This window comes from Falco rusticolus, chromosome 4 (assembly GCF_015220075.1).
Source record: "Falco rusticolus isolate bFalRus1 chromosome 4, bFalRus1.pri, whole genome shotgun sequence".
Classification (NCBI taxonomy): Eukaryota; Metazoa; Chordata; class Aves; order Falconiformes; family Falconidae; genus Falco; species Falco rusticolus.
The window spans coordinates 51962549-52230822 of NC_051190.1; the positions used below are offsets into that span (position 1 = coordinate 51962549).

The following is a 268274-nucleotide window of genomic DNA, read 5'->3' on the forward strand; positions in this document are numbered from 1 at the left end:
TTTACCTAGAAGGTAAAGAAATGGGATATGAATGTAGAAAAGGAGGAAGCTTTAGAGGCAAAAGGAAAGGGGATGTAGAAAGTATGAAAGTGTTCAAGACCCCAGGACATGGCAGTATGTGCCCATGCAATGGGCACAGCTGGTGGAAGAAACCCTTCACAAATTCTCCTGTCCTCTGCAGGTAACGATTTGGAAGCTTCCTGGAATTTCCCACTCACTCTGGTCTATGAACCAGCAAAACCATGTGAAATTCATGACAACCATCTCCAGACTGTACACTGCCCACCAAACTCTGTGAACAGCAGCTAGGCAAGCAAACTTTTATTAAAGGAGTGTTCACCCAGCCAGAAGAAAGTTTATGGGCAGGGAAATGAACAGAATTGGCTTGTCTTTCTTTTTTTACTTATTTTTTTTAATTTTATTTTTATGGCCTCTCGGGGATTGTGCAATAAGCTTGTCACATAGGGATATGGGAGATTAGATAACTAGAGTCATGTGGATGAAGACCAGAGGCTGTGTTGGGACCAGTCACAGGGAAGTGCAGAATTGTATTTCAATGCAAAGTTTTCTGGGTCCCTGCTCGCTCCTGGGCTGGGACTGTTAGAGAAATGGGGTAATTAATTGCTGTTTGAGCTTAAACCAAAGCAGGACTGAAAGTCTGAGACCCTGAGCTTCCCTGCAGCTTTGAGTTGCCAAGGTATAGCATCTCCATGGATCCACCAGAGGCCAGTTTCAGCACTGGTCCAAGCAGGAATGGCCTTGATGATGCATCAAGGGCTACCACCTGCCTGTCCACATCTGAGTCTGGTTTGGCAATGAAGTGCACCATCTACATCTTAAGATGCTGTGGAACACTTTCTGGGAGATAATTTGTGCGTGCAGGAGACATAGAACATGTTACGGTGTCTCACCTCTGTATGCATTGTGTGTCTTGCAAAGTGCCAGCTGAATGCAGAGGGTCTGGCCCAGTCCTGCAGTGCTGCTCAGCAGGAACTGTGTGCCCACATGAGCTCATGCTGTATTTGCAAGCCACAAAACACTCACCCACAGGTTCACACTATAAACATATTGCTCTGGCAGGTGGTGGGACAGCCTGCCCGTGGTATCAGGCACCCTGAATAGAAAAGAACCCCATGCACATGTGAATAAAAATGGCTTAGACCCCCAGGGACACCACATGGGGATGGGGACAAACTGCTGTGTAGCTTTGACATTCAAAGATAAAGCTTTTCTGGTTTTGCTTTATAGAAGTGGAATGCTCCATTATAAAGGGACTTCAAATTCACAGTTGAAGCATCAACCACGGGGCTAAATAACTCTGGGATTAAAGGAAATATTGGGGTTTGAGCTGAAGCATCAACCGTGGGGCTAAGTAACTCCGGGATTATAGGAAATATTGGGTTTGGTGTCAAACAAAATTTCTCAGATTGACCAAAAATGGAAAGTTCAGAATTAAGTAATTGTCTAAGTAATGTCTGCTGAATTCTTTCCTCCCTCCTCCTTCTTCTTCCTTAGTTCTCAGCTCAGCCACTGAACCAAACCTGGTGTTATTCATCCAGCTCCACGCCAGACTTTGCAGAGGGCTTGCGACAGAAGCATGGAGAGGGGCAGCTCACCCCATGCATCTTAGCAAGGTGTTAACAGAGATCTGGGGTGATAACGCGTGTGTTGGCAGAGCGAACTCCTCAGCTTCTCAAAGGCAATGTGGAGGGGGAGATTGCGTTCTCCAGGTCCGTGCTGTATATCTGGCATGACAGCACTCTTTGTTTCAATATCATGAGAGGTGTTTCTGGAAGCTCATTGCACACACAATTGTGGGCAAAAGCATAGGTGGTATGAAGAGCAAAATAATGGTGTTAAGTCAAAGGCAGCTAAAAACCAGACTTAGCAGTGGCAAGGAAACCAATACCAGCATGGCTTAGGTAAGAGTGCCTAACGGCAGAGATCGTACAGGTACAAGGCTGGGCTGTAACATCCTGGACAAGGGGATCTGACCAGCCAGGGGCAACCGCAAGACAGGGCGAGTGTGGTTTGAGTCAAGAGAAGTGGCAGATACGGTCTGAAAAACTTGCCTATGCAGAGAAATGGCATTACTCAAAGGACAACACTCATAAACTGGCTGGCCTAGAACTGATAATGCCGTGGGGCAGGCTGGTTCCCATGCTTGTGTTTGCTTCCTTGAGGGGAACTGGAGACAACATGGTTTATGCTGAGCAAAGCTGACTTTTGTAAAAATGCTGTGCTTCAAACGCAAAAGTAAGCAATGACTTGAGTTTCCAGGGCTCTTTCCTGTTCCTGGTACCCTCAGTACATTGAGGCACCTGAGACCTGACTTGCCCCATGAAAAAAATGCCTTCAAGGCACCTGAGCTCATGGGGACAAAGCCCTGGATCAGTGACAAACCCAAGGAGGGTGCCTGAGGTACTCATTTTGGGTGGCATCTCTCTCTGATGGCTAAAAGAAGGGAGTTTGATTGTAAAGCAGAGGTACCTTCTCTGCCCCTCCTTGTCTCCCGTCTAAAGCTTTCCCTAAGTAATTCCTCCCCTGAGCTTGCTTTCCTCTCTTTCTCTGTGTCACTGTTCCTCTTGGATCTTCCCTGTGAGGAAGGAGATGATTATAGACTAATAATAGTCATTCCACTGATCAGACTAAGTAAGCATTGTGAGTAAAAAAGGATTTTAAGCACTCTATCTATGTGATGCCTCTAATTATTTGAATGATATATGAATGGAATATTGATGCCCTGGTGAGCTGAAAACCTCTCATCTCATCTCCTCCTTAAGACATCTGTTTTTAACAGATGCCTGTCAAAATGAACGAGAAAGACTGAAGACTGCAGGGGAGCAGTAGTATAAGTTACAATCAATTTAAGTTGCAAGACATTTCTCGTTAGATACCAGAAAAAAAAAATCAAAAAAATCACAGTGACAGTGGTCAGAAAACGAAACAGGGCCCACAGGCTGTGAAATCTCCATTCCCGGAGATACTCAAAACTCAAGAGAATGTGGCCCTGAACACACTTTGAGGTTGGATCCACTGTTAAAGTTGGCCCTCCTTAGAGCAGGGTTTTGGACCAGGTGACCTCTGGAGGTCCTTTCCAAATTAAGTTATTCTACGGGAATGGAACAAACCTGCAATGAACTTCTTCCAGGCTTGCCTCCATGCACCCTGCTCTTGTGTCCTCTTGGCTGTCTGGCCTGGGTCTTCCTGGAGAGGGTTGTTGTTTCCAGTTTGAGGTGAAGTAGTGGACACTGCTACACATCCGAATATCTCTGTATTGGGAAGTCATGCTGCATCCAACAACACAGACATATGTGGAATACACAGACTAGGAAGATATGTGGAGGGATGTATGTATATACGTTTTCCTATACATACACACACATATGCACAAATATATTTATATATGCATGTAGAGAGAGGAAGATAGACAGAGGGAACATGTAGAGAGTGACCCTGGTGCTCATCAGATAGCTTAGTGTTACTGGACTTCCACAACAGCCTTGGCCAAGCATTTGGTCGTTCTGACATCCAGAGAAGTCCCTAAGGTTATACCTAGGGGCTGCTTTCTATGCCACTATGCCTTTCCAGATATTCCCAGTCCTGCTGCTCCATGCAAGTCCCATGGCGGTTGTTTTGAACATGGGATTGATCATGACACTTTAAGGGGAGAGAAAAAGAAAATTCCAAGCTGAAGCAATCTTGCCTCAGCCTCACATCCCTATAAAACAACCGGTTTATTTTCCTAGTGATTGAGATGCACCAATATCATTACCCGTCTGTAAATTGCTCTTCTCCTCATGCGGCTGGTTTTCTTTAACTGAAGGTCATGACTCCAAGCGAGCTGTCTACTTGGCGCAATAACGAGCCATGAGTGCCATGCTGAAATTTCCAGAGGCATTCCTTTCTCTCTGAAAAGTTATTCCCTGTGTAAAGCACCAGAGCTAAGAATAAGCACAGTGGGAATGGGATGGCCTCAGGCTGCCCAGGACAAATTGGTGGGGCAGGTTGCTTAAAGTCACCCAGATTTCTTCTCTGGAGAGAGGATGTGGTGTTTCTCCATCCTACTTCAAATTTCCAAGAGTGTCAAGGGATGGTTGAATCACAAAGTATGGACCCCCTGAACACCTGCTTTGCTACCTAACCCCCCCCTAACCAGGGTTTGCCCCTGGCCCTGCCAATACACTTTGGGGAAGCTCTCAAGATGAAGTAGACCCTTCTGCCCCTAAGTCCTGGTGGGTATTTGTCAGCGTGACATGAATTTTGGGTTGATTTCTACTTTTAGGCCGAATGCAAGGAAGAGCTCAGATGGACATGGTGATTTATGAAATTGCCTTTACCCCAAATGCATAACCAGATCAGGGAAGATGTTCATGGGAGGGTGAATGAACAAGGCAGGACTGAACTAAATTCAAGAGAAGGCAAAACCTCCAACCACCACTGTAATTGGTTGGGGAACTGAAGGAAAGTTATATTTTCAGCATGCCTTTTGCAGCATACCAGCTGTTTAACTTTTGATTTCTTTGCAGAAACTTGAGACCCTATTCCCAAAAAACCTTGGATACTTATGTCTAGGGAAATGATTCAGAATGCAACAGAGATGTGTTTTCCTCACTGTGCAGATTAGAACTCAGTGGCATCATGCTGGCAGGTAGGAGTTGACCAGAAAAATGTGCACAATAATAAACAAGAATAATTATGTTGGATTGGATGGATCCCTCTGGATTAGACTCATGTCTTCTTTTCCTTCGTCTTTTTCTTGCCAGACACCCCCCCAAATAACACTCGCTCCCCTTCAAGCAGCACTGCTGGTTCTTGTGAATTTATTGCAGGTTTCACAAGAGCTGGCATTTTCCTCTCAGGACTCCGCTCCTAAAGTCCTGTGGTTACCAGAGAAGCCAGCTTTCTTTCAAAACCAAAATTAAATTTCCAGTCCTCACGGCTGTGGAGAAAAACTAAACATGGCTCAAGTCTAACCTGAAGTCAAATATAATATGATCTTTTTCTTCCTAAAAGCAAAATAGGAGATCATGTTTTATAGACTTGACTCTGGATTGTTGATCCAAAGCAGTTATCAGGAGCACAGGCAAGCTGGCTAATTTTTAAGCAATGTTTGATGAGTTTGTGAGTGAATTTACACACCAGGGTCACCTACAGCAACCCTGAAGATCCTCTGTATTCTGTGGTCCAGTGTCCCCTTTCCCAGATTTCCCTTCTGCTCTTCCAGGGCAGGATTCATGGCAGTCACTACAGTCCTCTGTGAGTAACCAGAGTCAGCAGCACCCTGCATTTGGGAAAGCAAGGTTTTAAAATGAGAGAGGGACGAGGAAAGTACAGACAGCATCAGTATCTGGATATGGCACTATGTAATGCTGGAAGGAGAAAAAAAAATCATTTAAAAATGAAATATCAGCTGCTGTTTTATTAGTACAAAGAGTAATGTGCTGCTTATTTCTCAAACACTCTCCTGTGTAGAGCAGGCAGCTGTCCAGCCACCTTTGCCTGGTTCATCAGGAGAGGGAGGATAAGGTCTGGGATTTTGTTAGGGAAGGAGCATGTGTTGAAAAACGTCGGCATGGAGGAGCACATGACAGACATGAATCTGCCTCTTTTAGTACTGAAGCTGCAGGAGCTCAAGCATCATCATGAAGATGCAAAAGGTGGTGGAATTTCAGCCCGTGCCTAGTTCAGCTGCCTCTAGGAAGCAGGTTGAGAAAAATGAGGAGGGACAAACATAAAGGAAAATCCTTCCTACGGGTGTGAAACTTGGATACACTTGAGCTCCAGCTACCAGGGGTACCTCCTGGGAGTGCCTCTGCTTCCCGCGCCTCCAGGTATATCTGTCCTGCAACCTTCCTCTGTGGGCAGCAGAAGAGCATTGGGCAGGGAGGCACCTTCTTCCACAATGCAAAATGGGAGAAAGATCCCCAGGGGGCACTCAGGAACCCGGCATGTGCTGACCCTAGCAAAAGCAGGAGAAAGTGTTTCAGCAAGACTTCATTTAACCCTCTTTTACCATCAGTACATTCACTGGCAAGGACTTTGCTTCATGTCACAGACCTTTTCCACTTTAAATCTTCTCTCTCTTTTCCTCTGCCATATCCTGGCTGGTAGCCTAAGTATCTCCCTACCAAACGAGGTTATGATATGCCTGTGTAAATCAACATCATCCCTCAGAGCTCAGTGACATTATGCTGATTTACTTGCGTGCAGGGTCTGGCCATGCTGTTGTGTGTGATTTAAACAAGATGTTCCTCAGGCTTAGACATAAGTGAATAAATGATGCTTGACATTTTGGAGTAGCTCATGTTCGCTAAAAACATTTCTTATTCCAGCGGACTCACCCTGGTCATTTATTCACTTAATTCCTCTGCATACTTTCTCCTGCTCCCTTCATCTCACCTCAGCACTGTAACACTTCCAGGGCTCTCATGTCCAGAGATTTTATTTCACATGTGGGCTAAATATTTCCTGGTCTCATCTCAGTTTCCTTCAGCACTTTCTCTGCAGATACTGTCTTCTAACTGAACGATCAGTGTACGTGCATTTATCTGCTGTTAGGTAGGCGCTGAGCCATGAGGAAGAGCTGGGTTTGCATCTGGTCAGTGATATCTCTCCCGTTCACACACAACTCCCTCCTTTCTATTTGGGACACTGGTATCTCACGTGTTTTCAGAATCAGGGTTTCCTTCCTGTTCTGTGACCCCCAGTGCCTGATTGTTAATATTCACTGCTAACCACTTGGATCTAGACTACCTGGTCATGGTATGGGAGAGAGGCCAGAGAATGGGCTTGGGCTTGCCTTGTCTGGAGCTGTCATGGGTAAAAAGCAATTCCTACAGTTGGGTAGAAAATATTTCCCAGCTACAGCATAAATCCTGGGCTCTCCCACAGTGAGGGATCTCATGTGGTCATGAACCTTTCACGCCATGACCCCCAAAAGAGGCAGTTCAGCCTGCTGGAGATTTCACTGCTTAATAGACTGGCTTTGTATCCAGAATGACACCGTAGCTCCTCCAAAAAGGTTAATGAAGGCTGGTTTGTTCAACTGCTGGTGAACCAAGACACCCTCCAGGATTGCTTATTCCTTCAGGAGAGAGGACAGCACTGGAGGAGACTTGGACAGAAACCTTGCAAAATCAGGCTTGAAATCTAAGGCTGGAAGGGCCCATCTATTTAATTCCTTCTCAGACTAGTAGGGACTGTACATCAAGTAGGAATGAGCAGCCTTTAAAAATCAGAGTTACAGGTTCCTGCTTTACAGTAGTGATTTTGCTACATCGCTATCTCCCAAGCAGGCTGTAAAGCTCATTCAATAAGCATTACAAGAGCTATTTTGATGCTGGAGTAAATATACTCCAGATAGACTCACAGAGTAGCCTAGTTGGCTCACATCCTACTGCATAGGTGGCCACAATTTACCACTCGATGATGAAGCCCTCCTCACCACACACACACAAAACAGCTTGAAATGTGGTTCGCAATACACCTGCTGCTTCAGATAAATCATTCACCATTGTTGCATCCAGAGTTCCTCCTACAGAAAATTTATACCATACTGCATATAAAAACCAGCTGTTAGCACTCTGGCAGATATCAATCCTTCTCTTCTCTGAAAAGGGTATTACTTCCAAACAGACATAGTTTTGATTTAATTTCTTTTTCTTGCTCAAAGTTTGGCTGCTTAGATGTCCTCTGTTTTCCATGGGCAGATGAGGGTACTTCAGCAGAGCTAATATTACATGTTAATCTTTGTGGCATTCAGTGGAGCACAGAGAAACGGAAAATTCTTTGTGAAGTTTTTGTTCTTCGAGAGAGAACTGAAGAGATTTGGAACTGCCAACTGCTCAGCCAGCAGCAAACTGAGACTTCTGTTTCTCATGGGGGAAAAATATGCATGTTTTTATGTCAATCTAGATATCTGCCTTGTTGATCTGTCTTTGCTCCAGTATTATGACCTCCCTTTCCAGGTTCACCTAGATTACACCTAAGGGTAGCTCTCACCTGCCCCTGGCTAGGTTGAACTGTTGGCTCAAAATGCAGAAAAGAGTCAGAGAGAAATCATCTTAACAGTGAGCTTTCTGGCAGCATGGGTGGGAGTAGTATCAAGGGGTATGCATAGGTGCTCACTAGCAGAGGGTAACATTTGGGGTTCAGCCCAACTCCAGGCAGAATGCACCCAGCCTGCCTTTGTTCTGCCAGCTCATTGCAGAACTCACTAGTTCCCTGCAGGAAAACATCAGACTCTGCTGGTCATATTCCTTTCTGCTCCTCAGAATAGCAGAATGATTCTGCCTAATTAGACATCACACATATTATCAGCATAGGAGCTGCCATGCTGCTCTTGCTTCACCCATGCCCATAAACGGCCCAGCATAGAGAACCTGCTACCCAAGCTACCCCAGAATGGGATGCTGCAGAAAGTCACCTGGTTGGTGATGCCTGGGAAGAAAAAGCAGCTGGGTGCTGTGGAACCAGTGATGCAGGATGTGTGCACCTGGCACCAGCTGGTTGAACTCACCCCCAGGCTCATGTAGGACTGCCTGAAGCAAGAGTTGCTGCTAATTTGAGCCTTGTGCATAACACAAATTGAGTGCTTAGCTATGGATTTGGAAACCATTTAGTTCTGGAATGGGTAAATGGGAGGGGAAAAGGTTATAGGAGGAACGAGCTCCAAGGAGTGCTTGAAAGTACTGAGCAGTCTAGCCAGTGGGGATGACATTCTGTAAAGGTCTCCACTGGTTAGATTTTACTGGGATTCTATTTCCTGCTCAGGAGGAGCAGGATTTGCTTGTGCCCGGTTACAGCTTTTGCTTTCTGCGAGGGCAGTGCTCCAGGGAACCTCCCTGCATTGTTTGTGCCATGCTGGATGAAGGCATCATATAGCTGTGAATGGAACAAGGCACCCGTCATGACACTGATACTGTGAGTGTATCAGGTGGCATGAGAGCATCCTTCAAAATAGCCACCGCAACCACAATGGAACAACAGAGCTAGAAGGCACCGTGCTTTGAGACTAGGGAGAGAAAAAAAAGGGTGGATTGTCCAACTTTTGCCACTGCTTTATTTTTGTTCTGCAATTTTCTACTGCATTCTCCAGATGATGTTTAGGGCCACAGCCAGAGAGATGCCATGCACCCTTTTACTCCAGTGAAAATTTATGCAAATGCTGCTCAAAACTCAGTCTTAATGTGAGATCAGGGGAAGGCTCAGACTTACGAAACTGTATCACTCAAGCAATAGTTACCTGCATGGCTGGTCATTTACCAGCTTGTATTGGGTCTGAAGTCATCCGTGCTGCACTTGAGAAGAACTGAGACCAGGACTCCTGGAGGTGGATGGCTGCAGCATACTCTGTCCTCTTCATTCAGGTGAAAGAAAGCCTGGATGGAAGCAAAGATCTGGAGTATCACTAGAGAGACACCTAGCATTCAGGTTTGAGCCTGTGAGTAAAGCTTACTTGTGTGTGAACAGGGGGAGTGGGGTAGTAGTCAGAGCTACTCCTGCATCACACTGAAGTGGCATTGTATGCACCTGTCACAGCACTATCAAAACTAGCCGGCTGCAACAGGGCTTTTACCACCCCATGTTAACTTCAATAGGTAGTTCCCACGCCTTGCCCCAGCACAGCCACCAATGCCCCACAAGGTTTCAAAGGTTTATCTACTGTCTGGGCTGTTTCCTCAGCCTCTTCAGGTCAGTCCACCCTGCTCCTTGCCTCTGCTCTATCTAGATTCTTCCTTCTCCCAGCCAGCCTCTCCTCATTCAGGCCCCCTGCTTCTCCCAGGGCCTCTCCTTGTCTCTCCCACATCCAGGGCACACTCTCTCCTCCCTCTACTTCTTCCAGGTCTCCCTTCACCCAGCACTCCCCTTCCATCCCCCTTAAAGCTATTTAACTACTTAGCAGGAACCAGCCACAGCTGCACCTTATCCCCATCAGCCAGCCCACCACCCCTGAAGCCAGCCCACAGCTGTGTATTACCAATGTTAATTAACCTGCCTTCATTCCTCTGTGCCAGGGGTCCTCAAACTACGGCCCATGGGCCAGATACGGCCTCCCAGGGCCCTCAATCTGGCTCCCGGTATTTACAGAACCCCCCCGGCCCCACCGGGGGTTGGGGGGGGAAACCAAGCAGCCGCAGATGACCTCCTGCCACTTCATCCGCGCGCCAGCCCCCTGTTTAAAAAGTTTGAGGACCCCTGGTCTATAGGCACCCCACTGGGATAAGCATGAGGAGCTCTGTAAGGCTGAACACATTATGCAAGGTGGTTGTTCTCTCTCCTGGATGTTATCTGATGCTGATATTGAAATCAGTGAATGGGATCCAGACACTCAGTCTACACAGTAGCCCATCTCATTCTCATCCAAGGCCCATGGAACTCCATCTGGAGCAAGTGTTTGTGCAACTGCCTTTTGTCCCAGCAGAAAATTTTTACTCCCTGTTTCCAGGGATGGCTTTCCTGAAAATATTGCTGGAGTGTCACTGCTGCTGGAGTGGTGGTACACAGCCCACTGAGTGTAGGTGATGGGCTAAATGTTGGGGCAAGGAGCGCTTCTGCCCAGTTTGTCCTCCTGTGCAAAGCGCACTCTTGTTAAAACTCTAGGAAGAAAAGCCTTAAACTTCAGCTTCAGTAAATCAGCTTTCTTATTTAGAAGCTATTAGAGCTAAACCGTGCAGAAGGAGGTTATCAGCAGCTGACTTAGCATGTCTCCAGAAGCTGGAGCTCCAAAAAGAGCTGACCAGATTTGTTCCTAGCTTAAGCGGGTGTTTAAGCCACTCTGTGGGAGGTGTTCCCAAAAGGTTTCCAGAGACATAGCTCACTCCCATCTGCCTGTATCCTTAATGAACTGTAGGAGCTCATGGAGCTCCTTCCTTGTGAAGCTGGAGGAATACCTAACCCACGTCCATCTAAGGGTGCCCCTGAAGGATTTTTGAGGCTCTGAGTCCTGTAGGAAAAGACACAGAAGAAGTATTTCATGAGAATCAATAAAGGTTTCTTTTTATTTTAATTCTCTTTTACATACACCTGTGGTTTGTCATTTTCCGCTTGTTACTTTGGTCCATACAGAAAGCAGAAGTGGAGGAATGTAAACCAAATGCCTGCCTGATGACACACACAAGGCAATGTCCTCGTAACACATAGAATGAAATCACAGTTTTGTCCTTTAGTTTTTGGGTTTTGTCCCTCTTCTGAAGTGAAAGAAGGTCTTAAAAAACACTTCAGTGAAAGCACTCATGTTAGAGGGGGAAGAAAACACCACAGCTCCTTTCCCTCCTGCTCAGACTAGAAAAAAGGAGCCAATATCCTGAAAACAGGCTCCCCGGACAGAGCCTGGCAGACAGCTGGGAATGGCCGAGTCCTTGTTCTAATGCCCAGACCCCATCACTTCTGGTGACCACCACGACTGGGTCACCTTGAAGCTGCTGAGATGAAGCAATGAGTTTTAGCAGCAGGTCTGTCTCTTCGTGCCTGTCGCAGCTCATGCAGATGGCAAGAGATGGACTGTTTCTGAACACGAGGGTGGGTGAGGGGATGGGTTTGGGTGACGGTGCTTGGTTTTGCCTGTCCTTCCACCGACTGTCCTCTCCCACCAGCATTACCTCATACCACCTGTCCTTTAAAACGTTTCACCTCTAGCAACAAATGGCTTCTTGTTCATCCTCCCCTGAAGCTCTCAAAGAAGAATGATTAATTTAGACAGAGAAAAATAAAAAGGTAAAAGCTTGGTCTGGCAAGAAGCACCCGGCTCTGTATTTAGAAGGGTTTACGCCTGTTGTAATGCTCTGGTTTAAATAGATGCTGCTTCTCTGGTGAAGTCATTGTTTTGTCTTCTGTTTTAGGTACCTGAGGTCTGCCTGTTTGGACAACACCCTTCTATTAAGCTTGGTTTTAATTGGTCTTTCAAGTGGATATTGAATCTCTATTTCAGAGGATGTAGGCCTGGGGATTTTGGAAACCCAGTGCACACTAATCCCATCTATCTCAAACACTTTAATCCCATGCCTTTTTCTAGCCAAATACCTACCACATCCTAAATCCCCACATGTAGAAGCTGATACCAATACAAAAGCCTAATGTTGTCACTCGTGAAGCATTTCAGGAGAGAAGACAGCCACTCAGACCATCCTGCCGCCTGATGGCTGCTTCCTGGGCTTGCAATGCTGCTGGGCTAAAGCAAAAAGACACATGGATGGCAAGTAAGGTTTTGGGAATGGAGGAGTTAATTTACTTGAATCATTACCCTTTTCCTCTTCAGAATTTATGGGGGAAACCCACTCCATAGAAATCAACAGGCATTTTGCTGTCGATTTCCATGGAGTCAGGATTTTGTCCCAGATTGATGCCAGCACATCTGTGTTGCTGCACACGCCATCGCTAGCCCAGGATCATTAACCCTTAGTCTGAGGAAGATAACCAAATACTGTAAATTTCCTTAGTTAACGTGCCGGGAAAAAAATTGCTACAGTTGCAGGGAGAAGTTAATCTGTGGGGAGAAATGGGTCTAAATTCCAGGTTCTCATGTTGAGGTTGTTCTAACGTACCCCTTGTTTCAGGTGAAAAAAGAAGGGAAGAGTGCCAGTAAGGATGAAGAAGAAGAGAAAGTTGTACTGACTTTGTTAGACGCTCCCCATTTGCTCTCTCAAGAAACTCCCAGCACAGGAGACAGCATAACTGTGAGACCTCTGACAGATCTGTGCTGGATAGGGAGCTCTGCCTGGAGAGCAGCCACATTTATAAGACTTCCTAATTACTTATGATCATGTGGGTCAGCTCTTCCATAACTTTTTCTTTTGTTCCTGGCCCCTGCCAGACTCCGAGCTGATTTCCAGCCCTGCCCTGCCTTGCTGGAGTCTTGCAAACCCGTTCTGAATTAGGAAAAAGCTTGTTGCACTGTTCTTGCAAACGCTGCCTTCGGCTCCCTCCCAAAGCAGCATTGCTGCTGTCAACCCTCAACGCCATCCGGAGACGGTCAGAGGGGAGATGGCCCCACATGGGGCCATGAATGACCACTTGCCACAGATGCAAAAGCAGTTCAAGGAACAGTCCTGCAAGTGTGCCATGAAAAAGTACTAACATACCAACCTAGAGAAGGATGCAGAAACCACAGGAGCAGATCAGAATATTAAACTTAAATTAAACAGGAATATTCGATTGCAGTGTACCAGCTCTAACCGCAAGCCCTCTGAAGGCAGTGGGAAGACATCGTGTGAAATTTGCAGGTCATATCAAATGGCTCAACATCTTCTATGAGCAAAACATGAGCAAGTTCAGTTGGAGGATGAAATGCTGTGCCAAGGTTTGTAAACCTTTCCCTGGTCCGTGGGAAAGGTTTCAGAGGAACCTTACTTAACATTTCTTTTAATGTTCCCCTGTGACATTCTTTTCCCCACTTGCCTTCCAGCTCCTGGCAAAATATTGATATTATCTTGAACTTTGTATACTGCAGGGCTAGTTTAAACCTGGAAGACAGCATGAAAACTCGGAGGATCCGAGTTCACATGCAAGTAGGAGAAAAGACAAGACAAGACAAGACAAGACAAGACAAGACAAGAGAAAAGAAAAGAAAAGAAAAAAGAGAAAAGAAAAAAGAGAAAAGAAAAAAGAGAAAAGAAAAAAGAGAAAAGAAAAAAGAGAAAAGAAAAAAGAGAAAAGAAAAGAGAGAAAAGAAAAGAAAAGAAAAGAAAAGAAAAGAAAAGAAAAGAAAAGAAAAGAAAAGAAAAGAAAAGAAAAGAAAAGAAAAGAAAAGAAAAGAAAAGAAAAGAAAAGAGAAAAGAAAAGAAAAGAAAAAAGAAAGAAAAAAGAAAAGAAAGAAAAGAAAAGAAAAAGAGAAGAGAAAAAAAGAAAAGAAAAGAAGAAAAGAAAAGAAAAAAGAAAAGAAAAAAAAGATACAAGAAAAGAAACAAGATACAAGAAAAGAAAAGAAAAAAGATACAAGAAAAGAAAAGAAAAGAGAAAAAGATACAAGAAAAGAAAAAAGATACAAGAAAAGAAGAAAAGGAAAAGAGAAAAGATACAAGAAAAGAAGAAAAGAAAAGAAAAAAGAAAAGAAAGAAAAGAAAAAAGAAAAGAAAAAGAAAAAGAAAGAAAAGAAAAGAAAAGAAAAGAAAAAAGAAAAGAAAAGAAAAGAAAAGAAAAGAAAAGAAAAGAAAAGAAAAGAAAAGAAAAGAAAAGAAAAGAAAAGAAAAGAAAAGAAAAGAAAAGAAAAGGGCTAAGAAAAATCCCTACCAACTGAAACAGCTGGGCGTGGCTAAGTGACCACAGTGTATATTAGTGGGGAGAACAGGCTAATCTGGTCAGTAACAGATAAAACGGGATTGTTTTATGTGACAGCTGATGCCTTGGGTGTCCTTTTATTTAATCCCAAACAGCAAGCCTGGTCTTTAATTCTCAGCAGAGCATTTCTGTAGCAAGAGCTGGAAGCTTTCTTTTAATTCCATTATGGAAATTGTACATGAATTCTGAGCTGTGGTCTAGATTCAGATCTGTTTTACCTTGGCATTAGACTGAGCTAACTCGATTGCCTTCAGTGGAGTAGATCCTGCCTTCTGCCAATGAATATAAAATCAACATCAGGCCTGTTTCTAACTGTCCTGCCCTAGAGACCAGTTCTGAATGACTCTGTCCACTTGCTGTAGCTATTCCATCCGCCATGGAGAGCTCTGTCCACATGGGAGAAGCCAGAAAGCCAGACACTGCCCACACCCCATCAGAGCACTCAACAGAACCTGATGGAATAAACAGAGGATAACTTATAATTACTATTTTATTGTTTACAACCCTTCTTAAGTCTGGTGCAAAGACAGCGAGTCTCTTTCTTGCTCTCTGTGCCCTTTTCTTACAAAATCACCAAGACCAGAAGACTGTATTGATGGATTGACCTTCCACCTCTGCCACCTGTGCTCTGAACCCCGTCTGATGGGTATGATGGCACTAGGGCACTGTGCAGCTGATCTGAGCGAAACATGTTCTCATCCCAATGCTCTGGATTGATTTTGAAACTAAGAGTTGAGATTGGCTTCTAGCTGTAAAAAAAAAAATAAAAATCCTGGATTTGCATCCAGTTAAAATAGAAAATTAAATACTTAACCAAGTTCTTTAAATAAGTTTTTAGGGTTGTTTTGTAGGGCCAGTTTGGGAAAAAGGAGTTAAGTTTAGAGAAGGACTCCAACCAATCTGAATTTGGGATTGATATAAACAGTAGGGGTGTCCACCTTGCTGGTGCCCTTTTTGTGGGCTTCTTTACCTGCTAGGGACAGGCAACCTCATGCTAGAGGTGAAGGAGGTACATGGGATCTGCCAGCACTGCCAAAAGACCACATCTTGGTCCCAGCTTCAACTGCTGTACTCACAGTAGAAGATACCTGCTCTAAAATCTCCAAAACCTCCTACAGACCAAAGAGCAGCCAGTGAAGATGACTATTAGCACTGAGTAAAGTAGCACCCTCATTAGGAGACCCTTTGCCTATTACAAGACTTGATATATACACAGCAAATTAATTTGGGGTTAACCACTAAATGAGGCACATCAGCGATATCTCTGTTTCAGCACAGGATTGCTTGATGTCTCTGAGCTTTAAATGACCAGTAGCTGGTCACAGGCAATCTGAACCACATGTCCATGCATCTCTCCATCCCAACTCATTCATAATAACCTTTGGAAAATTCACTACAGAGAGGCCGAGGAGGACATGGAAACATCAAGGAGACCAGATTTCTTGTTTAAAATTTCTGCCCAACTGAGCATTATTGGGGAAAAAAAAAAAAAAAGCAGCCAACCTGCATTTTTTTGTTTTTCTTATCCATTTTGTCTTTTTCCTGAATGAAAACAAACTCAATCTGCATTTTCCAGGCTATATATATATACATATATATACAGACACACAAAACCCTCTCACATATATTATATCTATAAAATTTTTATATATATATATATATGTAATATATATATATAAAAAAATCAAAGTGGTGGAGTTATGGTTTATTATTGTTCAGCTAATTATGTGTCTTTACAACAACTCATATCTACTTTCTTTTGCTCTCCCACCTTTAGCTAAGAGCTAAGCTTGAATTTTGATTTTATGAGAGGTTGCAAAAATAGTTTGGGTAGAACAGAATAAACCAAATAGTTTTTATACAGATGGCAGTATTTGCCATCAAAACAAAACATTTCCCTGAGCCAACAGAATTTGCTGTCTGGAAGGTTCAACCTTTCACTTCCATGGGCAGAACCAGGAGAACTGCCTTCCAATGAATGTCCGCAGAGATGAACATGCTCTTTATTTTACTTATACAATTTATAAACTATTATGTTTTCCAGGCAAACCCAGACAGCCATAGCCAATCACGATGGAAATTTATTTACAGGGTCTTTCACAAACTCATTTCCTTTACAATTTAATATTTTTCTCATTTCAAGATACCCTAGAGGAATGAGATACAAAATCTACTCTGTATCACACTGGATGCTTGAAAAACTCCGTAGCTGGCCAGGGATATTGTATGTCCTCTGCTTACCCTGCAGAATGTGGCAGCCCATCAGAAAGAGCAGTAAAAATAATAACAAAAAAATCAAACAGTAAACCTGTTCCAGCATGAAGCTCATTGAAAAAACCCTGATTTTCCTAGACTTGAGGGTGCAGATCATCTGTTCCCTGGCAGGTGCTGTCAGCAGGTGCCGCGGTGAAGACCTCTGTTAACCTGCTCACAGCCTTAAATAAAAGCGTCCTCACCTGCCAAGCACTCTGCAACTTGCAGCCATCAGTGCAATGTCAATCTGTGGCAGTTTACACAGCTGAGGAGCCATTATTACCCCCCCACGTTTGGAAAATACTGCTGCCCCAGATCCACTGGCTCCTTTGCTTCCTTTGCTTCCTGTTACAGCTGAAATGTTGTAAAATTCAGATAAGGCCAGAGAAGATGTGAACTTCCCATGACAGGGCACAGACTGGTTTTCAGCCAACCCATGGGCACCAGCAAGTGGAGAAAAGCACGTACACCAGTAAGAAGAAATGTTGCACATTAAAAGACTTCACAGGTTCATACAACCTCTCCCTTAAAGGTCAACTCTTAAAGTGCTTTCTGTCATTTCATGCAGTCCTATCTCAGGTGAAAGAGTCATTGACCACAGCGAGAGATTTGGGCCAGTTCAGGGATATACTGACCACTCTCCTCATCACCAGTAATTCTGCTTGAAGCTTTCTAGGTGGAAAGTGTGCAGAAAAATCAGCCAGTGAAAAAGCAAGAGAACCAAAACTAGCCATGAGGTTTCTTAACATTTTGAAACATCAGAACCTGGAATTTAAAAACTTTTATAAGCCAGACATTGAATTTGTCAAAAGAATAAACAGGAATAAAGTACTGGAGTTCTTCCCTCTTCATGTATCTTCATAGTTTAAAAAATGGAAAATTCTTACCAGAAATGTGGATGTTCTACAACCTTCAGCCAATTGCCCATAGACAGATAAATAAAGCCAAACGTTGGCTGAAGGGTTTGATTTTGGGAGATCTTTGTGAACTGATTTGGCTCTAATATGTATCAGACAAGAAGAAGCGTAGCTGAGGAGTGGTGAGGGATAGGACAAGACATGATCTCATCTGAACCAAGACCAAGCAGTATATAGGTGTAAAAACATTTGTCTGCACATATCCAGGCAAAGCAGAAATTACAAGGCTTCTGCCAAAAGTCATCTTTAAGAAACACAAGGCTAAGGGACGCTTAACAGCTCTGTGTCCCTCCAGAAAAGAGGTAGATCAGGTAGGGAGGACTCACGAGGAAGAGCACATGGTGCTGGATGGGGATAGAAGAGGTGCAGGGCTGGTACGATGAGATGAACCTGTCAGGGGGGGAGGTTCCCTACCCAAACCCAACATCTCTGTGGCACTGGAGAAGAGGACACCCATCCAAAAGATGGGCAAGGAGATTCCTCCCTGTGTGAGCCAGTGGGCTGGGGTATTGCAGTACACAGCTTGGCCCTGTGCCAGCCCCGCATGCTTAGAGAAGTGAGAGGGTCTATGGGACTCCTGAGTGTTGCTTCGCAGGATGGGAAGAAAAGGGGCACAGATGTGACACCATGGAGGAGAGAAAATCAGAAAAATTTCAGGCAACCAGCTCCTTTGGACCTCTGCCTCCTTGAAGTGAACTTAAGAAAACCTCTTTGCCTGTGTGTTTGCTGTACACTGACTCCAAAGCTGCTCTCTCTGCTCCATGGTGCCCTGTTGGACCTGAATCAGGATGGGCACAAACCCTGTCCTGCCTGCAGGGTTTGCAGTGGTCGGGGGATGAATCACAGAGTGCATCCTCACCTCACCACCCTTCTGTTTTCTGTAGCCTTCGGGACTATGTTTGCACTAATAAATCAGACAGGGAAGGGGCTGTCATCCCAGGTGGACTCAGACCTTTGGATGGGGTAAGCTGCCCTTGAGCAATGTCTGCATCTCCAGGGATGGAGGACCCCACTCTGGATGGAGGCTTTGGCTGAGCGCCTGCAGGATGCCCTTCCAGGGCAAATTGCAACCACTTATTTCAAGTGTGGTTTCTTCTGGTTTTAGACACGACAGGTCTGATTCCTTCCTTGCTAAAACCAGTGAAGGATGTCCTTGTATCTCTAGATAACAGATTGTGGCCTACACACTCAATCAAGAGTTTACGATCAGCCCAGGAATGATAGGAACAGGCTTTGACAGATGTGCAGTCTGCCATACCTTAGTGACAGTTATTCCCCTGTTTTGGTACAAGCATTTTCCCAGTTTTTGCATGAATATTGTTCATGCACCTGGACAACCAGATAAAAAAATAGTATCTATTATGTCTGATTTGTAATTGAAAGAATTAAGAAAATATTTCTTCCCCTGTACATCACTCATGCCTGTAATTTTTATCTATGTTTAACAACAGTTTTTAGACATTTATTCTAAATAACCCAGTGATTAATGCATTTCAAGTGAGGGCTGCATTTTATGAGGGGTGTTGTATTTATTTATAAATAATTTTATGGCTTTTGCTAATTCCTTGAACTTTGTAAAGTGATTGTCAAACATGTTATTAAACTTGAGTTCTCAGTAACAAACACAAGCAAATAGTGAGTCATTGGTGGGATATTTTTTTTTTGTCTTTTTTTTCCCCTTGTTCCAGCAGTGAAACGATACTAGGAAATTTCTTTGAGCGAGAAAATCAGGAGGGTCACTGCATCTACTTGGCAGGATTTAAGCACAACATACTTCTGGAAGGATGGAAAGCCAGAGCCAACATATGCAGTGTTCTCTCTCATCGGCAGTTCAGCCACATGGGATACTAAATGATGCAGCTGTACACACTCTGGCAGCTGACTGTTAGTAATGTCTGCCCCATCTGATTGCCTCCAGAAGCCATAGCAGCATCTGTGAGGGAAAGGCGAGCAGCGAGTGTAGCTGGGCTGGCCCAAACCGCCGCGGAGCTGGTTAGCTCTCCATGCCAAACTTTCACTGGAGTTGACTTCTCTTGCAAGATGACTTAACTTCTCTGTAATACTATTGCTAGCATTGTTATGTGAATAACAACAACAATAATGAGAGAGCATGAAAAAAGATTATTCTTTGAAAACCTTACATTTCAATAGCTGCCATTTGGTGGTAAATGGTTGTGATGAGTTTTGACTTATTTCAATGACGCAAGACAAGAAAAGAACATCACAAATAAATACTGGCTTTTAAAGACCTGCTCATGTACGTCTGCAGCTGGTGGAGAGGTGCTTCAGTGCCTGGCAGAGGACTCCCTCTCAGCCACCACATCCCCTACCAGGTCTGGATCCAAAACTCAAGAGATGCTGAAGGGAGGAGGTTTTTCTCCTTGCCTTCGCTGTGCTTTGGATCAGGCCCTGAGAGGCTGTGTAAAGAAGATGTGGGATGCAGAGTCAAGATCCCAACTGGTCTTCCTGGCCTTCTTCCAAGTTTTCGGGAAGTTAGTCCTTAATTTGCCCATAGGAAACCAGCTGATTGCATCGACTGGATGCATCACAAGTGCTGGTTGATGTGACCCAGCATCTGTATCTAAAGCATTGGGATAGAGAGTACATTATCCCATTGATCCAGCCTGCATCCTAAAGGACTGCTGCAACCTTTCCCAATACCTCTTTCCTATTCCCTTTGAGTAAGAGCCAGGTGAGGTCAAAATGCTTCAGTTACTAGAAACTTGCAAAGAAGGAAAAAAAGAAAAAGAAAAATAGCACCATGAGAAGCTGACTCTTAGACTGCAGCAAGGGAATGGTGATGACAGGGGCTGAAGGGGGGGTCCAAGCTGGCTCAGCCCGAGTCCTTCCTTGGGGAAGTACATGCTGCAATAGGAATTTTGGCCACTGTTCCTAATTTTCCACTTCTGGGCAATTCTGTATCATGCTTGGAAACTGGCAGAGACCCTTCGCAAGATGATCAGCTGGTGTGAAACAGCCCCAGCACAACGCGCTGTTGGCCAACAAGGACTGTAGCTCTCCATCGCTGCCAAAGGTGGTGTCTATCAGAAAACACACCCTGCAAAAAAAAACCCACCAGCAAGGGATACTCTGCAGGGTGACAAAATATTCCTGGTCTCTCTTTCCTGTAGGAAGGAGGTATTTCCTTGTGCTCTTCCCATCAGAGGCAACTGCAATAGCATCTCCTCATCTGAGCATCTGTAGGCAGACACAGGGACTTTGGTTGAAGTTAGGCTTGTTTACACCAACTGAGTCTGACCCAGTGTACATATGTGTGTGTGTGACCAAACCACAAAGAGCAGTGAAGTGCAGAAGATGCTCAGAAGGTGGCCATCCCCCAGCAATCCCTGTGCTTTGATCCAGCAAATTTGCCGTTAGATCTCAGAAAGGTAGGTTTGTCTGGCTCTGTTCTGGGTGATATGGGCTGACTGTTGATGGAGTCTTACTCCTCATGAGGGTTTGGGCTAGTGAGAAACTGGACATTTAAAGGGCAGAATGAGAAGCAATTTAGAGGTTTTTAAAATGGCTGAAGCCTGTTTCCATGAGCACCCACAGAAAGAGAGGGCTGAGTTGGCTATCCTCTGAACTGATTTTAGCGACACACACACAGGTGCACACACCCAAGATCTCCAAATTGCCTGCCCTGCCTTGACACACTTGGTGGGCCCCTCTCCACTGCTGCATCTGGAAGAACGAAAGTGGCGCACCTTCTGATAACCACATTTTCCATCCTAAAATTGCACTGGTTTCTGGCTTCTACTGGGACTCAGGTCAGGGAGGGGAGAATAGAGTTTTCTGCCTGCATCTAGCAACCGTGAGCTGTTAGCTCTGCCCACCCCAGAGGAGCATTTTGCCAAGGAGTGAGATTGCCCAACGGAAGGACATGAGACTGGTAGTACTGAGCTGTCCGTGTTGAGTGCTTGTCTGCAAGGCCGGGCAGCTGTGACCCCCAAAGGGGTCTTGACCAGTGTTGTGGGTATTACCAGGCAGACTTTACCGGGAAAGCACAAACCAAACTGAAGACGGTGATGCCCAGGGTGGCTTGTACCCCTTGGCAAGAAGATGGCACTGTACACTGCCTGCAAGACTCTTGCTTTACTGGGTGAGCCTCCTGTCCTCCTTGGCTGCCCACGCTCTCCAAGAGGTCCAAGGACCACGTGTTGCTTTGCGACCCTCCCTCGCAAACCCTCAGTATCGCTGTTGTTCAGCAGGTGGCAAGGCCAGCGGCTCTGGATAGCCCTGCCTCTGTTAACACCAGGGAGACACAGATCACTGAGTACATGCATGTGATCGACAGCTGGCCACATTGGTGGCTCACTTTTTTTTCCCATATAACTTAACCTCTTGTTCCACAGAACAGAGAAACTGTATGGAAACCCTTGGCATCCGATGCGTGGCCTGATATTCTTTTGCCCACTAAATGCTCTCCAGGAACCTTTTTCATCCTTTTCCTTCTTTTTTTGCATCCTCTCTTTACATCACTGTCTCTCTTTCTTCCTCAACAAGTACTGTGGGTCTGTCTCCATCATAAAGCCCAGAGCCATTCAGGTACTCCTCATCTTTGTTGTACTGCTCTGGTCCAGAAGAAGGCATGGAGTTTTCAGAAATGGACCCATTTTTTACATAACCTGGCAAATTCCGGTGTCCATTGAGGGTCCCTGGTATAAGTCTCGTATTGAGATGGAGGGCAAGTGCTCCTCTTGTGGCTACATTTGTGATGCTGGTGTGGGAAACCATTGGTCCATAACTGTAGGTTGTGCTCCCACTTCGTGCTTTCCTTTTAAAGTCAAGTGCTAATGTCCACCTGCTCCATGACTTCTTTATTTCTGCTTGGACCTGGGAGACAAGGAGGGGAAAAAAAGCATGAGTGGGAGGAGATAGGGGCAGACACTATCAGAAGGAGGTAGTATCTACTGACAGAATGGGTGAGAAACTCTCTGGGGAGGGAATTTGGAAGGAACAGTAAATTGACATTAAATATATCCTTTCCAAATGAAATATTTGACATTGCAAAGCTTGAATGGATGAAAACATCTAACTGAAAATATGGGTTAACTCTCTCCCAGGATTAAGGGAAGGTAAGCAGCACATCGAGGAGAAAGCCCTCTCAATGTGCCATGAACGTCAGGGATGAACTACCTCCAGAGGTGCCTGAGTCACTAGAAATTTCCTCTGGGAAGGAGTTAGCTGACTATTGTAGACTAAGTATCCCACTTTGAGATGGCTAACATTAGGATGAGATCAATTCCCTTTATGGTATGGATTTTATCTTGGTTTTATGCTGTAGAACATAAGCAGCATATTTGTAGTTGCAATCCTTAAATCCATAAATCCCTAAAAATCCATACATAGACTTAGGCCAAAACAATTTTATGCCAGGCCATGAAAGTAGCTCTGCTCTTTTCCAGTGCGCATGCACTGACCATCTAGTATCTTAGTTTGCAGCCACAGGGGGACTAATGGAAACAAAGATTTTAAAGCATATGACTCTGGAAATAGGAAAAAAAGGTCAAAAAAGCCTAGGCAATCCAAAGGGCTTTCTGGTCAGGCAGCTACTCTATCGATCCACTTTTTTTTCCTGCCACAGATCTGACTTTAAGCAGCACTAAAGAGCACTTGTGCTGAGAAAAGAAAAACCTGTATGTTCCCATTTTTTTCTCCATTAGCTACTTCCAGCAGCTCAATTCTTGGTGACCTATTGACCTGGATGTTGTACGTGATCAAAATCGAGGGTATGAACTTTCTATGTGGACTGACAGATCTTTGACTGACTGCAAAACAGGGCTGTGTCTCTAGAATAAGTGAGGATATGCTGCTGTGCATCCACCGTCCGTCTGTGTGTGGAACTAACCTAACAAAGGAGGGAAATAATTAAGAAGACGGTGACTTACCTCTCCGTTGCAAAAACAGTATATGATGGCAACAAAAAATCCCTAGAAGGAAAAAAACCCAACATAATAATGTTAATTTTGCTGCATCTTTTCTGATGGCGCTGCCCAGCATCCCAGTGTTCCTCTGAAATCAAGAGCATTCATAATTTGATGAGCACAACACGCGTAAGAAACCTTGCATTGCTCAGTAGTGCATGAGAGAGGGATAAACACAGACGTTTCCTTGCAGTTGATAGACTATATAAGCCCTCTGGGTCACTTTCTAGCTAACAGGTCTATTTTCACTCCTGAACTTTTTCAAAGGTTCTGAGATGGTGATGGGTGCCTGGAAAGGTGGTGGGGTCTACTCCACCAGAGGTGTTTACACGTATCTCCAGTGCTCCAGGAGGGGAGGGTGGAAGATGGTCCTGATGGGACTTTTCCAGCTCTGGCTATAAGTGGGGCAGCCTGTGTATGGAGCAAAACTGGCTGAGTGGGATCAGCAAAGGAGTTCACATGTGAGCAATCCATCCACATCTTTTTGTTGGCCAATAGTTTACCCAATGAGGTCACGCACTATTTTATCCTGTCTGCACCCAACATGAATTGTGGAAGCACACGAACACAAGCTTGGTCCCCATCTCCCTTACAGTTTCTCTAAACTGCCATCTGTCCAGGCCCACTGTCCACCTTTCATCAGCCACGCTGGGTAACCATGACAAAGACAGCAGCATGCGAGCCAAAAGCTAACCTCTCAGGGGAGTGTGTGCGGTGATGAGATAAACTGCTCTGCTTGTAGAGAGTCGCCTATTCTCGCTGCTGTGTCTTGTACGGGACCAACGCTGTGATGGAACCTGCCTTTTGCCCCAACCTAGAACTGAGGAATCCGCTCACAGGACTGAAAGAGAACTTGGGACAAGCAAATTGGAAGCTAATTTGAAACAACATATCTTTGTGGATCTCCACCAGCTTATGTCTAACCCGGATCTAAAGAGATTAATATTTTGTGGGGCAAGTTATCTTTCAACAGGAACGCTTTTTTTGTTGGCACACTGAGCCTTTATACGTGAAAATACTGTCAAATTGCCTTGTGAATGAAAACTGACGTATTGTAAAAACAGTCCTGCTTCCAAAGACAACCTTGTGCTCCGATTTCCCCCCTCTCCCAATGACATTCTCACAGTTTGCACCCATACTTTTAACAGTTACAATACCTGGAAAGAGTTGAACAGCATTTCATAGTGCATTTGAACTTGCCAAAGAATCCCTGACACATCTGTGTATGGCATAGCCATGAAAACAATATAGTGAACGCCAAACAGAGGCATAAGGACGAGGGTAGATTTCAGCAGCTTCCTATAGCAATAAAGAAAGAAAGACACAGAGGAAATTAGTGGATGGAGGGAGCCTCCCAGCCAGGCTTGCCCACCTCATACCTTGAGTGTGAGTTGTGCATAATTTTGCTCTTGCTTACATGTCCCCTTGGCTAGACTTGGATACCTTACATTTACAGAGGCACCATGCCCACCTGCAGTTTCAAACTGTTGCTTCTCTTATGGCATGTGACACAACCCAGCCCATCCTCCAGAGTGTCTTGATGTGCTAGTCTAACCCTCTGCACATGTATTCCCCCACGTGATGCTGTTGTAGGTACTGGAGATGAAGACACTCAGGTGTCTTTTTCAGCCTCAGACTATACCCAGCTTTGGGTCAGGAACATGAGTAGAGCGTGGAAGGGTGACTGGAAGGAAATGGGCGCTGCTGCTTCCGGCCCTCAGCCTCTGACTGGCACTAAATCCCCTTCTCCCAAAAGGATGGCTCTGCTTCAGCTTAGAACAACTAGACATGGTCCTGTACAGCCAGTAGGTGCCACTGCTTGAGCAGGGCGGTTTGGACTAGATGACTTCCAGATGACCTCCAGACGTCCCTTCCAACCTCAACTGTTCAGTGATTCTGCTTGCTTGTTGAGGCAAGACATGAAGGTCCACCCTGGGTTAGTGCCTCCTGTGCAACGGGCAGAGCTGGTGGAGAGGGAGGTGCATGTAGGAGCAGAATTACTCTAGATATCAAGGGAAGAAGGACAGTGCACTATGGGGTAAGCAGAAGGCGAACACTCTTAGGAGATGCTCGGGACTGCAGTATCACTTGGGAAATGCCTTTTTAAAGCAGTAGCTCCATCTCAGTGTAGGGCCTGTGCTGGGGACTGGGGGAGGTACGGCACAACCCTGACTACTTGGCTAGGTTTCTGCCTGAGGGAACCAGCTTTTCCTGGAAGTGATATTAATTGAAGGATTAAACTTTCTGCCAAGAGTTAAAGCAAGTTACCAAGTGCAGGCAATTATTGAGAAGGGCAGACATCACTACCAGAAAGACCTGGTACCTCCTCTGTCCAGCAACTGGAAACCACTGAGGGAATTTAACACATTAAAAGGAGAAGGTCCCATCCAAACCATAATTAATAGCAAGCTTCAGCCAGGGGTAAATAAATAAATAGATAAATCAGAGCCCTGACAGGGCAGCAAAGAAAAATGGAGAGGTGTTTTCCTGCCAAATCTCATTGCTGCTTCAAATGAAATGTCTTGTGTTTGGCGAGTGGGATGGTAGCAATGAGCTCATGGTTTGCAGCCCAAATCGTTCTGCTCTCCCCCTTTGCATGTGTCATGGTCAGTCGAGCTCGGAAGATTATGAGAAACCTGGGGAGCTCTCAAGCAGCCAAGGTGTCTCAGCAATCTGCTTTTTCTGTCCAGTTTTGACCATGCTACAAATATCCCAAATTATCAAGAGAGAAGAGCTGGCAGAACAAAAGAAAACAAAACAAACAAGGAAAAGCCAGATTTCCAGCAAAGAGCTGGGAATCATTTTTTTATTTCAGCAAAGGCACTGAAACACTTGCTGAAGGGGAGATTTAACAAATAGACCGAGTTTTACAAAGCACAGGAGGGAAATAAATAGAAATAAATAAATTGGTACTAGTTTTAGGGGCTTCAACAGCATAAATAATGCTTTTACTTTTCCACTTTTTGGTTCAAGGCCGGCACAGCCACTTCCAAACTGGCTGAAAGACTGAATTCCTCTTTTAACCTATGAGGCTGGTCCCCCAGGTTGGTTTTGAAAAGTTTAGGAGATGTTTAATCTGCAGTTGATTCATTCTGCATTACCAGACTTGGAAGACAGAATTCTTCTCATCTTATTTTAGACATCTACAGTGCAGACGCCATGAACTAGTCACCCTGGGCTCCCTCTGTAGTCAGTGGGGTGAAACAAGGACTTTGACATCTCCCAAAAAGTGGAAAGGCTATGTGACTTACCTGTACTGTTGCCTTGAGTCACACCTCCCTGCATTCGTCTCTCGTAGCTTGGTTGCTAGGACTCTGATAATATTGATAAAAAGAATAAAATTTACCTGGAAGAGGTGGGGGAAAAGAAACAACAAAGAAAGGATAACTGTTAAAAAAGACCCAGGTGATGGTAGCGTTGTTTAGTCAATGCTTTCCCCAAGATGAGTCAAGGCGCTGTGGCAGGGTCCTGACCATGCTGTGTATGAAGCTCCTCCTGGGAGAGCTTGTCCCGTGGAAAGGATAAGCTCCTCCTGGGAAGACCCAGTGTTTGGTGTGTTCTAGTCAGCTGTGCTTAACCTGGATGGCTGAGAGAGAGAAGGGAATGACATTCCCTGACAAGGTGTGTGCATCTCACATGGAAACACCTACACCTGAGCTAGCCAGCCCAGCAGACACTGCGTAGTTGGGTATGAGATCAATATATAAGGCTGTGCTTACCAAGCATTTTGAGGTATGGACTACAGACATCTCTGAATTTTCCACATCACCTTTTTTTTTTTTTTTAAAAAAAACCAACTTCATACAGTGGTCTCACAAATTTCTCAAACTTAGTTTGGGGTTTAGGGAGCAGAGCGAAATTAGGTTGTGTTTGTCTCTTGCAGCCCACCCAGGATTAAGATCTCATCAGGCTGAGATGCATTAGTAGGATGCCTTTCCATATTTCCATGTGCAAAAGGAAAAAAGAGCAAGAAAACTGCACTGTGATGAAGACACAGAGTAGACTTAACTAGAGATGACAAATCAAGAACGCAGAAGGGCAATATAACCATAAAACTTCAGTTGTATGTTGGCTGCTAACCCTCCCTCTGGAAGACGGTTTAGTATGGATCAGATAAGGACAGCAGGGAGGTAATGTCTACTTCCCATACAGGGAGCCACATCTGTGGACTCATCTTGCGGCCAGCTGCTCAGTCAAGTTAATCTAGTCCTACAGGAACACGTGCGTGGTGACCCATGCAGCAAAAGGTAATGGCAACATCTCATGGCTACCCTGGCACTGAACAGAGATGAAAAATAGGGAGACCTTTGAGGGATTCTTGGCTTTCTGGAGCTTTTCAGAGACTGGTTTCACTGGGGCTGGGATCACACCTGCTGCTGCCCCAGACAAACCCATTCTTAGGACTATGGGCAAGGCCACAAGCAGAACCATCCCGTAACCATCTGCACTGGGCAGATCCATGTTGCCAGGCTAACACGGATGCCCATGGCTTTTTCTGGAGACTTGCAGCAGTCATTTGACTTCTCAGATGCCAGTATAGCAACATTTCAAGGAAACAAATTACCACGCCACACACAGGCTCATAGTTTTACGCCCGAAGGGACTGTTGTGAACCTCTAGTTTGATCTCCTGCAAAACGCAGTCCGTAAGACCTCCTTGTATTCATTTCTGTTTGAGCTATAGCAGATCTGGGTTTCAGTGTTTCCATGACGGAGATCCTACCACAACCATTGGTAAGTCGTTCCAATGGTTAATTATCCTTACTGTTAAAACAAGTAGCTCCCTGAGCCGCTGAATGAACACGGCCGGTTTGCTATGGCTTTGTCTTCTGTGGTTGGATTCCTTCTCCTTTAACGAGGTGCAAATTCATATTGAACAGCTCTGCTCTGTGTTAAAAAGGGGGTAAAGCTGTACTACACCCTTTCCTTTGAAGGGGTATTAGTAGAATTTCTCTCCTGTATCTATTTGACTGTTTTCATGAGGTTTGTGGGAATTTAACATCCATGCAACCCCATTCCCTTAGTTACATTTGGTTGGAATTTACTGACTGGCACAGAAATTGTAAGGGAGGGATGGATAGACCGACAGGCAGAGAAGCACACAGCCTGGGGGCATAGAATTCATTTTCATTGGAAACCAATCTGAAAGGAGGGGAAAAAAAAAAAAAGCAGGCTTTGTTTCTCATGAGTTTTTCTAGCTTAAAAAGGCTCAGAAGTGGGATCTTGTTCTGCATTTGTCTGCTAAAAGAAGATGTCCAACCTTATCACAGTCAGGAGGGAACTCCTCTGACTTCCTGAAACATGTGCTCAGCTTCAGAAGAAATCCAGACAACTGCGTAACATCAAAGCTAGCAGCAAAGCTGGAGTGGAGGGATTTTAAGCCCCTCAACCTCCAAATTCTCTGCAAGTACATCCAGAAAATGCATAACTTCTAGTCCAGCAACGTATGACCAGCTAGTGTGGGAATTGAAAAGGCAGCCAAATGAACAATATGAACCCACAGAAATTAAACAGAAACAACCCACAGAATATTTCTGCATGATAAATAGCTGCATTTGCAAATAGCTAGGGTACAAGCACAGCACAGCCTCATGGAGAAACATTATTTTTACAAGGATGAGCCTCAATTGAGCTCTTTCTCCTCTGCTAATTGGGCTTTAAATTAAATGCAATGGGGTTGCTGGCATTCATCTAGCTGAACTATCTGAACTTTCTTCTCCATCCTACTATTTTGTTTCCAGTGACCATGATGTGGGCTTGGTGAGTCGTTTCTTCCAAGTCACAGAAGTAATTGCTAGAGCCAGGCAGAGATATTCCACCAAAAAGAAATTCAGATGAAGAAAAAAGCCCCCCAAGTCCAAAGCAGCTCACCTAATTGCCCATATGAGCATATTCACCCCAGAAACTTTCCTGCTGTTTATGTGCAGACGGTCTGATTTTCTTTATGAGTCAGAAGGAAGTATCTAGAGCTTTATGCACACCCCTCTGAAGACTAGAGAGATCTTCCTACTGACTCCACTCAGCTACTTGTGGATGATTGTAATGGGGAACTAGGATGCGTGGGAGTGGACAAGCTCTTCTGCATGCATCTCTCACCTAACCATCAGAAGATGGACTAATGAAGAACCACAGAGAAAGACAGAGGAAGGAAAGAGGGTAATTACTGAAAGCTGTGAAAGCAGGTTCTCCAGCTAATTAGGACCCTGCTCAAACAAACGCATAACTACCCACCAAATTCCACTTGTACAGATAATCACATCTTACAATGAGCTCTCTAGCTTGTGAGCTTAGTCCTGTGTCTGGATAATGTCACTTACATCCCTTCTGTCCCGTCTGGCTCCTGGGTGGGGGCTGAAGTAATCCTCCATCAGTGTTTAACATCATGTCTGATTGTAGCTGGGATGGTTTAACTTTTTTCCCCACCTTTGAGGTATCCCAAGCTTTTATCAGTTCAGAAGGCTGGGTCTGAAACAATCTGATGGCATTGAAGCGTGCCTTGGGAAAAGATTCGGTCCAGCTATGGAACCTAAATTCCGGTTCTTCCCACTGGAGATGCCTGGTGAGAAGGTGTTATGACCCCTGAGGGTTTCCAGTATTGCATGGGTTGGGAATATTTGGGCTTGAATGTTTGTTTCATTAATGATTTTAGGGTCTTACCCCTGTTTCATTTTTCTCTTCTAAGCAAAACCTGATGTTGCTCATAAACCCTTCTGCTGTATACAGCTACTGAACTTACAGGCAGGTCAAATATAAGGGCCTTAAACTGGACATATATAGACTCCACACTATCAAGGCAGGAGCTGCTTTCACAGGGTGATTAGTGCAGGGAAACCTGGCTCAACTCATCCCGCCGAGCCTGCAGCGACCAAAGGCGCTGCCTCCCACCTCTTGCAGCCAGCCAGTACTCACCACGATAGCTGCCAGGATGGGCACCTGAATAATCCATTTTAAATTGCCAGCACTCAAGTCCCAACACCTGAGAAGAGATTGACATCCCATCAGGAAATCCTTGGTTACAAAAAGCAATAGGCTGAAACGTCCCATTGGCTAAATCCAGCCTGGAACAGTGGGATCCTCCCAGGCCTGTTGCAGTGGAAGGACCCAGCTCCAACCCTGCCTCCGGTCAGCATGGCTTTGAAATAGCCCTTCTCCTGCTCTTACACTATTCAAACCAGAAACCACTACTAAATGCATGTAAAGTTATGTTCTCCAGATGGTGGAACAGCTCTTTCCACAGCTCTTGTCCCCTCTGGGCAGGAACCCACCCTTTTCCAATTCTTCTTCACCTCCCTACCAGAAAAAAACTATGTTAAGAGCAATCCAGCGTCTGTGAAAATCAGAGAGGCTGAAATGGCTTAATATTACCCCTTGGAAAAAGCCCGCCCGACTTTGCATGGGCACAGGTCCCGTCTGAAGACACGGTGACGGGGACAATGCTGTCATTGCACATTCCGTTCCTGTGCTTCCTGCAGCCCAGCTTGTGCAGGGAGACCCAGCCATACCCCACAGAATTCTTTGTCTCCTTTTCATCATCAGCCTTTGTCCAAGTGAGGACTGGAAGGGCAAACAGTTGGTGGCATGGACGTTGGGCTATGGTCCTCCATCTGCCAAGAAGGGGCTGAACACTATTTCTTCCCAGGTGTTTCCAGAAGCCATTGAATAAGGTCACTCAGTGTTAATTACTCTGTTCGAATTCTCTCCAACCCCGGGGAGAGGAGTGCCACAGGGTTTTCTTTATCTGGCCCAGACAGCCCCCACATGGCAGCTGCAGTTTTCATTTCACTGGCCAAATGCTGCCCAGGCAGCTATTCAAGGAAAGCGAGAGGCAGGGGCAGAGAAACCAGCGGTGCTGACGGAGAGGCTCTGCGAGGACGAACCCGTGCCAATGCCAATGCGTCACACCAGTAGCTGTGCTGCTCCATCCTTCCAAGCCTGGAGCCGAAATCCCATTTGGAAAGCAGTGTTCTCCGAGGCAACGTAACTTGAAAAGTTGCCTGGGGACCCCACACTTTAGTGTTCAAATGAAACCCACTGTGTGTTATGGGGGAAACATGTGATTTGGGGCGGGTTGAAGACTGGATGCTATGGATCCTTCATTCAGCATACTGTAAGGGTATGAGGCCATGAGGGTGCATGTGTAGGACCAAAGAAGCAGCTGATCCACATCTTATTTCTGACAGTAGCCAGAAGCTGATATTTAAGGTAGAACAGGTAATAAGCAGGTAGTAATTCTTTCCTAGGATATTCCAATAATTTGCTGCTCGGGATGGCTTTCTGAGCCAGAGCATTACCGAGTATCTAATACTTCTAGCAGGATTTAACTTCCATGAATTTATACAAAAGCTTTTCAAACTGAAGCACACGCTGGCATCCACGTCTCCTGCGGGGAGGAGCTGCAGCCTCATCACCTGGTCAGTGCCAAACCACATTCTTTCACTGTGCTGAACCTGCTGCCTCCCAACTCCATTCCCATTATTTCAGGATTTTAAAAATCCGTGTCCTGTCCCTGCCTAGCTGTGAGGCAGTGTCCTTTAGCCCCAGGGATAAGAGCTGCAGGTGTTCACATTGATAGAATTCTGTAAAATGAAAGGAAATCTAGGAATGTTGCATTCACCTTACGCTTCCCTGCCACACACCCCCCTAGAAGATGGCTAACTTCATACCAGAAATCACTTCTGGCTTTGCCTGGTTCCTTTTTTCCTTTCGGTTCACCCACAAAGTCACCATTGCTAAAAGCCCCACTAAAGCATCACATGTAAAAAGGAGAAAAGAAAATGCAATGTGACTTACTCTGTGTCGGCGAGAGTGGCTCTCACACTGGCCCACGCTGTAACAAATATAGCAGGGAGTCCTGCAAAAAAACACAGGTCCGATGGGGTGAGCAGGGGGACTAGCGGGCTGCATTACCATGGGCCCAGGTGGAGTGGGCTAGAGGAAGGTGGAAGAAGCAGCTTTTAAATATTCAAGCATAATTTAGACTAGGAAAGCCTGATCTTGGTCTCACATCTCTTCTGTAGTCCAAATGGTAAACCAAACAGTGGCTGGGAGCATTTTCTGAAAGACAAATGTCCTGGTCTGGACACATCCACCCTACTCAGCCCTCCTGGCTTCCAGAAGGGAGCAGCTCGCTTCCCCAAGTTGCTGGCCAGGAGTGGTCCAGGCTTAAGCCACCTCCTGATTCACGGCTGGGAGGTACCAGTCTGGTCTGGGCCTGAGATGGGTCATGGGTTTGACAGGATAAATCTTCAGGTCCCGCCTGCCCTCTGGCACTGCTTTGCAGATAGAGAGCCGTAGTGCTTGAACCTGGGATTGGGATCTGCTTTAGCCAGCTCATTCACTTGAAGCAGAGAAGGGTTTAATGCAGCACACCTTTCCCAAGATATTCGTTCCCTTCCCCTGATGTCCAGAAAAGGTGGATCGGGAATCAGATCATTTCTCCCAGTATCGGCCTGGATGGATTAGAAGCTCTGTTACGTGTGAGAGGCTTGCATCGTGGGCAGATAAATGCTAGAATTTAGGGTAATGCGTACAAAATACTCTAACCAAAGGTTCATTCCCAAATGAACCACCCTTATTTCAGCACAGCTACACTGGGCATCACCTTTTCCTTGTGAAAAGTAAAAGAATCATCAATATCCAAATGCAATATTCTATTTATTTTTTTAGGGTCCAGTTCTGCTTTATTTGTACAACTGAGTCCCCTACTGGCTTCCCTTAAAAGGCAGGATCAAATCCACAGTAGCTTCCACAAATTCCAGAAGAATAGCCCCTTTCAGGTGAAAAAAAAAATTAAAAATAAATAAAGGCGACATTTATCACCGATGACTGTAAATATGCTGTTCACAGTCAAAGCTCATTGGGGCTCGGCATGCATAAGCACACGCTTAACTTTCAGCATGCACTTAAGTCTCATTAGGGTGCTTAAAGGCTTTCCTGACCACGGACGCTTTCCTGAGCTGGGGTGTGGAGCGGGGATGCCTGTCTCATACATACATGGACAACGGGGCCGTTATCTTGGTTGGAACCTTTAAATGCCATGGTAATATAAGAAAGCATAAATAATTAAACACAGAGCCTCACTCAGGACCAGCACTGGCTACAAAGATACATTTATAAGGAACGTGCCCTGCTTTACAGTCCCCTGCGATGGCTGGCATTGGAAAGAAAATACTTAACCTATTGCACTGGGAACCCATGAGCGTGTGGAAGCTGAGGGCTTGGGGAAGGCGGTGATTTATTGCAACAAGCCCTGTCTATTTCCTCCTCACTGTTAATCACCTATCTATGAAAACCATGTGCACGCTCCGGGCTACTGGCTGAGCTATCCAAGGCTTAAATGCATACGGCTTTGCTGATCCCGTTGATGACATTCCAGTTTATATCAACTGAGAAACTGGCCGTGTTGAGAGGCTGACATGCCTGCTGCCTGCCTGCGAGATGATGGATGTTCACTCGCTATTGTGAAGCTCTGAGTTTGGAAGACGGATTGTGTCAGAGATTTGGATGTTTGACATGTACTTGCTTCTCTCTTGCCTGCCGTGCACTTCAGGAGAGACACTGTTCCCATTCACACTAATCCTGTGCTGTGTTCAAGGTTCCTAGCAACAATAAAATATAAAGCAGAAAATAATTACACCTAAGAAATACCTATGTGTGGATTTATTGTGCCCTGTGTGCTGCTGCCTCATTCCGTTCAAGCAAGCTTAGGAAAAGGATCCTTGACATCTTCTGCAAAACGCACAAGGTGAGTTCCCGGCACCCATTTTATGGCTACATTTGTCTTTCTGAGTCTCCTACATGGTTATTTTTTTTTGCAGTGTGAACAATCATAAATGTTTTTAAATTTATAAAAACTAGTATGAATCCTCTCCCTCCCTTTCCTCTGCCTCAGTTTTAGATACTCTACGTCAATGTAATGTGGAGCACTTGAACCATCAGGTGATGTCTAGAGCTCAACCTTTTCCTCCCAGTCTAGTAAGCAAGTCTTTCAACGTGAATAGTCAGAAGGCTTAGCCTTGCCTCCAGCATCTTTTACTTTCAGAGGGTGATAACTGACTCTTTGGTGCCTCCACTTGAAAGTCCTGATCTGTGATGCCCCAAGATTAACAATCCCTCCTGCCGAGCACTCACAGCGCCCGGTGATGGGAGAACCATTGGCCCAAAAATCAGGACTGCGGTCCTCAAAGTTGGACATCCAAAGATATCCATGAACAGCAAGACACCCAAGAGGATCCTGAGAGGATCCCAAGACATCCAAGAGAAGCTCCGTGAGCAGGAAGGTCACGTGTGGCTCAACGCATCTGGCCATCCCAGCAGAGAAAGGAAAGTGAGTCTCCACAAAGCTGTGGTGTCCTGTGTGGCTATGAACACAGGCAGATGCAGGCATGGGTGGATGCATGCGTGTCCTCCCCCTTGCACAGATGTACCCCATGTGCACGACCGGTGTGACGCAGGACGAACCCCACCGGGCAGCGATGCTGTGAGCGACTTCTACAGAATCCACATTGTATGCGCTGTGCATTTCCAGTCAATACACACAGTGTGTACAATGCAGGTGCTATAAAGTCAGGTGTCTCCCCATCAGGTGGAAAATGTGCAAACCTCAAGCTGGGCAAAGTGTGGTGGCCACCCCAACCCCTTGCTCTCCTCTGTCGCTTTTCTTGTGCCTGTGTCTTCTAGCAGTTGGAAAGGTGGCTTGCATGCATGGGTCAAAGCTGGGAGTAAAAGAGAAAAAAATGCCAGAAGAAAGCTTTAGGTCTGGAGAAATCTGGTCTCAGTTCCCTGCTATTTGAAAACGTCTCTGAGGAACAATGCATGTGTTTTTTCAGTCCCTCTGTGTCACAGTTTCCTAATATTAAGTGTGGCTGGTAATGCCCTTTTATGCTTCTTGTGCTGTTAGGTGCAAACACTTTCAGGCAAGGATGATTGGTGCTTAGATAAACACGCAGGGCTCACCATCATGGGGCTTTGGAACTGAGCACCTCCAACACTAACACGTTGATCTATTTGTGTTTTCCAGATCTCCCTGCGATCCTCATTTGCACCGCAGCTGAAAGCCGGTGCAGTGCAGCTGGCAGGGAGGGGGGAATTAACATGGTGTGAAGGAAAAATGCCAGTGGAATCAGTTTGGGTTTTCTAGCTATTGGTCATGCTTCTTAGACTTCCTTCATAAAACAGCTGCAGGGAACTTGAAGGCTGCTGGGGAATTTATTGTCGCCCATAATATCATTATTTATTTATTTTTGTTGGGTATTGGCAAGGAACAAGTTCCTTTCTGTCATCAGTGTCTCCCGCACAAGAAGGGCACTGCGGACTTTCAGGGAGCCGTGCTCCCTGGTGCCAGTGAGGATGTGGATTGAAAAGACTCCACAGAAATCTTTGGGGCTGACATCAAAGAGTAACTACACGTTCTGCTTTCTTCAGCAGTCTGGAAATAAGATGTTGTAGGGTGATTTTTGCTCCCTGCCCCCACCTTGGAAATGTCCAGGCAGGATAAATGCACTGCTGTTTATTGTTACACAAGCCAAAAAATATCTAGGTTTTTCAGGCAAACTTGTCTTTTCTGTACCTACATGGAACGTCGTGATTACCCATCACTGATTCCCTGACATTCATTGCTGTGGTATGGGCAGGATCCAGTGCCCACTGCAGGGAACTGGAATTTTTCCACTGACTCCAATGGATTGGGTTGCCCTTTCCAGTGCCCAAAAGCTATCAAAACAATACGTCTGTGTGGGGGGAGGCGTGTGTACATTATCATGCTAATCAAAACAAAGCAAAACCAAATGCAACTGGAGGGATCCTATGTTCTCATTCCAGAGGAATTTAAATTGAGCAGCCTCAAACTTTTGGAAGCACACAGATGATTGGTGTTGTGACAGGTGTGACTTCAGCTTTGTGGTTGCTCTGATAAAATGATTATACTCTGGCAGTGGTTGGAAGAATTAATGAGAGGAACCCATGCCTGTTAGACTGTTTTCCTTTGGCTGCACTACGAGCAGCATCAAGTTGGTTTTTCTTGTTAAACATATGGCATTATTTTTCAGCTGCTTCCCTCTCTTCCAGGATTTGCTCTGAGGACTTGCTTCTTTAAGTCTGCTCTGTTCAGTTTCGTGCCATTTTCTGAGAAGCAAATTTTACGTAGCTTAAAGGTTTGGAAGAGGATGGGGTTTGGGTTTTTTTGAATTTGTTTTTTGTTCATTTGTTTTAAAAAAGAGGTGACATTTGAAGTGCTTTCTGCCTCACAGGAGCTAAGGTAAGAAATGCCTTGTCCCCAAAGTATCTGTCTTTATTTACTTTTTTTCCCCAAACCTACCAGCTGGCTGGGACTAGACTTGGCCTCAGAGATGGATGCCCACCTGCGGACTCGTATTTACACCTCCCATCTTTATCATATGGCAGCACCAGCAGTTTCTGACCTATGTACCGGCTGAGCATGAGGTCAGCAATGAGCTCGTGGTCCCCTTCTCCCCCAGAGCACACCTGGGAAGGAGGAAGGCTGGGCAGAGTCCTCCGGGCTGGGCTGCCCCAGGCTACTGAATCCCTTCCTTCCTCTCACAAAGCAAAAGCCTGCAGCCCTCCACAAACTCAGTTCTGCACTATCTGGCTTGCTCAGAGCTCCACTGTTAGAGACACCGGTTTTCTTCCAGCAGAAATCATGTTCTGGAACAGGAATGGTGTGGTGCACACATTAATCTTGTACTAAAATGCAGTCAGGATGTGGCCAGGTGCATTTTAGACCTGGAAACTGGGAAGTGGTCCTGGACAGTACAGTTCAGAGGTAACCAGAGACACCTCCCAACAAGTTGCTCCTGCTGTAAGCTCCTTTGTAGACCTACACCCCATTAGTCTTTGTTATGTCCTGGAGGATCATCTAATACGTTTCCTGTTCTCCCTTACAGTTCCCACACTTCAGACAACTGCGGGCAGTTGTTTTATTGTCCTCAGCCTACCGTCACCTCGTAACGCCTCACAAGCCAAAGCTAATGCCAGAAGCAAACAGAAAGCACATTCTGGTCTGAAAGGTGTGTGCCCACAGTGCCTTCCACTAATGAGCACCCCCTCTGCACCCACATCCCACCCCTTTCTCCTTACTCCAGGAAAAGATGCCCAAATTAAAAGAAAAGGAAAAAAAAAGAAAAAGAAAAAAGTCCTCCCCACAAATTGCAGGTTTCTACTGGTGTTCCAGCACTCATGAAACCCCAGGAGCTTTTTAAGGCAGCTGAGAGCTGAGGAAGGCTATCAGAGCTGGGGGCTGCTGTTGGGAGCAGATGCTCACAGACCCATGCAACTTGCTGCCCCTCCAGCCCGATGCCTGTTTCTCAGCAGGAGGCACTTGGCAGAGATGGGGGTGACCCAGAGGGTGCACTAAAATCAGGTGTCACATGCACACATCTGCTGCCCTGGAAGGGTGCCAAGGTGTGCTGCCTCTCCAAGCCTGGCCTGATCCTTCTAGAGGTCCTGGAAGTGCTGCAGTGTGAATACCACAATTTAGAAATTACAAAGGCTTCACAAGAGAGTTGACATGTCCTTGCAAGAGTCACTGTGTCTCTGATGCTCACCCCGCCTCTGTCCTCTCTCCTATATTTATCTATACGCGCTATCTGCTTCAAAGACCACCTCCAACAGCCCTCTCACAGGTCAGCTGTAAGGAGCAGCCGTGACTTACCCCAGCCAAATAATGTGAATCCCCAAAGATACTTCTTCTCTGAGAAAAATGCCATGAAGATGAGGCTGTGGAGATAGAGCCCTTCCACCAGAATCCAGTAGTAATTGGTTGCCAGGAAGTAGAGGAAGAAGGTAACTGCTACTTTACAGCCCACCTGCAAGGACCACAGAAAGGCAGGGTTATGTGGGAAGATGGTGTGAAATTCTTGTTCTACATAAAGCCATAATTTACCAAGATGGGCTGGAAAACAAGATGGAGAAAGGAAAAAAGTAAATCAGAAAGCTCAACGCAAAAGCAGAAGAGATCAACAACTGAGAAGAAAGCTTCCCCTCAGCCTGATGTTGTGTCTCCAATAGCAGGTGACTTGGGAGGTGCAGGAGGACAAGGGTACATGTGAAGAGATGCCGACCTGATCCTACTGTCTCCCAATCCCAGTAATGAGGGGCTCACACACTTTCTAGGCGAGCTGTGGGCATCTTTTCCCTGGGTCTCTCGTCCATGTTAGAGGACAAAGGGCTGTGGCCAAATCGCCTCAGTCTGGGTGACCTGGTGCAAGTCACACCCCTTGGAAGTACGACTCCTTCCCCAGCCCATAGAGAGAGGGTACCATGCTGAGGGTGAGTCACCCCATCCTGTCATGGATGTCCAAGACGAGGTCCTCCAGAGCTGCCTGTCTTTCCTCAGTGAGTGTGAAGGTGCCCTGGATGGGTGCTGTAGGCTTTGGTGACTGGTCCTCCAAGAGCAACCACAATCTGGAGGATTTCCCCTGCGATGTCAAGGTGTTTTCTGAACGGACCTGAGCTGCAAAGAGGGACACCTGGCAGAGACTTCCAGGACATGATGATCTCAAATGGGCTTGTAAGCTGACCCCTCGCTTCGTGCTGACCTGCAACCCTTTGCTTGCTGGAGAGGAAAACCCTGAGCGCCACTCCAGGCTGTCCTGCCCACTGACGGAGCAGGGCAAAGCCACCCTTCATCCAGCATTTCTCACCCCCTTAGAGAAAGGCTGCAAAGTAATGATGCCATATAGGGTCAGCTGGTACAAAGGGACACACAAAACCATCTCTTGTCAGTGTGGGAATGCAGGGGCTCTGGGCGGTTCGACCTCACAGGAAGCCGATGGCTACCAAAGACAGCCCATGGCAGCAGCACTCTCCAGGCTCCCCCTTCCTTTAAGAGGAACTGACTTGCAGAAAACATCAATAATAAGTACCTTGTAAATAAAAAGGTAATTTTTTATTCTGGCACAGTTCTTATGCTAATACTTTGTCAATCAAAATGAATATGCACATATTATACACATATATACATACATATACATACATATATATATATATATATAATACGGACACAACTATATCCATTTTCTTTCACAGATGAAGTGAGTTAAAATAGAAGGAAAGAAGGAAGGAAAAAGGGGGAAAATCCCCATTCAGGTTTAATAATGATTTTTAGATTTACAAAAAATCACCATCTACCCTCACACAGGGAGCATCAGGCAATAATTGCAAACTCTCACTTCACTTGGAAACAAATACATTAATTGTCGCTTCTTTGCCTTTCAATTTGGAAGAATAGGATATGCCAATAAATTGCTAATATTCCAGGAATGCAATATATTATCCCACTTATTCCTTATAATGAGTCCAGCCCAAGGAGAAATAGAAAACAATGCAGTAAAATGTTTTGGTTTCTTTCCAAAAAGGGAGTGTTCTGAAGTGTGCCGAGTGCTCCGGCCAGAGACTCACCAAATTAATGAAATAAATCAGTGAAATGGGAAGGAAAAACGATAACAAATTGCCATTTGAGGGGACTTGGCTGCACAGTGGGACACGTCATGATTGCTGATTTTATGCAGGAGCGTTGGTGGCCAGGTCCCTGGTAGTAGCACAAGCAGTGAAAGACTTGAAAAGCCAAATGAATACACAGGCAGAAGGTTTGTTGCCACATTATGAGAGACACGCCACTAGGGTGTTTGAGCTAGCTCAGTTTTTTTGTGTGCATTGAAGGCAACCCCTGATCTTACTAAAATTTACCTCCTCTGTCTCCACAGCATCCAACAATTTGGGGGTGACGAGCCGTCGTACCTAGAATCCACCATGGGAAATTTGTGGTGAGAACAAAGACAACAGACAGCTTCAGCAGGTGGGGACGACTTTGAAATCTGAGGATGGTCTTCGTCCCCCCAGGCACATGGACAATGCAGATATTGCCATCTGAGCTTTCTTATGGTGAAAAGAACACGTACTTTTGGAGGCAAGTTCAACCTCTGACCACAGATGGAACCTGAGATGACTAGACTGAATGAAGGTGTCTCCCTTGTAGACAATGGATTTTGTGCAGTTGAGCCCTACCCTTTCTTATAATAGCACATAATCCCTCTATCGTCCCTTCTAAAATGTCTTTTTTTCAGAGATGGGAGTGATAAATCACAACAGAGGCAATGAGCTATGGTTTGCTGCAAAATTACTCTGCAAAAAGTGAGGTGAGATGTCGACTGCCGACCTCCTTCATCTCACACGCTACCTCTGCTCTGGCTCTGGAATCAGGGCACGTTGAACCGTGGCTTTGTTACATCTGGGCTGTCAGTTTGATGGCACAGATGTTACATCACAGTGATGCCTCCATGGATCGCACAGAGAGGAGGTCCAAGTGGAAAATCGGCTTGTTGCACATTGTGGTGGGAGAAGCACGTGCTGTGAAAGGCAGGCGCTGATGTGCCTGGTGCTGGGGTACCCAGGGGAGTTTCCCAGGCCATATGCTTTAGGGACCATCAGGGAAATGTTGAAAATACTAAGTGTAGATGGGAACCAAAACATCACCTTTGGCTTTACCTTTGACTGCCAGAGGGAACAGGTCTTCCTTAGCTATGGGGGTGGGCAGTCCCCCTGGACCAGTAGATTGAGAAGGAGTGGGAAGGGATGGGGAGTGGCTGTGGAGGGTGAGGAAAGGCAAGAAGCTGGTGCCCCTCACTAGGGTGGAAAATCCCCCCAAAATAAGCACAATGGTGAACAGAGAGGACAGAGGCATGATGTCTGGAGAACCGGCTGCTCCGGGAATACTCACAAACTGTGATTTATCTGCTGGAGGTGCTTCAGTGATGGATTTCAAGTCTTCCTCTGAGATCCGTTCCATCTCCTCCAAAGCTGACCCAGAGTACAAGACTGCATCCTTCACGAAGATGCTCACAGCTCTCAGCATGAATGAGACAAACAGGTGCATGTGGATGTAGTTTCTAGTGCAGTGCAAACGTCTGGAGGAGGAGACAGAGAAGGATTGGAGTAGTTTAGCCCATCTGTTGGACAGACTCAGGGTCACCTCTGCTTCTGAAGAGCCCAAGCTCTTCTCATCAGCACTGTGCCACCGTGGGGAAACAGTGCTAGTGCCACTGCTGCCCTGGGCTCGCGGTTCACCCGTGGGTTTGGTAAATGAATTAACACCGACTCCAGGGGTTTGGTTGCAGCACATTGCAGCTGACTTTGCATTAGGAAAATGCTGTGCCTGTACTTGTTTAAAATCCTTTCTTTCTGACTGGGAAGTCTTGCAAAGAAATAGGGATGCATTTTGCCTGTATTGGGCACGGGTAGTGAGCATGCATGCAGTGGGCAGTGAGTCTGCATCAGGAGGGTGGCATGTGTGCAGTGCACGTGCAGCTGGAGGAGGGTATGTGATACGCAGTCCATGCTCTGTGTGTGCAAATCCGGAGTGCAGTGTGCATGCAGTGTGTGTGCAGTACGTGTGTGGTGAGTTTGCCCATGCAGGATACTGTGTACAGTGTGCACGCAGCTGGGGGCAGCGCATTCAGTGTGAAGCACGCATGCAGTGTCTGGATTCTGGTGAATGTCAGGATGAATGCAGTGGGTGTGCAGCGAGCATGCATCCAGTGCACGGTGTACATTCAGGGAACGGACATCTGGCATGCAGTGAGTGGGCAGTGAGGCAACAACAGCTGTGCAGTGCGTGCAGGGCATGCACGTCCCTGTGTGCAGTGTGTGCAACGCGTGCGTGTCCCTGTGTGTAGGGTGTGCATGGCAAGCATGTCCCTGCTGTGCAGTGTGTGCATGTCCCTCTGTGCAGGGTGTGGATGTCCCTGTATGCAGGGTGTGCAGGGTGTGCAGGATGTGCATGTCCCTGTGTGCAGGGTGTGCAGGGTGTGCAGGGTGAGCCTGTCCCAGCTGTGCAGTGCACATGCAATGGGTGTGCATCAGACACACAGTCATTTTCCAAGATGTACAGACAGCAGGCAGGACACATGCACAGTGCTCACTGGTACTGAACTGCGTATCCTCTGTGTGCCCCTCTCACTGTTAAATCCATCCCTCCAACAAATCTGCCCTTCTCAGCATCAAATCTGCAGTTAAAGACTTCACATTTACCTGCACTTGGTGCAGAGGAAATGGACTACAAAAGCTGCAGGACTTGTGGCTGCTAGAAACTTTGCAGAGGTTCTTGTAAATCGCTAATCCTTGTGCCCACTCTAAATTTAGTAGCAACTATAGTAGTAACTATAGCGTGCTGGGCTGTTTTCTCTGTTTGCCGTTAGAGACACTATCCCTTGCTTGGTCATGCTGTGCAGTTTCTGGACTCCACCCCAGCAATGGCAGCAATGACCCCACAAATGCTGATTGTAAAGCGCTTTAAGATCCTTTTGAGGGAAAAGCTGGACAGTAAGAAGTGAACCCATTTCTATGAGGTGTGTATTAGAAACAGTGGTCATGCCTTTGGGGAGAAGAAGAAACTTAAGTGACTTTTTCGGGTCCCCTTCTGCCCTCTATAGCTCTGCTGGCTGGCTAGCCAAGAGCATGGATTTATGGATGGATTTATACTCTCTTAAATCCCCAGCTCCAATAATGGGAATAAAAAACAAAAGCTGTGTTTTTTTCTCCTTTGGAGGATATTGTGACAGTAATACCAGTTGTTTCCTGTTGTATTATGACACAAATTAGGCCGAGTGGAACTGCTAAAGTGTAAATGAAGATGGGCTTTGGTGCCTGCATTTGAAATGTAGTCAGTGAATCTCTGGATTATGCGTTATCGGGAATAAAATCTGGCTTGGTCCCTGCTGCTGCTTTGACCCCTGGGACAAAGATGCTGTAGCACAGCTGCCCACGTAGTCTGGGCTGTTACTGAAGTGCTCTGACTGCATGGATGAAGAGAGAGTCTCTTAAAACCAGGACTGCTCTTGCATACATGGATATTACATATTTTATCAACCTTGCCAGTGTCCAGTGGGAAATGAAACAGGAGGGAAAGGGTTGAGGGGACAGCGGGGTGGTGGCAGGGATGTGTTCTGGGACTATATCATGTGAAGTGCCTCCCGGAGGGGTCTGCAGTCCCCTTTGGCTTGTTTGTGTCATGGATTTGGGCGCTGGGATGCTCTGCTGTCCAAGCAAATGCACCTGACCTTTGCTCACTGCAGAGAGGTCTGAGCGCTTTTAGAGCCAAAGGCCACACATTTTATTCCCAGTGGCATGTGTCAGGGGCTTAGCTCGAGTTTGCACAGTGGGAGCTGCTGAGTCCCTCTGCAGACACCACGTGGCTGTTTGCTGCGTGGAGAATTTCCCTTCACAGCTGTTGTCTGGGCCCTGCCGTTTGCTAGAAGGAGATAGCTGGTCCTGCCAGGCACTGAAGGGAAGCAGACCTGGGGCTCGGGGCTCAGCACCCTGCTCTGTCTGCAGCTCACCAGGTATGGTTCCCAAAGGACAAACTCCGAGCTGTGACCGACAGCTTTCATCCCTCCCATCCCACGGTCTCGGTGACAGCAAGAAGATGCAACAGCCAGGTCTGAGGAGTGGATGGCACAGGTTCAAAGTGCTATTTAGGGGTCTACATCGTTGGCAGGTGTGGTGGAAAGGGAGGGTAGGCAATCAGAGTTAGGAGGGCGAGCAGTCAGGTTTGGATCCCTAGGTACAGCAGCAGCTTGGGCAGGTTGGAGGGGTCAGCTGGGCACTTTTACATGGCTGGAGTCCCCTTGAACTGTTCTATCCTTCATGAATATTTGGGTTTAGAGTGGAATTTCCTTTAAGAAACCTTAGCTGTCTAAATATCACCCATCTAAATCTAAGCCAGTCATCTGAAGGGGTAATAGATAGGGACAGGAAAACCCTAGATAGTCTTCCAAGGGAGACAAACCTCTTCCTGGAGATGCTTTTCTTCCCGTTTGCTGCAATTAGGGTCTGGAAAACTCCACTGCAAGCAAGCGGAAGAAGTTCAAACATCCCACCCCCCACCCCCCACCCCAAAAAGTTTGACCTAAGTGGCACTAACACAGCCCAAAGCACAGATGCAACCTCTTGTGGCTTGCTGAAGAAGCACATGCCACCCCAGTTTTATCCTTCAGGAAAGCCTGAGGCTTTTCCAGTCTAGTGTCAACTCACTTAGGTAGAAACAGAGCCGCCTACCTGAAGTATCCCAGGATAAGGACAGCAACTGTGAGGGATCCCAGAGAGATGGAGTATCCAACAGTATAAATCAAATAGAGGCGATCAAAGACCTCCTGCAGTACAAATGATGGAAAAAATAGCGTCACATTAGAACGCATCCTACTGCATCGTAACACAACCGTGGTAGCAGCACAGAGATTCAGGCTATCATACCTTCTGGGGGTGCACCCTGCTGGGGGTGGGGGGGCTTTGGCAATCACACTTGTTCTCATCTCTCTTACAGAAGAGCAGCTTGGAAAGTGGTATTCATCTTTCCTAATGACTGGAGGGGGGGGAGTTTTGCAGCATTTTTATCCCAAAGGAACCCAAAGCGCTTTACAAACTCTCAGCCAAATCCAGAGATCACTTGGCAGCTTTTGCTTGAACAAAATGCCTACTGACCTGGGATTTTTGCTTGGAACTGTAAAATTTAGCTATAAGGCTATGCCATACCATTGCTGAATGACTGATGTCAAGGCTGGTGGAATGTCAACCCACCACAGAAAACATGGGGAGGATATACTTTGGCTGCGGGATATGAGAAAAAATCACCTGCATTTATCTTTCTTTTTTAAAATCAAAAGTAGCCTATGACTGGTTATCCACTCCAGATACTTTAGCTCGCCAAAGTCCCATTGGGAAAGGTCCTGTCATAGGAGAGCTCATAGCAATTAATTCTGTAGTAGGTTTTAGTTCTCTTAACCATCTGTATTTTAGAGCTGGGCTTAGAAACACCTTTTTGTTCCCCCCCCCCATTAAATATTGAGATGTTTTTCTTCATCCAGTGCTGGGGGCATGCAGTTTAGCTCTGAGATTACTGAATGCCTGCCTGGAAAGGGTTAAAATGCCTGCCACCATCCTAGATGGTACTGCCTTTCATCGTCTGAAATCAGAAATAAACCCTGAAGAAATCAACCCATTCAGCATCTTTCTCCTCGCTCCCTCCTCTCCCGTCTCCCGCCTTTCCCTCACCCCACCCGCTGGGTTGCAATAACATTAGTAACGCTGGGCTCTGAATGACAGCTCTGATTTTGATTTGAGGCTAGAAACGCTGTCCTGGAATGCAAAACCTCAGCCCTATTACATCAGAATCCCCAGATATGTGAATGTTTCTTTGCGGTTTCCATTGGCAGAGTGGTGCGCTTGCCAATATTAATCTAGCGTGTGTGTATGTGCGTATTTATATATATCTCCCTATATATCTGTGGAGACAGCAGGCACTAAAAAGCAAATGTGAGCAGATTTGAGACTTTTTTTTTTTTTGTGGGGGGAAGAAATCTCCTTCCTTTCAAAGCCTGGAGCCCTTTTCCCATTACGGAGCTGGAATCCTCTTTGAACTGGAAAACATTTGCCTCCATGGTGAAAATAATAATAATAAAAAAAAATTTAAAAAAAATCCTACTGCAAAAATCCTACTCCACGTTAAGGGTTCTTGGTAACTGGGCAGTTGCGAGGCGTTACTATGCCCAGCTGAACAAAAGCGTCCCTGAGCCCCATTCAGAAATTTAACCGGAAAGATCCACGTTCCCGTCAGACAACGCCACCGTTGTAGCAGCGATGGCCTTGGGAAGAGCCTGACGATTGGCTGGCAGGACGTTTTTGGAGGCTGTGGTTAATTCCTCTGATTAACCACAGGGCCTCTTTTTGAAAGGATGTTGAGTCAGAACTGCCAAGACATACACATGCATGCATGCGTGCACGCTGGTGTGCTGCCTTGCAGACATAGGTGCCACAAATCTTACCAGGGCCACAATGGACAGCCTTCAGGAAAGGTGATTTTTTGGATGGGGTGCTTAGATCCTTGGGGAAAGCCTCAGGAGCAAAAACGTTGAGGTTCTCCAAAAGGCTGCACAGGGCAGCCCTTGGGAGGGCAGCTCATGCTTGTTAGTTCCCAGGAGGGTTCTTTAAAGGCAATTCCAGCTCTCACTCATCTCCTAGCACAAGGGAGGTCCCAGCTTGGTGGAAACCACAACGCTGAATCAGGAAAGGTCCTCCAGGTAACAAACCACTGAGTCATCTGCCAGCTGAAACAACCACCTCCATCGTCTGACAACCCTCTTTTTGGAGCTGAGACGGGTCGGAGTTTATATAATTCACAGGAGACCACAAAGGTCACACATGGCCAAGCCATGGGCACAACCTGGACCTCCATAGTCTCAGGACAGTGCACTACTCACTAGACAATCCTGCTGCAGCAGGAACTCTACATAACAACCCTTATAAATCCACCCTGAAGACAGACTAACCATCGCTGGTCATCCCCTGAGCTGCTGGAGGAGGCAACACAACCTGCAAAGATCTGGCCTTGCCACACCATGGCACACTGGTATAAAAAGTGTGATACTTTAACCAGTGTCATTTAATTTGATGCCTTTACTGCTTCAACTGTTGACATGTGCACTGAAAAAAAGCTAAAGGAAAACCAGAAGGACAAAACAGCAATGTCTGTGATTCCAGGGGCTGGCATTAGCAACAAAATACAGTAAGTCACAATATAGTACCAAGATGAGGGATCATCAGTTTCAAAACTGGTGTCCTTGAAAGTTGCCCTCTGCCCACTCCATCCCATGCCCTGCTGGGATGAGAAAATGATGGGGAAGGTTTGGGATGGATCTGATCCCCCCCTTCTTCCCACCTCTTACAGATTTCTTGTGCCTCTTGCATCTGCCATCTCCCTAAGGAGTACTAACGTGTTCCCTTAGCCCTTGCCAACGGCCTGCAAAAGAATGCTCTGAAGATGTTCCCTGCACGTGGCTGAGGCAGTTGTAGTTGCTCTTGGACAGTGCTGGCCAGGATGAGGCCACCTGATATGGCTGAGCTGTTTTGGGGTTGGTGAAATGACCTCCCATCAAGTGATGCACCAGGCATTCTCTCTAGGTCATGCTCCGTGGTGCTCTCAGGCACTGCACGGCCTCAGGGCACTTCCTTTCCCTCATCCTTTCTGGTCACCCACGGCAAAGCTCCACCAAACCACAGCCATCCAGCATGTGCAGCCAGGTGAAACGATCTGTCCCCAGCTAGCTAGTGCACCTGATCCTGCCCTCCCACCTCGCTCCAGCCATAACTCAGGCTGACAACAGACCGAACCACAAACAGCGTAAGTACTATTTCAGATGTATTGCATGCTGCACCTGTAACAAGATCTCCCTTTCCCCCTCCCTCTTGGTTTGCTGGGAGACTTCCTCTCTGCTCCCCTCTGCATCTCAGCTTTCCACCAGCCTGACCTCAGGGTAGAAAATTCACGGCAGCCTGGTGGCTTTGGGAGAACAGGAAACCAAACCAGCGCTAGAGATGGCTTCTGCATGAACTCAGAGAGTGGATGGAAAAAACAAAATAAACAAAACCTAGCCACCATGGGCATCTATGGGCTGGATGTGCCCCCCTCCCATGAGGGTCCCTGCATTCCCTGCTCCCTGTGGTTTGGACGTCTTCCAGGTGTGTGACCCTCAGAGCACTTGGCTGCTACATTTTCATACTGTGCTCAGGGCTTAACCCGACTCCTAATTTGTCCACTTCCACCAGTGGGGAGATAATTTGCATTGATCTGAATCCAGAGGAAATCTGCTTTCCTCTGCAGGACAGCACAGGGCTGCAGCAGAGCACCAGGCGGGGGGTCTGAGGCCCCATCCAAGGTGAAACCATGGCTGTGCTTTTACTCCTGCATTGCAGCAGGCTGTAGGACACTGTACAAAGAGTATTTCTGCTCCTTCAAATTCTAATATGGGTACATGGAGTCTGCCATACTGGACATGGTCCTCTGATTTAGATGTCTGTGGTGTGGGTAGCTTCATCAGAGCTGGCCACCTGAGGTCCCAGCAGCAGTAAGAAAGGGGTGCAACTCATCTGTTTTAATCATGGGGTGGTCATGAACCAGCCATCAGCTGCATTGACTGGGTGTCACAAGAGTGACACAAGGGTCCAGGGTCACTAGCTCAAACAGACGTGTTTACATTTATATAGCAAGTCCCATTCTTGTCCCACATAAGAGGTCTTGCAACTTTTAGGACCCAGCTCAGTTGTCCTTCCATGTGTATCATGCTATTTTAGACGCCCAAATGTCCTGTCTGGTTCCAAGCTGCTCTTACAGAAGGGCATGAGTTCCCTGTAGGTCCCATGTTGGATCTGTAATTCCCATGCACTTGTCTCATATACCCAAGGACATCTCATTTAACTCTGGGCATAAACATAACCTGTGTTTTAGCACCTGGATGAAACCTTCAGGGCTTTGGCATTCATGTGTCCTGTTTCCTTCCACTGCCACAGGGTGGATGTGGGTGACTGAGGCATGATGACTGGTGGCAAATGCCATTCTCAGTATCATTGCACTGTGCCCTGCATCCAGCTTTCTCCTTTCATCCTTTTTCTTTCCCCTTCTGCGAGACAATACTAAGACTCTGCAACATTTAGGTTGTGAAGCTGAAATGGATCCAGCAGCCTTTGGAGGGGCTGGCAGGCTATGCTGAAGGGTGGGATTAGCAGTATATGAGGATGGAAGCGTACATAAGGGCTTTCCAGATCAAGTATCAGCAAGGTTTCTCAAAGCTGCTGATTCAGATGTTGCTAATGACATGTTTGAAATTAGCAGGGGAAGCAGCAAACTTCTGTGAATGATACACAATGCCAGAAAGCCTCTGTCACTAGCTGTAGTCACTGCTTTTTGGTCTTTTTTTTTTACAATTAAAAAAAAAACCAAAAACTTAATGGCAGGGAGAAGGGATATTTTTCAAAAGGCACAAAGCACTCACTGATTTCCTAAGCCCAGGGGAAAACACTGAATGTTGAAAATGACTTTTTGCTGCAGAATTCTGTTCCCCTCATCTATAGAGGTTCCAGGCACTTCAGATCCTCACCATCTGGATGGCAACTGGGGTTGGCTCTCAGACCAAGACACCCCAATTGAGATATGTAAATGTGTGTCTTCGTGTGTGTTGAGTGTCTGTGTTCACATGATAGCCAAAAAGAGAGATCTTCAGACTCAGTTGGCTACACAAACGCATTAAGTGCTGTGTGAGATGCCTGAAAGTACCCGTGTGGACCCCAGATGCTGTCCCAGGAGACCATGGGTCTCACAGATACCTGCCAGCCTTGTGCTAATATTGTAGGTAGTTAATGCATCTCCAGTGGTGCCGGGTGCCTGAGTGTAGGCAAATAAATTGGACACCTTAACTGCAGTCAGCAAAGCTGGAGAGTTGTTCAGCTCTATAGAACAGTCTAACAAAAAAAAAGGAAAACAAAAAGGGTGGGAATACACCCATGTCTCAGAAACCAGCTGAACTTTTTGGGTGTCCATAGCTGTTTTCATGAAAGGTAGCACTTTTCCATGCCATGCCCGGTTTACCTGCAGTGTTCATAGCCACAGGACATCCAAAAGGCCACAGAAAAAATGTTCCTTGAATCTGCTGCTCACATTAACAGAAGGAAGTTCTCCAAATCCTGTGCTACAACCACATGCTGAGACTGCCCCACAGCTGTGGGCTCTTGGGAGGCTACAAGTAAGGATGAGATCACCCTTGCCTTGCCAGCCTTCCTAAACTGTCCTTAAGCACCCACTATGGGCCAGCAAGGGTTAAATATGGAGTACAAGGGGACTATGCGCTGTGTTGTGAGAACCCTTGTGCTTTCAGGTGAAGTGCTACTACGCTGCTGTTATAAACCATCAGACTTTCCCAACAGACTTTAGGCATAAACCACTATCAGCAGCACCACACTAAAAGGTGCTATAGCATGTGCAGGAACCCACTAACCTATAGACTAACCTATAGGCATGACGGACTGTATGTCAGGGTTGCCTGCAAGAATGAAGAACACATCTAAATGATGCAAATTTTTTTATTCCTACAAGTACTTTAAAACATCTGCCCATCTTCCATGGTGCAAATGCATGATGCTTTGATGGCATTTCATCTGTATAACATTGTATACGCTGTGTAAACATGTTTTGTGCCATCAGTTAGAAGTTACACAAAGTTTTTCCCTTTTAAAAGGACCTCAGAGAGCTCCCAGAACAAAGGCCAAGCACAGAAGATCTTTGGTTTGAACAAGGGAGTTTAGATAAAGCAGCCCTGCAACATGCTGGCCTTTCCCATTGTGTTTGGTGTGTGATGGATCCTTGAGGCCTCTCTGATTTCCCTAGAAGCAGTAAAACCACCATGATATAAACAAGCAGTAGCGGATGAAGGCAGGATTGGCAGGCTGAGGTTGATCTTAGGACGGTCCATCTCACTAGGCTGGTGGTTTCCAAGCTGAGCTAACCTCCCAAGTTGCTGGCTTATATTTCCCTTCCCCATGATTTCAGTCGATGTTGATCACATTTACCCTGAAGCTCATCCTTGAAAACAGGATGGGTTTGACCTGATTTAAGAAAAAGATGTGTTTGGCATTAGGGTTGTTTTTGGGGAGATGGGAATGAAGGAAATTTCTGCTTATTGAACAAAACATGCCATTACTCCTGCCAGTGTCTGAAGAGGTGACCAGAAATATGCCCATGCTGAAGGTGCTGCTGTTGGCTGGCTGTGCAGATGGGAAGGGGTCCATAGTCAAAGCACTATTACAGTTTTTGGAAAGATTGCCTAAAAAGCTGCCTACTAATGCCAGAGGCACATCAGGACTTGCCATGTGTGCCATATTTTATTTAAAGATTGAGGAGCTCCAAGAATACAGATCTCCCTCACCACTGTTTTTAAGGGCACCTAAGAAAGCTGTAAGGTGAATGGCCAACCTGGGCCAGACCAAGAGTCCTTTGAGTTCTGCTCCCTGTCTCCAACATGCCCAAGAACAGAGGCTTAGGGAAGTGTGTAAGAACAAAACAAATACAGAATAAATAAGTAAATATATATATATATATAAAAATATATATAAAACTGCATCTATCATGTAGTGGTGATGCAGCAGTGCTGCATGCCCACTCCCGATGCTCAGCAGCTTGGGGTTCAGTGATGAGAAACACGCGGCAGACAAATAAACAGCTGGTGTTTAACCACACCGCCTTCCTCAGAATGAACACCAGCCAACCCCTTCCCCCTCCTTTCCTTGTCCTAATGCCTCTTTTTAAACACCGGATGGAAAATAGACCGTGTGGAGCTGCCTGGTCAGGGTGCTGGGGTGGGAAGCCACAGATCTCGCAGCTTCTCTGTTCAGAGGCAGGGATGCCTTCTGAAGATCCAGGGTGCAACTGGGATGATGGATGCCCATGCATGCCTCCTGGGGAAGGAGTGGGACAACAGGATTTTCCACCATCTCTGCTGCATTGGTGAAGGGTTTTCTTAAAAGCAGAATATGAGAGAATATATACAGACTGTGGTGCAGCAGTGGCTTTCAGCACTGCCTGAAGGCATGAAGAAAACTGTCTTATCTTCCCATGACACGCTGCTAAGACATCTTTCCACAAAACTTCCTCCTGCCCCTTGCTAAACAGTTGTTTTCTACTGACCACGTCTGAGACACGGTTGTTCATGGCAAGACTAACGCTATCTGCAAGGTATTTGGGGAAACACGCTCCAATAGCCAGCTGCAGCCTACCTGCTCCCCTGGCTAAGGAGAGGGCATCAATCTTCAGGGCTGTCAATCTCCAGCGTCTTTCAGCAGTGCTAATTTCCCCTTAGAAAACAGCCCAAGAGCAATCGCTCACTGGGCAGTTACGAGCTGTTAATTCTCCCGGCTCTGATGGCTTTAGCATACTTTGCTAATTTCAGAAAGCGGTTTCCGTGCTGCTCTGTGTGAAATAATCCTATTTATATGGTTCAGGAAAAGGTAGCGAAAGTCACAAACTTTCTCTGGGGCCCTCTGTTTGCTGCTTTGGTCAATCATAATTATCCCGTGGTGGCTAAAATCAGAAAACTATACACCTAAACAAACATACATGGACATATATGTGTATGCACGCATGGACATGGGTATTTATTTAGGTGTGTGTCTCTGTATATATAGCTATAGGCCTATTTCTAGAGATAGCAATGCAGCTATCTATATATAGATAGATATATATAGCCACAGACAGACATTTTTTTCCTAATGCATAGTTTCTTAAAAGTTCCTCTGGTTCGATCTGCTCAGATGCTGTCCTACTTGGAGTCAGCCCACGATCTCCTTTCAAAATGTTGGTTAAATGCAGCTGTTACTGGTGACGCAAAGATGCTGTTCCCCAGGGGGGGGGGAACAATAATAGAAAACAATCTCTCTCTAAAGACGACTGTCTATCTTGCCAAATTCCCTGATTCTGACATCTCTTGACATATTTACTTCAAGAAAAAAACCAAAGGAAGGCTTATTAATACCAATACTTCAGAGCCACGCTTGAGTGTGAAAGACAAGAGGGCTTCCTCACTCCCTGAAAGTCATCACTGAACTGAGAAAAAAAAAAGGTCATTCCTTTCCTCTTTCATTTCCAGAGTGCTTTTTGTACCAGAAGGCCCAGGAGACCTGCACTGAATGTATATGCATTGCTTCACTTGTCACTAAAATGCAGCTACCTCTACGGTAAAACGGGGCAACTACATGGCAGCATGAGCATCCCTGTGAGCTGAGCCCAGGACACGACTGAGGAAAGCAACCTCTTGCAAATACAAGGTTAATTATATTAATAATAATAATGGTGATAAATAAATGAATAAATGAAATAGATGCTGTGGAAAAGCATTTGTTAATCACAATACAATTCCAAAGCTGGGGGAAACTTCCATTTTTTCTAATGTTCTTTGCACTGGGTGGGCATCACTTAGGCTATACCGTGTTGTCCATTTAATCTAATGATGATGATGGTCTAATTTGTTTTACTATTAAATATCATTAGATTTGCCTCTGTGTAGCTAGAAGAGAAAGCTCATGGCAAAAGGTGGCTGAGCCTTGTGTACAGAACGAGGATGATAATATTGAGAGGGTTTATTGAAACAGCTCACAAAGGGAGAGGTTATGAGGAACAGTAATTTTCCAAGCAAGAGCAGAGGCTTGGAATAAAAATGAAGTCTTCTGCATTGTGACACCTCAGTTAATGTCCCTTTGTTAGGAAGCACAGCCCAAGTCCCCTGTCTGTGCCGTGACCACCTCCATGCTTAGGGGACACAGACAAAGACAAGATACACGAAACACAGGAGAACAGGCTTTGCTTTCAGCCCCTTTCACCAGCCTGGGGGTGGAACATCTCTATTTCTTCCTTGTGCTGGTAACAGATGGACATCTGTTCTCTTCTTTGTACCCTTTCTTCTCTTCTTTGTACCCTTTCCCTACTGATTGACTATGACCAAGTCCTAGCTGCCAGCACGGGAGGTTTGAAGGAAAGGACCTCCTTTCCTTAGGGGAAATACAGGAGACTTGCTCAGCTGAAGTAGGCTGCAGCAGGTGACTCCCCACCTCAGCACAGGGTGGAGACAGGTGGGACAGGGGAGACAATGACCTCAGAGAGGTCAAGAAGTTGTGCAACTCACTAAAGCTCTCAAGATTTACTTGAGAGTAAATCACTGCTCTGGTTTACTCAAGATGAGTATATCATTGTGAATAAATGACGCTCCATGACTCCAACACCTACTCCAGAAACTTCCCATGAACCTCTGGGGCTAAAATAGCTCTTTCCACTGTATGGACTGGGAAAAGATGAGTCCCACCAAACTTTTTCTAAAAGTAAGCATCGTCCAGCACCAAGACAAGATGCTTTGCTATGAAGTAGCTGGAGCTGTACATCGTGTATACTATTTTGTCTGTTCCTTGACTGTATGATATAATGCATTCAGATGCTCAAATAACATCTTTCCTCACTAAACAACTTCATTCATATGTTGCTTCACCATTGAGAGAAAAAAAACCCAAACCCAAAACAAAACAAAAAAATTGTGCTGTGGTTGGATTTAAAATTAAGAACATTCTCCCAAAGGGACTGTGTATCATCCTCAAGCCTGCTCCCCACCGTGAAGCTTGTGGTTAGATCTTTATCTCGAACTGTCTGAAAATAACCTTTGCTGCAAATGATCAGTCCCTAACGCTATACCCCCTATCCAAGGAGGACATCTTCCAAGTGCCACTGAGAAACCAGAGGTTTCTGCTAAATTCTTTGCAAATTACAGAAACAGAGCAGCAACCGCGCGTGGGTGGAAATGTCTTTCTCTGCGAAACAAGAAGGTCACATCCTCTCAGGTGACTCTGCTGACAGCATTGCTGTCACGTTAGGATGGAATTGCTTCTCTGATGCACTTGGCTTGGGAGACACCAGAAACGCTACAGAGCTCCAGCTGGGCTCAGACCCAGACAGAGAAGTAGGGAATTCCTGCCAGCTACTATTTTGACAGTCACCTGAATTCATATAAAAAAAAGGCCATAGATCTGATGTATTGATAAGACTTTTTTTTTTCCTTTCTTTTTTCCCAGGAGCATACCAATGTGCTGTGAATCCCTCTTCTAACTTTGGACTGCTGTCCCTGTTTCAAAATTGTAACTACACCAGAACTAGTTCAAGGTCTGTTCTTACATGTTAATTTGCTTCAGCGAAGGACACTGCCCGCCCCCCCACCCCATCTCCAAGGAACAGACCACATAAAATCTCTGATGCTTAATTTATACCTCTCAAGCAAGAGGTTCTCTGTTAATCAGCTACAGAAGTAGCGTTGCTACTGGTTTGATTCACACATCTTTTAGCTCTGTGTTTGTACAACCCCTAGCACGGAGAAGTGCATAAACATTGGAGTTATTGGTCACTGTGGTAGCAAAACTATTGCCTGGTGGGGAAGAGAGAATCTCAGTGGCATGGAACAACCTCCCACCAATTCTTTGTGTCGCTCAGCCCGTTTCAGTTTTCCCCCAAGATCTCTTTACAAATGGGATCATGGCAGCTGGAGGAACCGTTTCTGGCTTTGAGGACAATTTCAAATTCAAGTAATTCCCCATCAAAACAAAAATGTGGCTTTGGCAAGCTTGGACATAGTTTCCAAGAGGAGGCGGCAAACTAGAGCTCATCAAGGGTTTTACATGAGACAGTGCTCCTTAGGTTAGCCCTGGATGAGGCCAGCACTTCATGCTTCATGCACAAATGCAACTGCCTACCCTTTCCCTCGTTTCGTTGGTGAGGAACTTGGCACATTCACTGTAGTTTGCCCAGGTGCGGTTGTTGCCTGGGACCAGCTCCCAGCTCCCGTTCAGGTCACACCGACGATAAGCATGGCCTGTGGGAGAGAAACGAGAGACAGAGTAAATGGGACTAGACCTGGCAGAACAGGAGAAACTTCTTCCAAGGGTGGATCCAATCAACCCTGCTGCCTCCTGCCTGCTCTGAAGCTCAGCTGCAAGAACAGTTTCCATCTGCTTAACAACTTTATCAGTTTTCTAATTGAGAAACACCAGAGAGCTTATAACAAGTTGCCCTTAGTTTAGGTTAAGATGTTGGGTCTACAAGCCAAGGAGACAAGCTTTGAAAAATTCCAGACAGAACCATCCTCACAGTTACAGGTCTCTCTGTGAAAATAAATAGTGATCTATATTATACTACTCTTATGATGCTCTTCAGTGCATCTCAAGGTAGATTTTTCTATCGCTACCCTCTTCATGGTGACGGAGCAAGAGAGGGCAAGGTTTCATTTTGAGATTCAACCAGCAGATGAAAACATCCATGTTCAGATGCCTGTGGGAGGCACCATTGCATGAGCTGTGTGTAAGAAGTCCCATTACAGATGACAGGGATGAGACCAGTCAACAGATCTACCTGTCCTGGGACTCCAGAGGGAGAACTTTGAGAGACCTCTGAATCTAAGGGTCTTCATCTGACTCCCACCCTAGCTGACTTAACCAGTGGACATCAGTGAGGTGGGCAATCTGTGCCATGTTGGGTTATGGAGTAAAAAGGGATGGATTGCCTGTTCCTCCTGGTCTCTAATGTGACGTGCATGTGCAGGGGTCTCTGCAAGAGGGCATCAGCTGGGGGTTAAGCTGGCTCAACTCACAGTCCCTTACAGAGAAGTCCGGATAGGCTATGTGCAACCAGGGTGCACTGGAATATCATTACTTGTGTTCTGCAAACAGCATCAGTGCTCTGCTGAGAACACACAGTCTTAATTCTCTATTTTTTCAGTCTTTGGGTGTACAGCTTTGCCTGAGAGAAGAGAATGCTTTAGCTTTGAAAACACACTGAGGAGCGAGTGTACTTCAATTGCTTCTAAAAACATGCACAGACTTCGCGGCACCACAAGCAAGCCAAGAAATGTGCTGCCTGAGGGAAAGGGAGATAGGGAGGAATTCACAAGTGCTGGTTACCAGCTCTGTTCTCAGATACCCACTGTAGGGGTCTGGGCAGAGATCGAGGCTAGAATTAACAAACTCGTGAAGTGAGGAATATAAATTGGAAGAATATCTTGTGGGTTTCTATTGCTACACAGTTTGTGGCTTCAAACAATTACAGGTTGGTAACGCTGCAGGACTGCCCAGCTGTAAGCAGGTAATCAGTCCGTATTTTGCCCCATTACAGTCTGAGTGGGGCAGGTGGGAAATCTGTCATTTTTTCAGTTAAAACAGAGCTTTTCTTTCAGCATAGAAGAACAAAAAGGCTGTTTGTTTGCTTCCTTTTCCCTGGCTTTACTGCTGCTTGGAAGGGAGTCACTGTGTGACAAAAAAGGGATGTTAAAGAGGATTTCTAATTTCTGACTCACAGAACTCCTCTTGCTGCATCTTACCAGGCTCTGCTGACACAGAGGACAACACCTACCTTTGTGATTGAAGTCATAGATGTACTCAGGACATGGCATAGCCACCACTTTGCCTGGCACACCCTCAGGCCAGCAGACAATGCCATCCCACTCAGGAAGACAAAAGCCATCTGTGGAAGAGACACAAAGACGAAGAGAAGTCACTGAACCTGCAGAGGAGACACCGATGCCCCACTGTTCAGAGAGGGCTCTCCATGAAAAAGCCAACAACACTGTCACACAACATTTGAGAAAGCTTTCAGGCACCATCACAATTTTCTTCTAAGTGTTTAGTTCCTGAAGGTGCCACTTCTCCCAAGTTTTGTTTCAGAAGAATGTGTCAGATGCAGGATGAGAGCTGGGCGCTCCCTGAGAGGGGTCAGTGCTTCTGGAAAGTTGCTCTCCCTTGTCTGCTGGGAGAAATGAAAATGGGGCAGGAAAGCAGAGTGGAGAACAGGAGGACCTGAGCCCTCAGGACTCTGTAGGCTGAGGCTGACGGGCAACCTGGAGATGCCCAAGGGAGCTTGGCTGGGTATAACCCTGACAGGGCAGCACAGATTTGAGCCTAGGCTACCAAGGAGAGAGCTTGTGCTGTGGCTATGTCATTGTGAGGCTCAGAGTTACCAGTTCAGGCTTCCCTGCAAGATACTCATGCCCACAGAGTAGACTTGCTGTGATTTAATGCCTACGAACCATTAATTCAAATTCAGCTGCAATTTTAACTAATTATACATCAGCCAGTCCTATGCTATACTGTGATGCTTTGCTGCTTTTTTTTTTTGGTGGAATTTCAGTGCGCTTTTAAGTAACACTGAGAACTGGTGAGAATCTTTAGAGATATATCTGTGGCAATGTTTCCAACTGTAAATAGAGAATATTTCATTATCTTGCTTTGTAAGGAGTAAAATGATGGCATTTCTCTTTCCTAAATATTTGCATCCTTTCCCATTTGACATCCTTTTCGCCTATGACTTCACTGGTCCCAGCTTCCCATTTCCCTGTGATTTGATCTGGAGCCATGCCCCTGCTAATTGCCGGGGCACGCACACCGACTGACCAGTCACCTGCTGCCAAGCACCATGTATATAATGGTTGAGTTTTCCTAGCTTTCCTCAGCACTTACTATTTTTGATTTCTGCCCTTCGCTCAGTCACAGGTTTTCAGAAAACGAGCAGAAAGAGAATGGGCAGGTGGAGGAGTCACATGAGCCCGTCGCCTTGGGAATGCAAATATCCGGGGAACAGTTTATCTCTGTTATACCACTTTGCTAGGCTCACTGCTACTTCCCAACCTTTTTGAGAAGGGAGTGGTGGGGTAGTTGTTACAGAATTTTTCTTTAAATCACCTCTGTTCTCCCTTTCTGTTCATTGAAGAAAGCTAAAATAGCCTTGAAGGAGAAATCCTGCCTCCCCCATACACAGAGCTCCCACTTCCCTCGGTTATTTATCAGCAGATAGCTCTGGCTTCTGTGCTTAACTTAAGGAAAACCAGAGATGCAAACCAAGAAAGAAGTCCTTTCCCACATTTTATGCCTGCCTTTTGCCCCTAAACTTTCTTCAGAAAACTAGTAAGTATATAAGTATATATTTAAAGTTCTTTGTCATTTTGCAACTCTCCAGAACTGGAGAAGTAATTAAGCAGGTCTTCTATTGACCCGTAATTATGAGAAGCTTTGGTTCTCTCTTTGCAAATGAAGGTACCAGCCGATCATTCAAGGGCTCCAGCATCATGTCCTACATGAGCATGTAGGCTAAGAGGGTCATCAAGCAGCTCTGCAGCCTGCACGGTTTGCCACCGGGCTCTGAGGCAGCCGAGGTACCAGTGATGGAGGCAGACTGCCCTGGGAGATGGGCTGCCCACCCTCCTGGCAGTCTCACCTTCCTTATCATCTGTTCGTTAAGTCTGTGGGGGACAAAGTCAGAATTTATCCATACTTAGAAGGGCTGAGGAATCCTCCAGGCTTCTTATAAGCTCTGGGAACTGACCTCATTATCAACACTACGTTAAAAAGAGGGAAGTCAAACCCTGTTCCCCAACACTTACATCCTCTCAGTTTATCAGCCACCCATTTCTGCAGCTTTTGATCCATAAGCTCCCAGTCCTACGTGGGAGCAAGCTCTCATTCAGACATGGATGTTCAACATGGGCTGCATTTCCCATCCCTGGGGAAGGACTGTGCGCCCAGACCTAACCTGATGCTTACCTACGCCTTTGAGTTGGGCTGTGTTAATCGGTTAAAATCCAGCTGCAGTAGAGTATTTGAAGTGAAAAGGAAAAATGAGTGAATCTGTCCCACTTCACCTTCAGAGCAGTGTCTGCCCACCATACCGATGGCAGCCCGTGTTTATTAACAGCATATAAAGTGTCTGACAGAGAGGACTTACATGTGAATCGAAATAAAACAGAACAGCCTGCTCTTATCTGCAAAAGAGCTCCACTAGCAAAGAAATGGTAAACACGGCCAAGATCTCAGCATGTTTCATTAGTATCAAAGCTAGTTCCTTAGCAATCTTTCAACCAAACAAGAATTGAACCTTTAGAATGAATGTACTTTCACAAGATTAAATAAGAACCCAGGATTGCTTTAAAGACCTGGGATTGCCTTAAGGGCTGGGATGGTGCCCTCCAGGGTCAGAGCTCACAGTGATCAATTCAGTTTGCTGGTATTTAAGGACATGAAAAACAACAGGAAAAGTCATCCCCTAACAGCTGATTTCTTATCTTTAATTCAGTGCTGATGAAAAGGACCAGACTAATCCCTGCCTATCTCCTGAAACACTAACTGGGAGTGAGGGCAGAGGAACTAGAGTTCCTCAGCATCAATGTGACGAAGAGGAGGAGGAAGTTTATTGCATTTTTCTCTGCTTCCAGTCACATTAGAGGAAGAATAATACTACTTTTCTTATTCATGAACACAGGGAAAGCCCTTCCCTTTGGCTCATTATGTTGCAGGATTACTTACACTGTGAAAAACAGTTTATTTATTTTTCAGTTCTCTGAAACCACAACAAAGGATCAAAAGAAAATGGGAGGGGAAAAAAAAGTCCCCCACAAAATTTGGATTAGGACAAAATGTTATTGTCTCTGAGGTTTCTTTCCAGACAAAAAAGTAAATAAAGATTTCATTTAGTCGTCAAAGTGGTCTTAAAATAAAACCAATTCTTTTTACAAAATAAATAAATTTGGGTAAGCTTTGGGTAAGCTGTGAAGAAACAACATTGGGGAGGAAAAATGTCCAAATGTCAATGCTGGGAGAAAAACCTTCCACTTTTCTAAGAGCTTCAGAATGACTTGCAAAGGTCATCCTTCACTTGTAAGTAGTTTCATTTAGTATCATGCTGCAATATTTGTCCAGAAAATATTAATGTGGAAAAGTATCTGGTGGGTACACCCTCATGCTGTAAACACACACAGACACACATTTGCAATGGGCTCATTCAAAAGGGAACTGACGGTTTCTGGATAACAGGTTATGCAATTAGTTCTTTTGGGGTATTTTGATCCCCACAATCCTCCCAAAAAGCAGAGGGTTGAAGGCTCTACGCAGGAAACAGTGGAAACCAGTGTCGGGACACCTCTGGACTGCTGCTTTATCATGTGGACAATTTTTGGAGCCATCAGCTGCCCCAGAAATTAGAAAAGATACGATCATCTTTGCTGCCTCTCATTGCATCTGAAATCTTTCCATGCCTCTGTGCATTGACCTGTAGAATTGATTCATTAAAGCTGTTAAGGATCTGTTGGGACTCGATCTTCAGAAAGCATCTGAGTCCCCAAGAAAAGACACAAATGAATCCGTCATAGTTATCATGGACCCTTACAACACAGAGAAACCTCTTTAACCTCCTCCCCACCTCTACAGCATCCCCTGTCTCTGCCCTCTCAATGCTTGGAAAACCCATTTCATCCAAATCTCAGTCATCCTTTCTCCCCTGCCAGTTTTGTGGTGGCTGATGATCAGCAGAGGGAAGGGCAGGTGACCATTGGCAGCTGTCACCTGGCTGGCTGGGCAGCCAGCTGGCACGAGCACAGCTTACAGTTAGGCACAGCATGGCTGTTCCTTGCCAGTCCAGGTAGCCGTGGGGGCAAGCGGAGGGGAGCTGGTTTGGGAAGAGGACTGCAGTTATTAGTTTGTGGTAGGGGAAGGCTGGGCGGGGAACACCCGCATGTTGAGCCAGGTGCCTCTGGACCTCCTGGTTTCAGAACAAATGGAGAAGTTCCTACATTGACTGAAACTCTTGGAAAACATTTTTCAAATGGAAATATTGACTGACGTCAGGACCAGCCACACTTTGTGACTGTTGGATCCACATTCCTGGGTTTTAATGCAGCCAAAAGCTGTTTCTCCACTCTGTGTCCCAGAGAAGAGCCTCACCATCCTTCTCTCACTCCTATCTTTGGTACCTCCATTCCTTCCATCTAAGAAGGCAAACCACTGGCCTTCTGATAGGACAGGGGTGAATGGTTTTAAACTAAAAGAAAGGAGATTCAGGTTAGTTGTAAGGGTGAAATTTTTTTACTGGGAAGGTGGTGAGACACAGGCACAGGTTGCCCAGGGTGGTGGTAGATGCCCCATCCCTGGAAATGTTCAAGGCCAGATTGGATGGGGCTCTGAGCAGCCTGATTGAGTTGTTGTCCCCCTTCATTGCAGGGGGGTTGCACTATACAACCTTTAAAAGTCCCTTCCAACCAAAACTACTCTGATTCCCCACATTCCTTCCTTTCTCGCTCACTCCACCCGCCGTATCCTCTGGTCTGCACAGCCATGTGGCACCTCTGCCATTAATTTCACCAGCTTGAGACCACCGATGTGATACCCAGGACCAAATACTGCACCTTCTGCCTCCAACTCTCTCCTATTTTACTCACTGTAGAGGTCACTTAACAGAACAGCTGAGCTGATGATAAAATGGGGAGGGAAAATACCATATATTCCATTGGTATTGTGCTGGAATCCAAACAAGACTTTGCTTCTTGTTTGTTTTCCCAAATATTTCCTCTAAACGTTTTTTTTCTTGGTTTATAAAAATATTAACAGTACTAACAACTTGGCTTCTCTCTGTTGTTTTCCTTTTCTCCTGGTCACTTCTCAAAAAAGAGATCCACACTGAATTACAAGAAGAAATCTGAAAAATGGTGAGGAGTTTCAGGAAATTAATAAAAAATCCACAAGCTGACAATTTTTCTGATGGCTATATTTTAAAATAAAAAATAAAATCCATTTTTTCAACCCTTTTTAGAAGCTGTCATTAGAAAAAAAAAATCTACCACCCGTAAGTAGTGTGCTTTTGACATGCTAAAAATAAGCCAGTCTCTCCTGAGACACTGTTAACAATATTTAGAAGCAGAGATAATCAGAAAGGATCCAGTTTGTTCTAAATGCTGATTGAAAAGCTCTTGAAAAATTTCTTTTTTTGGTGAAAAATAGTTTGAGAGTTCAAATATGCTGTTTGGATTAGTACAGGTGGGTAGGTTTGGGACATGAAGCCGCATCTTCCAAGTGAATGGGGAATGCAAACCATCTATTTCCTTGGAAGGAACAGGATCCACTGAAGATGTAAGTCAAAAGGAATTCATAAACTTTTAAGAAAACAAGTAAATCTCATACATATCCCACATGCAAAGTGTTCTGGGTGTGTATCGGTCGTTCAGGCAGTGCTGAATGGAGGATACCACTTCTCTCTCAGGCATGTACGTATGGGGGTGAAGCTGCTCCAGATTCAGAGCTGTAGGTAGCTCTCATGGATGGAGACAGGGAAGGTGGGAATTGCACTGGAGCTTCTCATGTTTACAGGACATGGCCAACCACTGTAGTCCTATAGACATTAGTCCTGCAGGACATGAGTAGCTGAAAGTAAGGCAAGACCTTTTTCTTCTCCAGAGACTCTGCAGGTGCCTCATCTTGGTGAATCCCTTTCTGTCTCCCTAGTTTGATAGGACTTCAGGGAGACAGGCCACAGTACCTGTGGAGAAAGTGCAGACCAGTGGCCACCACACTCCCTGACTACAAACCTAACACGGGCAGGGAAGTGAGGTTGGCAAAAGCCACCTGCTGAGGCAGGAACTGAAGCTTTGTCTTCTAAGACTCCTTGTGCTTCTTCATCCCATAGTAGTTTGCCAGAAGAGGCTTCACAGGTCCTGAGATGTCCTTGCTGCTGGTCAAACAAGATAACCGCTCTAAGGAAAAGCTCCTAAGTCCCTTTGTTGAAAAGGAACAGAAAGAAAAAAAGAAAGCAATAGGGAAGGACTGGGAGGGTGGGAAGATTTCATTTGTGGCCCCAGAGGAGAATGAAATGCTTGGTCTGCTTAATCCAAGAAGAGAGAAGGAGAAGAAAGATTTTTCCCCTGTTGGCAAGCAGTATGAATGGAGATGAGCTACAAAAATGGAAAATGATGCAAAAAAACCTCAGGGGTAAACTGTCAGTGAAGAAAGCTTATAATATAAATTAAGAGATAGCTTCTACTCTTTAGATGCATCATGTTGGGGATGAGGTCAGTAATTCCATTGTCCCTGAGTGATTTTAAGATAGTATTATTAGAGCAAATAGAGGCTGTGACATTATGGGGCTAGGAGGAGGGCATCATGTCACTCACAGCTTCCTCTGCATGTAACACCAAGCTCTGTGGCCATCCTTGTGCTGGGACAGGTCGGTGCATCTTCATCCTACTTCAGTACCCTGTATGCTGCTGTCTCATATCAGCAGAGTCGCTTGGGCTTCCCAAAGACACCTCAGATTTCCAGCTGGCCTGGCTCCCTACCTCCACTCCAGGTCTCAGGAACCACCTTACTTATGCTGGAGGCAATCACTTTCAAGGACAAGAGAAATTTTGAAACATTCCAGATTACTCCTTCCCTCCTTGCTAGGTACAGAGATGCCAACACAGCTCCTGTATGTACTGGTGCTCTCATCTCTTGGTCTTGAGGTGCCCAGCTCATCACTTCCTCAAGCCAAGCCAAGCCAAGCCAAGCCACAGCACAGCTCAGACCCTCTCTTTCCACTGCTACATCCCTGCACCAGTAAGGGCCACCTCCTCTAGTTTCTCCGTGTATTCCCGACAAGGCTGTTTTGTACTTCTCAGCCCATCAATCCAGTTCACGCGAGTCCCCAGCTTCAGCTGAAGGCAGCCCCAAGGGTTCAGGCAACAAAGCCCTCCGTGCAGTACAGACCTCAGCCTGAGGGAAATGTGCTGGGAGAGATGATGCTGAACACTACTTTCACCCACTGCCTTCCCAGGGCTGTGCTGGGGCAGGGACTTGGGTCACCAGCAGAGAGTTCCTCCTCATCCAGCTCTGCAGAGGACGCACTACCACCACCATGAAATAAGCACTTTGAGAAGATGAAGTACGTGGAAACATGTCAGTTCACCATCTAACCAGAAGTTAATGACATGTTCCTCTAATATCAATCACAATAAGGCAGGTATATACCTGCCAGCTAGAAGTCAGAAAATCTGATTTACTTCTCTGCATCTGCATGCTGTTTTATCACAGATCATCTTTTCCCATCTTCTAAGGCTAGACTGCAAAATCCTCCAGGCAGGGCGTGTGTGTCGGTGCCTAAAGGTTACTGTTATAGTGTACCCATTCATCTCACCGTTGCTTGGATTGTCATGAATACTCCTTTACAGTAGTACTGTACTACAGAGTAGTTATAGTAGCACAGATCACTGTAGTTTTAGAACAGATGTGCCTTGCAGCTCTCCTTAGCCCTTGAGGGTTGAAATCTCAGGGCATGGCAATTAATAGTCATTATCACAAGCCAATATGGGATGCTCAGGATGGAGTGCACACACTCTTTGATGCCATTGCTGCAGGACTTGCCTTTTGCAGGCAGAAAGGCCAGTCACAGAGCACTTTGGGAAAGGGCTGTGTCACAGGCATCTCTCATGTTGTTCTTTGTTTCTGCTTGCCCACCTGAGCCTAGTCAGAAATCCCAGCACACTGCAGGTTGCTTCGGAGGAAGAGAGAGGAAGGGAAAGGCATATTTGGGCCATGCCTGCTCACTGCTTAGACTGTCTCCACAGGGTGCAATGAGGGCTATTCTCTCCTGCCTGCTACTTTTCCCTTGTCTCCTCTCTCCTTTCCTTCCCCCCAGTCTCAATCCCAATTTCTGTGCAAGTGGTACATGCATGTGGAGAACACATTAAAACCATCTGCAAGGGTGCTTGGCAGATGGGTAAATGCAAACATGGTCTCGAGGTGTTTATCTAGGGGTATGGAATATAAATCTGCCCAACTTACTCTGGCACTGTGCAAGGCACCAGGGAAACCACATTTGGAATACGGTGTGCAATTGTGGTCACTCTATTACGGGAAGGACATTTGGTGGATTGGAAACAGGCAGGGAGGAGCAACCGAAAAAACGACCCAGCATTTTGGGACAGGGGAGGGAGAAAGGGAGACTTGGAGGGCCAGTGCCTCTGTACAGGGGTGTTTGGCGTTGTGGATGAGTTTCAAGCTCAGTTGTTACAGCATGTGTGTATGAATGCTTGCATATGCATATGTGTAGATCTATAGGTGGGTATGCCTGTAGGAAGGGCTGCATATTGTTGACCTGCATTGTGCAATACAGGGGGAGCATGTGTCTGTTTTGGGGAAAGATGCTCTGCACACATCCAAGTGTGTTTGCATGCGTAGCTGGGGGACACAGGGCTGCAGTGTCTCTCAACAGAGTCGTGCGCAGTGTGTCCTGTGCCAGTGCATGCATCTCTAAACATCTGTGTGTGTTTATGGGTACCACGGGATGGCCAGCATGAAGGGAGGGTGAGGAGAGGGGGTGGATGGATGTAGGTTCTACCTGTTACTACTCAGAGACCCTTGCTGGTCTGCACAGTGGCGTTTAGTGGGCAAAACACCCCTTGCGTGCTCAGCCCTGGAGGAACTGGACTTTGGAAGGGAAAGATGCGTGGGCCAGGGACTGTTTCAAGTCATAATGTGTCTTCACTCACCTCAAGGCAGAATGGGGAAGTCCCAAGGTTATGACTGCTACCAGATAATAGCTAGCACGACACAGCTCCAGAGAGCTGCCTACCCTGACATCACTAGCCCATTTCACATGCTTCTTGTCCACTCACTGAGTTCACAACATGGAAGAAGAAATATCACCTTCAGTCACCCATCCAATAAGACCTGACCTGCCACTACTGGCCTGGCTCAGCCCAGGCATCCTTCTTTCCTCATTTGAGTACATCTAGTCCTTCCAAACCTCTCCAGATCTCCCTCTGAGAGGGTATAGTGTTGGTCATATCAATCACTACAGTGTGCATAGAAATAAGGTTCATAATTAGTATTTCAGTTTAGACATCCTATGTACTGTTTTTCACCCTTTCTCCATGTTACTTTAAATATCTAACACATGGACCATTTACACCTCCCAGAACTCCTGAGACCTATCCCTCCTGTGCATTTCCAGACCCATACAGCTGCTCAGCACACACTTCTCAACAGGGTTGGAAGCCTTTGGCCCATAACTTTTGCAGGTAGGGGCCAGCCGTTGGTATTTCCTATCTCTTGCTAGCTCTAATTCAGGCACAACTAGTGAGTAGCCATCTGTGAACTGCTGCAAGCCCTCGCTGGTCATCACAATCTGCTGACCTGAATGGCAGCTGTGGTAGATGGCTTGGGCGGGAGATGATGTCTCTTTGTAGGGTTTCAGTGCTCTCTAGACGCATACCAGAACCGCAGATGCAATGAGAAACCCCAGGCTTGACCAAGACTCACTGATTGCATCTATACTAGTCAATACAACAGACCATAGCCCATTTTCAGGCCCTTCAGGTCCAGCATGGCTCATATCCATGATCTGAACTCCCCCTCATGCACGCCCCAGAACAGCATTGTCTGTGGTGCCATCTTGAAAGTTCCCCTGGTCCATACTGGTCCCCAGATGATGTGCACTTATGCACCCAGACCAAAACTGTACTGGGAGCATGCTAACACGGGACAGTTTGCATGTTTGCAAGACAGTATTTAAGCCAATGTTCTGTCCCTGCATCACTGAGTCACAAGGACTGAACACAGAAGTAAGGAGAAGAGAGAAAGGGCAGGAGAAGATACGAATTATTGATGTGGTTAGGGCAAGTCCTGAGTGCCTTGGATGCCTTTGTCTCCCTTAACATCTAAGGCACTTGAGGCTACTCTCAGCCGCTGAGGAGACCCTGGCGGGCTGGATGACCAGGAGATGATGCCTGAGCCTCTGGAGAGAAAAGCAGGAGCAGATCCTGGGCTTGGGTATAGGTCCTTCAGGGACAATGGAGCCGTAAACTTGGATGCAGAACCCACACAGCTTAGGTAAATATACACAGCTTCTCAGCTAAAAATAACCTGCTTCCCTAGCAAATAGGTTTATTTATTAAAAAAACAAGTCATTTTGAGGCAAGCTGCAACACCTAGGACTCTGAGAAAGGATTGCTGATGGCCTTTGTTAATAACAGGTTTGTATAAAAAAAAACCCCTCCCTTCCCCCACAAAACGTCCCATCTCCTTTTCCAAACCAGGGAAAGACAGGCCTTTAATTCATGGATAAAAAAAATATATATTTTAAAAAAAAGTCAGGTCTGATGGCTTACGGCTGGGAATTTCACTTCATCCCCTTCCAGGTTTAACTTCCAGGTGGGCATCAGGCTGCCCACCATGGCTGAAATGTAATATTTGTGTATGTAGAAGAGAAATTTTAGGGTTTCCTGTTCTTTCCAAAAGGCTTTCATCTAAAGACTAAATTTAAAGAAAAAAAGGGGAAGAAAAAAAAAAAAAAAGAGAAAAGAAGAAAGGAAGCCAAATGCTTGTGGGGACAGGTTTCTGGGTTGGTAGCTTTTTTTTGTTTTAATATTATGAGTCTCCATCCCTCAGTACCTTAGCCAAAAGTGGTAGATGATGCACGTATCTTGAGACAGGGCCGTGTGGGAGCACACCGGACTGGCTCAGCCCTGTCTCCCCATGTCACCCCATGGATCAGAGTCCGCAGCAGGTCCTCAGGCTCCGAGAGATGCCTGGAAGGTGATCAGGGGACAGAGGACACTGTCTATGTGGTCTGTCCTAGGAGGGCTGGAGGAAGCTCACCCTACACTAGCTAGCATAAAAACTAAACCTTAACATTTTTAGAGGGAGAGAAGTGAATTTGTAGCTTTTATACATGAACAGCTGTTCATTGTTGCTGAAGAAAGTTCAGAGTTTTATCAATTTTTTTACCTTTCAGTTTGCTAGGGCTTTCCTTTGGACTATCAACCCTGCTAGCAATCACATACATAACAGCCATGCTTTCCCACTCTCCAGAAATGCTTGGCATGTCCATTGCTCACCATGATGCTCCTTAGTCCCCAGTTCAACTTCTGCAATGCAGCTTAGTCATATCTAATTAAAATTGCATCTGGTTTATTTCAACTGAACAAGAAATTGCTGAACCATGGTAGCAGATAACACATTTGAATACTCCACTTGACAGCTCATTGCCTGATCTTTCAGGGCATGGGGCAGGAATCAGATGAATGTTGAAACTAGAGGCAGGCAGTGAACATCCCTCCCAGCCTCTGGAAATCTCCTTGCAATAAACATCTCCTTCCAGTCTCTACAAGATGGGTGGACACCACTGCTCTCCATACTCCCATTAACTCTTTCCTTTTTTTCCACAACATGCAGTTCAGGTTTTAGGCCTCCTGTGCTGCTTTTTATGGCCACTTTCAGCAGCTGGAGCTATGTTAAGATCAGCCCTTTGGCACAAGGATGAAGCTAGCATTGGCCAGGCATGAGGGTGGAGGCTGGTTGGGAGAAAACCATTAACACCTCACTGGTCACTGCTGCCTTTTGGCACCGCACCGGGAGGCATGTGGCATTTGCTGATAATCCTGTGGGCTGAAGAAAACTGTGGATTTAGTAAAACAAAACAGTAAAAAACAGCTAAGGGAAAAGGACAATGCTAGGTGGAGCAGATGGGAGACCAAGGTCTTCCTGCTTCTAGAGGATGGTGGAGCATGAATCAAGGTACTTATCTCATCTGGGCTGGCTGCTTCCTGGGGAAGAGCTCATGAAGTCCAAGCACAGGCAGGATCGCACTTTCCACTCAAAAAGCCAGTTCTGATGCATGTCTCCATACCAAATCCAAGTCTGTGCCAGGAGAACGATGCACAGAAACCTGCTCCTCAAAATCTCGTTTACCCTCTCGGGGGCAAGTAGTGGTGCTGGACTCACGGGTCCCTCCCACAATGTGTCTCCTTCACTTGTGTAAACCCATGTAGCCAGTTTTAGCCTGTGTTTGCAAGGAAATGTGTTAGGAGCAGGTAGCTGAAGGTGAGAGAAGAACAGCAGGTACCAGCCCAAAACCAAGGTTTGGTGCTGATCCAGGCTACCTCTCATCCCTTAGGCCCACTGATATCTCTGAAATTCGAAGTTTTCCCATGTTAAAATGTTGGTTGAATTAATATTAGAAGCTGGGGAAAAAGTAAGTTGCAGTGCTGAACTGTGGGAGAAAGGCATGAATGTGCTGTTGCACTAAACGGAGTGGGAATCTGCTAGTTTATACTGGGGAAAAAACTGGCCCGTGAAATGCACTCAGCAATGAGATGGGCAAAAAAGGAGGAGAACCCATTGCACTGCAGGAAATTTCAAATCTGTTTTCCTCATTTCCAAACATTACCCGAGGCTTTAAAGTGAGAGAGGTGATGAGAGTTTTGAGTTTCAGTCAAGTGGGATTTGTCTAAAGATTTTCACCGGTTTCTGTCCACCTCTATTTGAGTCTTTGTAGCCTCACCTTGAATTCCAGGACAAAAGGAAATGTGGTTTGTGGCTTCTGCCTTGGCTGAAGAGTAAGGGGATGAGAATCCAAATCTTGGCTCTGCCACAGTCTCTCCTTTGAGAGCGGAGGTGAGGTGTTGAATACCCCTGTGCGTCAGCTCCCAAAAATGAGGACAGAAGCCCTACAAAATTTTGCTGCCAGCTTATGTGATATTTCTTTCTATCTAAAAAAATAATAATTAAAAAAATAAATCAAGGTGTCCCAAATTCCCTTACTGCTTCTGAAAACACACATCATTGACTATTATGGAGTAAATCACAGCGCTGGGCTGCAGTCACAGCCAGGCAGAGGCAGGATCTGAGCATCCCTCTGCCAGGTGGCATCTGGCAACTTCTGATGGACAGGGATAAGCATGGGTCAAGGGCGGTTACAGGACAGACTCTGACAGCACTAAATGGACACATACACCCCTTGGTGTGAAGCAGGGAGCAAGGAGAGAAGGCAACACTGATAAATCAGCTTGGTTTTTCAAAATCTCAGATGTTCAGCAGGTAATGCTCAATGTGGTACGGCTCACACCGACACCTTTCATTCCTGGCACTGCTCCTTGCCCTGTGATGGATCTCCTGTTTATGTGGCTGCACGATGAACCAGATCAGGAAGCTGATCCAGCTGAAAAACAAACCTCCTCCAAACAGGCCCTTTCTCAGGTCAACTGGTTGGCCATTGTCCCTGCCCATAACTGCATGCTAAAGGGAGTCTGAAATAACAAATGGGGTCATGCTTTTTGGCCATAAGAAAACCGGCCTCTGTGTACACACACAGGCCCTTAGCACCTCTGTCACCATAACCGATCTCTGTTCAGCCCTGGTTGCCTTAATCCACGCAGCCACAAGCTACGTAAGCTGTCTCATCAAGGATATAGGCTTATGCCGAAGTCACTCCTTCCCTTTGCCATAGAGGTGCCCTGTAGGACCAATTCAAGCCACAACGTGCAGTCAGGGTTCCAGGGGATTCCACCTCCTTGCCAGAGAGAAGAGACATGACTGCTGCCTCCTCACACCTTCCATCTGGTTGCCTCCAAGCTGGCAGAGGAACAGTGCTTCATTCAGCCTGGTTCAGGTCCAGGTATGAACACGAAGTGTCGATGAGGGCAGGTTTGCAGGAAGAGGTCCTCTGAAGGGTCCCTGGAGAAGCAGAGGCCACCTGCAAAAGTCACACCCCTATTTCTCATAGAAAGCCATGAGAGGGAAGTATCCCCGTGTGCCCACAGCAGCAGATGCACCTCTCCGAGTCCTCTTCTGACTCTATCCACAAGCTATGACATTGAATGTTGGGGGGTGCAGGACAAAACCCCAGAGCAGTGATGCGAAACCCAGACCTCAGGCTGCACAGCAGCCTTCACCTGTTGCAGAGCTTGTGTAAGCATCCAGTGCAAAGCAGCTCTGAAACATCCATGGGGTCAAAGGCCTCCTGTCCTATGACCTGTGGCTGAGTTTCCCTGGAGAGATGGGACTCAAGTCCAAAGCCACTCTTTGTGGACTTAGGCAGGGGTTTTTAAGCAGGAGCTTTCTCCTTTCCCAAACATCCTACACCACTGGGCTGTCTGCAGGGTTGTTCCCTGTTGGAGTTGCTCCATGCTGAAGGCTGCTACAATGGTCCCAGAAGAATCTCTACAAGCAGATCATGAGGTTGAACAGCTGAGCTCCAGCTCTTGCACCAGCGCTTTTGGTAGTTTCAGACACAGTGAAACAGAACTAATGGAAGGGATTTCCATCTCTTTTTTCACCTTTGACACGCTAGGCAGTAAAGCGTCATTTCTGGGAATTAATAACAGATTCCTTCAAGCAGAACTGAATGTAAATCTTCTCCCTCACCACAAAACACTATGTAAGAAAGGCTGAGGAAGTCTCATTCTTTGATGACTGTATGATGTGCTTTCATCATGATCTCCCCAAAACTCCTGCTTCATTGTGGGCTTGTCCTTTTTCCTTCTTTGGAGTAAGAAACCAAGCACAGATTTAAACATGCAAGGTAACTGGAAACAACATGCAAAGAGGAGGAAAAAAAAAGAAGAAAAAAAAGAAGAAAAACAGAGACACAACATGCAAAGCTCCTATTCTTTTCCATTGTAAAGGACAGAGGAAATACTCAGATCTCCCCTTCTCTCCTTGTCCAGCTCCATGAAGTGCTAGAGTGATTTCTGGGTGTCACAGAAAGGCTGCCGCTGGAGGTTCTTTCACAACTTTGTAATCTGTCCCAAGAAATGTCTTCTTACATCAGAATTCATTCTGTCTTTGGATTACTGGACCTCTTGCGGGTTAATTTGATCTAACTACCTACTGCTAATGATTGCCTTGAGTGTTTAAAGCCTTCAATATACTGCTGTGAGTATTGACATCAAGATGATTCCTCCTCTTGGCTGTACTATTTGGGACTGGAAAGAGATTTGCTGTAGAAGATGGGGCAGTGAGCCTGGTTTCTATTGCTGAGCACCTCAGAATAGCTTTTTCCAAAGCCAAAACTTGGGTCCATGAGATATCTAAACAAAGATATATTAAATTTCTTTGTTTCAGTCAATGGCAGAGCTAATACAGGCCTCAGTTGCAAAACCAGGTCTCAAAACAGGACAAAGGGCATGTCTGCAAAGCACAGAGATTTGATGCCTTTGCTCTACCAAACTGACCATGCTAGAAAGCCCATAGTCTGCCAGTCATGCCCATCTCCCCAGCCCCACCAACGCTGCTGTGGCAATGAAGGAGAGAGCAGAGTACTGAATGCTGACGGTCACAGAGTCAGAGAACAGGGTGTGAGAACAAGAGCAGCTGGTGGATCTCACCAGATCCCAAGGTAGGCAGGTGGTCCGTAGTACAACAGAAGGAAATGCCTTTGCACATATGTTTTTTAATGAGGTGTTAATTGGGCATTGGGTGAACAGGACAAAGAAGCAGCAGAGGATGTGGCTTGAGGTTTTGGCTGATGCAAAGCAGGAGGCCTGGAATAAAATGAAGGTTGGGCTTCTGTGACCCCTTGCTGTCATTTCCAACAGGAGAGGGACACCAGGTGGGCAGGCACCTCTGCTGCACAATCATGGCTGGCTTTGGGGACTTTTCCCTCTGCTGGTGATGTCTCCAGATATTCTCACAGTGCTGGCTGTGGGAAGAGAGATCTCCAGGATGGGATGGTGAAGGTGGGAAGCATTCTGGCTTGTCCCCTTCTCTCAGGCAGTAGAGGCAGATGGGACAGGATGCCCACCCAGAAGGAGTTGGGTGGGTGCAGGGTGCCTTAGCACACAGCCCCAGTACCAATAATTAACATATGTGAAATTGATGAAAGAAACCAATGTGAGATTATTACTTTGCTACCCACATGAGAGAGAGCTTTCTCCATCCTTATCCCTCCCAGCCTTACATCTGGAAGTGGTTTTGCAGCCCAAAATAGAAAGGAAGTGGAAGAAAGAGGCTTAGCTGAGCTTGGACCCATTTGAGGAGAATATAGGGAGTATGTTGGGATGTTGGAGGAAACAAAGCATCCTTCCAACAGCCCTTCTTTGTTTCCCACACCACTGGTGTCTTGCTGCAAAGGATCTTGTGAAAACTGATGATCGATGCTACCTCCCATGCATTGCCTGGGCTTTGGGAGTAGTGCTAAGGGCTGTAAGCCTATGACCATGACTCTTGCATCCTCCTGACCCCATGGCACCTGGAGTTCTGGAGCAGGAGAAGGAAGCTGTGACAAGTTTGCTTTCCAACACCTTGTACAGAACAATTTTCCCCATAGTCTAACCTGGAAAACCGATGTTGGACCTTCTTCAGCTGCCTGCCTCACATGCTCTGAGCTCTGCATATGGGGCTGAGGGGAAGATCTGGGGCTGAGCAGAGAGGGGCCCAGCCCCAGCCACGCAGTCTGGGTTACTGTGGGAACACTCACCATGCACCTTGGGCACCTTGGCTTTCAGGTGTCGTTCGCACTTCGCCTTGGCTTTTAGCAGTAGGAAGATCTGCTCCTCTTTGGTGATGACATCATCAGCATCCACCTGCAGCGATGGGGAGACATGACGTTAAACCTCAGCACACAAAGAGCAGCAGGACACAAACTTCCTAGATCATGCAGGTGATCCGAATGCAAAACCTCCTTTGCATCAGCAGTTTCCTCCACCAGCCTTGCTCTGGGTATCTCAGTCTGCTCAGCAATTAGCAACCCAGGCAACACCTCTCACAAGGTGCTACATGGAATCACCTGCACACACAGCAAAGGAAGCGCACGCTGCAATTGCTCACATCATACATGTGCACGTACAGGCAGGTGGCAGTTCTGGGGTGGTGTGCCCCAGCTTGCAGGCTACCATCCAAGAGGAAAAAAATACTAGTAAACAATATTGTACCAAGGACTCCTTTTAAGAATTGCAACCTGCCATCAGTGCAGCGCTATTTCCATCTCTGCATGGAGGCCTTCAGCCACACAGTGCCAGGCTCTACAAACATCCTACCTAAACGCCAGAACTTGCGCGGAGGGGGCTGCCTTGGGCAGGGTTGGGAGCTGACAGCATCTGCTCCCCAAAGACTGAAAGCTCAGGGAGAACAGCCTGTGGACATCATCATGCTGCAAAGATTAGATTTCCTTTCCTGTAAGATGTCTAGAAGTCATGGGACAAGAAGGGGGACAGGGAGGGTGCTTTACCCAGAGCCTGTTTTACCCTCCTCTGTTTGCTGCTGTGTGGTGATGCTCAGCCCTCAAAGGCACTTGCTGGTCATAAAAAAAAAAAAAAAAAAAGGCAAAAAAAGCAAACTCTTGCTTCATGAAGCTGGTCTATTCCCACCAGGCATGGCTGGTCTCAGGAAACTGGGAGTACAACTGTGGTAAAGACTTCTACAAATGCTTTTGTTGCTATAGCATACAGGGCTTTGATCTAATGCAATATGGATGCTTCAATTTTTTGCTCTGCTTCTTGGGTACCTAGCTTGTGCATCCTGCCCAGACACCCAGCACCAGTCCCCATGTCTGGATAAAGTCTGAGAGTAAGAAGAACCTTCTCCCAGGTCAGTTTGGCAGGAATGGATGGAAATTTCACCATTCCCATCCCAGCTACACTGGAACGGTATCGCCTTTGTTCTTTCCCTGTTTTTCCCCTAGAAGAAGAGTATACTTAACCTTCTTCTACATTCATATTCTGCCCTGGGTTCGAGTGGGTGATGCAGACCGTACCCTGTAGGTGCTTGTGATTTACAGCATAGAAGGAGGTGAGAAAAGCTGGTGCACTATGTCCATCTACTGGCAAGCCTCCATTGCAGGACCTGACCTGCAGAGTCTGACTCCTCCTGTGAAACCTTTGAGGTCTGGGCCCATTCTTTCTATGGTGCCAGTCAGGGCAGAAGAATCTCTAGGTGATCAGGACTGGGGGGGGATCCTTATCCACAAGATCACCCCAAAACTGGTTCAAAGCACAAAAACCCCACATGTAACACCTTACAGGGCTCCTGGGTCAAGGGTGTTGTTAAGGCAGTAGCCTGAGAAAATTAAGTGATGTAGTAAGTTGGGATAAATCACTGCTCTTGTTTTCCTAACATTTGTCTGTCTTAATTAATCAGACTACAAATGCAACAAGAGCAGATGTTGCCTTTCTGGATTTGTACAGAACTTAGCACTCGCTCGTAGAAGTGTAATGTAAGCAAGAAAGGGCTGCAGTGCCATTTTATACAAGGAAATTATTTTTTAAAAAAAAAAAAAAAAACAACTCACATTGACTGTGCTGGTGTGACTGGCCACTGTAAATCTGTAACGCAAAACCTAAGGCAACATTCCACATCTCGATGGATGGAGCAGACCTAAGCCTCAGTGCATTGTACAGGGAGGCAAAGGAAAGAATGCAAAACCCTGTGCAGCCAGTCATGGTCTGCAGACAAGGAGACCTGTCAACAGGTTGTAGAACCTGCCCATGGAAGTGGCTGCTCATTTCAAGCCCTCTGAAGCACAGACTGAAGGGGGGTTATGACATTTCATTGCCCTCCCCAAAACTGCTATTCAGAATTAAGGTTCCTTCGCTCATTTTATGTTAAGTCATTTTGGAAAGCACGTAAGTTAAACCAGCTGAAAACCAATCAGTTCTTGAGCAGGACTTCCTACGAAGGACATAACGAGGGTTAATGAAATCCAGCTTAGAAGTGAACTCAAATTCAATTTCCCAGTGTGCTCCTATGGAAAAGAACAGTGGATGTTTGAGCAGCTGGTGCAGTAGTGGACACACAGATGGACAGCTAGATCTGATAAGGGGATTCTGAGTAAAACAGAAGTTAGTTTTTCATGTCCTTGGAAAAAATCCATGCTAAAAATCCTTCAGAAGTGGGAGCTGGCTTCAAAACCACGTTAACATTAATACAAAACAAAGCTATCCCTTTCCAGATGTTTGGCCTGTCCACATTTAAGGCAACATCCCACATTTCAACTCTTCAATTGGAAACATAAAACCTCTGGGTCAAGCCCTGCTGTCATTTCTATCTGCACAAACCCTGAGTGATTCCACCAAAGCTGGAGGAGTTAGTCTGGATTTATAGCATCCAGAGTAGAGTCTGACCTCAGGCATTTCACATGATTCATCCCTTGCACACTTCATCCTGAGGCTGCTTTGGCCATGCTCTGAGAGCAGGGCAGCCCCCAGCCAGAGGGATGTACGGTCCCCAGGCCAGGCACAGAAAATAAATTTTACTTCCCAGAAAGGGGGATAAGTCACTGAGCGCTGTGCCCAGAGCCAGGCAAAAATGCTGGGGCAGAGCTCTGAACTCAGCCCAGGTTTTCAGCTTTCCTGAGCCCTGCTTACCAGTCTTAAATATCCAAAACCTGCCAGACCCTTGCAAAAAATCCCACCCAAACAACACCCCATTCCCTCCCCTCCCTCAAAACTGGTTTAAACACCAAGAGATAACATTTAGGACATATCTTTCTGTGTTTCTCTTTGGTCAAGGAGCCTGAAACATGTATGTAAAAACAGGCATGAATAAGATTATTTTTTTCCCCCTCATTAAATCCTGTGACCTGCGGGAGATACTTATTTTCAAGAGGCTCACAGAAAAACTACACAGCCTGGCTACTCTGCTTCTTTGCTGAATAACTCACATTGAACACCTGAGTAAAACTGGGCTGATAGATGGTGCTCCTGAACTCATCTTCCCCTCCTGTCCCAACCTCACTTTCCATCCCTTGCCAAACCCCCATGCTGGGACATTCTGATGTCAGCCAGGCTGAGAACCCTTCAGGAACAGAGGATCAGACACTGACATGGCTCAGCCTCAGGTTCAAGGGACAGTAGGTAGGACAGGACAGACACCCACAGCTGGAAAATGTAGAGCAGCTTTGGACTTGTCCTTTCAATACCACTTTTTTTCCTGTGTACCTGACTTTCTTGCTCTGGATCTTCTGCTCTTAAGACAAGGTTGCCCTACTCATCTTCCAATCCTGGCTGTCAAAGGTTAAAAGAAATCCACAGGAACACCTTCTTTGCAACACAGATGCACTTATGATATTAGACATATTTGGATCTGACTTGGCAAAACTTTCTCTTTGACAATCTCAACACCTGATCCAAAAATACTGTGGGACAGCCTTGCTAAAATCATTAGCAGTTGCATATGCCAACTTTTTTGAATCTGAATATCCCTAAGCAGTGAAATAAGTGGCTTCATTTTCCGAAGTGCTGAGGTACAGGCTGCAGAGTTTTGTAGCAGGTGGGAACTCCTGCTAGTGAAGCAGCCACTGCTTTGGGGTGGGTTTGGACCCCTTGGGTTAGGGGAAAATGTGGCTGGAGATGCCGGTGTGAGAGGAGTCTGTAAGATACCAGGTGGCACAGAGAAAGGGGGCTAGTTAGGCACAATTTTGTAGAGTTTGAGACCTGGGACGAACAAGATGAAGGTCTAAAAGAAACAGGGCAATATATGTAAGCAAATCATGCTGGTGGATTCAAAATAGAATTGGACAAATTAATGAAGGACATATCCATCGGTAGCTGTTAAACACTATAGCCTGGATACAAATTCCTGATGCAGGAAGGTTTTACACTGCTGATGACCAAAAGCTAGAAGGTGATAACCATAAAAGCTGTATCTTTCTCTAAACATCCTAAACTGGCAGCTCCTGGGGATGCTCTGTTGGGATAGAAGATTGACTCAATAAGGCTATTTTCATATATATATACAGACCCACAGAAACCTTGCGCCGTGCTGAGCACCCAGGGACATACAGGTACATTCAGGGTATGGCTCTGTTCAGCATGCTCAGCACAACCGACTCTGTATGCTCTCTCCACTTGCTGCTAGGACCATGAAAAAAGTAGATAAGAGGTGCTAGAAGCACATCATCCAAGTGAGCACCGTACCCACAGCTCACTAAAGTTTACATACTCAACATTTTGCTCACTTTTTACCAAGAACCTCTGCTATAAGCCCATCCACCTGCAGCCCAACACCTCACATTCTACAGATGCTCATTAGCCAAGAGAGAGGAATAAACATCCTAAATACTTACCAACACCATACCTGCCTTGCTAACCAACCAGGAGCATCCAGGTTGAGATTTACCAAATCTCTGAGGTATTCACCCAGAGCTCCCCTTATACTCACTGAGCATTCAGATACACAGGTCAGCTGAAATTCATTCCATGCTCAAACCACCACTTAAAATAAATCAGATCAGCTGTGGGGTCCCCCCCACCTTTGGGCAGATGGTGACTGCAGTAATTGGTCATGTTAGCAGCACTGAGAAGATCTTAGAAGAGCTTTTGCTGGCATGAGCTCTGGGGGCAAAAGAAGCATCTAAGGGAAGCCAAAAATAGTGTTGCTAAACAGGTACATTTCCCACCGCCAACTATTCTAAATTATGAGGTCATGGTGCCCCTGCAGAAGTTAATCACTCTAAAAGAGCTGACAGCAAATCCCTTTTCACGAGCCCTCCCTAACTTGCTTCAGCATAAATTCTTGCACTGAACGTACTTGGCATCACATTTTCAGGAGCTCCAGGGATGCAGGCAGGCTAGGCACTGCACAGGTAGGTGCAGGACAGCTTTGCCCTTCACTCCTGCTGTTACAGACTGGGTGCAGCTGGAAGTGATGGGGGCTCCTCCTGGACCTCCCCAGTTTTGCAATCAAAACCCATCTGCTCCTCTTTCTCAATGTTTATCACCTCCCTGCTTCCCGGCACTGTTTATTGCCAGTTCCTTGTGGGGAAAAGATCTAGGAACTTTTTTTTTCCTTCCCTCTCCCTTCCTTGTTCAGAGAAAGCAGAACTGCAGGGCAAGCAGGGAAGGGTGAAATGACAATGCTATCCAGCGGCTGTTAAATCAGTTTTGGTTCAGCTTTTTTTTTTCCCCCTTTCCCTTGCCCCCAGAGAAGGCCATGGGGTAATTATGATAATGTTTTCTGGTATTTCCATTTCACTGGCTGATCTCCCAGCCACTAAAGTAAACCCCAAATCTCAACGGGGAGGTCATATTCATCCTTGTTTATGGGACTCATTTTCAGAAATAACACTATCCTTTTTGTGAAACTTCCCTGGCAGCAGCTCAAAAAATAGCTAAAGGCAAACAGATTCCTTGGTCGGGGTTGAGAGCATCACAGCCGCACGACAGGCCCAAGGCAAGGGGCTGCTGGTGATCACCGTCTTGGATGGCAGTAGACCAGGTGACTGCAGGTGTGAAGCAGAAAGGGGGTGCAGGCAGGAGCGGGGCGCAGGGAAAGAAGGGAAACATGAAACTGAAAGAATCAGTGCTGGTGATACAGAGGGAAGAGGGAGGTGGGTCCCAAGGGTATGGGAACAGGCTGGGACAAAGGTGGAGGTGGCTGTCAGGTCCCACTCCAAAGCAGCCCTGCTGATTTTGGTCATCGTCTCTGGAAGGGTGACCATAGTGCTGTCTTTTGGGGAGGAGTGAACCTGATGGACTGGGGACACAGAGACCAACAGTCAGCTTTGGGGAGTGCGACAAAACTTTTCTAAGGTTTTCCTTTCGTGGTGCCTTAGGTAAGCTGGGGGAAGACTCTGAAACACCAAGGCAAGTGATATAAAGTCATATGCCAAGTCTATTTTTCTGCAATAGAGATTGCACTTGAGCTGACAGCATGAGCAGGAAGGAAACTGGAGCTTCATTCCAGCCTTGCTGATGGAGCAACCCTTCTGCTAAATTCTGTAAGGGTCAAGAGAGCTGTTAGAATTAGGACATAAATCTAACCAAGTCTCATCTGACATCAGACCGGCAGCTGCCGCAGGTGAACGCACCTCTGCTGACATCAGAGTATCAGGCTGGGCTGAAGACAACGCAGTACTGATGCCAGGCATGTGGGCAAGGGTGGCACAGTTAAATAATGTCACAGAGTAGGGATTCAGCTGCCTTTGGCAGCAGCTGATGTAGTTTTTGCCATGGGCTGAGCCAAAACTGGATCGCTCCGGAGATCGTGGCAATGGGGGATTGCTCAGAAGCAGGAAAAGGTGGTGGGGGGTGGAGGGGTGATTGGGAACATGAGGCATTGCATGAGGTTGGTCTGTACTGGGCTGGCAGCATGGGATGGTGTAGAACTGAGATCCTGAGCGGTGTTTTTTTATAAGTGTAATTGCTTCCCTTAGGATGAGAAAGGATGGATTCTCTCAATTATTTTGTGACAGGGTTTAGATACCTAGTTTGTCTTCTCTGTTTTCCTACGCTTCTGCAAGTGAGTGTTTGTATAAGCCCTGCATCTCCTGGCCACTGGGCTGTGCTGGTTTACTCAGGTCCAAATGAACCCTGGCAGCTATGGAAGGACCAGGGATTTGTACATGCTCTCCTGGACAAAATGTACCCTGCACAGTCTCTGCTGCCAGGCTGCAGCTCTACTGGTGATTCACCGTGCCCTGTGTCTGCCTGTATTTCACAGAAGAAATACAGGTGTGCTTGCGATTTGCTGGATTTGGATGCAGGTGTTTGCAGTTACTCAGGGCACATGCTCCCCGGTGAGCAAAACTGCTTCTTGAGTTAGGAAGGAGATTGTGACCCCACCACTTGACTCTGGATGCTGGCACTGCAGGCAAAGTTATCCCTCACGCCCTAAAGCTGCTCTGGACTTGTGCTTGGACTGTGAGGGTCTGGCACTCCATATTTCAGTGACAGCTTACAGCATCTCCCTCGTGGAGACCAAGCAGAGTAAATACAGATAAAGTGTTTATTCTCTTCTAATTTGGGCAATGCTAGATTTGTCCACTGTCCAAATAATCTAATTCCCTTTCTTAATTTCCTGCTGCCTCCATGCTTCTTACCCTCTGCCTGCCTGCATGTTGTCAGTGCCTGGGCACAAAGCCATACAAACCCAGCAACAACAACAACAACAAAATCCATCGGGTCAGTTTGTTGCAAAGAGGGGCTAACTGGGGGGCAGAGCAGGGACTGGTGCTTCTTCTGCCCTGAGGGATTTAATTTAACTGAATAGGCATTATTTCCAACACTAGGGGGGGGGGGGGGAAATGTGGTTTGAAACCTATTTCCTTTCAGGTTAATGCTGGAAAGATTCAAAAATAAATAAAGCCAAAGTGCCAGTTGGCCCAGCCAGAGATACAGTAGTGAAAGCAGCAGAGGCATGATCCACCACCAGCAGCTGATCGCAAAAGCTATGGAGCTGTGGTTTGCTCAGGACACCAGGGTGGCAAAGAGGATGGGGGGAGGAAGGTCATTTAATGGCAGGAGACCCTGGACTCAAGGACAGGCCAGGTCCAGGCACAAGAAAGATTTTAAGCCCCCTCTGCTGCTGGGGCTGCAGCTCGCACAGGCTGCTGCAGCGGGACTGATGCTCGTCCCTCTGCCGGCTGCAGATGCTTCGCTCAGTTCACACAGCTGGGGGGTGTGCGTGTGCATATGTATGTCTCGGGGAGGGGTGGGGGGGGCGGCAACTAAGCATCAGATTTACCCACCTGTCGTGGGACCAGACATGAGCCTGGCAAGAGCTCCTGTTCTTATCACTGAGCTCTGCTGTGCCCTGTGATGGACAAGCACCCATCTCTCTCTCGCCCCGCCATATGTTACCCGTGGTGATGTTGCAATGACGGCAGGAATTCAGATTCGAGAGCTCAGGCATGGGTGCTGAGCTGAGCTCTCTGCATTGCTGTCCTGCCATATGAAGCAATGCACGTCTGTCCCTCACCCCATCCCGCTGCCAGAGGATGGGAATCAACCTCACGAGAAGTCTTCCTCCTTTTAAAACTGAGCTTGTAAACACCAGGATGGGACAATCAAACGAATGGGAAGAGGAAACATCAGCATGGCAAAATACTGGGCAGGATTGGGAATGTCACCTCCTGTCACTGCTGCTTGGGGAACAGTACAGGCTGAGCTGGTCTCCTCGACACCCTTCCAAGCCCATTTGCTCAGACTTTGCCTTGGGGAAGCCTCATCCTTCAAGCAGCACAAGAAGAGTGGCAAAAAAATCCACCTGGTCAAAACACACCTTGCAGACTCATGGTAACTCATGCGGAAGGAAATTAACTGATTTCAACATGGATGTCCACTGAGTTTGTGACCACATGGCAAACAATTTCTTTGGGATGGAGTGATACCATGACAGCAACAGACAAGGGCCTTTACCACCCTTGTCACTTCCAAAGTCTTGTATGACTTGTATGGTTCTGCTTCCTTAGCCATCCTGGCATGCTGACGTCTCTTACTAAGCCATCTCATGATTTTACAGTCAGCACAGACCATTTATTGAGGAGAACTGACATTTATGGTGCGTTTTCCAGGAACTCTTTCCTCCTTCCCATGCTCCTACCACAGATGCAAGGAGGGTCATCCGAGTATAGACCCTGTGATCCTGAAATTGTTTAAGGAAAGTCTGTTCCAGTTATGTGATGATGTCACTTGGACAGAGCAACAGAAGGGATGTATTTTTCTGGATTATTTGTGGGAAAGTCTAACTCCTTCCCCTTTGTCTCCCCAATTCTCTTGCACCTCTCAAAACCAACTCCCTCTTTTTGTTTTCTCACTTTTTTCTCAAAGCTTCAGGCGCTGGTTTATTTTTTTTTTTAAGCCTTTCTAGGAATACCTTCCCTGGACGAGGAAGCTGGAGTTCAGTCTTTCACTCTAGTACTCAGAATTGTCCTCAAGCAAGACAGATGGCTGCAGTCAGCCGGGCCAAGGATGCAAACAGAGCTGTCCTCATCCTCCCACGGTGGAAAGCACCAACAAGTGCAGGAGAAAGATCTACACCAAATCATGAGACTAGAGCTCTAGGGAAAGAGTACTTTTTACTTTCATTTCTCATACCAGTAGCAAAAGTGCTGGGGTTTATAAAGCACAACACACCCTGTGGGAGTGTGCTTGGGAGGAGGATGCCAACAGCTTTTACTCAGCTCTCGGAACTTCCCAGAAACAGGATTCTTTCCATTTCACAACTACTGTGGCTTGTCTGAAATCAGGTCAATACCATTGACGCTGAAGAATGAAAGACTCCCAGCAGAGTGTCTAATTGAAAGCCATTTAGCACAACAATTGAAAGAAATGTCTATGAGTAAACACCTGCTACTAAGTAGTAAGAATTAATTACCTATTATTAAGTAGTAATACTAACAAAACACATTCTTGGTGACTCTGGTCCATGAGTACTAATAACTGGTGTGCCACTATCACACCTCAGCCGTGTTTAGATGCTCAAAATTAGACTAATCTATTCAAATATAGACTCAAAAATATTCATATATAGGAATAACAAATGTATATACCTGTCCAACCCCACACATACAAATGTCTTTGTTTTTCCTTTGAATTAAGCCAAAACAAGCTCTTCCCATACTGCCTGTGAAATAGTCATTAAAATGTTGACTATAACATCTTTAAATTCCCCCTGGGTGCAGCTGCAGAGGGAAAAATCTTATTCTTCCTGTTATTTGCCACAAAAGTGACAAGATTCCCAATTTTTCTGAGCAGTGCAGAGGTAAGAAAATCAGATAACCCAAGCAAACCACACTTTGTTTCCCCAGAAAGATGTGTGGACAGTCCCGGTGTCAGGCTGCTCTGGCTCTCCAGCCAAAAGGTGCGGCCACTCTCCTTTGCCAAGAGGGTGCCAGGATTCCTATTTCAGGATAAAGGTTTTGGATCCAGTGACTGATGGAAAGGTCTTGATAAGTCTGAGCTGCTCTGCATTTGTTTATGGTAGAGCAGTGTCCTTACTACCACCAGCTGCTGGGAACTGAGGCATGGAGTGATAAGGGCTGGTGACATCTCACCTAACAAAGCATCTAAAATGCAGCAAGGGACCTGAAGCTCTGGGCGTAGGGTGAGCAGCCCTCTAAGTGTTATGGGTTTACTAGCCCTGAGGCTGTCAATCAGTCCCAGCTGGAAAAGACTTTTACAGCTCCACTGTACAGGATCCCAACTCCCCAGCTTTGGACTTGCCATTGTTTTTTACCCCCTGAGATTTCAATTCATTGGTGAGACTGAATTGGTTGTTCCAGAGACCTCTGAGGACTTCTCAAGAGGCAATTTTGTGAAGGCTGATGCTCAACTAAAGGGAAAGGCCCAGCTGGAGATGCTTTTGTGTAGCATCATGCTTGGAATGCCTCAACTGGGGCATCACCCTTGGACCACTGAAAAACTCAAGTCAGACCTGAGAAGCATCTAGAAAGGAGGGAGGTTGGTCTGGACAAAAGAGGCAGAGTGATGGAGAGAGTGATGCTAGGCTGTAAAATGAAACGTATCATGCTCTTCTAGAGTCCACTGACTTAATGGACTAGATCTCCATCTAAAGGTACTACACTCAGGACATCCCCACTTCATCATCTGAATCCCCTTGTATCCCACCTGCCTTTGCAGTCATGGCATGTTCCTCATGGTTCTCCAGCCTAGAAGGGCCCGATATTGCCAGCCCAAAGCGAGACAAGATGTGGCAGTGACTCCATGTCCAGGCAGCCCATAAGGGCACTTACAGAGGTAGGGCCTGGACTCGAGCACGGGTGGGCTCAGGCAGCTCCGGACACCGACTGGCACATGCGATCCTGCAACAGCAGCTTCAGCTCCCTGGTTCAGGCACTCGCAGGGCAGAGCTGCTGCCCAGAGGCAAACCAGCCTCAGCTGGGAGGTCAGTGATCTCCTCTCACTAATGTGGCACTGAACTTTGGCTACCTACCTCCCTTTGCAAATCTAAGCTTGCTAGATAACTGCGCCTCCTATTGCTGGGAAGAAGTGAGTTTGAAAAGTGAGTGCAGGTGACAGCCTCTCTGCCTCAGTTTCCCCCCGGCACAGCAAACCTCAGATTTCCTTGCCTTATCAGGTTGGACTACCTCTTAACTTTTTTGTGCACGTATGGCTCGCCCGGAGAGGGAGTGACGAAGGAGAGGAAAAGACAGATTTCAGAGCAGACAGTACAACGAGCAGTAACAAGCTGCAGAAGCATTAAGCTCTTTTCTGTTGGTATCAGGGGGAGCCCTGCTTGCAACGGGAATGAGAAAACAGCTCCTGCAGCTGGAACTGCTGCTCCACAGCCTTCATGTTGGCAAATCATCAGCCTTTTTGCTTGACTGAATATCCAATACAACTGCTCCAGGCCATGCTGTGATTGATTTCTTTTTTGCCTTTTTTTTCTTTTCACATTTTTTTTCCCCCTCTCCTTCCAAAACATCAATTCTTCATCTTACAACAGGCTGCTGAGCCCTGATCAGGGATCAAGCACAAGATCACATCGTGGCCCCATGCAGCCCATGAATTTTCTGAGGGAGGCCAAGTCTTGGCACACTTTCCCTACCGCGGCTTGGAGACCTGGGACTCCACAAAGCCTTCAGGTCAGGCTAACCCGCTCCTTTCCAGAGCCCTGTGTGCATTTTGCTGTCTTGGTGCCAGACATCCAGAGGCATCCAGCCTCCAGACCCAGCAATTCCCCAGCCAGAGACACACACAGGTTTAAGAGACACAACACTGGGCTGGCTTGGTGCAGCCCTCTGTTCTTCCCTCCTGTCTGGGGAAGCAGTCAGCTGGAAGCTCGACTCATTCTTCCCATCGCTGATGTCCATAAAGGGGCTTGGTGGATGCTCCTGAGATGCTTCTACTGCAAATGGTCAGTCCCACACCCCTCAGCCTGCCGCCCCAGTACTAGGGTTTGGGCTTTACTCATGCCAGGTCACATCTGCTGGTGGGATGCTACCTCATACAGACCGCAGGGAGATGAGGAATTTCGGCCCTGTGCACGCTGTGCCAAGCCTGTGGGCCAGGCAGGTATGGGCTGGATGCAATCCCCCCCTCCGCACTGCGTGTGCCAGCAGCCACAGCAGAAAGCAGAGGAACCTCGGTGGCTCAGACAGCTCACAGCAAAGTGGCAATATCTGTTCCCTCTGGAGTGTGCCTCCACACATCCTCCTGTGTGGGACATGCTGAGCAGCAGGGATGGTAGCTGAGGGTCAGGTACCAGTGACTGATGGCAACAGCAAAGGCAGATGCCAGCGTGGGTTTGGTGAGGAAAATAATCCCTCAGTGGAGATAGCCACCACAGTGGGGATCAAGCTTCTGTGACTATGCTGTGCCCATAAATGTGTGTCAGTGGGATTCATATCATCTAAGTTCAGAGGTCAGTGCAGAGAAATAAACATTTCCAGAGCACGAGGCATCACCTCCTGAACTAGGTATCACCCAAATAATGCCTGCTTGTCTGCCACATGCTTATAGTGCCTCCGACAGCTCTTTCTGCATCACGGAGTCAAGATGCAGATAAGTTGGTTATCCAGCTGTGTCTGAGCATCTCTGCAGCTGCAGGAAGGATATTGGTTACAGGTGTTGGCCAGGGCAGAAAGTGTTCTTCCAGCCAAGCGGCAGACAATCACGCTTAGGAAAGATGCTGTGGGTCTGCATGGGTGAATCAAACCGTCCAGCATTGTTCTCCGGCCCTGAGGTGCATGGGGCAATCCACATCCTTGCTGCCAAACTTTTGCACCCTCTAAAAAGAGGATGGATGCTTCCTAACAGTCACACGGGAATGATGGCTGATGCACAACGACTGAGCTAGGGAGCAGGCTGGGCTTTTTCACCCTGGTGAAAAGCATCCAAGGAACCGTGCTTGGTACTTAATGTCAGAGATGATAGTCATGAACCCAGAGCCAGGGACCTTTCCAGTTTATATATAACTTAGAGTGGTCGACAGTGGGTCTCAGTCACTGTTTTTCCAGGGCTGAAATCAGAACTGGAGGGTCCAAAAGCAGGAACGTTTTGAGAGAGTCATGGCTAGGCTGGTTTGGTCTCTGTTGAAAATAACTTTGGTATACAAAGACTTACTCCTCACTTTGAGTTCTTACAGCAAGACACAGTTTCAGAGCCAGAGTGGAAGTGCAGGTACCTAGGCAAGTGCTGTGAGTTTAAATTATGTTGTGGATCCAGGTATCTATATGGCTTTGGGGAGAGTCAGTACAAGCTGCAGACTCCTGGCAGAAGAGGACATGCAAATTACTGTGGCTTGTGCAGGGCATTTGGGGTGGCCAGCCCTCTGAGACAGGCTGCACACAACCCCATCGCTTTGATGCTCACCTGAACTTCTCCTCACTGCACGTAGGCAAGCGCAAACAAACCTTCAGAGCAGGAAAGGGAGGTTGATGGAGCGGGGGAGGTTGCAAGAATTGGAGAAAACCTGAATTTCTTGCCTGCTGGAACCCCTGCCAAGACCAGGACTGAAACCCAGAGCCCTGCCCTAGTGTGGTGGAGCTCTGCGGCGGGTGGCATGGAAGAGCGTGGCCTGGTGGGATCTCCAGGGCGGCTGCAGCACAGTGCACGTATTCTCTGCAGCCTGGGAGCGTGCGGCACCACTAATAGCTCTGGAGGAGCTGACGTGCCAGCATTCCTTGGCCGGTGCCAGAAAAGCCGTGCCGAGTACACAAGGAGTTGGCTCCCCACCGCAATCGAATTAGAGGCACTCTTAGGTCTTCCCAGCTTCTGCTGCAGTAATACATCACCTGCCTCATTGTCCGCAGGACCTGGGAGGAGGCTCCTGGGGGCATCAGCCCTGCTCTCTTCCCTTTGTGGGTGCTCAGAGCGTCAGAGCAGGCGTGCACGGGGTGGATTAAGCCGATTGACTGAGGACCATCCTGCACAGGACCAGCAGAAATGTGGTTTCTATTCCTCGCTATGCTGGGTGAGCTTCCCTCTTTTCCTGGCTTATACAGCAGGGATGAAATCCTTCCTCTGACACTGCCATCTTTTTTGGCCTTAGGCAAATCACTTAATGCCTGTGCACTTGAAATATTTTTAGTGGATACCTGAAGGCTTGATGATAATTAGCAGGTCTATATCTCATCTCCTGCCTAAGATGGGCCACAAATACCATCTGCTGTAACGGAAAGGGAGCTCTCGTACTGAAATTACTGCGTGTACTAAAGTTTTACCCAGATGACTAACAGACTGCCTATCATAATACATGTTAATATCTCCTGTTAGCACCCTTGAGAGCAAAGGTGCCAAGCACAAGAGACACAGCCAACAAAAAGTCATCTCAGCATGTCTCTGAGATGTCAGGGAGCTGGAAACAGCTCTGTGACTGCAGGTGTATAGATTTCCTTAGGACTCAAGGAGGTTCTGGGAGCATGGGTACCTTCTGGGTCCTAGTCCTGGATGCTGGGAGAAAGGCCCTGCAGGAACAGAAGGAAACATTCCAGCCCACATTCAGGTTTCTGCAGAAGTGACTTCCCTTTCGTTTTTTTCTGAAGGGAATTCTCCCGCCTTGGTCTGGGAACCTAGATGCTTGCCCAGGACTGTTTGAATATTCAGCCAACCCATGAGACTAGGCTGATGCCTTTGGCATGTGGATAACTAGCTGCTGGAGAAGACAGTGATGGGCTGACCCTGCTTAATGTGAGTCAGCATGATAAGCACAGGCAGCAAAATCCACCTGCTCAAGCAGCCAGAGTCCCACAGGTCCCATAGCTGCTGTGCCGGAGGATGCTGACACCGGCGAGCTGCTGTTCCTGGAGAGCAGCTGCAGAGCGCTCTCATGGCACTAAACTTTCCAGGAAAACCAGGTTTCTCTTGACTATGACATCTGGTCCTTTATATTAACTGAGACCACTGTGACAGTAAAAACCCTGCAGATCAAGGTAGTTTCTAGTAGCAACAACAACAACAAACAAAAAACCCACATCAACCCAAACACCTGTTTTTATTTTGAAGGTATGTTTTCTCTGGAGGACATTAGAAGTAATGTCAGCAAAAGCTTGTCACATTGACAGCAGTCCTTTGACCAGCAGTCAGACCAGAAACCTAACAAGCTTCTGCAGCAGCATCCAGGACCGCAGCTGCACTCAGCGTGCCAGCCTATGCTCAGGTTAATGGGTATGGCCCTGCTTAATCGCATCGGATAGAGGAATAAGACAAGGGCACTCAGCAGTGCCCTGAAGGCCACAGGGTCTTGCCCTATCTAAAGAATCCCTCCATAACAAGCAATTATCAGAAAAGAACAGAAATCTTGCTAAGCAACTTCTTGTGAGCCTGTCTTCTGGCCCAAAACAAGAGTGGGTGGGATGGACATCCTTATGGTACCTCCGATAGCTCTTTCTGCACCCTGGAGTGAAGATCAAGCCCGTAACTGGTAAGTGGTCGTGCAGCCCCAGGCACAGTCTGGCTGTCAACCCCACTGCAGCTCCAGCTCAAAATGTCCATGCTGCGTGGAGCCAACCCGGGACACCTCCCAGCAGAGCAACCTGCAGCATAATGGGTCCAGCCTGTGCTCCAGATGCTGCAGGTAAGAACTTCTGGCTTGTGCCAGGATCTCTGCCCTTGCAAAGGGCTTGGGGTAAATAAAAGGCATCCCTCCATTTCTGTGTGCACTGATAGAACTTGTGTGATGGCTGGGTGCAGGCTCAGCTTTCCTTCTAAGAGTGGCTCAGGCTCCTGCATCCTACAGACATGGAATATTTTCCTTCCAAGGAGGTTGTTTCTTCCCCTGCCTCGAGACTCTCACTCACCTGGGTGAGACCCACTGCATTTACTCACTGTGGACTAGCGTGCACAAGGATGCAGTGACTTGATCTGCACCCTCTTGGGGGTCCTGCAAGTGGGCTGGCAGGGTGGCAGAAAGTACAGTTAAAATAGATCATAGAGGAAAAACGTATTATGACTATTACAGCCTTGACACGTCTTGCCCTCCTGGGTTTTCCCATCCTATTCCCCAGCTCCACTGCAGCTCCAGCACATTGGTTCCCCTCTGAGACATTGCCATGCTCCCATCACCCACTGGTGAGCTCACACCACTCACTGGTAAATGCAGGCACTGAGCCACCAGGCCTACTTTCAATGAACGGCATCCTAAATCGGGGGGTCGGTAATGCCTGGGCTTGTGTACCCTTCTGTGTTGCACTAAAATGTGGTGCTGTTTATTTGGCAGTGACGATTTGTGATAGTCAGATAGTTGCCTGGCTCACTGCCCTCTGGGGAAGAGAGGGAGCCTCTCCTCTCCTTGTTCTGGGGCTAAAAAGGTAATATTTTTTTTTTCTCTTATGTGCCATAAGGTCACAGAGGTTTGCCCAGCTGGGCTGGTGCAGGCAGCGGGGCCGGACCCTTTGCTAACCCAGGCACCTTTCAGCCTTGCAGTACAGCCTGGCCAACAGGGGCTGCCAGGAGCGCAGGAATCACTGACGGGCAGGTAGGACTGGAAGCCACCTGCAGATGCTTTGGGAAAACTGCAGATGCTTTGGGAAGTAACCTGAGGATGACATTCTGGGATAGCCATTTTCAAAAGAGGGTTCCCAACACCCCGTCATTAGAGACTTGCAGGCTGAGGTGACAGATTCCCTCCAGCCCTAACATCCTTCCCCCCTTCCAGCTCACCTTTTGTAGCTGTAAACCTGGAAAGACTTGCTGTCTCCTCAAATGTCCAGTCACCTGCCTGTGGCTCTTGGTTTCCATACCCCTATGGCAACAACAAATTCCTTAGTCTGAAACCTCTGAGGGTTTCTCCTCTTGTTTTGTCTTGCTGTTGAATTTGCTCAGAACATCCCTTTGATCTTTTGCTGTGAGCCACAGGACAGATGGCTCAGGGCACCTTCTCCCAGGGGCGTGCCTGCTCCCAGCCACCCCCAGCCGGGCTGCAGGCTGTCATGCCTTTGCTCCATGAGTCAGTGCTTGGTTGACCCATCTCTGACCCAAGTGACTGGTTTCAGTGGATGGTGCTGGTCCAGACTAACCATAAACAGAGGCAAAATCAGGCTTCGGCAGATTTCCATGGAAAGCACAAGTAAGGTGGATTATCACAAGAAATAATACACCCTCCTACAGTTCAAGCCCCAAAGAGGCAAACACGATGGATCTCCAGAAGCCAGATTCTCATGTCAAGTGAGCAGTGGTGTAAATTACACAGCAGACAAAAGCCGGAGCCGTGCAAGGAGGCAAAAATGAGGGGTTAGGGTAAGGTTCCCCAAAAAGGGTGTAAAGGACTTGGGAAACAAGTGACACAAGTCTGGATCTGAGCAGAGCTCTCTTCCTCCTCACACCAGAAGCTCCTTTGCCTGAAGAAATCAAAGCTGCTCTAACAAAGCCATGCAGCAGCACCTGTGGGACGAAGGTCGGTACCCTCAGTTATAGGTCCTTCTAGCACATTACAGGGATCTAAACCATATAATTTTGAGCACCTAGAGCTCAGACACCTACATCCAAGCTCTGCACTCCCTTCGAAGCCACTGAGGAGAAACAGACACCTTATAGGCATGATTGATCAACTCCGATTTAAATGCCTACTTTTAGGTGAACCTAAACAGTGCCTCACATACATTGATAGCATGAACAAGATCTCCATTATCTATAAGGATACAGAAAGATTCCTGCACTACATGAACCCTGTGCAGTGTCTCTCATATTCCTTGCATCCTCAGTCCCTTTTCTACACAAAAATGTCAATAACAATATTGACATTGGCATGTTCTTTTGCATTCAGCAGCAATTCTGAGCACTACAAGACGGCGACTTTAGAAATAGACTCCCAAGAGAAAACCCAGTCAAAAGGATGCCAAAGCATTATGTCATTCCTAGGAGCTGCAAGGGCAGTTCATAGGGAATCGCTGGTCTGGATCTAGGTAAAATGCTCTAACACACACAGGACTTGTTGCCAGGATTCTGGGGTCTTCCTTTCTTCTCCCTTGCTGGTGGGACTGTGGGTTTCAGCCATAATGAAAAAGGCACAGAGCTAGTTGAAGAGTAATTAGTTCGGCAACAAAAGAAATCAGCACTATTAGGAATGTTGCTGTTTCTTTGTGCTCTTCTGGGTTTTCATTACAAAACCTAAATACACATACACAAATATTAGACAGATCTGTTTGCCCTGAGTAACTGATATTTTTCCTAGGCTTAAAGCTTTGCTCTTTGTGAAAGGAAAAGACAGATTTTAAGCTTTCTCAGAAAAAAAAAAGAAAAAAAGAAAAAAAGAAAGAAAAAAAAGAGGTGGGTTTTTTTTCCCCTATTAAAAAAGCTTTTCAATAACATGCCCATTTCATCCAGAAGCCATTTTCCATTGGGAAAATAAATGCTGAGGGAAATGTTCTGACCAGCTGCTACAATGCATCATGCCACTTCAGCGGGGTGCTTGCAATTTTAATTAGTGGTTCGGATAGTAACGCACTGCGTGATTCTCTGATGTGAAATGCTGGCAAATGATTATTCCAACCACCTGTTGCATCCTAGTTTCTTCTGTTGCTTGCATCTCACCAGGGTTTAGCACTCTCTTGAGATCCGCAAACCCTTTTAATCACAGTGACCAAAGATGGTCTTTTGAACAGCAGCACAGCAGTGCTGAGTGCAAAGAAGAAATCAATTAGTTAAGGAGCAGATTGCTTTCCCCTCTCCTCTTCCACCTGGCAAATCTGCTGAAATGGAGGCAGAGTGGTGTTTCTGTGACATGATGTGGTAAGGAGAAGGACCACCATTGCTCTAACTTGCAGCTGGACTCTGCCATTCCCAAATGTCAAGGCCACCATGACTGACAGCTGGCCAGCTGGTTGCATCTCCTAGCCCAGAGCAGAAAGGTGGCTGAGCTGAGTTTGTTACGATTAGGTGCATACCTGCTTTAGATACTTTAGAAGGGGAAATGACTGATTACCATGATAAGCAACACCTGGGCAAAAGGGGTTGCACCACATTAGAGGGAAAAATCCAAATTCCTAGAGAAATCAGCACAGGAAGCAATACATAATTTTCCCAAGGCGAGACACTAAATGTGAACAAATTCAGCTAAAAGGCCCACCCCCCATCTCAGCCGGGCTGCATCATATATCCCGAGGCACTGGGAGCTTCAAGAGGTGCTTGTTCAAATACAGCAAAGAATCACAGTATCCCTTGTGGCCTTAAAGAAATGACTGCTGTATTTTGTTTTATTTTCACAATGGTAGGTTAGTGGTCCCAGGGGCAAAGGTGGTCCAACCTTGCCCCAGCAATCAAGATTAAGCTTTAATTTATTCTGTGTTAGTCTAGGTACATACAAATACTCAGGGGTTTTTTTTTCTGAAAGTAGCATGGGAAAGCATCTCTAGCCCTCCCTTCACCAGAGCTATTTATATTTCATCCACTTCTGTCTGTATTGCTGCTTAACAGAGGCGTGTACAGTGAAATCCTGGATTTTATCAGAAATCAAACAAGCAGGTCAAAAGGGGTTTAGTTTCCAGCTTCAGTCACAATAAAATAAAAATACTCAGCAAAAATTATCAACAAAAAATAAATCAATCTCTTCCGGTTTAAAATGTGAATGGGGGAGATGGAGTCTATGATTTCCTGAGCGGAAAATTATAGAAGTGCTCTAGCTTTAGATCAACGTCAGGTCAGCCCAATTCGAGCTGGAATGCCCTCCTCGTGCTCCTTGCTCTGGTTTTGCATGGTAGCAGTTTTAGTTGTGGGGACTTGCCCCACTCGGGGTCACCTGGAGCTGATCAACCATCTCTCCCACAAAAAGGAGGTGCATTAAAGAGTTTTTTTACTGACACACCTGAAGGAGCAGCTAGAGCCACAGTGATATCCATGTTGTGGGACCACAGCATGGGATACATCCTGGTTCCCATCCCTTGCTCGATGTGCACCCTGAGAGCTGGTTTGCCTGCCTGCCAAGGGCACCCGGTGCTGAATGTCTGTCTGTGTGCGCGCATCTGTGTGTGTGTGCATCTGTGCGTGTGTACATCTGTGTGTGCACCTCTGTGTGTACATCTGTGTGTCCATAAGCCAGTTCTGGGTTCAATCCCTCCACAGGCTCCCCCAAACCCCCCCTTGGAATTCAGAGGGTGGGTGAAACTTGCACAGACTGTCCAACCAAAACATCTGCTCCCCAAGCAGTTGCAGTAAGAAAAGACCTAAAATCTCTTCTGATGCATAAAAACATAGGATGGGGTTGGACTAGATGACCTTTAAATTAGGTCCATTCCAACTCAAACCATTCTATGATAGGATAGACATTAATTCTGAAATCAGAGAAAATTCGGTACATAAAGGGCTTCGGGGGTTTGTTGTCCAGGCATTTCACCTATTTACGCTACTTCAGGCTTCTATTTTAGGCTTCCTCATCTCCATGACTCTTGACTGGAAGGTGTTCAGGAATTTTGCATGTTTCTTAGAAGCCCTCCTTCTAATTTCTAGGCTAAAAGTATTCCTGCTTATAATGCTTGTTTGTCCTGGTATCAACTTGTAGCATAATAATATCCAGGGATCAATAGGCAAGACCTTTGGGGGCACTGGCTGCATCCCTTTTGCCTGGCAAAAGGCATTGCTGATCTTAGAGGGGTTTGCGGAGGGAGTCTTGGCTCTCCTGGGCATGTCTATGATGTGGAACGAGAAAGGATGCCGGTGGCCCTGGTGTGGCATGGCATGGCTGGGGTCAAGCTAACCCTGTGGTGGGCTCACAGACCTGGGCTATGGAACAGCACAGATGTGCAGCGCTGGGACAGGCTGCTCAGCCTCCTGTGCCCAGCTCGCTTGAGCGTCTGCAATTTAACACAAGCTTAGCACACGGAATGCCGTGCTTCTGGGAAAATACAGCCAGCGATCCTGCACTGGGGCTCCTTCCATGTTAATAGCTCTTTTCAAATCTTACTGAGGTGTTGAGACAAAGACAAAGCTCTTCTGAAAGCTGGGTCTTAAAGGCCCCTTGAGAAATCAGAACAAATGTCTCTGGATAATGTGGCCTGATGCTTTTAAAAGTAATCTATCTAAAAGTACCTTTGGGAGTGCAAAAAGCACAGACCACAGGGGAATGAGTGTACCTCTGTGGGTATGTGCATGTATTATTTTCCTGTATTTTTTTTCACAGTTGTCTTCACAGTTGTTACTGCACTTTGGAAAAAAAAGAAAAATAAAAAATCAGACATGTATAAATTGCCAGCAGCCTTTTAAAATAACATTTAGAAAGGATTCGGCTGACTAAATGCAGATGTCTTCACTGGAACTAGTCACCTTGGGCTCTCTTCAGCGCCAGCAGAGATCTGCTTAAAATAGATGGTATTTGTGTTCGTTGGGGAATGAGTTATGGCTGGGGAACCCCTCCGGCCCTGGAGCAGGCACTGGAGCGCCGGGCTTCCCGGTCCCGGACTATTCCTGGGTGTGGGTCAGCAGGAGGGTAAGCACCGTCCCGATGTGCTGCTGGGCTGGGGCCACCCTGTGCTGGAGGCAGAAGAGTTTCATACCAAGGAAAAGTCCCCATCAGTGTCCAGCGCTGGCAGCGTTCCGTTTACTAGAGCTGTCATTGCGTTGACTGGAGTGCCAGGCATGATTTATCTCCTCCTCAAGTAGACACGTAAACAGGGCACATGAATCATGCCTTAAAAGTGCCTGTTTTTCCTCAGCGGCTATAAAGGGAGCCTGGGAGATGAGCTCAGGGGGAGTGGTTCCCCCCTCCCCATGTCACCGAGAGTGAGGTGGGTGAATTACTCGCCTTCCTCCTGCACCTCTGCATCCTCTCCATCTGTACGTCTCAGAATAGCTGTTTAAAATATCAATCCCTTTCTTTTTTCTTTCCCCGCCCCTCCCCCCCCCCCCCCCCCCCCCCCCCCCCGCTCAGAGTTTATAAAGTCACCAGACATGGCTTATGCAGGAACAAGATATTCCAGATAAGCCATAGCCCCCTTAACAAGTGTTTCAACAATTTTTTTCTCCCAATACTTGTATCTGCCAGAGCCACAGCTCTGCGGTGGGGAATAGCAGATCACCTGGCTGGATCTGAGATTTTTAAATTTTTTTTTTCTGCTGCTGCTTACCCTGTGCAAAACCCTCCTTGCTAATCAGCATGCTGTCCTGCAAGTGATGGTGACCCCTGCCCTTGACACCCCATTGCCTGCCCTAGGACAAATGACTTGCTGCTCTCTCCATCACAGCCCAGCCTCCCTTCCACACTTGATCTTTTCAGCCTATACAAAGGCAGATGATTGTTATTTATGAAAAAAAACACCAAAACAAACAAACCCAACTAAAAATATCCCACTGTATTTAACCACCCTGGTTCTTTACAGTTGAAAGTTTTTCCAAAAAATTCACTTTGGACTCAGAAACAAGTCAACCACCAGTGTGCATCAACAAGCTCATAAACCAGCTAATGAGTTTTTGTCCGTTTGAAAACAGATTCTTTGTGGGGTGAGGTTGGTGGAGGGATTATGACAAACAGTGCCTGCTCACATCCTGATTTGGAGGCTAAACTTCTGTGTCAACACGAAGCAGAGGGGAAAGAATTTCATTGGAATCGGGAGGATGCTGCAGAGCTGTGAGCCGGAGCAGGAAGGTGAGACTGAAGCAGGAATCTGGGGTCGCGGTTATATGCAAATGGAAAGCAGAACTCTGAAAGGAGACCTGAAGTCAAGCAGGTTGAGCCTGCGTTTATACTCTGCAGGTGAACTGGTATTATGGGTGGGAAGGTGAGGGAAGGGAAACTTGGCTATGAGAAGCAAAAGGAGTAAGTTTTCCTGGCTCTGGAAATCAATCCTCCATCTCTGCCATCAGGGAATATTCTTGATTGTGACTTTTGGAGATTTCTTTAAAGATGCTGCTGCCAGGAGCTCTGGTTCAGTATTGCACTGAAAAAGGCCATTGCTCTTTTTTTGGAAACAGGATGCCTGCAACTTGTCATCACGAGCCTAAAACCTTATTCTCTCTGGTTTGGGCTTTCCTGATGAAAGGCCCTGAGCTCGTCTGCTTGCCCAGCCATCACCAGGGGACACGCTCAGACTGTGTTTGGGGTGACCTGGTTTGCTAGGATCCCTACTCTGTAGTGGTGTTCACAGTCTCCTGTGACCTCAGCCTTCAGTTTCTCTCTGTGTTGTTTGGAACTGTAGGCCCAATGTGTCAGCACCGACACCAAAGCTGTGGCCTTGTGGTCCTACCAACCTTTCATGGTTATTGCTCAGCATGGTTCATCACAAGTAGCTCCAGGCATGTAAGAGGCACTGTGACAATCAGCTTGTCTCCCCAGGCTGGTTCCATCACCAGGGGAAGAGTCCTTCCAGCCACCTACCACTCAGGACCTGAAGGTGCCCTTCAGTCCTTTGGCCACGCACAGAGCAAGCGGACCCCGATACAGCTGTCCCAGGCACACCTGAAGTTGGACTGCCTGTCACGCGTCAGGGAAAAAAGGAGATTTATGCATCACGTTCCCAGGGCTGATCTAAAGCTACCTGAACCCAAACAAGTCTAGGGCTCATGTCAAAGCACAACATCGCCCATTTACATCTTCTCTTTGCTGTTTCTCATCCTGAAGCTGGGAAAACCAGTGCTGCATTTCTTTGGAGTCCTTCATGCTATTTTTTAATGCCTACCGCAGCTGAGTGACGCAAATTCACCCATCAGCAGCAGCCCCGACGAACTGACTGAGGCGCAGCAAATGGACCCAGAATTTTGGCTGATGGAAATCGAGCCACCCCACTGACGTCAGCCGGACTGTGCTGGGCAGGATCTCTTACTGAGAGACCGGTTCAGAATACCAGGGCTCTCACAACCACAATACGTGATTTGTATCCACTAACATCTAGACAGATATGGCTATCAGCACGTGCAAATATCAAATTACTCAGAAATACTCAGAGGAGCATTTTGGTGCACACCCAGCCCTGTGGCTTTTTGTTGATGCATGTACATGTGTCTGTGCCTTAAATTTAGCCCAAGGCACAGACTGCTCTCCGTCTGAAAAAGCAGATGGGATGCCTCCGGAAAAAGAGACACCCCATCTTGACTGCGAGAAATGGGCTTTGTGCTGGAATAACGGGGTGAAATTCTGTCTTCAGTTGTACAGAAAAGCCCGCTGGCTTTTGGACCTAGGAATAGCTTGTGCTAACAGGTCATTGAACAGATAGTGGGTGCAGTGAATGCCAGTTCTGGTTTCGGGGACTCTGGGTGCCCTGTTGGTTAATAAAGCTGAATGCAAGTTTTAGCTTTAAGTTTGCAAGGTCACCAGCTGGTTCAGTTGCTTTCCTCTACCCAACGGCTGAGTTTTACAGGCCTTGCAGGCACTGGCTGGCCTTAAAACCTCAGCTAGAAGTCAGATTTGTGCAAAGTTTTCCAAAAGATCCCGAACTCCTTGAAAGTTACAGTGGCAAAGGAAAATACCTGTGCGTGCACACACATGTAGACACATAAACAAATCTATTTCTTTAGAGGACTAAATTAAAAAAAAACAAGCAAGCAACACTTTTGGACAGCTTAGACACCTGTCATGGGGCAGATTTTTATTGAGGAGTTAGAAAATAAACCTGGGTGGAGGCGAGGGAGGGGTGTTACACCATATACATTTACAATGGCATTTCTTCCACATCTCCTGAAACATCTGGGGTTTTGCCACTTAGGAGACAGGAACTGGGGTTGAAAGACCCCAGCTGGGTTCAGCTGAGCAAACCCTCTGTTCTCCTTGTGAGAACCGCACAGCAAGAGCAGTGACATCCCACCAGCAATGCCACGAAGTGCTCAGCCCCGCAGTCACAGTCTCCTGGCTCCCAAAGCAGCTGTCCCCAGTGGGTAATGAGTCCTAATTGGCAGGTAACGAGAAGGGAAACAGTCCTCGGAAGGAGAGAAGGGGAAATGTGGCCTCTGCCATCTGGAAAGCTGGTCACTGAAAAACAAAGACCTGCAACAGGAAACCACTTCTATCAACACGGTCGACAGCCCGAGACAGAAGCCAAATGTCTTTAGTCATAAGCAGGGCCGAAGTTAGTAAAGCAGATGGAGAGGGATGAGATCTAAATGGAACAGCTTTCACCCCTCATGCAAGAGAGGATGCCTCTCAGGTTTCCAGAGACACAGAAGGTGCCTGGAGAACCCTTGCTCAGGCTCTCTTTACATTTGCACAGTACCCCAGCAGAGGACGGACATGTTTCCTGGCCCACTCGTCTCCCCCAGCCCCTTCAGCTACCCTCTGGCACTAGCTTATCTTTTTCGGTGGGAACTGAGAAGGAAAATTGATAAACACCACTGTTCACTTCAGGCATTGGTCCAAGAGCACTTTGCTTCCCCACACCAAATGTGAGGGTATCTCAATCCACGTGGAAAAATTTAAGCTTCTCTCGACGCCCCAGAAGAGGGTCGTGGCCTGGAGATCATCACTCCTGATGGCCTCAGCCCACCTAGTTGCCATGCTGATGAACAGGTTCCTATGCTATGAGAAATACTTTCAGCTGAGGCACTTTTTAAGACTTTTTGAACAATGTGAAATGGCAGAAGACTGATGTCATGCGGATGCTCTGAATATGTGTGGGCAATCTGGGTCCGTGCTCTGCAGCCGTAGCTCAGGAGGTAACAAAGAGTGATCCAATGCCTTGAGGAACCAGGAAGGATTTACTGGTGAGGAACCTAATTCTCCTGAGTAAACTGGGTATTTTGGCTTGCATGTAACTTTAATGACAAGCCATCAAGATGCAGGGTTTATGTTTCCTTCTAAAAACACCATAGCCACAACACAGAGGCCTCTCATCTAACTTTACCTACCACAGCACCTAAATTAGGAGTAGCCCCCATCCACCACAAAAGGCAAGGGATGGGCTCTGGAGGATGATTCAGCCCATCCCATACCGTGACTCTTGTTGGAGGAGCCTGCACTGACTACTGGGAAAAACTCAGCTGACTAGATCTTGACTCAAGCCTCTTGGTACCTCTCCACGCTGTGGGGGAAAATGTCTTCATGTCTACAAACAGCCTTCAAACTTTTGGCTCAGATGGAAAAGCCTTCCTTAGTAAAACACCACTGACATTCTTTTGTGTCTCCCAGTTTAGAAGGTGGGCCTGCTGAAGGGCAAAATGACGCAGTCCCTTGTCAAGAAACAGAAATTCAATGGCCAAGGGTGACATCTGGTCATAAAGTGCCCTCAAGAAAATATATTCCTGAGAATGCCTCCCACTAATGGGTATCCTTGCTAACCAACAACTTGTTCAGCCTTTTTGCAGTGAAGAAAGTGCTCTGAGGACTGCAGCGCCTGTGTGTGGGTTTGTATGTATGCAATAATACATGCTAGCAAAACCCCGAACCCCTGCAATTTTCATTCCAGAAATTCTCAGCTGAAAATAAACCGATGATCCCTTACCCTCCTCTCTGCCTCCAGAATGGACAGCAGTTATCTTTGGATCATTACTTTGTTCCTGAGCAGTGCTGTGGCAAAACAATCCAAACTATTCCTGGCAAGGGGGCAACCGATATGACAGTACTATTTGAATCCTGATGGTTTTCTCTCCAAGGGCAGGTATGAACTGTCCTCTTCACCTTTGGGCTTTCTGCTGGCATTTGGGTTCAAAGTCAATAGCTTCTAGAAAAACAGACAAAAACATCCCCAGCCAGACCTTCTGGGCATGCAGTTCAGTTGTCCTACTGGAGAAAGGGGAACTAGCCTGGATATCATGAGCTCATGTCTTGCCTGGATTAGGGAGGAATCCTCAAGGAGACACCAAATGGCATCCACCCATTTTGTTTTTTGCTTTTGCCGTGACGGAAATAACACGAAGCAACTGCACAGACTCCTCTAGGTCCCAAACAGACTTGCCTGCTCCCTTTGCACCAACCTTCCAGGCCCAGACATGCACACTGCTTTTCCACGCCATTCTCCAGGGGCTTCTAAAAGGGAGGAAGACAAGTGCCATGGCTACAAGCTATTTAAAAAGATGCTACCCATTCCCTGTCCTCCCACACGTCGTCTCCTGGTGAGCACAAGAGGTTAAGTGAACTTGGCACGTGTGAACTTGGACCTGGCAGGAGCCTGGGAGTTTGCAACAAAACCTAAAGGCAAGTGAGCTGCCCGGGTGGGATTTTGTTCCAAAAGGCTGCGTACAGTTCCCTGGTGCCGGGACAGGACAGCGAGTGTCTCGCCTGATTCTGGGAAGATGTCCTGCTGAGCTGGAGCCATTTCAGTGCAAAGCTGATTCCTGTGCTTTAAAGGGCAACATCTTACTTGGACTACACAGCCCCGGAGTCCTGCCTTTGGCCCTGGCGTGCGTGAGTCTTAGCACAGGGCTCTGATGTCTACCCAGAAGCAAGGTTCGAGGCTGAGGCAATCACAGCGGTGTTTTCTAGGAGGGCAGGGGATATCATTTTGGGACCCATAATTTTCAGCCCTCCTCTGTCCCGAGCCATGTGTTAATTGCAGAGACAGCCAGCCTTATCCCATCACAGGACAGGAGCAGAGCAGCACTCCCAGGCAGTGTCAGACTGTCCAGCCCCTGCTGTAGCTGGGGACAGAAAAAAGGTGGAACGGAAAAGCTTTGTGGGAGAAAAGAGAGGGTAGGGAGCACTAGCAGAAGGGAGAAAAGCCATAAAGCTGGGAAAGAAATGAATTAAAATAAGACAGATCAATGGATCAGGGGAGGATGAATACTGTGTAGACCTGCAGCTCGGGAGAACAGCCAGGAACCAGAATCCCTTCTCTCCTCTGACAGACTCATTGGGTGGCCAGGGGCATCTCCCTCCACGGTTCAGACTGTAAACTCCCCAAAGCAAAAAGCATGCGAAACTGACCAGCACAGGGGAGCCCAACCTCCTTTGGAAACGTTAATGAGGAGGAGGTGTGGAGCAGGAAACTAAGTAAATAAACAAAGAGCACAGCCAAATAAACAAGGGATGCTGCAAAGAAAGTTTTGGTTTGGGTTTGACACTACACCCTGAGCCCTCAATATCTCTGTGTCCTGAGAAGGCAACGGATTTGTCACAGCTGTGTGTTCTCTGCTCCCTTCTGGCTTCATTTAGCCACGTGTGAGTGCGCGCGCGTGTGCGAGGTGGAGCTGCGGACCAACCTGAACCCTGCACTTTTCTCAATTGGAAAAAAATGAACACTCTCCATTTTCCATTCACTGGTTTTATAACAGTTTGAAATTAGACTGATGAGGTGTCTCCTTGCCAGCACTATCTATCTTGGTCTAATTACACAGGCTGTGCTAATTGCAGGAGCCAACCTATAGAACCACAGCATTCCTCTTCTGCACTTCTAGGGGCAAACATATGGGGGAACTCACACTCCTGCTCACTCCATCTCTCCCTCTTGCTCTCTGTCTCTCCCCTGGGTGATCATGCTCCTGAAATGATAATTAGAGGATTGCAAAGAGAAGGGGACCTGGCAGAGAAACAGCATTCTGGGCTCTGGAGAAGAGCCATGGGTCTGGAGCCTGGCTAACAAAATGCAGAATGAAGAGCTAGAGGGAGAGAATCCAGCAAACTCGAGGCAAAGTGAGAAACTGCAGGTCCTGCAATGTTTTCGTGTTAGTGGTGAAGTGCCTGGGAAGGTGTTTACTTCTCTGTTTAGGTAATATAGCTTGAAACACCAGGGGCTGTGAGATGCACAGATACCTCTAACTCCTTCAAAGCTGCTGCTGGGGGTAAAGCAGGACTAGGACCCCCTTTCTTACAGTGAAGGAGTCGAGGTGCAGAGGGAGGCTAAGTGACACCACCAAGGCTATCCAGCAAGCCTGCCAAGGCAGGAGCCTTAACCCATATCCAAATGTGAAGTTATGACAGGGGACCCAGCCTGCCTCCCCCAGCAAGTCCAGTGCCTGCATGGGGTGCAGGGAGGGAGATGGATGGAGTTCAGGTCTACCCTTACTTCCTTCTCTGAGACCACAGAGGAGAGTAGGGGTCTTCACTAGGCTGGGGTGTGTGGGGCTTGATGGAAAAGGATGGCTCCACTCTGAAAACGGGACACACCTCTGCTAAGATAAATAATAACTGAATGGAGGTACAACTGTGAAACATCATGAACCTTCATGCAACCTTGCGAGCTGGGGGCCTTAAAATGGCATCTGGGGCAGGAGAAGGGGAAGGATGGCTCCCAGCAATTCTGGCTTTTGTTCATTTTCCCAAGCATCTGAGACTGTTCTTCATGGGAAACAGGGCCTGGGGCTGGACAGACTTTTGGCCTGATCCTGTCTGTTTTTTCTTAAGTTTCTGTAAAGCAGGAATGGTTGTGGTCTTGCTGGCAAACAGAGATGGTAAAGTCGAAGGTCCCTTGATACAGAGGTGGGTGTGTTGATCTACAGATGGAAAGCCTTCAGTTTTGTCTTCTTTTTCTATATCTGGACACAATGGCTGCATTTACACTGATAAAATGAATCAAACCAGGGCCCTTTCTCTGCTGCTGTCCCTCCTGCCCTGTTGCAGCACCTTCCCCATCCTGGGGCTGTGATTGTACACACCCCTGCCACGGGCAGAGACATGTTTCAATAGATCAGGTTGCTCAAAGCCCTGTCTAACCTGACTTTGACCACTTCTAATGATGGGGCATCCACGGCTTCTCTGGGTAACCTGTTCTGTTGTCTCACCATCCCCATTGTAAAAAATGTCTTTCTTATGTCTGATCTAAATCTACCCTCTTTTCAGTTTGAAACCGCTGCCCCTTGTCCTGTCACTACAGTCCCTGGTGACCTCCAGGACCATTCCTGTTGAGCAATACTAAGGGTCTCACCAGGCCTGGCTCCCTCCACAGTCCCCCAGTTCATCCCAGCACCCTGGAGCATGGGCGTCTGGAGGAGATCCAGGGCTTGCTTGCTAGCAGCCACGAGACCTCCTCTGTTGGAGATCCCTGCACGGGAGCCAGCTGATGACCTGCACCTCTGCTGTTCTCTCCCTTTGGAGAAGGGACCGTGCATGTACAGCAAAGGGATGGAGGAATTTCCCTGGCTTGTGCTTCTGGTTCTGCAGCTCCTAGCTGCAGCCAGCCAGCACAGCGGGATGCTCCGAGACGTTTGCTGCCATCTATGGCCAATAATAAATAATGCAAAAGCAGGCAGAGGGCTGGGGTCTGTCTGCAGGCTGGGCTTTACTCAGGGCAGCATCTCCACAGGGATGCTTCTCTCCCATGGGGGCCAGGGCTGACGAGGGGGATGTGTACGGGGAGGCTGGGAGGTGCTGTCTGAGGGATAGTTTATGGTAATCCATCTGCATCCACGGGACACAGGGTTCTGCCAGCCATTTGACTCAGAGCGCACCAATACTCCAACACTCGCTAGTAAGTGCAGAGAGGAGAGACAGGAGCTCTGTGTGGTAGCCTGGGGGCTGCGGATGCTGCTGCACAGCTGCCCTGCAGGCGACACACAGACACACACACGCTTGAAGGGCTTTGGAAAACATTTCTGCCCCTTTCTCTCTTTCCCTTTTACACCCTGGTGTCTCCAGAGCAGATGCCTGGAGAACAGCCAGCTCTGATTTTGGGACTGCCATTGCATCAGCATCCAAGAAACTGCGAAGAAGTATTTCAAATGTACAAGAAAGGTTTGAAGGTGGTGATTTTGCCCTGGCAGGCTTGGCACCAGGTCATATATCACCTGTGCACCCTCTCTGGTTTCCTACTAGACCAGCCGCAGCCACTCCTGTAACACAACCTGGTTTTCTATGTTCTCTGTGTTCTGCCTATAGCTGCAGAAATGCAAGTGCTTGACCTGCCCTGGCTTTTTTGGGACATCACAGGTCACAGACACAGTTTTAATGATCCTAGGATAACTGGGAATGGCTGATTGTTCCTTGTTCCAGGCTGCACATTTGCAGCAGCCACTTAGCAAGTTTTGCTTTCTCCCTTTGGCCTGTGCAACAAAAAGGGTGACAAAAAGTAGGTCCTTGATGGTTTTCCCTGCCAGCATGGTGGGGACAATGAGGCACTGGGGAATGGGATGTGCATCTGGGTCACAGACTGGGAACACTGAGAAGCTGCATCTTGTAGCAGGGCCCCTCTGAGCACTGGGCTGTATATCCCAAATCAAAGCACAGAGCTGAAGCCCCTCTTCCTCCCCACAGCCCCACACACCAGATGCAGCTTGCTGAAGGTCTGATGTCTGCTGGAACTCAGAGAAGCAAGTGATCTTGATAATGCTATGGATCTGCCCAAGATCCCCCAGGCAGCTTATGATAAAGCAATAATGCAAAGTGAATAAGAGCCTCACCATTGCCCAAGTGACCAGGGAACCCCCCCTTTTCTGAACTGCAAGATGAAGCAGGGCTCCTGTTGTGTTGTAGCCCACCATCCACATCCTACCCTGCTGGGAAGGCCTTTGTGAAATCTCTGTTCCCCAGTACAGGGGATATAAAACCTGTCAGGTCTCATGTGCATTTCTCACCAGCTCTTGGCCCATGTCTCTCCCATCTGCAAGGGCCCTGGGAGTCACCATGCCACACTTCAGCTAGTGCTGGGGCTTGATGGCCAGTATGACCTTGCTCCCTGGACAACACTTTTCTTAGACAACCCTATGGCATGAATACCTCCCTTGTCCATGACAACACGATCTCATACACCAGACACCTGCTTCCTGCTCCATGGCTTGGCATGAAGAGTCACCTGCAGGCAGGGAAGCTGATGGCTGCATGCACGTATCTGCTCCAGGGACCAAGAGTGTAGGGGAGATCACTGCTGGTGGCCAACACCCTGTGAGGCCCCATATTTTCACCATTGCAAAAGTGTGGCAAAATTAATCCACTCCGCTAATGCAAAACCCAGAGAGAAGCAAAGTCTGTGCTGCATCACGTGGCTGAGGCAAAGGGCATTTTGATGGGCACACACCACGCAGGGAGCCCATCACCCTTTGGGGTGGTGTAGGGGGAACCCCACGGATGACACATGGCATCAGCACAGGAGAGACACTGGGTGGGATCTTCCCCAGACTTACTGGAGACATTCAGGTGGGGAAAACAGGCACTTTTAGGACAGGATTCCTTTGATCGACTTTACACATCTCCTGTATGCGCAGTGAGCGCGCTGCACAGATAATGTGCCTGTGTATGTGGGTGTAAAGAGCATGCTCGAGCACATAATGTGGCTTGTTTGTAGGGTTAATAGAAAACACTCGAGCTGCAATAACCAGCAAATGCATTTTATGTGCAGCACAACCGGAATGACTGTGGGCTTTCTAGCTTCCTCCTGAGATACCATCACTGCATGCACCTGGGCCCAGCGCATGCTGGCACGTTAGCTAGGACACAGTGGGGTGAGGGGTGACCAGAGACACAGATCTTCCATGCTGTAAGCAAGGGCTCTTCTGCAGTCCCTGTGAGGACCCAGGCAACGCACCTGACTTCCCAAGGGCATGGTCTTCTCCTTGACTACACCCCTCCAACAAAACCAACTGTGAGTTGCATCCAGTTACCCTACAGAAAACAGAAGCTCAACTGACAGACCACAGCATTTTTCTTAACATGGTACAAGTATCACCATCACTCAACAAACCAAATGTGTTTTCCTCTTTCAGTGAGCCATTTCACCTTCATGCAGATTTCTGCTTGCTACCTGCTTTGCAAGGCCACCACTACCCACCTGTCCTTTGCAGAGGACATGCCACCCATCCCCAGCTCCTCTTTGGCTGGGCCATGCTTGGAGTGTGAATGCTCTCTCCCATTCACTGCAAGGCAGAAACCTGCAGCACTGTGTGCCTTATGCTCCTGGCCTCCATCCTTTCCTTCCTTCTTGCCCAAGAACCACTGGATGAAGCTAATAACACAGCCTAACTTGACAGGAGGATATTTATGCTCTCAGGGCTGTTTGCCCCTCCTCTTCTCAGATCTGTCACCCCTCAGTGTTGCAATTGGTCCCCAAGTATGTAGTACAGCTAAGTCAGAGGATACCTGGGATGGACTGGGTTCAAATCATGGACTTGTGCATTGGGACAAAGGGACTTAGGCATGGTGGGAGGTCCCTCCAGAAGACACCCTCACCCTCCTTGCAGCCATATTGGACAGCTCTTCCCAACAGGTGGAAAGACTTCTCTATCAGGTACCTGTTTTTCACACACTGGGGACTTTGCAGAGCTGTATGCCCAGACCTCTGGGTGCGGGTACTTATCCCAGAGGGTTTCAATGTCCTGCTCCACCTATGCCTTAGTATCTGGACATGTGTTACCCTGCCGGCATCCATGCTATCACTCAGGGTGCTTGCATCCCCCCATGCCTGAAGCAAGTTCCTGGTACAGGTGACACCGTGCACGCACATGCCGTGTGAGCATGGGGCTGCCTGCGAGCATCTGGGAGCTGCAGAAGCGAGCGTGTGGTGCCTCCCTCCCTCCCTCCTGGCGAGGCAGGAGAAAGCATTCCCAGCATGGATGGCCACTGCTAATGGCCCAGGAATCCTCAATGCAGCTGTTTGTTCTGGCACCAGCACAGCGAGGTCCTGAAGTCAGTTGAACCGCATCGACTTCCCTGCCAGGGTCAGATTTCAGAGGTATGCGATCGGGGATGCCCCCACTGCACGTTTCCAGCACCTGGCCTCCGCCTCCTTCCCCAGCTTGCCATCACTTCTGCGGGAGGGAAACCTAAGCCTTTTCAACACGGGCAGGAGAATGCGGCCGCCAGGAAAGTGATTTACAGCCCTGCGAAATCCCATCGCCCAGCCAGCCCGCCAGGCAACAGTGCCGCTATTGTGACAGCCGGTTTGGCGATAGCAGAGGACCCCTGGGCCAGCCCCTCTTCCTCCATGTCCTTCCTTCCCCTCCCCAAACCCAAACCTCTGACCCTCAGACAGCTGGGGTGCCTGTGTGACAAAGCACGTAGACGAGCTCCATGGTCCCTGGGTTTGCTGGGTCTCTCGGAGCCGGTGTGTCTGGTGCGGGCACCATACTGTTTAACCTCAGAAACGAAACCAAGGCTGGGGTGGCAGGGTTACCTCCATAGCCCAGAGGCGACACCATGTCCTTCCAGCACAGTTCAGCCCATCCCACAGGGAAGCCTGTATCAAGGACATAGCTAGCATGGAGATATGGGCTCCTCCACAGGACCACTTAAGCCCTTTTCAGAGCATCCCATGGCAAGGAGTCCCACACATCATCACCTGCTGTGTGACCTTCTACATGCCCAGCTTCAAACTGTTGCTATGGGGCAGGATGGTGATGTTTACTCACACCCCAGACCTTAGAGGAGCCAAAAGACGGTTTATTGATGCTCTGCTCTGACTTTTGAGGCATCCAGATGTACCCAGATTGCTAACTCAGCTCAGTCACGTTCTTTACTCCAGGTGAAATGAATTTCAGGTGAAATGAATTTGGGCTGTTTCGTTCAGAGAGTCAAATAGAGCCCAGTGACAGCAGGGAATGTGGTGAGAAATGGCACAGCTCTGAAGGACCATCCAGGCTGGTGGCATCCAGGATATTTCTAGAGCCCTTGTGTGACATTGAACACAGAGGTGCTCTGGCTGCCTAGGGAAAAGGAGTGTGTGCCCAAGAGCCCTCAGAAGATCTGTGCTAAAGCCAGTTATAGAAAGCAGCTTTCTCCACCTTATCCCACTAGCCTGACTTGATGACCAGCAATGTTCTGCATTAGTTCTGGTAAAGCTGGGAAACTTCTTGATGCAAAGCAATGTGGATGCTAAAAGTTTAAGGCAAGGCTGGACAGCTTAAAAATCAAACAAAAAAAGCCACTCAGGTCTGGTATGTCCATGGGGAAAAGAAGTCTTGCTCGGGAAGTCCCTGAACTTTGTATGGTTTGGGTATTGAAAGGAATCATTGCGTTACACTTGACCTGTTATGGGTTTCCAAAGCCATCTGCTCGTGACCACCTACAGAGTCTTTCTGCCTGCTGCTCTCTCGGGTATGAGTTTTCCCTCTCCAGAGGCCTGGAGCAAATGTATGTGGAGTATTGCACCAAGCAGGGCAGACAATTACTGTGTTTTGTGTGTGTTTTGGGAGCTCTCCCGGGCAGGATTTCAGGTGCTGTTGTGCTGAATGCTGTATGAACACGGTGAGGACCTGGCTGGGGTATCCTGCTGGCTGATTCTGAAAGGTAGATGTTTCATCTGAGCTAGTCTCTGCAGGCTGCTGTCAGCCAGCTGAGAGAAATCTGTGTTGGATGAGAACAGCTCAGTTTACGATAGTTGTTTTACAGCTGAATAGTCCCTTCATGGCCTATAAATGTGTGTGCTGGGGTGACCAGCCCAGAGAGAAGAGCTCATCTTTTGGATGTCTAAAGAAAGGAGAAGTGCCTCAGCTTGGAAGTTAGTATGGCCCTTTCTACCTCCTCTCCTTTCTGGATGAAAACCCCTGGGACTGAACTACAGAGTGATGGGAAGACCCTAATGCATGTGGCTGTCCCAGTGAGGACCTCAAGCAGACAGAAGGACCTACTGCCATTTCACAGGTGAGTGGTGATGCTGTGGGAGAGACCCAGGCAGCTTCTGGTGCTGCAAGAGGTTGCACAGGGGATTGCAGGATGAGAAAAGAGGAGTGGGGGAAAAGGACCAAATAATTTTGCACTGAAAAGATCGGGTTCCCACCAGACACAAGCCTGGGGTTGACCTCGTGGTCTTGCAACTTCTGTGCCATGGCTGCTAGCTGGACCTGCTCTGGTGGGCTGGTGCTGTGAGTCCCCACACCACTGCCTGGGGTCATTACTGATGTGTACCTGTTGTTTAACCACATACCAGATGCAGAGCCAGGTTTGTTTGAACCATTAACTTTGTTCTAGCGTCTGGGCTGCCCACATGCATGTGGGAGCATTCCTGTTTAGAGAAAACATTTCATGGAGGGTTTAACAGTGTATTACAGGAGGGAACTGTAGCAGCCTCTGCAAATATAGTGCTGCTTCTGCTTCCTTCTCCTCCCCTGCCTTCCCTCTCCTCGGAGGGCTTGCAGAGCACATCAATCCTGCTTCATAAATATTTTCCTGACTACCTAAATGTGCGCCAAAGAAACTCATCACAGATCAGTCCTGTTACCAGCAAGTGATGCTGTGCCATTAGAGCCAGACCCACACAAAGCCCCTGGGATGCTGCCAGGAGAGCAAGGCACAGCATCTCCATGGCAGTGACTCCGTCTATTTGTTACAGCACGGAGAGGGGGACTGCTGCCAAAGGGGCCAGGGGATCCCCTTCTAACATGGTCTCTTGGCCCTTCTTCAGGGGATTTACCCCAGCTCCTCTCTGTTGATAAGGGAAAACAGGAAAAGCCTATGGGGAAGGATGCAGAGAGGCTGTCCATCCAGCTGATGCTGTGTCCCTTCCACCCCTCATCACTTGGGAGGGGTTCAGAGCATCTGTCTACCCTTTCTTTAGCTGCTGCTTCCAGGGATCCTGGATCTCCCCCACAACACATGTAAATGTAGAAAGAAGGACCAAGCAGAGGCACAGCTTCAGGCTGGGGGGGTTGCATTCAACCTGGAGCATCCTGTTCAAGGGTTCAGCCTCTCAGCCTCCATGCCCTAGACATGCCTTGTCCTTGCTCTGTTCACATCCCTGTCCTCACTGTGTTCATGTCCCCTTATTCGTGAGAGGGGGCAAATTTGCATGAGCTACATCTCCCATATTGGGGTTCCATCACCACTGACCTAATGTCTTCTACCTCTGGCCCATCGGGGGTCAGATCTGATCTCCCACTAAGAGCAGTTGTCTTTTTCCCATTGATTCACAACCACAAGACAAAGAGCCCTCTCTCAGCCTTTACTCCAGCCTTCCCAATGACACGGAAGGGTCATCGCCCTTGTCTTTGCAGCAAGCTTTAGGATGAGGAGGAAAAGATACAGCTCAGAGCAGGAAGCCTGTCAGGCTAAGCCTTTCCAATTGAGCCTATCGTGGTATTGCCTAAAGTCCCCAGTTACCAAATCCTGGTTTAATTTAACAAGCATGTGCACAAAGCTTAGGTCAAGCTCACCCACCCACTCAAGTCGTTAATGCTCAAGTACCCACCATCTCAAGTCATGAAAACTGATGGCCGACAGGACCTCTAATCAAGGCAATCAATCTCGGGGAACAAAGAACAGGTAATAAGGGAGGGTCCGCAGCAGAAAAAGCAGGTGGAGCTCCTGGGGTTTGTGAAGGAGAAAGTAGGGGGGGGGGAGCCGTGGGGCAAACAACGGGTTGAAGAGGTGATAACGACCGGTATAACTGCCCCGGCGTGAAGACTCCTACATATGCAAACAATTCCGAGAAATGTAATGAACATGTATAACCGTGTAACATAAAATGGGACCCACGAAACAGCTGGGCACGCGGGGCAGATGGGGCGATCCCCGTGCACCCCGTGCCGCAATGGATAATGCCCGCTGCTCGATGCTGCCTGGCAGTAAGGAATTTTATTCCCGGATTTCAGTGACAGTGGGACATTCTGGGTCCTGGGACTGTTGAAACTCTGCACAAGCTTGAGGCTGAAACCCTCTGTTTGCTGGGCACACTTATTTCCCTGATCCTTCCTGAATGCCCGTGGGAGATGGGCAGTGATGGGGGCTGTTGGGGTGCAGGCTGTGTACATGCAGCCATACCGCTTGTGGCAGAGTGCTTTGCATGTTGTTAAATGGCTCCATTAGCACTTCGTCAAAGAGTAAGAAGACTCAAGACTGGCTGGGTGACCATCAGCTTTTGAAGGCGACAGACTCCCTGGGACAGCATTTACCCCACTTCTTCCTGCAGCTGCCAGGAGCTGTGAGCGGAGCTGGTGCGGGTCTGAATTTTAAAGAATGTAGCAGAAAAATATCACTGCTGCAAGGCCAATTTCACTTACCAACCTGATGACTTTTGCAAGAAAATAATATGCTCTTTTCCTGGAAGGTAGACAGAAATATACAGTATCAGTCCTGCCTTGATTTCCCACCCTTCTGGGCATTAGCAAATACAGCTGTCTCTTTCCAGCTTTCTGCCTCTTTTAGGTGCTTTACACTATTAGATAAACCCACGGTAGAAGGAAAGGAAATTGAATTAAAAATTGATCTGCTCTACCTGATATGGAGAAATAATGTGAAATGGGGATAATGGACATGGATTGTGATTGTATGTGTCTGCTTAAGGAATGTGGGTATGGTGACTAGTCATGGGTGCGGTGACAACTACAGTTTTGAGGAGACGCCTGCCCCTCTTCCTCTAACAAAGGGGAGACGGGAGACGCCTGCCCCTCTTCCTCTAACAAAGGGGAGACGCCTGCCCTTCTTCCTCTAACAAAGGGGCTATTTAAAAGAGAATAAGAAAAGATGAGAGACATTCAAATGCTATCTAGAGGGAGGGAGTGCTAAGTCTCCTTGCTGGAAAAGATTGGGTGGTCACAATCACCTGAAGAAGATCGGATGGTCACAAGAACATGAATCACCTACAAACCTGCAAGACCACCACATTCCAGGAAACGGACTGATAAGCTAATTAACATACGAAGCGGGTTTTAGGTAACGAATATGTATAGGCGTTAATTGAATATTCATTTGTTCATTGTATAAATGTGAGATGGTTCGTCACTTCGGGTATGCACGCTTGTGGAGGAGCGATCCCCCGTGCATCTGCGCGCAATAAACATACCTACTTTATAACTTTCGAGTTATAGAGTCTAATTCCGCACGTCATACCTCCTGGGAACTCTATGAAAGGCAGCATCCCAGCATTTCCTGGGTAGAACAGGAGGAATGAGAAGTAATAACCCTTGAAAAGGAGGAAAAGAGGAGCGGAGCATTAATTAGACGGAAAAGATTTGGAGGTTCCCCTACCTATGTACTTATTTAGTAGATAACCAGACAGATGCTGCACAGGGCTACCCAGATGCACAACAGGTGATATTTCCAAAAAGCACTGGTGGCTGAGGGAGCAAACTGGCACCAGTTCAGAGGGGGCTGGTTCTCCCAGCCACGTGGGTTCATACACAGGTGATAATGGCCCAGAGCTTTTAGAAAATACCTTGGTAGTGGTCTGAACTTGCAGTGCTTTTGGAAGGCTCGAGTCTGCAGATCCATGTGTATGTCTGGAGAACATGGACCAGCAAGACCTGGAACTCGGGTCCAGATCCAGAGGAGACAGGTTTCCTCATGGGTCACCTGCCCTGAGCACAAGCAGAGGCTGGTCCAGGTCCTGCTGCGTTCATGCCACCTCCCACGCGCCCGTGCTCTGCAGTGACAGTATGTGCCTAGCCAGAAAGTCAGAACATGAAGCAGATATAAACACGCCGTAAAACACCACCGATACAGTAAACACAGCGAGGATTGCAGGGAGTGATTTGGCTGGCCTGCAGGAGCTGTTTTGCTGGGCTGGGGTGATGCAAAGCAGCTGTCAGCTTGGTCACTCCTGTGAACAACTGTCTTGTATTAGCCCAGCCTTGCACTAGGGTCTGGGCATACTTGGGAATCTGCTCCGAGGATCGCACCCTCCATGCACACATACACGCTTGGGATGCTGAAGGGTGTCTTCGCGATATTAGCGTGCTGTGCAAGTGCCTGGCAGCTAGGGGCTGAGTAAGGAACCTACTGAACCCAAGCCAGCTGTGGAGAATGTAATTACACAGTTAAACTCGGAGACCACTGACAGTTGCATAACAAAGGAAACCCAGCCTCGCTGGAGGCAAATTGCTTTTGTTCTGCTAGAGAAAGGAAGGTTTTGTTGACAGCTCAGATAGCTGCTTTCAGACAGGAACACTTAGAAAGAGTCTCACAACAATGTCTTACTCCATTAGACAGCTCTATCCAGGCTGGTGGGCTTCCCTGTCCTAGAGGGCTGCCATTCTGGGCTGGGGCCACTAAAATAGCATCATCCTCCAGTCATCACTAGCCTCTGCAAAAAACTTCCAGGAGCAGATTAAACATTTAGTGGGTCATTTAAGACATACTGTTTGCTTCCTCCTCTCCGAAAGACAGTTTTGTGCAGAGGGGATTGTCTCAGGGTTTTGAAAGGTCCTTATTAGGTTTCTTTCATCTATCTTCTGCTGGAAGTTGCCTTAGAGAAGGAAAGTAAAACTGAACAGGTGCTGGGTACGGGGAGGAAGGTGGAGGTGGTAGGCTGGGTGGTCTTTGGGGAAACTGTGCCACAGCTGAACTGTTAGAAAGACAGGTCTGGTGGGAAGGACCGTGTCCATTTGCTTAATCAAATGCAGAATCAGCTCTGCTGTAATTTCTTTGGTGAGGTGCTGGAGCTGTTGTAGAAACTCTTAGCGATGGACAGTCTCTCTCCCTTCAGGAGGCTGCAAGCTCCCCTGCCCTGCAACCCTCTCTTAGAAAGCTCCTGACTTCTAATGTGATTTCCTTAGCAGCAATCTAATGTCATTACCTTCTGTCCCTGAGGGACATAAGGAACATTCCTTTCTCTTCCTTCCTCTGTTCAGAAGCCTTTTATGTGCTGGAAGGCTGCGATCATGTGCCCCCTTGATCCTCCCCAGACTAGATGTCTTCTCAGCCTCACAGATCATGAGTTCTGTCTTGCTCTTGGGCAGCCGGGTGTCTGTCTGCACAGATGACCTTTGCACTTGCTATAAAGGGTTTGAAGGCAACCAAAGAATGCTGTTATTATTAATGTCTGCAGCCAAAGTTAAAGATTTCTCTGATATTCTGGATGTAGGACATGGAGCGTCTAGAAGGAAGGGATGAAGGTCTCAACTTTGAATCCAGGCAGGCAGCATAAAAAGCAGAGGACCTGTGATTTGTCAGCTTTTAATGCCAAGGACTTGCCTTGTCATGCTCTGAGTGAGGCTGTGGAGCCTCATGCAGGTCCTGGAGGGGTTTCTTCAACATACAGACATGCTGTATATAGGCTGGCAGTTATGGACTGCGAGCGAGAAACCCACTGTTCTGAAGGCTGCTGTAGTAGCTTCATGTAGAAGCTTCGTAGCTTCATGTGGTAGCTTGGTGGAAACTCAAACCAAAGGTGGCATTGAGTCATTGCCTGCCAGAGTGGGACAAAGTCACCTCCTCTGCTGGATGTATGGGACAGCATTATTCCTGGACTCTGTTACAACGACAAGACTGCTCAGCAGCAATGAACTGAAGGGGTGCTTATGGCAGATGCACAACCTTTGCACCAAAAATCTTCTAATGTGTCCTCAGCAATTTGATGGAAGCTGTGCTGACAGCTCCTTGGTAGGTGGATACAGGTCTGAGGATCCCTCTCAAGGCCACTGGGTCTTTTCAGAGAAGGAGAAGGATGGTTCTTAATAGCATTGGCAGTGCTTGGCTGCAGGAGCTGTGGAGTGACAATGCATTGTGGGATGTCAGCGAAAGTCAGGATGTGGCAGGTATGAGACACTCGTGCAACATGTAGTTAGATCCATTACTGCAAAAATTTGTGGCAAAGAGGACTTGCAGTGATTGAAGGCATGACCAAACAAGACTTTCTTATGGAAGAGCGATCCACTGAGTGTTATTCAAAGCAGAGATCCCAATGCTAGCTCACAAATTCTGCGTGTCTGGGGAGTGGACTAGTCTCTGAGTTTCTCCTGTGGGCAAAGCATTTTTCTCCTGTAAAGAGTTCTGGAACTTGCTGGAGTCTTTGAGCTCTCAAGACTACATCAGGTTAAATGCTCTGCTTTGTTGCCTGGGACTCGGCAGGTCTCTGACCTCTGCCTGAAGGAGCTGCAAAACCATGCTTGGTTGTGATACCCTTGATCCTGAATTCTAACATCCTGCCTTTGATTCTGGCCAGCACCACCTGCCTTGGATGAAGGTGAAAGAAATTTTGTGATATGAAGCTATTAAATAGTCTCCCATTGGAAGAAACTTCTGCTTGGCCTGTATTTAGAGCAGACCGGCTATGTCCCAAAGCACTGTTATACATCCCAAAAATGTTACCTATGTCATGTTAACGGTACTTCTACCCATTTTTACGCCCATACTTGAATCCTTCTCTACCTCTGGTCATAATGCAGTCTTACGGCAAAGAGTTCCCCAGATCAAATATGCATTTGCATATTAAAAAACACCACAAGGGAGAGTTGTTTTACCCAAAAGCTATCAGAGGCCACACCTCCTAAACAGTCAAAAGTTTCATAGACTTTTTCAGGAGAAATACAAAGAGATGGGAGACAGTTTTGGAGAAAACAAACTGACACCCTACACAAGCTCAGCTTATCCTGCTCAGCTGGCCAGGAGTCTGAAACAATATCCATGAGCACTCAGATGCAGAGGGAAGATGGTAATTTCAGAGCGGCTGCTGAAACCACAACACTGTCGTGCACAGTTCCCGTTGTAACGATCTCTCAAATCCATTAACTGTGATTCTTTTACACCCCCCTCCCTCCCATCCCGGGTTGATTTGCCGCAGAGGCGATGAGGAAGCAGAAAGCTTCTCTGGCCAGACTCCATCCTCTGAAGGTGCAAGCAGGCACCGAGGGACACCAGCCCCCATCCTCATTGTCCCCTTAGATCATCCACTATTGGTCTGCTGCTATCAAGCACCTTGGAACAGGAGCTGGCAGAGCCAGGGTGTCCGTGGGATGCACGCCTCTGTACGTGTGCTCCCCTCCGCGCAGAGGATCCTGCGCCACTGAAAATAAAGAAGCCCCACCTAAAATGGGACACCAGATTTGCACAACAGATTTGGGAGGGGGAGGACAGGAAGATGTTATTTTTGGCTGCTTGCCTACAGCAAAACCAGCCACCACTCCAAAGCCGATAGATCTGTATTAGTGACTTCCGTGGGAGGTACAGGCTAGAGATTTACATCACTGTTTGTAGGACAAGCACATTTTGAAGCCGCAGATAAGGGTCTGTTGCTGTTAAGCTTATCTTCATGCACGCTTGCAGCAAAATACATCTCTCTTCCGAGGAACTCATGGCTCAGGGCCCAGAAATAAGGGTACAAAGTTGTTTTGGTGATAACTCCCTCAGATTTCAGTTTAGTACCTAGATACTTGGAAAGCCAAGCCTAAAGAAGTGAGTTGGACAAAGGACAGAAGAGCCAAAAAAGGAAGGGGTTTCTCAAAGTCACCCCGGGGTGACTGGCAGAGCCAGGAATAGCACACAGGTTATTTTGGTGCGGGGCCATCTCCATCCTCAGCCATATAAAGGTTAAGCATCTAACCTAGCATGTTGTTCAAGGCTCTTTCTATAGACCATGAAGAAAAGAAGGAACAACCATCAGGTGACACAAACCGCCTTACATGGGATGAGAGGAGAGGTCTGACTGACATACTGACTGTAAAAGAAACCTCAAGAAGTTATTTTTAAAAGGCTCAAGAAGGTGAGATGGATCCCACCTGCAGGTCTGCGGTTCGGCAGGGGCCAGCAGCACACTCAGTCTCCATCCAGGCTGGTGTTCCCATGCCATGGTCCACAACAGCCGGTGTGTCGCGACGGAGGGAAGACACAGTCACTCAATATGAGTGATCAGCAGACTTCGTTTATTGTCTCTTACAGTCACCTTTTATGCCTTCTTATAATTAGCTCATACATATTACAAAAGTTAAGCTCATTATTGGTTAGTTGCCTAAATACCAAGCCCACCCCTAGTTTCTCTTCTGTAGTTTTCTGTTCCCACCTGCAACATTCTTTTCCCACCAAAATCTTCCTGTTATTGTGTAACAAGGACAGCCAAAGACAGTGTATTTTGCTTTACTTCAGATAAGCTGAAAGCGATGTGCATTTTTGTCCAGCCAGCTGGACTATGTCTATGTGACCCTTTTCAGCTAGTCAGTTATCCACACCGGTGGCTGACGAGGGCTTGAGAAGTGATCCCCAGTTTCCCTACAGAACCAGAGTAAACACCCACATTTTAAACTCAGGGTCAGAGGATTCAAATCCTGGTGGTCTAAAGGAAGAATTGGTGGCTAACTGCTCCCCTGGCCACAGAACATAGGCAGTACTGACTTGACTGGTGGCTTCCCACGTTTCTTTGTCATTTGTGAGCCCTTCACCATTTCTTGGTGGAGGTGTGGACCTCGCAGCAAACCTGCATGTCTATTTGTGACAGACTTTGGGATTTTTATCCACCTTTCACAAACCTCCCGGTGTCCATTGCTGCCAATGAAGATGAGGACTGCAGGCTCAAAACCAGTGAGGCACAGCCTGGAAGAGCAGGTCCTGCTTGTGGGTCTGGATGTTCCAGAAGAAGATGGTGGTCTGTGATGTAGCTGTACCAGCCACTCTCCAGCGGTACGTGAAAATGCAAAGAGATGGCAGGGACAGGGACTTGCCATGGTTTTCTCAAAAGTCCTTGCTCAAGTGGGTGTTTTCCTTCTGCTCTTTAAATTAGTAGGTTTATTTACAAGCAGATAAATGGCTGCTTTCTGGCTTTTTTACCCCAACAAAAACATTTTTAAAAGTTTATTTAAAACACATCATTAGATTTGAAGCCCAATATCCTGGACAGAAAGGAAGGATAAAATTCCCAGCCTTCCTGCAGTCTTGGAGGGAATTTCATTGGTAACAACCACTTGCATTACTACAGCAGCTGCAGGTTCTGACCAGGAATTGGAACTGTCCAGAAACTACTACAGAATAATCACTTAGGCCAAAATCCACCACACATACCTGAGCTGTCCTAGGGTAAATCCCTCCAACTTAGTCAGCAGAGAAACACAGACTCTACTTGTGAGGGGTGATGCACCCTTTCCAGGTCTCTGTCTTGTTCCACTGACCACAGAGAGGAAAATCTGAAATCTTGCTTCGCTAGAGGTTGTTCAGTGGCAAGAAACAAGGTGTCGAGTGCAACTTGATGCCTTGCAATAGCTCACTTGGCTTCCAGCTTCTGCTCCATGGCTTCCTGCTGGTCCTGTGCCATGTCTACCTGCTCTTGGCAGATATCTCGGACACCTTGGGTGCCTCTAGATGACTACATGAAGGCAAATGAATTGGGCCTTCATTGCCTATGTAGACAGAACTGAATTTCTCCCCAGGCTCACTGCTGTGCTGGTTGGAGCTCCATGGACAAGCTCAGACCACAAAGCCCAGGTAGATACCTAGACATCTCAGAGTCTCCTGCCCAGGGTGCCCAAGGGAACCTGGACCAGAGCATGGGGCAATCTCTGCCTCTAAAAGCTTCCAGCTCCAACACAGCCAAGAGGAAAAGGAGCACCTGGAGGATAAAGCAGCTTCCTAAGTATCCCCCTGTGAGATGTTCATACAGCTACTTGCAACACCTTGTGCTCATTTAGTGCAAGACAGTCTCTGCATTTCCCAGAGAACACTTTTGGCTCTGGGGCTCTCACTGTGACTGTCCTCTTTCAGTCATATTCAGGACTTCTTTTTAAAATATTAATTTAAATTTTTAATTCATGCACAAAATGCAGGGTTTTGCTCTTTCCAAAGGCACATTTCCAAAATCTAAACATGAAAACTTCAATGTTAAGATCTCCTAACTCTGAATGTCATAAATGCATCCCCAAATCAAAATCATCCCCAAAACACCAAACAAATGAAGCCAAATTTCTTTTGAGGCGTTTCCAGAACACCTTTTCCTCTACAAACAAAGCACAGAAGTAATCCCCAGAGGAGTAAAAACATGGAGCGTTATTGTTTTCTTTTAATTTGCCCTGAAACTTTCCTCTACCACACAGTGACTGGCTAGATGATGAACGTGAAAAACAGCTAAAGAACTTTTACTTTCAGTAACACCCCCAGACTCTTTAAACACCTACTTTGCCAGCTCCTTCCAGAGGATGACTTGCTGAAGGACATGCAGGAAGAAGATAACGGGATTTTCTTACTCATTTTCCCCTACCCTTTAAGGGCATGGGTAGCCAGACATGCAGCAAGACTGGGAGTTCTCACTCCTTTCTCTGGTGTTTTTTAACTCTGGTTTTCGTTGAGCCTTAGCTCACGTGTTGGGGGGGCACACAGCTCACATTTAAAATAGAAGCAAGCATTTACCTGCCATGGCACCAGAAAGAAGCTGGAGGTGGTTAACTCCAGAGTGCCAGAATAAGGAGAGACAAAACTAGATAAAAATTTCCCCTTTTTGAAAAGCTCATGATATTTTAAGCAACTGCCATAATCTGGGGGATGTTTGCCACCTGTAATCATTCAAATGAGTTGCTAAGGCAGGGTCTCCTGCACTGCAGCACTGGGTGCTACCTGCAAACTTTCATTGGGAGGAGAAAATGTCCATTGTACTGCAGAGGCTGAAGAGGACTTTTTCTTCATGGCAGAGGTGAAAAGACTTACAAGGTCTATTGTTGGCATCAGCTGGCAAAATAAATTCAGAGCAGACAGTGTTCACGGAAAATGGGAAGCCTTTGAGAACATCCTGCTGATGCCACTAACCACGATTCCACAAACACAACATTATTGTCTTAAAACAGGGAGGATGGCCTGAAGCCCACTGTGGGTAAAAGACGCAGTAATAAAACTACAGAAACAGGTAAAAGAACAGAAAAAAAAAGAAGAGAAAGATGCAACGCTAAGCCAACAGGCCTGGGGTTTTGCCTTGTAGGGTGGCCTAGCACCTCCTGTGTAGTGGTGGCTGGCGGCTGCCTGGACCACAGGCAGAAGCAGCTTGTGTCAGTCTGTGCTGGTGGGACCTGGGAGACAGACCCAGGGTCTCCTGAGGGCTGCTCTGCCTCTGTCCCACCCAGTGATTCAGCTTGCCTCACTGCAGATATTTGTGGTACGAGCTCAGTGCCCAGGCTGTCCCAAGAGTAGAGCGATGCTTTCATCGCCACTGTGATGTCTTATCTGCTCCCCTTGGGGGTCCTGCTGTAGCATGTCTCTCCTTGCTGGATCTTTGCTGCCTATGGAGGAAAACTGGGTTACCACCCTCCCTTGGAGATGGGAGAGACTGTGACCTCCAAAAGCAGGTGAGATCCGTCTCATCTGACTTCCAAGCAAGTCAGTGTCAGGCTCAACCCCATGCTTGCTGTGGGGAGTCCTGCCTCCCTCCAGGCAGCAGCAGTAGAAAGGAAAACACAACTTCACATAGCCAAGGTGTCCCCACAAATACCTCACAGCATGTTCAGGTCTTGAGGGCAAACACAGACCACTCTGTCCTTACACTCTCCACTTTCCCAGCTTTGTGCCTTTGTAGTGTTGTGTTACAGTCCCTTTCCTGCCCTGGGATGGCATGGCTGGGCCAGTTTCCCTGCTTGTGTTGGGAGGACTGGGAGGGTCAGGGGTGGATGGGAGCTCTGAGGCTGGGGACCACAGCATGCTTCTCCCAGGGCAGTCCCCAGGTGAGGCTGCACCCTTGCTGGGACCCCTCTGTCTTGCCATAGCAGATCCCCATATCTTCTCCCATCCTGGTGTCCTGTCATAGGTGGAGAGAAACCAGCATGGAAAGCTCTGCAGGCTGCCTGGGTAGACCCAGACCTGAACTCCTGACAACTTCCCTTAGACTTTGTAACACCTGGTATCCTCTGAAAGCCAGACACAGGCTGAGAGCCTGCTTCATGCTGCCTTGGAAAGCAAAGCAGGGACAATGATGGGACCCTGTCTCCACTGGTCCCCCCCTTCCCAGGAACAGGGATCCCATTTATTTCTCTTCGAAGCTCCTGGCCCAGCCTTTAGGGGCCTGCCTTCCCACCCTCCTCTGCCACTTCTCCTGCCTGGTTGGTGCAATTAATTTTCCTGCTCTCATACCCTCACTTTCTTGCCTGTGCTTGTGGGAAGGGATGTGCAGCAAACTCCCTGCACAGAGGACGCAAAAGGCAGGGTTATAAAGCAGGCAGCCCTCTCCTCTCACACACCTGTAGGCAAGGCAGCCTGGAAACGCATAGAAAGGGTTTCTTTCTTTCATTCTTTCTTTCTTTTTCTTCCTTCCTTCCTTCCTTTCTTTCTTCCTTTCTTTCTTTCCTTCCTTCCTTTCTTTTTTCCCTTATTTCTTTTTCTTCCTTCCTTCCTTTCTTCCTTCTTTCATTCCTTCCTTCCTTTTCTTTCTTGCTTTCCTTCTCTTGCTCTTTTCTTTCTTGCTTGCTCTCCTTCTTTTTCTTTCTTTTTCTTTCTTTCTCTTCCTTTCCTTTCCTTTATTCCTATTTTTTCCCTTCTTCCTCTCGCCTTTCCTTTCCCACCCCCATCAGCAGCCACCTCCCCAGCCCGTCCTCATTCCCCGCGCCCCCCGCCCCCCCCCGCCCCCGGCACCATGCCTCCTGGAATGTCACAGCCCCACTCTTTCATGAGCAGTGTGTGGTATTATGACTCCGGCGATGCCGAGCGCTGCCAGCACGCCTCAAACCACAGGTATCTGACCCTGTCCCAAGCCCCATAACACTGATTAATGTCCTGATTCACGACGCGATAGGGCCGGCACCATCGGTAGCCGAGACGGGACACTAGCCCACTCCCCACTCTCTCCTAAGCTCCCTGCAGACCCCCCTCTCTTTGCTCGGGGAGTGTGTGTGGGGGGATCTGTTCCAGAAAAGCCACCGGGCAGCAGGCACAGGCTGGGAGCGGGAGCTGCCAGCAGCGGCCGGAGCGGCGCGTGGCCGGGGTGCCTACAACAAGGCCACCTCTGTGATCGGGGCACATTGAGCCTCAGTGCGGTGCAGGCAGCTCTGGGGCATGACGTCCTCCCAGCTCCAGCCAGTCACCTCCGCCATCCCCCTCGTCTCCTCCTTTTGCTGGGCATGGTGGGGGGAGATGCTGGAGAGCCCGACAGGCTGCTCACCTGGAGTTGAGGGCAGCCATGGCCCTGGAGCCGCCGGGGAAGGCACAAAGCTGTGGTGGCTGCACGTGCCTCGGTGGGAGATGGAGGGGAAAAGGGAGATCCCCGGAGTGAAAATCCCTGGCTGCCACCCATTGCGAGAGACAAAATCAACCCTGTGGCACGTTCCAGTGGGGCATCTTCCTGTGGAGGTAGAAGCATCCCACCGAGCCACGGGTACCGGCCAGTGGATGCTGGTGGGAGTCCCAAAAAAGCCCTGGTTTGGGCTGTTGTTGCTTTAGATGTGACTGTAGCAGGGATCCAGCCAGGCACCCATGGAGCGGGACCTGTTCAGGCATGGGACCCCTCCCATGGGACTACAAGCATCAGCTTATCCTCTGTAAAAAAATAAATCAGCTGGGTCCTATTCTCTGTCACCTTCAGCCGTGCCAACATCCATATGTCTACAATATCTTTTTTCCAAAGCAGTGTGGCCTCATCCAAATCACTTCCTACAGGCTACAGCACACCTGAAACGTGCCTAGGTGTTATTTGGGGTGGTGCAGGCTGGTAAGTGCCAGGGAGCTTGCTCATCCCTGGCCAGCCTGTTTTTCCTTATTAGTAAAGGCAAAGTCCCATCAACTAGGAGCTTCTTTAGACAGTGCCGAAGTCTCATCTGTCTTCTCTTGTCCATCCTTCTCCCTGGACTCGAGGAACAGCCATGGTTCTCAATGCCTTCTCTCCCCTGGCCAGTTCAAAAAGAGCCTCTTGCCCCATCAAAGCACTGTCAGCCCTTGCGATAGGACATGTCCCCCTGCTGCCCTATTCCAGGGTCAACCCAAGGCTATTAGCTAAGGCCTTGGACCCACACCAAAATGGTCTTATCTCCTGCCATCTCATGACCTGTCTTCACTGCAAGTATCCTCTTTGTACACCAACAAGCTGGAGATACCTAGTGGTGGGCTTGGCAGTGCTGGGTTAGCAGTTGGACTTTATGGTCTTAAAGGTCTTTTCCAACTGAAATGATTCTGTATCAGCTTCACCATCTTGAGCACCATGTTTCCAGCCTTGAACAGGTGATTTGTAGGAGGTGTGGAACCTGTTCCAGCGTCTGTCACACTCCTTTTCCCCAACCTTGCAGCAACAAGGCTGGAAGACAGAAAATGCTGGAATTTTATGGGTCAAAACCAGCCTTCTCTTCCTGTTTCATTCTGCTTTGCATTGCCCCCCAGGCTTTCTGGGAAACATGGGCTTTCCAGCCTGAATGCTTTTGGAGGGATGAACTACAGATCTTTGCCTGGTCCACTTTCTACGGCGTGTTAACTCTGAACCCTAAGAAGGTCCTTCCCAATGGAGTGTTCTTCCCTTCTGTTTCATTTTAGATGTCTGTTTTGAAATCTGAGGGGCTTAGGGCCAGCAGTAGGGTAAGGAACAACGGTGCTACCAAGAGGCAAAGGGGAAAGCAGTGAATGAGGAAACCCAGAAGAGAAGCAAAAGCTACCACCACAGCAGTGAGACAATGCATAACTGGTTCTTCTGGAGGACTAATGGTGCTGCTAATGAAGGCTGGCACTGTCAGCAGGGTAAAAGGGAGTTAGGCACCAGCCTGGGAAAGGAGTTGCGTGTCCATGTCTGCTCGGTCTCCCTCTGTGCATGCCCTATAGACCCTCATCCATGCATGCTCCCACTGGCAATGATGACGCCTATTATGCAGCAGATTTGGCTGCATTGCAACTGCAGAAGGGGTGGGAGATTCACCTCCATGTCAGCCTAAACAGGAAAACTGGCAAATGGAAGGTCGCAGGGATCCACCTGGGCGGTCTGCTCCTACTCCACCTCAGGTGTCTCCTTCACCCAGCTCTGTTCATGGGCTGGCAGTCAGTTCATCCTCTGGCTTGACCATTGCTCTGCTTATCTGGGTCGCTCAGAGCCCTTATCGCCTTAGGAAGTGCTGAGTCAGGTCAGCCAAGCACATGCCCACATTGACCCCTATGGTGATCCTCTGTGCTCAGACTTGTTGGCACAAAACCAGGGCTGGATCCTTACCTGGTGCAAAACAAGGGCTGACTGTTCCATTTTCACCAGCTGAAGCACTCTCCCCTTTCCCTGATCCTCCATCAGCCTGAGTCATCTTTTGCTGATGACAAAGTAAATTAGTAGTATGCAGTAGCTGTAACTTTCAAAGGCCTGATTTCCCACTTCCAGTCCTACGGTACTTAAAGTTCAATTCATTGATCACAGTGACATTGTCAATGACACTAAGGTATGCAAGGGCAAAATCAGTGTGAGAATTTGTGTAGGGGAAAAGAAAAAGTAATCATCTGTTACACTGTCTGCTTTGAACAGTGATGCTATATTTGCTCAAATTTCAGAGATTTAGACATCATGATCTGGCATCCTTTAAGGATGGAACCAAATCCACAGCTGAATTCAGTCCTATCCTGTGGTTTGAAAAATCCAGCCTGCCAGCATGCTTATGCTTATCATCCTTCCCCACTGCCACCGCAGCCAGAAACAAGAGTGATGCTCCCCACTTTTAGAGTCGTCAGTCCATGTGTCTCCTGGCCCCAAATTGCTCTTGTTTAAATGCTTTCAAGATGGCATTCGTTGCACAAGGCAGCCAGCCACAAACGAAGCTACTGAAGAATGGCCGAACATGGTTTGGAGAAGCATCTGGAAACTGGGAGCTTGTCATCCGACCCAGATCTCTCAATTTGCAAAACTCTCTCCCCTCCTGTCCAGATTCCTCCTAAGGACCAGCATGTGCCAGTTGGGCTTCTCCAATTTACCCTCCGGCTCTCTCCTTATTTCCCTGCCGAGACACTGATTGACATCAGATGAGATTCTCTTGGCCCTTCTGCACTCCACAGGAACACCACCGATTTATGCCAGCAGAAGGCTCTGGCCCCTTGAGCTTTGTGGTTTCTGTGATGAGGTTAAGGCAAATCACAGAGAAAATCTGATCCCAGAAATGAAACAAAAAAAAAAAAAAAAAGGCACCAAACCAACAAACATGCTTCATTGTGGTGGTGAAAGGCTGACGGAGAAACACCAGTCATGGTGGGAAATGAATTGGAGATAAAGCTGGTACTCTGCAGTGGGATCGTATGGTGGGATGCTCCGAGACTGTTTAACAATGCTACGGCATGAGTCAGTTCCGTACAGTTATGCCCCCCCGCTCACTTGTAGATACACACACACGTAACAGCGTTGTACCAAAGCCTGTGTCTTTGTCAGCTGAGGAAATGAGACCTCAAGGCCCACCCAGGGTCCGTGGGATGCAGAGGTGGTGCGTGCCAGGATGCTCTGCAGCTGAGGGGGTCCCTCGAGGATATGGGGCAGCTTGGAGATGCACCAGTACCCGCTGCTGACATCAAAGCCCAGCAGGGAAATTAGCCCTATCCTGCTTTGTCCCCATCCAGTGGCTAGCCTGAGTAAACAGTCCTGGTGATGCAGCACAAGTGAAAATAAGCCATGTCTGCATCAGATACAGCGCATCAGCCCCTCTGACCACCTACTGGTGTGCGGTTTAGTAACCATGGCTATTTAGACTGGGAAAACATTTCCACCTCAGTGCTTACAGAGCCATCGTTCTCTCTCTTACTCTTTTCTGGGAAGAACAATAAAGATAAACTACGTTTCCAAACCCAGAGTGTCCTGTGTGCTCCCCACAAGTCCTCTGTGCCTTTGCTGAACATACAGAGCAAGAAATGCCTGAAAGCATACGGAAAGTCAGCAGGAGGGCTAGAGCCCAACTCCTGGATGCCTCTCCTTACTGAAAATGCCATCTAGAGCAAGCAAATCACTGAGTGTAACCTTGAGGGTGCTGGAAGAAAACACAAACTCAGAGAAAACATTGAGGATATCAACTCCGAGAGGTCAAAGGCTTCATAAGTTGCTCCTGATAAGCCAGCAGTTCCAGCTTTTGAAGCTCTCTACGTTGGTCACCTCTTAGCAGTCCCACCTTTTATCAGCTCCCTCCCACTTTTATGTTAGGTTTTGTGTGTGTGTGTATTTTTACTTAGCTGAGTGAAATTGCTAACCACGAAATAGATATGCTACGTAATGTTGCTTTATTGATCTTACTCTTCGAGTGCAGCCAGCAGAAAGAGGTCATTTCCTTGCAATCACTCGCCATAGCCAATGCATCAAAGCTACTTTAGCTTTGATTGCTCAGTGCCTAAAAGGAGAAGTTGTTTGGGATGTAGGAGATGAGGAGAAAGTCAAGGTAACATTGAGGTGAGGCAGGGGTTTAGGCAACAAAAGAGGGATAGATGGAAACAGTATGTGAAGTGCGTGGAAATAATTCCAGTGGTTTCACTGAATTTTGGAATTTGATTTGTATGTTTGCAAAACAAAAGAAGCTACTGGCTGTTTGCTTCTAGAGGAGATCAGGCATTGCCTAATGTCTTTTAATTCACAAGATCAATGAAATTTAACTACTCCAGGCTAGCCTATGTTTTCCTATGGCTGAGCTGTCTCAGGAGCCCCTGGACCCACTGTGTCACTAAATAAAGCGGGTTAGAGACCGTTTTCAGGTCCTGGGGCTAAGGGAAACGCAGTAACACAGTCTGGGTGCAAGTGAGTCAGTGCATGAGTCAGAGTCAGCTTTGTCTTTTGCTGGGCTTCCATGTGCCTACTGGGAGTGGTCTGAGTGCAGCCCCCTGTGCTTTCCATGTTGGTCAAAAATGTTGATTTATTTCTCCCCAGCCTTGTGAAAGAGAGGCCAAAGACAGTGACAGAAATGACAGAGCAGGCTGGCCTGGCGGTGGGGAGATGGAGCAGGGGAGCAGCACGGTGCAGCAAAGTGTGAGCAATATCAAGTTCAGATGATGCTCCCGAGTCCAGCAGTCCCAGCCTTGCTGGGCACAGCAGCACCAGGGCAATTCCAGCTCCTGAAATCTTCCTTTTCCTCCTGAGGTAAGAAAAGTCCCATTCCGTGTTTGCTACCAGCACCATTCCTGTGGTTAGCATACAGCATGGGGTGGAGCTCTTCCGGGATGCTGCATCCCTTGAGTCCTCAAGGCATATAAACCAGGGGGATACATCAAGGCAATAAGATGATTAAATGACTTACTAGTAGTCCTAAACAGTGGCACAGTCTCCCAAGGCCTCACTGAGTCTCAGTTAATTGATCATTTAATTGACCAAAAGTTAATTGGTCATTAGGGCAACAGAACTGGGGAAGGGGCTGGAGCACCAGTTCAGTGGTGTGGAGATGGGGGGGTCAGCCTGGAGAGAAGAGGGCTCAGGGGGGACCTTCTCACTCCCTGCAGCTGCCTGACAGGGGGGTGCAGCGAGGGGGGGTCGGTCTCTGCTCCCAGGAACAAGTGACAGGACAAGGGGAAACGGCCTCACCTTGCCCCAGGGCAGGTTTAGATTGGGGGTTGGGGAACATCTTCCCTGAAAGGCTGGTCAGGCACTGGGACAGGCTGCCCGGGGAGGTGGTGGGGTCACTGTCCCTGGGGGTGTTTGGAAAAAAGTGTAGACTCAGTGCTCAGTGACATGGTTTGGTGGTGGGCTTGGCAGTGCTGGGTTACCGGTTGGACTATACGATTTCAAAGGTCTTTTCCAACCTAAATGATTCTATGATTGTGTGATTTGTCCTCTGCTATGCGCCCAAGCGGTAGTAACTCCCTCCCATCTGCTGCTCCTTGCAAAGTGCCTCATCCCTTAACCCATGGCAAGCATGAGTTAGGTTTTGCATACCACTCACTTTTCTGTTAAAACATGCAGAAATAAACCATTTAGGTCCTAAGCCAAAGTTCAGTGAAGGGAAGAGAAGGTTTTCTAAGGACACCCAGTGACTTTCAGTCCTGCCTTTACTGAGGTGTGTGTGTGCAACTGAGGCTGCTTCTTGATCTCAGTGTGGCAAGACCAAGCAGATAAGTACACTGAAATGACTGGAGAGAGGGGAAGGGGGACTGAAGTAAAGATAACATCGAGGAACCCTGATTAGCAACAGGGCAACCATGTGAAAAACGAGATAACCAGCCTGCCTTGTGTGCTGAGACAGCAACTCCTGCCTCCAGCCCTTGCCCCAGACACTGATCTAGCAGGAGGTCTTTTACAAGAAGCCAAGTCTCCTTTGGATGAGCTGCCCTTATCCGACAGACAGCTGATACTCAGAGCTTGTTATGGTGGAAAGACTCAAAGACACCAGACACCTTTGGACTTTGAAGGTTCATTTGTTCTGCCCTTTCTGACAGGGCTGTCCTGCCTGGCTCAACGGCTTCCACAATTTGGACATAGCAGGAGCAGTTTGCCTCGACCATTTCATTGCCCCTGCAAGCAACAGACTAGAAAACAGGTAAGTAGGTAACAAGTCTGTTGTATCTCAGCTTGTACAGGCCACTTGGAAGTCTGTGTTTATGTCTGTCCTGCTAAATACAAGGGCTGGGTCCTGTCCTCTGGCCCTGAAGCCAAATGGCACAACACATCTCATGTCTACAAGCCTAAACTCATTTTTCCCCCAAAACCCCGAGAATGTAGTCATATCTAATACCCCTGACCTATGTTATCCTGCACATCACTTAGCACTATCTGCAGGACTCATCTGCTCAGCCGAAAACTGCCACGTGTGCTGATGACCAGATGGTGTGGCTGGTGGAGGGGAGGTTCAGGAGCAGCACGGTGAGCTCACACCGACGGCTCACACTGCTGTATGTGTATTTATCACTAAGGGGTGGGAGGTACAACAGGAACGGGGTGGGGGGTTTTAAACAGAGGATCTGGGGGGCTTTATGCCCACGTAACATGACAGTACAGCCATGGTGTCAGGGCAAACCGGCACGCATTACGGGCTGCTCACCCCTTCTTGTCCCCAGTGTCTGTGTCACATGCCTTGGGGATTCATCCAAGACTTTCCTGTGAAGATGCCATTCACTGACCCAGCTACAAACCTTTCCCTCTGTTTATTTTCTTTATTCCATCTCGGGGTAGTTTCGTGCAAGCTCAGTGAGTTGAATCAGCTCATGCAAGGGCGCACATGGTCAGGAGGGAAGAAGGGAGACAGGAATACAGCCCCTGTGCTGCTGAAATGCCTTGGACCAGCAATGCTGGAGGGGTGAGAGGGAAAAGGGGCAGAGAAGTCCACTTTCTGCTTTGCTGGATAAAGGAAAAACACATGGCCAGAGAGACAGGCCAGCCCTGCAGAAGATTTCGACAACCAAACCCTCACCTGAATGCCGTCAGAGGGATTTCTCTAACAGAAAGATCAAAGTACGATATGTTATGAGGATGCCATCAGTCCAAAATTTTCTTTTCCTGCAAATCATATTTATGGAAGTCAGTTCAAGCTGAGCTTCCAAAAGAAAAGGAAAACCCTAAAACACAGAGCCCCTGTAATCACTGGCAAGGGTCGGCCTAGCCTCAGTGGAAATAGAGGGATTAATGCCAAGCCAGGTGCCTCAAGCAGGGGTTTGGGTGTTCTTCCTATGACACAAGACAGCAAAGCTCAGTCTGACCCAGCAGGCATTCCACTGGGGGTTTCAGCCCCAGGGGTCATTTGTTTATTGCCATGTCGCGAAAGGTGCAACAGAAAGATCATCTTTAGCACACTCTTGAAGGCCAGCTGAAGTTTCAGGTGTTACGGGTCAAGATAGCCAAATGGTATTGTAACAGCCAAGTGGATGTAGAGGGAGAAAGCAAATTCTCCATGTCAGGGTAAAGTATTTTTGATACGGTCTAATCTTTAACAAAGGCTGATCTTGTTGAGTTCTTCCTTTCAGTCAGGGCTTGCCCTAAGGAGCACGATTCCTTATTTTTGTTGTTGTTGCAACAGTTATTAATTGAGAGACGCTAAAATTTCACTTACAGCAGAAGCTGAGCAGACAGAGAAACCCCTCTATGCTTGCCCTTTTGCAGAGAAACAGCCCATCCGAAAGCAGGGGGGGGGATCCCCGCTGGCTTCTCCCTTTGATCTGGACTGTCAGAGGGCAAGGGAGTTTGGAGGGATCAGAGCTCAAACGGCTGAGACGAGCCCAGCGACAGCCACGGGGTCGGAGAGCTGCACAGTCTAGTGAGCACCTAAACACCCACCGGACCCCACCGCCCTCTCCCAGCCATGCGGGATGAGGATGGAGCCGCTCAGCAGCGACAAGGGCCAGTTCCCAGGAGGGACTTAAGTCAGAGGCAGCTGTGATCCGGCTCTGCTGTTCCCTCCTCCTGGTATTTAGACAAAAAATTCAAGGACTGCAAAGTTTAGCTGGAGCCATAGCTATAGCTCTGCCACTGACTCCAGGGAGTAGGATTTCCCCAGCCCTGTATCTGGGTGCTAGCCGGGTGCTTTTCCAGCTCGCCCCATGCTGCTTGGTTGGAGGCTGCCTGCAAATAGCTGCAATTTGGGGGTTTCAGTGTGATGAGTGTGATGTCTGTGTCCCAAATAGCTTTGCAAACCAGGGATTCGTTTCAACTGAATTTACTGGAGGGGCTGAGCGGTGAATTTCCCAAGCAGAGGGAAATCCTCCAGCCAGCATCTTTACACCCAGGGAGAGTCCCTTATCAGTACACCTGGCCCAGGAAAACACACAGCTGTGGACGACTCTCAGCATCATTTTTCAAAGGGACATGGGAGCAAAGGGAGGTGGTGGCAGGGGCAGCAGCTGTCTCTGCTTGAGCTGTCTGGGCTGGGGGTACCCCTCGCAGGGAGTGCAGACACAGTGCCCTAGCTGGAATAATCCCACTGATCTCAAAACACTGCTCCGGGGCTATTTCTAGGAGGCCAGAAACCAAACAACAACTGCCTGGACCTAAAAGGCACACCTCGGATTTCATTTCCTCCAGCCTTCCTTCCCCCCCTGTGTGCAGTTGCCCCGTTGCTTCTCCTCTTCCCCATGCTGGGAGCTCGCAGCAGCCCCAGCCTGCTCAGGTCAGGCTTGCCACCGGGCAGCTGGGCTCTGTTTGGCTTGCATGGGGTGAAATCACAGCCCATGCATTACCCTGACGCGGAGGCTTGTTTGCTTTATATTTTGTGGTTGAGTACTTTACAATCCGGGGATATCTGCTAATCCCGATGTACAATAACAAAAATCCTATCTTTCATAAATACACGAGGCAGGGATGGGCACGCTCCCAAGCGTGTGTGGAGGGAAGAACATTTCAGACATTGTTTCCCTGCACTTGGAGCCTGTCTTTATTTAATGAAGCTAGACAGCTAGTTGGGATTTGCAGGATCTCTAGATAGGATTATTTGATTATTATTATTTTTATTATGGGCTGTATTCTGAGGCAGAATATGATTAACTTTCCCTTCCAGGTACAAATTATTCAACTTCAAATCATTCCCCTTTCCTGAACTGTGAAGATGTGAGTCTGATCAGAGGAACAAGAAGTCACAGAGCAAACCACCACCCCACACTCTTTAACACAGCTGCTTTGCTGCCTGAGCGCTGGGATCTTGGCTAGCTGGTGACTCCAGCATCGCTCTAGTGGGAACTTTCTGATTTACACCAGACCTTCTGAACAGAGATTAACACTGATGCTGCTGTGGATGCAGCTCCCTTGGGAATAGGGGCTGGGGTCTTTCTGCAGGTGACCTGGCCAAGCTTGTCCCTGCTTTGGGTTATATCTGGAAGAAAAGGTTCCCAATCCCTTAATGATACCCCTCGAATTTCTGGGTGTGGTGTGTGTGTGTGTGCTACAGCTTCTCTGCGAAAACCAGAGGGAAGCTTGAGCATTGCCCGAGCAGCCCGAGTGGGGCCAGGGCTGGGGAACTACAGGCTCCAGCAAACAGAAAGGCATCGAGATCATTCAACTGCCAAAATGCATCGCTCTGATGTGCAGCACCTTCTGCAAGGCACCGAGCACTGCTGAAATGCAAGACCCCTGCAGTAAAGTGGGGGTCCCTTTTGCTACCCACTTCATACATCACACAGACCTGCTTCCCTGCATCATGTTGAGCTCAGCCGACTGTAGCCGGCTCAGGCTGATACCTGTTTCCCAAAATGGAGCTATTCTGGTCCAAAGCCCTGCAGAAGGCTGGGGGCTGATGATGATGATGCAGAATATCTCCTCCAGTGACAACTGAGTTGGGGGCTGCCAGGCTGAGACTGGCAAGAGAAGGCATCAAAATGAAAAGTGAAGGGGTCAGCAAAGCAAACTGTGGGCTTTCAGCGGGGAGTAGGACATGGGGAGGTTTTTCTGCAAGGGGCTCTGGCAGTGTCTTTCAGATAAAATCATAGTGCCTGCAGCTTAACTTCTCCTGCGCTCTGCTGAGGTCAGACCCTACTTTTAAAGCTCCTTTTGCACACATCTACTTTTCAAGCCCATCTTTACAGGGCTATCTGGCTCAGGCCAATCTCACTTCCCTGGCTATTGGACCAAATAGCAGAATTAACCCAAATTTACTCCCTCATGCTGCCAGATTTCAGGCACAAAGAGCTCAGTCGACAAGCAAAATCCCCCTCACGGTTTAAGCAGGTGTTGTTCATGATATTCCCAGGGAAATGTTGGAGGATGACTTCTCTGGATTGCCAGGGGAGCTGGAGGAGAGCAGAGCTTCACCCAATACTTTACCCCACATCAAGGTCTGTCCCTCTCAGCTGCCCCTCAAAAGCTCCGGACAGGGATGCTGATCTTGCTATGGGTTTTGTGTGGCCACAGGCTCGCCAGGGCCAGGGGGAACTTGATTTCTGCACAGACACTTTTAACTTTGAAAGAACTCACTCCCACAGCATTTTTCCATGTGCTGAATTTCCCACCCTGGTTTACAGTCAATACAGGGACATGCAACCCCTCGTGCTGCGGAGAAGTGATCCAGCTGCCAGCGTCCTGCCCCATGATGATGTACCGGTGACATAGGCAATCAAAGAAACCATTTCCCAGCCCTGCTTCAGCACTCTCACTTCAAAAAGTGCCTTTACTATCATCTTTGCTGGCTGACAAAAAGAATAACCACAGTGACAGCTTCACATTTAGGTTGCATCATGCTCTGCCCTATCTCAGTATCACCAGCTCTCAGACACAAAGCGACTGAGCTGCAAAGAGCTCAGCAATTAGGACCACAGCTCTCAAGATTTAAGTTTTCCAGCCTCAGACAGATGAATTGTGCCCTGAAGCTCTGAGCGGTCGGCTGCCTCAGTCTGTGGGAATCCTCCTGACTGCAACGCCACAACAGAGCTTTGCTTTGCTCTGCTGGGTACCACTTTTAGCTTAGCCTGAAGCTGCTGCGGAGCCTGCCTCTAAATTAAGTCCTTGCATCCCCATCCTTCTGCAGCTACGCTCATTGATTTTTTCTTCTTGTTTCTAGGAGGAAGGCACTCGGTGACTTCTATTGATGGCAGCACATAAAACACACTCAGACCTGGTCACCAGATATCAAGTATATATATGACCCTTCTTATAGTGTAACTAACAAGACATCACCATGCTGAAACATGCAGTCAATACCATTCTGTGTTTTCAAAGTTCATTTAAAAATCAGGTTAGTTTGGGAAAGAAACAACAACAGTGAAAAGAAGTCAGGCTCTAAGCACCCTGCAAGTTATTCCCTGCCTCACAAGTTGTTGTACAGTGGGGTGACATTAGGCTGACCTTCTCATTCTGCCTAAGTGGATGCCGGAAGGGACACACAACATCTCTGCAGCCCCTGAATTCTCAGGACAACTTTTGAAACCTTCTGGCAACTCCTCCAGCTGTCCATAGTGGGTCTGAAAAGCAAGGGAAGTGTCTGAAACATGCACGGTGGCCTGGGCTTAATTAAAGCAAATGGGGTTTCTAGCAGCAGGACCCTAAACCAGTACAGGAGAGGAGCAGGCTTCTGGAAATGCAACCAAGCAAAATACTCTTGTGCATTCTTCTCCTAGCTCTTCCCAGCAAATTGCCCTGGTCTCTTGACCCTCTATGATTCTGGCAGAGCTATTGCTGGTTTATGCCCAGGTCCAGCTCACCCTGAGCTGGTGCATGGGACGTGCTCAGCTGCTCCAGCCATGAGCCCCTGTTGCCCACCAGCGCTGCTGAGCACATTGCTTGTGATCGGAAAGTGTCTGTTGTGATGGGGGTATCAGAAATAAAATACCTGCTGGGAACATGAGACAGCTGACAGACACTTGGCTCACTGTTTGGTCCTCTGCACCTTCTGGAGGTAGCGGGATGTACTGGGAGAGGAGACTGAATTGAGAATGGGACCAGAGATGCATTCTGCAACCTCGCCTGTCTTTTCCAGGTCCTGATTTGCTGAGCTCCAATCTGGCCGTTTCACAAACCACATTTTCACTGGTATCAACAGAGACACCAAAGCCAGTGGGAATTTTGGTGCTGACCTCAGCAGCAGCAGAGCTGCGGAGGTGGGCGGTAGCAGGTGCTACAGGACCTGCCCTGTCATGATATGGCCCTAAATCAGACGTGCTCACCGAGATGCTAATCCAGCCTCAGAAAAGGGGAGAAACCTCAACCAACACTAAAACCTCAAGGTATCTACAAGCGGTCTTCCCAATTTTCTTCACGTTTTGAAAGGTTTGTTTGTGCTTAGAGGTAGAGGAAGACAGGGAGGGACTGCAACAGTGATTGCTTTCCGAGGGGCTGTTGCTCCTCATTTATTGGTGTTTCCCTCTAACACGATGCTGGACATATGGGGGAAATACCCCCCTACCAGCCCCACACAAGGTCCCAAGCAGTCCCTACCAAACCCAGGGGACAGGACCCAGGGTGATGGCTCCTGGAGGGTCAGGGAGGACCTGGCTGGAGCCAGGATCAGGGTGAGCCCACTCCTTTCAAACACATTTTCATCCCTCACAGAAAGCAGATGCCACTTTAGGTGGTGGTGATGCCTCTTCCTACACCAGAAGGCACTGGGAAAAGGTAGAATAACTGTGATTCCAGGGATGGAGAAAGCCAGGACAGCACACCTCAAAGCAGCGTGCCCACCGGTGGGTTAACAGCTGGTGGCTGATGCTGTGTGACATTTCCCTTCACTTCTGCAGAAGGGCTTTGGAGACCACATGGGACTGCAGAGAAGGGTCTGCAGACCTTAGCCCACTCCCCATCACTGCCACCAAGGCGGTTTTGACATACTTTAGCCCTTTTTGCTACCTCTGGGAAGATACTTTCTTTCGGTGTGTGCAGGAACAGGTGAAAACAGTGCCAAGTAGCAAAGGGTTAATACTACTCTCATGCTCCTGCGTGTAAACTGTCTGCAAGCCCTGCACACCAAGGTCCTCTCCAAATTCAGTGCCGGAGAAGGCGGCACTGTTTCACTGAGATTAAGCAGATTAAAAAGATTAAATTAAAATTAAATTTGTCGTCTTGGAAAGGGGTGTGGATTAAAAAAAAAAAGAAAGAAAAAAAAGAAAAGGAAAAAAGTTGCCCTTTACCCGTAGGTGTCTTTTAAATTATCTCCCAACTGCTTTCCCCAGCCCCCTGTCAAACTGCACGCGTTCCTGTCCGGAGGGGTTTAAAAATGATTCAAACTCTTGGGGAAGCACAGACATTTTAATTTCATCTGGAGCAGCAGCTCCCAGACCAACTGCACACACTGCCAGCGAAATAAGCCACTGGGCTGAAAGGAAAAAAAAAAAAAATATCCCAGCGCTCTGCCTTCTAAATCCTTGCTACATACAGTAAATTACTCATCAGGGAGCCGCCGCGCAGGACCGCGAAGGGGAACGTGAGGGACTCACCAGCGCGTAGACTGAGCTCAGCACGGAGCAGCAGAGGATCAAACCCAGGCTGTGATACACCAGATATGATCCCATATCCAAGAGGCTCCTTCCAGCATCCACGCTCGCTCAGGGAAGTAGGAGGACGAGAGGTCTTCCAGCGCTCCGGTCGCAGATGATTTCTCCTTCTCCTTCCCTCCCGCCCCCCCACCCCCCCACCCCCCCCGCTCCAGAATTTGTGTTTGTTTGATTGCTTGTTTGTTTGTTTCCACAGTTTTAGCCAGAAAGGCACATGACGAGGAGCCCCGGTCCTTTGCTCCGCTTTCGCATGGTGGAGCGGCCGCGCAGCCGGTGCGGAGCGGGCGGCCCCGCTTCCCTCAGCGCCGCAGCCCCCGCGGCCGGCGGCTCCCCCGGCGCATCTGCCGCGGAGCAGGAAAAATCACATCCACATGGCAGGACCGCTCCTCGGGTTCCTTTTTATGAAGCAGTGGGAAGTTCAAATCATTTCTTTGTCAAACGCAAACACACAGAAAGAAGGAGAGGGAGGGAGGGCGGGAGGAGGAAGGCGAGAGGGGTGGGAGGGGTGGGGGACCGGGGGGGGGTGTGGGGGAGGCTTTAACCACTGCTTTATTTTTAGATCCAGTAATTTTATCTTTTAGGTTTCAGAGGGGTTTGGAGAGGGGGGGAGAAAAAAAAAAACCCAGCTTTTTTTTTTTAAGTCTTCTCTTTTCGGCATGCAAACAAATGGCAAAGTCGAAAGTTACAAAAAGCGAAAGCTTGGAAATATTTCCCCTTAGCAATTACCTTTTCGCCAGCAGCGGCCCCCGGGGGTCCTCCCCGGGGGTCCCGGCGCGGTTCGGCCCCACAATAGGTTTATTCTGCCAGCTCTCCAGGTCGCACTGTGTTTTAGTCACAAATCGGGATTTTTCCTTCTCTCTCCCTCTCTGTCTCAAAGGATCTGCAGTTTCAAAAAGCCGATTGAGTACGGCATGAAAGCGTGGGGCTGAAAGATCGCTCCCCCCACCCCCTTTAAGGAGTTTATTTTAGATATTATTATTTTTCCCGCGGCTAAAACGCTTTTCATTTACTCTGTGAAATGTTCTGAAATCCTCAGGGTTTTTTTTTTTGTTTGTTTTGGTTTGGGTTTTTTTTGTTTGGTTCGTTGTTTTGTTTTGTTTTACTTTGGGGGTTTTTGTTGTTTTCTTTTTGTTGTTTTTTTTTTTTAACTTTTTCTTCTTTAGTTTTTAATTTAATTTTAAAAAAATGTTTTCAATTTTTTTTTTTTTTTAATTTACCACCCCACCCCACCCCCCACTAGCGCACCCGCATGGACTCAGGATCCCGTGCCCAGGAGGAGCCAGAAGGGCGGGGGGGGGGAGGCTGCAGCCTCCCAGGGCTCGCGGGGGACCGGCCGGGGGGGTCGCGCTGCCTCCCGCCCGCCCCCCGGGGCTGAGTCCCTGCCGAGCGCCCGGGGGGAGTCGCCTCCCCCCGGGATTTCGCCAGCTTTTCAGAGTTTTAGGGGAGGGATGTTACTCTCAACTCAGCCGGGAGGTTTCATTCATAAAACTAAGACAGAAAAAAACCCAAACAACCGCGCCCCCCCCCCCACCCCCCCACCCCCGAAGCCAAGCTGTTGGGGGGTTATCCCGGAGCCGACAGCAGGCTCCAGCAACCACCCCCTCATTTTTTCGGCGGGGGAGGAGAGCGCGCAGGGATGCGCAGGGATGCGGCGCGCCGGCAGCGCACACCCGCTCCGCGCTGGCGCACGGGGGGATCTCTGGAAATCAAGCCGTGATGGTGTGGTGCTTTGCCTTTTCGGTTTGGGGTTGGGTAGTTTTTTGGGTTTTTTTCTTTTTTTTCTTCTTCTTTCCGTGTAGGAGCAGCGGATATTTAGGAGCTGAACGGCGGCAAGGAGGGAAAAAGAAAAAGGAAAAAAAAAAAAAAAAAGCCAACCTCCTCTCTAGATCTGTCAGAGAGCAGACGGTAAAAACATCAGATTTTCGCAGAGTGGAGCTGTGTGCATTTCTGTTTCATTTTTTGGAGCAAAGAAAAAAAAAGGAGAGAGAGAAAAAAAAAAACCAAACTCTACAGTCGGTTTGTTGCTTGCCTTTTTTTTTTTTTTTTTTTCACAGCTCCATGGCTGTGAATAGGTGCCTTCAGCTAATTTTATGAAAAGGGGCTCTTTCCAAGGCTAAGGTAGAGTAGGGCTTCCTGTAAGAGAGAGAGAGGGGGAAAAAAAAGTTCTGCTCTTGATGCAATCTTTTCCTCCTCCTCCTCCTCCTCCTCTTCCTTCTCCTCCCTACAAACCCCGTGCCTCTCCCTGCCAGCCTCAGCTGATCTCTCCAGCTGCGGGGGCGGGGGGGGAGGGGGGGGCAAGGTATAACACACCCCCCCCCCCCCATTCCGGGACCCCGTTGGTAGGTCGTACCCAGCCTGTGACCGAGGGGCTGGGAAGCGCGGGGTCACTCCTGCATCCCTCCCACCCCATCCCACCCGCCCGCCCCACCCCTGTCCCACCCCCCCCACCCCTGTCCCACCCCCTTCCCTCCGGCTCGCAGGCGACACATGCCTCTAGTTAGGCGGTGCATGTGTGTGTGTGGGGGGAGATGGGGATGCTGGGGGGGGCGGATTTAAAAGCAATAAAGCCATACCCCCCCCCCCCCCCCCGCCCCAATGCGGGCTAATCCCCAATCTATTTTTCAAGCTCTTATAGCAGGGATTAAAAACATATTTATTGGGGACAGGGGCTCAAGAGGGAGAGGGGCGGTGGTTTGAGAGGGGTTCCTTAGGGAATCTCTGCACAGGTATTTCCAGCTTTGATGGGGTTTGTTCCGTGGGGTCTGGCTTGTTTCTGCCCACTGTGCTCGACTGAGGGGGGGCTGGGGGTGGGGGAGCCCCTATCCCCAGGGGAGCCGAGCATCTGTGTGTGTTTAAGTGTGGGGCGGACTGAGCAAATATGTACTCAGGGCTCTATAGTCATTCTGAGAAGGAGAGTTAAAAAAATCCACTGCAAAGTTTCAGGGGCCTCATGGCAGCTCCCTTGCTTTTTTTTCTTTTTTTTTTTTTTCTTGGAGAGAGGGGAGAAGCCTGGGAGAAGCAGGGGAAAGCCTTGTATATTTAAATGCCCCCACCTCCTGCTGCTACCAGGAGGAGGAGGTGGTGTAAATAAAGTGGAACCTATGCGCTTTAGGAGATCGCCACGTCCAGCCTTTGGTCCTCTGTCTGTACCTAGTCCCCCATGTGCACGGTAAGAGACTGAACCAGGGATGCCTCCGGGCTGGTATTTCTCCCCAGGCAGGTACTACCGAACGTCTGAAGCTGCACATGAAGGAAACAGTTCCCAGTTTAAAGTTTGCCCAGAATTGCAGTGGAGAAATCTGACTCTGGCTGTGTCTGGCTTTCGTGGCCACCAAGACTATGGGAGATATTTTCCTGGCTCCCCTTTATCCACAAGCAAAATAAACTCACTCCTCAGGACTCCTTAGGTCCAAAGTCAGCCCCCCTGCTTGGTATAGCAGTCAGGGAGTGATTAATTTCTCTGCCTGTTCCCATCTGGGAAGATGGGAAGTGCAAGGGCTAGAGTATTCTTCGGAAGGATGGGCATCAAATGCACTGCAGCCAAGTGCAAAGGGGGGTTTCCCCAGGTGGCAGCTGTAACTCTCCCCCTGACCACTGAATGCAAGGCACAAGTGAGGATGGACAAGGTACTGCCCCACAGCCCCCACCCCTCTCTCAGACGCAGCCATAAGAATCAAAGTTCCGTTCACAGCTCAGCATCACCCACGTAGGTTTTTGCCACTGCTGTGAATAAGCTCAGATCCGCAGGAGAGGTCTCCTTGGGTGCCACCCTGCTCAGCTCGTCATCTTCTTGACCCTCTGGGTAGAGCAGGAAAGCAGGACAGCGCTGAAGAGCTGGGCTGTGGGGGTGGTTGATACAGATGTCCTCTAAAGTTGCAGTGAATCAGGTCCGAGGACTCCCAGTACCAGAGGTGGACAGATGTGAGCATCTTCACCATTCACATCAACCCCAAACAACCTGCCCACTTCTTCCCCCACATGAAAAGAGTCCCTGTCTGACTTGCGAGGTGACAAGGATTGCTTTTAGGCCTTAACATCCTTGGAAATGCTGATTTGTGCAAGGTCAGACAAGAAGCAGCTCTACTGCTCTAGTTTATTTTTGAGCAGGTGCTCCAGAAAAATGCTTTTGTCATCTCCCATCATCCCTAAACCCTGTGTATTCTCTCTGCACTGGTTCTAAGAGGATCCTTTCTCTCTCTACAGGCTTTTGAGGGTGAGATGAATTATTCTGCATGTCCAGGTGCCTACTTTTGTTTGGGATGAGGCGTGCGAGTGTGTGAGGTCCCTGCTTGGAAGTCTTCCCACCGGGGGACTCCATTCTCCTTAGCAGCTCTGTCCCAGGCTTATATTCCTATCAAGGCAAAGGTAATTCAGACATCTAAGTTTTGTTTTGGTTTTTTTTGAGATTGTATCCATGCGCGTGTATATAATGAACCACGAAGGAATGCGGCAGTAAAAGAGGGCTTTGTAATGTTGCTATTTTAAGGAGACCCTTGGGGATGGCACAGGTTTGAAATGAGTTTCTCCAACATCTTATAACAAACCTCTCCAGATGTTTAGATCCTTCTACTGATGTAAAATAGCATCCAAAAAAAGCATAATCAATTTAAACTGGCTAAGGTTTTGGCCAGAAATGATTGCTATTGGGAATCAGCTCTATATTTTAACTGACTTTTACACAGCCTAATAATAAACCTCTCCTCTTCCAGGATTGTTTTCTTCCCAACTGGGTGAACACTTCCCTTTTGCAGGAGCTGAAATCCCATCCTGGATAAAAGGCCTCCTGTCCTTTCTCTCCTGAGTCACTCAGGTTCAGTGAAACATTGCGGCTTACATCAGCCAAAGCCATTGATTGGGGAGGGAAGGGGCTGACACGGTGGTGCTGGAAGCCGCACTGCAGAAGTCCCGCACTGTGTAAGGAGCCGGTCCAACGACCAAATGTTGTGGAGGACGAGATGGCCTTTGCTGCTTTTTTTCCACTTGGCTATTGCTCATGTTTTGTATACAAAGTCAAGGCCAAAACATACAAGAAGGAACTTTGGCTAAATGAGGTTTGTGCATCAGGCCAAATGGCCACCATGGATTTCTGGCTATATTCAGTGTATGGTTTGTACGTGTTGCAAAGAAGAGAGTTTTGATGTCGCTGCTTGCTTTTAATGTGAGCAGACAAGTGAAGGGGTATGAAGGAGACCTGCTACTTCAAGCCTGGCGCTGTTTGCACAAGGCTGACGTCATAACTCTTGGCTGAGATGACGGTGAAAGCGGTGTGCGATGGCTTCTTTGTCAGCTTTTAAGGGAAACATCTGCTCTGGGTCTTATGGACAAAATCCAAGGTGAAAATTTCTGTCAAAGCAAAATGAGAATACGTATGAGGGTCCTGAGGGCAAGCTGTGAGCCCCTCTGTAGTTTAGTTCTTGGTGCCTCAGTAGCTGTGGTGCAGTGTTAGCAGAGTGAACAGCCTGTGTTGGTATCGCCGGTGGAGATCAAGACCTCCCCGTCCTTGCCGTCAGACACCTCTGTGACCAGGACAAGACTGTCCTGCTTCAAAACTCTCACTCCTTATGCCTTGGGTAGTCGTGCCTGAAGATCTGCCTTGTGCGAAAGGAAGGGCAAGGCTGGATGTTCAGCCCAAAAACCAACCAAAATTAGTTGAAGTCTCCTTGCAGGCGGACAGTGGCTTTCACCTCATCAGTAAGGAGGTGTGAGAGAGGAGGTGGAACAGGGGAAGCTGTCAGAGATGAGTTTGTGGAGAGGGACTCAAGAAAAGTGACACCAAAGAGGTGCCACAATGCACTGAAAACACTATTAGAGATGTTCCCACTCAGTGGCTCCCAGGCCAAACACAGTCCCAACTTGCTAAGCTGAAGGAGGAGGTGGTTGGTTTTTTGTCTGGCAGTTTCTGCTGCAGATGTGGTATCTGGCCTGGCACCAGACCAGGCATGCATCTGCCCATCTTTGTCAGCAATGTGAACGATGTGGTCACGTGAAATGAAACAAGTTTGGAGGCTTTTTTGCCAAGCAGAAAAAAATCCATCTGAATATCAAGATGGGGAGGCTGTTAGACCTAGGTGGGTCTCTGTCCCACTCTCTCCTACCGCTCCACTCACAGCCTTTCAGTCACCACTCCTCTCAGCCTTCACAGTGGGGAGATCTTCTCCAGAAACCCAACCCACCTTGGTGTCAAGGCTTCCAGGGATGTCAGATTATATCCTCGCTGTCCTTTCTTTGAAACACAGCATCGACCATTGGTCAACCACCCAAAAAGTAGGGAAAACAGCTGCCCTTTTTTCTAAGCTGTCTTTTGTTTGCTGGTCCTTGCATTGACCTTCTCCATAAGCATTTAGTTCTTGAGGAACAGGACTGTCCTGCAAGTAAAGTGGCAGGACAAGGAAAATACACTCATTTTTCTCATACAGCCTTAGTGAACAACCAGTGAATCCTCATGAAGAGCTGGAAGCGAGAGTCTAAACTGTTAAAACCCTTCCTAGAACAATATTTTGGTTTTCAGTACTTTTCTGTTTTCTTTTGATTCCTTCTAAATGCTGCTTCCCTGCCTCCATGTGATAGGAAATCAGCCTAAGCAAAAATATTACTCTTGGTCAAAAAAAATTTTTTTATATATAGGGGAAATCTAAAAATAAATTTTAAAAGTAGCTTACCTTTCTCCGCAAAGCATTATTTTCTCTCTAGGTAGGAGCGTGCAAGACTGCTTGTGATCTGTAGTCAGGGGTGGACTAAGGAGACTGTACACCTCCTGTAACACTCTGTGGTAATGGTTTAGAAGGTGCCAAAGCAGCTATGTCCACCTTCTTTCTGGCCTGTGTCCCTTCCTGAGCTATTATCCAGGGACTACAAACATGTTAAAAGATTTACGTGCTGTATTCAGGAGGATCATGAGATGGGACAAAATTCTGATGAACCTGCAATTCATAGGATGAGGCACCTATGTTGCCTTCCACCTGCCACCTTTATTCTCAGTGGTAGCTCCTTCCAGCCTGAGACCTGGAATATCTCCAGTCAGCAGGGTACCTCCGCCTGGGTCCATGGAAGCTGGGCAGACCTGGGAGGTGGTGCATGCAGCCATGGGCAGCTGGAGGGGTGACAGAGCAGGTTATGGGTCGTGCCTTGGGGTCCTGGTCTGGGTAGCTGGCAGTGAGCCATCTCCATGGGGCTGGGTGCCCTGCATGAGGAGATGCAGCAAGTGTAGCAATGGGAGGATCACAGGGCTGAAATTCCGGTTTGGGAGAAGAGGGATTTGAGGCATGTGGGGCTGAGGGCTTGGGTTAAGGGAGACAAAGGAGTGCTGGAGGTGAAGAAGAGATCTCCCTCACAAGTCATTTTAGGCATTTGCTATCTTAGGCAGGCCAGGTGAAAAACAGTTGGGCTAGGAAAGAAACCAGCAGCAGGGACAGTAGCCAATGCCTTCAGGCAGTGGCCTTCAGCTGAAGCAAAGCTGTCCTCTTCTGCTTTTCATTTCGAAACAGGTTTGATTCAGTCCTTTTTGAGCTTTTTCAAGTCCTTCCATCAAACAGGACTGAAAGTGTCTGGGGAGGTCATGGACCATCTTCCAAGCAATGGGCTGGGCCTCCATTTAGTTGCATTTTTGGAAAGACGAGGGGATATGGATGACTGTCTCCCAGCCTCTCTTCATCCAGGCAGCCCTGAAAATGCCAGCCTTTGTTGGACTCCTGATGAGCAGGTGGGACAGACAGGCTCTGTGAAGCATCCTGGGCTCTTCTCTCACTCTCCTTCTGTTGTTCTTCTTGCTGTAGGCCTGATCTGTGCTGATGCTATGAGCCTGGGTGGAGGTGGGCAGGCTGGTGATCCAAGTCTGGGCTCTGGAGCAGGGCTAGGACAGGGAAACACAGCTCCAGCTTGTAGTTGTTGAACCCTCAGTTGTCATGCTGGGCAGAAGTCATCAGCATCCAGCACTGCCTGCTCTGCAGCTTTGTGGGTCTCCAGGGTGCCCTCATTCATCCTCCTGTTGTGGGGAGACACTGCTGAGTAGGTGAGCACAAGAAGGGAACAGGGTGAGCATTGCAGCTCCTCTCTTTACCAGGTGAGGTTTTCCCTTGCCAGCGACCCATTTACCACCAGGGCTTTGTCTTCTTTGCAGAGCAGCAACTGATGCCACTTCTGCCTTGTCCTCATTTTCTTCTTTCCTGGGGAGGGTCTTCATTGATTGACCAGCTCCATCTTCCAAAACAGCAACGTGAGTTAGAGGTTTTATGCTACATTTCACATGTAGTTACCCTGCCCGATGCTCATCACACTTTAGCTATTTCAGTGATTTCTGCACACCACTGAACAATCTCATTCCCACCCTGAGGGAGAAGCGTCTTGAGCCTGCGTACTTTTCTCCATATGCACCAGGTCTTCTATCACTCTTTAAAAAGAATTGTTTTCCCCTCTCCCCCACCTCTGCTGCATGTGTGACAGGCTGGATGTCTGTGGGTTTGAATCAGATTATCCTTTTCCTGGGTTGCCATCCAACCTACAGAACCAAGAGCAAACTCCCATTCAGAGGTGAGCAAGAAAACCCCTCTGAAACTGCCAGGGGCTGAAACAATTTGGCAAGCTTTGCAGAAGAAAATTGCCAGCATGGAACGAGGAGGTGGGAGCATTACTTCAACAGAAGAAGCTCTGATTAGCAGATTATCGCTTAAGTGATGTTGATCCCAGCCACGCTGCCTTCCAAATGAGCCCTTTCGCAGCTGCCAGCTGCACCATGGAGTCACGCAGGCCAATAAGTGGGCCAGATCCCTTGCTGGCATGGGTCAAGGCAGCTTTGATGGACCGTCATGGAGTTAAAACAGCTGGAGAAGTCTGGCTATAATGGGGAGTCTGACTCGCTTCTCAGACTTGTTCCAGGGCTTGTGGATGAGAGAACCTGGAGGAGAGCTGCCTGCGTCCTGCAGGATGGGACAGCTTCTCCCACTCCAGCATCAGCAAAACCACAGCACACCACAGCTGCAGGGACTCTCTCTAGACTTCGATTGTGTCCAATTGCGACTGGACAAGGAGTTCTTTGTAAGTAATACTTATTCATATATTTTTTTTAATCGCAGATAGGAGACTAAACTAGCAGACTCTGCAGCAGTGGCTGTAATGCGCTCAGAACCTGCGCACAAAGTGCTTGTGCAAGTGGGACGAAAGAAGCTGGAATCACCTTATCATTAGCTGTGAGCCAGATCCTTGCTGAGTCAGATAGGGGAATGATGAGGGATATTATATTTTATTTTTTTTTTAACAGTTGCTGAGCTTGTAACCTGTTCCCTGGGGCCATAAAGCAGTATATAGCATCTTGCCCTCATAAAGCTCTATTTATCTCTGATGAGCCTGTTTGGCTGAGCGTGTGGGGAACATGTGAGGGACTCTCATGAACAGCCTTGGGGTGAGATTTCCCCGGAGTTCACAGTCCATTTCAGCTCTGATAAGCGTTCAAAGGTGATGGCCTGAAACCTGCAGAGCTGGCAGCAACGCGGGGTGTGTGTGTGTGTGTGTAGAAACAAGCTTTCTTTGTGCGGCTGTTGGAGCTTGCTGCTGCACACTGCAGGCAACACAAAGCTGCAGCTTACTGGGATGCCTGTGCTTCGTGAGTTGAATGAAATCTTTCATTCAGTTCCCCAAACAGCCTAGGAAGATCCTCAACCTTTGTCCCAGACAGGAGTGCAGCCCTGTCCAGGAAAACTCCGACCACAGATGTCAGTGACTTCAAGCCCTGGTAATTTATAGGTTGTTTGGGTTGAATCCTGGTTTGTCAGCATAACCTTGCAGTAGACCTGGACTTTTCAACCTAGAAAAGAGGGTACTGAAGAAGAGGAGGGCGATAGGGAAGAGATAGATACATGAAAATCAAGAAGACGGCCACTGGGAAATGGCAGTTAGGTATCTCTGCTAATAAAGAGATTGGGAAGACAGGACTGGCAATTTCAGGGTAGCTACAAAGCAAGCAAAAGGAGGCGGCTTTTCACAAGCAGGTGGTGAAGCTGTGGAACCGCCTGCACAGGATCTTCTTTGCATACATTCAAAATGTGATTAGATGAGTTAACAGAAGGGAAAAACATTCAAGACTTTTAAACACTAATGTAATGTTTGTGCCCTAGGAGGTCTCTGAGTTAGGGGTTACAGAGGCCTGGGAAGGCATGTGGGAAACCATCAGTACATGTTCATGCTGTTCTTATGGTAATTAGTGGTACTGCTGATAGTTTTCAGTACAGCACATTGTTCAGTCGCTATCCCTTACGAGTGCTGTTGGAGACAGGATACTCTTCATCTGAGCTGGATCAGCAATTCTGAGATTAAGAAAAAAAAATAAAAAAAGAACAAAAGTTGATTTTCCAGTTGCACAGATGGCAAACTCAGCTCCTGACAAAGTCCATCCCTCTCTGAAAGACGGGACTTTGGGAGAATCCTGACCAGGGACATGGTCCCAGTGCCCCATGCCTCCTGTCCATCTGCACTGCCACCCCTCCAGCAGGACCATGGTCATCACTCCCTCAGGGTCTGCCCCAGCCCATGCCCGACACCCCACCGCCTGATTAGCTGGAAAGTCAGGGCTTGGATGGGTGGGATAGCCTGGCAATATTAAAAGATGTGACCGCAGGAGTCCTTCCTTTCTTCCCTGTCCTTGTGTTTTGGCAGGACCAGTCCGAATCCGGCTCCTGCTCTCTGGGACAGGTAACCTCAGCATTGTGTCTGCTCTCACAGAGCCTGGACAAGGTCTTGCCAGGTGTCCGGAGAGTCACGGAGCCTGTTTATGTCACTTGCCTCTGCTATCCAGGCCTGAAGCATCACCCCTGATTATCACAGCACTGACCCCCACCCCATCCTGAGGTGTGAGAAGAGCATCTAACTGAGAAGCAGGAGTTACCTCTTGATTTGGAGGCTTGAGTGTCTGGAAATCTGCTGCTTCTCATACTTGGCTTGCTGCTAAAAAAGGTTCAGCTGCATATTGGTGTACAACTCATGTGGCTTTTGTTTTCAGCTCTTGAACTTCCTTACAGCTTTCTTTCACAAACAGAGAAATGGCTTGGCTGGTCTTTCAGTCTTTACAAAGTCTCCTTTATCAAAGTGGATGGCTTTAAAGAAGTCATCTCTGATTGAAGCTTCCAGCCTGCATCAGGCAAAACTGGAAAAAGAAAAAAACTAACGCACATATATTTTCAGTGTCAATGACTGCAGCCTCAATGAAGTATCCAATTATTTTTAGCAACATATGATTATGGGCTATTTTCCTACTGTCCTGTAACACAGACTCTGAAAGAAAGCATCCTGGGGTACAGCAATGAAATAATACCAGCACTTACACACTAGAAGAAACACAGTAATACCCAAGCTGGTCTTGCAGGAGTGGGGCTAATATCCATCTTTCATTATGACCAGTTAGTGCTTTATATAACTATTATGTTTTAAATGGAAATAAGAAACTAAAGCATGGAAGAACTGCCACCAGCTACCCAGGATAGAGTTTTAAACATGATTTACACAGTAAAATCTGTGTAAGTTTCAATGAGCAGGTGTTCTTTTCTTTGTGTGTGTGGTTGTTTTGTTTTGTTTTGTTTTGTTTTGTTTTGTTTTGTTTTGTTTTGTTTTGTTTTGTTTTGTTTTCTTTTCTTTTCTTTTCTTTTCTTTTCTTTTCTTTTCTTTTCTTTTTTTTTCTTTTCTTTTCCTGCTGTTGTCCTGAGGACCCAGGCAGAGTAAAACAGGGCTGTATTTCCCCTTTGACCGTAGGACTGACTTTTTTAGGTTGGACTTGCCAGCAGGCTTGCTGGAAGTCAAAGGTGGTGATCGGTGATTTCTGATCACCTCCTGCTTTGTATTCCCCATCTGCACAGTTCCCCAGGAGCTGCTGGAGCTTGCCCTGAGTGTTGTCTGGACCAGGCTGACACGTGTCGATGCTCCCTATGCCACCATTGCCTGCAGAGAATGACAAATCTGGCTCAGGAAGGATCCTCCAGCTGGACAAGCTGTACAGCTCATTGGGACAACCGTGTCCCTGTTCCTGAGCTCTCCTTGTGGTGGTGTCTCTAAGGGTGAGGAAGAAGAAGGGGCTTCTTTGGCTGGCGTCCTTCCCTGAACACGGTTTCTGCTTGGTGCACTCTTAGTCCTCAGATTTTCTTTAGCCTTTCGGTCAGTGAAAGAGCAAATATCAGCTGGCTCTGGTACAGCAGAAACGGCTTCTGTGATGCTGCATGTGAGTGTCCCATATCCCACCATTCATCCTTAGAAAACTCCCCTCACTTGCCTGTCTTGTACCTCTTCCCCACCAGATTTCCAGACCTGCAGAAGTCACCACATTCCCCGTCCCAGCTCTGTCCTTATTCACACATCCAGCTGCTAGTGGAAAACCAGTTTTACCTGCCATGGAAAGCCTTGCAACAGCCGCAGGAGCTTTGGCTCAAAAATCAATAGCAAGGCCGGTGCAACAGGGATGGTCCAGGACTGTAAATAAGGCAGAGTTTTAGATCGGCATGCTCTCCTCTCACCGACCATCGATGCACTTGGAAAAACATGCAAATATTTTAACAGAGAAGCCTGGAAGGAGATGTTCAGAAAACAAGGCTGAAAGCAGTTGCTTGTGGGCTGAAAACCTTTGTTTTTTCCATTCGTACCCTATAGACTCGTAAAAGCAATCCCCTTTTCCCATGAGTCTCATGTTTATCAGAAAAGCTCTATTTTTTTAAGAAGATAGGATGACTGTTTCTCTGAAGTAGTAAATATGAGAGGATCTGTTCAGGGATAGAGACTTGCTGCCCTTCCTTGGATGCTGCCAAGTCACTGAGCCTTCTGCACAAAAATTTTGTGGTTAAATCATCATTCTATGCATTTTTTTTCATCATAAGATAACTCTGGTTTTATTTTCTTAGCTAATGAAGCCAAATTATTCTTTTCCCCTGCAAGATTAATGCAATGAACAATGTCCTCTTTCGTCTTTGTTAGAAGCTACCCCAAACTTTGCCATTCCTCCTGTTTTACTCCTAAATAAAAAGGAAGAAACTTGGAAAATGGCAGGGGCAAAAGATGAACAACAACATTACCACCTCTCTCAGGCAGGGCTAGGGTCATAAGGAAGCTGGCTGGAAGCTGGCATGTTGCAGGGAGGGACCAGAATAACCCATCTGCTCCCCTCCCACCCCAATTCCAAGGGAAAGCATTCAGAAAGCCAGCACCTGGCCGCCTTGCTTCTGCCCACTGCTGGAAGATGACAGGAGAAAAAGATGCACTTTGCTTAAGAAAGTGGCTTCTGGGATCTGCCTGCTCTATCTGCTAGCACTGCTGGTGTCCAAGGCACCCCAGGTGGAACGGGGCGCCTGTGCTTAACCAAGTGACTCAAGACCCTAAAGTTAAATGAAATGGCTTCTGTCTTTAAAATCAGGAAAGGTGGACCTGAACCCTACAGACTAAGGAAGGTCTGCAATTTATTCTCTCTCCAGTTCTGATTTTTACATGTAAAATGGGAGTTTTTAATATAGAAAAAATTTTGAAATTTATAAATATATAAAATGTATTTGAATATCTAAAATTATATACATACATAAATTGAAATGTAATGAAATGAGATACATTAAAACAGAAAATAAAAACTATAAGAACACAGTAACTGTGATTTCAGCTCTGCTCCCCCTCCTCTTCATTTGCTCATCTCTCTTGAGAAGTAGGTCTAAACGTGCATCGTCAACTGATGAAGAAGCATAATTTCTCCAGGCCAAGTGCAATGACCAGAATATGACATTGCTGCTGAAAACAAAAAGCACCTGCCCCTCATTGAGAAATAATTGATTATGACCTAGAAGTGATCACTAGGATTGATATCTTAAATTTCTCCTCTCACTGTGTAAGTGGGCCATGTAATGTCCAGGGGAAGGGCACCACGTCACCGGGAAGAGCTGGGGCGCTGCAGAGAGGGACGTGCCTTGGAGCAGCATTGCTTTCAAACCTGCTTCTGCTCATTTTCTTTCCCTCTGCCGTTGCTCTTCACCACATCATCTCTCTTTCTCCTCGACCTTTCCAGCAGCTCTTGGAAAAGGAATGTGGGGCCACAGTGCTGAAGAAAGATGTTCCAGCAGGTGAGATCCAGGATGGGCTGGAGGGGAATAGGGTCAGGAATGAGGGGTGGGAGCCACTCTTTACATGAAACACAGCAGGTCAGTCTTCCGAGTGTGGCTTCTGCTTCAAAACCAGTGGGTGATCCTTTTTCAACATGCTAGCACGGACGTGCCACCACATTGTGAACATCTCAAGGGGCACCGAGGTGCTCTGGGCTTCCCACAGGTGATTACTGAGTGCTCTGAGTCCTGCCATGTGCATGCAAGACATGACAGTTCCTGTTCATGATCTGACATGAGCTTGGGGCTGGGAGGAGATGCCATGCGCTGCCGCCCAGCCACCCATGGGGCTGGCAGGTGCCTCTCCGCAGCGCCCATCCAGCTCCCATTAGCTGAGTGAGACACCAAAGCTGCTCCCAGGGGTCTTGGCTGTCAGTCTGAGTGGGGGCTCTTAGGGAAAGATTGCAGGGTAACACCCAGGCAAACCAGAAAGTGCCTGGAGGAAAGTCAGCAGTAAACATAAGATCTTAAATATAGTCTGCAAAGAGAAAGTTTGGTGCATTTTTATTTTTTTAATTTTTTTTTTTTTTCAAGACTGGGAGACAGTAGCAGCTTCCTCTTCATTTACAAGGAAATAATAACTGACTTCTCCAACACTCTGTGATGGACTCAGAGAAGGACATTTGCAGCAGGAAGGCGATGCCTACAGGTGGGCACTTGGATTTCCTGTGTCTCAGCTCAAAATTGTTAAGCCGGGGAGAACTGTAGCTGATTTGATCTTGTGCAGTAGAAAAATAATTTAAAGTTGGAAGTGTCTTTCTGCTTATCTACACTATGCCCAATAATGTGACTGCCAGGACCCTGAAATAGAAATGTAATATAAATCTACTGTTGTATTCTTCTGTTTCATTAAATCATCTGGATGTGGAATGGGTGAGCAAAAATCCATTTTGAGTCCAGTGCAAAATCTGCCGTGGTGTTTTCAGATTCTTTTACAGGTATACAAATCACTGGCACCAGCTGTCATGTGAGGCAGTTTGAAGTCAATGAATAGAAGTTTTGAGAAGCATTAGAAAGTTTGTGTCTGTGGCAGGAATACTTCCTCCTCCTCCTTTCTCGAAACTTTTCAGTGTGGGAATTAGATTGTCTCCAGAGAAGGTCAGAGTGGGGACAAAGGTACATGACTGAACATATTTGAGTTAGGAAAGCATAGGATTCAAATGGGAATGCCAGAGCTGAAAAGTTAATTACCATTTATACAGTATGTCCCCCATATTGCCCAAAAAGAAAAATGCTAGGGAAGCATCTGTGAATATGTAAGAAATAAAAAAATAAGCAGCTAGGATAAGCTTATTACTCCATTGAAATGAGACTCCAGAAGACAAATATTCTGAGGCTTTTTTGCATTTTATTTCTATAAAGCCCGGTGTTTTTTTTAAGAAGATACTTCAAAACCCCCAAATTTTACCTAGAGGAGTAGAAGAGAAGACAGTCTTTTCCAGCCTAAATGGTTCTCTGAAGACAGCTAAGTAAGGAATACCTTGACAGCTGAGATTGCAAGGAAGCCCCAGCTGGCTGGAGGAAGGCAGAGATGCAACTGATCTTCATGCAGAGGGAAAAAGGAGGATCAGGGAAGGTGCAGGTGACGTTACCCAACTTTAGGTCTTGGGAAGATACTGGAATGAATTAATTATATATTCATAAGCACCTGGAGGTACTAATACGGTGATGAAAAACAGCCACTGTGGATCTGTCAAGAACAAGCCATCTCAACCTCACATACTTTCAGTTTTTACAAGATAATGGGATCAGGGAGGATTAGGAGACTGTGTTACGTCTTGGCTCTGACAGAGTGTTTGGCACTGCCTCATAAAATACTGTTAAAAGCAAACTTGGAAATATTAAGGTAGTATTCATCTTCCCTATATTAGATGTGCATTGGGTATCTGTTTCTGAGCTAGTCGCCCTGAGGTAGATAAAGAGGAGAGTCCAGGAGTAATTAATCTCACCCAGCTTAGACACTGATCTTGAGATGGCACACATTAGCTCTGCAGGTGCCCATTTCTCTCCTCTGGCTGTAAAGATAACCCAGGTTTACTGGCTCAGCATTTTCCATCTGTTTTTTAGACACTCAACTTAGGGCAGATGAATCTTGCTCAGTCTAAATCAATGGTTAAACTTTTTTCTTTCTTTCTTTTTTTGGCACAAATTTTATCCTAGGTCAAAATCAGTAACGGAAAATGCAAAGACAAAGCACAGAGCAAGAGGGAAAAAGAGACATCCAACATCTTGACTTTGAAACAAGACAATATGGAAAGAAAAACAGTAATGATCTCATTTAACAGCCTGGGAATCCGCTAAACATCACATAGATACACCAGCGTAAAGGACTGGGTCTGTCTCACAGGTCTTTTTCTTTGCCTTTCCCTTTCCCTTTCCTTTCCCTTTTCTTTCTTTATCCCATTCCCCTTCTCTCTCCAATACACCCTTCTGTTCCCCTTCCCGTCTTGTATTAATTGTAATAATATTGTAATAATGTACATTATTATGTATTTTCACTGAGATCGCATCGGCGTGTCTCCCTTTGTTCTCAGTTCTCAGTTGGCACACAAGGAGAACCTGCAATATCTAAGACACCAGCTTTATTTCTTCCCATAATATATGGCAGAGGAATCCTGTGTGCACTTAGCAAGGTATCCCTGGAAGACTGATGTTTGTAATTAGAATCAAAAATATTTAAAGCCCAGACCCTTCCTCCTTCCTCTGGAAGCTCATCCTAGTTCTCCCACAATGTAAAAAAATCAGGTTTTTTCTTGCATCTAGTTTTTAAGCTCATCTTTCCTCCAGACCTTTTCAGTTCCTGGTCAAGACTGCTATATCAAAATAAACTTGTTTTTTTCATGGAGGACCAGACAGTGGAGTCGGACCCTGACGCTTGCTGTTTCTATGAGGGTTTTTTTTTCTTTCTGTCTTTCGTCTTTTTATTTATGTATTTTGGCTTTTTTTTCTTCTTCTTCTTAGTTCATAACTGCTGCTCTAAGAAATGCAGTGTAATAGAAGGTTTTCTATGGGACTCACCGTATTGCTTATGGTAGAATTTATCCCACAACAGTGTTATGGAAGTCAGGTGTCAGAAGCTTCCCAAGGTCCATGCTTAGACACTCGAGATGCACGTGAGGGCATTGATACTTCTTCACAGATTAAAGAGGGGATATAGGATGACAATTAATCTGATTGTTTTAGAGGCCAGCTTTTGTCAGGTGAGGGAAATGGGGCAATAGACTCCAGGCCTGTGGTGGCTGGGGGGGATGCCCTAAGTGAGCACGCCAAGTGACAACGGTTGCACTGTAAATGCCAATATTCAGCAGATGAATGTCCCTCCTTTGCAAAGGTGGGTATTTGGGTTCCCTTGTCAAAATAAATGAGTTGCATCTCCTTGCAGAGATAACCATAGCTTTCCACTTAACCAAGAGCCAAAGTCAGCTAAATCTGACCTCAAACTCTTAATCCCTTTAATGTTGACTGACACTGATATCGACTGTGCTTGACTAAGTATCTTTAAAAGAAATTTAAGTGCTGTAGCGACCTTGTCCTTCAAGTTTCCCAGAGGGAGTTTTGGAGAGGAGGAGTGGGGAGAAAGGCAATTCTCTTCTGTGAAGGAAAACAGAGTTGATATTCACATTTTGTTTTCCAATTTGAAGATCTGCCTAACCTTCAAAGTTTTATATGGAGTAGGTTATAATTTTTTTTTTCCTGTTACTAAAGTAAACTCAAGCTTTCTTATTCTAATCCCTCTTGAAAGGTTATTTACTGAATTGTGGTTGTGCCCTGAGGATGAATTCATAAATGCCCAGATGCTCTAGGATTTCTCTGGAACTGAGCACTTCACAGCCTGGGAACTGGCCCTTGGAGGTTCTTGGTTTGCCACCAGCAGTCAATAACGATGCCAAGAGCCAGGTTATGCAGAAAAGGGTGAACTGATGGTGTATATCAGGAATGGAAATCCATTTTTTTTGGATTTCCGGAGAGTTGCTTGACTGGAACAATCTTTGCATGATCAATTTTAATGAAGTTATACTCTCCATCTGAAAACCACCCATTCCTCTTGGATTTCTGGTTGCTTAGCATCGACAGCAGGGTTTCTCCAGGTTTTTTCAGTCAGAGGTCTGACCAACCTTCTAAGTTAGAGGCACATAGAGAGAAATTGTTCATCTTGTGTTCTCTATTTGCCTGCTGGTTCGAAAAGAAGGAATTGTGATGTATTAAAAAAATCAGTTACTGAGGCCCTTTAGCCAAAAGAAATAGAGTAATTACAAAATCATTATGTTAACTGAGAAAGCTGAAAAGGTTTTCTCCTTTGTATGAGTACTGACACACTTTGGCTGGCCAGGAATTTCTACAGGAGAAATAGCATGCACTCTTCTGATCTCTTCAGGACTACAGGTGGTTTGGAGAGCATCTGCTGGACAGCTTTCTGGGTCACTTTTATCCATTAATGAGAGAGCAGCTCATGTTATTTGCCTTTTGTGTCTTTCGTTTGTTCTTACTGTTTCAAGCCAGGGGCTAGTAAAGGTAAATTCTTCTAGAAAAGCCAAAGAGAACCTCCAACAACCCTCATCCACATCCAAACCAACATACTATTTTAATACATTTGTAACCTTTCCATTTGTGCCTGAGGAGCCTTTTCTGAGATATTTCATGACTTTATTGCACAAGGAAACTGAGCAGGGGGCGGGTTAGCGTCGTGAGTGCCAAACCTGGGCAAGACACCTTGCAAGAAGATGTATGAGCTTTTTAGCCATCCCCATCATTGACCCAAGCTTCTGGGTCAATTTGCTCAGAATTGAGAGTTAGATGCCCTGTATAACTGCAATGGAAATATTCATATGTGTGACCGTGCGTGTGCATTTCACCCTACATGGGCAGAACCTGTGCGTAACTTAAGATGAGCTGATAAACCCCAAGGAAGACGTGCCCACAGTAAATGAAAGCCCAGACGGGGCTGCATCCTCAGTTTTTTTTCTCCTTTAATACAGGGGTTGAACCTGAGCATCTCGTGAGTACCATGATTGGCTCTGTCAGGAGTTCACCGAGTCTGAACGAAATGTCCTCTCTTTCCAGCAGCACCTTCCCCAAAACTGATATATTTGCACCAACGTCTTCAATTTTGAAAGGACAATATTGTTTTTTAATAAAGAAACTCCGAAGATTTTATTAAGAATGCTCCAAAGCAGCTCCAGTGATCTACCCATAGTAAACTACGAGGCTTAGGAGGATCCAAGGATCTGCCACCTTCAGCAGATAGAAGTAGTTAGTCAACAGTTAAGAAGATAAGATTTTACCAATTACTTTTTCTGGCAGAAGTGCCTTCTTAAAATGGAACTTTGAAAGTTATTCAGCATTTTCTATTGTTCTTATGGTTCTTGGTTTTAAGTTTTTCATTAATTTTAAAACCTTGTATTAGAAAGCAGTTGGGTTGCAGTATAATTCCCGACCATCTTTGTAGGATGAAAACAGACTTCGATAAGAAAATCATGGATTTTTTCCTTCCCTTCTGCAGAAATAGAAATTTTATAAAATAATTAATGAGAAATAGAAAACATTTTGTTTAATAGGTGTGAAACACAAATGTTTTTAACATTTCCCTCAAAGATTCTCTTTTTTTTTACACCTGGCAGCTGTGAATTAGGATTTTCCTTAAACTTGGTTTCTTCGGACAGAACTTGGAGACATCCTCATGCCTCTTTAGCTCATTCTACACTTCCCTGAGCTGTGTACCTAAAGGCTATCTATAAAATACGCCAGAACACAGTATGGCTACAGCCCATAAACACTTTTTGCTGCATGAGGAAATGGTGGAAGTTGGCTCTTGCACATTTCAACAATGTTACTCAGCCAAGCATAAGAATAAGGGAGCAGAATGGAAAGAAAAAGAGAGAGAGAAAAAAAAAAAAAAAGGAGAAAGAAAAGAAAAGAAACACACCAGTCTTTGGAACATTTACTTTTTGCCAGGATTTTAGGTATTTTCAGTTTAGGAACATTTTCCAGCTTCTCTATTAAAAAACCTTTTCTTAGTTATAAATAGCGCTACTTTAGCAGAAGTGAGTGACAAATTAAATTTCATTTAATAATAAAATTTCCAAATCAGGGATCCCTTTTCTTTCAGCATGGATGTAGTCAGAAACAACAAGGCCCCATCTTTTGGAAAGATGAGCTCTTTGAATCAAAGCAGTTCTCACAGAGATGCCTTTGGCAGTGTGTTCTGGGCTGACTCTCAGGGTGCAGGACTGTGAAAAGAATAAATTTGTGTATTGTATTGGAAGGATCAGTCTTAATGCTATAACTGAACGTGTTGAAGACTAGTGGAGATTTATTCTTTTTCTCTCCTCCTTTTCTCCAATTTTCTCCATATGATCTGAGTTGAGAGACAGTCTCCTAGCTTCTCAGTTGGTGGAAATTTATCCTCTTTTGCCTAAGGGGAAAGTAGTAACCTCAGATTAGGATGTTATGGAGAAAAAAATTAAATATGTTTGGAGATGGCTGAGGTAGGGTTGTTCTTAACTTGGGGCAGGGGCTGATCAGATGATGTCTTGAGGTCCCTTTTGTGTCTGTTTCTCTGTGATTCAGTGGTGATGAAGTGGTGCTGGAGCACAGGCAGGGAACCTCAACTGTGGCCAGTTGTACAGCTTGTATACATTTATTGGTTCTTTTAAGTGCCCGGTTGGATCTTAGGGTGGAATTCCATTAAAAAGTGTATTGTTCAACCACTGTAGCAGGAGACCATTTCCATAACAATCTCCCCCTCTATCCATAAGGTTTTCACTTGATACATTTTTAAATTGGTTTGTGTTTTTGCAGGCTTGGGTGTGGAAATCATGGGTTTTAACCTGTCCCAGGACTTGAGCAAGTTTTGCTTCACTGAAGTGGAGGCTACTGGAAGTATTTAACCTTCTTCAAAGCCTCTTTTGTGGCAGGAAGTCCTGTCGGTGATGTTCTGCCATGTCCATGAGGGTCCCCATGGGAAAGCCTGGATATCCAGCATTGACCACAGCCTGAACTAGTCCAGTAAAAGCTGCTTACAGGATCCCAGGTGGTGCCTGGTTTGGATCTAGTGAACTAAGCAGTGAAATATCTTCTGGTTTCACATTTTCAGGATGTGCTTATTTCACGTATCAGAGAGTGGGTGGAAGAGCTGAAGGAGAATCTGAAACAAGCTGCAGGTGTCCCAGGAAGCGGGACTTGGTGAGCCAACGAGTGAAACTCTTATCTGCCGTAAACATGAATCAGTGCTCATTAATTCCAGAGCAGCTAAAGGAGGAAGGATTTGTGTGCCTTGCCCTGCCAGAAGCAATGAGATGAATGGAGCCCTCAGCCTTCTGGGTCAATAAAGAGAGGGTCAATAAAGAGACAAATTACCTGTTTCGTAGCGGTATGGTGAAGAAGGGAACAGGCCACAAAAGATTCATGCAGTTGCAGCTTAAGCATTACTTTCTGTCACCTCTAAATCAAATTTTCTCTCTACTTGTCTAGAGCAGGTCATATTCATTGCTTACCCTAAATAATATCCATTCACACTAGGAGCAGAATTCATTTTCCAAACTGTAGACAGTATTTTCTGAGGTATCTTGTGCTACCAGCATAGCCGTGTGAGGTTGCAGGTGGGCCACTGGATCTAAGGGAGATCCATGCCCTTTTGGAGTGGCAGCTGGAGGCCAGGCAGATGCCTTGTGGCACTGCACTTGTGAATGGCTGTGTTCAACCCACTGAATCCCTCTGCTACCAGGATGCTGGTCCGTCAGGGAGATGACAGCTGTTTGTAGCAGAGGAGCCTGGGTGGGAGCTGGAGGGGGGCTTTTCACAAGGGCATGTTGTGATAGAACAAGCCATAATGGTTTTATAGTAAAAGAGGGCAGATGGAGATCAGAGCTGAGGGAGAAATCCTTCCCTGTAAGGGCGGTGAGGCGCCGGCACGGGCTGCCCAGAGCAGCTGTGGGTGCCCCAGCCCTGGCAGTGCCCAAGGCCAGGCTGGACGGGGCTGGGAGCCACCGGGGCTGGGGGAAGGGGGCCCTGCACGTGGCAGGAACTTTAAGGTCCCTTCCAATCTAATCCATTCTTGGATTCTATGATTCTACGATCAGAGTTAGGGAAGAAGCCGGTACTTTGTCCCATTATTATATACACAAAGTCAATTATATTATATACACAAAAAAGAAAATTTTTAATCATATTGCCAGCAGAGTCCTATCGTCTGAGCTCACACCATTTGGGGCAACAAAGAAAGGAGAGCAAAAAATGTTACGCATCGTTGGGGGAGGAGCCCTGCCAAAGAAGTGGGTCCACAGGGATCATGGCAGAGAGACCCAAAGTGACATCTTCGTGTGGCGTTAGCTTGACTCAATGGGCAACATTAAATAAAAGGGAAGCATTTCATTGGTCTCTTGATGTCAGTCTCGTGTGTTGAGATGAAATGTTGACCTTTCTAAACTGAAATGTTTCCCTCCAGGAAAGTTTAAGTATTTTGACTTTGTTCCAATTTGAGAGGAAAACAAATGTCAAAATATCAGTCTCCTTGTGCAAGAGCAATGTCATTGCCCCATGTGCTGTGCAGTTGCATTTATTGCTTTGTTTATTCATCACATCTGATATTTTTTCAGTGGAAAGTTTTAAATGGAGATGTTTTGGGTTGGTTTTGAAGACTGGAACAAGGCTGAACAGACTTTTCTGGAATTCCTTCTCTTCCCCTCCTCTTTTGCCAAGTAATGTGATAAATTGAATCATGTCTAGTTTCCAGATGCACGTGTCTAAACTTCATTCACACAGGAGCATCCATTTGTATACAGTCACACACCTGCAGTGGCAGAGAAGATAACAAAGACAAACAGAACCTTGTTGATGCCAAATAGTATCAGTTGGGAGCAGGGGTAGGAAAAAACCCCCACCCAAAATCACCATGCCAGAAATGGGCGGGGGGAAATGTGTCACGGATAAAAGGGAGAGGTGATCGCTGCATTTAAACTTCAGCCATTTGACGATACTTTTCTAGGATATTTCAGATGCTTATCTTTGGGTGGGAATGAAAGCCAGTGTTGTCTTCTTTCTCTGATGACTCTAGAGGGAGCCTAGAGGATTAGTTTCAGCTAAACAACTCAATGGCTGAAGTTAGGGGAAATTAAGCCCATTTTTACTGTCCATCCCCTGCTGCTGCTCAGACTCCAATTAAAGATACTGCATACTCATTAATGCTAAGAGATTTTCTAGTAAGCTAGTAAAGGAAGGAATTTATGATTTTGGAAGATGATAAGCATCAAGATCCTTACTTGCAGCAGATAGCCTTGAAATAAACAGAAGGCAGGCAGTGGGGGACGTGCCACATGGACAGAAGTGTCTTGAAATAGAAAGTTGGTCCAGCATTTCTGTGAGATGTCAGCAATTTTTAACTGAGCTTTGCCTGGAGATAGTCAACTGCTTGGAACTAATCCATTTCCAGAAGAGGTGAATCAGTGTCTAGCAATTCACTAAGCCAGTTGCCCAAGTGCTGGTTGCTAAAAATCTGTGCTAGTTGCTAAATACCTGCATCTCATTGCCTTTGTGAGGCTAGAGTCCACTGGCACTGGCGTCGGCGCAGGCAGCCCCGAAGGCCTGCTGCAGCCGGTGAGAGCAGGAACAGCGTCTGCCAAGCAGAACATCTCAGGCTAGACCATGAGTCTTGGTGCATATGAGACACCAGGAGTGGGTGAAGGGTGGGGAGGGAAAAGTGCTGCTAAAGAACAGTTTTGTCACTGGGGAGTGTAAGTTGGCCCTGAGTTCAGGCTGCAATGAAAAAGTTGATCTCTTTCCATCCAAGGGGAGCAGGTCCCAAATATACTTTATTAGGCATAGGGAGAGAAGCAGCTTAGACTGTTATTTGAATGAAGAGCCAAATATATTTCCTTGTGCATTATGTAACAATTTTTCCTGAAATAAGAGGAAATCTGTATTAAATAATAAAGAAAAGCTCTTTTTTATTGCATTGGGTTATGGTCAGAGACTGCACAGATTTGCCACCAACTTACTGAATTGGTCTGGAGGGTTATTCAGGTCATTTATCTTCCTAGGACACAAAGGTCAGCCAAGAAATTAAGCCCCTTGTTTAAGATTTGAATGACTTTAAACCCAAAACACTAAGAACCCTGTGAGACTTCCTGTAGGACAATCACTTCAGGTGTGATTCCACTTGCGTGTTTAGATGGCTAAAACTAGAGATGAGATTCAACGTGAGATTCAGACACGTAAAAGTGAAGGTGTAGTCTCTGTATGGGTTAATTTCTTCACATGGACTCAACCACAAATGAAAGACTCGCTCTTTCTTCTGCAATAGCCACAGAATTCCTGAAGGTGGAAAAGAAGACATTGTGTTCAATAACAGCACCAAAACCAACAAAGTGACGAGTCTTTTTGGTCTTTGTTCACTGATGTGATGCTACTACACAAAGATTAGGCTATCTCACATCAGGTTACATGTCCAGTCAAAGTGAGTGGTCTCAGCTCCCTCTTGAGCCGGTGGCTTTTCCAGAAGGTGACCTGGTGAGGCACCACCCTTTGGCAGAACCTCCAAGCATGCAGTCTGCACAGCTTGCAGAGAGGAGAAGCTTACATTTTAGACAAGCAGTCTTCAGTTCAACGAATCCCATGTGGCAGCTTCTGTGAATCCTGTTTTGTTTTATCCCAGTTTTTATTTACCCTAGCTTTTAGCCTGGTTTCTTAAGGCAATGACTTTTTATTAGAAAACCAATAAAAAACCCCCCACTGTTGCCTAACATCTGTGTTGACGATCTCAGTATAACACCCATTTTGTCTTTTGTTACCCAGTGAGCTAACATGTGGGGATCATCCAACCTTCTTGCAGCTGAAGCTACCATGTGCTAGTGGGCAACGATGCATTTTTCTTTCTCATCCAAGGAGGATTTTGGACTGTGGTTCCTGCACATCTAACATGACACCTCTCTATAGCCTACCTGAGAGGCACATCTATGGTCACATCCCAAAAGTGACTCATTATTCTGAGAGGAAGTCTACTGGCAAGATTGAGTAAGGCATGAGTGCTATCCTGATGTCACTCTCAACCTGTTCTTTAAATAAACAAACTCATCCGCTGTATGACTTTAAAGGAATTCTTGTGACTTTTAATTTCCTAGGGATGGACCACTTTGTGATTAAGCCTCTGGCCTGAATCCAGAACATGCTCCAGGTTCATCACTGAGTCTCATATTTGGACAGGTTACTTGGGTTCCGACATGGTTGTGCCAGCCATTTCTCTCCTCGCCCGAGCAAAGCACAAGTCCAACTGGCTGGGACAGTAATTTGCCCAGGTCATTGATTCTCTACCTTAGGTTTCACAGTATCTCTGATACAGCTGCTTTATAGCTTTTTTACAGCCTTCTTTTGCAGCAAGTGGGATTCAAGTAAAATCTAAACACTTAAAGACTGGCATCTCATCAAAACTAGTTCGGGCGGTGCTGTGCCAGGGGGAGATTGACCTTAGAAACCCACCCCAGCCCAGGAGGAGCCCCACTGGAGAAGCCGATCTCTCGTCACGGTCCCTAGAGGGAGCCTGGATGATGCTTTGGAGTAGATACCAATTTCTAGACAGCTAAAGGAGGTGTTCAACCCCTGCCACCTCTGTTTTCCAGCTGGCAGTCGGTATTGCATTGCACCGTCTCAGCAAAACAAAACAATCAGTCTTGGAAGCTTTGCAGTTCCACTCGTGTTTTATATATGCTTGGGTGAGAGGCTGCAACAAAAAATAGGTATCATAGGTGAAACCTAGGGGTGGAGGGGACCTTTATATACTGATGATGAATCCTATTGCCATGACTTTGCTGGTGTAGAAAAAAATGAGGCAAGGACAGGTTAAAAAAAAAAAAAAAAAAAAAAAGGAAAAATTCCTTAGACCACTCATGAATGCAAGAAAAATATCTATCAGTCATATTTAGTTCTAACCTTCCTCATCAAAACAATCAAGTTTATCACAGTTATTTTATAGCATCACACTTATTTAATTTTATTCCATAGGTGTTTTTCCCCTGACAATCTATTTGCTTGTCAGGTCTCTCAGTCCCTGCCCCAGTAACTTTTGAACTTGTTGCTCAATTTTAAATAAATTTAACAGATGGATGAAAGTCCTGTAAATACTAAGTTACTGTAAGTTTTGTGAAAATATGATGCTGAGGGGAGAGGAAAAATTCCAGTAAAGAACCACCCCCGAGAGAGAGGCTGCAATGTGAAATCAGTCACCAAACTATAGGGTGGAGCTGCAGGGAAAAAAAAAAAAGTTTATAAAAAGTTCTGCTGCTTGCAGAACTGTTTTTCTTCTTCTTTCTCTTTTGGTTAAAGCAGAAATTGTTTTCCTACATCCACCCCAAAGTTAAATAAAATTTATTTATTTTGAAGAATGAATAAGCTGTAATCATGCCACTGCATTGTGGTCTGCTGAGTCTGAGTGGACAAAGCCGAATTTAGAACATGTTATAAAAGAAAACTAGAGAACCCAAAAATCCCAATCCTATTGTGAAAATTGCTTAAACGTATTTTTACTATTATTCTAGTGGTCACCTACTTTTGCAATGTTGATTTCAAGAGCTCAAGTTTGCCCAGACAGACGTTACGAACACATGCTCTTGGAAGGCTCTTGAGAAAAGCTGGCTGTAAAAGGCTTCCCTGACAAGGAGATGGTTATAGGAGGGAAGGGAAGAAGGGGAAAGGACAGGGGGGAAAAGAGGAAGAAACAGCTTTCAAGACTATATCCGATCTCCTTGATGCTGATCAGAATATTTTTTTAATTGCTTTCTTGAAATCAACATAGTCAATAGCAACCCTGGAGGCTGGGAAGAAAGTGCATGAGGTGCCCAGGTTTGCTGTTGACACCCTGTTCTTCACGCTGGTGGATTCACAAGGGCTAGAGAAAGCTCTAACAACGCCGAGAAGTATGTTACGACAGCACCTCACCAAGAACAATGTGTTTTGCTCAACACTGCAGTTATGGTGAGATTTATGGCTCCTGCTCCAAGAATTTAGCTTCTTAGCAGATGAGTCAGGCAAAAAAATGTCTTGCTCACAGATGGTAAGCAGAGTCATAGAGAATTTAAGTGACTTGATGGGTTTATAAAAGCAGACTGTTATAGAGCTGGGAATTGATCCCAAACCCCTTGAATCCTTGCCTTATGACTTAGAATAAGGTTGTCAATGGATTTTATCCCTATGCAACTAGAGTGCCAAGTTTAAGTCAGTTCTCTGGATTAATTTTTCCCACATCAAAGAGCAATTGGCAGCTCCAGACAAAGGTTTGTTTCACCTAGCTCAGCCATCTATCCTAAGGTGTGACTAGCAAGCTCGGACTGATGCTTTTTCAGTGACTGCAAAGAAGAACTCAAAAGATTTGAACAATATGGTACACGCAAAAAGGAATCCATGAGTTTGACTTAGAGTGACTTCTTGCCACAGTTACAAGCTCTTTTTGTATATCATTGACTATATGGGCACTGGTGCACAGCCGAATTGCCCATTCAAGCCATGGAAGCCTGTTGCAGCTGAATTTGTAATGCCTTAATAGATGTCTCAGGTTGAGATTCCTCTCAATTAACATTAAGTCCCTCCGTGTTAAGCATTCAGTATTTAATTCTGAACTCTTGCTCAACTCCAAGTCTTTTTCTGTTAACATTTTGGCCAAACCGTCACATTCACTCAGGCTGTCTTAAACCAGGATGTCAGGCTGACCCAGAATAAAACTTACTATGTTTTCTGTTGGGTTAGTTTTAACCCAAGAGGTTTCTTGAGCCAGCTTATATGGCGGTCACAGGAATGTCTGTGGCGTTACTTACTAAAATATGGCACGGGAGGTCAGGGATGAGCAGGCAGACAGGCAGAGGGAGGGTAAGGGACAGCTTTGGCAGTGATGCAATTTGTGTTTTGATAGGATGGGAGCAATGGTGAACGAAATACCCATGTCTGTGCCAACAGGGTCTCAACAGTGCTCTGCAAGCTGCAGAGAAGGTTGGTGCTTGTGTTGCACCCACAAGTGCAAATAGTTGCGTAGTGCTCAGTGCAAATTTTAACCAAAGAGCAAACAAAAATGCTGCGTTATGCTGAAGAACAGTTTGTGTGTGTGTGTGTCTGGTCATCCCACCCTCCTCACTGTGAGCATCAAGTCACCAGAAAATGAAGATTTTCCATTTCTCTGTGCTCTGAAAGGCCAGAGCAAGTGGGAGCTGCAGGGCTGCGTCTGTATCATTTGTATAACAGCATCATTATTTGCTAAAATCAATTACTCATGTCAATTGTTAGAAGGCAGGGAGAAAGCACAAGAGTCAACATTGCTTAATTGGAAGGCAAACATAAAGTAGTGAAGAGTGAGAGAAAGGCTAGTTTGGGTTTTTTTCTCTGCAAAGTCCTCTTCTACAGAATTTTTATAGGCTTTAGGCAAACGATTTATCTAACTTCAGCTGTGACAAGGTGAGCATCTAGTCACGCAAGCTGCTTCAACAGCTACTGGATGTACTAGAGTGCAATTTATCCCAAGTATCTTATGCAATTTTTTTTTTAACAGGGGAAGATTTGCCCTTTGGAAGTGCTGACTTCTTTCTTCATTGATAGAGATTCTAATTTTATTAACATGTTTAACTTTTTGATGAGTAGAGGTAGGGGAAATAATAAACTCTTTGTTGACATCCAAGTTTCTTCATTGGTGGAAAAGGTATTTCAGGGAATTCAAGAGCAGGAAACTTTCTAACAAAAGGGCAATAAAGTACCCAAACTGATTGCTTGGAGACGAGCACATGGCTTCTGTCACCAAGGGTGTTTAAGAACAGATAGATAGACATGGTGGGAAGGGCTCAATAGACTTGGCCTTCATTTGATGACAACCATGAGATTTCTGAGGGCCTCTTCTGACGTAATTTTCTAGGAAATAGGATTTGATTTGTCTTGGGAGAAAAAAAAAAGTCACGGCCAACATAAGCTGGTTATATTTCCAAGTCAACAAACTGTGGTGTAGGATGCATATTTATAAAGTCATGACAGGCTTTTTGCATAAGGGTATTAAAAAGAAGAATTTAAATTATTGTAATTATCAGTCTTTTGGAAGTGCAATAGAAGACTTCCTACAGATGCCTTACTAGGACTTTTTTCCTTTAGATGAATTTTTATTTTCTCATGCTGAGACTTAAGGGGATCTCAGACGGCATCAGGCAGCAAATTTCCATCATCAGAGTTGTGCTCCAGGGGTCTCTGTTGAATAGCCTGCTCCAATCTGCCTCCCCACGTGGACAAGTCCCAGGAAACCTAAGAAAATGCCAAGTTTTTTAAAATTCATCCATGATTGTTGAAAAGAGATGAAAGCAGAAACCAGAGGTAACCAGTAGAAAGGGTGATATATGCCAAACTGCAGGCCTGGTTTAGAACTTCAAACATGATTCTTAAATATTTGTTTTGTTCATTTTATGAGAAAGCCATCAGCAGGGATGTAGAGATGAACGCAGCAGAGAAGTTAGCACGTGACTTTATTGTAGTAACCCTTGTCCCACCTCACCCCACTCCTGTATCACCTGCAACCCCTGTGTAGTGACAAGGATTAAGGATAATGCTATGGAGGCCAAACACTGAAAGCTGATAAAAAGAAACTGCTTTTCCATCCACCTTGGTTCGTTGAGTTCAAAGGCAGGAGAGTTCATAGATAAGCACGTTTTGGTCTGGATTTCAAGGAACCTTCACTGGTGAGGTCATTGGAAAATATATGGGCTTGCACTGAGGGCAAAACACAATCTGGAGTGAAACAACCTATGTTTTAGGGAAAGACATTATTCTTCCTGCCTCTGTGCTTAAGCAACTATTCCAGGCAGTTAAGGGCTTGGATTTTCTGAGGGATATCATACCAGAACATGAATCATTAGGTACATGGTCAGTTTACCTTAGAGCAGTCCCTTACCATACAGTAGCTGAACGGAGTATGTTGGTGCCCATGCTCTTTGCCGGTGCCGAATGCAGGCCACCAGAAGCTACCACAGCCTGTGCTAGGACTAAGCTGGTTTGCATCATCAGGCATCCTGGGGGGCCTGAGGGAACATGCCTAAGTGGTTACTACCTTCAGTAGCACCACCATGGGGCTCGCCACAACTTGTCAGTCTGTGGCAGTTTGTGAGTCCTCAGCAACGTCAAGTGCCTGAACTATATCAGTTAGGTGGGTCACGTACCCTGATCAGATCCCACAGGTCTTGTGCCAAGTGACATGCCAAATCTGCTTGCGATGCGTTGAAGGATAGAGGTGTACAAAATGTTTAGGGACACGACTCCTGAATTCACTGGGGATCACCCCCGCCCCTGTTCTGGGAATTATTGATGGCAAGTTTGCAAACTAATCTGCATGCTGCCATGTGTAACCTGCAAGGTTTCCTTATGTTTGCTCTTTCCTCCAATACTGGCAAGATTTTTCTGAGCTCCTGCCACAAACAATCCTCCTTGCTCTCATGTCATAATATATCCTGGCCTTAAGGCAAAAAGCCATACCTGCAGGGTGCAATTTCAGGTGATATACCAATAAGCCGCTTGACCTATATGATGAGGCGTGCATTTCTGTCTGGCCAGCACCTGAAGTGTGGGGACTACCACCAGGTCTGTTGTAGCTGCAAAGCTGTTACAATATTATGACAAGCAGTTTTCAAATCCCAGGGTGTTTGTGAAATGCTAGGAAGTTTATGGACCAGAGCATTCCCTTCCCTGCTGAGGAGGATGAAAAAGAAGGAGCAGTTGCCTTATCAGGAATGAATGAACGGATGCTCTGTTGTTAGCTAACGGTCCCAAAGGCAAGAAGCAGTTAACAGTGAGAAAATTCCTACCTTGAGTATGGTACAAGCTAATGCCCAAGGGATTTTTTTTTTTTTCTTAAACAGAAATGGATCATGCAGAACTGAAATATTAACTCCCCACTCCTGCCCTGTGCTCCTACTCTGATTGCACAGAAGAGGGAGAAAACCCCTAAAGAATTAGTGGAACTCCATTGAAGGGGAGTGGAAGAAATCTCTCTTTAAAAGCGTTTAAAAATAGAGTGCTTTTCTATTATCTTCTCATTTACAGAGAGCTGTGTTTCAGGCACCTGCTCCCTGAGCCTGGTTTAGTGATGGCTGTAGCATCCCAACAGCCCATGGGAGGGATGAGCCAGTTGCATGTAGCTCAGCTCCAGGTCCCCTTTGGAGGGGGGCAGTAACCATTGCAAGGGCCTGGTGGGTCTGAAAACATGCAGATTTACTGAGGAAGCTGGGAAGGACAATTGCCTCCTTCTTCCTTGAGCCGGGGGTGAACAGTTCTGGGTGTGAACTAACGTATGGGTGAAGGCAATAGCTGCACATCAGGGGGAGGACTTTCTCCTGGAGCACCTGGAGGGTGGGACAGAGGTGGTTAGGATGGAGGACACAAGGCCAGCTTAGGTCTGCTAGCAGCAACTTGCTCCATGTTTCCCACCAGCCCTGCTTTCTGTGTCACTTAGGAACACGGTCCTCCCTGCTTGAAGTCTCTTACAGGATCTACGCTTGCTTCAAACCTCTTGCTCAAAGACGTGTCAGTGTGGCAAGTGCTCTGCATTCACAGACATCAAGAAAAACTTCCTCAGTTTTTTTGGGTTTTGTTTGGTTTAATGTAAAATTCAGGCCGTTATAGAAAGTAATCTCAGATGCTTTGACCTGAAACATAGAGGTCAACTGTTGGAGCTGAACTGTGATCCGTTAATTGTAATAAGCTGTTACCCTGCTGGCAGATATGCCTTGCACGACATCAAGCAGGTTGCGGGCTCATAAAGAATGCACTCTGACCAACTGTGATAATAAAATAGCTTGCCACATTTGGGAAGGCTATCTAGCTTACTTTATCCTTTTAATTAGCACCACCCCTCCCAACAAACCCCAAACCACTGGAATTGCTGTAGCATAAACCTGCTTTTGGAAATTTACTCCAAAATGTATGCTAACGCCCTGGAGGCAATAAATGCAGAAAATCAAAGAAGAAAATGTTTATCTCATCACTTTAGCATCACAGAAGGGAAACTTCCCCTGTCGTGTTCACTAGTGAGTTGAAGTCCATCTGGAGGACTTCTGTTATTCTGACTCTCCTAAATAACTCCTCCTCTGTTACACTAATTGAATTAATTGTAGGCTGATTTTAAAAAGAAGCTGTAGAAACAAAGCATGAAGCAAAGCTCAATTCAGAAGTGTTTCAGGCCATGTAAGACCAAGGACTGTGGTCCCGTTGAAGTTTGCTGGATGCCTTTGGTGAGCTGCCCCCTTTTCACTCACCAGACACTCTGCAAAACCTCGGCTAAGTTAGCTCCATCCAGACTCCGTTAGACGCCCTCCTGTTCATCCTGGTGTCCTATTGCACTTTTGCTGTGGGCACAGTTTTGTAATGGGCTACCAAAAAAATAATGGATTTTTTAAAAAAAATATTACTGTTGATGTTACTCTATTCAGAGTTTTAACAGTCTTATCAAAATACAAGCAGTTATTTTATGCTGTTACAAAGATCCTGACGCAGTCAAAATTATCTAATTGTTGCTAATTCCTATTTATAATGCAATTACAATTACATTATTATATACCAGCCTCCTACTATTTACCCCTTTTTCCAGCATGCTGTTCACCCTTTCCATGTGCCATTACAGCGAGCCATCAGCATCGCAAGTTCTTTACTAGGAGGAGTGCGATGTTGCCTGTGTGGGTTTCTTACCCACAAGTCATGGTTCTGCTAAGGGTTGCCTTTTATATATTTCCAGAAGTATATTGATAACACATTTCTTGGGATTGCCCTAAAAAAACATATTTACAGAATGATTGCTGGCATTCATTTGTCCTTCCATGTATGTGGTGTGGTTTCTTTTAGAGTAAAGCCACACAGATGCACAAACCTAAGCAAACTTTAAGTTAAAATACACCTTGAAACCAGTTAGATGATTTACTAAAACAAACCCCAAACCACAGGGTAGGTAATGAACACTTGACAAGTGCGTGGTTTTCCCATTATGTTTAGGACAAGTTAGACAAGGGTCATTTGAACCTAAAGCAAGTTGCAAGCACAGCAAAACCTTCTTAAATAATTTTGCAAGCACAGGTGAAATGCTTTCAAACCCAGAGAAGTCCAGACAAGGCTTGAGAAGCCCAGAGTAATGTGCTCTGTTGTTTTTGACTACAACTAAATGTTGCACATTCCTTCAAGAAGATGAATTTTCCCAAGAATTACATGGTCTTTGACAGGGAGCCCAGCAGCAGAACCATCTGCTCGAAAGATTTTTCTGAAGGCTTTATTCTGGTTCATCTCTAGTTTTCACATATAGAAAATGGGAGTCAGTAGGGTGATCACAGTGCATGCATGCTTCAGAATACTGCCTCAAAGGAGACACCAGCTGGGATGTGCGTACAGCTACTGAATCAGGATGACAAGGATTTGCTGAGTTATTGTCGGCAGAGGGTTGTGTTGGGCCCATTTGCACGAGATGCTAAGCTCCATCTACTTTCCATTGCCTCCAGTGAGAGCTAAGCATGCTCAGTACCCTGCAGAATTAGACCTCATGTATTCTGCATTTTTTTTCTTCCTGGCAGGATGTGCTCAGCACAGCCCATTTCAGTCTCAGCATCGCGCCTTCTTCCAGGATAATCTAGGACTTGCTTCATCAAAAACTTTCATTCTTCCTCTTGTCACCAGATGTGTATGCCCTTTTTTCTGTACTCTTGAAGTTAGAGTTGTAATTCGGGGGAATTCCAGACAACTTTTTCCTGGATAAACTTAAAGGAATTGCTCTGGTTTTAGAAAGCAAGAATGACAATTAATTCAACCATATGAAAAGCTGGGGTTTTTAGAAATGGATTATCCAGAGGAGAAGATGGAGAGATGAGAAGGAGAGAGAGAGAGAGGAGAAAAAGGAGATCCTGTACAGATCCTGGGCTTGTTTGCAAGATCAGTGAAGATCTAAGTGCACTCGTGAAATCTAAGCCTTTGCTGAAAGGCAATGGGACCTCCTGAGCAGCTAGAAAAGAAAGGCAAAAAGCTTGAGAAAAACTGAGACTCCAAATGTTTCAGTGTATTGGAAGCCTCAGTAGTTTCAGGGTTTTTTTGAGTATTTGGCTTGCTGGGGCATCACAACTTACACAGGCTCCAGTGAGAGGAATTCTTCCTTCTAGAGCAGGCAGCAGTGGGTTTGGACTGGTGGCTTGGGACAGGTGAGCTGCAAGGGCAAGTGCATTGAACCCCTCAATGCACTTTGAGGGCATTAAGTGGCAAGGAGAGGAACAATCCTTGCTGCAAACTGCTCAGAAAAAGAAAATGTGAGATAAGACTGAAGTATAGAAATCGATGTTTAAAGGCAGGTGCAAAGAACCTCACAGCATATCTCGTATCAGTGTTCTGAACGTGGAGCAAACCCAGACATTTCAGTCAGACTGACCCTCTGACTGGTGGTGTTATCTTCTTTCTCCTGTTTGTCCAAGTGTTCCTTAACTGCACAACCTGAACCTTGACATGGCAATTCAGCTGAGGTGGGAGCTGGTGTCCCCAGCCAAGGCAGGTCTCTGCTACCTTGTGCACCAGAAGAAAAATGCCACAAAGTCTGTGCAGGCAAAGCTAGAACTGCAGCTGTCCAGGGATGTAAAGTTTTTCTTTTGGAGATGGTCAAATCCGGACTGAATTAATGGTCCTGCACAGTTTCTGGCATCTCTTGAAAGAAAGTTGTGCTCTAACGAAAGTCACTGAATATATTAAAACTTCTTGAAAATCCATCTGCTGCAATAGGAAGGCTTATATACATCATACAACATTAGTTTTGCCTAAAGTATCTTGCAGAAAATGGAAATGAAGAAGTATTCTCATTTGGTAGCGTTCACACTATTACAGGAACAAGGAATGAATGCAAGGGAACTGAAATGACGTAACATCACTTCAAATTATCCTGTAGTAGAGAAACTGAAACACATTTCAAAAAAGGAAAGCTTAGCTGGAGATTTCCACAGCAGGAGTTACTAACCATGGTACCACGGCCACATTTGGCAACTGGGAAACGAAGGTTAAATACAGAAGAGAGAGATATTGTAACTAGAGCAGGTACAAACTTGATATTTCTATTTCAAGACAAAATAAGAAATGCTGAAAATAAAACATTCAGTTCCCTTGGAACAAAGTTTACAATTTTTTTCAGTAAATGAAGATCCTGAAAGTACTGTTTCACAGTAAATGGAAACATTTAGTGGGACTGAAATGACCCCCAAGTTCACTTCAGCACTTGCCATGGGTAGGCTGGATGCTGAACTCCTGGTCTGTTCACAGGGAGGTACAATGAATCCTGGATGAGGTGATGAGGGGTGATTGTCAAGGTGACTGCAATCAACTTGCAGCTTTTCTTAACGGTAGGTGTGGTTGCCTCCTGATTTAAACAGGGGGGGAGTACGTGACCATACGTCCCTCCAGCACTTACACCAACAAAAACCTTTCCAGAAATAGGGGTGTATGCAGGCCGTGTGCAGGGAGGCTGCTGATGTGTTGAACCTTGTGTACCTGTAGATGTGTACGTGCGGTCGCATGCAATGAGTACCCATAGTCCTGCGGAATGAACATCCAGCCACGGCCGCTGAATATTCAGAAGCCACAAGCAGATGCATTTATCCAGAATGAGCAAATTGTGGCCTGGAGTAGAATGGAGGTGGATCAAATCCCTCTAACCCACCCTGAAGAACTCACAACTGCAGGTCAGAGCAGTTCATCTGAAGACCCTCTCCTGGCATAGCCTGACCGGGAGAAGCACTGCCAACTCCAAACACCTTAAAAAGAATCTGACATGTTAATTGCTACAGCATTTTATTTGATGTTTGGCTTTTCACAGATGAACTGTGATTCAGTTCTTTCTCAGCTAAAGTTTAACTATCCTTGCAGTAAAGCAGCTTTTTTTTTTTTTTTTAATTTTGTTGGAAGGGATTGAGGGTGGTGGAAAGTAGTTTAAAGATTAATAGAGGTGGTTTTTTTCTTAATTGAACTATAAATGCTATTTTAATGGGTATCAGTAAAGTGAAAACCTAGTCAGGATTTCATCTAGAAGACTGAAAATTTGCCACACCAACACAAAATGGTCCACTCTCAGGACCAGTATGACACATAACTCATATTTCCTGTGGGTGGTGGCTTCATAATGCACAAAGCTACCAGCAGCTTTTCCCTTTCTCCAATTTCTCATTACTCACTATTACATTTTTAAATGCAATAATTTAAAATCTAATAGTCAGGAGAGAATCTTTCAAGCAGAACATTCCCAGTAATAAGTTTGCCCCTTCTCTTGGCTCAGTTATTTGAGCATGACTCCATCTGTTTACACGTTCTGGTGGGGTTTTTAAGGTGTTTGGTGGATTTTTTTCCTTTTCTTTTATCTTCATGAAGCAGACATCTCACATAGGTCCGATAAATCACACCTAGAAGTGCTGTTTTCCCATCACTGACAATATGAATCTGTAACAAGTGAGCCTTGAATACGGTATGTGGATCTGGAGCTAAATCCCAGCGACACTGTCTGAAGTGAGATGTGGTGAATCTTAGCTATTGATTTGGACAAGATGGATGTCTACGCTTTTATTTAGCCTTTGACATGCTGCTCTGATATAATCTATCAGCTGATATAAGCTGCTCTTTGCTGTCTGTAACATACAGACACATCAGATCTTCTTGTACCACAAGCCCACCTTTTAGATGCATCCCTGGTTCTCTTGCCAGGATGCACAACCGTGTCCTTTAAAGCATCGTGTTTGTCTTCTCTTTTGGGCATATTTCTAGTCCTGGACAATACAGACGGGGGTAAAGTAGAGAAGGACTGGAAGAATCAACAGGGAGCTGTAAGCAGGTTGCTATGAAGATATTTGCATGCCTGGGAAAAGGTGAAATTCATAACAAAAGGCGTAGGAATAGGATGCAGCTGAGACTGTGCTCATGTCACAGACCGTTCTTCATAGGAGCCCTCTGCTGCAGGCTCATGGGGGTAGGGACATGGATTTGTGTGCTCCCACTTCCAATTCTATCAGCAAAACCAGGGCCAAAATAGAAGCAGGATGCAGACAGATCCTCCGAGACAGTTACACGTGGAGGTCCCCTAATGCTAAGGAGATACCCTCATTATTTCAATGGCAATTTGAAAGCTTCAAACTCTTCAGAAAATTGTGACCTGTGTTTTTCTTCTGGCTGTGCCTGCACAGGTAGATGAAGTTGATCGAAGACAAAAGGGATCAAGGTCAAGGACACAAAGGGATCCAGCGGCATGACGGGGGTTTGCATCTGGGTCTGCTGAGCTGGAGCCTGAACTCTTCTGTACCTTCCTCTGCAGCGAGTGAGCATGGGCTTAAAGACATTCAGTCCTGTTGGTAAAATAAAATATGAAGCAGCTGGCAGAGACTGACCATAATCTAGTTTGCCTGATGACTAAACACAAGATTTGTTTAACCAAATCCAAATAACGTGGATGTTATTTTTGATTTATAGATCTCCAGAAGTCTTATCCAAACAAAATAATGCCTGCCTCTCCCCCATATGTCAGCCAAATGCTCTCAAGACCCTGTTGAAGATGTAGGAAGTTATTCATTGGGCACATCGTCACTCAGTATCACCCAGACTGGAATCAAACTGCTCCAGTCACTCAAAACTGCTTTCTGATTTCCAGCCTAAGTTTACGCTGGGTCAATCTTTAACCTCTCTTCCTGTGCCAATAATGACTTTCAGCATAAATGAGTAACTCCTTTCCTGGTGGGAGTTCTCTCATGTATTTATATTCCCACTCAGCGTTCTTTTTGCTGGACTAAGCATGATATGTTGGCACACCCCTTGTTTTGCTCTGGTGCCCTTGTCCCCTGGTTGTGCAGGCACTTTGTGTGCTGTTGTGCTCTGGGGTGACTAACCCTTTTTTTGGCTGGGACACTATATCCTAAGATTCAAAGCATGCCCCTTGGTATGGAAAGAACAGGGCATTCGTTGGTATGCACTCAAAGGTAATATATTCATAGTGTTAATCACCCCTGACAAAACCGGCCATCCCTGCCCACGGTCATCCCAGGAGGTTTTTTCATGTTTTTTCATTGTGTCTTTTCATGTTTCTTGATCATGGCATTGGTAGGACCAGGAAAGGGCATAGGGCAGCAGGTTCACGCCTTGGATTGTCCAAGCAGTTGTTTATCCAGATCTAACTTTCTTTAAAGTCAGGGCAGGTAGAAGGTGCTTCTCAAGGGTGTTCATCCTCTCAGAAAATCGGCATTTAAGGCAGCTCAGGTGAGTTGCTTGGCAGAGACCTTTCTTTCTCCACTGGTGATAAGGGTGGCTACACGCTTGAGACTACAGGTGGGATTAATTTAATTCAATTTCAGACAGCTCCACTGTCACCCCACCTGAGCTAAGGACTAATGGCTGTGGCTTTCCTATAGTCTGTGGGGAGAAATAGAAATCTGCCGGATTAGAAGCCTGTATAAATAAAGGAATTTGTAGGTTGTGTAGGAATCTGGTCCAATTTTCCTATTTATTCTGTGTCTTTGAGAAACCTCTTTCTATGAAAGGTATAAAACAAGTGAGTAGCTCAAGTGCAGCTATTGGTATAAATTACGTATCTATGTTCAAAAAAGTAATTCCTGAAATCTCATTAAGAGCAAGGAAAACAGCTGCAGGTGAGGGACAGAGTACGTTTCTCTGCTTTATTACTGCCAGGTCTCTTGCAATCACAAGGGGATTCCTTTTGCCTGTGTTCTTGGAGCAGCTCCGCGAATGCAGGTTGAAAGGGATGCCATGAAAAGATAATCCCCACTCCCCATAGCTGCCAGAGCTAAAAGCCATTTCTGACCGTGTGAATGTAGGTGTCTTCATGCACCCAGCAAATGTTCCTGGCAGGTTATCCAGTGCTGAGGTCTTACATGCCAGGAAAAAATACATTCTGAAAGGCCGGTTTGTCCCACCTGTTGGGTGCAGGGACCCTGTCACCCACCTAGCCTGGGAAAGCTACAGAAGATATGATGTTGCTCAGCTGGATTGTTTTGTTTGTAGAATGTATCTACTGTGATTGACCTTGCCTTGTTTTATCTCAGTTGAAGCTCCACATGGTCCGAATTATACTTTGGTCTGTGCTTTTACTTTTCTCATCCTGCGCAGTCGTTTCTCAAGCAATGTCTCACACCTTGACGTTAATTGTCCAGCAGAACTATGCTGAGGTTGCAGAGTCCTGCCCCACCAAACCTGGGAAAACTTGGCTCAAAGCCAGCTGAATCCCATAAGCCAAGGGTACAAAGTGCACACACAGTTCCTGGTATTTGTATTTCAGTAATTTGTAGGAGTCCTAGGGAAAAAATCAGGCCTCTACGGTGCATTCTCACGCCAGGTACTGCGCATACACACAGACAGATCTATTTACCTGAGGCCTGAGATACGTAATGCCGTGTTCATCACCTTGGCTTCTTCCACGATGAAAAAGAGGAAATAGGCATCCTCAGAAGATGATTAACTTGGCCTGTCTTAGGTGACCATCTTAAGACTGGACAAATTGTCTTTTAGACTTTTGACCTTAAAAGGGATTAACCCTCCCTTAATTGTTAAACATAAATGAAAAATCTAGGCTCTCCTGCTAGGACCGGGAGTATAGCATGAACCTCTGGAAGGAAGTTCATGATATTTTCAGAGCGGGAGCTAAAGCAGGTGGGATAAAACATATGAAACTAATGGTTTCTTTTTCCACTGTTTTAGAAAGAGACTGTTCAACAAGGTAGGATGGACCTTGAGCTCTCATATGACTAAGGCTGGATGAAAGGACAGCTTCCCAGCCTGCCTGTGCTCCCTGGCTGGAACGCCGTACTCTCTCTCTAAATGGTGCATGAAGGTATATGCCATTGAGCTATTCCATGTACGCTACACATGGTGCATGTGACAGTCCCTTGAAACAATGTGAGATGAAGAGGCGGCATGGACAGAGAGACAATTATTGTCCTTTGGTACCTCAGTTCTATTCTTGTACTCCTGGAGTCTTGTACCTTCGTGGGTCCATGCAGTGCTGTGTAGTGAGACAGCTCCTGGAGTACAAGAAGCACCTTCTATACTTTACCTCGGCAACATGGGCTGAAATGCGGTAAATAATTCCAGTATGTCAGTCCCTCCTCCCTCTCCGAAAAGCTGAGATATTTTCTGGCTCTGAGTCACCATTAACCAGTATATGAAACGTCCCAAGGGCCCTGAAGGCAACTGGAACCTCATGAGATGAGCCCTACCACCAGCTTCTCTCCCCTCCGGCTGGGGTGGGCTGCCTGTGTACATACATACACATGTACATACATGTGTCCACTGATAACAGCTCTCAGCACATGCTTGCTCCTTGTTGTGCAGGGGCCAGGAATTGTTTCCAAAAGGCAGTTTCAAAGCAAAGATCCCTTTCTGGGGAAGTAACAGAGCTTCAGAATATCCACAGAGAGCCCTTCTTGCCAGCTGGCCCCCGCGCCCGGTCTGTGCACATTTAACTCACCACCACAGCACAGGCAGCGAGTGTGGAGCTCTGCAGGAGCTGGGAGCCACTTCTCCACCCAGAGGCTGCTCACTGGTGGTATCTGGGCTTCTGTGGTTCCTGGAAAAACTGACTGGCCACGTTCTTCTTTTGTGCAAGGCAGTGCCTTCTGATGACTCCTGCTGAGGTGCTCAGAAAGAAGTCATTGTCTAAAATAAAAATAAAAATGGTGGCAGGGTTCCCTTCCATAGAAAGGAAAGAAAGCACAACTTTGGCTTACCAGTGAATACCACCCTGATTTCAGCGGTGACTGACAGCTGAGGTAGGCACGGGCTGCAACTGGAAAAAGCTATCAGAGCTGTAAAGGCATGGAGCAGCCACATTTTTAGCACTGAAAGAGAAATGATTGACAGGCTGTTGCTGGGGCGTAGGGCAGCGAGTCACACTGCTGGGGCTGTACGTGCAGCAATAGCTTCCCACAGCAAGTTTTGATATAAGGCTGTTTTCTGGCTGCTGACTAAAACTATCTTGTTTAGAGAACACTGACCTTCAGGCTGCAAACAGCTGGTGGCTTCGTGGCTTCCAGGAGGGAAACACTTGGGAGTCCACATTCTTTTGGACTTAGTAAAAACATCATGATGGAAAAGAGGTGTTGGAGGCAAGGGGGTGGTTTCAGCGTGCAGTCTCATGATGCAAGGATGTGCCTCTAACTGAAGAAAAAAAAATGATCCCACCCTCTCTCCTCTTCTTAATGAAGTGCTCTCATTCTTCCGTCTTGTACCTTCACAGGTCCATGCAGTGCTGTGTAGCGAGACGGACTAAGTTAGGTGGTGAGTTTTCAGCCAGAGCCATCTCCCAATCTGGCTCACTGCACTGCCGTACCGATGGCACAAGAAGATGAGGAGAAGTGGAGAGGACCACTCCTTTTGGCAGCCGTGTGGACTTCAAATTCTTGCCAGACTGAAATCTTAGAATAATGGAAATAGATGGCTTTCTGTTTACAGAAAGAGATGGGGGCCAAGAGCCAGGGCCAAAGGGTAAGGTCTCTGCAAGGCTGCTTTAAAGACTGAAGCCAAATGCAGACAGTGGGCTCAGAGTGGAGGGATGCCCCCAGAAAAGACGGGAAGAAAATCTGCAGTATTCCAGATATGTAACTGGCAGAATGTTATGGAAAGCAACTTCATAAATGGGATTAAAAAGAGATTAGAGAAACTTTTGGAACAAACCCAGCCCTAAGCTCCTGACCTCCCCAAACTGGTAGGATACAGCCATGGGAAATGCAGCTCTAGCCTTGTCTTGTTTCTTCTCCATTTTCCTCACTGTCAGGGAAAGGATCCTGAACTCGCTCACTTGCCTTGACTGGTTTTCCTAGTTTCAGTCTCAGACCCATAACAAGCAGATGAATAGAGTAGCAAATATGTTTTGCCTGGTGCACTCTGATAGACATGAAGTTTGGCACTCACTCTTCCAAACACAGGATTTACATCAATGACATAACTTTGCATTGAGGCTGTTTGAAATCACCGCCTGCTTGCACACCCCTTCCCCCCTTGCTCCATCTCCCTTAAGAGTGAATGCTAAACAACTTATTCTTCCACCAAAAAACCCTCAAACAACCCAGTCCGTTCTCAAGCAGGTCGTGTTTACTGCACTTGATGCGATGAGCAGTGCAATGTGTGTGCAGACATTTAGGCTATATTAAAGTTATCAGTGAGTCACTTCTTGAATATGAAGATTGCTGAGCTTTCTTCATCCACAAAAAAATCTCCAAGGAATGGAGAAGAAACCGGGACTGTGGGGAGAGATGTTTTTTTCTGCATCACTCAGTATCCTCAACCTGTATTTTCCATCTGCAGGTCATATAGCAGGCTCATGTGATAGGCATTGCATAGATTTGGTTTTGCACTGAGTATCATCAGGAAAAGACAAAGTATTAGGAGCTCTTTGAGTTTGCTTCTTTTTGGGGCAGTTAAATAAAAAGATGTTACTATGGTGGGAGACTCATTTCAAGTTAACCTGAGGTCAAGTTGCATCTTGCTGCATCTGAAATTGTAAATACGCCTAGCTTAAACGAAGAGACATAGTCAAGTTTGTTCTTGCTCCCTGTGGATTAGTGGGAACAGAGGTTATGAGAGTGAGTGAAGCAGGGTAAAAAGTCAGCATGTTAGTTCTTGTTTGTGCTCCTAACGGTATCAAAACCAGGAAGATATGTTGGTCCTGGGTGTTTACGAACTCAATTGTGCTTATTCATCCTCTACAGTTTGGTAGAAAAAGTCCCTGAAGCTCTGCACCTTCAGCTGCAGCCCAAAGCAATTACCTTGCATAACTTTGTTAGCATTTGTGTGCCCGACTTGTTCAGAAGAAAAACTCCACTTCAGCAAAGCACTTGCTTGATTTCCCATCTGCGTTTAACTCTCACCAGCTTCTGTTCTTGTTCTTAAGTTCTTCTGTTCTCTTGATAGCCCATCTGTGCTTAAACATCACCAGATCCTCTGCATGAACCTGTTCTGAAATCAGTTCTTAGGTTCTGTTATCTGAACAAGTGAAGATAGATACGAACTATTCTCCAACTGCTCCAAACTGGCGTGAATTCAGCCTGTTCTGGATCACAATACGCATGGGTGCAACACATCACCCCTACGAATTTACAGGCTCTGGCACAGAAAACACACCCTAAGTGCTTAAGTCTCTGCTCTACATATATTTGCCTTCAGTTGCTGCATAGGTCAAGTGGTAGGAAGTCCTGGTTGCAGTTTCAAAGACCTGGATGGTAGTTGTGGTTGTATGGATGTGGTCATGGTGCACTACACAGCTATGCCTTAGCCATGATAAAGTATAAAACTTGGCAGAAGGTCAGGCTGTGGGATAAATACACCCAACTAGCTCAGCAATCCCACTGACCAGATCATTTGCTTTGTCCCAGTCATTTAAAGCCTCCAAACAATTGTTCCAGGAGCTCAGGAAGGAAAACACTCCTCTGCCTCCGCTCGCTGCCTTGAATGTGGCTCCTGCCCACACCACGGACTCCCCCACTGGCAGGACAAATAAAGTCATGTTTCCTTACCTCTAGCCTCCTCACTCCCTGGGAGGACTCGTGATTTTAAGGTGATTTGCCACAACTTTCATTTTTCATGTTCTGGCAGCAGTGTTAGGTAGTGGGCGTTTTTCTTAACCCATGACAGGTGTTCGTCGGAGTATGGCAGGTCTGGAAATCTCTGACCATCTTGGACTCTTCTTTCCTATCCTGAACTCTCTTTGGAGGTTTTTTCTTATGTGGTATATTCAAAGGTAGGAAAGAAAAAAAGATTTTTTTTATTTCTTTTATAAGAAAAAAATTATTAAAAAAGATATGTTTTAATATATGAACAGGGAGTGTTTGGTGAGATGTGGCACTGCTTCAGTGAGAAAGGAATAACCAAGAAGGTGAAGCTGCAAAGAGATGTCCACAAGATCACAAGACATAGAGTAACCACATCATGGGAGATTAACAGCAGCCTTTGAGACTGTTTAACAGATCATATGCATCTGTTAATAACATAATAACAAAATAATAATGACACAAAAGACCTATGTGTGGTACTAGCTCAGTGTAAATGCTCTTTGTACCACCAATGGATAGCCATGAAAGGTGGCGGTGTCTGAACACATCCCATTATTGATGCTGCTCAGGGTTCACATAAGTGCTAAACCTAGACAAGGACCAAGTGTTTTCTGACGATTAGAAGGTGAACCACAATCAGTAATTCAGATTTGTGATGCCAGAGTTAAATTCAGAGTAGAGGTAAAGAAAGCACAATTCAGAAAGAAGGTGGCATGGGGCTGGAGAAAACACATGAAAGAAAGTTTTGCTTTACTAAGAAGTGTTGTAAGGACAACTGTCTCCTGTGAAAGGTTAAGAATTTACAATTCTTCAGTGCTTTGGTCCAGCATCAGACAGCCAAAAATCCACGTATGTGCTTCTGCCTAGTGGCTCTTCCGAAAGGGAAGAGGCTGTTCCCTCTGTTGGCTCTCCATCTTCAGGGGCATGTTGTCCACAGGGCGGACAGAGTCACAAACCTAGGGGAAATTTAAATCCCTGGCTTTCCTGGACTGGTACTTCAGGCTAAGATATTAAAACATCTTGTGCAGGAAGTCCAAATAGGAAATCACTCTGAGTGAGTGAGCTCTTGAAAACATTGGCTGCAGCATCGCCTTTCTTTACATTTCTGCACTCACTGTTTGCTGCCTGCACTCTTGCTGCTCATCCGGTCATGCAGGCAGGGAGCCATCGAGCAGCAGAGCCATACTCAGGCAGCAAACCAGGCAGCAGAGCAATGCATTTCATCCCCAGCTGGGGGGATGCTTCCAGGGCACGTGATTACACTCCCTCACCCTACGGCACAGATGGCCCAGCTGCCAGCAGTGATCAGTCAGGGCATCACCGAATATCCTTTTCCCAGTTCATGGCAAAGTTATCTTCTAGGGAATCGTTCCCCAACACCTTCCAGTACCTAAAGGGGCCAGCAAGAAAGCTAGAGAGGGACTATTTATAAAGGAATAGTTTTAAAGTAAAAGAGGGGAGATTCAAACTAGATATGAGGGAGAAATCCTTCCCTGTGAGGGCGGTGAGGCGCCGGCACGGGCTGCCCAGAGCAGCTGTGGGTGCCCCAGCCCTGGCAGTGCCCAAGGCCAGGCTGGATGGGGCTGGGAGCCACCGGGGCTGGGGGAAGGGGGCCCTGCGCGTGGCAGGGGTGGGACTGGGGGGTCTTTAAGGTCCTTCCAACCCAAACCATTCTGGGATTCTATTCAGTACATCTCCAGTGACTCCTCTACATCCTTCCAGGCCTCCCAGGGTGTACCTAAAGAGCTGGCCAAGCAAGGAGACACATTGTCTCAGCCAGTGCATCACAGCAGTGTGGCTTGTTTTGATTCATTCTGCCTCTTGGTACCAACGGTAACTGCAGTGGAGATGCTGCACCAACCACCAACTGGGGTACCAGCCTCCCATGGGGTTTTTGCATGCTTGGTGCGCAAAGCCATGCACATCTGCTTTTTTGAGTTTGCTCATGCAGAACACATCTGGGTGACTCTGTTGACACTGATCCATCTGCACCAGTTAATGACAAGCTAGTATGGATTCAGTCCCTTTAGCTACAAGTGTTCTTTTTCTGTTGAGCCCTTTTCAGAAACACATTCTGGTTTTTGATTGCTGCAGCACTACTCTAGCTAGATTCTCTTTTAAGTGCACTTTGTAATGTTTTGGTCTCAGAAAGCAACCTCTATGCTCATTTCTACACTCTTCTGTTCCTCATCCAATGGGCAAACACATTGCGATTGAAAAGTCCCCATATTTGTGAGATGGTTTTCATGTTCAGGCAGCATCTCTGCATAAGTGCAATACAATTTCTGCTCCATTCCTGCTCTTTGTTGTGCAGAAAGAAAAGGGAATATTGGGCACAAACCCCAAGCACTTTCTTAAAGAGAAAAGAATGTTTGTGATTGAAATGTAAATAACGTGTCAGATAAAAGTGGTCTGGAGAAAAAGAGGGAGACAGATAAACTGTTCGATGCTAAGGGATGAGGAGGGGAAGGATGGTGCAGTTGGTGAGGTATTACTGTGGGACCCTGGAAACTCTCAGACTCCTGTAAATGAAGGTATTAATGTGTTTCAAGATGCTGCCTCCGCTCCAATGGGTCAGCACAAATGATTGCATGTGCTCCCTTGGTCTGGTCACTGGAAATGCGAGTAGTTACTTTAAATCCCTCTTTTACTGTGATCTTACTTCTTCTCCAGGTGGCCATTCAAGTTCCCCCTGCAGAGTTAACGGGCTGCCCTCAAGGTGTGACTAACTCCCTGTTCTCAGTTTATAAAGCAGTTTTGATCACTGTAGACTTTAAACTGCCCAGAAGGTTAAAATATCGATGTAACCACTAGATCAATCACCCTAACCTTGCTTCAGCACAGGGGAGAGATTCTCCTTATGAGTCCTGCACTGAGTCCAGCAACAGCCTTGTGAATGTCATGCAGAACAGCATCTCATTTTGAGCTGAAAGATCAACAGCTACAATCTTCTTTTTGATAAAAGGAAAAGGTTGAGCTTTGTCATTCCCTCACACTGCAAAATATTTTCTACAGTGCTACTGAGAGCTTTGTGTTTTCTATATTATTAGTCATAGTTTTACTCCTTCTACCCACAAATGTTTTGGTTTGGATATACTCTAAAAGCTCTTTAAAATAGGCCCTTTCGGACAGGAATCCGCTAGGATCTTAAACAGTATTCACCCCTCTGCACCTCAAAATCTTCAGCTTCTATTCTTTATTTTTCTTTTTTTTCTCTCTCTCTTTTTTCTTTGAATTGATTTTATGACTCTTTCTTTTTTTACTTTGTCATCTGTCCTTGTGAAATCACACCTCTTCAGATCTCTAATACAAAACCTCACCGGGTTCATGTACATTTTTCATCTGCTTTTCCTCCTCTGAATCAATTTTGCCCATTAATCTTTTCAGGCCAGGTACAAAAGCCCTTTCATAAGTACCACGGGTATAAATGATGGGTTAAGACACCTCCATTCTCCTGTGAGGACTGTTATCAGGCTATGACAACTGATCCCTCAGAAGCCACCAAATACCAGTTCTGTGAGGACTTTATTAGGTAACAACTTTCAAAAGAACCAGCTTGTGTTACACGTGTGACCTTCCAATGCTACAAAGTGACTGGAAGAACCTTTAATGATGCTTTAGCTGGGTTTCCTCTTTCCCTGAAGGACCCTGTAGAGCAGCTGACACATTTACTCCCTTTAGGTGCTCTTCTGTTGTAAGGAAAGGTGAGGGATTCTTTCTGTGTGCGTTTGGCTGCAGTTCCTGAACTGGTGGGTCACAGCCCCAACCAGTTGCCTCAAACACAGAGAGCAAGCGGCCACGAGTCTCACTGACGTATGGCGTGGGGTTTGGTTGCCCACAAATGAGCATCCTGTGTCCCTATGCCCAAGGTATATCCATTGACTCAAGGTATATGAGAAGCCTATAGAAGGTTCGCAGATGTGACCAGGGTTCTGGCAGAAGATCTGTACCAAATTCACCAGACAACAAGCGGAGAGCAAAGAGCTCCTCAGTTGATCCTGGTAGGTGCCTGTAAGCACAGGCCTTCATTTAAGGGAAATCCCCCCTGGCTGGCTTTGGGGGAAAACTGCCCAGAGCCCTCTCCGCTTATGAGTCAACGGGCTGCAGGCTCTACCCTGCGTTTCAAAATTTGTTCATACCTCCAAACATATTTTTTTGGTGTGATCCCTTGGGTAAAGTTGCCTTTTGATTAGGAGATGCTCAGTGTCTAGCTTTGGTCTTTGTGTTTCCTCCTGTTTCTTCACATTTCTTTCATCGTGCCGGTTTGTTTGCTTTGGGAAAATTGCAAACCAGCTGATCCGACCCCTATGCAACTCAGTAGGAGTCTTTGAACAGGCTTTGATGGGGTTTTGATTAATCAAGTGAGAAATAATGATAGACTGACAGATTCAGTCTTGGCATTAATTCTTTTGGTTGAAACGGCTGTCTGACTCTTGTAACGTATGTCTGTTTTTTCTTTTATTTTTGCTTAACTGTTCACAATTGAATAAACAGCTCTTGGAAGGGAAAGAAAGACAAGAATCTATTTATCATTCTTTATTGCAAGTGGCTGTTTGCATTACATCAGCACCCGGTGGCTGTGCTGAGTCAGGTGCTGCGAAAGCATGGGCTGGGAAACACAATCTTGGACAAATTCCCAAACAGAGAAGGTAGTGTCACCCTCAGTCCCCAGCTGGGTACTGGAAACACAGAGGGATTAAGTCGCTATTCTTCAAGTGGATGCTGGCTCGAATCTTTGAAACAAGGTTTAATAGAAACCAAGTAACCACAACCCTCAGTGGAAAAACCTGGACTTCCCTTTCTCCAAAGAAGAGTTTTGGGAGACTGGTGACCCTACTAAGGGCAAGCCAGACCTTTCTGGATACTTTTGGACACAGAAAGGCTGTGGACGTGTTGAGTAGTAACTCCTAGTCCTCCCAGGACAAGCAAACAGAGCAGGGCCAGCAGCGAACAGCCAGTCACTCAGACATGGTTAGATGTGCTGCCGATGGCATAGAGGTGCCACACCTGCGCATTTCCTAGCGTTCTGTTCTCCAGCACTTTTATTAAGGGTGTCACGGTAGCAAGTTGGTGATAAGGTCACAAGCGGAGTCAGCTGATACTTCCCACACTTGGTGTCCCCCAGGTTCGGTGTCCAAAACACAGCCTTTTTTCCACCTTCCCTGCTGGATCCCATTCCAGCTTTGGCCAGGGGAGGGCCTTGGAGGCAGGTCTGGGAGAAACGTCTGAGGCTCAGAGACAACAGGTCAGGTGCTGAAGGGTTCCAGACTGGGTTTCCCAATGACACTTCAGTACAAAATCTGGGTTCCTACTTATTTTAAGAGAAAGCCGAGTGCTTGACTATTTCTGCTAATTTTTAAAATTTTGACTGATGTAGCTTTCAAATTATAAATGCCCTGAAAATGTTCTGAAAAGGTGAGATGGTAGAAACAATTTCAGAAGGTTCATCTGTACCTTAAGCTGTAGAGTGGAACAACACTAGTGCTAAGAGCTGATAGTTTGAAAGCCTTTATCCTTGTTTGAAATACATGTTAAAATAGTTTTTTCTTGACATTGATTACTATACAAGGTAGTTCAAAAAAATACCTTGTAGGGGAATGGAGACAGTGGGTTGACTGACATTGATAATATGCAGCTGTGGCCTTGCTTTGATGATGTGCAGCTGTGATCCTACAGCAAAGTGGTTAAATAGCTCTGAGGAGTGGGGGAGAGAGACCTCAGATGAAGCAGAGACAAGGAGGAGTGTGGTCTGGCTTCTGGAGGATGGTGAAACAGCGTGGTCAGTAGAGTTTGAGCAATGGTAAAGCTTTTTTGCCAGTTGTTTTGTGTTGTGCTATCTCCTGATCACCGTAACTCAAAGTGCAACATACCTTGGGAGGTATTGCATTGGGAGGTAAGGCATGGGAGCCTTGCATTCCTGTCCTCGTTCCCAGTGTGAGGTTGTTTCACACTATGCATTTGTTATTGACAGGCTTTGGTTTGTCTGACTTGTTTGGACAACTGCTACAGGATATGTAGTGTTTGTAACTCTTATGTAGAATAAGAGACTCTCACTGTTCATGTTAATGATGCTTGCCGGATTTCCATTGAGTATAAAGCAAGATCGATGTAGGTGTTGCTGTACGGTGGATGGGCTCAATGTAGTTCCCTAAGCATTGGTACTTTTTTGGCATTTGATGCTTCCCAGGAAATCTGAGACCTGAACATGGAACTGGTAGATATGACATAGTATGTATGACAGCCTTACATCATCTTGCAGCAGCAGCTAGAATTTGTGTGGAATACCCTGGAGCACCTCCAATACCACTAGATTTCCAAGGCTAAGCGACTGCACTAGTCAGTGGAACTGGTATAGCCTTGGCATGTGCTCCTTGTGCAGATACCGAAATCGAGGATTTGCCCAATGTTTGTTCTGTTGATTGCAAGAGGTGAGATGTAACCAACTGCTTGTGCACTTACAGTAGAGTGGAGAATCTTCTGTTTGCTCCTGAAGGGCCTTTCCTCACATCATTGCTACAATAATCACAATTGCCAGATGGGTCCTTCTATGACAATTACAGCTGAACTGCAGTAGTAATTGGCTTTTTTGGTACTGGGGGTGCCACAAGGCCAAAATACAAAGAAGTGCTGTCATTGTCAGAAGACATTTGCCTTCCCTGCCCTGTCCTTTTACAAGGAATAATGATGCCAGAGTTCATTTGTAGCAAGATGAATGGCTTCAAAGGGTTCCCAGTAAAAACCACAGCCTCGTGTGGGGTTGCTGCATATTTTAGCAGGAGGTCTGGAAGAAATACAATCCCCTCATCTGAGGCTGCCAAGTGTGGTTAACTGCCATACTCTGAAGATGTTAGATAAGGATATCTTTGGCAGTTCTTGAACAGTCAACAGACCTACAGTTATTATGCAATTTCCCTTTGCTGTAGGTTTAGTTTGTTCTGTCACAGGAACAGAGGGAGTCTTTCTAGAGCATCTGTAAGGGAGAAGCCAGCCTCCCATGCCTGCCTTGACAAAGTAAGGCTAGCCTAATGAGAATAGACAGCGCAGAGGAATTTTCTAACCAGGCAAATTTACACTGAGACCCACTCGTTCACTGAGTCCGGCACTGTTTGTTCCAAACATCTCAAGTCTGATGAACTTCTGCTGAAACTATAGGGCCCAGAAGGCAGCAAACCAGAGGATACTGTCCCAAACTGATATCCAGAACTCTTCTTATTCCAGGTGGCATGAACTCTGATTAAGACACGTGGAAAGTTCTAAAGCAAAGCCAGCTCTTGTTTCAGGAGGCAGGTTTGAAGCCAAAGTTCTTCCTCCAACTTTGCTCCTAGGAGAAAGGGCCTCCATGACATTGCTGCATGTTTGGAAATGTGGGATTTGGCCTGCAGGCATTGCAAGGGGTGTTAGGAAGGGGTAAGCATTTTGCCATGCCTTTGCATGTGTGTTGCTGTGCTGCTAACTGGTATCTTTAGGCTCTTACTGTCTCTTTCCATGATGAGAAGAGAGACTAAGGATAGGGAAAGAAAAATTCAGCATGTTCTTTTATCTAAACATGTGCTTTGTATGAACTATCTACACATTTCAACCTTTTGCATCAAAATCTTGAAGGGTAGTATAAAACAAGCACAAAAATCTTAACGACCACAGGACAAAACAACAATCTCGGGTTTTTTTCTTTCATCCACCCTCCTTCCCTCCAGCCACAGAAAGAGTCTAAATTCATTTATCACATCTCATTGATTTCATAGAACAAGATGAGAAATTTTCATGTATATGACATCTGAAAAATAACCTCCACCCACTACAGTGGGACCCTGCAGTCCAGCCACTGATGTGGTGAGGATAATAGGGAAAAGGCAGGCAGGAACTTGAGATATTGCCATATATTTTAATGAGGACAGAATTTCTCCTTTAAATCAAATCCATGCACACTTTTGAACTGCAGACTACTCTTGCTCAGCACTCAGGTCAGTGGGAGTGTTATGGTGAGCTCAAAGAGATGAGGATCTAGCCATAAATGAGCTGTCCTGCCTTTCTAATCATGGCTATTTCTGTTCTTTCAGTCAAGACCCAAAACTTTTCTCAAGCCCTGGTCTCCTGACTTTCCATTTCTGCTAACATAGTCTCAGTCCCAGCGAGAAAGCTCCACCAGCCTATGACCAGTTTATTAAGATGCCATGAAATACCCCCACAAAACTGCCTGTGTCCCAGCTGGGTGATGGAAAGCTGGGTAAGGTGTGGAATGTACTGTGCCTGAAACTGCTCCAGCGGGCTAATAAAACCCTGAACAGCATGAGGAGGTGACTAGAGCTATATTCCTCCTCGTCTTTTGAACTACCAGCACTTCTGAAACCAAATAAAGTCCTGGGTAGCAGGTTCTGAAGAAGCTAAAGGAGATATTTTTTTCATATGAAGCATAGCTAAGCTGTGAAACATTTTGTTGAAGACAGTGTGGATGCTAAATGTGTAAAGGATTTCAACAGGCAGACAAACTTAGGAAAGGTAACAACCACACAGGGCTGTTAATGAGAAAGACACCACATCCAGCTTAGGAAGCTCCTGAGCTGCAGACTTTCCCCTTGTGCTCACCTTATTTCTACAGTTTCCTCTAGGCAGCTGTTGCTGGTCATCGCCAGAGATATGAGTTTCTTTTTCAGTTTATGGGATTGATTTACATTAAAGTGGCTTGACTAGAAATTCGGCAACCTCCTTCATGTCTCTGAAGCAGGCAGTCCTGCTTTAGAGGACCTTGGTGGTCCATTGCATGCAGTCAGAGAACATTTACCACAGTTTCATGCCTCTTCAAGTTGGTACCAGTTTTACGAAACTGGGGACAGGCTCAAGCAATTTTTGTTTTCATTTTTCTTCACTTATGCTTATGTGAACCCCACATTCATGGTTTGTCTGAGTTGTTCCCTCTTGTTGCAAACATCTTGCACAGTGGAGCAGTTTCTCTCCTGCCATGCCAGCCTCCAGCAGCATCGCTGGGGTACCCCAGCAGTATCCCTGCCTCCCACACCGAGCCTTTCCTGCATTTCTTTTCAAACCTCCGCCTTAGGTGATGGTCTCCTTGTTCTTCTCACCAGCCTCTGACCAGGCTTGTTTTAGTATGGAAACAAACGACAGTCGGCTTTCAGGAGGAGCCAGTCCCCCTGCCCCATGCCTTAGGGCAGGGGTGATTAGCACCTAATTAGTACGTGGATATTCTCTTTGATTCTCTTCGGTTTCACCTGGCAGGGGGCTCTGTTGCTGAATATTTTCCACAGGTTTGCAGCTTATTCCTGTTGGGATATTTGCAGACTTAAGGGTGCCACGGACATGCTCGGTGTGAAACTGAAGCCCACCTGATGCTGGCCCCGGGTCTCACTGTCACAGCTCTTCCACGGTACTGTCATGTGCGGCTGGTGACGAAGAAGAGTTTTGGGTGAGTTGACCTAGTGGTTCTATTGACTGTAAGCTCTGCAGTCTGCCCCAACTGCAAGTGCTTTATAAACGGAAGATGTAAAGACAGTTGTGTGGAGAGGGCTGTTGGTGCAATGTGTACATCAGCCCTGAAGAAAGACACCCGCTGCCCCAGGTGTCCAATGCAACCAGGTGTCACTTCCCCCTCCCCACAGGACTCCATGTATGCTTTTCTGCTTGGGAGATGCCCCTGGCCCCCTGACACAGAGTTCTGGTCTTGGAGATGTGTTAGAGGTCTGTGTGGAAAATGCATTTGCCTATTGTTTCCTTACCTCTTCAAACCATCCCTCTCAAAGCTTCCCCCCCTCCCTTCCCTTCTGCCTGCCTGTATCTTGTCTCTTACTTGGAAACTCAGGGGAAAAAAAATTAAAATCTCTTCATACAGAGAGACAGTAAAAGAAGTTGACCCACAAGCCACCGCTGGCCATGACCTAGGTCACGTCCTTGGCAGCGTCAAGCCTTAAAGCTCTCCTGAGCCCTTGGCTCAAGCCTGGGATGTGAGGGTACAGCCCTGCAGAGAATGGGCACAACACTTTTACTTTCTCATCCCTGCCATTCTGCTTCTCCAAGAGGCTTGCAGGCACAAACAAAGAAACATTTTAATCCTCAGAAATCAGAGTCCTTCTGCCTGCAGAGCTCGGTTGGTGTGAGGCCAGAAGTTGTTCTTCCTGCAGTGATATAAAACTGACTGCCACCAAGGTCTGTGGAGATTTTCACCTGCTTTAAACCCGTGATTAGGAGGAGACTCCTGGCTCGCTGAGTTCAGAGATTATAGTATAGACTGTATTTTAAGTTTTCCCAGGAATTTATCAAGCTGCATCTTACAGCAAGATGGATTTTTTTTTCTCTTTTGTGTGACATCTGCAGCTCTTTTGGGTAAAGCATGATGTAGCTATTTGTTTCTTTCTGACAGACATTCTGATTTTCAGCCAAACCCGGTATTTGTTATGAAGTGTTTGAAACGACAGTGGTTGAAGCAGGATACTGGAATGACCGGTCCAAGTAGCTGATCACTGTGGTTGATGTAATCCTTTGTTTGTTTAGCACTGTCATTAACAAACAGGAGAAAGCAGAAGGCATTCCTATGGGGCTATTCTTGTGAAGCTGGAATGGAAATGAAGCACAGCCTAGATAAGAGAGAAGTGCCACAGAAACAGATGCTATTATCTTCAGAAAGAATTTCACACTTCAAATATAACAGCAGTAAATGGGATGCAAAACTGTTGGTGTTTTGCCCTTTCTTCCCTTCACCCTCTATTCCTTGCTTGCTCCTGTCTCCAAGATGCCCAGTTCAATGCGGGATTGCTATATGAGAGGGAAAACAGATGCCAGGCAGGATTAATCAAAAGGCTGATAGTTCAAGGGTTTCAAGACAGGATCCTGCTAAAGTCAATGGACTTTTTACCTGTGTCCCAATTAAGAAGGGGAGTGAGTGCAAAGGGGTAGCTGGGGTACCTGCTTGTATACGCAGGGGTTTTCTAAGGAAGGTTCTCTGTAGATACCTGAGAGCATTTGCAGGTGGGGAAAAAATCCCCCCAAACCAACAACCCTGGAAAACAGTCTTGAGAAATGAGGCATTTTGGGCTCCCTTACAGAAAATACTTCTAAATGAATTCTATTAAAGGTACTTGTTTCTGAAGTTAGCTTTGATTTTCTCTCTGATCCAGTGCTGCTGGCCAGGTTTACTAGAGGATGCTCCCAGAGGATGCTGAACTTTAAGAGCAGCCAAAGATCTATCACAAAAGCAATGCAGGCATTTGGGAGGTGTTGGTTTAGACCTTTGTGGATTTAATTCAGCAGAACCTCTTGGATCAGATAGAGGTGTTCAGCCAGTACCTATCAGCTTAGCCCTTTTGAGGTCAGTGGAGGTAAACTGATTTAGCTCAGCTGAGAATCTGTCCTAAGATACTGCTTAAGAGTTACAGGAAACAGAGACAGCTTCAGGGTTGGTCAAACCCAAAGGCTTAAAGAAAAAGGACAAAAAAGGCATCAGACACTCTGAGATGGCTGTTAACAGCTGTCTAGGGAGAGTTTATTCTTCTTAGAAATTAACAGCTCAAGTTTTTGGCAACTTCTCTGCAAAAAAGATATGGGCCACCCCTCTTTTAATGGAGCAGAGGAGTGATAAAGGCACCGCCATGTGAATGGTTAGGCTAAACCCGTCCCTGCGTTTGGGCAAATGGAGACGTTGGTTCACTGAGCTTGGAGACACTGCAACACTCACCTTGCAGGGCAGCTGGGTCCAGGGCTGCCGGGTCCTGGCCTGGTGGGGAGCTCAGCAGGACATTTTGGAGTCACTGTGCCCCTCTGAAAATCCTGAAAGGTCTGGTGTCTGCCTCTGAATAGAGGTCTTGGCTCCTTTTCGGGGTGCAGCAAGACTATGCAACAGCCTAAAGGAGCCTGCACTTGTGGCTCAAAGTTGGAAGCCTTCACGGACTTTCAAAATTTCTCTCTTACATTTAGCTACTTAGAAGTTGGGCGACACCCCTTCCTTCTTGACATAGATCCTCACAGAACTATTTCCATTTTCCTCCACTGCTGAGAACTGTCTGAACCTTTTAAGTGATTGAAAACCTTTCCAGATCCATGTGGAGGGTCTAAATCAGTGTTTCATCTAAGCTAGGCTTCCTTTCAACCACAGAAAGGTCCCAGCACTTGACAGAGACAGTTCCAAAGCAGAAGCAGACTGTTAAATTATCTTCTTTTACTTCTAGGCTGAGATTATTTTTCATTTTGTGTGGCCTTGCAACAGTTAACAGTGTTCATTACTACTAAGCCTAATATGTCCTTTTTTATTCTAAGCAGTGCACTGCTTTTGCAGGTAGGAGTTGTGTTCTCAGACATGCATTTATCTGAGTTATTCCAAAACCAAAGCCAAAATGTCTGGCAGAGGTCATCGCCTTGACTGCTCTGAGTTTTACCTCTTCAGGCCATTCCAGCTGGATGATGCCAGGGTCTGTTAAAGGACCAATTCCTTGCATCTGCCTTTTCCAGCCTGACCTAACAATAACTTGCAGTTCAGATTAATAGGATTTAGAACTGCAGCTCCTTAGGACAATATCATTGACCAAAGCAATTAGTGATGTTCAGCATTAAAGTAATTGCTGCAGTGTAATGTGCTGCCATGTAAACCTGTGCCTCTTCTTGCAGCACCCTTGTTGTACACTGAGCACTCTGGTCTGGTGATGGTGACTGCCTTTTGCACCAGGTCCTAGGACTCAGAAATGGTAGGGGTTTTTTGGAATTAATTTTATTTGGGTGAAAGAAGCAATTCTGTGCCTGCATGGACTGGGAGAGTTTTCCTTTTTTTGATTTAACTCTAGGTAGTAAAAAACTTATAGACCTGGAATTAGTTAAGAAGAAATTAAGAGCAGAAATTAATATGCATTATTAGTAAAAGAAAAGAAATAGTCATAAAGAAGAAAAGCTTTGCTGGCAGACTCTTTGCAGACTTTTTTTCTTCATATTCCAGCCTCCTTTTCCCAACAGAAGCAAGCAGTCAGAAGAGCTAAAGGACTTGTGCCCAGGAGAATAAAAAAGCACTATTACTACTTTTTTTTTTAATACTAAAAAGCATTTCCATAGTCCTTTGCATCCATTTAACAGGTTGTTAGAGTATCTTTTGATAATGGCTAAACATAACTTTGTGGACATTTGTGCTACTTATATATACATAGTATCTTCACAGTTGTGGTTTTGGGGTTTATGATGCCTTACCTGATATTTCATTAAAGTCTTTGAAGCCAAGTCAGCCTAAGCACATTTCCATCTCACCACAAATCCAACACCATCCAGTGCCAGAGCATCCAGAGCTGCCTGAACCCATTCCCATCTAAACAGACTACCATAGGAGAAGGCTTTATTGGCTTTTACCTTCTTCCTGGGTCAAAAATGAATCACACCTATTTTGTTTCATCAGCTAAAAGAGTTTCTGTCCAGTTTGTCCACTGAGGACCCCAATTTTTTCCTACTTTTACCATGGAAAAATCTTCACAAAGGTTGTCTGATGGGACATCACAGATATTCATGCTGGTTTGCATTCTAGCATCTGCAAAACAGTGGTAGATCCTAGAACTTCAAACACATGGAGATACTTCTCTGTACATCTGCATGGCTCCTGTCAGCCTGCCATCACTTTCTAAGAGCACATTTTGCCCCCCTCATTTTCTCTTGAACAAATGTCAAGAGATATCATGCTTCAGTAGAAGCATTCCATAATTTAACAGTGATAAATATAGATCAGTTTTGTTCTACACCAAGTTTGAAAAAAATGAAGCATTTTCTCCCAGAATTTCCTTTCCTCTAAATAATAGTTTTCCCCCCTTTAATCATATTTATTTAGTTTCCTTGTGACTTATTCATAAGCACAATGTTCTAGCTCCCACTTTCTCTTTGTTTCTTTCTTTCTTTTTTCTCCTGAGCAGAACCAGTGATCTTATTGACATTGTTGATTTTTTTGCTCTTGCTGCGATTCCCAGGGTAATAAATCATCAAACTCCTCTTCTAGTCTCTGCCCTTTAGTAATAGGCACCCTTCAAAAAGCATCAATCATCAAGTGGCATTCCACAGTGTGTTGGAAAATTCTCTATTCTCAGAAAAACATCCTCAAATTCTTCCTCAATTGCTTTGATCTTTTTGCACTTCTGATAATTACCCTCTATGAGGAGATCAAGAGCTTAAGAGATTATTTGTGTTATTCTCCAGGTCCTGTTATCCAGTTTATAATTCATTTAAGCATTTACCTTATGTACTCCTTTTAATGATTTTAACTCAGCATTGGAAACATGGAATTTTATCCATTAAGCTTCAATTCCATGTGGCCTTTAGTTTCTTTTAACAGTAGCATCACTTGCTTTTGGTATCGTGTAGCTGCTTGTGAGTCTGTTCAGCTCAAAAGCCCTGTCTATTTCCCGTCTGCTGTAGTTGCCATGTGTTGCACCTACAAAACTTTTTATAGCTTCTTTCTTCCCCTGAGCACATTTTTGTAATGCATTTTTCTTCTGGCACTGTGTAGCTCAGTTATCACTTAGAGCCAAGGAAGCTGACAGTGCTCTGGTACGTCCATTGCCAGAGTTTTGAGAGAAAATAGAGGTTTGTATAACATAATGGAGTAGCTGATTCCAACTGACTCATACTAAACTGAGGTAAAGACTGCACCACACACAGATGATCTAAAAATAATGACCATGAGAATCTCCAACAAATCAGTCATGCAGTTTCCACTGACAGTTCCTGGAGCCTCAGAATTTTGGCATGGAGGGTGTAAAAATGGTCCAGGCTCATTGCAAATCATTTATAAGGTCAGACTTCAAACGGACAAGCTCTCTTGTGCCACTGTCCCCTCTCAGAATGGTTTCTGATTACACAGACGGTGTTGGGATTTTGGACCAAAAACTGCCATGGAGAGCTGCCAGTCCGTCCTCTGTCTCAGCACAGCTGCAGTGAAGAGGTCCCCTTTGGAATGGCCTGGCTTGGCCACACGTTTTGGCACACGTTAGACTTTATAAAGTCACCCAGTGGGAGTCTGGGCTTCCTTTCCTCCATCTCAAGGTCACCTCACTCAGGACTTACGGACAGGTCTCTGCTGTGGCACATGGCACAGCTGGTGGATGCTGTGGGGCCATGGAGATGATGGCCAAAAGCTCCTTCCTATGTTCCTTGCATCCTTCCGGTCAGATGGCCCACACCATTTCATGACAAGGCTACCCCACACATCTGAAATCCCTGTTCACCTGACCTCTCCTTGATCCTGCTGGAATGGGCAGAACACTGAAGGTGAGAGACGCTCTGCCATTTGGGGGGTCTCATCGCTGTGGTTTTGTGGAACAGGAGCTCAGTGACAGAACAGCCTCCGTACCCACCCACAGTGAGAGAAGATCCTTTTTGTCCATCCAAAGAAGGCTTTAAAATACCACCATCAGCATCTCAAGCTCCCTGCTCGTCTGTTGCTGAATTTTTCCTTAACAGGGGCTCTGAATTTTGTCCAGAAATCTGCCTTCAGGTTCCTATCTACATTGTTTTAATGGATTGCTGAGTTTTTGATTTATTATCCCAAATGTCTGGCCTATGTAATGTTTCCTTTCCTTAAAGCCAGCAAAGATTTGTAATATGCCTACAAATAATACTCCAACCTGACCACATCAATGGGATGGCAGTAAATTACAGAGGCACACACCGCCCACTCCATGGTATATGCTCATATGTATAATTCTGTATTGCTTATAGAACTCACAAGCCAGCTTGTATCTCAGCCTGAAAACGGCTGTACCATCCAAGCACTTCTTCCCCTTTTAATGATGAATGCCAACCCTTATTCATCCTTCTTCTACAATGTCTACAGCTCAGGCACAGATGAGTTATTTCGTCTGGTAGCCAAAGGTTGTCATCATCAGGAACATGAAATCTCCTTTCTGGGGACAACATATTTGACATCTCCAAAAGGTTATCTCTTCACTGCTCCATTTTGCAGCTGGCTCATATCCCGAGAAATATTTTTATGGAGACGTTTACAGGAATTTCTTGCCTTTTGATGTTTTTTTTAATGTTTTCTGCAGAAGTTGATCTTCTTACAGAGTGTTAAGCATGCACCACAGAAATCCAGTTAAATGTTTTTTGGGGAGAAGAGGGACATACTTGTCAGTGCTTGCAATGACCTTTGTTTCAAAGCAGAACTGGCAGTGAATGGTGGAAATTCACTAAAACCAAGCTGGTTACTCCCAGGTTTCTTCAGATCCTGGACCCTGGCATTAGGTGAGTACATAGCTACTTTATCCCTCCCTCCACCTTCTGTTCACTTTTATTAAAAATGAACCGCCTTTTAGCTAAAAAGATCTTTCACCTTCCAAGAATTCAAGGAAAAAGCCTGAAAATGTGTCACTAGTGGTCTCCCAGCTCAAAACCCCTAGCTGAGCAAAAATTGCTCCACATGTACAAAATAAAGCCATTTCATGTGCAGTGGAAACCAGGAGGTCTGGAGTCCAGTGTGTTTCAAGGCTGGCTGATTTTTTTCACTGAATCACACAGGAGGCCATGCATAACCTTTGGCCTTACAGAGCACCAGAGAGTCCTCTGGGAGTGGATTCTTCCAGCCAGAAAGATCAATTTATCTTAGTTGGAGACTCCATAAATCTTCCTCCGTGTGATCTTGCTGGTCATTGATAAATTTCTCTAGGCAGGGGAAGTTGTCAAGCCTCTTGGCTCTGTTTGGATGCTGGTTTTCATTAAGCCCTGTAGCAACTTGAGAAAGTTTATCTCAAGTTCAGCTGCCATTGGCACATGGGGTGAAAGCTGCGAGGGGAGGCAGCAAGGGGACAGACAGGTGTTCCTACATGCATCGAGTCACAGTCAGAGCACATACCCCCGTGTCCTTAGAAGACCAGGTGGAAAACAAACTCAGCAGGGCTGAGAGTTCACATCATACGAAATCAACCCCCGAAAGGTCATGGTTGCAGTTTGATTTCCTCTGTGGCTGTGTGCAACTGGCTTTGATCATTGCAAGGCTGCTCTTCTCTGCACCAAGCATCAAGTTTCCTTCAGCAGGTGCCTCCCAACAGTTTTGCTCCTGCAAGAGGGAGCAGATGAGCATATACAGGCAGACAAGTCCAGATCCCAGTTCTGTGGCTTGGGCTCTTCTCCAGTTATTATTTTCCCTCAGACAGGAGTTTTCCAAAGCCACAGAGGGAATCCCATCCAGACCCAGACTGTGAATGCAGGCATTTCCATGTTCAGGCAGATAGCATTTCTCCCAGAGCTGAGAAATCAGGGGGATGTTGCAGCAGACATGTTTTTAGATCCCTTTTTTTGCCAGGAATGGACTTTGTCCTGGACTGAATGTCTATGATTTGGAGGCAGAAGAAGGGGTAATGTCCAAACAACTCACAGTGGTCTGTGCAGACTCTGGGTCTGTTCATGTCCAACCAGATAGGGGAGGATTAAGCAAAGAAGAGTGGAAAACACTTACTGTTTGAGTGGAAAACACCCCTACTTACTGTTTCTTCAAATCTTGGCCAAAGTAACAGCATCAATATGTGGTCAAAGGTGTAATTGTTTATTACTGATGTGGCACAAGCATGTTTTCAAAGATCAGATCTCCTAGGGTGAGGTCCTCTGTGGGACAGCACATGGTAGGAACACGTATGTGGAGCTAGGTGCATGTTCACCATGTTAGGACATGTCATAGGGGGTTTAGGGTCTTTGTGAAGTCAGGCTGCAGATGCAAGGAAGGCCAGATGACAGGCTGTGGGTCACAGCTAACTGCAGTCACAGAACCATAGAACCCTGGCCTGGTTTGGATTGGAAGGGACCTTAAAGACCACCTAGTTTCAACCTGCTGCCATGGGCAGGGATGCCTTCCACTAGCCCAGGTGGCTCCAAGCCCCATCCAACCTGGCCTTGGGCACTGCCAGGGATGGGGCATGACATGGTCTTTCTCCACTCCAAGACTTCAGGATCCAGTAGATCGAATTGGAATTGGACACATACCATCATGGCGTGGAAGAGAAACTGTGGTTCTGCCCTGTAAATATATGATAGCCCAGACTAGCTAGAGAAGACAGTGAGGTAGGAGCCAGTTCAGAGTGTCATGCTGGACATGTGACATGACATATGACATTTAAGAAGTCTGTATGAGTATGACCTCCATGAAGTAACTGAAGGTGAGAAGGACAAGCTAGTCTCCATGGGAAGTGGGGTTACACCCACACCTAGTTAATGTTTTAGGGCTGTTTCTGAGGCATGTTTTCCCCTAGCAACTCATAACAGTTCTCCTCTTTATTTCTGGGCCAGAAGAAACTCCTAGCCCAAATCTGGCCAGTTAGCACAGGGCTCGTGTGTGTCCTTTCTGGAGCAACTCTTGTTTGGCGCCATGCCGAAGATCAAATTTGCTATCTCCCAGAGGAAGCCAGCTTCTGCTTTTGGTACCCTGTCCTCCATCATCCCTTTGGTTCCAACTGGTAACAAAGGTAAATGACTCATGGGGTTGTCAGTTCTTTATAGAAAACAGATTTTCTACAAGACGTGACTCAGAGTATCCGCCTCAGTATTGAACAATGGGGCCAGTCACCCAGCAGAGCCTCACAAAGCAAACGGCATGGAAACCAGAACCCAGTGTCCCATCCCATGTCGGCAGAAGTATTATTGCAGCAGTAGCTCCGCTAGACTCAAAGGCACAATTGTCAAGGACCTGATGTTAAAGGGGGCAGTTAAACTCATTTATGGCATATGGATACTGTCAGGAGCAAGGAGTAAAGGGATACACCCTCCTGCAGGGTGGTGGTGATGTGGGAACTGTTGATTTTATGTGTATATTATCAGAATCCTGTTATTAGTTGCAAGGCCAAGTTAAATTCTGGCTGCTTTACTGACCTCCAAGCACTATTAGCCAGCTTTTTTAGACTTGACCATCTAATTTGGGCTGGATTCTCAGTGAAGGGCTCAGTTCTGCTCCTCTTACTCTTGCCAGATGCGTCTTTACTCTCCCTTAATTCCCTTCCTATCAGCTGTTTCTGCACTGTGTGAGCAGGCAGCGCTGGGCTCCTGCAGTAGCTTCTGTGCCCCGACACCAGCCTTCTGCAGACAGGGCTGTGAGGTACCCACCGAGAAGTGTTTAAGGAGAGGAGAGTTGGGCAGTGGTAAAGTTTCCTGGGATCTAGCTGATCTTTGGGGGTGGACAATAGCTCTCTTATTCCCCCCCCCCCCCCCCTTACTCTGCATTTTTACAGTCCAAGGTAGACCGTAATTTCAGTAATTATAAGAGCTAGGGATCTATGTGGAGCATTGTGATGCTGGTTTAGGAGCTGAGAATCTGAGGGCTTAAATTTTGAAAAATCTCCTCACACAAATGACTGTTTTCATTAAATTTAATTAGAAGGGACAGTATTTCACTGTGCTGCAAGAGAAGCCACCTATACTTTAAGTCCCTGTTCTGTGCCTGCAATTGCTGTAATGACATAGGTACCACTCCAGCCTCTTTGGGGAGTGTGGTTTTGTGTGTGTGTGCTAGAAAATGCAAGTCTTGCATCTGGGTTACGGCACCAGAGTCTAAGGCCCTCTGAAGTGGTGTTCAGGAGGCTGGAAGTGTGACATCCAACTCCCCTTTATCTCCTCTGCTTCTCCACTGTGGTGGTTAAACCTCAATCCTGCCTACAAAGCAGGCTGTGCCTCCAGCGGATGTCTGGTTCCATTTGCTGGACCGTCCATGAAGTGCCACGTGGAGCCTTAAAGTGGATATATCCTTCATCACAGGGGAATTTCTCCTCTCTACTACCATGTCATCCACGTCCATGAAAATCAACAGCACACCTTGAATCTTTTATGGTGGATCAAGCTGCTACTGCATGACCCTAGCTCAGGAGCTGTGATGTAGTACTGCTGGTTTTGTGCTTTGTTTTTTCTTTTTTCCTTTCTCTTTTCTTTTCCCCTTTCCTTTCCTCTTTCTATTCCCCTTGCCTTGCCTTCCCTTCCCTTTCTTTTTCCCTCTCCCCCCCCCCCTCAGCCTAGCTTAGCAAACAGCAGAAGAGCTCTGCTCTCTTCAGACCTCACTGAGGGAACAGTGTCCCTTCCCTTGGCCACCATGACCACTTCCACCCTCTCCAGCTCACAGATGTCAGACACGTGCTGGCCGTAGGAGGAGGCAGGACTTCAAACCACAGCGTAGCGTCCTGTGCTTCAAGACCTTAACGCTGAGATGCAAAGTTTATTCTAGGTGAGAACACTGGCTTATGGGACAAGTCGTGACCTCATTCACAGCCTAAACAATCCCTTTCCAAGACAGGGGAGGTACTTAGGATGGGAGGGTGACATTTAGCTGAATGTTCTCTGACTGTCATTCCAAGGATGAGGACAAACATCTCCCTGGACATCTGCACAACTGGCAGATGTGAAACACATCTTTGGGAAGAATTTATGAATATTGTAAATTTTTCTAGAGAAGTTACTAAAAACTGGCTAGCTTTATAATGTTTGATGTGTCTTCGTCTGAACCCTCTTCCTATCTCAGATTTCACACTGACTTTAAGCAAAATATGTCATCTCCCTTTCTTCACCCTCCTTTTGCTTTTTGTGTCTTCTGAGAGTGCAGGCTCTCTAGGACTGCATGTTTTTTTTCCTGACAGCTCCATCAATCTACCTGCTACAGGGGTCACATCCATTCCTCTCCAGCTGCTGTGGAGAAGTCCTGGATAGGAACGGTGGGATTCATCTCAACTAACTTTAGTTATCTAAACATTAGGAGTCCAACAGCAGGTATTTACTGGTACTCCTGATGCAGTCAACAGGCAGACGGACTTCACAGACTGATGGGTCCCACCTGGTCTACTCATCACATCGGCAGCCTCTGAGCATGTCTGTGCACTACTGTTGATCAGGAGTTAGTAAAACCTGTGGCCTTGCTGTGGCCTGACATCAGGTAAAACCAGCCCATGGGTGAAGGGCTCGCTGCTCCCTTGCCCCTGGGTGCTGTAGTAGGCAAGCGGAGTGTGATGGGCAGACGACCAGACTGTGGTCCTCACAGCTTGTATCTTGCTTGGCAAAATAGGTTCTGGTCTTTAGGGAACTAAACCAGTAGTATTATTAATAGTCATAATAGAAACATTAATATGCTTATTGTCACTTCGAGCCTACTACCAGGCTATTTCTAGAAGCCAGCAAACTAAGATATCTAGACACAGCTGTGGGAACTGACTGGGGCCCTGCATGGCTGTATGTTAATTAATGTCCCTTGTTGGAAGCAATGAGCCTTATGGCAAGGAAAAAAAAATAAAAGCCGTGGATCTGTTCCCCTTTCCCTCTTCTTTCCCTGCTCTCCCTCTCATGCTGTTGTGGGACAAGATAGCAGTAAGTGCAACTGTACAGAGTGTGGTTGGTGTGGTGGGACTGGGATGGGCAGCAGGTGGGAGAAGGCAGATCCTGTGGCTACGGGGCTGTTTAATCCTGAAGCCCGACTGCAGGGGCTCTGCTGTGCTTCGCCACTGGAGCATTTGATGGCTGTGTGAAATAACCCCCCAGCTACAATCTCCTTGGGGAGGGGGTTATACTGGCATGGAGGGGATGGCTCTGGGCTCACAGGGGGCTCTGTGGTCTGGCTGAGCAACCAAAGTGGGTGGCCACAGCAGGCCCAGCTGTCTGGGACCACTGGGTAATGCAGAACGGCATTATTCATCTTGTTAGCTGCAAATGGCCTTTATTTACGCTTCCACTTAGCTAGGTAGTTTCCTCAAGACTCCAAGAATTCAAGACGCAGACGTGTTATTAAGACATTTAAACCATACCCATATTTAATGAAAATATCTGATGGGATTGAAAGCCTTTGGATTATTTTTTTTCTCTTCCCCTTTCCTTTTTATTAAGAGCAAAAGCAAATAAAAGTCTAAAGCTCTTGGACAACTGTAAAGTCTCTAAGAAGGGATTTTCTTCCAGGGGGCATGTAAGCAGCCTGTACAAATAGATATTTATTGTTTGTTTGGGTTTTTTTAAGAAAGTATTTTAAGTTTTGGATTACAGAAGTCACCCTGCTGGGACAAAGCCAGACCTGTAACACTTGGTGAAATACACATTGACAGGGCAAAGAGAAAAGATCTAGGGTGGGCTGTGTAGGTGGTTTTAGTTGACCTCCTTGCATTTTCTGTTGTTTTGGAGTTGGACAGATAGGAAAAAGAGAACAAGAGATTTGGAGAAAACGGGGTGTTGAATGCAATTCACTGTAAGGGAGCAACCACCACTGCTGCAGGCCAGTGGGGAGCTCTGCTGATGATCCAGCACCACTTACAGTGTGCACAGCTACAGCCTGCACCACTGATCTTCACACCACCAGTCCACCCAGCCTCTGCACCCATAGCAAACAGATGCTGCGGTTTCTCTTCTGGCTTTTGGTTCCCTGGCATCTGGGTGAATCCTTCTGTACCGGTTTTGCACAGCAAGGTTGGCAAAATACAGTCACCTCTTGCAGCAAGGACTTTGAGCCTGGCTTACATGCTCAAGGATTTATTTGCAGTTACATACACACCAAAAGAGTATCAGATAAAGAATTGCAGTACCTTCCCAGAGGCTGGAAAACCATCTATTTTTTCTACTGACTCCCCTCCCCGTTCTAGAGGTGTTTAACCTCCTTTCTCTGTACCTGTGCACGCTACCTTGGCTGTGGTTTGAGTCTCCACAGCATGCAGACAGGGCAGCCTCCACAAACCTTGAACAAAACCCCAACAACTCTTTCCCAAACTGAAGGATAGAGCCGCTGCAAAACTTGTCCAAAATAGAAGGTGAGCCAGAAAAAAAAAAACAACCAACAACCCCCAAAACAAAATCTGAGCCTAAAACATTAAAATGAAACAACAACCATCAAAAAATGCAGTCAGCAGCACAAAACCGAAGCCACACTGTGCCCTTACCAACTGCTACTCTGTAATTAAGTGAAAACACTGAAGGTTTGGTATTTTTAAAATGGTTCTCTGGTTTCCTTAGGCAAAAGAAAAAAAGGGGGGGGGGGGCAAAAAAAGCCTTGTGTTCCTTTCCTGAGTAAACAGAATTTGAGGGGATTAATTCTCCCAGCTCTGCCAGAGCTGGAGGATGTTTTTCCTCTGTTATTTTTTCCCCCCTGTGACTTCTAATTTTGCCACTGGGTTGCGTGTTTCCTTGTGAGGCCAAAACTCGCTGTGGCACATGAAAGGGCCATTTCAGCTTTAGCTGATCTGGAGAAAAAGCCTTGGTGTGTCGCATGAGAACCCACTCGAATTTAGGTGGTGAGGAGGAAAGGGTTGTTCTTTAATCAGTTCAGGGCTTCTGGTCCTGAGGCGATGCCTGTGCTGAGGAATTTTCCTATTCAATTGGATAAGAGTAAAGAAAAAGAAAAAAGAAAAAGACATTTCTGTAGAGAGTTATTAAGAATCAACAACAACAAATCAACGTTTCCTCAGGAGAATGGGAGGCGAATGGCATTTCAGTTTGTTTGCCAAAAACTCGGAACACCAAAACACTCCAACTGAACCAAACGCGGCTGCGGAGCCTGAGGGATGCTGGAGCTCAGATGTTCCCACCCTCCTCCACGGGATGGACCTATGGGACAGGCAGCATTTCCCATCATTCCCAACAGCTAAACATGGAAATGACGGCAGCTGAATCCTGGGAAATGTGGTTTAGCCGAGAGACCTGTCCATTGGGGAAACGAAGACAATTTTCCATGGCCAGAACTGACTGTATCAGCCCTTCTTCATACAGATGCATTGCTGCTTGGCCTGAATCCTACTGTTTTTTCATAAATTGAATGTTTATTTGAAAACAAAAGGGGGGGGGGGGGAAATTCTGAATTTTGTGCTAAAGGCAGGAAGGCAACCTAAGAGGAGTATTGATAAAACAATTTTCGTAAACAGTGGAAAAGTCTGAGGACCTGCCCATGCCGTTCTTAATTATTTAAGGGTAATCTGCTCACCTTCTCCTAGAGCCACTAGTGTGATAACACCAGCTACTTTTAAAGATATGTAAATTAGTCTTGAATACTCAAAATATGAACATGAAGGGCAAGTGTGGTTCTCTATAGAAGATGGGAGAAAAGTTTTGGGGTGGGGGAAGAGATTGCCTCTGAATCTACATGCAGAGTCTATTGCAAGCCACTGTGGTGCACTGGTGACTTTGTTGAAAAGTCCCAAGAAGAATGTAGCTGAGCAAGGGAGATGCAAAATGGCCAGGAAAGATGAAAACACTGGGAAGCCATAGGCTGATTCAACTTTTTTTTCCATGACTGGAGATTTGATGTTAGCAGATGCCTGTATACTAATAAGTGGTCTCCACGTGCAGCCTCCACTCCCTTTGGGATTATTCTGCATGGGTTTCAGCCACTTCAGTTTCACGGCAAGTACTCTGTAATAGTATGCGATGCCTTGAGGTCCTACACGATCACTCTGTGGAGAGTGAGAATATCACCTGGGCTCCCACGGGATTTTGAGGGAGCACGGACACATCCATGGTTCCTCTTGCTAGATGGAGCTGGGAGAGGTGTAGCTGGAGGCCACGGGGCTTCCTGGTCTTTGCATGACCTTGCTGTATCAGACATTATGAAAGAGAAGAACAGCAGGAGAAACCACATGTATGGGTTATTAATTCTTTTACATAAAGCATCTCCATACAGGTGAAGTGTCTCCATTCAGATGGCTCACAGAAAAACCTTTAAAGGTATTCTTGGGGACTGAGGAAATCTGCACAGAGCCATCAGATATGACATAGTATCTGCTGGACCAGCAACAGGGGGACTGGGATAACTCTCAAAAAACATAGAGTTTCGGAAGGGAATCAGACACATGAAGCATCTTGCATAAGGCGTCATGCAGAAAGACACTAGCTGAAAAGAAGTCTCTAGAACCTTCCTGTTGACCTGGTGCATCCCTAAAGCAGCATTCTGGATTTATACAGATGTCAGCAAGATAAGAATCCAGCTTCAAAGGCTCAGCATCTTGCTCCTCTGAGTCATATTTTACTTTTAAAAACTGATATTTTTCTTCAACAGCTGTGTCAATACATCAAAACAAGTCTGTTTCTCGTGAACCCAGCACCTGCTAGAGGATACTGAGAAACGAAAAGTGGAACCAAGAAAGTATTACTTACATTTTGCAAGCTGTAGCGATATCCCGTCAGTACATTGCAGAAGAATAAATCTAAAACATCTATGAAAAAATACCTTTCTCCAGTCAAACATCAGAGAGAACAGGTAATGAAGAAAGCAGGGTGCACTACAGTGTTTGACATTGGCATAAGTAAATTGCTACATACCCATGTAGTGTAAATGGGATTATTTTCGATGGGCCAAACACGCATCAAGATCAAAATTAATGTTCTTCTCTCTCTTTTTTTTTTTTTTTAACTTTAAGAAACAGTGGAAACAGAAAGTTTATTTTTATTTCAAAGCAACTTACATCCCTTGTGATTTTAGTAACTGAAATACATGTTAAAATCCACTCAGAGCATGACAGATATAAGGTGGACTAGAAGTAAGAGCTGTTTTTAATGTCAGCTTTGGGAAAACATCAGGAATAAGAGTTATGATTTTTTTACAATAACTGTGCAACTGAATGAAGGCTGGAAATTCCCTTATAGAAAAAGTATATAAAAAGCATAATTTTATCATCAAAAACTTCAATCATGTTACACTGCTCCACGTTTTTAAAATTGACTCTGGTTTTACTCCCGTAGGAAGAAAATTATCATAAATCCGTGTGTGTATTTGTAGAGAATAAGGATTTACACATGTACAGATAGATTAACAGAGATGGTGTGTCTGTGAGAGGACCAGAATATGCCCTTCGATGCACAGAAGTACATGCCCATGTACATGTGTGTATGTACATAGAATCATTTGAGTTGGACATGTGTTCGTCCATGGTGTGCCTGTGTTATATGTATGCAGACAGTTTTACTTAGATGAACTCCGGACATGCTCTCACCATGGTAAGAAGCAATATAAAACATATATTGTGAGACCAGGCATACTATAAGGATCAGGGTAATTGGTAGTCTCCCTTGAGCAAATATGGTATAATTACATCAACCACAAATTTACATACAGAGGTAAATACATACTTGCACCAATGTGTACATGCTCTTACGCATTTCCCTGTTTAAATACAGAGGCATTATTGTGTGTGTAAATGCATATTTGCTGGGTGTGTTTGCGTGCAGATTTCTGTGCATGTTAAGATAGCTCTGCCTGGCTGCAGGTCTTTGTGGACCTGCAAAGCTGGACCAGGTTCCCAGTCCCTGCCAGGCTCTCGGGCAGGCCAGCATTACCTCACGTACTTCAACGTGCAGCTGGAAGAAGCGTTGCAATAGCTGGTGGGAGGCAGTCTGAGCCCTGAATTAGACCTCTTCCAGGCTGGATAACACCACCAAAACAACAAAAAAAACCAACCCCAAACCAGCATTGGAGAGGCCTTCTGCCCTCTACCATCATCACCCATCCCATGGAGGGGCCCCGTTTTCCTCTGTCTTAAGCAACAGCAGCTGTAGATGTTTCCTTCTGGGGCTGAGAAAGGCATTTAAGTAGTGAGCTGAATCAGATCGTGCCTTCTGAAGAAGAGGACATTGCATTAATTACTACGTTTTGGAAGTGCAGGAGAGGTCAGGCTTCATGTCAAAAGCCAGTGGGAAATAACTACTGCTCCACAGTGCAACTTGCACTTGCAGAAGCCGCTGCTTTCCCGTCTCTCCCTTCCTCCTTTAGCGGAGCACACACACACTGTCCATCTGCTTCAGCTCTGCAGAGCTGGCACAGCTGCACCCTTATCTTCTGCATCAGCATCCCAGACCTTTTATTGCTGACAAAAGAGAAATATTTACGCAAGAAGGCTGTGGGAACACAACATTCTCACTGGCACATTCTCCCATGCCTTGTTTTCAGTCAAAAATAAATAACAGCATGGACAGCTTATCTGTATTGTGCAGGCAATGGCTAAAAACATAAAACTCTCTGGATCGAGAAGGTCAGACCCTGGGCTGCTAATCATAGCTGACACAGCAAGCTGGAGAATCTATTCCAATAAACTTGTTATGTATCCAGATTCCAGACCCCAGCTCTAAGTCCTAGTCCTGGGCAAATCCTCTGCTGTATCACTTAGCAGCTGGCATTAATTGGTATAGCAGCATTAAATAGTGTTATTTTGGGACAACTATGACTGCAGCACGGTTAACACAGATTTTATTTTCCTTCTCAACCTGAATTAATAACCCCTAAGCCTTCTATCTAAATTATCATTTAAGGGTGTTAAGAAGACCTGATTTTAGAAAGTTCTGAAAATCTGTCCTTAGAAAATTAAAAGCCTTTCAAGTGTCGCCAGTCTGAAAGTCAAAAAGAAAGACTACTTTGGCTAATCTGTCTGAAGTCTTTCTTCTCCTGCTATCAATTGGTGGCTTATGGTTCTTGACAATCTATTTGTTACGCGATGTTTATGTTGTAGTCATTGCAGTCTTTTGAAATTTGACTCTTGCTGTTGCTGTGGTTGTTAAATAAGCCATGAAGAATTATTCTTGTTTTTCTTATCACATGAGCTTATGGATTTGTCCTTAGGGAACACTTGAGGATGCAGATTTAAGTCTGGAGTTGACTCCTAATCATAGATTTTGGTTTCTGTGGAGGAAGTCACTCGAGTATTCACTCCAATGTGCTTTCTAGATCCTTAAAAACATGGGTGAGTTTGATATTACTCATTGAAATTTTTAAAAAATGTATACTTTGTCTCCTTTTGCTGGTCTTTTCTATCAGAGGTATTTCAGTTAAGGATAATCTTACTATTTGAACATAAGAGAGCTTAGATTTGTAATGAAATTGATGTCGGGATCATCACAGCTCCTTATTCCTATGGACATAACTATACCATGAATGTATAGTTAAATGAGCCATCTGCAAATGTCTGAGTTCTCTGAGCTCTGGAACAGGTCCAGAGATGCCTGTGCTGACTCCACAGTCAGTTGCACAGCTCCAGGAGCAGCAGAGCCAACTGGTACAGCATGGCATGGACGTGGCCCCCGGACTTTCAGGTCCAGGCTTGCTAGTTTGCATGGTCCCCGGCTGTGATGTGTGGGTCTCAGCTAGCCTGGTGATCTCCACATTGCACTCTCTGCACCTGCCATAGGTGTGAACATGTCCTCATGTCATAATATGGCTTTTACCAAATGCAGCGTGAATCTTTCCATTCATGTCAGCAGGAAAGGGCAGGTACCTGTTGCAAAGCCCTACTAAATGTCCCTAGAAGCTCTGTATTGTAGCTTATTCATAGGATCACAGAAACATGGAATGTTTTGGGTTGAAGGGCCCTTAAAGACCCCCCCAGTCCCACTCCTGCCCTTTTATTTAATGTTGCCCATTGAGTCAAGCTAACGCCACACGAAGATGTCACTTTGGGTCTCTCTGCCACGATCCCTGTGGACCCACTTCTTTGGCAGGGCTCCTCCTCCAACGATGCGTAACATTTTTTGCTCTCCTTTCTTTGTTGCCCCAAATGGTGTGAGCTCAGACGATAGGACTCTGCTGGCAATATGATTAAAAATTTTCTTTTTTGTGTATATAATATAATTGACTTTGTGTATATAATAATGGGACAAAGTACCGGCTTCTTCCCTAACTCTGATCGTAGAATCATAGAATCCAAGAATGGATTAGATTGGAAGGGACCTTAAAGTTCCTGCCACGTGCAGGGGCCCCTTCCCCCGGCCCCGGTGGCTCCCAGCCCCGTCCAGCCTGGCCTTGGGCACTGCCAGGGCTGGGGCACCCACAGCTGCTCTGGGCAGCCCGTGCCGGCGCCTCGCCGCCCTCACAGGGAAGGATTTCTCCCTCAGCTCTGATCTCCATCTGCCCTCTCTCAGCGCAAAGCCGTTCCCCCTTGTCCCGGCGCTGCAGGCCCTTGGGAAAAGCCCCTCCCCAGCTTCCTCGCCGGCCCCTTTGGGTGCTGGAAGGTGCTCCAGGGTCTCCAGGAGCCTTCCCGTCTCCGGGCTGAACAGCCCCAGCGCTCCCAGCCCGGCTGCACAGCAGAGGGGCTCCAGCCCTCTGTATTCCCTACTGTAAAAAGGGTTAAGATTTTTGTGTAAATAAATAAATAAATAAATAAATTGCTGCCTGATACTGATGTGTAAACCACATCTTTTAGTGACCCTGTACTAACTTTTCCACGGGGTGGGGGGAAAGTTTTCTCAGTTTGGGGTGGAATTTATGAAGAAAGCAAAACCAGATTAGATTAACATTGCTTTGCAGTTGCTGTGGGTGTTTACAGTCTTTCCCTGTTTCCCTGTACACCAGACAGCGGACACTGGTAGGTGTCTGGCATCATTGTCCCTGTTCCAAGCGGCCGATTTCCACCATCTCAAACACCTGCTGCACTTCTATCACAGATGAAGTAGAAGGGTTTATTTCACACTTCTGTTAGCAAGACTGACTAACCTTTTGATTATCAACTCTGGAGGGGTGGAGTGAGTTGTTCAGCACATCCAAAATCCCGCATAATTGCAGGAATACACAGGAAAACAATAAGCATCCCTTCTTGTCTCACCTGGAAGGTGCACAAAATTTAGGCCTGGCAAGAAGGAGCCTTTGGTATGTATGGTGGGGTGTCCCTTCTGGTTTGCCTAAGTTATGCGATGTTTCCTTATGAAAGGCAGGACAGTCGGGATGGGTTCTCCTGTGTTGGGCTCCCTATGCTATGACCCCAGCTGAGCATCCTGTGCAGAGACCCCAGCCACCTCCAGGAAGGGAGTTTTGGTTTCTTCACTGTTTTTTTTTTTTGGTGTTTTTTATTTTGGTTTTTTGGTTTTTTTGGTTTTGATTTTTTTTTTTTTAATCAGTCAGCGACTGTGAGCATTTCTGCATGGCAGTCAGGCTGCAGGGTTTGTTTTCAGACACATGGCTTTCATTTCACTGCTGCACCAGACCTTGGCGATTCTGTGGGTTTTCCCCCGATCCAGGCTTTCCACTTCTTGCCTCCATTCTTCCATCTCTACTCTTCTCATTTTCTTTTAATTTGAATTGAGTGTCAGTTACTACGTTCAGGTCCTCACAACGGAGTCATGGGCCAAAATAAGCCCCTGTCTGGTGGCTTGTGTTCACTGAAATGACAGGCTCTTAGGACCACTGCCTGCTTTTTGCTCTGTATCCAGTAGTTTGCATAGTGGGAACCCAGTAAATCCCCGCGCCTCTGAGCAGTGTTACACTCCGAGGGATGATTTTTCAGTTATGCAGTGAAGAAGGGTACAACAGTGAAGAATTATGTCTGTAATATCACCATGTAGTAACTCCTTGTTCCATGTAGCTATTCCTTGTTGACGTTGCTCACTTCTCCAGCACACAGTGTTTGAGATCTTGCCCCTGTGTTTAAGATCACAGTTAGCATGTCCCCCACTGAGGCTGCTGGTTGTAGCCTCGACAGCTTAGCTGAGTTACTTTAGCCACCCGAGGACCTCTGCAGATGATTCATTTCGAATGGCTCCTGGAGCAAGAGTGACTTCTGTCACCAAAATCTTTGTCAGTCTCTGTGCCTCCTCTGAAGCTGGTGGAAAATGTCCCATTCAGCTAAGGGGGAAAAGTCATCTTCCTGATTCAGAGGTTTATATCTGGTTTAGTCATACCAGGCTCCCATTATGGCACCTGGAGTCTTCATCTCCATTTCTCATGACCTAAACAAGACATTTACAAAAGGTCAGACCAACTATGATGCAAAAATGCCCTTTACTGTCTTCAAAGAAGTCTGAGATCTGTAGCTTGGATGGAGATATCAAAGTGTGAATATGGGTAAAACGGAGCTCCCAATGTGTGATTTACCTCCAGCTTTTCCCAGCCAGTGGAGAAGGACATTTTCAAGGAAGGAGAGGAGAGACCTGTGCTAGGCACTTGCTTTAGGACATGAATTGTGCCTTTGCCTGGATTGAGACCTTCACTGACTATGGGGAGGCTTGGACTAACTGCGTAAAGTGGAGATATCTGAGAGAATAGCATTCTTGACCACTTTTAAAACTGCTTTACTCATCTCAGATATTATCTACTCATGACAGCTTCATCAGCTAAACCAGGTATGTGTACTCCTCCGCACCATGTCAATGCAAACTCAATCAAGCCCCACTTTCAGCTTTACTTTAAACTGGTCTGGGTGTGTGCTAGGCACTGGAGTAGGACCCTTTAATGTCAGAGAGCTGCGGGGCAGTACCTTTCCATGGAGAGAAGAACGGGCAACAGCTGGGAGTGTCTGTAGCCACATGTGGGGGTTGGTCTCTTCTCCCAGATAACAAGCAATTGGACAAGAGCAAACGGTCTCAAGTTGTGCCAGGGGAGGTTTAGATTGGATATTAGGAAAAAAATTGTCACTGAAAGGGTGGTCAAGCTTTGGAACAGGCTGCCCAGGGAGGTGGTGGAGTCACCATCTCTGTAAGTGTTTTAAAAATGTGTAGGTGCGGTGCTTAGGGCCATGGCTCAGTGGTGGATTTGGCAGAGCTGGGTTAAAGGTTGGACTTCATGATCTTAAAGGTCTTTTCCAACTATAATGATTCTACGATTCTATAATTCTAGGTTCCTGCTAGATCCAAAAAAGCACAGCTCTGTCTGTAATCACATTTGAAAGCACTGTGAGGATCACCTTAATTAGATTATTATTAGGCTTCTGTTCCTCCAGTTGAGACCTTATTGCTTTAAACTATATTGCTGCGAGACAGGTTTCAGTTAGTTTGAGAACAATTACATTCTGTCCCATAATCAATTCACCGTTTTACAAACACGCCAGAAGTACAGCCTGGGCCTTGATCTCAGCTCCACAGCTAGCAATCGAGATATATCAATTTAAAATCAAACATATGTGTAAGGGCAAAGTTTACTGTGTTCCCAAGGCCAGAAGTGCAAGGTAGGGAGACTTCTGAGACATCCTTCAGGATCACTGCAGATGGCTTTGCTGCTGCAACGTGGCATTTAAAGCCTGGTTTAGCATGGCTGAGGCAGATAGTCCCTGGGGACACCAGGTTGCCAAGGGGAAGCAGGCAGTGAAGGTGCCTGCTTTGCCTTTGGGAGTCCCTTCAAACCTGTCTGGCTACAGCTGCAGGAGATGATAGGATGTGCAGGAGAGGGTCAGCAACACACTGGGGGCACACAAATGGGCTGTCTGGGGTTGGGCAACAAATCTCCCTGCCAGCCTCACTCTCTGCCACTTGGGACACACAATGGACCTTGAGTTTTCTTCTTCACCATGTACTTTTTGGTGAAAGAATCAGCACCCAAATGTCATTGAACCAAAACACTGGTGCAAACATGGGTTCTCTCCTTGAAGGAAGGAGAAGAAACCTTTCTGGATAGGGCTTAGGTTTGTCACACAGGGTGAGGGTCCCTTCACCTCCTTTCAACCGCCAATAGCCTCTCAGGTGGCTAACAATTTCTTTGTAGGTGAAAAGGAACAACAGGCACTTTTGAGGTGTGATTCACCTGACCTGGTCTAGACCATCCTAGATCATTTAGACTGAGATGAGCCATTCCCAAGACTGATAATGCTCTCTGTTGCCGTGATCTTCACTGACTACAGTGGCATCCTACGGAGGCTAGCCTGTAGAGACTCTACATGTAGAGTAGCATGGTTGCATACCTAAGGGGAAAATTAATGGAAAAACAAATGAAAGGAGCTGAAGCCTCCACTTCCATGAGCTCCACCCATGTCAATGCCATGTCAATGAAGAACAGCTGTGTCCTTGGGGACCCAAGAGTGCCCTGGGCAAAGGAGGGAACACCGGGAAATAGAATGATACTTTACATTGCAGTTAAGGTGGCATAAGATGAAGGATGGATGATACAGCTTTGCTCCTCGAAGCGTGTCTCTGAAGACATGTACCATACCCCTTAGCTGTTGAAGGGATTGAATATATGTCTCCTACCAGAACATGAGTGGCTTTTCATATAGATAAGCCATGCTATAGTGATGGCAATAATGATGAAGGTAACAATAAGACATAAGATCATAACCTTTAGCAATGGCTGAAGAAAGCAGGAATATGTCAATATGTCATGTTTCCTACCATGGCAATGAATTTTCTGAATGACATTCACACACGGCATGTTGGCATGCATCTCTGGCCATTCACCTGTCTTCTGAGCCTCCTTTGCAGAGCCAACACTGACATTATCTTCATACCAGTAAAGTAATAGAAGAAAAAAAAAAAGCAAAAGGAAAAATATGCAGGGTCATATTTTGGGAGCTGAGGACTCCTTGGTTTGTTGTTTTTTTCTCTTCTTCACCCTGCAAAGAGTGACTAGTGAAGAAGGAACCACAGCAGGTGCAGGACCTGGGACTGAGAGGTGAGCAGAAGCCCAGTGAGTGCCTGGAGTCCGAGATGCAGCTCACTAATGAGGTGCTGAAGGGGCTTGGAAGCCAAAGAAGGGAAAATGCTACTAGATAGCTCAAAAAATTATCAATCCCTGTGGCTGGTAAGCCTGTTTCTCCTCTTACATATCCCTGATTTTTATTCCTCCAGAAGAGAAAAAAAACACATGAGAAATTTGGACTGTGTGGTTCTAGAACTGCCCGACGCACACCCACCTCTGACACTGCATACGTGCACACGTATGTGCACACACTTACCCATGCATGCCTGGGCTGTGCACAAAACCTCTGGGAGAGGATAGCGGGCAGGTTTAGAGTAGTTTTCCCAGGTGATTTTATGTGTACTTAGGAGCAGAGTGTGGGTATAGATGTGCATCTTCCTCCTCCAAAATTCCTGCACTTTTAAAACACAACTTCAACTCATTCTGATAGACCCAAAGAAATCTCGGTGTTAATCAATTAAGCAGAAAAAAGACACATTGTGAACGTGCTCATTGAAAGTAAACCCTGCAGAATGAACCTAAATTATATGAGACCCCAGAGACCCCCCAGGAATAGCTGTTCCATGCAGGGACTTCTCCATGTACTCTGTTTACAGACAGTGCGTGGACAAGCTCCCTGACTTGCACCTGGGGACGTACGTGAACAGGCACAGCAGCGGGCAAAGGGACAGATGAGAGCTCAGGAGTGTAAGGGAGAGTGATTCCTAAATTTGTCATCTTTTTCACTCCAGGTCTGTTTAGCCCAGGTACGTGGGCAAGATGGGGTCTCCAAGCCAGAGGGTATAGAGAGAACAAGCAAATAGGATATGGGTTCTGGTAAAACCCATGCCTGGGAGCCTGAAGCCTCTGTGCTCTGGCAAGGGATTTTCCCCCGGCAGAAGAGGGGATGAGATCAGAGCCTGGCTGGGTAGGGCTGTCCATCCGGCCAGGCTGAAACAAGGGTGAATGTATGCCTTTTTTTGGTTTGGGGCATAATCGGATCATCTCACTGTCAGATGGACGATCTGTGGTTGGAAAGCGGGGATTTTCAGCAGAAATGGAGAGGGAAGATTTTGAAGGAAGCCTGAGTAAAAGCCAGAGTCACACAAGGTGGCAGTGCAGATTGTCAGCAGGGGTTTCTGGACATCAGCAAAAGGCTAAAAATAGTCCTGTAGAATCAGATACAACGGGGGAAACTAGACATCGCTGGCAGCGTACCTCCATTGACTGTACTGGAGTTTTGCTTGTGTGACTCAGCTGCGTACAGAGTCCCATAGGACAACACATTGGTTAATTACTAATTATTCTCATGGATTAAAGGTCAACACTTATTGATCAGAATTTGTTTCTATCCTGAACTGATCTGACTTTCCCATTGTCATTCTTTGGATGTGACCGTTTGGACCAGGCTGTGGGCAGTTGCTACCTGGAAGACCACAGACCACTTTCAATACCTCTGTGAGAACTTTGGGGGTGTCAGTCTGCAAAGTGAGCATTGTCTGAATTCACTGCTTTGATTTGATACCCAAGAGAACGTGTAGTGAGCTCCGTAGCCCGCAGGTCAGGAGAGTAAGTCTGGGTATATTTTAAAGCTGAAGACCAGGTAAACAGACAAATGAAATAATTTTAAAGACCAGTTTCTCCATTTCTTCTGCAGATCCAGTGCAGTCTACAAAAAGCCTTCAAAACTTTGTGACTTAAACATCTCCCTGCTGTAAGGTGTTTATCTCATTAGGAGAAAGGGGTCAGGCATGAAGGCAAGTGATAGCTCCCTGCTCATTTTCTCTTTTTCTCCCAGAGATATTGTCACAGAGCTCAACTAGTGATGGTGGTGTTCATGTTATGGGCTGAGAACACGACTGAATATTCATTTCATGTAAGTACAGATGCCATGAGGGAAACATTTTCAGTTCCTCCCAATATTTGAATCTGCACCATAGAACCTAGTACTATGAATTTATTTAAACATTTCTTTTGGGTGTACCGGGCAGTGTCTGAATACAGTCTGTGGCTTTTCTGTGGAACAACTTTCGACTTCTGCTAGAAAAAGAGTGTAGAAAACCCCACAACTTTTTGTTAAGGATCCATTTGACAGCAGAGTCCAGAGTCCTTCTGCAGTCTATGGAGAGAAGCAATGGCATTTCCAGCTGTGGATGCACCAGTTCCTTAGCTGGTAGTACTGGGACTGGAGTCGAGCAGCCCTGGGTTTAGACCTTAGACACCACTGCAAACTCCAGCTGTATTAGGTTGCGATGAGGTTGCAGCTCGGATGCAAAAGTCGCTTTTCCCAGCTCACGGCTGTTACTCCTTCACATCTCCCAGCACAACTGCACATGCGGTCAGACCCTCACTCAGTCATGCCAAAATTATCTAGGTTAACTTAGAAACTTTAGAAGAGGCTTTTGCTATTTTTGCTGTGGTTTAAACCCAGACAACTCTGTCAGGACTGTGTTTGGAAGCAATTAGTGCGCAGTTATGCCAGCACGTCTGAGGATGTAGTAACTTCGGGTGAGGAGAAGGAGGAAGGACTTGTGGGACTGGTAGTGATAACCTTGTAGAGCAGATGATGGGCAGCCTAAGCATCAGATGTGGCCACAGGCCAGGCAGTGTAAAAATATACTGTGAGGCACTTTGAAAATCCTACACAGCACGTGTTTCAGTGACCTTGGTAGTCAAAATGGTCATAATTTTAAAGCTCAGCTCCCACACAGGTACCTAAATGAAGGGTGTCACTGAACAAAGAATCTCCCAGCCATGACCACCTCCTAAATATTGAATGGCTGAATGAGGTATAGGGTTCCTTATTCGACAAGGCAGGGGGAGTGACCTCTGTCAGGGAGGTGTCACAGATGCCACCATCATGTCATACCATGTGAATGGGACACAGAAGAGCAAAGAAAAGTTTCTCCTCCTGGAGGCAAGAGGAGGACCTTCACTGTTTCATACATGGCTCTTGAAAGTCAGGAAACACATCAAAGAGAGAACAACAAAACTGGAAAGAAAATCTGGGGGCAGGAAACCACCTTTATTTCTTCTCGGATTTTTCCCAGCTTCTGAAATCAAAACCCAAGCATTACTTCAGGGCTGTTTTCCTCAGATTCTCATTCCTGGACTATTAGGAGAAATCCCTAATTTGTTGAAAGGTAGATAGACGAATTGGATCAGCAGCACAAGTTTAGAGTTTGCTGAGGAGATTGTGAAACCTCCAGCAGCCCCAAGAGATTAAAATGTTTATGCTCAACTTCTTGAAGTGTAAGTTAACTTTTGATTGCTTGCTCTTGATTTTACTGCCAAAATACCATAATAATAATAATAATAATAAAGAGGCAAAACAACTTTTTCTCAGATTTCTTTCTGGTCACTAGTCCAATTTGAGTTGACCTTTTTGATTCCACATCGTTCTTTGGTTCAGGGCCATGCTTCGTGCCTGGAGAGGGAGCTGAGAGCGCTTCTCCAGAAGTGTCCCCTAAATGGTTGAGGTGGAGACAGCCACAGCGCACAACAGAAAGCTGAATTTATTAGGAAAGCAGGCTGCTGAAAAGGAGGAAAATAGCATTTCAGTGAACTCTGATGCTTTGCCAGCAAGAGGAGAGCTTAACACCAGAAAGAGCAGTCCTGGCCTCAGCGGCTTATGCACTCTTTTCCATCTGATAATAAACCCGAATAGAATAAAATGGAATTAATTGAAATAAAATAAAAATTAATAGACTTCTTTCAGGGAATCAGGTTCAAGTGCTGTAATAAGAACGGTGTTTCTGGAGGTGCTTGCCCATTTCAGCAGGATGCAGACAAAGCACTGCAAAGACAGGTGAGGCAAGAGGAGTTTTGTTTCAAACACAGAAGTGGCAGGCGTGCCCACTGGGAGCTGTGCTGGAAGGTTCTGAGATGTTGCATCCTGGGGCTGCAGATTTGCCGTTGATGGATGGAGGACACCCTACAGATAAAACATCCCATCTGCCTACCACAATTTGAGTCAAGACATCAAAAGCCCATGGAGAAGGAACTCATCCAGTCTTTTAGAAGTGCTCAGCAAAGCTGTTTTCCTGTTCTGTTCAGCGTGCGATGGCCTGGATGAAGCCCGTACTCTGTGTTCTCCTTGTACATCACCACAAATCTTCACCACAGGGTGGCTTCCTGTGGGGCTGAACAGCTATTTGGGTTGCTTTCCATTTTCTTCCAAGATAATTCAGATCTGTTCTTAAAAACAAAATGGCCAGGGCATGATTCTCTAATGCTGAGATTGACTGGCAGGATCCGGCCATGTCCATAGCACTAGCTTCCCTGAGCCTCCAGGAGAGGATGACCACATTCAAAGGGCTTACTGGGAATGGTCCCTGTGACACACTAACTCCAAAACAGTGCTCAGGAATACGTTGGTGGGGTTAATCACATCAAATCCACGTCAGGGATTGCTTATACAATTTGACAGTATAAGCGATGAAGTTCCAGCTCCCGGAACCACCCTGAGACCTTGTTTAACTTGCTGATACTGATGTCTGTTTATTAGCACACTGCATTCATGTGTCTTTGATGGCAAGCTTCCCCCTGGAGCAAGCACATTGGCTCCCTTGGAGATTTAGTCCCAGGGTTTCCTCCCTGCCAGCCGTAGGGGTTTGCTTTCTGCAGAGTGAGTGCAAATAAGCCTGTCCTGTGCTTCCAACTGTGTGAGCCACAAAGACAGAATGAAGAAATAAGCAGGAAAGGGAAAGCAGAAGGGTTTGAGGCTGCAAATGTACCCATTAGCCTTGTCATTTATTTCTTTGCTAAGTGGTATTTCCAAAGCACTTTCACTCTTCTAGTCCTTCTGCCTCCTTTTTGTACCATTTACAAAACCAAAACAGAATGAGTTTAGTGAAAAAATGTTTTAAGAAAATATGGTTAGAAAATAATCTTGTGAAAGAAAAGGTAAATATATATGCATAAGGTTAAGCTAAAGAAAATAAACAGCATCTATGGCACAATCACTAGAACTAGAAATAAAGTGCTAGATTTATTACAATTAGTAGTAGCAGAAATGGTCATATTCTTAGTAGAAAATACTCTCTTGCAGTGCTTTCTACTCAGTGTAAGACTACAGCTATCTTTAATCAACATTTTTCCTGTTATCACAGTCCCAAATAACACCTTAAAATATGTCAGGCAATTGGGTTTTTCAAAGTTGGAAAAGCTTTGGAGGATTTTTAAGACCTGTTGGTGCTGGGCTGGCACTGAGCGCCACGCAGAGCTGGGCACAGCTCCCAGGCTGACCTTGCTGGCAGAGGGCGAAGCAGACGATGGGTTCTGGATGGGTGAGGTGCCTGCGGGGCTGCAGGCAGGGCTGGGGACCAGAGCTGGGGCAGGAAGCTCGTCAGGGTGCTGAGCATGCTGTGGGAGTGAAAGAGACTTTAAAGCTTCCACCGGATAACTTCTTTGTTTGTTTTGCTTTGGTTTGTTTATTCTCTTATGTTACCTTTTTTTCTTTCTATGGCCAGTCAAAACATCAATAACCCCACCTTGTTACTGGAGAGACCCAAAAGTGAGTAACTTGAAACTGCCTAAATAGCTGAGGGCACTTATTTATTTTCCTTCAGTGAAAAAAGTGACAAACAGCACAAAGGGTGTTCTGGGAATTTTAATAATATTATTCAGTTCTCTCCAGCCAGGAAGGGCATTCCCTTCTGTTGGCTCCAAGTGCATTTTCCAATTGCATGTTTAATTGCTAATCTCGTGGTCTCTGGGGAGTCCAGATAAGATCAGGTAAGGTTGGTAGGTTCATATTTTACAGACATTTCCAAGTAAGGACTTTACTGCTTCCAGATTTGACTTGTGCCTGGAAGATAATGGATATTGCTAGCCATATAATAATAACCCCCGGTGTCCTTTGTGCCTGATTGTGTAAATTTACACATGGGCTGGGAGATGGTCTGCACATGCTTAAGAGATTTGCCCGAACACAGGAAAAACTAAGGGGGGAAATTTTCCTCCTGCATCACTTCAGAGGAGATGCATTCCCAAGGCCACCCAGAGGAGCTGTGCCAGAGCTGGGTATCAGCCCCCAAGCTCCCAGTCCCCCACCCAGCAGATTTGTCTCATTTTCCCCGGTTTAGTCATTTATAAATGGCTCACATCAGCGTACATGATTCTGGCAGCAGGCAGATGAGTTATGATTTGGTAGCAAAATATTTGGACACCAGAGCTTCTAAGCAGAAAATTTTCCAGTGCAGAAACCTGCCTCATCCTTCAGCGCTGCTGCCCCCGGGCTGGTTCCGTGTCTCCCAGTCCAAGATCACGGAGAGGTTGTGCTCTAACCTTTTTCCATTAGAGCTCCAGTGATCAGGCCTTTCTTAATCAGCCCCGGCTTCCACTTCAAATTGGGTAATGTCTGGGCCATTAATATTAATGGGAAGAGGAGCTGCTTCTGTTTGTTCTGTTTTCAAGTGGTTTCTGGAGGCCACCTCCTCGCTAGAAACCGCACTGCTGGAAAGGCAGGCAGCCCAGGCAGCACACACACCTGCTCAGCTACAGAGGTTTTCCAGATGCTGACTTCCCTGTTGATGCTGGTAACCATATTCTCTTAATTCCTGGACAGTCCTTACAGTCTTTTTTTTTTTGCTTGTTTGTTGGGTTTTTGTTGTTGCCCATCCTGAAAGCCATTACCGGGGCAGAGATATCTAATTGTACTGAAAACAAACATCAGATGTGTTTTGAAAGCTCTGGCTGGTCTCTCTGGGATGGGGAGTATGTGTGTTTGGTTGTTTGGGTTTTTTTTCAGGGATATTCCCAAGTGAAAACATACATAGTAGATGAACTCCTTTGAGCTATAGTCTCAGAAGATTTTACCATTCCTCATTTTTGTTGTTGCTGTTACTGCTGGAGGGGCTTTTATCAACTCTTACCAAAGGATTGTGTAAAACCCTGCATCTTCTTCAGTAAGAAGTCACATATTGCTCAAGAGACATTTATGTCACACACAGAGGCACTGATACATTTAGTGTAGGACTATTAACCTCCAACAGTAAGGTAGAAAAGAAATCCTGACAAGCAGTAGCATCCTGAACAGGACCATATTTTTTTTTCCAGTAGTTGTGCCCACGTACTTTCTTTCTCTTTTGATTTTTAGCCCATTTCTTGAAAAAGAGGTCTTCTGCCCTCCGGCATCTCACACACTTCATAGGGCAGAGATGTGGCACGTTCCTACGGATGAAACAACTTGCATTTCAGTAGTGGTGTGGCTGGGCTAACTGTAACAGCTTCACAGCCTTTATCGATACCCTTTAGCTCAGCTCCCCTCCCTGACTGCCCAAGCAAACCATAGAGTCCCAATCAACAAAATTATGGCGCAGCGAAGAGAAGAATATTGCCTAAGATATTTGCTGAAAAGAATCTTGCCATGCTTAGAGCAAAGCCAGGGTTTAGCTGCTTTGCAGAACAGAGGCCTGGCCACCTTGGTTAGAAATACTGTGGTGCTGTGGAGCTAGGAGCCTTTCCCATCTGGTCTGTGCAGCACTGGGCTGGAGTCAGAGCAGCCCCCGCTCTCGCCTCTGCTCTTTCCCCCTCAGTCCTCTGGGCTCCAGCCCCTGACCCGTGAAATTGCCCCACTCCTGAGCTCTGCAGGGGCACAATGCAATTTCCAGGGGTGTGCTTTGGTTTGGGAAATTCAGACCATCGTCCTCAACGTTATTTATAGAAAGTGGAGGCTTAATAATTACATGAAATGATCCCTTTGGGTCATATCCATTACCTATTTTTGACAAAAGAAGAAAATGGAAAAACTATATTAACTGGAGCTAGTTAGTGCAAATGGCAATGGGGTCAAGGGACACAGGACCCAATCACTCAGTTACCCTAAACTGGTTAAAAAATGTCTTTGCATTGCCTACATATGGTACCACAGGAAAATGGGGTTGTTCTCTGACTTATTAACAGCTCAAATACTCGAGGACATGTGAAAATATAGACACATACCCATGAAGAACCTCCTAGTTTTCAGTTACCCAGGGAAAACCACTCGAGCCCCAGGCTTCTGTCTCCCCAAAAGGGAAATATTAGACTTTTTCACCTCATTCTGAACACTATATTGGTAATGCTCAGTGGAGCCATGAAGACATCTGCAAATGTGATCTGAGATCCTGATGTCTTAAATGACTTACAATGCCTTTGCATGTTTCAAACAGAAAAAGATCCAGAGAGCAACAGTAAACTCGTTAAAACACCATCTGCTGGAAGATGGGAAGGTAAAACTAGGAAAGGTTCAGACTGTGTGGTGGGGTTTTTTCTTTGTTCCCCTTTTTCATTTTTTTTCTTGTTGTTCTCCCCAGCTTAGCACTGGAAGGTAGGTACTGCTGAAAGCAACACACTGAACTAATGGGGCCTTTGATCCCACTCTGTGATGCTGGTCATGCTGTTATGACCACCTTCTGCCAAGACCTAAGGCTCCATCACTAATCTAGCACTTATCAAGTATTTTTCATGTGTTATTTAAAAGGGGTTGTTGGTGCATTTTCTCACATTTCTCATTCTGACGGCTGTGCTGGTTGCTTCCAAAACCAAGGCAGAGTACTGAGACTTGAAAGTCACAACTAATTTTCTTTTTGCCAGAAGCTGCAGTGAGATGAAGCCAGCCAGTCTCTGATCCTCCCACTCTGATTGTCCCTGTATAAGCTAGGAAATATCACCTCTTGGAAGCATGAGAGAGAGTTTGGAAAGGAAGAGGTGGCCTGTAGAATTTCAGCACTTATATAGTCAAGAAAAGAGGCAACAGACACCTGTGCTAGACACCACGAAACCATAACAAAAGGCATTGCTTTGGGGTGCCTGCACATGCAGTTAGTAATTTCTCACTTTAATTTTCGGTGCTTTCCATTCAATGCTCCTTACTAGACTTTGGGCACTTTCTTATCTACTTATGCACTATGTGTATATCATATGGATGAAATAAAAGACTGTGGTGATAGGGTGGGGAGCAAGACCATTACATGGTCTTCTCAACAGTATCAGGCAATATGTGCCATTAAAGAAGATACATTGACGCTTGTACAAATTCATCTGTGGGTCTTGTTCCCTTAGGATGTGTGGGTGGAAGATGTGTCAGATCCAACACAGGGATTGGGCAGGTTGATGGGACAAAAAGCATCTATTTAATAAAAGCTGAGATTTTGTAGAAGGAGAGGGCAGCCTCGGAAAGATGCAAGACGAATATATGGACAGTGGCATGGAGAGAGAGGAGGAAGGGAAAGGGAAGGAAAACCTTATTCCTAGCCCAGGTACAATATTTTTCATCCTGTAAGTGCTTCAAAGAAACAATGATGATGGGCTGGCTTCATTTAAAAGCCAGCAATAAAAGAATCAGTCCTATAATAAAAATAAATAAATATTGTCTGGAAAATTCAAATGTGGCATTATTCTGTGGATGCTGTCAGCTCCCAGACAGACCACAGGCAGGACTGGCCCTGCAAAGAGATGGATGCAGAGTGACAGCACTACATCCCTGACAGATGATCACACAGGAGTAGTCTGTGAATTCATGTTAGCACAGGAATGTACTTGGAAAGAGGTCTGGCCACTCAACTCCACGCCGATCTATTTAAAAAGGCAGTCAATGGCCTGGTTTTTCTTACCCTCGTTGTTCCTTGTGTTTTCTTTTCATGTCTGAGGTGTTTATTAGGTTTGAGGGTTGTACAAATGGAAACAGACAAACAGCCATCAGTTGGCAGTGGGGCTGTTTAGCCAAGCAGAGGCTATTTTGGAGATCCATCATTCTGTCTTTCACCACTGCCTGGAATACAGCTGTGCAGGGGCTAAATTGCATGCTCCATTTTTAACTTGTCCTTTTGGTCCCGGGGGATGGTGCACGGGGGTTATTTGCACAGGTGAAACACTGAGGCTTTGGTGAGCTGCAGAAGGGCTAACAGATACCACCCCACCCTCTGACCACAGAGAAAGGCATCATTAGGGCCTATGCATGAGGGGAGATGCTCTGCATATTTCTGATTTCTGTTTCTAGAGAAAGTGTTGGGGTATTGTTAAGCCCTGGGGAACTGGTAATGGGGGTGACCTGCTCTGATCTTACTGAGGATTACTGGTATCTCCTCAGGGGGATGGGAGAGAAGGAAGATCTTTAAGCTTTGGTGTAATCCTCAAGGCAGGCTGGCACTGGAAATACCCATCCTTCTTTCTCCTGTTTCCACTACAGCTTCTCACCCCTCTGAAGCTGCATAAGCTCTGCTCTGCTCCACCAATTGCTTGAAAAATGGAAGGACGGGGGATGCAAAGAACACATCTCTGCTCCAGGTTACCTCCTTCTCTCCCTAAATGCTGGAAGGGTGGCTCTGCAGGCACCAGCAGCCCACCTGTGGGCGAGCAAAAGGAGATGGTGGCAGAGATGTGCTATACCATCATACCTTAGATATCCCCACCTCTAGGACCCTGAGCAAACTCCCTTGGCCCTCCCTGCTTTGTTTTCCCCTCCACATTTTTAGCTGTTTTCCAAATTCAGACTGTCCATTCAGGCAGCCTACAATTCACTACGAGCTTCCACAAAATAATTTTGTGCCTGAACAGCATTTAGTGCAAGAATGTTATCTGCAATATTTCTGCAGGGTGCCACCCTCTACAGCTGACTGCAGGGGACATCTCTGAGACCGGGATGCACAGCAGGGACTCCCACAGCAGCACACAAGTCCCTGTTTGTGCAGTGCCACACAATGAAAAGGGGCACAAGGACACTATCAGCTGAAAATTTCTGTGCTCCCTGCTTGCCGACATGTGCCACTCGCTTGTACATAGCATCTGCCCAAACCCCACTTAGGACCTCGTCCCCAGCCTTCCTCTGCTTGTCCAGGGACAATCACTCCTCCTTAGGGTGTTTGCCTGCTGAGGTGGGTTGGGGTTTGGGTTTATTTTATGGAGAGTTTGGGGGTTTTATTGGGGTTTTTTTGTTGTTTTCCTTCAAGTGGGGAGAGTTTAAATCATATTCAGTCAGGCAATAGATGAAGGAAGGGGGAGGTGGGAGACTGGCAGAGTCACAGGGCAGAGACATTTCCCATGGCCAAGAGCTCAGCTTAGGGTGGCAGGAAATAGAAAGTGAGTCGGGTGCTTTGGGGCATTGCAGACTGATAGTCCTTTGATGTACAAGGAATCAGAATGACTGCATGGGGGAAGTCAGCTCTGTGACATGATCTTAGCTCCAGGCTCATCTTGAGATCTGTTCCCGCTTCCCCAGGGGCCGCTGTCTGGTGTCACTTCCACAATGCACCTCCTGCTTGAGAGAGAGTTCTGAGGAGCAGCCCGCCTGAAGGATGCAACATCTGAATGCCTAATCTGAACTGAAGGGAGGGCACGAGGGGAGAGGCAGAAACAGGGAGGCCAGTGCTCATCCCTGTGTGCTGCTTGAAGCAGGGACGTTTTCTCAGCATGCTGGAGTGAAAGAGAAACCTATAATGATTCAGTCTTGCTTTTTGTGCCTGTCTGGTGGCACTAGTGACCTGCCCAATTTGTTCCCTCAGCTCCTCAAAAATCTCTTCAAGATGATACATGAAAAATGCTAGGGATTTCTAAAGAAAAGCGGCCAGAAGCTATCTGCTCCTCCAACCAGTCCTGCCATAAATTTCCACTGATACAACAGATCTTATGAACAGCTGGCAAGAGATCTAGCCATGGACACTACTCAGTACTTGTGTAGTACCCAGGAACATCTAAAAAGCTAAACCATCTAAAATCTGTGAGTAAAGAGATATGCTAAGATATTGGAGATAGGCATGGGGTGTGCATACGGGGTGTGCGTCTTTGTGCAGCCCTGGATGGTGACATGCAAGAAGAGGTTCATGCTATACCCTCCCCAGTGCCCCCAAAGCAGCAAGGCTTTGGCTGAGGACATCTCTATTTGGAGCTCAGGCCAGGCCAGGTAAAAAACCTTTGAATTCACCTTTATGTGATGCCGTTTTTAAGAGAGTCACTCTGCTGTGTGTAACCACAGAGTAAGGAGAAAGTTTACCCAACCTGGAAGGGGAGGCAAGGCCCCTCGCTGGCTCTGAAGAGCAGGTACTGTTCCTTCCCCGTGCTATTTCTGGAATGCCTTGGAAGCACCCTGGCTTGTGCTGAAATAGCGTGTGGGTCTCGACTTACCTCATGTTGTGAGAAGAGGCAAGTGGTTTGAGGCGAGCCTGGAGAAAGGCAGGCAGACTGTGCCGGGCTGGAGGCACACACAGCCCTTTTGATTCCCTGAAAATTAAATAAGGAGTAAAGATCCACAAGGCTGAAGGTGGAAAAGTATGTGTGAATTGGTGCCTCTGCTCCAGGGGGAGGTCACCTGGGCGAGAGGTCGTGCAGTGCTGAGGTGTTGCAGAAGGACCATCAATGCCTCCTGGCATGGGGGGGAAGGTCTGGAGGGTTTGCCCTCCTGACAGAAAAAAAGGCTTGCAGGAGAGAGAGGAGGTAGGGCAAGAAGTGATTTTGGGTGTGGGTGGGGGGGTGGGTTTGAGGGGCGCATGTTGGCATGGCAGCTGAGCAGTGCTGGTGCATGGGATTTTGTGTAGAGCATCCTGGGGATGAGCAAGAACAACAATGGGTTTACACTTGATTTTTGCAAGGAAAAAACCTTCAGGCATTGTCCAGTTAAGAGTCCCTTTTATTTACCTTTCTGTAATGCTATTTTAAGAGAATCATCCTGCCTACCATAACAGGGTGACTTAAGAGAATTTGTCTGCTTGCGGCCAGGGCTGTCCTGCATCTCTCTGGATCAAGCTAATGATGTGACCCAAAAATTAATGTCTCCATTTCCACTGTCAACCACTGAACACTATAGCTGCAACTAGCATCAAATGAGGATTAAAGCTAAAACCTTTGTCCAGGGCTCCCCATCTGTGGTCTCTGGATGTAGCCACTACAGGAGAAGCAGCAGTGTGATGCGTTTGCCAGATGCATGGGCTGTGCTGGCTTTGTCTCCTCACACCTTCTGGCAGCTCTTTGGGCCGCTGGCTAGTGGAGACTTTGTTTGTCCAGGTCAGTGGTGCTGCATGTAGTTCAGACATCAAATCACACATGACTTTGGTTTGTAGTTCCGTGGCTCCGTGGCTCTTGCTGTTGGCTGTGGGACAAGGTCTGTCCCCGCTGCGTGATGCATCAGCTGTCTTGCTCAGATGAAACTCCTGATGCTGCCAGGTGGATTTCTACTGAAGTAACAGACAAAATAACTTAATAACAAGAAATACCAATTGCTCTCCTTTGGATATGGTGTACGTAAACAACTATTTCACTCCCAGTCATTTTGTGAAAACGGTACAAAATGTAAAAATAACTTGATCAGCAAGGGGAATAGACATATGTCTCAGTCAGTCAGAGTGAACTGGTGCTGCTGTTCCTCTCCTATCAGTCTAGATCATGAAGTAAAGGTCTTTGCAAAGATGCAGTGATTGGCTATATAAATAACAGGACTCAGGGATGCAGCAATATCTGAGCATAACTTCTTATATAGGAGCATGTCCAGCCTATGGTGCATGTCATCTTCCACTGGTGACAGGACACCAGGTATGTTACAACAGCCATGGATCGCTGCCATAACCATGGACCGCTGCCCCTTGGTTTCATATCCTCTGTGAAAATCAAGACCTTGGGGGAAGGAGGAGGAGATGGGGTCAGACTTAGAAGTGTCCCACTGCCAGGTTGAATCCAGATGGCACAGAGCATAAACCATGAATACCGCTTTGTTTATGCAGCTTAGATGCATTCACCAGGACTCTGGGGCTGTGTAACACCAGCCACCCAGCCACTGACAGTCACTTGGACCTTCCTGCTTCTCAGGCTGCAGAGGCTGCATTGGTGATGGTAAATTAAAGGTTGTTGGAACTGTTGCCTGGTCTGGAGGCCAACCGGGCACGGAGCAGCACGTGCATACCATCAAATTCCGCTACCTTCCACAACAGGATGACCACATCCCAAATGCCTGTGGGGAATGGCTCCTCGCCCTGCTAACCCCAGGCGCTGCTCAGGAACTCTCTGGGAGGCTGCTAGTAGACAGCTGAAGGTCAGTGCTTAGCATCGTTCCCTGTTTCATTCACCAGTACAGTGGTAGATAGTGTCACTGGGGACAAACCCACACACCTGCCCATGCTCGTGCGTCAAGTGGCCCTGGCATACATGCATGGAGTGTCCCCTATGGGTAGTGCCAAAGGTGGGCTGGGGAGAATGTTACAGCTGCTCCTCCAAGAATATAAACCATCCTTGGACTTTTTTCACCCTGCTTTGTGGACCAGTTTTTAAAAATAGGTCAAAAAGTAAGGTTAGGTAGTGATGAGATGTTAATGCTCATTTTGTATCAGAAAAGAGGTGTTCAGTGGTCCTGCAGACCTCTGGCTTGTGTTTGGAATCACTCACTTAATTCCAGGCATTACCCCAGGATATGTCTCCTGTTGTCCACAGCACTGACAATTTATTAGTTACTGTCCCATGGATCAGCCCTCCTTGCCCTTCATTGTCCTGCTCCCCTCTGCTCACAAGCAGGAGAGAAATCAGCTGCCTATGGTGGGGAGAAGCAGGGAATGCCTTATTTAAAAAATGAAAGATGCAGCTTCAGCTGCTTGTTTAGGAATATGTGGCGATGAGGCTGAAATAAAGGTTATTTTGGATAGGTGGAGAGCTTTACAGAACCTTCATTCACTCCCTTTGACTGGATTGCATAAAGGGCTACTGAGCAGATAAACTTTTAACGAATATGAATTCCTCTGTTAATTAAATTACAGGAAATTAAAAAAGACATATTTCATGGGTGGGTGGGGGAAAAAAAGGTGGTATTTTTTCCCCAAAAAAGAGGTCAGATTTCCAGTCTGTTTAGTCCTGGATTTCAATCTCCTTCTCCAGACTGTACAGGGGAAACATGTAGATGCCTATGCTCGCCTGAAGCTCAAGAGACAGCCCTGTTCTCTGAGAGGCAGAAGCAAGTCTCTCGTTGACATGATGGAGTATATTCCCACAGTGACTATATGTCAGGAAGGGCTAATGTGCCACTCTCCTTTGCATCTCATGCATGGAAACCATGGGCCATCCCTATGCTCAGAAACCTGCAGTCTCAACAGGTCAGAGGAAATTCATTAAAACCTTTATTGGGAATTAAGCTGATGACTGGAAATCAAATGACCTAGCAAGAAGAGAGAGGCGATCTCTTAACAGGCTCTGCGTTTCATCAGAAAACCATTCAAAGCTCAAAGGCACTTTCCCCAGCTGCAGATAACGCAGGGCAGCTTGCAGCATCACATGGTCACGTGCGCTCTCTCCTATCTGTGTGCGATGCTGGCTGTGCTAAGGGATCCCTCCTTCTCCAGGTCTGACACATAAGATCTCCAGTGCTGGGAGGTGAGAAATGCTTTCCATGCAGAACCGGCATGGCCTGACCCAAACCTTGCGGTGCACTGTGTCTTTCAGTGCAGCTAACAGCCTCCCGGTATGCCCTCCCTGACCCTTCAGGCATCCCTGTGCTTGCAAATATGAGCATCCTGACCCAGACTGCATTCCTCACCTAATCCTTAGAGCTGCCCGTGGTAAAGAGTTGATTTCTATACATAGTGCTCTGAAAAGCCACTGGGTTATTCTGCCCGGGTGTAGGGGGTCTGTTCTCTGCAGCATGCAACACAATTCAGGCCTTGTTAATATGGGGGGTGTGTGGGAGGAACAGAGAAAGAGAGTGGAAAAAAAAGGTCTCCGTTGTAGAAAATGTGTTTGTGAAAGGGGGAAACGTCTGGCAGGCGGGTGTCAAAAGCTCTAGAAGACTGAGTTTATTTTGGAGCCTCCTGAGGTTAGATTTAATCAGCTCAAAACACATAGTTTCACTCTTAACATGACATTAATTTTCTCTGCTAGCTGAAAGATGCCTTGATACTCAATGGGAAGTTGTCCTTTTCCCATGCCTGAGACCAAGGACATATCTCATCTCTCCAACTCATTCCAGAATGTTTGAACAGAGAGGCAGAGCCATAAGCCGTGTCTGGGAGTGAAGGTCTGATTTTGATAGGACCATAAATATGGTTGCCATGTCTCACAGGGAATGACTGACACTCCTCCCTCACCACTTCAAAGAGGCTTGTGCTTTGTCTGAAGAGGTGTAGAAATATTTAACTGCAATCCTGGAGTCTCTTTAGTTGCATTCCTTCTTTTCCCTTTGCCATTGACAGACTTTCATGGGGGTCTTCTAAGCATTACATTCAAACAACATTGTTATTTTGGGAAGCATCCTCCTCACATTCATCAAGTGAATCAAAATACCAGGAGCTGCACCCCAAAAAAAAGTTTCCTTATACAACCCCCTGAGCACTTCTTCCAAATATGTTATTAAACCAAGCCCCAGGTCTGCATTGGCAATGGGGCCAGATCTTCCCAACATCATGTCCACAGATCAGGCTGCTGAAGCTACCAGCTACCTACCAAGCCTGCTACCAACATGGGATGTCCACTGAGGGATTCACTGAGCATCTGACAGCCCTGGTGAGATCACTCCAGGGATGGTGCTCTTCTGGGAGTAGTCACCTCGTTACATGCTCTATTATCAGAGCTGTATAGGTGTTCCTTCATTTTAGAAAGGTGAAAAACCTCTCTTCTGGGATCCTTATTTCTTTACCACCTCCCATAGGAAGCTGCAACTCCCACAGACCTGTTGAGTGAACAAAATACCTGTCCCCCAAAGCAGCACAAAGTTCAGCTTAATTGTTTGTAGAAATACTGGCAGTAAATTTCCTCTGATTGGTGATGGGATGGGGTTATTCCCAACTTCTCATGAACTCCAGTAGCTGTGCTCCATCTTCCTTGATGACATGCCTTAATGTTGGTTGCAAGCAGGAACCAAAACACTGAACACAAGAGACATCACTCTGGCAGAGGTAGCGGTCCTATAGCCTATGTTTGCTCCAGTCATTAGAGGGTCACCATTCCATTTAATTAAAGATTGAATGTCAACTCTGTAATGCCACCGTGAAGACCTCAGAAAAGACAATTTCAAAGGAGGTTATGTGAACTAATTTTTCAGTTTGGGGATATTACAACTTTATAAGGTGGGGCACATCTCACAAGAATTTCCTGTAATGCTTGGTAAATTGGGTTGTGGCCATAGGAACAAAATTTTTCTGTTAAGTAATAAATAATGAATATTATAATTTTATGCCCTACATTTTTAAAATGTTTAGTACAGCTGCATGAATAAACAATATTTTTGGTTCACTGGATGAATAATAAATAAATGAATAAGTAAAAGAACAGTAAGAAATAAACAAAAAACCAAAATTGTTTTGTGCAATTTCTTTGTACAGTAAGAAAAAAAAAAAAGGTTACACATTTTGGAGTTCTAGGAACCATTTTGTTACAACACGGGAACTTCCAAGCCATATCTAAATCCCTGAAAATTTTGGACTGAAAATTCTGGTTTCCCTGTAGTATATAATTTTCCAGAAGCTGCAAAGACTGAGGCTTGAGAAGAGAATTGGATGGACCTGTTTGAATTTGTGGCAGGGAAGTGGGCAGGGCTTCCTTTATGAGAGGCACTGAGGCCCAAAGACCATGCCAGCTGGCCATAGACCAGCTTACCGAGATGGCAAGAGGTCTTAGGCGATGACCTTATCTATTACTCATAACCAGAAGCAGATCTGCTCATCAGCGCCATATATCAGTGTGGGTGAAGCATGGTCAGTTGCGCCTGCAGGAGTCACTGCACACTCCAGAGATAGGGATCTGAGGGCCATTTCTTATAATTTGTGAAGTTCTCCCTACTACTTTGAAACTAGCTGTCTGGTTAGATAGGACGGACACTGTCCCTGCTATTCCTTTCACTCTGAGCAGTCTGTAATTTAACCAGGGAGGAGTGTATCTACCAGATGTACCAATCCCAGCTGCTCAGCATGGATCTGAAGGGTCCAGATTGAACCACGTCAGCTTCATTCCATGTGTTGTCATCTGTGACCTCCTCTGGGATAAAAGACTCATCTTCATCACCCATGTGGTCTTGGAAGCTCATGAGAGACATACATTTAAGATACTCTGATAAGACCATGTTGAAGAAATATGGCCCTAACAGAAACCCACCATCTGAACATATCTACCACTTCAGAACCAAAAAAAGAGAGAGAACTCAACTGGGAAAGGTTCAGAGAGGGTGGCAAGGATTAGCCAAGACAAGAAACAACTTTTATAGGAGGAAGGACTGAGCTAGAAAAGACATTTCCAAGATCTTGGGACTCCATATTCACTATTCATGAATTAACTCATAGAGTTCATTATATCCTTGCAGAATCCTACTGATACGGCCAAAAAAGTGTGGGTTCTCTCAGGCTTTTGGATCAAATCTCCATGCAGGTGGTTTGAAAGATGCTGCAATGTACAGCTCTGGGTTTTCCTGTTTTGGTGCAGGACATGGTGCAACCTTAGGTCTGTGGGGGGCTGTGGGTTCACCTGTCTGTGAGAGGAATGACTTCTGGTCAGCACTGTTGGAATGCAGGTGCTAGATGACACCCTACTTCTTTGGGGTGTGAAGTCACGGGCTTACTCATTGCTCCAAGGCCCCCCCTAGAGTAGGCAGAATGATGGGAAGATTGAAAGAGCTGCAGACCAACTAGGTTAATTCACAGACTGGGAACATCTCTGTGATGATGTTCTCCAGACATGGAAGATGCTGGCCATCAGGTCAGGTGTGTGGGAGGTGGGTGTGAACACCGATTCTCATGCTTGGCATGTGAGATACTGCTGGTGGCCCAGAAGACAGTAAAAGGGCAGTGAAAGGGCTGAGCTACCCACCACATGGCCTCAGCACCTGGACTAGATGTGAACCTGGGCCCAGCTGCATGTTAACAAGCCATTTTGTTTTCAGGAGCACATTTGCTAAAGATTAGTCACAAATCTAGCTTCTGTGCAGCCCCACGGGGAGGCAATGGAGAAAAAGCACTGTGGTTCCTAAATAAGGGAAAAGGAGAAACATGCATTACAAATGGAAGAGGTTTTCTTCCTTCTCCCACCACTGCCACGATGGGGGCAGCCACAGTCTACTTTGAAGTCCTGTCCTTCAGGCTCTTTGCCATCGCTTGTGCTCAGCCCTTCTGACAAAAGCACAGTCTCTTGGTGGCAAGAGACTTGGCCGAGGAGCAGAAGGCAGGCTTTTTACATTAAAGGAAGGACTGTGAACAATTTTGCCTTTATCACCACAAAAGGGACTGTAAATCCCTCAGAGTTATGGATTCTGGTCCTGCAACTTGATCTCCCCAAACCAGTCATTTAAGTTAGGATAAATCTTTTCATTATTATTGTATGGTTTGTTGTTTTATTTTAAAAGAGAGAGAGAGGGGAGGGAGAAATTGGCTCTAATATGGCTTGAAAATAACATTTGCAGCCAAGGAGTTATTTTATGTATACTGCTTTGCCTAACTGTATTCTGTAAGGATATGAAAGGACCAGAAGGCTCAGACCAGATTTCTCCATTAAGAGATGGAGTTTAGTCCATTTCTTGGCACCATGTAGAAAGTCAATATTTTCTCTTTCTTCTTTCCTGGCTGAATTTGGTGGAGCAGAGGGTCTAATTCCCAGCTCCGGTTTGGGATCCAGGCAGGCAGGCTGGCAGGCATTTCACCCTGCAAAATCATGCCCTGCACAATTTTGGTCCTGGCTGTTTCCAGCTATTTCACACTCACTCATTTGATTCCTGCCTCAGCTCATTGCAAGTTTGTAGTCGGAGAGTTTGTAGATGTGCTCCTTCCTTGGGACCCACGGGCAGCTGCAGCTGCATAGCTGGCTTTGCCATCTGCTTGCCTGGTGTTTGAAGACCTGGAGAGGGAGAGAGGCCATGCCATCATGTGTGCTCTCCTCAGGACTCTAAGGAGCCCTATGAGAGAGCAAGGTTTTCAGCTGCCATATATATCTGCTTCCTAGAGCACTTTAGTGTGCGGACACCCTCACCCTGCACACAGACAGCAGAAAGCTGGGCAGCCTGCTTTATTTTTTAACAAATGCCAGTGGCAGATTTCCTTTATGGTGCATTTACATTGCCAAATATACTCTTAAAAGCATCTCTGCTCATTGCCACTGGCACCAACTTCAGCATCCATCGGTGCTGGTACAGTGGTTTGCCACTGTTGTTTTGGAGAACGCTGTGCAGCAACACGTCTGGAGCCACGCTCCACCTGCACCCTGGCAGCTTCCTCAGCTAGCTCTTCACAACCAATGTGCTGGAATGAAATGGGGCTTGTGAGTCACCAGCCTCTTTCCTCAGCACCTCAGCAAGGGATTTTCCTTCTGAAAATATGGTCAGTGCCTCCACCTGTCAATGCATTGCTGCTATCCCCCATTTAAAAATCTCTGACTGACTTGTATCATGAGGCTGCCTCTTGGTCATCATGAATAAAGTAACAGGCCTATAAAGATTTCCTCCTAGCTAGATAATAAATCATAAATGGACATAAATATATGCTCTTCATTATCTACTTCCATATACCTGTAATCTGCTGGGATCCACTTGAATTCCCAAGCCACAAGATCTCCCAGACTCAGCTGAATTGCCAAGTCCTTGCTGAGAGCTGAGCACAGCATGAAAGGGGCGTCTTTCTGGATGGCTGCAGCTGATCCATCTGCCTTTTTATTGGGTTGAAGGAGCAGAAAGGATACAGATCTGCAGCAAATGGCTTGACCCACACTTTATGGACACCTTGATCTACCCAAAGCCAAAATAACCAAAAGCAAAACTAACCTCCTGATGTCCTCTCCTGGGCACTGGGAGGATCTGCTTTTAAACCACAGTCTGGCCTTTGCCAGAAATTAATAGTGTTTTGAATTTACTGGCAGTAATCAGAATTTATCAGCAAATGATGTATATCATATCATATCAGTCAGCCTCTAGTTATGCTACCATGCCATGAACCAGAACCACAAAAGAAGACTTTGGTTCCTAGAAGTAACGTGTTGCAACCAGGCTTGGGTTTACCAGGGGAGTTAAGGAGTTATTCTTTGTGCCCTCTTCAACCACCCAGCACAGCACACGCACCACAAGAGGCAGAGATGACAGCCACAGCTGCTTGTGTGGCTGTAGGCACCTTGGCATCCTTAGCACTTGTTAGACTCCGAGGTGCCTTTCCCTTTGGAGTGCTGTGTGAGACTCTTTGTGAAGGTTCTCCTTAGTGCTTTAGCTAAGCACTGACCATCCAGTTTCAGCAAGGTCTTAAGTGTTGAGATGATCCAAGTATGGGCAGGAGAACAGCATTAAAGCTTAGTTATGTTACGCTTGCCTGCAGACATGATGAACCCAATGGTGTGTGAAGACCATGGTACCCACCTTCTGGAGCAGTGATGCTTCCCAGATGGCTAGGACCTCAGAACTTGGGTCTCCCTAAATCAAGTTGTGTGGGCTCCCCTTTATTCTTTCATTGGATCCACCCTAGCTCCCTTCAGAGTTAATAGTGAGGACCTTGCTCTCTGCCAGGAACGTCTGCCATTTGTTTCACCAAGCGCTTCTTACTGGGATGTGTTCGCAGCTGGAAACCCCAGATTGTTTTTTGAGAAACAGAGCCAAATTTTGAGCTGGTAGAGAAAGAAACTGATTTCTAAGACACTATACCTTACCCTACTACCCGAGTATCTCCTAAAAAACTAAACCAGATCCCAGAGGTACAACTGTCTGGGAGGAAATGAGGGCTATTTTTCTCCATTTCATGTCCTTTAATTCACTTTTAATCATGCAGCTGGGCACATCTTTGAAACACCAGATTCAGTCAGAATGAGATCCTATTTCTTCAGTACCTCCTTGTTCCCATGAAACAAACCTCTCCGTAGATGTAATTACCCACCCATCCATCATTGTCGCAGTGAACACAGCGCACACGTGTGCATTCAGATGTGCAGAACTCTGTACTGCCGTTGAGTCATTTTCTGCAACGGTTACTGAGCCCACTCATTAAATAATGGTCTCCGCCTTGCAGTAATGATACATTGCTTAAAGAGAGTTCCTCCCTATTTATATGATTTACCTGGCAGTATGCCCACCGCAATCATTCATAATGAAAAAAGCTATCTAAAGGGATGAGATGTTTATACAGATGGCAAGAAGATTCCCAAATCATAGTAGTAAATACTTGAATCTTAAAACTTTTGGATGGGCTGTAAACCCTCATACTCCAGGATACCTGCCAACTGTAATTGATGAGGTCAAGAGGAGAGCAGGGGAAATAAGTTTTCTTTGTCTTGGTGAATGAAGTAGAAAAGTGGGGATGGCAGGAAAAAGTGATAATTTTGGCTTCACCTGAAATAAAATCTTGGGTTTAGGGTTTTTTGGCAAACACTTCCTAGGAAAAAAAAAAAATATTGGAAGAAGATGTTAAGCACTCAAGAGAGCCAACACTTCTCTTCAGCTTCATGTTCAAAGAAGAAAAGAGGCGCATTGTAATTAACCACCAAAAACTTTTACTTAAAATTTGTCAAGACAAATGCATTGTTTTGCCTTTCCCTAATGTTCTACTATTTTTGATCTTTTAAAAACTATTTCTATCCTTTTTCTCTCCAGCTTCATCATGATACATTTGCAGATCATCTGCATTTGACATAAGCTGGAAAATTATTTATATTCTTTTAAAAGTGCCTTCCTTGGTAGAGATATTCTCACAAAACTGATCAGATTTTGGTCAAAATGAGTACTTCCCCCAGAAGCAAATTATCTCTTCACTTCTCAGTACAGCTTCAGGCAACTTTTTACCAGAACAGCTGGATGTTACTAAAGAAAAGGAATGGTGAATAGTCATTTGAGATGTACTAAACCTCTTGTCTTCTCATACACGGGCATTGTCTTTCTCTGCCTGAAAACTGCAGGCACATTAAGATGTTTTCATTGGCCCATCTGTTAGCAGAAAAGGCTTTGTGAAATCCGTGTGAACTTCCATTGGTATATGGTGCTCTATTAACTATCCAAGCCATGTTGATTATTTATTATTCATTGTTTAGATTTATAATAGTGTTAATGGAATAAATATTTATTATAAAACCCCTGTTGTCCAGGGCACAGTTGTAAAGCAAGCAGAAAACAGCTTGAGTGAAAGACCAGCCTTCCTTCCAACAACCCTCCCTAACTGTGGTTGGATTCCATGTCTCCATCTCCTGATGATGTGAAGAGCATTACTGCAAGAGTCTGTACAGTGATTTACAGTGAAAATCAAAGTCTGGATTTTTTTTTTTTAAGTGACACTGGCAGGGGGAGGAGGGAAGAGAGAAAATGTAGTAGAAAGGATCTGACTGGTTTCTTTCTGGTTTTAGACATGAGTTTACCAGGGATTTTAAGGAGATGAAGTCCCCATAAATGCCCATCTCGATAGGACTAAGATTGCACCACCACCAGAAAAGCTGCTACCTCCTGCCCTGGTGGCAAGAGGAGCAAAGAGCTGGTGTTTGTGCTTAGGCAACCAAGTCTGTCTGCTACACGTCAGGTTGATGCAGACACTAGTGACCCCATGAGTGTTGGGAAGTCCATCTGTCCACATGCCAAGGATGGCTTTCATTCATGCTTGGAAAACTGAATTTTGCTAGAGCTGTTGTGGAGGCAGAAGCACAGACCTGAACGAGAGGCTGAGCATTGCTGTCCCAGAGCAAACACCCTCATGCAGTGACCCACTTCTGTCTTCAGTCTTTTTTTACCTGTTTATTTTTTTTTAATGTGACCTGTTTATTTTATGGGCCTGGTCTAAATTTTATTGGTGTTAGCAGAAAAGTGCTCAGCGGCAATGGTGGTTTCATGCTCAGGCTGTAGAATGCTTATGAAAGATCATGCAGGTATTATTTGTGCTAAATTTGCAGGGTGGGCGCCAGACCAGATGGGCTGCTGGAAAGTGTTGAAAAAGAAGCACTGGTCTGGGACATTCAAGGGGAAAATCAACCTTTTTAGACCCCAAAGTGCTAAGACCCCCTTCATTTCTCCTTTCCCATGTCTACAACCCTCCCCACCTCATGCTATTGTTCATTAAGAAAATCCCACTATCATTCTTTCTAGCATTTAACAAAAATGAAAGAACCGGTTCCAGATCTGTGCTTTCGTAACTGGTTCTTGTTAGAGTCGCCATGACATATTGGGAAAGGAGCCCAGAGCGGGTGGCTGGAGAGATCCCGGCCAAGCAGAGCTGGCTGGCTGCTGGGGTGTGCTATGCAGGGGCTTGAGACTTTTCAGAAGCACTTGGGCTTTTCCCCTCAACTTTGTGCTCTCTTGGCCTTTGGCTTTATTTTTAGCCTGTCTCCTTCTGGCGTTGGTCTCTCCATCTACATCAAGATCCAGAAGCAAGGTCTGCCTCCAAACCACGACGCTGCCTGGGTGCAAGTGGGGAGCTAAGGTGCAGAAAACATAAAGGGGCAGCACATATTGTGAAACTTGAATAAATCATTGGGAACAGTGGGCTACAGAAGAGGAACTTATGGACACCACCTCCCAATAACACAGAATCATAGAATAGTTTGGGTAGGAAGGGACCTTTAAAGGTCATCTAGTCCAACTGCCCCTGCAATGAGCAGGAACATCTTCAACTAGACCAGGTTGCTGGGAGCCCTGTCCAGCCTGGCCCTGAATGTTTCCAGGGATGGAGCACTGACCACCTCTCTGGGCAACCTCTTCCAGTGTCTCACCACACCCATCACGAAAAATTTCTTTATATCTAGTCTGATTCTATCCTCTTTTACTTTAAATCTGTTATCCTTTGTTCTATCACTACAGGTTCTATTAAAAAGTCTGTCCTCATCCTTCTTATAAGCCCCCTTTAAGTATTGAAAGGGTATCCCCAGCTCCCCACCATCCCTCCTAGGGTATCATCACTCTACATGCCCTCCACTTCTCAAAATACCTCATCTTTCCTGTATGTCACCCAGGCTCATCTTCCCACACATCTCCCTACATGCTTCCTCGAGCCTGTGGTACCACTGATACCTGTTACCCACATCTCCATGTCATGTTCCACCACCACCACCACCCCTTCACAATCCTTACACCTACATTTTGGCTAGCAGCTGGATGGTGGCTAAGAAAACAGGACAGATGCTGATCAATGCTATGTGGTCTGCTATTACATGGCAGAACTTACACCTTCCTCCCCACCACTGGTCCAAGTTGTATCAAACTGGCAAAGTCAGCCAGTATGCAGGCAAATTTGGAGTCAAGAATGAATTGCGCATGACTGCTTGCCTCTGCTGTCAGTTCTGCCCTGAGTGGCTCTGCCCAGCAGCTCACAGAGGCAAGCATCACCCTCTGCAGCCCCCGCCCCATCCCCGAGCGTAGGCATGCCTGCAGGAAGGAGAAAAGCCAGCAAAGTCATCTGCCAAAATGCTGATGCTTTAAGATGTTGTTTTAAACCAGATTGTTACTAGGAATATTGCCTTTGTGTTGGAAGTTATTTCCTTCCTACCCAAAGGCAGATCAGAGCAAATGCACAGAAAGCAGCCTGAAAAAAGAGAATAAAAAAAAAATCAATTACATATATATATATATATATATATGCATACATACATATATATGTATGTATGTATCCGTAAAAGAGGTTAGACAGGAGAATATCCAGATCCAGTGCATTTACAGATGGGAACAAAGTCAAACCTCAGACCAGGCAGCCATGCATTTTGGAGGTTATAATTGGATATAGGTTCAGCCATGGGAAACCATCTGGATTTTATCCTGTGATCTTTACCAGCTCACACCCCTGGCTTATTGAACACCACTTTGCATTTACAGATTTGGTGATTTTTTTTTAACTCTTTTTCTTAATTTTTGTAGATGTATACATTGTTTACATTTTTGGCTCAGATATTTTTACATGAAACCCACAAATGTTCCGCTCCCATGATATCTGAGGTTGCTAAGTCTTCAAATAGCCCTGGTTCACATCCCTAACTAGGTTTACCTATATTCACCTTCTGTTGAAGGCGTCTTCAGCTAAAACACCACATTTTCAGGGTTTTCCAACAGCCATGGAATAAGAAATAGTTAACTTCCCCCCCCTATTTTTTCTTAAATGAAGCATGATATTTTTAAGTAGTCACAGGAATCCAGAAGCTGGAAGTATTGGGGGAAAAAAAAAAAAAAAAGAGAGAGACTTGCAATAATAAATTGGCAGTTATGGAAAAGCAGGCCTGCGGTTTGCTATTTATACTTGTGTCTGATCTGTTTGGCTCCTGTCTGAACTAGATCATTGAGGGGATTACTTCTTTATTTGTAATGCACCAAACATATCTTTGGTATGAAAATTATCATTGTACAGATGTGTTCCTTGGGTTGCATCCTGCACACACACATACCTCATAATAAATCAGAAACAGCTTCAGGAAAGGAAGCACATTTACATGGAAGTAAAACTGGAGTCTATCTTTGTGCCCACTGTATATATTTCTATCAGGCTCTGCAATTTTTTGACTTCTTATGATTGAGTACTGAGTTAATGTTGATATTAGCAGCTAATGCAGATGAAGTATTACCAGAGCTGCTGCCAACTTACATTCAACCAGGGCTGACGGATTGGTTTTCGGGTGGGATTCACCTCAGCTAATTTTGCAGTTTTATATTTGAGTTAGCCAAGCCCAGCCCCAGCAGGGGACTTGCACTCCTTTCAGAGACACAGAGCAGTACAAAGCACGTTGCTGAAGATCCCTGCTCAGTTACTCTCCTGCCCTTTACCACCCCACAACCCCCCCATCATTTTTTCATTAAATTGTGACGTTTAGTTGAACCCTCAGAAGTCAAATTTTTAGCATCTTTTCACAGGTGGGAAGATAGTCAAACTAGAGGAGGGGGGGGAAAATGCATTAAAATCTGTCAGTTCCCCCAGAAATCAGGGGCTTTCTGTGCAAGAGAGTGACAGGACATCTGAGAGCATTTCTGATGGTGAAGTTCTTATCTTCACCAGAAAGATCTGATGAGGGTTTGGTTTTGTGTGTTTTTGTTTGTTTGTTGTATGTTTTTGTTTGTTGGTTTGGTTTTTTTGTTTTTGTTTTTGTTTTTGTTTTTTTAATCAAGTGACTATATGAAAAGATCTGTTTCTAAACCTAGCCAGGACACAAAAAATAAAGATATTTATGGTCTCAAATAATCTTTGAAAATGCCTCATTATTGCAGAAGCTGGAAGCATTTTCATGAAATGCTTTACTAGCTCTCATGGCTAACTCTTCCTCTTGAAGATGGCCCTGGAAGCAAATCTTCCTGCAGAGAAACCCTAGTTTTGATTATGACAAAATATTTTGCAGAAACTTCACTTTTGTTAATCTATTACAGGGGAAAACCAAGGTTTTGCAAATTTCCTATACAACTTAATTTTTCCTTCCGTTTTGAAATATTCCATGGAATGTCATTAATGCTACCCCACTGCTGCTGTTTGAAGTGCAGTATTTGTTGTTTAAAAAAATCAAGGACAGCTGCTACTCAGTACTCATTAAAAATTCTTATCTTTTCTGGATCAAAGTGTCTTCTATCTGTGTTAAAATGGGGCTGTATGACAATTTCCCTGTTTTGTGGGGAGCTTCAAAAGCTTGTTTCTGTTTGGGACAAAGAACATATTGGTTAATATTATTTTCCCATAAAATGGAAATGTTGAGTTTTGACCAGTTGGATTTGAAGTCATGAATACTTATCTCTATGCACACATCAGGGGATCTAAACTTCTCCAGCAACATAACTTTAGTGCCACACTTCACCAGTACTTTAATTTGTATCTCTTCTGGATCCACTGCACACTGATTTTTCTGTATAATGAAGGAAGTATTTTTTTCCCCAAAAAACTTAACCTTAATCCTATGAACTTTATATTACAGAGAGGAGCAAAAGCAGGGAATTTTAAATGATTTAAAAAATCAAGCTTTAATCTCTCAGAATATCTCACAATGCTACAGAAAGCAGGTTCAGTAGTTTTGTAGATCATAACATTTTAGCAAGTAAATATATTTCACTTCCATTAAGAAGATATCAGTGAACTGTTTGGCCAAATACAACATAATCATCCTTCGACATTAAAAAAATGATATTCTGTAGATGTTTGCATTCAGACTGATCTTATAAAAAAAAATATCAGTGAAGTGGCAGGGGAAACTAGTTTAATATAAAAGGTTTTCTATCACTATGTCCCCTGCTATATTTATTGCTTTACAGCTGTTGAGACACATAGCATAGTATTTATCTTATCTAAATTTAGCCACCAAAATTTAGACAGCTGGAATCTCAGCTATTTGAGGGATTAGCCTAGACAAATTTTATGTGATATATGCTTTAGATAAGCAACGTTTCCCTGAGATGATTCCTAATCATAATGTAGGATCTGAATGTTCAGACTTCTGTTCAGAACAGGCAAAGGAAGGAATGAAGTCAGTATGGTAGAAAGTTTCTTAGCAATGGATTCAAATCATTTAATGATGTAGAAAAGGAGTTTGTACCATCACATGAAAGGCTAAAGCACTGGTCTCATTTCCCAACCTCACTCCCAGCCAGGCAACCAAAAAATGTCCGAATTTTTTCACACCAAATCTACCAGAGGAATAAGCAAGCAAACAAACTCCTCTTTCCACATATCAGCAGAAAAGGAAAGAAGTCTATTGATCAAAATCCAAAGAAGCTGAGGAATTGAAGATACATGAAAACACTTGGTCAACATCTGTTGGAGTGGATCTGAAAATAACAGCTTCAACTAGGAATTTTGCTGGTATCTAAAGTGCGATGTGTACATTGTTCATGACAGTGAATTAGCGAGGATCTGTTTTCTCTTCCAAGGTCCTGCATCTGGGCTGGGGCAGCCCCCAGTATCAACACAGGCTGGGCAAAGAATGGATTGAGAGCAGCCCTGAGGAGAGGGACTGGGGGTGCTGGTGGGCGAGAAGCTGGACGCGACCCGGCCACGTGCGCTCGCAGCCCAGAAAGCCCCCCGTGCCCTGGGCTGCATCCCCAGCAGCGTGGCCGCCGGGGCGAGGGAGGGGGCTCTGCCCCTCTGCCCCGCTCTGCTGAGACCCCCCTGCAGCGCCGCCTCCAGCTCCGGGGCCCCCAGCATAAGGAGGGCACGGACCTGTTGGAGCGGGGCCAGAGGAGGCCACGGAGATGGCCAGAGGGCTGGAGCCCCTCTGCTGTGCAGCCGGGCTGGGAGCGCTGGGGCTGTTCAGCCCGGAGAAGGGAAGGCTCCTGGAGACCCTGGAGCACCTTCCAGCAGCCAAAGGGGCCGGCGAGGAAGCTGGGGAGGGGCTTTTCCCAAGGGCCTGCAGCGCCAGGACAAGGGGGAATGGTTTTAAACTAAGAGAGGGGGAGATTCAGACTAGATATAAAGAAGAAATTTTTTACACTGAAGGTGGTGAGACACTGGCACAGGCTGCCCAGAGAGGTGGTTGATGCCACATCCCTAGAAACATTCAAGGTCAGGTTGGATGGGACTCTTGCTTTCTTCTTGTTCTTACAGAAACATGAATTCTTATTCCAATATTATCTATGCTCTTTCATCCTGATAATGAACTTTTAATTAAAACAGCTGTTGCCTCTTCTTCACAGTTCAGAAAATGAGGTCCCCTGCCCATTAGTTTGTTATGTTTACAGGAAATGCAGATAGAGGAAATTCTTCACCCACACATAACGAATTCTGGCAGACTTAATGACATGTAAAAGTCTTCCCTCTCTCCCCATTCCCTTATGAACAGTGCAGTCAACTTGCAAATTAACATCAGCTCTCAGAGCTTGAGGGACATTTTTTTACCGACCTAATTTCCATACATTTTGAGCTCTGTTTCCATCCTCATCCTTTTCCTCCACCCCACTGACTCCTTTTAAGGTTTGCTTTAAACATGTAAATAGCATCCTGGACAAGGTGGCCTCCCTACCTGTGAGGATGCCATCTCACCGTACAGTCCCAAGGTGTAGACATGTGAGCAGGTGGGTGACCGAGAGACCCGGTGGAGAAGACAGGCTGGGCTCAAGGTGAAAGCAGGGGCTTGTTCCCTCTTCTTTGCTGTTATGTTTCCTGTAACAGGGGTTTTACCCCACATTTGTTATTTCTCAGAAGCCAATCTTAGTAAACAGCCATCTGCTTCTCTCCTTGACCTGAGACTCCACTAAACTTTGTTTCTTGAAGCCTCAGACTGGATTAAGGAGTGGGTAAGCCCCAGGGGTCAAGAAGCCTTGTGAACAGCAACAGGAGCAGAGCACCACCGCATGATCTGCATGGGGTGTCAGCTATTCAACAGCCTGAGATAAAAGACATGAAGCCACCAACCCCTTGTAAACAGTTCATTATGTTCTTTACCGTTTCTTTTTCCTGCTCACTTCTCCCTCCTACGCTCCAGACTAGCTAATTACTTTTATCACGAGCTAAGTATGCAGTCAAGAGGTTCCAGTTGCCACTAGTAGTGTATTTTTAAGCCTTTGCAGCTGACATGCCAGTTTAAGATTCAGGCTGGTTTATCCCGGGCTTTTATAACTTTGTGTAACATGTGCCTAGGAGGCAGGGGGAAGCAGGAGAAGGGATGAAGTAGCCCAGCAAATATGAGTCCAGACCAATGGGAGACAGACAATCATAGAATCATTCAGGTTGGGGAAAAAAACTTTTAAGATGATCGAGTCCAACCATTAACCCAGCACTGCCAAGCCCACCACTAAACCACGTCCCTAAGTGCCACATCTACACATCTTTTAAACACCCCCAGGGACGGTGACCCCACCACCTCCCCGGGCAGCCTGTCCCAGTGCCTGACCAGCCTTTCAGGGAAGATGTTCCCCAACCCCCAATCTAAACCTGCCCTGAGGCAAGGTGAGGCCGTTTCCCCTTGTCCTGTCACTTGTTCCTGGGAGCAGAGACGACCCCCCCTCGCTGCACCCCCCTGTCAGGCAGCTGCAGGGAGCGAGAAGGTCCCCCCTGAGCCCCCTTCTCTCCAGGCTGAACCCCCAGCTCCCCCCTGAGCCCCCCCCAGGCTGGTGCCCCAGCCCCTTCCCCAGCCCCCTGCCTGGCTCTGGACACGCTCCAGCCCCTCAGGGTCTGGCTGGTGCTGAGGGGCCCAAACTGAGCCCAGCGTCCGAGGGGTGCCTCTCCCCCCCAGGCCCCCCCCCCCGCGCACGCCCCCCCCCCTCCACGCCCCCCACCCTAGTGCCAACACCAGGTGGAGACAGGCTAAAAATAAACCAAAGGCCAAGAGAGCACAAAGCTGAGGGGAAAAACCACTATCAAACCTCCCACTTGAGCGCTACCTTCCCCTTCAGTGATTATCTTCTGTTTGGTTTTTATTTGCAGGGCAGTGTTTCGATATTTCTGTACCATACCCTCTTGTTAGCAGAGGCATCTGTGAACCAAACGCTCTGTAAGTATTCTGAAAACTGGGTGAGGCAACTTGCACCACAGGGGAAATTGGACCATTTTCAGTTTTCAAGGCAGCTTCTTCCTGAATAGCCAAGGTCTTGGCAGCACCCTCCGGAACCTTGACAATGTTACAGTGATGTTCTACCTGAGCATACCATTTGGGCACCAAGGCTCCTTGTGCCACCCTGTCAGGGGGTGGTGTCCTGGTCAACACAGGTTTTATCGCCTTACAGGGACCTCCGAGCACTATTGTTGTTTATGCATGGTACGTTGAGCCTCTCGCAGGGCTAAGCTGACCACAAACAAACCCTTTTCCAGGTGGAGTACCATTTCTCGGCGTCCTTAACGCTGCAAGAGTAAAACCCAATAGGTCAAGCGGGTCCTTCCCAAGTAAAGACAAAGTGTTCTTGGCCCTCAGTTTGCAAGGAGACTATAAAAACCATATCTTTGACATCGATAGCTGTCATAATGCAATGAGCTTGTTCCTGGATAGATGCTCTAAGCTCGGCAATGTTTGGCATAGCAGCTGTTAATGGGCCTGAGTTAGCTTTTTTTTTTTTGTACTCAGTCTCCATTTTCTGTTTGGTTTATGAACAGGCCATACTGGGGAGAGTGGGCCGGCACTACAATTCCCTGTTCCTTTAATTCCTCCAGTACTGTGGTTATCCCTTCCCATGCCCGTAAGGGTAATTATAGGGTTTGACATTAGTCAGTCGGGAGGGAGGGAACAAAGGCGCAGCATGTAACAGCCATGTATCTATGGACAGGGTGCCAAATGTCCCATCCCTTCCCTTGTCATCAGTTCACACCTTTCCTCTCAGAACGTTGAGTCCTAAAAGCTTAAGCAGGAATGGCCCCACGACCATGACTACCGGAGTGGCTGTACCCTCAAGTCATCACAAACCAACAGCAGCCAATGTTTGTGCTTGAACATTACCAAAAGCATCTGCAACAAACATATGTTGCTTAGACAAAGTTATGCCACTTTGTGCCTCATCTTCAGTTTTAATAGCCAAAATCTGAGCTCCAGTATCTACCAGGAACATTACTGGTGCCTACTTAGGATCCACAAAACAAGTTACTAATAGATCACCTTGGTGATTTTCAGTGAGCTGCCTAATATGTACCCACCATTCACTCCCCCACCCACTACAAGGGGTGAAGCCATTAGTTTCCCATTGTCCTAGGGGATGCAGTTGGCTCTGGTAAGGGGGCACTAGGAATTGGGCTCTCATTCTTAACTGGTGGACTTTCAGGCCATCCTGACACCAGCTTTTCCAGTTTGTCAGTCAGCAACCCGTTCATAAGATCTCAGGGAATATCTTTCTGCCACCCCATGGTCCATAGACCCTTACATCTGTGTCCTCACTCTCTCCCACTCAGTGATGCTATGGCAGGCATCCTTTTACTGTTAGTTGAGTGTGTGTGAAGTTTCAGTTCTGTGTGCCTTAAACCTTTTGGTTCAGTTTTGGTGGACAGAATGGTGACAGGGCCATATTTTCGTCAATAATTTATTAAACTCTTGAGCAACTTCTCCCCATGTCCACATCTCCTTTTCCTGGGGTTTGTGACTAGGGGCCACCATCCCTTCTAATGCAGCAACAGCCCTTTTGCCCTGGGACATTGCCTGTATTTTCCCCTGTAATTGAATACCAGTTGCTTTTAAGGAGTCAGGGAGGCCCCTTATGAGAGGAGTCATTTGTTCTGGGTCAACCAGTATCATTACTGGGGATTCCTGTTTAAGTCTAAGCTCCCAGTCATACCCCATTTGCAGACATGCTGCCTTCTGATTTCTACTAGCTGGTTGACTGTCCCCACAACAGCAAGTGGATCCCCCTTTCCAAAGGGCAAAGACCCCCAGCCCAGCAGGCTGCTCTTTGGGTCAGGGACCAGGGTGCTCGGTAGTTCCCAGTGGCTAGGAATCCCCTGGCCCCCAGTAGCCCTCGGCTTCCTTTTTGCTTAACAGTATCTGATATCCCCCCATGCAGCGACACTCTCCAAACACATTCTGTCTCTGACTCCTTATGAGTATGGCCAAACTCTTTTTTCAGTTTAGCCAATTCAGTAACAGAATATGGAATTTCTTTAGTAGCAATTCAAGGAAATTCATCCTCATCATCCTCATATTTAAACTCAGTGTTGACCAAGGGTTGTGGAGCACTGGTGTGGGCATCCATTTTGTCCAATTTTGATCTTGCTTCCTCCAGTTCATTACTGGGATATTCAGTATTATTTTTCAGGGAGCAGAGAACTGTCGTTTCCCTCAAGGAGCAGCTCTTTCAAAGCAGATTGTAGCTAATTTGCCCCTGCTCTTTGCCCTTTCAGCTGCCCCTTTGATCTCTCCACCTGCCCTTGCAAGGTGGAGAAACTGAATTTTGTGAGAATTGAAAATTTTGTGAGTGGGGATCCTGCCTCCGGCCTCCACAACACTGACCAGGCTGGCCCCAGTGTGGCACAAGCAGCGGCTTTCCCTTTCCCAGCCTGGAGCCCTGCTTGCTTGGTCACACAGTGCCCGGTGCCCCTGTGCCCGGGCCCGGGGTGTCCCCAGGGGGCTGCACAGCCCCGGGTCGGGCGCCTCAGGGAGGGCCCTCGTCTGAAGAATGTTCTTCAGCTCCCCGAACGGCCCTGAGAGGCACCGCCTGGGTCAAAGCGACACTGAGCGCTCGCACCTCAGGGCGGCCGCCTCTGGGGGGCAACTCCCCAGCCACCCCCGGCCGTCCGGCCCGCGCCGCCTATTTAACGTTCCGGTCCGAGCCGGGGGCTCGGTGTGACACCTGGAGCGGGATGCGGTCGCAAGCGGGGCCAAACGCCGGCAGTCGGGAACGTTTCCCGGCGCAGAGCGGCGGTGGGAGAACGGCGGCTGGAGAGCGCGGGAAGGGCTGAGGCGGCGGGAGAGCGCGGGGAGGGCTGAGGGGGCGGGAAGGGCTGAGGGAGCGGGAGAGCGCGGGGAGGGCTGAGGGGGCGGGAAGGGCTGAGGGGGCGGGAGAGCGCGGGGAGGGCTGAGGGGGCGGGAAGGGCTGAGGCGGCGGGAAGGGCTGAGGGGGCGGGAGAGCGCGGGGAGGGCTGAGGGGGCGGGAAGGGCTGAGGCGGCGGGAAGGGCTGAGGCGGCGGGGAGGGCTGAGGGGGCGGGAGAGCGCGGGGAGGGCTGAGGCGGCGGGAATGGCTGAGGCGGTGGGAGAGCGCGGGAAGGGCTGAGGGGGCGGCGGTCTCCGGATCGCCCCGCCCTGTGGCGCGGCCCGCGACGGAGGGGGGAGCCCGTTGCCCTGACAACGGCACGTGCCGCCGCGGGCGCGCGGGTTCTGAGGGGGCGCGCGGCGCTGCCTCGGCGGGCTGAGGCGGGCGGTCGTGCCCGGACGCGGCCCCGAAACAACCTGGCGGTGCCCGGGCCCGGCCGGCCTCTGCTGTGGGGCGGCTGTTTGCTCCGGGCCGGCCCGTGGCTGCCGAGCCCGGTAGCAGCGCCGGGAGCCCCGCACCGAGCCCGGTCGGGGTGTCAGCAGGCTCTGAGGCAGCCGGCTCACAGCCTGGCCTCCCACATCTTTCCTCTCTGTGCAGTCTCCCTGGCACACGTTGCAACACAAGCATCCAAGCCCTTCATCTGGAAGCAGTCGTGCTGCACATCCCGCCATCTCTTCCTCCTACTATTTGATCCAGAATGAACAATTTTCCTCATTCATTCATTCTAGCAAAGTTCTCAGCATCGATACATCCATGTATCCTAACCACAGAATAGATGATTCCTAAATTCCTTATGATACTATGTGACACATCACAACTTCTGGGTGAGGTGGTAAATAAATGATGCAGTAAATTCCAGTGATTTTTGTCTACCTTTCCAGCAGTCTTTCCCCAGTAATGTTAATATTATCTGCTTATTGATTCCTCCATTGCAGTTTGCCTTAAAGAATCTCTGTACAGCCCAAGTGACAATAGGAAACACATCAGGGCTTGGAGATCTTAATCAGGTGTGATGGGTTGACCCCAGCTGGATGCCAGGTACCCACCAAAGCTGCCCTGTCACCCCCCTCCTCAGCTGGACAGGGAAGAGAAAATATGATGAAAGGCTTATGGATCAATGGAAGGACAGAGAGACATCACTCAGCAGTTTCTGTCAAGGGCAAAATAAAATTGACTTGGGGAAATAATAATTTTATTTATTACCAATGAAATCGGAGTAGGCTGATGAGAAACGAAACCAAATCTTAAAAACACCTTCCCCCCACACCTCCCTTCTTCCCAGGCCCAACCTCACTGCCCATTTCTCTGCCCCCCAGCAGCGCCAGGGACAAGGAATGGGGCTGGGGTCCGTCCATCACGCAGGGACAGGGCTCCTCACCCCCTGCCCTGCCCAGCGGGGGTCCCCCCGTGGGTGCTGTCCCTCAGGCCCTGCCTGCAGCTGCCCCAGCGCTGCTGCCCGCAGGTCACGGCCTCCCTCTGGCACCCCCTGCCCAGGCTGTGGGGGGAGCTGCTCCCCAGGGGGCTCCGTGGGCTGGGGGCACAGCCTGCCTCATCATAGTCTTCATCACGGGGGAATCTGTGCTCCGGCACCTGGAGCACCAGGGCCTCCCTCTGCCCTGACCTGGGAGGCTGCAGGGCTGTTGCTCTCATGTATTCTCACTCCTCTTTTAGGCTGCAATTGCTGTTGGGCAGATTTTCCCCCCCTTCTTAAATGTGTTACCCCAGAGGTGCGACCACCATAGCTGCTGGGCTGGGCCTTGGCCAGCAGTGGGTCCATCTGGGGGCTGGCTGGCATCAGCTCCATCAGCCTGGGGGAAGCTTCTGGAGCTTCTCACAGAAGCCACCCCTTCAGCTGCCCACTACCAAAACCTTGCCACACATCGGAATAAAAGTCCATAGTGTCCAAATACTCTTGCAAGATAAAAGAGGGCATCCATAAGCAGAACCATTGATGATGCCACTGCCAACTTTGTGTGTGTATGAACAAACATCTGTCGCTGTTCTCCTCTGGGAGATGGATAATCCAACAGAGTGGTTCTCGGTCACTGCTGCATCTGTCTGGTGTTACATCAGGGCTGAGAGGTTTGTCCTTTGCGGCAGTGCCAGTCCTGCCAGAGCTGCCTGGGGTTTTCCAGCATTCACTTTTATGGTGCAGAATGTCCCTACTTTGTTGACGTGGGCTTATGAGCTTCCCTGAGCACAACTGATGCTGCCTACAATGGAAGCAATGTGCTTTATAAAAGCTAACTGCCTTTTAAATAAACACTTGCTAAATTACAGTAACTCCCATCAGAGGCACTTTTCCAAAAACTGCTAAAGAAAACATTAAAGAACAAGAGAGCAGAAAACATACTGGGAAAAGTACCTTGAGATGAATACTGTTAAAGTTTATTTTTCTATTCTGTTTTAATGAGGTAATAGTTGGGGATATTACAGAGATGAAACTGCATTGGCTAACTGGGTTTGCATCTTACTTCACCATTTTTCATCTTCTAGGATTTCCTTCCATTGGATTCTGGGGAATTTATACTATGCTAAGTGCTTTCTTGGTATGGAAAAGAGGAATCCTGGTGGAGGCGTGTTTTGTACACATGCCTTGAGTACTGGAACAAAGTTAGAGTGAGTATGCAGGCTTGGTGATTTTCTCTTGGGTGTGTAATGCGCCTAGCACATCTGAAATTCTTCTGTGTGCAAAGATGTGTGTTTCTCAAAGCTGCGGACTATTTGAGATGACAAGGACAAGCTGAAAGGATGATTTTCTTTAAGTAGAACATACTATGTAATAATAGCCCAGGGACATTTCACATGCAGCTGTTAACAGTAGAAAGCAGAACAAATGAATGCAATACCCCTGAACACTAAGGTTTGCAGTGGTGAGGGATCAGGCTTTCAATATACCCCAGATTTTCTGGTCTGCAAAAGCATTCTCTTTGCGTTGGAGCATGTAGAAAGTATTTGTAATTGCTAAGCTCCCTTCTTAATTCATTAAGAAAAACAGGTACCTCTAAAAGATGATTCACCCCATCTTAAAACCAAAGTGTAAGGATGGTCACAGTAAGCAAAGCCATCCAGCTGATCTGGGGCAATTGCTACTTAAAACGTTCTGCTTGTCCACATCAACAGACTGACTTTCACAATGAATTTTTCTGTACTAATTTCTATGTTAGAGGAAGCTACTTCTCTCCAGCTTTCAACTGACTCTGCCTATGGACTGTGCTGCCTTCTAATATTCTTCCTTTTCTTTGTAGACTTTGGTGCAAGGTTATCAGTGACAAGGACCTGGGATTTCTTTTCTGGGAATGTGATATTTTGGAGTTACCGACCTGAGGGACTCTGTCACAGCATGTCTAGTATTCAAGGCACTGGGAATCTCTGGAAACTGCTACAATGTGGGTAAATGATTGCAGCCAGCTGCAAGACATATTATATCTGCAATTTTGCCGATTGCTGGGTGTAGGATTCATCTCACTTGAAAATTAAACATTTTAGTCTGTGCAAGTTGTCTAGGCTGCTTAGAGAGGCAGAGCACTCTCAGGGAGCAAATCACCCAGATCAGACACTTGAGTCAACACATGTTTACTGATGCTAAATGTTTGCTTGGATTCAAAATACGAACAAGTTAATGGCAGATAAAATACTGAAGTTTACTGTATAAAGATACCCACTCCGTGTTCAGAAATTCCCTGAGACAGAAATTTCTGGAATGTATTTTGAGGATGTATGTTTCTTTTGATCTTATATTCTTCCTAGGCTTTTGCTGTTGTCCAGTTTCCAAGGAAGACTGCTAGCTGTACCAGAGGTCTGGCCCACTGCAGTTCCTTTTACATTCTTATTTTCTTCAAGTGGGATGAATCAGTCTCTGGAGGTAGAGTCTAGATGGCGAGAGAGAGTCTAGATCAGTTAACTGGACACGAGGGATGGGGTCCTTACCTTGTGTTAGACAACTACAATGTAGATGTCAACACCACTGGACTTAGTCCCTCTGAGTCCCCTCCAATCATTGTAGATACAACGGCATTTTTAAAGAGGAATCCATCTCATCCTGAAATCTGTCTCTTCTATAGACCAGAAACATCTTACCAACATAGTTTCTCTTTCTCTCCTGCATAGTTTTTGGAGAAAATACATCTCATCCTGACTTCTGTCTCTTCTACAGACCAGGTGCATTGTGACCTCAAGGTTCCTATGTCTCTTCTGTTTCTTTCTCAGACATCTGTGGTACACAACCAACAGTATATAAGATTAATTCCTACTCCATATATTTAGGTAGCCGGAGATAATTGCTGTAGATCTCATCTTTCATGTCCTTGTACCAGACATAACTAGCCTATTTCACACTTCATTTTCTTGTAGAAAGAGCTGATTGTGTTTCCTAGACTACACATGGTCTGCCATTGACTGGTGATTTGGTCCTCATGTCCAGTGCAGTGGTCCTGTGTGATGTTCTTTGAGGCTGTCCACCAGGGATATACAGAAGGGCTCTGTTGTTCTTTGAACTGTCCAGTCCACTGCTTTAGTTCAGCATTTTCCACACAACTCCCATCATGATGGACAGGAAGGGTTTTGCCATGTTGACATAAGATGGTTTCCATGGAGTCTGATTAATCTGTGATGTGTCTTTTACCTCTTGGATCAAGAGTGGGCATGCAACAGAGAAAAAACTATTCTACAGGGCAGTACTCAGGGTTGAACAGCAAGGTGAAATTTTATTGTGTAGGTCTTTCAGGAGACAGTGATGACCTCTGAAGGATCTTCCTGCTTCATTCTAGACTTTTCTTGACCCAAGGAGGCCAAAATGCTCTATTTTCTTCTTTTTGACCACCAAACCTCAGATCCATCGGTTTATATTCATAGGAAATCCATTCTGCCCATGATTTGGCAGAAGGTGGAACCATCTGGCACTTTTTGATCAGAAGTACCTATTGCTTTATATAAAAATACAGGATCTCTCCAGCTCTCAAGACACAGATGCCACATCCACAGGTCATCTCACAGAGGCAACAAGCCTGAGACTCTCAGGCTGTCTGCAGCATGTAGTTGTCACACTGCAACACAGCAATCCTTGTTCCTTCTGAGCAATTTCATTCACCCAACAAAATTTCCTATATAAGTGGGGTTATGGAACATGCTGTTAAATGTTTATTACTGAAAATTTGAGGCAAACCACACGGATTTGCTAGACAAGACTTACAAAAACAAGTTGCAATAAAAACTTTATAGCATCTCCCCCAGCACCCTAACATAGACTTCCTTTTTTTAATGAAACATATGTATAAACTGATGGGCAAAATTTGCCTCTCTGGCTGCATGGCAAACATCCATTTCTGACTCTGCTCATATGCACCAGATGAAGAGTTTTCCTGTTACCGCTGCATTTGGAAAATTAGCATTCAACACACAACTGAGATTTGCACTGCATGGGGCAGAGTTGCAGGAGGAAGCAGAAAGGAACACTATGTTGCTAGCACTAATTCCTTATGGTTTACTTTAATTCTTTCTCCCTCTACTTTGGGGACGTTTACTATGAAATTGATAGGTCTGATTCTGAAATCAGATTGGACGGTTATAAATGGTGTGATTATTTCAGCTTAATGAGTTACCTGGGACAGACCTCATCAATTTATTTCAAATGTGAAGCATGATGCGTTGAGCAAAGGAATTCTACTTTACATAGCAAAAGTTGGAGCACGTGCAAATACAGTAATTTCCTCACTTGCATTTTCCTTTAAACTTCAAATTAGTACTAATAAAATCTGTAGATGAAAAAAAAGTTATTATTAATATCAGTATTTTGTAGTTTTACAGTGCTACCCAAATGGAAGCAAATCTCCATATAGCTCAGTGCTGTATAAATGTGAAGTGGTTGAAAGTTCCCAAGAAAAATGAAGAGAATCTGCAGTGTAAAAATAACATAGCAAAGAAAGATCTAAAAAGTTATTTTCAAGTTCTTGGTTTCCAGTCCAGATAGGCCAAATAGTCAGAGGGTTAAACTGCAACAAGGATGAATCAGTTTAGGCATCTGTACAAAAACAAACAAAATAATCCACCAGAATTTGTGTAATAGTTTGGGGAAGGAAACTTTCTATGCATTACTTGGGAAGACAGAGAATTTCCCACCCCTGCGGATTTTAGGCACATCCCTGCCGGGAATGACAGGTAGGCTTACTCCTGTCTTGGCAGAGAAGACATAAGCGAGATGATTTTCTGAGATTTCAGCCAACTGAAGAGAAAGGGTTAGTTTTGCAAATGCTTTCTTAATTCTGCATTTGATTTTTTTGGCTAGGCAGGAAAATGAAGTCGTGTTAGGATGAAGATTTATAAATAAGATTAGAATCAGGCCTAATGGAGCAAAAGGGGACTCTAGTAGTTTTGCTATTTGACAGATTCCATCCAGTTTTCTCCCATATGTCAAGTAATGGTAACAAAGAGTTTCCTTTTGGAAGAACACTCTCAGGAAATACTGCTTGAAATAAACCTAAACAGAATAAATTGATTTTGTCATTCTTTGGGGGAAAGATGAAGTCTTATGAACACATTTTAATTACACATGATCGCTTTGCCTTCTGTGATCATGTATGTGCAATGATCTGCCTTTTACCTGGGGTAACACGAGCCAAAATGATACTACTAAAAAGTGAAGCTGCTTTTGCAGCTGTGTAGGTGGGTAATTCCTATGGCAAATTGGACAGTGCCCAAGGAACTTCTGTAGAAGCAAGGAGAGGAGTCAGAGTCTGATTCATTTCTCTGACCATCCACTGTGAAGACTGAAAAATTTCTTGGTCTTTACCACCTTCTACCTTCTATCCCCTGCTGGCTGTTGCTACAGATCCATCTTTGAGGTTAACTGTCCTCACCAGTTTGCTTGTAGAGCCATTCATGTGGGTGCTACCTTTCACTACAAGGATACCTGTCTTTGTGCTGAAGTGGATTAAAGAGTGTCACATCTACCCCAGTTCTGCTTGTTGCAAGGGTTGGAGGTTCCTTCTGGGGACAGGGAAGAACAGACATTGGGGGGGAAGCTGACACCACACCAGCTATATATAAAACCAAGCCTTCATCAGCAAACCTTAATGACTTCACCTGGAGTACATAATGAATGTCAGCATTGTCCTGTGCACTAGCAGGCTTCAGGAATATCAAACTTTAAGCTGGTGAATAGAGACAGACAGCTGAACACACTAACATTTTTACCCAGAAGAACTAGGGCTGGAAAAGGTCCTCTGTCACTGACAGCTGAACCTCTGGTCTGCCCCAGGACATGATGGCTATCCAGTGCTCCTTGTCTCTTAATGGTGACTGTTCAATGGTTGGTTGTGTGATGAAAGACAAGAAGTGAGATGTGTGCATGAACAATTGTTCAGTATAGGAAGGGCTGTGAGGAAATGTGATTTGACATGAGACTGAAGCCATTTGATTATGGAGATATCTCAAATCCCTTCCAGAGAAAGAGCTATGTGACTTAAATATAACAGCTATCCCCTTTCTCTGCTTGGCTTTGCAGAGAAAAACTGCTTTGACTTCAGCGGGTCTTGGACTGGCCCATCTGAGAAGCCACCAGTAAACCCACATCAAGTTAGAGCTTGGAGAAATCTTGAGGATGAATCAAATCGGATTCAAAGTACACACATCATCAAAGGATGTGTGTACTTTGAGGCAGAATAGGGTTGTTTCTAAGACCATCTTCTGAGGTGATGGACCAGCAGAGGGTATGGCAGACCATTTGACCATCTATCATCTTTCTCTGTTGGTGAAAGAGGCTGAGACTGAATATTCCTAAGCCCAGTAACAAAAAGTCTAAGGCCCTATTATCTGCCTGGCTGGCCCTGTGATGATTTGGTCTGCTTTCCTTCCCCCTCCGCTTTTCCAGGTGATTAGTGAAAAAAACCTACTCTAGATTTATCTGATGCCTTCCAGTCACCTTCATCCCTGCTGGGACAGAGAAGACGTGCAGATAGCAGAGTCTTTCTGCCTCACAGGTCTTGTCATGTTTTTACAGACTGTGCAATTAATAGTTACCCCGGTCAGGAGCGCTGTTGAACAAGAAGAGCTGGATCCCATCTGCATGAAAACTTCTTAGGGAACCTGGACCACTGTCAGTCCACCTGACCCCATAATTGGTACCATTCAGTGACACGCTGGGCCCTGTGGTCTATACGATGACCGGGGCAGTCAGAAAATGGAAGAGCCTCAAGGCATGTCCCAAGATTGGTTCACCCCACACACACACACACAATCCTCACCAACATGTTGAGGGACTCTCCATGGCAGTGGCTCCTTCCCATGAGGTCACCTTGGTTATTGAGCCCATCTAGGTTTCAATGTGATGCCTTCAACGAAAAACAGAGCCCTAGGATCAGATGACAGCAATTGCTCCCACTGCATCCAAAACACTGCCTCTCAGCAGAAAAATATGTCTGGAATGCACCGTCATTGTGTTACACAGGGGCGCGATTTCACTGCAGGGGATACAGTAAACCCCTAAAAGATGTTGGCAGATCAACAGATCATGCCATAAGACTCTGCTCAGATTGCTTTTGGCATGGCTGCCTTGAGACAACTCTAATTAAAACCAGCTGGTCCTAACTATATTTAGTGATATTTATTTGGGTTTTGACGCTTCTTTTTTTCTTCTGTTTAATCCACATGGCTATAAAGAATTTCTAAACAACCAAGAACAAGCATGTTGTTGATCAGCTAATGAGAACAAGGGCTGGATAAAAGGGAATGGCAAACCCAACTGAAGGGCAAGATATACTGATGAACTAGCCGTAGGCAATAAAGCTATTGAGCTTTATTTGTTGTAGGGTTGTGACTGGAAACTAAAGCAGATAATTGTCATGCCTGTGAGATTGAGAGGGTGGGATTAGTTCTGATTCCTAGTGGGAATCCCGACATCCTGGTAGACCCTGAAAGACCATCCAGTCCCAAGGCAGGAAAAATTTACATCTATGCTCTTCCTGACAGCAGTTTATTTAAGCTCACCTTAAAGCTTTCCAGGAGGCAAAAGTTTTCCACAAGACAGATTCCAGCACACAGCATTCATCCTAACACAGTTTCTCCTAATAGTTAAGCAGAAAGATTAACTGCCTTGCAGTTTAATCTCTTGATTATCACAGATGTTGAGACCAGAGCAGTTTTGTATTCTCTGAAACATTTTTTCATATTCTTGAAGGTTATCAAGTTCTTGCTTTCTCTTCCCCTCTCTGCCACCTCATTTATTTCATCCTCAACAGCTACAGTTCATCCAGCCTGCCCCCACAGTTCATATTATTTGGATCTGTGTTGTTTGGCAGCACCTGGGGGGAAGCCTGCCTTCCCCTCCCCATAAAAACAACAAACCTACTTCTGTGTTTCTGTCTGTCTACAGGGCTTGATGGGTTGCCATTTGGGTGAGATGAGTGGGCTGCATAGCACGTGGCCATCCCCACTTCACAAGAGTAGGCGTTCACCCCTTACCCATCAGTACTCATCAGACGAGGATTTACATAACTGGAAGCCCCGTTCCTTCTTCCCTCCCTTTAAATCAACTTCTGAGCTAGTGTTGTAACAAGTCAGATGGTCATATGGCTCCTATTACTCTGAGATCCGAGCAAGGCCCATCACTTCATCTAACACCTTGTGAGTGGTGGCTGGGGATCTGATGGTTTGTGAACCCATGCGTTTCACAGCTGATGAACCAGAAGGGAAAATCGGGTAGAGTCCGTGTTTTATGAGAATGGGGAGAACAATGCTGTCATCAGATTGCACTTAATCTTTCCCTCTTGGCAGTCCAGATGCAGGCGAGGCTGACACGCTGCTTTGTTTCAGACTGTGCAGTGCTGTTGTGAATATGACTATACTCCCTGCAGCTGTCATTCAACATGACACAAATAGGAAAAAATCAAACTCTATGAGACTTGGAAAACCCACCTGGTAGGTCCTCTGACCTATTTATTCTTAAAACTCTTTTTCTGTATTTTTCCTGCACTAGGTGGTTGTGTACAGGGAAAGATGCCCAGCAGGCTGACAATGACTGAAGAAATGTTCACAAGGTTAATATCCATAAGCAATTGTAGGTGGTTCTCTTTCTCTAGAGATGTTTTTACCAGCTGAGGATGGGAAATGGGATGTAGAAATGTCCACTTCTATGTCATACTCTGTGTTCATTTCATTAGGTTTACTTTGCACAGGGAGATGAATCCCAGAAAATAATCATCTTTTGAACATACTCTGAACAATTTTTCATGACTGCACTTACACTGGAGGAGATCTGAACAAATCACAGCATCCATCTTTTCACTCTTGCCTGTGGGACTGAGACCAAAGAGGTCTCTCCGTGCCCAGTGTGGGATCTGCTGCAAGGCTGCCAGCCTGGGACTGCGCAGCTCCTCAGGGCTGAGCTGAACACTAAAAAAATATCATCATATCCCTCAGCTAACAGAGAAATCTCTCTGTGTTATTGTGAATCTCCCTTATCAAGTCCCAGATCCCCTTTATAATGCCAGAAGGACTGTAGACCTTCCTCTACCAAGCTGTCTGTGCCAGGGATTTCAGAAATTTTGTGTCTATCCAGTGCTCCTGTCAGAATATATGGAAGGAGCAAAAAACCCTTTTGGTCATTCAAAAGCAAAATTATCAGGCAGATTTTAAATGTTTGTTATTTTTTTTTAATGCTTTTATACTAACCATACACATAATGCCATTGTATGTGTGATACACACAAATTCATATTTATGTATCTTCATAAATGCAAAATTTCCTTGATGGATTCATTGGAATACATTGTATTTTTCACTTCCTGCTATATGTTTATGTATTTACACAGTAACCTACACATATTCATAGGCATGCATGTGGCAGTGCAAGCACACAAATATGTATTTTCTTCTGTTCCAGATAAGCCAGTGTAACAAGCCAGACAGCAAGCAAATATGCTTTGATATCAGAACGTCAGAACATTCTTACAGAACCACTGTTGGGTTTTGGGAAAGACTTGTAAATGGTCAAGCATATCTCTGGTTTGTTGACATCAACAAGTATGAATTGGAGTCATTCTTTCCAGGAATTGTCCTCTTCTATTACGTCCTTGCCATGTGCTGTAAAACCAAGATGTGACTGGCCTGAGCTACCAGGGATCACATGTCTCTTAACCCATGAGCTGGAGTCCAAGGTCTGTTTGTGAGCTCAGTCCCAGCATATGTTAGGTTTTGATGTGCTCTCAGGCACCGCTTTGGGATCTTGAAAGGAATACCCAGCACTTCTTCAACTGTTGTCAAGTGCTAACCACTGGTAATAAATTGCTATTTCTGGGGGCAGAAGGGATTGCCTTTCTCTGCTGAGTGCAGGATATCCTGCAGACAGCACTCACGGGACATGACTCATTAGTTGCTTCTGCAGTAGACTGATATTCCCGGTGGGTATCACAGCACAGAGGATACTCGGGGGCATGCAGGTTCAATGTTGTATTTCCCATGTCCTTACCCCAAAATATCTTTTGTCCTTCTTCCGTACCTTCTCATCCCTGGAGAAACTCTTGTAACTGAAACTGGGCAGGACCAGGCTATTATCTATTTTATGTCTTTTTGTTTATTTATATCAAGGTTTGCTACAGAGATCTGGGATGTTTGTTGTGGGAGTGGGCTTGTTTGTTCTAATTATGGCATTTGTTCACTAGATGTGCTTGGAGTAGGCTGTGTTTTAGTGGGAGACTTTGGCTGTTTAATGTATCCTACACAAAAAACTTAATCCCATATGGACCAGACAACCTTGGCATCTATTTAAACAGAAAGCTGAAACAGTAAGAAAACCTAAGATGAGAACATCAGTCCTCTTACCCTCTCTCCCATGTGTCTTCTAATAACCCAGTCACAGGACCATTGCAACATACAATCCACCTGCACTTGTATTCCCACTGCAAAGTAGCGTCATTTTGGGCTCTTTGGTGAAGTCAGATGGGCAGGATTGGCAGGTGCCTGGTAGGTCAACATACTCAAGCCTTTCTGGATGAGCATATAAGGATTATAGTGAAAGGGGAAGAGAGTCTTGTAGATGTGTTCTCCACGTGGAAGGGTATCCATTGTTAGCCCTTTCTGTCCTCAGCACAGCAAAATATCAAAAGAAAAAAAAATCAGCCTAAAGGAACACTTGAGTGATATGTACTGGCCTCCCCAGTGAAAAATGTGTATTAAATAGAACTGACTTGTGACAAAGCTTTCCAGATCCCCAAGTCTGTCTTACCTCAGATGAGATGCAGTGAATGTTAGTGGATCAGCTGACCAACCATAGAGCTCCTGCAGTCTTTAGTCATCAGGTATCCATCCAAATGTTATTCCAGCTTCTTGAGTATGTGTGTGGGAAATCTCTATTGGCACAACTAAAAAGCTAGGGGAAGGAGTGGGAAGAGTACAACAACAAAGGGGAAGAGGGTAATTTAAGAAAGAACAGTGAAAGTTCAATCAGATGTCAAGACTGAACACACGTGTTTGGTGGATACCGTTTTAAAAAAGATCTCAAGCTCTTTCAAAAATGTGCCAGCTGATCAAGAAAGAAATAAGAAGTAAGAGGATAAGATGTAACTGAGACAGACCAAGAAATGTAACTAGAAATAGACCCTGGAGCAAGTCCTGGGTGTGAATGCTGGGGGGTTAGCACAGGATCATGTTCCCAGTTTGCGGACTGAGTTGTGTCTGTATGTCATGAGCTGATCCATGGGCAGATCTGAATCTCCCTGTGCTTTGCACATACTTGAACACTAACTTGGCTGCTGGAGCTCAGCTCTCTCTTCACACCTCTGTGGCTTCTTCAGGCCAGCAGTGCCTGGTGGAAGGTCCCCAGGGTTTCAAGAACACAGAGTGGAGCTAGCCCTTGAGTCCTTGAGCCCAGGACATTCCTGGCGTTCCTCTGCCAGCCGACTGGATGTGACTATTGTTCCCAAGCTGCTGATCCAGATTGGGTTACAGCCCTTCACAGGGGGGGTTGAGTTTCACAACCAGGCCAGAAATTCCACTGCATGAAAAAGCAAGATGAGTATTTTGGGAAGTGACATTAATGTTACACCTGTGACATCACAAGAAAAGACTTTATGTTCCCTTTTTATATCCTGTCTATTTTATTAAAAATGTAACAAACAAACAAACAAAAGAGCATCAATACCAAGTAAATTACTGTTAAAACATTGCTGTGTAAGTTTTCTTGAGTATGTTCCCATCACATACTCCATGTGCTCTCTGCAGGAATTGTTATTCAGCTCCCAGGATGTACAGTACAGTGTGGAAACATCATGAGACATTTATTTCCTAATTCTGTCACAGACTCTCTGTTTGACCTTGGTCAAATCATCTATCCTTCCACTAAAAATAAAAAATGTATAGGATAACACTGCCGCTCTCTCTTTTCTCCTGCTCTCGCTTGTATGTACATTCTAAATTTTTATTTTTTTATTTCTGTATTTTACATAATTTTACAAAAAAAAAAATAATTCTCCATGTCTAACTAGCAAGCTGGAATTGTGTTTTCTGCTGGGACTTCAAGATAGTCCTGTGACTGAGATGATAACAAGAAATGATAGCAAGGTGTAAATTTGATCATCACTGCAAAAGTTGCCTTATGATTATGGCCCAGAATTTTAAATACTTTTGGTAATAAAAAAGGAATAGAACGATGAGTAGCAGGGACAGATCACGGGTCTTTATGGTTCATTTTAATTTGTTCGTGCTCTTCTCCAAGTAGGATTTGGCTTACAGGAAGCAGAAATGAGATAAGCTGGGTACATCTATTTTTGCTGTTGAACAGAAAGTTCCAACAGAGGCCTGACTTGTTGGAGGCTGTTTCTTGTGATGTGGGATTTCCGCCTTCATCTCCCATCACATCGGGAGATAACATAAGCTCGGAGCTTCCCAAAGCTTTGCTTAATGCTGTAGTCATGTATGTCCTGGGAACTTCCTCTGGTGGACTCTGGGCTTGGGCTTTGGTAATGGCTGGGGTAGAGACTGATCCCCAGAACAGTCATGAGTATCTCCTGCACATCACTCTGAGAGCATCAGAATAGAAAAGGGGGAATCTCAGACTCAGTCTGGGACTTTTGCTAACCCCAAAGTTGCAATACTGCAGCAGTTACCACAACTTCACAGCTTGAAATACAGTTTTATTTGGCTGGAGCTCATTTCATACAACTAGCCAGCCTGATTAGTCTTCCAGGCTTCTTGTCTGGTAAGTAGAGTGATATAGATGCCTTTAAAAAACAAGGAAGACAGTTTTCCAAGAAAATGTGATAAACTGCCCTTTTTCCATGAAGGTTTTTCTTTTAATTCCTAAAAGCGAGCCTGAATGGACAGTAGTCAAAAAAAAAAAAAAAAAAAAAAGAAAAAGAAAAAGAAAAAAGAAAAAAAGTGTATTTAGGGGAAGGGAGGAAAGAGGGAAGGGTGACTTGTAGATCCAGTGTGGGAGCAAACTTGGCTTTTACATTAATGTGCTGCCTTTTGGTGTCTTCAAATAAGGAAAGAATTGATTGCAGACCCTGACGAGATTTTTTTTGATGTTGAAAGCAAAAGCCTTAATTATATGAGGTATTTAACAGTGGCTGGTGTTCAGACTCTGGAGGTGACTGGAAAACTTCAGTTTCTGGAGTGCTTGAGAATAAACTTTGCTTTTGGAGGGCTGACCTGCCACCATGATTTATCTACCTCAGCACAAAAAAAAAAAAATCAGTGTTTGGTTGTAGAGGAATGAAGCTGGGTTAATTAACAATATACAGCTGTAGGCTGCCTTCAGGGGCGGTGAGCTGGCTGACGTGGATAAGGTTCCTGCTAGGTAGTTACATAGCTCTAAGGGGGATGGAAGGGGAGCACTGGGTGAAGGGAGGCCTGGAAGAAGCAGGGAGAGAGAGGGAGAGAGGGAGAGAGGGAGAGGGAGGGAGAGGGAGGGTGAGGGAGGGTGAGGGAGGGAGAGGGAGGGAGAGAGAGAGGGAGGGGGAGAGAGAGGGAGGGAGGGAGAGGGAGGGTGAGGGAGGGTGAGGGAGGGAGAGGGAGGGAGGGAGGGAGAGGGAGGGAGAGAGAGAGGGAGGGAGGGTGAGGGAGGGAGAGGGAGGGAGGGAGAGGGAGGGAGAGAGAGAGAGTGAGGGAGGGAGAGGGAGGGAGAGGGAGGGAGGGAGAGGGAGGGAGGGAGAGGGAGGGAGAGAGAGAGAGGGAGGGAGGGGGAGGGAGGGAGAGGGAGAGAGGGAGGAGGAGAGAGGGAGAGGGAGAGAGACAAGGAGAAGGATGCAGCGGAGGCAAGGATGGACTGGCCCGAAGGGGCTGAAGGAACAGCACAGGCAGTAGATGAACTGTCAAAATCTTGTGGGGCATTGGTGGCTGTGCTGGGGCAAGGTGTGAGCACTACCTATTGAAGTTAACGTGGGATGGGATGGTAAAAGCTGTGTTGCAGCCGGCTAGTTTTTGAGAGTGCTGCGACTTTTGATGAGAGGTCTGGGTGAAGATGCTTCCTGAAATACCTACCACATTCCTTCCAGTGTGTGATGTATCAGTTTAACTTAAGTGGCAAGATTTTGTGCTGCAGATTTGCTTGCATGTGAATGTGCAGAGAGGAGTGGGATGTTCAACTTCTTATAGATGATCCCATTAAGGCGGCTGTAAGATTAATTATCTTCTGTGTCCGGTGCCAGGTCAGAAAGGTCTCCTGAGATGTCCTCTTCTCAGAATTTGCTGTTACTCCAGATAAATCGCTTTTTGGTTTTTATTTTTCCTGTGTCCATCACTGGCCCCTTTTGGGTCATTTTCCTAGAACAGAGCTAGTTCTCTGTGAATTCAGGTTGCTAGAAGAGGGCAGCTGTTACTTACAGTCCCTGGGATTGCTTTGCAGTTAATGCCACTGAAAACACGGCTTGGAAGAAAGGAAGAAATCCACCTTTGCCCAGTCCTTGCAGTGCAGCTGTCTCTGGTAGTGGTTTAGTAAGAACATGAAATGCTCAGCTTTGAAATTACAGCAGCCACATTGCAGTACAAGTAGGGACAGTCAAAAGCTGTAAAAATAGTTGCAGTGCCATATGAGCTGCTGATCTCGTACAGTACCAAAAACGAGAGTGAGAAGGAGGAGAGTAAAATGCCACAGCCCCATTGAAATCAGTTAATGCTTTTCATTTTCCTTATAATGGCCTTTTAAAGTTAAAAACACAAAGTAATGATGAAATGGTTATGGTGGTGGGGACTGCTGGACAAATTAACATGCATCTACCACTTTTGCCTTCAGCATCTGCTCTAGGCTCTGCAAGGTCACCCTGAAAAGAAGTATTTACTTGCCTGCTGAGAAACCGAGTGATCAGGGTATGGGTAGTACTGTGTTGCCAACCTGTCAGTCACTGGGCTGATCCTTTTACTTTGTCCCTAAGAAGATCATGAGTTGACTTGCTCATAGCCCTTAAGTGTTCAAAGGAGAAGAGTTCTCAGACTCTGTTGAGTCCCAGAGACAAAAGCATGAAAACCTGTGATGGATGGAGGCTGAGGGGAGGTATGCTCCTTTTGGAAATAAAGGAATGTATTATTTTATTCCATTCCTGAAAAGAAAATGGAAATATCCTAGTGGGGATGAAATGGGCTGTATGAGTATGGAAATGTGGAATTTGCTCACTTTAAGCATCTGAAAGTGAAGCCTCCAATGTGAGCAGCTGGGATTTCCACTGCCAATGTATATAGCGAAAGAGAAGTCTAGAAGGGTATTCATCCTACCTGTTATAAAGAGCAAAAGTTGGAAAGAATCACTATCTGGGAGTATTTCTTCATTTTGACAAAGAAAAGACATGGATAATTGCTCATCTAAAAGCTAGGCATTTCATCGATGGTAAAGTTTAATGACATCAGTGTCCCCTAACGTTTCTAATAGGAACTAGATGATTTTCTGAAGCAGGCTATTATGAAGTCTGTAAAACAGCTGTTAATTAGTCCCTTTAATTGACATCTAATACTTTTTCCTTTCAACAAACCACTGAAGAATCCTGTTGAGTTTTTCAGGCTTTTACTTTTTTGCAGTAGGACTTCAAAAGTTTGCTGAAGCTGTAATGCAGAAACCCTTTCACTTCTGCTCTTTGTCCCATGGTACCTGCATGGTCTGAGAATCCATTATATACTAATTTCCTACTGAATCCCACATGTCTTCATGGGCAAGACCATATTTCTACAAAGTTTTATGTCACCAGTGCTTCTTTGGTGCTTGGTATCTTTAGTGTTATATTTTCCATATAAAAGATACAGCTTATTTTTTTTTTTTTCTTTTCTCCCTTCCCTCACGCTCCTCCACCCTGATGAACAGCAAACATGTGTTCTCCTGATCCCAATAGTCAGAAAGATGGTTACTGCCAGACAATCTACTATTCTGGTCCATATCCACAGCTGGTATAAATCAGCATAGTTCCCTTGAAGTTAGTGGAACTCACTGATTTATAGCAGCTGAAGAGCTGGTCCAAAGGCAAGCTTTTGCTGCTCTTTTGAGCTGATGTTCCTATAGGAAGCAGTGGTAATATTGGGCAGACAATTCACCCTATGAAAATTGGGAGCAGCAACAGTAATCTCAAAGAAAATTCTCAGGTTTACCTATATTTCTGTCCTGCTCCACCTTTGCTCACAGCAGATTCCCATCTGATAAACATCCGCTCAGCTGACCCGCCACATCCCTCTCTCCATGTGGATAGAACCCCTTCTGTTCTTCCTTCCGATATCTTGGCTTGTTGTAACCACTGAGGTGTTAAGGCATTGATGGAAAAGCTGGCGAGACCTACAGCTGACAAAAAGTAGGGAGAGAAACGGAGATCTCTTGGAAATTCCCCATCTGTTTTTTTTTTTTTCTTTTCCCCACCCCCCACCCCATTAACTATCTTTGAAATGCCAGTGCCATTTGAAAATATCTGAATTTCTGTTTATAACTTGGTTATATTAAAGTACAGAGGTTGAGTAGCATATGAGCAGATGTGGTTTGGAGCTTGCTTCTTCATCCAACAGCTGACAAGACATCTGCTGTGCTGGGGGCTGAAGAAGCAGAAAAATAAATTGTCTTCTGGTTGCAAATCTTCTAAAAACACTTTTTCTCTGTTCTCTGGGGAAGACATTCAAGCTGTGGCCATCTTACAACTCCAAGGACAGCATTCCTTATTGGGAAAAGTTACACAACCGCTTTTGGTTGGAGAGAGAACATCTTTGACGTGCTCTCAACCTCTCATTTAAAGATGTCTGGAGAGTTTCCATCAATGGTTGTTTTTGAAGAGAGAATTGAAGTTTAAACTCAAAGATTAATTTTATTTTTATTTTTAACAGAAAAAAAACCCAACCTACTGGGGGTGGGGAGGGTATTTTGTTAAGTCAAATATCTGAAAATTTATATGTTTTGGCCCTAAACAGTTCAATTCAAATATCCCACAACATTATTTCATGAAAATTGTTAACTTTTCTCACATCTTTATTTTCCTTGGGAAGAGGCAATTCACATTCTCCTCTACTTGGTCTGAGAGGGAGTGTGGCAAATTACAGTAAATGGAGTAAGTTTGATAGAAAATCTAATCTAGGGACCCTTTCCTTTGAGAGGCTGGACCAGATGATCTTCTGAGGTCCTTTCCAACCTGGGCTGTTCTACGATTCCAGCAGACATTCCAGCATTCCATTCCATATGACAGACAGGCTTATCAAGGACCAGAGAATCATAAGGCACTGTGGCAGCACTCCCAAATTTAAATGATTCAGGTTTTGGCCAGAATATTTTGTTTTCACTTATATTCTATTTTTTCTGGGTTTAAAATCCAATTTTTTTTTCTGTGGGAAATGTCTTGATGAGCTCCGTTCTTTTTGAAGATGATCCCAGTCCACCTCTCAGGAGAAACTTAGCATACCCTGATGATCAAGGGAGTTTTAGTAAATTCACAGCTAGCCCAGCCTCTCATGTAGGACTCCAGAATAGCTTTTTGGCACTAAAATCTACTGCTAACATCTGTTGTGAGCATGACTGAAAAATTGAAGAGGACTCCCCTCACTCCCCACCCTTCAAAACCTATTAATAGAAAGAGGGAATTTTGGTCAGGGTTTTTTTGCAGCTGCTGGGACTCTAGGGATCCTCATGGAAGAGGTGAATGGGGGTTTTAGGGCAAGATTAGCTGCATTGATTGGGCTGTTTGCAGAAGGATTTGCAGGGCAATGGAATATCTTTAATCCATGGAATCAGTCCAAGACATCCACCCAGCAGTGGTTAGCCAGCCCTGCAGGTACTTAAAACTCATAAGGTACCTCCCTGTTTTGCCTTGACATTGCATATTTAAATAAAGATGTTATTTAAATTTAAATATATTTCAATAAAGCATAAAGTAATCGCATAAATGGGGCTGTTACCTGCCAGCTACACTACATTGTGATGAAAAAGTCAAGTGAAGAACCGCCTCAGGCTGTGGATAAGGGCTCGTCTGTTGGGGTATTTTGGTCATTGGTAGGTCTACACACAGAAATTAAACAGAAGCCAGGAGGGAATGTGTTATGTGTGTAGAAGAGGAAGGGAGATGTAGGAGACTGACTAAAATCCCAAAGTATTTAACTGGGATTTTTCTGGCATTGCCAGAGGCCTCCTCTCTGAGCCAGACTGACAATTTAATAAAAGTGGTGGGAGACTGCAACCACTTTAATTTTGCACAAGTGCAAAGGATCTTTTTGGTGAACTTTGTCAAGCCAACTGTACTGTGAATATACTTTATCATTAATATAATGAAAAGCATATTGACATAACTTTTGTATGAGTTTGTCTGAGAGTCAGAATGAGGTGAGCTTTCTGGATTGTCTTTGCCATTATTTCTCTAATATCTTTTCATTAGAGAACAGCTGAGAGGGGGGAAAAAACCCACCAACAAACCCCACAACCACGGCTGATCTGTGGCATTTGGAAGAGAAAGTGAAATACGACTCTTCTTGTTATTATGGTCTCTTCTTATCTTGAAGAGGTGGAGGTGACAAAATCCCAAGCTGCTGCGGGCATCTTAATTGCCTGATACTTTCCAGTGCCATTTCCAGTTCAGGAATAAGACCTGGTGGCTTTTTCAAATGTTGTGTGAAACACACTTCTGTGCTTAGGCTGGTGCCTGCTCAGACGCTGTCCTTGTGATGGTTGCTCTCAGAGCACACGCTAATTTGCATTGCAGCTTTGCTGCTTTGAATTAGCAAAACTCAGGATTTCCTGGGTCTGTGCTGACTTCTGCGATGTCAATCGAGAAGTCTGTAGTGGAGGATCATGGTGAAGTTACTCCCTGGTATTTCTTTGGGTCTGTAGAAAGCTCTTACAGTTCTCCAGCCATGACTTGTTTCAATGCAGAAATCAATGCAGCAAAACTTTTTACGGGGCATGAAAACAATGCACGATTTCTGTTATTTCTTCACAGAAATATCTACAGCTTGCAAAGTTTACAAGGATCACTTCTTCTGATCAGCAGGGTGCATCAGACAGTTTCCACACTTAATTCTTGTTTGCCCTGGACAGAAAATGGGCAAATGAGAAACAGAAACTTTCAGAAAGCCTTTACTCTGGGGCTTTGCAATAAGAAGGAAATCTCAGAAGGTGGAATCTAGCCTGGGTAGGGTTCATCTCACTTTATATGAACTATGTGTCTCTGCTCTCATCACAGTCACCAGAGACCTTGTCCACATACTCATTGTGGGGGTGATGCATCTCTTTCAGCAGCAGATATCTCAGGCTTCACTCAGTCACTTAAATGCCAGTGTCTGGTGTCATAGGAGATGCCTCTGCCTACAGTGGCCTCTTCAGAGCTATGGGGGTGCCCTATACCTACGGTTTAATAATTCACCGTGGATGGGGTTCGTTTGATTACATAAGTGTTTCTAGAGCCATTTCTGATACCTTATGGTATCGGAAGCATATGTAGGACTGGCCAGTATACAGTTATGGCACAGACCCTATGGGAGACTGGGGCCCTTCTGCAATGGCAACTGAAGGCCAGGTGGGATCATCTAGTGCATCTCTGTTGCATCTCCAGTGCAAACCAATCTTGCTCTATAACCCAGGGACCAAGTGTAGGTTTATACCCTAGGGAAGCTGAACTGCTCCCCTG

The 268274-nt window shown here is 46.2% G+C and overlaps 1 protein-coding gene and 1 long non-coding RNA gene across 14 annotated transcripts; one reads left to right on the forward strand and one right to left on the reverse strand.

Annotated features, from left to right (window-relative positions):
- Positions 1–15970: 15970 nt before the first annotated feature.
- On the reverse strand, positions 15971–136560 carry PTH1R (parathyroid hormone 1 receptor). The gene is made up of 13 exons (XM_037387337.1): positions 136048–136560; positions 73778–73883; positions 57140–57250; positions 55489–55607; positions 44443–44537; positions 41108–41294; positions 38042–38195; positions 32164–32224; positions 30283–30349; positions 26626–26720; positions 24532–24673; positions 23339–23380; positions 15971–22283 (listed from the first exon to the last, which is right to left on the reverse strand). Exons 1-13 carry the CDS (start codon positions 136120–136122, stop codon positions 21921–21923), a joined length of 1617 nt encoding a protein of 538 aa, XP_037243234.1. The 5' UTR covers positions 136123–136560; the 3' UTR covers positions 15971–21920.
- A 700-nt stretch (positions 136561–137260) lies between these two features.
- On the forward strand, positions 137261–161220 carry LOC119147870. Of its 13 annotated transcripts, XR_005104179.1 has the most exons (9): positions 137261–138009; positions 140308–140469; positions 140814–144112; positions 144221–144316; positions 144544–145134; positions 146749–148300; positions 150119–150173; positions 150747–150861; positions 152373–153067. It is a non-coding gene; the product is annotated as an uncharacterized LOC119147870 (long non-coding RNA). The 13 variants fall into 13 exon arrangements; XR_005104175.1 differs by adding an exon at positions 161001–161220 and having other exon boundaries at positions 140814–145134; positions 152373–152546; XR_005104173.1 differs by having other exon boundaries at positions 140814–145134; positions 152373–152546; positions 152747–153067.
- Positions 161221–268274: the final 107054 nt, after the last annotated feature.

Coding starts and splice junctions, on each gene's coding strand:
- PTH1R (XM_037387337.1), bottom strand. CDS start 136,122: ATGGGATCATATCTGGTGTATCACAGCCTGGGTTTGATCCTCTGCTGC. Junction 55,608..57,139: donor CTATGACTTCAATCACAAAG/GTAGGTGTTGTC, acceptor TCTCTCCCACAG/GCCATGCTTATCGTCGGTGT. Junction 44,538..55,488: donor CCAACGAAACGAGGGAAAGG/GTAGGCAGTTGC, acceptor TTTGTACTGCAG/GAGGTCTTTGATCGCCTCTA.